Source organism: Tamandua tetradactyla, chromosome 5, assembly GCF_023851605.1.
Source record: "Tamandua tetradactyla isolate mTamTet1 chromosome 5, mTamTet1.pri, whole genome shotgun sequence".
In the NCBI taxonomy this organism is placed as follows: Eukaryota; Metazoa; Chordata; class Mammalia; order Pilosa; family Myrmecophagidae; genus Tamandua; species Tamandua tetradactyla.
The window spans coordinates 163,191,030-163,479,387 of record NC_135331.1 but is presented as its reverse complement, the minus strand read 5'-3'; the positions used below and the strand labels follow the sequence as shown (position 1 = coordinate 163,479,387).

Here is a 288,358-nt window from a genome sequence, read left to right as displayed (position 1 = left end):
TTTCAACATGAACTTGAGGATTATATTAGAAAGCAGAAATCCAGAGGATTACAAAGATTTGCTTTAGAAAGGTTACAGAAGACTCTCTGTACAGAGAAAGAGGCCACACCAGGTCCCAACCTCTAATGCTTGAGCAGAGACTCTCCTTCAGAAGGTTCCACAAGTTTCTCGGTTCCTACAAAAGGCTGAAAACAGTGGGAGGCCAGTTTCCTCCCTGGTTCAGAATTCAAACATCCAAACAAAGACAAGGATCTCTAAGTCACTGTCAGAAGAAACAAGATCATTTCTTCAAATGTCCTTGACTTCCAAGCCCAGCGGTGAAAGGAAAAAACTCTGGGGCCTACACAGCACAACCCAGAGAAGATTCCAGTTGCCTCTCCTGGGAGAACCACAGGGGCCATAAAGACAGCTGCCAAAGGAGAAGACACTGGCAGGAGGAGGGAAGATACCCAGTGGAGAAGCAGGTGGTGCCAACAAGGAAGCAGCACATGGACAGAGATGTCCACAGAAAAAACAAGAGCAGCAACAGTAAAAAGGCAAAGGTGGATTCTGTCAGTGGAGAGAAGCTTAAACACAGAAGGAACAACCAAGATGGTGACACCACAAAAGAGAAAATATGGGCCCATAGAAAGAGAGAACCTCGCAAGCAAAGCACACAGGAGAGGGACTTGTGGGATGAAGTTATCCTCGGCAGTTCTTACTGACACATGGGAATTGGGGCCCTAATATTGCATTCTCAATTAATTGGAAAGGAAGTATTAAATGACTTTGAGGCAATTAAATGACCACCCTCTTTTGGAAAAAAATAAAGACTTATCACCACCTCATACCCTCCAAACATAAAAGCTGGATGGTTCAAAGATATAAACGTAAAAACTAAAATATAAAAGTATTGGAAGAAAATATAGGAAAAGGTTTTTTTTTGTGTGTGTGTGTGTGTGGTTACATTTCCCATTTTAATCACTATCAAGTATATAACGCAGTGGTATTGATTATGTTCACTATGCTGTGCTACTATCACCACCATACATTACCCAACCTTTTCTATCAACTCAAATAGAAACTCTGTACCCAATAAACGTTAACTCCCCATTCCCTAACCCCAACCCTCCTCCAGGTAAACTGTATTCAAATTTCTGTCTCTATGAATTTGCATATTCTAATTATTTCATTTTACTGTGATCACTCAATATTATTCCTTTTCTGTCTGATTTCACTCAACATGAGTCTTCAAGACTCACCTATGTTGTAGCATATGTCAGAACATCATTCCTTTTCATGGCTGAATAATATTCCATTGTGCATATATACACATTTCACTAATCTATTCATCCATGGATGGATACTCAGGTTGCTCCCACATTTTGGCTATCATAAATAATGCCATTAAGAAAATCATTGTGCAAATATCTGTTATAGCCCCTACTTTCAATTCTCTTGAATATATGCAAATATGATTGCCATATCACATTCTATGTTTAACTTTCTGAAGAACTGCCAAACTGTTTTTCCACAGCAGCTGTACCATTTTACGTTCCCACCAAGAGCGTATCACATCCATGCCAACACTTACTTTTCATTCTTTAAATCTATCTTAAATCAAATCTTGTGGTTTTGATTTGCATTTCCCTAATGATGATTGAATGTTGTTGAAGCAACTTTTCATAGGCTTATTGGCCATTTATATATCTTTGTAAAAATGTCCTTTGCCCATTTAAAAATTGCATTCTCTTCTTGTTGGTGAATTCTAGGAGTTCTTTTTACATCTTGGCTATTAAATCTTTATCAGACCTAAAAATAAAAAATAAAAAAAAAAAAAGCCATTGCCACGACAAAATGGAAAATGTACTTATCTAAGATTTTGGAGAAAAGAGTCACATCTGTGACTCTAAGAACATGAGGCCTAGTTTACACACTTGGCTTTGATCCTTTGCCATCTTTAAAAGTGAATGTTTCTCTAACCAAGAAGCCAGAAATAAACAACATGAACAACATGCTGGAGAGGACCAATTCTGCTCTGTCCCTTGTATGCAGTATATATGTCCCTTATATGCTTTGAACTTTTCTGGTTATCATTAGGAATGTGCAAAGCCAGTTATTTTCACCCTGTGAGAGGATCACGGGACATCCTTCTTTCAGATTTTCCCCCCTGAAATAAAGCAGAATCCAAATGAAGGGAAAGAATCCCAGAGATTGCCTCAGGTGTCAGGCATCCTCGTGATGAGTTTTGTAGAGCTGGTCCCTGCCCCTGAGTGAGTCAAGGCGATTAGAACCTGTGCAGAGACAGGAGCAGGTCTAGATGCTAAGGTGAAGAGAGAAAGCTTCTGGGATCCAAAGGCTAGAAATATAAGCCAGCACAGAGCTTCTGAAGTCCCTCTTTAACCACTTTGGCAAGGTGCTGATGGGCCTTTCTAAACTGTTCTTACTCTTTCTTTCCAGCCTCAAAGTATACCCCTCTTTCCCAACACATGCTGCTGTCCCTACAATTTCCTGAAACATCTCTCTTGTTCCCCAGCACAGTGACCTAAAAGACATCTTTCCAAACTCAGCTCCTACAATATTTCCTCACAGTTGCCTTTCCACCCCTGCCATGGCCCAAAAGGTCAATTATATCCTCCGTCATTGGGTTCCTATAACATATTGCATCATTTTATTTTAGAACTTACTCCATTGCTCTTTAATTACTTATTTCTTATTTATAGACTGGACATACCAATGTGGTGTTCAAAGGGAACACTACATCTTTATTGCCCCTTTCATACGCCAAATTCTTGGGGTAAAGTATGGCACAGAATAGGTAAACAATCCAAGTTTACCTAAGTTGAGCAAAATTATCATTTTATTTCTGAATAACCTTGAAATAAGCTCTCAATCTCTATAATTTTTTTTTTTTTGTAAAATAGGGGTGATACATCTATTATAGAATCATTTGGAAAGCCATGAAATGCATTAAATGCCCAAAGTCCATTTTGAGTCCTTGATCTTCCTTATGTTTTTTGCTGACAGCTCGGATCCCTAGGGCTGTCTCCTTTAGCCACAAGGCAGTCCTTATCAAAAGGAAGCCCCAAGGTTTGCAGTCTTTTATTGCTCTTTAATTGTTTCATATCTATAAATTTTATCTCCCCAGATAGATTGTAGTTCAGTTCAATTCAAATTAATTCAAATCAGCAAATGGTTATCAAGTGACTGCTGTGTGTGAAAATCTGTGCTGCCTGACTCCTGAAACTGGTTCTTGGATTTATTGACTTATTTTCATTCATGCAACAAATATTTATTGAGCATTTGCGAATACACATGACCATTATTCTGAGAGAGAGTATATTTCATTTTAGGTCTCTATATTTTAAAAAAAAAGGCCAATATTGAACAAGGTCAAGGGCAAATTGACTAGACTACAGTGAACCATTCTAAATGGAACAGCTCTGTGGTCCCAAGTTCAATATAGATTCAACTACAACAAGTTTGCATGAGCTTCTGGAAACCCTTGGCATCAGGAGGTCCTATCCAGGGGGTGAAGCATGGCAAAAAGGGATTCTGGACAGCAGTCCATAGGCTATAGGACTCCTTCCAGACAGCAGGAGCCGGGAAAAAAGAACCCTCCTCTAGGGTAGTAGTCCCAAACCTAGAGAGCACCTAGAAGATACTGAAGAAGTTAACACAGGCAGAAACTTCAGGACCTTTAGCTGAAACTTCACAGACTCTACGAACATCTGATGGCAATGTTGACAACAAGACAGCTCATACTTAAAATTCCAGAACCCACACCTCCCAGGCTGCAGAGGAGGTGGAGGGGGTATCTAGGAGACCGGAAGTTATGACTAAGCCTGAGTTCCAGATCTGGGAAGTGGAACTCAATTCTAAGTTCACCCAGATGGTGACCCCAAGGCTGCTGATCTTCCATCTGCATCATTCAGGTGGGAGTGAGCCTCCTGGGGGGAAATTCAGAGGATATAAACGTCAGCTGAGTAAGGAAGAGAAAGAAGGACCAGATGATACCAGTAGCAGGGAGGGACAAAAAGTCTCAGGATCAGGAATTCAGCAGTCAGGTACTACAAGTAGCCTGTTACATTGCGTCGATACTTTCTTTTTAATTCTCTGACTCCCCAACTCAGGGCTAAGACAGTGGGTCTTATCGTGTTCACATTATATTTTTAGCACAAAACACAGTGCCTAGTACAAAATGGTTGCTGAAGATGTATTAACCAATAAATGAATGAGAGACATAAGGTCAAGTCAGTCAAGTAATGTCAAAGTGCTGAAGGTGGAGAGATACTGTGAAACAGGCAAGCAAGGGGTCGAGCCTAGAAGGCAAACCAAATCAGCCTTGAAGAGTGTTTACTTGTCTATGCTTTGGAGTAAGTCCTGGGTTTGCAGTCTGACTCTGCTTCTGCATGTTTCTAGCTTGTGGGCTTAGGTAAGTTGCTAAAATCCTCAGTTTCTCTCTGTGAAATATCAATTTCTAATAGCAACCTCATGTGAAGATTAAATAAGATAGTGTATAACGAGGTCAGCTCAATACTGGATCCTGCATTCATCAAGTGGTTGCTATTAAGGCAGAAGCAAATCCTGTAATTCCAATAGCTAATAAGCATCATGCCAGTTCAATCAATTGGAGTCCAGAGATTAAAAAAATATCTTGTCTCAGAGACTAACAGATGAATAACAAGAAACTCAAAAGGAGACTAAAAAGAAAGACCAGAGATTGAAGCATCAAAGAGAAAGATTCAGGCAGGGGATCTTGTATACCAGATATGGAGGCATAATAAGGAAGATTGTTGCTTGATTCTTTTCCAACAGCTTTCTAAAGCAGGGGGTCCTTTGAGCAGAGCCATTCACTGCGAGTGGACAGGTATGAGCCCATTTGAGAAGCTAATAAGTATACTTGGCAGGCGCAGGAATGAGAAGGGCTGTGAAATCAGAATGGATCTGGCATTTTTACCTCTCTGGAGGCCTTCTTGCTCCAGCCACCTCCACTTAGTAAGGTTGTGTCATGATTTTGCCCACAAGGAAAGTGGTGATTCTGAAATTCTCCAGCTTCTTCAAACCCTTGCTCAAACATGTAGCCTTTGGGGATTGGTTTGGGCTGAGCTTTTTCTTTTTTCTTTTCTCTGAGTAATGAATCTGTTTAGAGCATGAGAGCAACAGGCATCACACAGAATGCAAAGTTTTCTTGTAAAAATGTCAGTTGCAATAAAAAGAATCTGGAGCCAGCCTGGCAGGCCAGGGGCTGTTGCAGGATGATGTCAGAGCCTCCACTTGTGTCTACATGACACCAAACATCCAGTTAAAAAGTGAAAAATTCAAGCAGTTATCCAGATGTTTTTTTCTGCTTAATGCCAAACACCCCGATGTTTTCAATTACCCAGATGTTTGGCATCAGGCAGACGAACATCCAAAATCTGGAAACATCTAGGTGTTTGGTATCTTGTAGACACAGCCTTCGACCAGTGGACAGTGAGGGTCAGGAGCTCGAACATCATTTTTCCTGATCCTTAGTAGGCAATGTGAATCAGATAAGACCTTCATGAGAGTGAGGCTATTCAGTTTAGAAAGTGAAAAAAGCTTGGAGTCAAAGACCTGGGCTACTCGGGCTTTGCCTGAGGAACCCACGCTGAGAAGAGGAAAATCACAACAAGGATCACAGCAGCTCAGATGACTTTGCAGTCTCTCACTCAGCCAGTGGCTGTCTTTATATGACCATTCCTCAACCCCCTGGAAGGGGCAGTAGGGTGCTCAGCTCTGCAGTAAGCCAAAGTTTGTATCTAACCTTGTGTTGGTTTCAGGCATTATTTATTGGCCTGGCCCATGTGCATCCCAAGGGTGAACTGGAATTTCCACACTGACATCAGAACCTGTCCATCTCCACATGAGTGGCCTAATCCTGCTGAATGAAGTTTTCTAACCTTCAAGTTGACCTATTTCTGGATATGTCTCCTTAGTAGGAAGATGAACAAGGACTGATGTGACTCTAAGGGGACTAAAGGAATAAACTGGGCATTGTCAGGATATCTTACAATCTATTTTCTAGGCTGACATTCTGCTTTATTCTGCTCCTCTTGAATCTTGCTCATGAGCGATGTCTAACCCTCTCTCTTCTCCCAGCAATGCTGAGAAATGGGAAATGCAGTTTACAAAAAGAAGAAAGAAAAGAAAGGCCCCCGAGGAAAGCATGTGCAGGGGAGTTTTAAAAACAACAATATTACAACATAAAAGAACAATAAAAGCAACTTAATAAATGTAGGATGAAAAGTGGTCACGTGACACAGAAGAGGAGCTGAACATCTGCACTTTTTCTTATTTATAACCATGCCAGGAAAACAGGAAAAACAGTATGAAAAAAGCCTCGAGCAGAGTTTTCTTTGTGTCCCAATTTTGCTAGTGGATTCCACTAGGCAGAAATTCACCATTTTGATTGTCTTCTGTAAGCCTGTAATACACAATTCATCACTGTCTCCTGCATCCTATGGTTGTGAGTTCGCCGTTGTTACTCTTTGTTCTTTGGGGGAATTCTCCTCCCCTCCCCACATCTGGGCTTTTGCCATTACAGCAAGGGATAGAAGCAGAGCCTGCCTGACCTTTATCACTTCTGAATTTGATGTATCCTGTTGTTTTCTAGGATGGCTCCTTTGCTATTGCTGCTGTTTGTTCCTAGCTGATCCAGCCAATCATTTTATACGCTTTGTTGTGACAATAGTAACAGCAAAAGTTGTGCTTAACCCAAATTAGGTCATCAATAGCATCATTATTAAATCTATCATGAAATTAGCAATCTCTGATATACACAGAATTTGGTCCCCTTAAAGGAGACAGACATCTGTTTTCCTTGGCAGCAGTCTGTTTTCAGGACCTTACTTGATGCCATGTGCGTGTCTAACTCCTGTTCACAACAATAGCTTTTATCCTTGGGGTTTGGTAGTAGAGTTAGTTGATGCCTTTATCTTTTCATGAGAGTTGCCAGCTCACATTTAAAAAACAAAAATGGAAAAGAAAGAAAAAAAAAAAAAACCACACCAAACACACTACAAAGGCTTGGCTGTATATCTGGTGGAAACAGAGAACCTCAAAGCCGGACCCAGTCAGCTGCAGAGAAAAATAAAGATTGCTTTCATCCACATTGCTGAAAAGTTTGCCTGTATCCTCTAATTTTTCCTATCATCACTGAGAATTCAGGGAGCATTTGAATCTGAAAATTAAAAATCTGACTTTTGTATGGATCAAAATAGAACAGAGGAGGGGCAAGAGGTATGTTTACTGGATGAGAACGAACGATGCCAGACATGGTAAGAATCATTTTGCATCGAGCTGGAAAGTGACCGGCAGGCCAGCTGCCTTCTTCAGAAAGAGCTGAAATGTGCATTTTTATGAACTCCAGAATAAACAATGAGCTTTGTTTGTTGGTTTGTTTGTTATAGTGCTCTGCAAACTGGGATACTTGCATATTGACAAAAGAATAACTGTCATGTCTCCTGCCATGCAGGAGACGGGGTTTGATTCCTGGCGACTGCCCATGCCAAAAAAAAAAAAATTGTGATTATTTATTCGTTCCCTCAAAAAGCATTGCTGGAATACGAATGCAGCATAGTACTGGCAGGAAAAACTCCAGATTACAAATGGGATGATTCTGCTCCAGTTCAGTTGGGAAGGTAAGATAAGCATGCACAACATTTAAATGAAAATCAGGGGCAATACACAGTGAAACACCTAAATGCACATTTGGTAAGGTGAAACCCGTTTAAAGAAAAATAAAGTTTTGCATTTCTATAATGAAAGAGTAAGAAACATTGTTGGAAACTGTCATCTTATTAATTTTCATTATTACTCATCATCATCATTACCACTTTGCCTTAAAATCCAAAATCCAGGTATTTTTCTTACGTGAACATGAAAGCAAGTATCGTAATACAGTTTTTAGAAAACCGCTTCACTAGTAGTTTAAATGGTCTGTTTTCTTTCTAATCCAACTATTTACAGGTATATTTTGTAGTTATATAGAAAAATAAAAAATCTTAATATTCTATAAAAAAAGAAAAAAATCTTAATATTTTGCCCCATTTCTTTCTAATCTTTTTTTAAGGGAAAAAGGCATTCCAAATTCAGTTGAAGCCCCTTCTATACCACCCTCCTCCTAATTTCACTCCTCTCCCTTCATCTCTTCTACACTTAACCACTATCCTTAACTTTGGTATTAGATTTTTACATTATATGTTCAGATCCATAGCTATATTGTATGTGTTTTATTTTATATAAAAGTATCATACTGTCTTCCGACAATGCAATTTGAACTTTTGTTAAATGTTGCATTTTTTTAGGTTATCCATGTTGATATTTGTACGTATAGCTCATTTATTTTAATAGTTGTATATGAATATACCACAATGTTTTTTGGTGGGGGGGGGTGAGGTATACCACAACATATTTATCTATTCTCCTGTTTACTGACACTTAGATTGCTTCCAGATTTTGCTACAAGCAAAGATCCCATGAATATTCTTGAGCAAATCTGTACCCATGTGCTTGTGCTAGAGTTTCTCTAAGGCATATATCTGGGTTGTGTGATACGTGCATCTTTACTGTTCCCAGGTATTGTTTAATTGCTCTCCAAAGAGGCTGTGTTGATACCTATGCTTACTATAAGTATATGAGAATTTCTGTTTTGCCATGTCCTTGACAGCACTTGCTATTGCAGGTACACATTTGAAAAAAAGGATCTTCACTATTTCTACATTCAAAATGCTTGAAATATTATTACTAAATATAAATGTACAATAGCTTCATTATTGAAAATGACTTTTTGTACATTATCACTGAAGTCATAAAAAATATTCTGGTACTTACAAACCTTCTCACTGGGGAAAAGTTACCCAACAGCCAAAGATTTTGTCTCTTCCTGAAATTTTTCAGGATGTTAATCTAAGTCATAATCAAGTTTTACAGCAAGAAAACTATTTGGAAATCATTCCATCCAGCAGCAATATTAAAGCATAAAGAATCAAAAGAGTTATGTCAAAAGCCACACAAATGCAAGAATGTACAATCATAGTGTGAATTTTCATTTATTTAGTGCTTACTCTGTGCTATTCTAAATGCTTCACAAATACTCTTAATGCTTATGACAATTAACAGGTAGCATCATAAAATTTATTCTTCCAAAACACATTTAATGACCACTGTGAACAAGACACCCTGCTATTTATTCTGGGAAGAACAAAATCGTACCAGACTTAGTCCCTGCTTTCAAAGATATATCATCTGGAAAAGGAAGGTAAGACTCTGTATTAATTATCATGTGAGAAGGCTGGGTGACGGCTCAGACCAAAGCATTCTGCTGGGAAGGGTTGCTTTCCAAGCTATGATCTCTTGGGAAAAAAATACTGAAGAAACTGATATGGGAAGTGGGCTTTGCAGATTAAGGTAGACACCACCACACCTTTGACATGCTGTCTGGGAACTGCCCACTTAATGACAACAAGGGAGGCAGTGAGGGGAATCCAAGGGTCTGTAAACACACCCTGCCACTGAGATGGGGCACGTCTGGAGAAAACTCAACACAGCTATTTCTCAGGAAGCACAACAACAATGTCTCTCAGCTCAGGCCCTGCTGACCTCATTTCTTACCACTCTCCAAACCTTCACCCTCATCTGTTGGCCTCGCTTCTGTTTCTGGAACATGCCAGGCTGGTGACCACAGATTGTTTTTCCCTATGGTGTCCTCTGCTGGGAACACTTTTCCCTAGCTTTACACATGGCTGGTTCCTCCTTATCACAACATATCAAGATGTCTTATGTCCTCCCCTGACTCCATCTCAGCAGCCCATTTCATTTTCTTCATAGTCTTCTTTACTCTCTGAAGTTAGCTTGCTTTTTTAACCATTGCCCTAGTAAGAGAATGAGCTCCATGAGAACAGGGAATGGGTCAGTCTTGTTATGTGTTGTGTGCCTAGTCCCTACTACATAGGAGGGCTCCAACAGATATCTATTAGTTGTTGAATGAATGAATCATGATAATCCAGTTTCTAAAGACGCAGGCAAGCTGTCAGAACCAACAACATCTTTGGGGAAATTGGAGTCTTTCCTTAGGGAAAGGATTATACCAAGTTGACAATGAGCAAAAAATACAAAGCAGAGAGGCCCAAAATAAACTTGGAAAACTCAAATGTGGTACAAGTTCAGATACCAAGGCTAGTCTACTACAGGCCTTGGGACCAAAGCAGAAATCGGGAAGGTGAACCAGTTGAATAGTCACAGAGAGATGTTCTAACAAAGTCAGAGTCTTGGGCTCCAAGCTCTTTAAATCCCTTCTGCGCAAGGTCAGGGCAGGACCTAACAAGGGTAGCGGGGCTAGGAAGGCAGGTGGAGAATCCATGACCATTGGCTGAGGCAGAGAACTCAGAGTGGCTAAAAACAGAAATACTGGCTTGAGGGAGAGGGAAGAAGGGCATTCCAAGCACAAAGGACAGCAGGAGCAAGGCAGAGAGATGGGGAAAATCATTTTATGTTGGAGAGTATAATTTTAGTACAGAATAGGGCATATTTTGATAAAGAGAAAGAATAAAAGTGAAGGTGACGGTGAGCAAGGGTGGCTCAGTGGCAAAATTCTCACCTACCATTCTGGAGACCTGGGTTCAATTTCCAGTCCCTGCCCATATTTAAAAAAAAAAAAGTGAAGGTGAGGCCAAATTGTGGAAGGTTTTGATTTTCAAACCAAGATTTTTGAAATTACTTTGCTAAGAAGTAGGGAATCAGTGAACATTACTTTCCTGCTTTGGTTTATTTTAAGTAGGAAAGTAATTGAATCATTTTGGATATTTTAGTGAGCGTCCTTAGGGAATTCTTGTCTACTTATTCAGTGATGTGTCTCTAGACTAGAACAGTGCCTGGCATATAAAAAAAAGCACAAAAAATTATTGTTGAAGGAATTGACCCTCAACCTTAATTGACTGGCTATATTCAAGGTGGAGAGACAAGAGAAAAGAAAAGTTAGTTAGAAATTTTTTCCAAAAACTGGTTTAGAAATTAGGTTTATCGCATAGGAATAGGTAGGAAAAGACATGGCAAAGAAGGAATCAACAGGACTCGATGACTGATTGATTGCTTAGGGAGGGAGTTGAGGCAGGGGACAGTGCAGGAAAGAGGGAAATAAATATTTACCCTGAGCTTTAGAGTGGGTAACTGGGTGTTGAGGATTGAATCATGCTCCACACAAAGATGAGGCCAAACTGAATCAGCGTGGGCCTTAATTCGATGTGACTGGAGTCCTTAGAAGCAGAGGAAATTTGGACATAGCATGAGACAGTAGAAAACAGATGAAGAGAAAGATGATGTCCCACTCTGCCTGAGCTGCTATCACAAGTCCCACACAACGGATTGGCTTAAGCAACAGAATGTATTATCTCAGTTTCAGAGGCTAACAGGCTTACTTTCTCCCAGGGCCCGTAGTTTCCTTGTGATGACTTGCTGCAATCTTTGGGCCTCTTTAGGGGGCATCTGCTTCCTGTCGCATGATGAAGTCCTCGCCTTCCTCACTTCTGTGAGGTCCTTTTTTTACGTCCCCCAGTTGTCTGGATTAAGACCCACGCTCATTCAGTGGACCACACTTAACTAAAAATAACATCTTCAAGAGGTCCTATTTGCAAAGTACATACCCTCAGGAAAGCGGATTAAGATTAAGAACCGATTTTTTTCTGGGGCACGTCGTTCAGATGGCTATGTGACAAAGGCAGCAATTGAATTATGGGTTGCTGGCAACATCACCAAAATGATGCGTACTTCAGAGAAAGCTTGGCCCTCCCAACACCTCAATTTTGAACTTCTAGCTCCAAAACTATAAGATAAGAAATTCTTATTGTATAAGCCATTCAGTCTGTGTACTTGTTACAGTGGCCCTGGCCAGCTAAGACATAGGGAGATTCCATTACAAAGATAGAAAAGGCAGAAAGAAGAGCTACTTTGCTGTCAGGCTGGAAATTTCGGTGTAGATAATGGGAAAGCATGCAGGTTATTCCACAGTAATGTTAAGGAGGTGATCAAAATGTGCCTAGAGCTCCGAGGGGCCTGGAACAAAGACATAAACTTGGGTATAAGTGATTTCAAGTCATTTTCAGAAAGAGGCAAAGTAGGGATAAAACTAGATAGATTTGGGGACATCACCTATTTAGCAAGAATACAGCACGACCCAACCTATCTGGCCTGCCTCATTATTCAGTAGTAGAATAAAACCCAGGATCCATCTCTAAGACCAAATATGGCTAAGGATAATGCTGGGCTTCTTTGGACTACAAATCAATTCCTACCAGCCTTCAGTATCTAACATACTTCAATCTAGACAATTTACTTTCTTTAGGAGCCAGTATTGCCAAGTGGTTAAGAGCATGGCAATGGAGTTAGATTTCATGGGGTTCAAACTCTGACTGCCACTTAATAGCCACATGACTACTTAACTTCTTTGTACCTCCATTTCTTCATCTGTAAAATGGAAATAATAATAACAACCGATGAAGTTGAAGTGAAAAGCAAATAAATTCATGCACCTAAAGCATAGTACCTGGAAGAGGAAATCTCAGTAAGAGTTCCTGAAGCTTTGTCCTGAGGACTGGAATATATCCTCTTATTCTCACCTATGAATGGGATTTACCCTGGGTGTGTCTCTGTTCCTGGGAAACTGTAAAATGTTTTCGACAAAGTAGATAAAATCCTTATCCCTGTTCATTCTGACAAAGGAAGCCACCTCCCTACATTTAGATTCAGAAATACACCACTTAGGCAAGCTGCCACCATATCAAGTTCTGTGTCTCGCCACAACATAGCAATTCAGGTGCACGAAATTCTCACAATTGAAAAAGCCCGGGGGAGAATTTCAATGCTATTGTTTTGGATACTTCCTTTCACCCTGCTTTGAATTTGTTCTAGTTCCAATTTTAGACAATAAATTATAAGCCCTTAAAAAGGGATTTCCATTCAATATGGAGAAAAGGGAAAATGAATCCGTCAGCTGAAGTCGATTATTGGTCCCTGACTTGGGCAAAGTCTGAACTCTTTAGCTAGGTAAATTCAACACTGGAGTGTTTTGTGTGTGTGTGTGTGTGTGTGTGTGTGTGTGTGTGTGTGTGTGTGTGAGTGTAGCTAGTTTGTTTATCTTTAAAAAAAAAACCAAACAAACAAGGTTTGTTTAAATTGATCTCATCATTTTCTTGTTTTTCTATAGTTGTCAGGCCACCACAGCAGTGAGGCCATGGAAATTATTTGAATTGCCACTCTTCATTACCTTTCAAAATTGAACCCTAACAATAATAACTTTTACAAGGATAATCTACCAACAAGCATCAGTAGGCCAGACATACCGGCAGTCCCAGTCAATCTGTAACTGAAAACTAAACGTGTAGCAGGAAATCCTAATAATGAAACTTGCAGGATTATAGAGCTGATGAAGCAGAAAACAAAAAAGTAGGTGATAACTGCTAAGAAGTGATAGCTGCTAAGAAGTGCAACCTTGAGGGTTGTCATATCTTTGAGGATTTTCTTAACTCACGGGCAGATCATCTATTTTTGAATTCACTTTAGCCATCCAAAACAACTCTTAGCTCTGCACTATTTTCCATCCTCTTTCAAGATAACACTACAAAACTCTAATCAGCAGAACTATTCCAATAATTTTTTTTGCTCAATAGTCTTTTCCAAAGTAATAGAGAGCTCAGGTTATCATATCTCAGTGTCATGCGGTACTAAATCATACTCTAAGTAGAGATAATGAGACTACCCAAAGAGTGTGGGCGTGGTGGGGTAGACTTTGTCCCTGCAAGGTCTCCTTCTCCCCAGGGGGCTAAGTGTTTCCAGCTTAAGTAATAGCAAGAGGTATCAGAGCTTGATGGAGGCGAGTCAAGGAAATAAGGAGCACGATTCTGCCATTGACTAAAAAATGAGTAGGTCCATCTGGATCCCACAGTAGGAAACTGAGTGCTTTTATCTCATTTTGCCAGTGATTCACAAACTGGCCTTGAGCAATCACATGCTGCCTGCATGCCCTAACTTTCTCTCTGAAATAGAGGTCTTTACACCAACTTGTCGAGTGTGGAATGTGGGGATTGGTCAGTAAGCCCACATCTTCACCCTGGTCCTACTGACCCAGTTTTCCAGTTTTCTACAGTGTGTCTTAGACCTCCACCGCACCTCTCCCAGTATCACAGACCCCCAGATTTTGGCATTCCACTCCACATAGGCCCTGGCTACAGAGTTACACAAAATGCAGACTGATCCAAGACCTGTAGGACACACTTCCCAGATTTGCTATCTTACCTGGTGTTGGCCTACATGCCGCCTCACAATGACCACCACCCGTGTGCCCAGCCAAGTCAGGCACTATCCTGGTCTCTTACTGATCAAAACTATATAAAAATCATGGTTTCCAGCAATGATTCCCTCAGCCTCAATTGGGAACCTCAGAAGAAGGCATGCCTATAGCACCTTCTTCAAAATCAAAGAAAACCAGCTGATCACTTGGAGAAAACTCTTATGTTTTAGAAGAGACACTGCAGATACTTAGCATACTGTAAGTACTTTAGTTAAGGTGTGACCCACCTCATTCAGGATGGATCTTAATAAATGGAATGAATGCAGAGAGAGAGAGAGAAGCAAGAAACACAGAAGCAAGAAACTGAAAGCAAGGAAACCTGGGAGAGAAGGGAGAAACCAACAGATGCTGTCATATGCCTTGCCATGTGTCAGAGGAGTCAAAGACTGCCCACAACTACTCTGGCCTACAGGAAGAAAGCATTGCCTTGATGGTGCCTTGATCTGGACATTTTTCTCAGCCTCAGAACCGTAAGCTAATAAATTCCCATTATCAAGCCAACCCATTTTATAAAGTCTCTGATTTCAGCAGCCTAGGAAACTCAAACACAAGCATAAGTCAAAACGACTACCTGGAGGGGCTGTATCAAAATCCATTCCAGCTTCAGCACTTCCAGTCCCTGGAATACGGGGCTATTCATGGAGCCAATAAACCGGATGCTGGAGACAAGCCCAGAAGAACTGCTGAGTCTGCCTTGGGCACCCCAAGTTGGACTCCTAAGGCCTCCTTCAGGCAGGGGAGCCACTTGGCCTTGGTTACTAGAACTAGAGAAATTGGATGGTCTTGCAGAATATTTGTTGTGTTCACATATTCAGGGAAAAATCCCCTTGAGTAAGCTGCCTCTATCTGATCTTCTCATGAAACGAAGACCTGGAAATAAAAATGTTAAACAATGTATGAAATTTATTAGTAAATACTAATATTTGAAGTACTTACATACGCAATATAAAATGTTTCATATTTTACTGTATTTCAAATGCATACTTCTGATTTACATTTTTTTGTCCCTACATTTAAAAACATTTTAGGTTTTCTTTACGTTGTTCTAAATCAGAATTTTTTTCCTTCCTATCACGTAAGCGGGTTTGTTTGTATGTGTCCTCTCCCTGAGGAGATACATATCACATTGGGCCTCAATTCGTAACTCTTTTCCATCCTACACTAAACTCTGGTGAAGACATTGTATGATTAGGGGATGAGGCTTCACTTATACTTCTGAGCTGGTCATTCATAAGTGCTTATTACAAAAAAAATAATCCAAAGTGTAAAAGACAGAATCCTTCAAATCCTCAAAGTTTAAATCTCAGTTTCTTTTGTAACACCTGTGCTTTCAGTAGTATCTTGGGAAAAAATAGGCGAAAAGAGAAAAATGTTATTCCTTCAATGTCTTTGAATATGTCGGAGCTCATTTAAACTCACTTTTTGCACATTAGTCTGCTAGGTGCATTTTAACATATATTTAAATTATAGTAACAGTGTGGTTGGTTGTCCTGCTTGATTTTGCAGGAGGTCATGGAGAAGAGTCTAGTTGGGCATTCTGAAAAGGAGGCTCTCACACCTTGGACCTGAGTGAGTGCATGATGAGATAAAAGAAAATTTCAGTAGAGCTAAATATCTGCTTCATTCATAACTTAGCTGTTACAATGAGTGGTTCAGAAAAGGCTCCTTGTCATTCATCATTCATCATGACTGACCAGGGGCAACATCAACATGAGATCTTTGTAATAAACTGTGTCCCTCGGTGTGTGATAAACTGTCTCTCAGTGTGTGCACAACATGTAGGCATAGAAAACATATATGCCTGCCTTGTGCCACATTGCAAACACCATCCACTCTAAATATGATGTGATTTCAGTAGCATTTGGAAGGCATTTTGATTCCTCAAGTTCCTCCTTCTGCAACTAGAGACTCATTCTTTTTAGTTTCTAGTTCTGTTATGATCCAATTGCCCTGGGAGTGCTAATATTTAAAACCAGCCCCTGGTGCAAGTAAACTTCTCAGAGCTGGTTTGATTTCCAGGAATTCACAAAGGGCAGGTAATACTGTCAGCCCCAGGGAACCTGACAATAGTGAGAAGGGTGTGCAAGAAGGGAGAGCAGGGCGGCTCCGAGACAATTTCCGCAGCTCTCCCTAGGACCACAATGGCTGACATTACCCAAAGCAGAGTTGGTACAACTAGTGAAATCAAGAGACCTTTAGCCTCAGGAACAAGGGAGAAGGAGAAAAAAAATCGACATGTCAATGAGCAGGAGAGCTACATGTTTCCTATAGCGAACCTGCCCCTTCTCCCCTAAAGGCTTCTATGTTTCCCTGACTTATTCTTGTCTGTGGACCCCCCAAAATCTTGTTGCCTTTTAAACACTCACATTGACCACTGACCATGACTTACATTTCCCTCGTTAAGTGAGACTGGGCAGTTAAGCCCTGGACAGTCAAACACTTACAATCCAATGAATTCTGAGTAAATTTTCAAAACAAGTCTTTGGGACAATTATAGAGGGTCAAGATGGTGAAAGTGAAACCAAGCAAACCAGAGAGGATAACAGGGTGGTGAGAAGCCCCAGCCCCAGCTCCCACAAGCCTGGCTGCTAAAGGTGAAGCATTTGAGTTTGGGTCAGTTTAATGTTTTATCCGTCTGGATGACAAGTCTCATCAGCCCGGTTAATGTGAATGGAATTGATTTTCAGTTGTTCCTTTGGAAGCCTGAGGACCCTCAGCTTTTGGCAAGGTCACCCGACATATAAGTCTCTTGGTCTCAGAGAATTCACTCTAAGCATTTGTAAGAGGCAGAAGATTTGAGTGGTAGTAAAGCTCGGGCTGGCTGCAGAGTCCAAGGAAACTCCTCTTTGGGGGCTCATTGATGTCAGTGTGTCCCTTTTTCTTCCCCACCAACATCTTGCTTGCTTTGCAGTGTTTTGGGGAGACAAAAGAACCCAGCTGAGACTTCAACAAAGAAGAATGCAGGGAAAGGGAGATAATACCTTGAGCAAGAATAGCTTGGAAGGAGCCAAAAGTGGAAAAGGAAGTCTAATTCTGTCCTAGTCCCGGGGAAAAAAGTTTTTTGAGAAATGTAAACAAATCAGGAAATCCTGGCACTTACTCCAGTTCCGATCTGGGGAAACGCACAGGTCCTTTCCCTAGGAGCGAGCTGCTGTTTGTGAATGAAATCCAGATTAAATTATTCATTAAGCCCTGCCAGCCCTGCAGTTTCCAGTTTTCCTTTTGCCCAGGGCATAGCTTAAATCTTAAAATAATAATAATAATAAAAACATATGCATGTTATTAACTCTCCATATTCAAATGGAAATACAATGCTATCATAAATCTCTCTTTTCTAATGTAAATTCCTTTCTCCAGCATGAAGCTGCAGGAAAGCCATTGTATCTGAGTAATCTAAACTTGAAAGAGAATTTTTGTTAAACCAGTTATGATAGGGGAAACATGTTTTTCACTGAGTCGAAAGATTAAAGTTGGTTGTAAAAAGAGGTGGGGGACTGAGGGAGGATTATTGGTTGCTCAGCTAATGATTAGATACAGAACTTCAAGGACAAATTAAGGGGCACAAAAGAAAGAGTCATGCAGATAAGTGAAAACAGTTCCAATGATATTAAATAAAAGATGTATTGTTTATCTTAGGTTGTAACCTCCATTCCCATATTAATTTCCATCTAAGCAAACTCTCCCCATCCCATTAGCTACCCCTAAGTAGATTCCAAACTCCACCGTACTACACATCTTCAGATCCGAGTGTCCCCAGTTCCTTTTCTCACTTACCAGAAGCACCCTCTCTCTCTCTTTCTCTAGTTTTACTATGTCTTGTCACCTCTTCTAATAAGACTTTGGCCAAGAAGTGTGTGGGCATGAGATGGAAAGTAGAATAGCCTTTTTTTTTTTTCTGTTTCAGAATATATTGTGACTCCTCTGACACCTTTCAAAGAATTTTCACCTATTACCAGATACTCCTCATTTGGAGTTGATTCCATCAGGTTGTTTTGGTTCTTTTCACTCTCCTCCCACTCTACCTCTCTCCTTCTCATGCCCACAAGCCTGCCCCACATCCATCATTTAAAAATTCTTCTTTAGAGTATAAGCTTGGCCGGAGGCAGGCAGCCACGAGAATATATCCATGTATTAGAGAGCTGTGGGGGGAAACAAAGGTAAAAGGCTTCCTCAAGCTTGTATGTCAATAGAAGCTAAAGACAAAAGACGAGTTCCTCTGGAAGGAGGAATTGGTGTTGAGAAGACTGAAGGAGTACTACATGTCTCTCCTCCAGCCCTTAGCCCCTCATGCCTGGGTTTGCATGGAAATCTCCTGGGCAGGGGCAGCGCTTCAATTCCCAGGGAAAAGTCTTCCCCGTGTGAGATTTAGGAACAGATGTGCAAGGATATCCCAAGAAAATATAAACTTTATATCCATGTGGAGTATTAACTCTGTCCCAGAAGAACATTTGTGCCAAAAAGAAACATTGAAATTGGAAATAAAAGTATTAACAGAATAGAGCTTGGCTCTTATAGTCTATTAAGGATTATAATACACAGACACATGGACTACCATCAATTTATTACTAATATTTAGTACTGAAATAATATAGCATAGGATCTTTTAATAAGAATTCCAGAACCCACTTCTCTTGCAGCCAATGCATATAGCATACTCACCTCCCCCCAGGGGATCAATTTCTCCTTGATCTCTTATTTAATGTTTAGCATTCAAGATAAAAGATTTAACATTCTTTTTCCGTATTGTTCAGAGATTTACAGCACCTATAGAAATGTCCATAAAATGTGGTGTCTGTCTCATTGTTATCGGGACCATAAAAATCATCACCCTGTTGTCTGTAGCCTGTCTTGTCTTTCTAGATAATGTCATAGCACAGAGAAAAATAAAGTCATCTCTGAGTGTCTGGGTCTGGTAGGCTATATTGTCACATGTGCGTGTGCAATGTGCATGTGGGAAGGGATGGTGGCGGCAAGAGAAGGGAAGCGAAAAAGAGAGAACAGCAGATCAAACTGTTTGAGGGCTCAAAAAGGAACTTTGTGAAAAAAAACCAAATAAAAATTAAAATTAAAAAAAAAGGAACTTTGCAAAACTGTTTCTGGGGCAGCTCATTTTAGCTGGCAGAAGGACGTTGCTGGAGTAGCGTTCCTTTCAGCTTGGTGCCCCAGCTTTACCGACCCAAGAGTAGTAGTCTCCGGAGTGTAGACAGAGAAGGGAAGGAAGGGAAGCAGGTGCTTCAGCAAACCAGCATCTGGTTTAGATGACCACAATGCTGAGAACACCTGCAGCCTGCATTTCAGCCAAGTCTGGCCCCCCATTGTATTCAGTCGGACTTTCTGCCTTGAGCAAGAAAAAGGCATTGTTTATCAGATTTGCTAAAGAATCTCCGGGGGAGGCGGAGAGAGACTGGATAAACAAACCTAAAACAAAACGCAAGTGTAAGCATAGCACTGGGAGGCCTTGATTATTTCTGAGTATCCAAGGTAATCTTTCAACTCTGACACAAAGTAAGTAAGCTGAAAGACAGAGCCAAACCTGAGCATGGATGAAGACCCAGTATCCCATGATTTTTTGAGAGAATTGAAGCTTGGAGAATCAACCCCCAATCCCTAGGTTGAGGTGAAAAAACAAATTGTCCACACTCAGAAGCCTCTTAAGTCAAGCAACATTCATTAAGTATCTATTTTGTGCAGGATTTGTGCTGTGGGGTTTAAAAGATGAAGGGCTGTTCCCTGTGCTAGAAATTAGGAAGAAGATGGCTTTCCTACTGATAATACCAAATGTTCCATTTATGCACTTTATATTTTTATATTTTATGGTAAACTATGCATTGGTTGAACTGGATTCCCCAAAATCATATTGAAAGTGGAATCTTTGCTTAGACGTCTCTCATCAAGATAAGCAAAATAAACTGAACTACTCAGCTGATTCTACAACATGATATCAATACTGGAACCAACATAAAATTAACAAGCTTACTTTCAGGGACTCAGAAAATAGTTTTGGGATACTATCTATAGTCTATTTTGTAAGTAAATAATTCCATTAAGAGCCCCTTGGCTTTCTTTCCTTTGTAGAGAGCCCCAACTAGTGGAAAACTGGAAGACTGCACTTAAAAAAGAAATTTAAATGGGTGACAACCACCTGTTTTCCCACTAGTGAGAATCCATAAAATCTTACAGAGGCTGCTCTTTCTTGGGTGTGGATATGGGAACGAGGTGCTAAAACGGAGTACAGAGGAAGCAGTTTATTCTTAGCTTCTTACCGTGGTGAAGGGCAAACTGGTACTGATGAAAGCGTACAATCTCTTACGTTTGAAATGAGTCAATATGCTGTATCTACAGCTAATTTCAGAAAGGAAGATGTGTCTTGAGTTCAGAAGACATCTTCATGAAGAGAGGATGTCTTTTCAAACAAAAGGGAAGATATACTATGATGCAAAATTGCATTCATTGGAGGGAAGAGACCTGATTTCACAATTTAAATGAAAATGCAATTAGCAATATTGTCCCACAAGTGTGGAACCAAACAGACAAAAATGTGCCCATTTTGGGAGGTAGAAGAGCGGTTAGAGGTGGCAAAAAAGAAGGAAAGAACTGGAACTCCCAGCAATGAAAAATAAAATATAGACACCTGGAAAAGTGGTGTACAATCCAGATTTTCCCATGGAATTGGATCTTAGGGGTTGTTCTATTTTTCATTTTGTTTGTTTCTTTCTTTGTTCTTCTTGTCTTTTCAAAAAAACCCATCCATATTAAAGAATCACATGTATGTGGACTTCTTAGGGACTCTTGACAACCTTCAAAAAAAAAATACCAACAAAATGCAGGTGGCCTGGAAAGGTTATAAAAACGCAGAATAAATTCCTCAGTCAGACAAAGTGTAGCCTGTATATGCAGCAGGGGGTCACGGGCAGGTTTCAGAGACTTCATGGAACTCCCCACCAAGATGTGCAACTTCTCCGTGTGTGTACATTTCCTTGGGTTTTATAGCTTTTATCAGATTCTCAAAGAGGCCCTTGATCCAAAAGAAGAGGAAGGAACACAACTATACAGGACAAAAAAACAGTTGCATTTTTGTGATCTCAGATCTCATGAAATCCTGTTCTTAGAGAAGCTAGGCAGAGATATCAAAATGTTTCGGTACATCACGGAGCAGATTATAACCTCCTTGCTTCATGTGTGGAGATTCTTTGCACAGAGATTTGCAAAAACTTTCCCATTGCGCCTGGCGCTTGCCTGATGGCACAGTAATACCTTCTGTGCAGCTTCTGAGATAATTAACTGTCATCAACCAGTTAGACAAATGAGATGACTTATGCTTGAAAATCCAAAAACAATAGCAATTTTTTTCAATAGATTAAACAATGGAACACTGGGGAGTGGGGGGGGTATGCTTAACTTTAGGCTTTTGAGGCTTACTCAGCACATCCAGTTGTTATCGAAATTGAGACATGAAAGCACAGTTTTTTATGCCACTTAATGTTTGCAGTGGTTATTAAATAAACTCTACAGTCCTTCACTTTGTTTGAAAAGGGGTTTGTTTAAATACTCTTTATTTGAAGATCGTTAAATCTCTAGAGTTCAAGGGTAAGCAGGGTGATAATGCCACAGTGAGGCGATCTATCGAACTTATTTTATGGCACCAGTTTTCCCAGAGCTTTTATTTAACAAATGACTTAGTTGTAAAGAAAAGCTACTATATTAATCTGTCTGTCCTAGCCTTCACCTCTCAACCAGACGGTTAATGTTGCAAGGGGAATTTGTGGGATAAGTAGAGAACGCACATCATTTTTAGTAATCCTCTTGTCAGCTGGCATGTGGTCCGATGCCACTAAGACTTTCCTTCTGAGCTGTTCAGTCACATCCCCTGTTCTTTCCACCTCAGCTAGGCATAACTGTATTGTAAAAAATCCCTGAAAAACAAGATCTGTGGCTAATGTAAGAAACAACACAAAATTTGCATTTCTGGCTTTCTGTTGCCGCAGGGTCTATAAGGAAACTTCCTAACTGACAGAAGTCCATGGGTCCTTATTGGAGCAATTACAAAGGCTGCGGCTTCATGAAAAAAGGCTTTTAAAACTTGAGGTGAGGGTGTGTGTGTGTGTGTGTGTTAGTTAATCCCCTTACCAAGACTATTTACAAAGGTTATTTCAAATATTATAACCACAGACTGTTCAACCCAGATGAAAATGAAAGTAGGCCACTTAGAGGTTTTTGTCTAAACTAAAGCAAAACGTCCTGAGCTAATAATTCTAGCCATCAGGAGTTCACTGGCTATCAAAAGCATTTACTTTGAAATTAAGATGGAAGTCTTTTAAGTATTATATCTGAATCTCTAATTTTTCTTTTGCAGGATGTACAGAGTATAGTATTTTGGTGTTCTGATGGTTTTTTTTTTTTTGCCCTCCCTTTAGGATTAAACTGACCTTCCTGCCTGAGCAGTGAAACCCCAGACTTGGCCTTGAGCCAGCAGCCTTTCAGCGCCACATCATTAAGAACTCTTGGAGGTGCTGCTCAAATGTAAATTTTCCAGCACTCCTTCACCAGACAAATGGTCCAAGTCGGGGCATGTTTGACATATCCGATTTTAAAAGGGAAGAAAAGGGTGAAAGCTTTCAGAAATGCATAGATCGAAATGAAAGTTAGTGAAAACGAAGCCATTCATCTGACTTAGAGATGGCAGAGGGTCAGATGCAAGCGCACCTCACAAGACTTCCTAGATAAAAGCAAATCGGTGAGTCTGTTTGGAGGGAGATGAGCATGCCTTCAAATAAGGAAGCTTTTCATGCTTTCTGAAGAAGGCAAGCAGCCCAGAAATAAAAGGAGACTGCTCATACCCTGAGTTCTAATAATGTACGATTTCCTAAGGCTTTGTCAAGGCCCGGGGTGCTCGGTCAACCCAAAGGGAATTATAATGCACATAGAGACAAAAATAGAAAAAAGGAAAAAAAAATGTCTATTTCCATTAGGCTGATACATTTTAAGCCCAATATGGGTTGAGATATGCAGATGAGAATAATAAGGTGAAACTCATGAGAACCTACACTCATGGAAGTAGACACTGAGCTGTACTTCTGCTAGCTCGTCTAGACTAAATAATATCAGACCCCCCTCTACTGAAACCTGTGCTGGCAATTAAATATACAACCATAAAATTAAGCAGAAGCAAGCTGAAGATAAGGACTTTTTCCCCATTTCACATAAGGAAATTATACCGACATGTACGAAAACACAAGTGTATGAACTCATGTACACAGTCAATTCTCAATGAACTATAATATTTTCCTACATCTACTGATAACCCAGAAGTAATTTCTAATTGATTTCGAAAGGCATTTCAAATTATTGTACCTTTTAGTGTGCATTTAAGCTTAATCTCATATTGCTATATAAGCACATTCTCCTGGGATTGGAAGGCTAAATGATGGTGAATAATGATGACTTGAAGAAATGGCTTGAGATGTTTAAAGTAACCATGAAAACTTACAAAATAGATGATCAACCTGAAGATAATAAGACTATGCAGACATTTTCATTTAGCTGTCATCTTTACTTTCCATTTCCCCAATGGCTGTCTAACATTATATATATTCTTTTCAAAGAACTTTCCACTGTGATTTTTCTCACTGATTTCCACAATGATTAAATGTTCTGAGTAAAATATTGATTCTTAATGTCTTTGTGGCAAAGCTATATTTCTTGGGAGTAATACTATTTTTTAAAATAATTGTAGCTTTTTGTACTTACAAACCAGGGTTGAGTTGGTGAAAATTTTTAAAGAATCTGGTTTTTTATATATTACAGATTTTCTTAATTACTCACCTTATAAACATACTTGCCCTTTGGGACTTTTTATTTTATGTTATAAATTTACTCTGTCCATGGGATTTCCCTTCAAATAAAAATATAGTCAGATCCAATGCACAAAAGAAGAAAATGCAGAAAATACCAATACCACTTTTTAATCCATGTATTAGATGGATTAAATTAGAATTGATAGGATAATTTTGTGCTTCCTCTCTTACAATTTGAATAAAATCTTAGCGAAGGAAAAAAGGTGAAACTGAATATAAATTCCATATGTCTGAGAATTTTGAGTTCTAGCTATACTTTTTGTCGGTAGATGACTTTTAGCAAAATAATTCAAACTTGCAGAGAAAACAAAGGATTGGTTTAAACAAATTAGCAACAAAGGTACAAGTCTAGAAGGGCAAGTTGTTTCTCCATAAATGAATTCATCTTTGTCTTCGTAAGGTCTGCATCAAGCTGTATCAGATAGAAATATCAAATATTCTTTTGTTAAGGGCAAGACTCCTATTTTAGAATGTTGGTTTCCAGTCCTGTATTCCTTATACTTATATTTAAAGAAATATGCCATTATTATCTGGTCTCCAGATTACATTTTTTTTATTTAAAATTTTTGACATATTTGTGCAATATATTTGGGAAGGATGACAAAATGTCAACATTGGCATCAATAAAAAATAATATGAATGCCTTAAAGGAAAGAGTGAAAGAAAAGAAGGAAAAGAAACTATTTCATAACTGTTTTCCAGGTTACTGTCATCATTAAAGTAAGGGTCACTGTAAAAGTAGGAAGAGAGAAAAGAATGCCTCGCATGTGTATTCAATTAAATTTATCTCAAAAATGTGTCAAATTTCCATTTAGATATTCATTGTATTGATTATTTTGAACCTACCTAAAAATCAAGGTTTGTGAACTAGGCACATGTAATTTGAATAGTTATACGCATTAATTTGTCTAAATACGCAAATTCCAGTCATTAGTATAGCCACATACTAATACTGTGAAATTTCTCTTCATTTTCAGTAAATGTTTGATGGTTTTCTGAAAAAAAAAAAAAAAACAACCCATAAAACTAAGCTCTATGTCTGCTGTGAGGCAGCAGTCTTTAAAATGATTTTTTTGTTACTAAAATGTCATAAATTGAGATTCACCTAAATGTCTATTGGGCTAAAATTGGCACTATGAAACCAGTCTCGTCTTTTTTAGAGGGCACAAATTATAGATGCAAATCATTTTCCAAAAGAGTGAATAGTCATTAGAACTCTATTCTATATTCCTGGAAATAATATTGCAAAGCAATTTTCTTGTGGAGACTGAGAAGAGCAACTTTTCTGTTTCTGTTTCTCCTCTAATTTATGAAGACAAAGCACGGTACTTAGTAATATTAATCTTTCATTTGAGTGCTGATAAACTGCTCCAAAGTCAATGCACCAATAGTCGATGCATCTTAGGTCAGACAACTAAATCGCTTTCTGTTCTAGAATAGAGAGGGTCCCATCACGATACAGATGAAAATTGAATCCAGTTGTAAAGATTATGGCAGGAAGAAGAAACTAGAAGTAGAAATTAACAACTGCAAAAAAACATTAGCTTCAACTATATGAAAATATGAAAGAAATGCAATTATTTTTTACCTATAAAAATTGCACATTCATATGTTTCAAACTACTATATTAGTGAAATGTAAAGAGAAGCAAGGAATGTCAAAGAAGCTGAGGTGACAAAAGACAGGTGTGAATATAAGCCAGATATGAATTGAGGGAATACAATTTTAAATAAAACAATATCCTCCTCATCAACATTGTTATTTTAATCTTTATATTTGTTAACAAAATGCATGTATCAATGTCTGATCATAGTAGTTACCCTGTCATTTGTTCTTATTTGATTTTTAAGTCACACTATACTCTAGAATTTTTCTTAATCTAAGACATCACATCTGTTTTTGAACAGATGGAAAGGATTATTATTATCTATCCATGGGAGCAAAATAAGCCTCTCAATTAAAGATAAATGCTCAAAGTTCCAAATTTCAGAGATACTTCCAAGGAAATTACAAAACCTTCCAGGTGCATGTCTATTGCTAAAATCTAAAGTTAATCAGAATATTGAATAGCAAATAATAATTTAGAAACGATACTAAAATTATGTGCACCTTAATGTGAAAAGTTTTCCATTTTTGTTTAAATAGTATATCTTAATCCTGATAATAGGGCCCATGGATAGGTACAAATATATTTGTACTTTTTCTCAATTTGAATTTTGCAGTAGGAATATATCTTGTATCTTCATATCTAGTCAGCTGATGAAGAAATGGGAACTGTTTCAACAAACAGAATGGAGCATTTTAACCATTCTTCCACAGGACCAATGATCTATTTATATACAAATAAAGAAAAAGTTTTCAGGAACAAATAAATGATTTTCATGTCTTTATGTTGCCAGTAGGGAAGTCCCACTGTCCTGATTTCCGAAAGAGTCCGAGAAGGTGCTTAAACTTGAGGGCTTAGCACTCAGTGCAAGTAGCACACTTTCATAGACGTAAGTAAATCATTGGCTTGGAACAAAAATGAACTTTCAATATTATTATTATTATGCTATCATTATATCAGTTAATATTCCTTCTATTGCAAATGGCAAAACCCAACCAAGAAGCACTAAAGCAACAAAGGAATCTGTTGGCTTATATAGCAAAAGAGTCCAAATAAACTCGATTCGGGACTCAAGCAATGCCACCAGGAACCAGTTTTCCTTCTCCAATTCTAAGCTCCACTTCTCAGCAGCAAAATCACTGCCAGAAGATTCAGGAAACTTGTTCTTAACTGATTTTAAATCTCCCCAAAAGAACTAACATCTTTGTCCCAGCAGGCCAGCAAAAGTCCAAAATTTACTGTGACTGGTCCTTCTTAGATTGTAAATTGACCTCTGAATGTTGCAATCACCATGACCAAAGAAAAAAGTTAAAATCTCGGCTGTGTGCTCTACCCTTAGGACCCTACAAAGAAATCGGGGAAAGAGTGTATTCTATACAAAGATGATGCTGTTACCAGAAGGAGTGCAGCGTAGAGAGGCAAACAATGAATATGATTAGTTTGAAACACTAACCAAACACGTAGAAATTATAGGAATCTCAGTCACAAAGAGAAACTGCGCTCAAATCAGTTTGATTGTTTTAGCCTAAGTAATACCTTTCTTTTGTTTTTGATTGTGAAGGTGGTTAAGTCCAGTCAAAATTAAAATGGGCTATTTAGGGAATCCCAAAGGTTTATTCTCAAATTTGTCTTGGAGCAATTGCATAAAATATAGTCCCATAAAATCTCAGAATATAATCTGCCCAGTTGGACTCAAGCACCTTCAAACTATAAGAGAAGAGGTTTCTGACATAGGCAGGGCCGGAGAAGGACCCATAAATGAGGTTATAGATGCAAAGGTCTACGGATTAAGTTCAACACCTTGAATTGCATGGGAAATGAACAGAAGCGAGTGCTGGCGAGGGGAACACAGGTGGGGCATGTCCAGGGGAGCCCACATTCTTGGGTCAACAGGCAGCCATATTCCATTCAAGCTGCCTTCCTCCGGGTGGTCCCGCTAACAAAGCTTCCTGTCATAAAACTATCCCTCAGTACAAGGCGAGTGTATTGAGAATGCCAGGTTCAAAACAGTTCATTGAAAACTTCTTGGTTAAGTAATTAAAGCAGGCTGAGCTTTGGGAATTCCTCCAGGAGGGAGCTCATTTTGAGAACAGCTTTCCGATTCACATGTTTCATAAGCCAAGGGTAAGTTTAGTTCAGATGAATAACACACACACTCACACACACACACACACACACACACACAGAACCCCACAAAATGTGGAATTAAAAAAGTAAAATTGAGGTCAGAGATAGACCACAGCAGAAGTGAATAGGTTTAAAGAGAAATGGATATTTTGTCTCCAAAGCCATCTGTTGATTGGATTGTTTTGCTTGATTGCTATTACTGGTTCCTCCAGATTCAAATCTATATGAGAAAGATTGCAGGTGAAATTGCCTGTCGACCAACCGCACAGCTCAGCTTTTTTTCCCTTTGGGCAAAAAAAACCAAAAACTAAATTATATGTGTTCCAAATGAATGAAAGCCAAGCAGAATTTTATCTTTTATCAGTTTTGAAAATAAAATAAATAAAAGTGGAATCATTGTTCCTAGAGATCTTTAAAATCAACAACAACAACAACAAAACCAGGGGACAAACTATCCCGGAGACTGTTACCTCCCTCAGGGCAAGTGACCAGAAAGGATCATTTTCAAAGTCCCAATTCTATCAGTCAATGTCTTGGGCACATATGTGGTAGCATATTTTACTTTTTCTCAGTTTGCAGATATCAAATTCATGGTACTGTTTAGTCTCCTATTTGTGCTGTAACGAAGTACCACAAACGAATGGCTTAAAACAGCACAAATTGATTCTCTTAGAGTTAGGGAAGTCAGAAGTCCCAAGTCAGTTTCACGGGACTAAAAATGTTCAGTTTTAATTTCTCTGAAATGAACTAAAATGTTTAGGCTTAGTTTCTCTGAAGGCTAAGGGAAGAATCTCTGTCCATGCCCTTCTCAGCTTCTAGTGGTCACCTATGTTCCTTGGATTATAGGCCCTTTCTTCATCTTCCAAGGACGTCACTCCAATCTCTGCTTCGGTTACCACATTGCCTTCTCCTCTGACTTGGACTCTTCGTGCATTTTTCTTCTAAGGACCATTATGATGAAATATGCCCACATGGAAAAGCCAGGATAATCTCCTTGTTTTAGTTAGTAAGCTTCTGGAATGTGATATACCAGAAATGGAATGGTTTTTAAAAAGTATTAAGTTGCAACTTTACAGTTCTAAAGCTGTGAAAATGTCCAAATTAAGGCAAGGCTATACGACTGTCCAATCTAAGGCATCCAGGGAAAGATACCTTGGTTCAAAAAGCCCAATGACGTTCAGGATTCCTCTCTCAGCTGGAAAGGCACATGGTGATGTCTGCTAGCTTTCTCTTCAACGGCTACTCCTGGGGCTCTGTCTGTTTCGTTGGCGCTATTGGTTCTGGTGACTCTCCAGCTTTTTGCAAAATGGTACCATCTTAAAGGACCCCAGCAAGCAACCCTACCTTGAATGGGTGGAGACCCATCTCCATGGAAACCATCTAATCAAAAGGTATCACCTACAATTGGGTGGGTCACATCTCCACGGAAACAATCAAAAAGCTCCCACCCAGCAATATTTGAATGAGGATTAAAGAATTTGTCTTTTCTGATATACACAACAGATTCAAATCAGCAAACTCCCCATCTCAAGATCCTTAATTTAATCACCCCTGCAAGGTTGCCTTTGCCGTATAAGGTAATATTTCCATGCTCCGTGGATTGGGGCATGGATATATTTGGGTAGCCATCAGTCAGCCTACTACAGCAGATCTCCAGAAAATTGGGTTGATATCAATCAACCTTTGACATTTTTCTCTGCTTTCAATTAGAAAACAAGCCTGCATGTGCTAAAATTGCTAAGAACTGTAAGGTCTTCAAAATAATAAGGTATAGTTTCTGCCCTTGAGGAGTTTGTGATCATGTTGGGGAAACATATATATATATATATTTATAAGCAGTTAGAGTCACATTAAATAGTAAATGGGGGTGGTGATACACAAAGCTGTTACTGAATACTCATTATTTGTCAGCCACTATGTGAGATGCTGGGCATGAAAAAAAATGATCCCTGCACTGAGTTGAATAGAAGTTCATAGAATAGAGAAATAAATCTGTGTTTATAGAGAAAGACTGCAGTGTACATCCACAAACTATTTAATTGATTGGATTGATGAAATGGAAAAAGCAGTGGTTTGGCATATTCCAGAAATCTGGGCCTTACCAATGACTTGGTAAAAAGTAGCTACATATTCTTGGAAAGATTATCTCACTTCTCTGATTACTCTGAGTTTTAGCCATTTCCTGGTTTTAATGGTCTGTGTTTCTGAATACCTTTGAGAATTTTAATGGGGAACTGCTGTCAGTACTGGAATTGATGGAAAACACAGCCCTAGGAATTAAGAAGATATAGGAAAGGATTCAAGATTGTTCAGGGGACAAAAAAAACTGGAAGGCAACAGGAATTGCTGTAGATATTGAGTAGTAAAGGGCAGAGAAGATTCATGAAGATTGAGTTGCTATGGAAAACATTGCCTGGCCACCCTTAATAGAACTTACTTTTCAGGCATGCCCAGAATATGTCCAGCTGTCCCTACTTGGTTCCTGCCATCCTCCAGAGTGTGAGCTTTATCTTTATTGAACCTAGCACTCTAGACTGTGGAGGTGTACAAAGAATTTAAGGAGGTCAGTTCTCTCTTGAAGGAAAAAGTTATCCCCTGCCTGACAGCTAGGACTTTCTGGCATTGGGCACAAAGTTTTCTAGCGAAAGCCTGAATATTCCAGAACATTCCAGAAAAAAAAATTAGGAATTGCCTTCCCAGTCAAGGGGACTAGGAGAAAACATATCTTGATCTAGCTTGAAGCAAGCCTTAACTCACACTACCCAATACTTATCATACAGTTTAAAGCTTTTAACTTTTGGATAGCCCAACTTTAAGTGTCTCTGAACCCTTTTATTCTCCCTGAAATAGGGTTATGGTCAGTGAATGGGAAAACAAACCTTAAAGAAAAAAAAATCTTTTCTCACAAACAACCTGAGGTGAAAAAGCATTTGTTGTTACTCCTGAAGAGTTGTGGCCGGCTCTTTCCAGTCTTGCCTTCTGGTTTTCAAAGGTCACTGTTGTTGGTCAGTACTATTAACGTGCCGCAGGAGAAAAATAAACAGCTTTCCACTAACCTGTTGATATTTACAAAAAAGGTAAGTGGTTTTCTTTTTCAGTCTCTTCAGGGAAAGGAGAAAAAATTGGAAGGAAATGACATGACTTGTAACTGTTTTTTTTTTCAGCTATAAACTTTATTTTTTCCACAGTTGTAGAAATTAAGAAAGTGTTAAGGAAAAATGCCCTTTTCTACTTATCTCCTGGGAACAAGCTACTCAGCATCAGGTGAGATTCAAACACAAAGAAGCACAGTTCCTGGTGTAAAAGAGAGGTGAAATAAACACATGCACAGTTTGTTGTTTTCTTACAATACTTGCTGCAAACCTGGAATTGACAGTCCACAAACACAAGGCCATTTTTTGTTCTTTTACAGTTGGGGTCTTTTTAAACACAGAGACTTAGAGTACAATGAATCCCCCCACCTGCCCTAATGAATTTAGTCTTCTTAAGTTCTTTATGTAAGAAACATTACACCATTTGAACCAAATGGCGTGAAACTGTTGAAGAGAAGAAGACTTACTCACTTAAGAGGTTAATTCATGAGAGTGTGGTTCTAATTGTTGCATTGGCTAGTGGAAATACAAACATTTGAATGGTGTTACTCATTTCCTTTCTTAATAGAAGGTTCAAAGAGGCTGATATTTTTCAGACCCACTTTCAGTTCATGGGTTTTACTAAAGCAATCAACAATTTTTGATTGATGGTGACCAATTAATTCAAGTGGTCTTTTCCCACGAGTTTATGGAATTTACCATTACTACTCATAAAATTTACCTTTATAGTTTAGATTTTTTTCCCTCTTTTCTTTTATAGACTTGTCTTAAGGAATTTCCACAACCAGCAACGTTTTCTTGCTAATGCTAGATGATTAGCTAAATTGAAATTGTCCTCTTATATACACTAAAAATATATTCTATTTTAATATTCTTATGTGCATTCTACCACTAGAACCATAGAAAAGTTTTTACATGGGGTAACTTCAGTTACTTTTTCACATATAAAATCTGTCTCCTAGATTACAAAGCTGTCTACATTGACAAATATTTATTAATTTATAAGTTCAACGAGGCATTTTACATTCCTACTAATTTTTTATCATTTGTAAAGTACTTTTGTATCTATTATGTCATTATCGATCACAATAAACCCAGAAGTTGGATAGGACATATATCATTATCCCTGTTTCATCAATGGGAAAAGATAGAGATTAAATACCTTAAGGCAGTACAAAGAATTATTGGCAGAACCAGCTCTCCAATACAAGCTTTGGGCTTCCATGCAGCCATCATCCTATTCCATTAGGGGTTTTCAAATAGCATCCTGAAAAACCTCCTCAGAGGCTACCTTTAATTGGAGAAAACATGGGCACTGGGCCCCATTTTGAATTTCCTCAGTAAGATAAAAGACATGCTTTCATTTGCTTTACATATTGAGATACTGGATAAATTTTTTTATTGAACAAGGAGAGCCACAGCAAAAAAAAAAAAAAAAAAAAAAAAAAAAAAATTGGAAAGGCATTGCAATTTCCCCATATACTGCACTGCCTTGAAATGCCTAGTAAATAACGGCACAAGAAAATGTTAGTTTGGTCATCTTTTTTGCTAGTATGAATAAATGATTTAATCAGTGTAAGTAAAAGAAGCTAATTATAACAAACAAAAGCATCAACGGTATCATCCTGAAAGCAGTAAGAGCCTGGTTGTCTGGTAACACCATATTATGTAATTAAAAAAAAAAATGGGTGCCTTCCAGAAACCAATCAATTAGTAATTGCCTAATGGCGATTCGAGTGAACATTGAGATGTGACCAATAGATGTGAGTGGTGTCGGACCAAGGCAGGGAGGATGGGATGGACCTTCACCTTTGACTTCTTTCAGGATATACTGCTGGCATTTATCACCTAGCCCAGTGCTTCTTTAGGAGGCTGTGCCAGTTTGAAACTGCTGTGTACTCCAGAAAACCCATGTTATTTAATTCTGATTTAATATTGCTGGGTGGGATCTTTTCGATTAAGTTGTTTCCGTGGAGATATGACTCACCCAATTGTGGGTAGGATCTGCTAATTAGGTACTTTCCTTGGAGATGTGTCTCCACCCATTCAAGGTGGGTTGTTTACTGGAGTCCCTTATGTTAGACAGAATGCAATACTTGAAAGAGAATAAATGCTCACCTGATTGTGAAGAAGAAAATAATTTATTCACAATCTTGCAAGAATGAACACCTAGCTGAAAAATGGGGTCTGGTGTGCTGAGCAACCAAAAACAGTGATATTTATCTTCTAAGCCTAACCCTCAGGACCCACCCCTGTTTCTCTGCTGATTGGATACTCCAGAGGTTACAGCCTATCCAGATAGTGTAACTAACTTAAATTTCCTGCCAAAGTTCCACTTTTTTAGTATGTTCTACATTTTAAAGACCCTGGCCAATTCTAGGATTGTGTCAGAAGCCCTCCCCTTTCCCTACCTGCGTTACCTTATGTGAAAGCTAAACTTAGCTTAATTCTTAAACCTTAAGAGGCTACCATTTTGGAGAAAGCTTCAGAGCTAGAGTGCCCACACAGCCAGAGACCTTTGGAGATGCAGAAAGAGAATGCCTCCAAGGCATTTGAAGAAGCTCTGGAGAGAAAGCTAGCAGAATTCATCACCATGTGACTTTCCAGCTCAAAGAGAAACTCCCAAACATCATCCACCCTTTCTTGAGTCATGGTATCTTTTCCTGGGTGCCTAAGTTTGGACATTTTCATAATCCGGGAACTATAAACTTTCAACTTAATAAATTCCTTTTTTAAAAAGCCATTCCATTCCGGTATATTGCATTCCACAGCTTTAACAAACTAAAACCATATTCTAAACCACATTCTAAAAGCCATATTCTAAAACAAATGACTAGTTTACTCTTTGTTCTCCAAGGGGATTTATAATGATACACATTAAAATCAGTTGACAAATGAGATTTTAAGAGATAGCACACATATGGGGGAATAAGAATGACAATTTCATTACCATCTTTTCTACATTTGCATGAGTGAAATCAAAGGCTTGGGTTTCTTAGTTTATTGAATTTTTACATCAGATCTAGTCAAGTTCACATAATTGGAGATAAAGGGGCAGTAGAGAACTGGTAGTATTTGGGAAGTTTATAATAGCATTTTTTTTCAGTCCTGATTTTGACTAGAGTTATAGAGTTGGTTTGGGATCTTTAACCCAAGGAAGGTTCTATATAGTATTGGAATGACATTTTTTTATTACCTCCATCATTTGGACTCTGCTTTCCAAGGCAAGAAAATCTCTGAGTGAAAAAAGTACAAAATTTAGATGCTCTCTGGAAATACATTGCACAGTATTCAAGTGGTCATATTTAGTTTTGACCTGTGCTCTTCAGTTTCTCTGCCCAGTAAAATTGACAGTCTTCCTCCAATTTCACCATAAAGCAATATACACTCAATAACCAGTAAATAATTCTGAATGCTGAGTAATTTAGTGAATCTAAGTGTTTTCTAGAGAAGCCGTCGCCTGGAAGTTTATAGGTCATAGAAATACTGTTTCCTTAAAGTTTATGGAAATACTGCTTCCTACAAGATAGTGGTCTAACTCCTTAAGAACACAACAGAAAGCTTTTCCCATTAAACTTAAATTCATACGTACTCTCCTCTATGATTACAAGTGGATCACACCCTACCAAGGATGATACATGCCATGACTTTGACCCACAGAGTTACTGCTGTTCTCCTACTCAAATCTACAACTTGAACATCTTCCCATCAGTGGCCTCAACACCAATCTTTACTATCTGGGAAATGAAATAAAAGGACCCGTTTCCTTCTAAAATAAAATGTTAGTTTTAACAGGGATAGACCACATAATTAACTTTAAGTGCTCTTCCTCATTAAGACATGCAGATTTTATGCAAAGGAAAAGATTTACAGTGTTTTGAAAGAAATATCCTTAGTCCCATGGGTTGGCGCTCTGGCCTGCTGCACTTTTTGCATCTTTAATTTGAGTCTTAATTCATGTTGAGAACGTTAACCTATTTCCCTTAGCAAAGCATGGCTTTCTATAGTCTCAATAAAGGTATAATCTGTGCTTTCTGTGTGTTAGAGAATACATTCGTGTGGTGGTTTGAAGCTTAATGAACCTCAGAAAACATGTTCTTAAATCTACTCCGCACCTGTGGGTGTGAAGCCATTGTAAGTAGGACCTTTGGATGAGGTTACTTCAGTTAAGGTGGGACCCAACTGAATGAGTATGGGTCTTAATCCAATTTCTGGAGGCCTTTATAAGAGAATTAAATTCAGACAGAAAGAGAGAAAGACACAAAAGCAAAAAGCTGAAATCATCTAAACAGGAGGAGAGGAGAGAAAGCAGTAGACACCACCAGGTGCCTTGCCATGTGACAGAAGGACCAGGGATCATCAGTAGACAGTATTTGGGGAGAAAGCATCACCCTGATGGTGCCTAGATTTGGACATTTTCCTGGTCTCAAAACCATGAATTAGTAAATTCCCATTGTTTAATCTAACCCATTTTATGGTATTTGCTTTGAGTAACCTAGAAAACTTAAACTGTTAGGAACATAGTGAGCATTCTTATACAGAATATTTAATAATAGTAAAGCCACCTTAATTTCATATAGTACTTCATGTTTTACAACATTCTTTAATGGTCATAACTTCATGCAGTTATTCATAGCAACCAAGTAAGGAAAGCCAGCCAGTCATTATTATCCCTGCCATACAAATTAAGAAATCTACATTCCAAGAAATTAAACAACTTGTTCCAGGTACATCTAATGTGTAGCAGAGCCACAATTTGAACTCACATCTTACTTCTTTGTAACCAGTGGAATTTCACTGTGCCATTTGTAAAATCTGCAGCCATAATAACAGGAAGATAACTTGCCCAAGTTATTATTTTATTAAAATAATTATGACAAACACTTATTACAGTGCCTAACATGTACCAATCCCTCTGTGCATTTAAATTCATTCAGTCTTCACAACCCCCTGTGAGGTAGCTATTATTTTCTCTCCATTTTATAGATAGAAATGTTGAGCCACAGCTATTTAGGCAATCTGTTCCAGATCACACAGCAAGTGGTAGAACTGGAATTTGAACCCAGACATCTGGCTTTAGAGTCCAAGCACTTAATACAAAATTATACTGCCACTCAGTGTAGCCACTCAGTGTAGCTCACATATGCAACAAAAAGTTGAATGAAACCAATTATTTTGGGTTCATCTCAATCAATATTTAAATTTTCATTGTGGTACAGGTATTTTTAATCTGTTTTTTCCTTACCTTTTAGCACAACCTATGCCATTGTTTACTGAGTAGACATGGACCCAGCTTTGACCAGACAAAGCAGATCATTCCCCTCATACATGGTTGATCCAATGAATGAATAAATGATGCAGAGTTTTTATACTGAAAGTATAAAAATAAACTCCAACCGCTTTAGCGGAGAAAATGGAGATAAAGCAGAGATGGGCCTGGCCTGGCAGTCTCTCCTCTCCAGTGTCTATTACTGAGGTTCACAGAACAACCCCAACCCCTGTAGATTTTCTGTATTTGATAAGCACCAGAATTCATCCTTCTACTAGCCCAAGCTAGTTTGAACTGAATTTCCATCACCTGTGCTGGCAGAATTAAGTCCTAATATTGCAGCACAGTTTAGAGTGGTGGAGAAAACAACGACTTTCGAAACAAACTACTATGAATTTGAATCATGACTATTGCAGCATGCAAACTTGGGCAAGTTATCTAATTTCTAGAAGCTTCAGTTTCATCTCTTAAGTGGTAATACTAATAATACCTCTGTCATAGAGTCATTGTGATGACTAAATGAAATCATGTGCATGGAAACATCTAGCTGTTCTTTCCTAATCTTATCTTTGATGGTTAGGCACATTTCTAAACCCCCAATATCTTTGTCATCCATTCATTAACTTATTCTACATTTATTGATTAGTCAATTACCAACTATAGGCCTAGTACTGCACCTGGCATCAGATCAGGAAGGTTTAAAAAGTAAAAAAGAATGGGCCACAGTGGCTCAGCAGGCAAGAACGCTTGCCTGCCATGCTGGAGGACCCAGGTTCGATTCCCGGTGCCTGCCCATGTAAAAAATAATAATAAAATATATAGTGCTTTTTTAAAAAAAAGTAAAAAAGAATAATATAGGATTTTCAACATCAAAAAGTTTGTGGTTCAGGTGGAGAAACTTTGAAATTATGGGTGAACTGATAACACAATTTTTATCACACATATGAATCAACCAAACCTGAGGGAGTGACCAGGGCAGGGTATGGTGTGACAAGGAAGTTTCTCAGAGGAAGTAGAATTTGAGCCAAGGCCTAATAGTAAATACAATGATGCAATAGATTGCCTATGAGGCTCTTATACTGAATTCTCCTTCTTTAATTGTCAAATTTTCAGATTTATTGTGTTTCTGAATGGAAATTTTAGTGTCAAATGGTACTTCTGAATTACAGTTTGACTCAAAGTGACAGGTGGAGTCAGCCATTTGACTAGGCAAGTCAGATTCCATTCATCCCAAGCACCTTAAATAGCTTTAATTTTTCTATTCTGAATTTATTTCTAGTTCCTTACTTTCTAAAAATTACTTGAAAAGATTATTGCAAATTTTTTAAACCACTTGCTATGAGAAAGACAAAAAAAAGAGGGTTGTTTAGAAATGCCAAAGAAAAATTTTATCTCTTTGGTTTTTTTTTTTTTGCTTTATTTTACTTTAGAGTATAGGGTAAATATTTACTAAGTGCAAAATATTTTTTTTTCTGATTTCCTCTAATAGCATTTGGGCACAATATTCCTATTAAAATCTCAAGATATTTTTTGTGGGTTGATATAGGCAAGCTCATCTTAAAATTAATATGGAAAGGCAATGATCTATAATAAGTCAAAACAATTTTTGAGAATAATAATAGAGTAGGAGGCATCAGTATACTTCATTTCAGGTCCTCTATAACCAAAGTCTTCAACACTGTGTGGTACTGTGGGAAGGATAGGCATATAGAGCAATGGAATTCAGCAGAACAGAGAACTTGGAAATAAGCCCACACAAATATGCCCAGTGACTTTTGACAAAGATGCAAAAGTACTTCAATGGAGGAAAGGTAGCCATTTTAGCAAACTGCACCGGAACAACTGGGCATCCAGTGACTTAAGTCTCACATCTCATACAAAAATTAACTCAAAATGGATCACAGATTAAATGTAAACATAAAACTATAAAACTTCAGCAAAAAATAATAGGGGCAAATCTGTGGGATTTAGGGAGGGCCAGACAAAGAGTTCTTAGACTTGACACCAAAAACACAATCCATAAACAGAAAAATTGATAAATTGAACTTTATCAAAATTAAAAACTTTTGCTCTCTGAAAGATCCCATCAAGAAGATGAAAAGACAAACTTAAAACTGGGAGAAAATATTTTCAAACATATCTAACAAAGGTCTAGTGTATGTGTGTGTGTGTGTGTGTGTATGTACACACACACTAGTATATGTAGTATCTGTAATACATAAATATTGAGCCTTCAAACACAACATATAAAAATGAACCAACTGGAAAATGGGCAAAAGATATATAGATGGCAAGTAATTACATGAAGAGATATTCAAGAAGTTAACATTATTAGCCACTAGGAGAATGCAAGTTAAAACCGCAGTGTGCAATATTATTACCTACCTGTCAGAATGGCTAAAATGAAAAATAGTGACAACACTGAATGCTGGAAAGGATACAGAGAAACTGGATCACTAATATATTGCCAGTAGAAAGATGTGCAATAGCACAACTGCTCTGGAAAGCAGTTGGCATTTTCTTTAAACTTTAAATATGCAGGGCAGGCCACGGTGACTCAGCAGGCAGAGTTCTCACCTACCATGCCAGAGACCTGGGTTCAATTCCCATGCCTGCCCATGCGAAAAATTAAATATGCAACTACAGTATGAGCCAGAAATAGTACTCTTATTTGTTAACCTTTGAGAAATGAAAGCTGATCTCCCACAAAAATGTGTATATGAATGTTTGTAGCAGGTTTATTTGTAATAGCCAAAGACAGGAAGAAAATCCAGATACCCTTCGACAGGTCAATGGTTAAACAATAATTTCATTCCTTTTTATCGAATGTCCAATTCCCTCAAATTTCATCCAGCCTCTACTGATCACTCAATCCTAAAGCCATTTCCACATATTTAGCTATTTGTTACAATGACGACCAAGTAAATACCAAAAATCTGTATCAGTTTGGGCTCTCCCAGAGAAACAAAACCAGTGGGATACACACACATTCACACACACACTCCTATACACACATATAAAGAGATTCATTTCAAGGAATTGACTTACATGATTTGGGGGCCAGGCAAGTTCAAACTCTGCAGGGCAAGCCAGCAGGCTGGACACACTTAGGCAAGAGCTGATGCTGCAGTCCTCAGGCAGAACTTCTTCTTCCTCCAGGGAAACCTCACTTTGGCATTTAAGACCTTTCAAATGGTTGACTGGGGCCCACACAGAGTAGTAAGGATAATCTGCTTTGCTTAAAATCAACTGACTGTAGATGTTAACCACATGTACAAAATATCTTAACAATAATATCTAGATCAGTGCTTGATCGAGTTGTTGGGTACTGTTGCTTAGCCAAATTGGCATTTACACCAACCACCATCATAGTCAGGTATATTTGTATGCATTTTCATTTTATACTTCTGCCAACCTTGGAAGATAGGTATCTTTCACATTTTACCAAAAAGGAAAATTGGGGTGCTTTTTTAAATTTAAACATTTATAAAGAAAGATCTATTCAGAGAACAGGAACAATACATAACAATGTGTTAACTTTGGTTTGGATAAATAAAAGTCTAAGTGTTTTAATTTTTTTTTGTAATTATTTATATGTACTTTTGGAATGAACATGTTGTAGTTTTCTTAATTTTTTAAGATAGGCAAAAATGAAGTACAGAATTTTTGTTTAGGGCCAGGCACCAGTCAGCAGAGAATATGGCTCACACAACACACATACAAAATCCCAGATTAATATAAATTATATTCCAATAAGTGCATCTAATTGCAAGGGAGAATTGAACATTAATAATGTCTTAAAGATTGCTTAAAAATGACAGTAAGCCATTACAAAGGGAAAACTTGGTAACGTTTGAGAAATGAATAAAGTAAACACAATATTTTTGAAAAGGTGGATTTTATAATGACTCATTACTTTTGTTGTATTTTTACCGAGTTGAAAGATAGGAGACTGGAAATCCTGAGGCCAAGTTAGGGCTAGCCACAGGCTTCTAGGAAAGCAGTTACTAAAGCCTGGACTTGGATGAAAGTAATGGGATAGGAAGGAAGGGACAAAGATGACAGATGCTAGGAAGGAAATGATTAAGACTTGATGATTAATTAGCAATAAAGAACAATGGGCAAAGAAAAGCCAAAGCCTGATGTAATGGAAAGGAACACTGGTTATAGCCTTGATTTTGCCATGGTCCAGATGTAGATTCTTGGTACAGTCATTTCATACCCTCTCAGCTTCATGTCCCTCCTCCATACAACGAATGGGTTGCTCCTAACGTCCATTCCTGATTGAATTTTTTGAGGCTGGTTGACCAGAACGATAATGGTAACATTGAGAAGATATTCCAGGGAGAATCTTTTTCCGCCTGTCGGGATTTAAATTCTGTTGATGTCTCAGTGATGTGACCTTGAGCAAATTACTGAATCCTTCTATGTACCAGTTTCCCCCATAAAATAGGAGCACTAATAACAGTGCCCATCTCCTAGAGCTGTCCCACCTAATCTGTAGGGCAGTGCCGGGCATGTGGGAAGCCTCAGTCAACGTGAGTAGTTAAAAACAGTGCCATCCAGTCTTACCATTAATCACAGCTCCATCCCATGATCCCAGCAGAGGGATTTCTAGACACTAAAATCTTTGTCATAAAATTCAACTATATTACCTTTCCTTTTATATTTTATTGAGGGAAATGTTGGATGTAGACAGGAATATGGCACGTAGGCATCTGGGATTTGGGGTGGCTGAGTGAACAGACTTAAAGAGTTACAGCCTTCAGATACTCCTTCCTAAAGTGAATGCTGGCTGTCACGTCCACCCTTTCTAACCAACATCATCACTTCCCAATATCTGTCATAGGTTTTACCCTAATGCAACAGAACATAAAGATCTGAGTCATTTTGAAAAACATAAGTGTTGATCCAGCAGCAGTAACTGTAAGAAACAAACTACTCTGAGAATAACGGACAGCCACGCCCCAGATGGAGAGGCTATAGTTGTCCTCCCAGTTCTCTGCATGGCTGACATCACTTGCTTCAGAGCATAGGAGGCAAGAACTGAGCGAGATGGCAAAGTGCGTGCACTTTCCTTCCCTCCCTGCCTGAGCCTGTCCTGACCTGATTCTCATATGAGGGACGACAGCTTACATAATGTCTTGTAGATTCTAGCAAAGCCATCATCTGAAAAAACAGTGATTATTTGCCTAGAAATGCAAAGAGTAAAACCAAGCTCGAAAGGGGCAAGCTTTGGGAGAGAGGGTGTCAATGCAAAAGCATTATAAGTACATATGCCTTGATATTAAAATAATGGAAGATGTCTATATAGAAGATGTAGAGAAAATGTTATCATTCAATTGGCCGCATTTTGTAAAATATGGTGTATCACAGTCAACTTTCGATTTCAGCTTACGGGAGGCTGCATGCATCAGGCACTCTCTGAGCCATCGGTTAGACCAGTGCTAAAGGTACTTTCCAGTCCAAAGTCAGGGCATTATCTTCCATCCAGTTCCCTCAAATTTACTTTAATGGCCAACAAAATTGGTGGTCTGGGTATTCCTATAATGTTGGAGAGAAATGGCAGTTGAATTATTTTTTTCTTCATTTCACTCCTTGGTGGCAAAGAGTGTTTTTGCTTGGTCTTTGTTTTTAAATCATTTTCACCTTTCTTACAGTTATACACTAACCAGACAGAGTGGTGATATTGAACCTTGACGTCTCTTGTGAAATAAGTTCATAAATGAAGAAAACAACTCAGTGTCTGTGTCTTCCTGACCACCTAAAATACGTATACCACCATCACCTCAGGAGTTGAATCTCAACCACCAGCCTCATGCCCTGTTATACTGGAGCAATTGCTCTTAGTGACACATTGAAATTTCTTATTGTCTGTCTCTTTCTCTATGGACTTTAGTAGAAATTGTCTGTAGTTTTTATTTTCTTTAATTTATTTTTCTTTTGCTGAATCCTTAGGTATCCTTTGATGTCAGGGGTGGAGGCAAAGGTTAAATCAATAAACACACTTTAATTTGCTGAACTTGAACTTTATTCCAAGCAAGTGAGTTAGGTGTGGTAGATAGAAATACTACTACTACTACTAATAATAATAAGAGACACCACTAAGCCGAGCCGCCCGCCCTCCTTCTCCCCTCTCTTTCTCCGCCGGCCCGCCGCGTGGCGCCCACGCCCCGCAGCAGCCGAGCCGCCCGCCCTCCTTCTCCCCTCTCTTTCTCCGCCGGCCCGCCGCGCGGCGCCCACGCCCCGCAGCAGCCGAGCCGCCCGCCCTCCTTCTCCCCTCTCTTTCTCCGCCGGCCCGCCGCGCGGCGCCCACGTCCCGCAGCAGCCGAGCCGCCCGCCCTCCTTCTCGCCTCTCTTTCTCCGCCAGCCCGCCGCGCGGCGCCCACGCCCCGCAGCAGCTGAGCCGCCCGCCCTCCTTCTCCCCTCTCTTCCCCCTCCTGCTCCGGCTACTCTCCAACCACCACGGTGCCCTCTTCCCCCGCCTTCACCGTGCTCCTCCGCCACCAGCCTCGACAGCCTTGCCGCCCTCACCTTTCCTCCTCCAGAACAGCTACTGGGGGAGTGGAGATAATACAGAGCAGCTCCCGGAGCCACGAGGGAGATCAAAGGGACAGCGTACCCCATCCTGGAACGGCTGACTATCTGGGAGAACCAGCTCCGGTGAGATCACCAAGGGGCACGGGCTTTCCTGGGTGGGACGGCAAGCGACCGGAGTCCCTCCCTTCCACCTTCCCGGGCCAGCTGGTAGAATTGGACAGGCGGTCCACTTAGGCTGCGGCGGCTGGTGCCCCCACCACATGAGGCCCCCCGGAACAACTGAGATAATTGGGTCGGAAATCCCCAGACTGCGGAGAACAGTGACCGGGGGATCCCTTCCAAACACGTGACTCCCCCGTCGGCTGGGAACAGTGCACTCTCCCGGGCTGCGACAGCTGGCGCCCTCCCGCCACGCTTGGTGCCCCGGGCCGACTGGCTAATTTGGCCGGACGCTCTCCTGTGCTGCGACGGCCGGCGACCCTCCCCGCGTTTGGAACCCCGGGCCGGCTGTCATTCTTCCAAGACGCTTCGGCTGCCGAACCTCCCCTACGGCGAGAGTTTTCCAGAGTTGAGGGACCCGCAGCAACTTTCGCTGGTGGAACCCACAGACAGGCGTGTGCCACGAGCGCCACCTACTGGGCAGGATAGGAAGAACAGAACCCAGAGATTGCACAGAAAAATCTTTCAACCTGTGGGGTCGAACACCCGGGGAAATCTGACTAAATGCCCAGACGCCAGCAGAAGATAACGGATCACGCTCAGAAAATTGAACATATGGCCCAGTCAAACAAAGAAACCAATAGTTCAAATGAGATACAGGAGCTGAAACAACTAATGCTGAATATACGAACAGAAATGGAAAAACTCTTCAAAAACGAAATCGATAAATTGAGGGAGGACATGAAGAAGACATGGACTGAACATAAAGAAGAAATAGAAAAACTGAAAAAACAAATCACAGAACTTATGGAAGTGAAAGATAAAGTAGAAAAGATGGAAAAAATAATGGATACCTACAATGACAGATTTAAAGAAACAGAAGATAGAATTAGTGATTTGGAGGATGAAACATCTGAATTCCAAAAAGAAACAGAAACTATCCGGAAAAGAATGGAAAAATTTGAACAAGGTATCAGGGAACTCAAGGACAATGTGAACCGTACAAATATACGTGTAGTGGGTATCCCAGAAGGAGAAGAGAAGGGAAAAGGAGGAGAAAAACTAATGGAAGAAATTATCACTGAAAATTTCCCAACTCTTATGAAAGACCTAAAATTACAGATCCAAGAAGTGCAGCGCACCCCAAAGAGATTAGACACAAATAGGCGTTCCCCAAGACACTTACTAGTTAGAATGTCAGAGGTCAAAGAGAAAGAGAGGATCTTGAAGGCAGCGAGAGAAAAACAATCCGTCACATACAAGGGAAACCCAATAAGACTATGTGTAGATTTCTCAGCAGAAACCATGGAAGCTAGAAGACAGTGGGATGATATATTTAAGTTACTAAAAGAGAGAAACTGCCAGCCAAGACTCCTATATCCAGCAAAATTGTTCTTCAAAAATGAGGGAGAAATTAAAACATTCTCAGACAAAAAGTCACTAAGAGAATTTGTGACCAAGAGACCAGCTCTGCAAGAAATACTAAAGGAAGCACTAGAGTCAGATACAAAAAGACAGAAGAGAGAGACATGGAGAAAAGTGTAGAAAGAAGGAAAGTCAGATATGATATATATAATACAAAAGGCAAAATGGTAGAGGAAAATATTATCCAAACAGTAATAACTCTAAATGTCAATGGACTGAATTCCCCAATTAAAAGACATAGACTGGCAGAATGGATTAAAAAACAGGATCCTTCTATATGCTGTCTACAGGAAACACATCTTAGACCCAAAGATAAATATAGGTTGAAAGTGAAAGGTTGGGAAAAGATATTTCATGCAAACAACAACCAGAAAAGAGCAGGAGTGGCTATACTAATATCCAACAAATTAGACTTCAAATGTAAAACAGTTAAAAGAGACAAAGAAGGACACTATATACTATTAAAAGGAACAATTAAGCAAGAAGACATAACAATCATAAATATTTACGCACCGAACCAGAATGCCCCAAAATACGTGAGGAATACACTGCAAACACTGAAGAGGGAAATAGACACATATACCATAATAGTTGGAGACTTCAATTCACCACTCTCATCAATGGACAGAACATCTAGACAGAGGATCAATAAAGAAATAGAGAACCTGAATATTACTATAAATGAACTTGACTTAACAGACATTTATAGGACATTACATCCCACAACAGCAGGATACACCTTTTTTTCAAGTGCTCATGGATCATTCTCAAAGATAGACCATATGCTGGGTCACAAAGCAAGTCTTAACAAATTTAAAAATATTGAAATCATACACAACACTTTCTCGGATCATAAAGGAATGAAGTTGGAAATTAATAATAGGCGGAGTGCCAGAAAATTCATAAATACATGGAGGCTCAACAACACACTCTTAAACAACAAGTGGGTCAAAGAAGAAATTGCAAGAGAAATTAGTAAATACCTAGAGGCAAATGAAAATGAAGACACAACATATCAAAACTTATGGGACGCAGCAAAGGCAGTGCTAAGAGGGAAATTTATTGCCCTAAATGCCTTTATCAGAAAAGAAGAAAAGGCAAAAATGCAGGAATTAACTGTCCACTTGGAAGAACTGGAGAAAGAACAGCAAACTAATCCCAAAGCAAGCAAAAGGAAAGAAATAACAAAGATTAGAGCAGAAATAAATGAAATTGAAAACATGAAAACAATAGAGAAAATCAATAAGACCAGAAGTTGGTTCTATGAGAAAATCAACAAGATTGATGGGCCCTTAGCAAGATTGACAAAAAGAAGAAGAGAGAGGATGCAAATAAATAAGATTAGAAATGAAAGAGGAGACATAACTACTGACCTCACAGAAATAAAGGAGGTAATAACAGGATACTATGAACAACTTTACGCTAATAAATACAACAATTTAGAAGAAATGGACAGGTTCCTGGAAAGACATGAACAACCAACTTTGACTCAAGAAGAAATAGACGACCTCAACAAACCAATCACAAGTAAAGAGATTGAATTAGTTATTCAAAAGCTCCCTAAAAAGAAAAGTCCAGGACCAGACGGCTTCACATGTGAATTCTATCAAACATTCCAGAAAGAATTAGTACCTACTCTCCTCAAACTCTTCAACATAACCGAAGTGGAGGGAAAACTACCTAATTCATTCTATGAAGCCAACATCACCCTCATACCAAAACCAGGCAAAGATATTACAAAAAAAGAAAACTACAGACCAATCTCTCTAATGAATACAGATGCAAAAATCCTCAATAAAATTCTAGCAAATCGTATCCAACAGCACATTAAAAGAATTATACATCATGACCAAGTAGGATTCATCCCAGGTATGCAAGGATGGTTCAACATAAGAAAATCAATTAATGTAATACACCATATCAACAAATCAAAGCAGAAAAATCACATGATCATCTCAATTGATGCAGAGAAGGCATTTGACAAGATTCAACATCCTTTCCTGCTGAAAACACTTCAAAAGATAGGAATACAAGGGAACTTCCTTAAAATGATAGAGGGAATATATGAAAAACCCACAGCTAATATCATCCTCAATGGGGAAAAATTGAAAACTTTCCCCCTAAGATCAGGAACAAGACAAGGATGTCCACTATCACCACTATTATTCAACATTGTGTTGGAAGTTCTAGCCAGAGCAATTAGGCAAGAAAAAGAAATACAAGGCATCAAAATTGGAAAGGAAGAAGTAAAACTATCACTGTTTGCAGATGATATGATACTATATGTAGAAAACCCAGAAAAATCCACAACAAAACTACTAGAGCTAATAAATGAGTACAGCAAAGTAGCAGGCTACAAGATCAACATTCAAAAATCTGTAGCTTTTCTATACACTAGTAATGAACAAGCTGAGGCGGAAATCAAAAATGAATCCCATTTACAATCGCAACTAAAAGAATAAAATACCTAGGAATAAATTTAACCAAAGAGACAAAAAACCTATATAAAGAAAACTACAAAAAACTGTTAAAAGAAATCACAGAAGACCTAAATAGATGGAAGGGCGTACCGTGTTCATGGATTGGAAGACTAAATATAGTTAAGATGTCAATCCTACCTAAATTGATTTACAGATTCAATGCAATACCAATCAAAATCCCAACAACTTATTTTTCAGAAATAGAAAAACCAATAAGCAAATTTATCTGGAAGGGCAGGGTACCCCGAATTGCTAAAAACATCTTGAGGAAAAAAAACGAAGCTGGAGGTCTCGCGCTGCCTGACTTTAAGGCATATTATGAAGCCACAGTGGTCAAAACAGCATGGTATTGGCATAAAGATAGATATATCGACCAATGGAATCGAATAGAGTGCTCAGATATAGACCCTCTCATCTATGGACATTTGATCTTTGATAAGGCAGTCAAGCCAACTCACCTGGGACAGAACAGTCTCTTCAATAAATGGTGCCTAGAGAACTGGATATCCATATGCAAAAGAATGAAAGAAGACCCATCTCTCACACCCTATACAAAAGTTAACTCAAAATGGATCAAAGATCTAAACATTAGGTCTAAGACCATAAAACAGTTAGAGGAAAATTTTGGGAGATATCTTATGGATCTTACAACTGGAGGTGGTTTTATGGACCTTAAACCTAAAGCAAGAACACTGAAGAAGGAAATAAATAAATGGGAGCTCCTCAAAATTAAACACTTTTGTGCATCAAAGAACTTCATCAAGAAAGTAGAAAGACAGTCTACACAATGGGAGACAATATTTGGAAACGACATATCAGATAAAGGTCTAGTATCCAGAATTTATAAAGAGATTATTCAACTCAACAACAAAAAGACAGCCAACCCAATTACAAAATGGGAAAAAGACTTAAACAGACACCTACCATAAGAAGAAATACAGATGGCCAAGAGGCACATGAAGAGATGCTCAATGTCCCTGGCCATTAGAGAAATGCAAATCAAAACCACAATGAGATATCATCTCACACCCACCAGAATGGCCATTATCAACAAAACAGAAAATGACAAGTGCTGGAGAGGATGTGGAGAAAGAGGCACACTTATCCACTGTTGGTGGGAATGTCAAGTGGTGCCACCACTGTGGAAGGCAGTTTGGCGGTTCCTCAAAAAGCTGAATATAGAATTGCCATACAACCCAGCAATACCATTGCTAGGTATCTACTCCGAGGACTTAAGGGCAAAGACACAAACGGACATTTGCACACCAATGTTTATAGCAGCGTTATTTACAATTGCAAAGAGATGGAAACAGCCAAAATCTCCATCAACAGAAGAGTGGCTAAACAAACTGTGGTATATACATACGATGGAATATTATGCAGCTTTAAGACAAGATAAACTTATGAACCATGTAATAACATGGATGGACCTAGAGAATATTATGCTGAGTGAATCCAGCCAAAAACTAAAGGATAAATACTGTATGGTCCCACTGATGTGAACGGACATTCGAGAATAAACTTGAAATATGTCATTGGTAACAGAGTTCAGCAGGAGTTAGAAACAGGGTAAGACAACGGGTAATTGAAGCTGAAGGGATACAGACTGTGCAACAGGACTAGATACAAAAACTCAAAAATGGACAGCACAATAATACCTAATTGTAAAGTAATCATGTTAAAATACTGAATGAAGCTGCATCTGAGCTATAGGGTTTTTTTTGTTTTTGTTTGCTTGTTGGTTTGTTTGTTGTTGTTGTTTTTTACTATTACTACTACTTTTATTTCTTTTCTTTATATTAACATTTTATATCTTTTTCTGTTGTGTTGCTAGTTCCTCTAAACCGATGTAAATATACTAAGAAACAATGATCATGCATCTATGTGATGATGTTAAGAATTACTGAGTGCATATGTAGAATGGTATGATTTCTAAATGTTGTGTTAATTTCTTTTTTTTTTTTCTTTCCGTTAATAAAAAATAAAAAAAAATAAAAAATAAAAATAAAAATAAAAAAAAAAAAAAGAGACACCACTAAATTTGGTCTCGAGTAGTTGATGGTCTGGATGAGGGAAAGGTAAGTAAGGACACATAACAAGTAATGACTAATTAAAAGAAAATTTTAGCTGCAGAAACACTTCCAGGGCATTCTCATCTGGAAAACTAAGTGAACGATATCCAAGGTCTTACTCTTCTGTTAAGTTAGATGATGTATCTATGGTGTGGGTGAGAAGTTTGTGCAGACACTGGCCAGTGTATCTCGATGTATGACAATGATCAGCAAGTCTTCCGTGGCTCTTCCACCTGAAGGTAAGGAGAACAGGAGGATATGTCGACCACATGGCCTCACCTTCCCCTAAGCTCAGAAACCACTGGTCTCTTGTTTTATAAGGTCTTGTGGTGATGGCCATAAAAACATCATAATTTCCTTTGAACCCCTAAAGCAAAAGCTAAATAATGTCATTTCCCCCTCCCCCAAATTCTTCTGGTATTACTTTTTGCCTTCATAGTTTAAAACTTCCCTGGATGTTTATTTTATCAAAAGCATGGAATTGGCATCGTTTGTGGATATGGTCAATCATAACACAGCATCCACTCCCACAATCTTTTTCCAGAGAGGTTGAGGAGCCAAAACCCACATTTTCTAAACTTCCTTGTAAGAGTCCATATTTGTATGTGAATTAGGTCCTACCAAATAGAAGCCTGCATGGGCCATTGGCAGGCAGGAGCTGCATGGTAGCTGCCTTCCAACTGCTTTGGGCTTTTACTACTGACAAGTAAAGTTATGGAGGGGAGAGTGTGTGTCAAGAGGCCACCGTAGCAGTGACAGTTGGTTTTGGGCTCACTAATTTAAGCGATATCTTCCTGAGTTGCTTCTCCAGTTCTTTCAGTGTTCTTTTAAAGCACTTATTTCCTTGTATTAAACCTGTTTCTTCTTAAAATACTTGGATTTAATTCTATTTCCAGCTCTGAACCTGAACTTATAATGACTAGAATTTCTCTAAGACAGATAGCCCCTTAGAAATGAACCCATCATGGCATTACAAAGCCAATTACTTTTTCTGATATATAGAAGTACATTGGATTGGTTTTCCAACTACCTTAAATCACAGAAAAATCTAAGTTGACTTTTTCTTGGTGTTTCCATTACTTCTGCTCTCATAATTACTGAAAAAAGAAATCAATGGAATAAACATAAATGGCACAGCTAGGAGTTCTTGACCAAAGAAATGGAATTTCTCTTTATTTTGTTCTCTAACAAATAATTGAAAAGATGAAAATATTCATGGATCTCACTAAGATCATGGAAATACTTGGCTAAGAGCTATAAAGTCAAGAATAAAAAATATTTACTAATAAATAACTTGCCTAGAATTTATATAGCTCCACATGCTGTCACTTCTTTATTTGTATGCCACCTTCAAATATGAGAAAATTAAAACTCAGAAAGTTTTGATCAATACCTCAGAAATTCTAGCTCCAAACCTATGCTTTCTTCTCTACACCAAGCTGCTGCTCTGTGGCACATTCCAGATCAGACTTAAAAATTTGGGGTAGTATTTCTTAAAGATGTAAATGTATGTATGTATGTGTGTGTGTCTGTATGTATGTGTATTGTAAGTGACACAAAACTCTTATCCCAAATTGTACAGGAGTCTTAATTTTTTCGAGCCACATTTCTTACTAGGGTGAGATTCTTACAATTAAGACTTTGTAAAAATTTGATTATATATATATATGTGTATATGTACATGTGTGTGTTTATACATGCACTGAAGGAGTATATCACAATGAAAGAATATACATATATATATATACACACAAATATATGTGTACATAAATTTTATCATTGAACTCTTTGCTTTTCTTTAATACCGACCTTTTCGTCTTTGATAATTGCAAGGATGATGGGACATATTGGGACTTATGGCCCAATTCTTTCTATTTTCTCTTTTTACATTATTCACATATAAATTGAGCCATATAAAACCTGATGCTCATACTGGTAGTTCTCTTCAAATCTCTCTCCCCTTCTTAAGAAATTGGTTTCATCTCTTCCTCTGCCTGTCTACTCCATATTTATGCATTGTTCTTTTCTATCACATGGCATCTAAAGCCTTCCTGAAATAACCATAAATTTTTTCTTATTTAGTGATATTTCAAATCTCTTAAAAGGCTCAGTTGTTTGTAAACTACATGACATCCTTAATTTTGGAAGATACCTTAGTTTGTCAGGGCTGCTATGATAAACAACACATACTGGTTGGCTTAGAAGAGCATGATTTTATAGTCTCACAGTTTGGGAGGTTAGAAGTCCAACATCAAGGTATCGACAGGGCTTGTTTTCTCCCAGAGTATATAACATTCCAGCAATCCTCCATCTTACAGTGATTTCTCCATATGTCTGCTCCTCACATTCCATGGACTTCTGACTTCTTATGACTGATTGTGTCTGCATTTCCTTTGCTTATAAAGATTCTAGTCATATGGCTTCAGGTCCACCCTGATTCAATTTGGCCTCATCTAAATAGATTCACAAATGAGTTCACTCCTTAACTAATAATAACATCTTCAAAAGTCCTATTGACAAATGGTTTCCCACCCAAAGGACTGGAGATTGGGACTTGAACATGTCTTTTGTAGAAGCCATGATTCAATTCTCAACAGAGGATCTTCTGACAGAGCCCCTTGTTAATTTTATTGTACTTTTCTGCTGTGTTTGCAGGTCTAACACAGGCCTGAATGAAATCAAAGCTGCTGGAAGCAGAACCAAAGTTCAAGGGGCAGTGAGGCAGATTCTTGACATCACTTTTCCTTAAACTTGAGAAAAAGTAGATGAATGACAGCAAAATATTAACTCTTCTATTCCATTATTTCTCTTCTGCTTGAAAATAAGTTGAAACCTAAACTCTTCACCATCTAACAAAGAGGCTAAGCTTGTTTGATCTGCTTACTTCATGTGATTTTTTTTAAATTCTCACTATGAATGTTTAATTACTGCTATTGTTAAATAACACTTTAGAATGTTTTTGAGTATGTGGCATTCTGTGCAGAAGAAGTTTTTATCTAGCAATATGGGATTTTGCTTCAGATTATCTTACCGTTCCATCTTCCACCCAGATTTGGATATGTGAAGATATAAGAAAATGCTGTTGGAAAGTCAGTTAACAAACTGGGGGCCTGCAAACTTGGGAGGATTAGCAAATAGACTGGATAATGAAACCGGAGCCAGAAAGATGGTGGACTCGAACTGTAGACCAGAAACAGTGGGGCAAAATCTAAAAATAATTCAGGTAAAATGCACCTGTGCATAATAAAGCAACTGTGGAGAATGGAGAAGGCTAATATTTACTGCGTGCCTTCGTGGTACCAGTCTCTCCACTGCTCTCAGTTATCTTGTAAAATAGAATAAAATGGAACCATAATGCTATAGTGGGGTGAGTTAATGAAAGTTTAATGAAAACTTAGGCTGGAGGGGGGCCAACCATTATATATTTGGGTTCATGTTACAAGGGAATGCATTAACTTCAGGTTTTATTATAGTAAGTGTGAGAAATGCACAATTTTGGATTTTCAGTAATACTTTTACTGTTGAAATGCTACAATAATAGAACCATAGCATCTAGAAGTAACAATATGATAACCACACTGTGTCTGCTGCTGAGACAACGTGAAGCATTCTGCCTCCCACTCTGAAGACTATTCTCCAAGTGAGAGAAGGGCAAACAGGACCACCTTCAGAACTGGATAGAGCAGAACCCATTTTAGATGGGGTGCAAGTTCTAAAGCTGACACATTGAATGAATGTCATGTACAGTCAAAACTTTATTTTTGAAACCCCCTAAATTAATTTTATATCATTAAGACCTGAGGTACTTAAAAAGAAAAAGCAAAAAATCAACTCCTTTTGCTTTCCTGTATATGTTTTCTATGAATTCCCTTTTCCTGGAACTATGAGTTGAGTGGGAATGATGAGGGTACATAAAGGGAGGGGAGGTTAGAAAGGAAGATAAAGGGATTCTCTCCCCACTTTTATTGTTGCTGTTATTATTATTTGGTACAGCACAGAGTTCATTGAATTTCTGTAAGTTAAATGAGCTTTTGATGGTATAAACTATCAGGAGAGTAAAGGAGGCCTAAAGCCTCAAGGAACAGCACAAGAAAAAGCAAAGATATTGAGTCTTGAAACAACATGCTCATAAGAGACAACATAGTTATGCTAAAATGTTTGGAAGTCTGTCCAATGAATGAAGAACAGACCTGACCATTTTCAAACAACTGGTAATGGCTATCTGGAGCTTTGATTTAAAAGAATGTGAGTCAGAGTGGAAGAAAATACTTGGAAACCATATATCTAATAAGAATTTAATATCCAGAGGATATAAAGAACTCCTACAGCTCAATGATGAAAAGACAATCCAATTTGAAAGTGGACGAAGGGCTTAAATAGATATTCCTCCAAAAATGATACACAAAATAACTAATAACCTTGTGAAAAGATGCTCAAAATTATTAGTTATTAGGGAAATGCAAACCAAAACTACAATGGGATACCATTTCACATCCACTAGGATGTCTGTTACTGAAAAACAAACAAACAGAAAATAACAAGTGTTGGTGAGGATGCACAGAAATAGGAACACTCACACATTGCTTATGGAAACATAAAATGATGCAGCTCTTGGGGAAAACAATTTGGCAGTTCCTCAGAAAATTAAACATACCATTACCACAAGACCCAACAACTTCACTTCTAGGTATATGTATAGCTAAAGTAATTGAAAACAGGCACCCAAACAGATATTTGCACGCCAATATTCACAGCAGTATTAGTCACAATAGTAAAAATGAGGGACATTATTCACAACAGCTCAGTGTACATCAGTAGATGAATGGATAAAGAAATTGTGGTATACGAGGGAATTTTTATTCAGCCACAAAAAAAGGAATGAAATTCTGATACATGCAACAATATGGAGGACACGTGAAGACTTTAAGTTGAGCAAAATAAGCTAGACACAAAAGGCAAATAATACATAATTTCATTTATATGAAATACCTAGATTAAGCAAATTCGTAAAGCCAAAAAGTAGATTTCAGGTCACCAGGGTTTACAGCAGGGCAAGGATATGGGAAGGGGAATGGGGAGTTATTGCTTAATGGGAACAAAGCTTCTATTTGGGGTGGTGAAAAAGTTTTGGTATTGGATGGGCGTGATGGTAGCACAAAATTTCAAATGGAATTAATATCACTGAATCGTACACATGAAAGTGGTTAAAATGGAAAAATTTGTGTTGTCTATATGGCACAAAAGTTAAAAAAAAAAAAAAAAAGAATGTGCAGCTTTCTTATGGGAATATTGGAAAGATGCTGCTTGACCAATGACGTCTGCCCAATGCTTAAGATCAAGGAGGGGCAGCATCTGCCCACATACTGGGAACAGAAAGATGCTAATTGACACATTTTGAACATGTGAGAGGGAGGTTCAAGTGGGGTTGGTAATGCCATTTTCTGTCACTTACACTGAGAAATCAAAAAGTCAGTCTGAAAAAATGAGACAGAAAGAATAGAGCATATATTCACAAATGAGAGAACATATGATCCCAAAGAGTATTTGTCTTCCTTCCTGGTAAATTTCCACTTACATGTGCATTCCCTCACAAAGAAACCCATGTATCCTTCTAATAAACTTCCTTTTCTTTTTTTTGGCTTTAGCTTGTTATCTAGCTCTGTTTCTTGGGGGGCATATTTCAATCCCATTGAATTTAATCCAACCGATGCTTGTTGAATGCCTACTGTGCCTTTTATGACTGATCACGTAGGCACAGTTATAAGCCTGGCCTTCTACTCGATGGAAGCTCTAAAGGGCGTAGCAGGTACAGATTATGATGAGACAATAGTAAATTAAGCAAGACAGAAGATAGTATGGAATCTTTAGTTCTTACCACAGATGAGTGTTCTGAGTTCTCTTTAATATTCTATCTGGTGAGTGGTGTAAGTGAATGACGTGGGTGGCAGTGACTGAGACACAGCCCCTCTAATTGTCTTTTGTGCAAACTTGAGGGATGAGGGGAAGTTTGACACAGGAAGCAGCAGTCAGCAGCCATTTTCTCTCTGATGATGAACACAATTCAGTAAAACCCTTTAAGCAAGATCATTTATTTAGATTTGTTCAGAAAGCATTACCTTCATTTCTGAAAGTAATACACCTCATTATAAGCCCTGAATTGTGACTCACTGTCTATAATGACTGAGATACAAGTTTAGCTTTCATCCCATAAGAACCATTATCAGGACACAACCGCTTAAAAGGTTAACTAAAATCTCCAACCCAAGTCAGAACTCTTACCTCTACAAGAGCTTAAAGAGAATCATAAACACCCAAGCAGTTTTCTGGTTGTGTTCTGACTTCAAGGCCCAAAGCAAAGGAAAACCAAACCAAACCAGAAAGTGGGAAGGAAACCAACGTTGGAGGCTGCTCTGCCACCATCTTCCCAGGGGCTCTGAACCGTTTCTTTGCTTGGGCCATGGGAGGTGGCTCTGCCAGGTGAAAGCGTGGAGGAGGCAAGAGGATTAGCTGAATGGACCCAGGAAGATGCCTTTTCCAGAAACTGATGGGACCAGACACCTCAATTTTCCAGGAACTGAGGGGCCAAAAAATTGATAGGAGAATATGTCCCTCCTGGACACCTCTACAGGAACCTGGGTGGCCCCCTAATGTCAGCTTCTTCGTCTGCCCAGGGCCCCAACCCCTCAGTGGTGGCTAGTGGAGGGCTAGTGAAAGGAGAATAACCCCAAGCCAGGCCAGAAGCCAGGTCTCCTAAGCTCCTCCCCCAACCCTCAGTGAGGTCTTGCCCCTGCCTCAGTTTTACCATCTTCCCAATGTGGATAGGGCTGCTACTCCCCAGCAGGGCTGTGGTGCTCTGGGGACTAGGCCACAAGAGTCTCCCTGGCTCACAGCGTGAACTCCAGGCATCCCAACCACACTTCTCTGCCCAGGGACCTTGTTAGGGGCTCACAGGCTGGCCTTTGTCCTCTGTCATGGCTCCCTGTGGGCTCTGAGGGATAAGAGGTGTAAGAAGGAGACCCTGGCTTGGCACCTGACACAGGTGGGCTCTCCATGCACAAGAGGTGCCCTCAAACCACAGTGGGCTCACTGGTAATGTGTGAGACACTGGAGGTCACAGCAAATTTAGCAGGGCTGGGGTGCATCAGTTCAGGAGCTGGAAAACGAGGATGAGGCCCTGACATCCAAACATTCCTGTGCTGAGAAGAGTACACGCTCAGCAGCAGGAGGCTGAGTACAGGCTGCCTTGGCACAGTGGGCAGGGCTGAGCAGCAGGGTCCATGAGTGACATGGCAGGGTGGACCATGCTGCTGTGAGGTGCCTGTGAGCCAGGACTACAAGCTGATCTGGGCCACCATCTGCAGTCTATGGGCCCAGGAGTCTAAGGCCACCACCTCAGCTAAGAGACTGCTGTGCAGTGAGCACCCCAGTAGTGGCTCAAGAGAGGCAGCAAGAGGAGGGCCACACGCAGACTGGCCCAGCGTGAAGTGCGAGATCCAGAGAAACAGGGTCCAGAACCAACTCCAACCCCCAGGGGAACCAGCCATTCTGTGACCACAGTGACACTCCCGCTGAGGGCCCCACCTGGGGTCACAACCAGCCCTCCCACCTTGCCTGACATTTCGACCATTACTGCCTCCCCTGAGCTTCCACTGGAAGCTTTCCAGTGCCCTGCAGCCTGTGCCAGGGAACGGCTGTAGCAACATGGCCACCAGACCAAGCCTCCTTGTCCAAGCATTGGCCCCAAGACTGGGCCTCCTTGTTCCAAGTAGATGGGCAGTGGGACAAGGCCCACCCATGCGCAGCCCGGCAGTCTTGTGGCACTCGAGAAACACCAGGCTTCCAAAGAAGACAGAGCTGATGAGGGCAGAGAGCCTGCCCAAGGTGTCTACCTCCCAGGTGCGTAAGGCCACGCTCAAGCAGCTCAAGAAGGAAGGTGCCCCAGGTAGCCTGGGCGGGCCTTGTGCATCTGTGCAGCGTTCCACCAGCAACGGTATCAAGCAGACTCTGGGCTGGTGCCAAGCCAAGACTCGTGACTACGACATGCAGTCATCCAGATCTTCTCTTCCAGCTGGAGTACCTGGATGGCCTTCTGTGCCCTGTGCATAACTTCTTCCCGGAGACCTTCAACTGCTGGCAGCTCGGCCCGTGGAAACATTGCCATAACTTCGGGATGGCTTTCTGGTCCTCTGAGACACATGTGGACTGGCTGCAGCTCCTGGACACAGAGGCTGTGGGGTGGCTCCCACAGCCCGACTGGTGGTGGGTGTACATGGACATGCAGGAGTTCTACCACCATCTTGTCCAGAAGGAGCTGGCTAATCGTCACAAAGTCCTGACTTCTGCTCTGGGCTCACAGATGCTGGTGGACAGCTAATGCTGGTGGAGGTGGAGGACATGATGATCATGGGCAAGAAGCCCTGCCCCCAGAGCCCTTTCATCCATGTGCAATGACATTTCAAACCACTTGTGGTGACACAAGCTGCATCTGTGCTGCAAGAATGTCCAGGCCTCCCCACACCCACCCTCCGGGCACCCTCCCTCGGGGCACTGATCCCTTCCTCCACACCTGCCCACAGTCACCTTGTCTCTCTGCACACCCCCACCTCCATACATACAGCGTTTTAATAAATTACTGCTTTTCAACAATAAACATTGGGAAGGAAACTCTTTTAAGTGGCCATGAGCAACCCAACTTCCTCTTTTGGGTTATGTATGCTTAAATAAACCAATTAGATTAACCTCATCTGAGCAGGAGAACCCAAGTACGTATTTTTTGAAGTGGTTGTTTTCAGGTATCTTGAAAATTACGGTGTCAACCTTGACTAAGAAGATCTAAACCTGTATCGTACTGGTATAAAGAAAACACCAATACTAAGGGAGAACTCAACAAAAAAAGAACCTTAGCTTGTCACTATTGTACATGCTCATATTACAGAATACAAATAATGTGTGGCTCAAACTAACCATTCTGTGTTATAAATAGTATCAAAATGGCTCTGAGCAGCAAAGAGATAGCCACGTACTGGTGTCACGTATGAGCTGGCGCTATTGGCAAAGCCTTATACTGTTCCATAAAAGGAATGCATCCCAGGAGTCTAACCTGGAGAAAGCAAAGAACAGGGGGTGGGGTGGGGAGGGAAAGAATGATTTTTACTTTAAAGGGATGATCTTGGCCATTTACAGCTGACAGTGTGCTAAAGGCAACAGCTACAGTCTCTTGAAACAGGGTGGAGTGGTGGATCCAATTACTGGCTACTTTAGGGAAAGGAAGTAATAAATTAAAGGCCATGCAGTGATTTATTCTCTTGTATCTTTTCATCAGGATAGCAATGCCCCAAAGTTTCTAGTGCTTTTCTTAAGCATTGGTATCAAGAATGATTAATAGTTTAATGTGTAAATAACCCCTGAGAATAACTGTTCCTGTTCTCACAAAGGTTGGGTCCCTACATACATGGGTTTCTCTTTGCTCTTCCCCTGCATCGCTCAGGATGGGGCCATTGATTCCATCCTTACTGCCAGGCCTGCCCCTAATATTTACATGTCTCAGGGCAAGAGTATGACTGGAGGGTCACATCCTAAATGTCTACATATGTAAATGTTATGAATCAAGATTTTTTTTAAAAAGTGTCAAATACAGAAGTTAAATAAATTGACAAATTTATCTTCAAAATGACACAGGGGCCTTGTTCAATTCTGAATTTTTAGATTCCTTGGAATTTGTACCAGAATATTGATCTCTACCCTGTCACTCTTGTTCTTTCCCCTCCCGGCTCTGGACCACAGGGCAAAGGCTCATGCGTGAATACAGACATTCCAGTCCATTCTCCACCCAATTGCCCCTCTTCCCCATTGGCACTCCCCCCCCACCCCTCAGGTTTGGAGGTCAGCACACCTATGTTGCAATCCACCATTAGAAGAGTGCCTAAGGAAAGACTTTTGTGCAGTCCTTGAATGTAGGTAAGCCCCCTGAATTGGGTACATAGAATTCCAAGGTCCTGAGGACTTGGACCAAGCTCCCTACGAAGGAAAACAAGAAAGTTTATGTTATCAAGTGAATTACAATTTGGGCCACTGGATCTTAATCCCACTGGGGAACTCTGAAAGGTTGTGTAAACTTTGCTTTGGAGTTATCCTATCCAAAGGCTAAGAATGCTGGGGGATCTATACAACCAATCCTTGTAGTCAATGGTTGAGGGCTGTTCCCAGGACATGTTAATTACCTGATACTTCTGGTCTGCCCTGTGCATAGGCAGAGGGGGCTCAAGCAGAAGTGCACATGCTTGCAGTTGGAAATCTCACTGGCATCCAAGAAAGCAGTGACTACTGAGGAAATATGGATGGGTCACAGACATCTGCTACAATCCATCTCTTGCACTGTTCAGATGATATCATGTCACCACATTAAGCACACAGCCACTGATTATTCATGCTGGTGAAAGAAAAAAAACTTATTCAGGAAGGTAGTGCGTTAGCAAGACCAGCTATAGTATCCCAAGGCTGCAATTGGCCACAAGGCTATAATTGACATTCATGATTTCTTCCTCCATCACCCAAATTTACTCTCACCCTCAGCCACTGCTGCTACTGGTGTAGGTTGCTTGCCTAGAAGAACAATCTAGACCTTTAACCTGAGGAATAGGAAGCCTCTGGCTACCAACTTTAGTTGTTGCAATAGCTCATTAGTGATTATCACCAGGCATAGAGGGCCCAGGAAGTGCCCCAGAAAAATATCTGGGTTTCAGATATTCTCCTCCCTTCTTCATTTTGTTGCAGCAACTCTATCTCCAAATAATAATCAAGGTTAATTACCTCTTCCAGTATAGCAATTTCCTTCCTTGCCTACTGGTGAGAGGAGTCCAAAACAACCAGACAGAAACTATAGTTTAGATTTAGTAGAAATTTTATTGTGTCCACTGTATGAAGCACTCCTATTCTGGGAACCAGAACTTCCAGTCCAGAAAAGGCAAAAGTTGCTGGGATAGAAAACATAAGTGAGTTATTGGGAATTATGGTGAGTGAGGTAGCTTCTACTCACCACCCCCCCAAACTTAACTCCTAGATCCATGTATTCTAACTATCAAAGTCAGCACCATGCAATGCCTGATGACAGGAAGTATATAACATGCCTTCCAGAACAACATCCCAACCCCAGAGAGAGTGATCTCCAAAGCTGACACTCTAGCTGCTCCTTCAGTGAGTCATTCCAATGTTCCACTAGCAGCTACTGAGTGATGCTATAAGGTAGTACCAGTGGGTCCTGTATCATGTGTCCACTGTTGCACATCCTTCACCAAATGGGTCCTTTGTCCAAGGCTATGTTATGCAGCTTAGATACTCTGAAAGCCCTCAGATAGTTGTCTTGGCCAAAGTTGCAAGTGGTAAACGCAAAAGAGAGTAAGAATCAATTCCAATAAAGATAAATTGTGTCTCCTCCAAGATGATAGAAAAATTTTTTTTACAAGATGATAGAAATTTGATGCAAACCCTTTGGTTTCATTTAGTTGGTCTCCTTTGGAATGGTGCCATATTGAAGGTTACTGTCAGGTTTGACATCCCTTCCTCAGTAAAAGGGAATTCATGCTATTAGACCCATGTTAGCCTCTCTCCATACCACTAAAGGTTCCCTATTGAGGGGCAAAGTCTTACCTGCTTTAAGTCCAGCAGTGGAACGCTCCGGAAGAGGGAGAAGGTCTATTTCCTGGGAGGTGGGGAGGGGCATTCAAATTCCTGTAAACAGGGGAACTCCTAAGGCTATTAGCAAGCACAAGCCCAGGATAAGACATAGGCCCAGAACAAATAAGGGGGACCCTGCGTTTTGCATTTGCCTTGGCCTGGCTTTCTTAATAGGGGGGTTGAACTCTGAAGAGCACCAGCAAATGCAAAGCCAATTTGAAAAAACTGTGAAATGTGTTTTTTAATTACATTTGTTTGGTTTTGTTAGTATCTGATATGCAGGAAAATCTCTGTCATAACACTAGTTGAGAACAAACTCAAGAAAAAAGACATTTCAGGGAATAAATTTTAAAATATTAAAATGTACAGTGTTTAGAAAAAGATTACAAGACAAAGAAACAGGAAATGATGGTCCATCCAGAGGAAGAGATTACACATTCAGAAAACACCAACAAAGAAGACCAGACTGTGGACAGATCAGACAAAGACTTTAAAAAGATGATCTTCAGTGTGCTCAAATAGATGAAGGAAAATATAGAAAAAGCATTAAAGGATGTTAGGGAAGCAATGAGTGAGCAATTCAAGAATCTTAATAAAGAGATAGAAAGGAAGCAAACAACTGGACTTGAAGACCACACTAACTGAAATGGAAAATTCCTAAGAGGATTTCAACAGCAGATTGCAGCTGGCAGAAGAAATAATCAGTGAACACAAAAACAAGACAATTGAAATGAATCAGGGTGAGGAGCAGAAAGAAAAAAAGATAAAAAGTAGAAATAACCTAAGAGACCTCCAGAGCACCATCAAGCATACCGATATATGCATTATGGGAATCCCAGAAGAAGAAGTAAGAAAGAAACAGAAGGAATATTCAAAGAAATAATGACAGAAAACTTCCCAAACCTAGCAAAAGATGTGAATATGCACATCCAAGAAGACCAAATGGGATAAACTTGAAGAACAATAAGCCCTGACACATAGTGGTCAAAATGTTAAATGCAAAGGAGGAGAGAGTTCTGAACGCTATAAGAGAAAAACAACTGAAGGGAATCCCAGTCAGATTAAATGGTGATTTATCATCAGAAACCATAGAGACAAGAAGGCAATGGGTTGAAATACTTAAAGTGCCAAGAGAAAACAATTACCAATCCAGAATTTCATATTCATTGATACTTTCAAAAATGAAAAAAAGAGTAAGACATTCTCATATAAACAAAAGCTGATGGAGCTCATTACCGCCATACCTGCCCTAAAAGCAAAGTTAAAGGGAGTACTTCAGACTGAAAGGAAAAGACACTAGACAGTGGTTCAAAGTGTCATAAGGACATAAATAATTGCAGTAAGGTAGACAAATGGGTAATTATAAATGTCAGTAGTGTTGTGTTGTAGTTTTTAGTAGGGAAAGCCACTTCTTACTCCTTATAGGTCCTAAGATGCAAATGCATAAAAAAGTAATGATAAATCTATGTTTTCAGACACACAATGTACTAAGATATAATTTGTAACAAGCACAGAAAAAGTGGGGAGATTGACAGACATAGGAACAGTATAGGTATGCACTATGAAGCCAAGTTGGTATCAAATCAAATGTGGTTGTTATATATTTAAGATGTTAAATTTTATCCCCATGGTAACCACAAAGAAAATATATGAAAATATTGAAATGAGAAGGGATTCAATTAAAAAAATCAGATAAATACTAATGTAGGCATGAATAGAATTTGGCTGACAAAAGAAGTATAAGACTTAAGAAGGTTAAGTACAAAATGGCAGAAGAAAGTCTTACATAATCGGTAGTGATTTTAAATGTAAAAGGCAGAGACTTTCAGAATGGATAAAAAAGCATGACCCAATTATAGGCTATCTACAAGAGACTCACCTTAATTTCAAAGACATAATTAGGTTGAAAATAAAATGATGAAAAATATATACTATGCAAGTAGTAAACCACCCCCCCAAAAAAATTTATGTATTTTTTATACCTCACACCATATACAAAAACCAACTCAAAACGGATCAAAGACTTAAATGTAAGAACTGGAACTATGAAACTCTTTGAAGAAAACATAGGGAAGCATCTTCAGGACCTTATGTTAGAAATGGTTTTTTAGACTTCACATCCAAAGCAAGCAACAAAAGAAAAAAATAGATAAATGGGACCTCATCAAAACTTAAAACTTTTGTGTATAGAAGAACTTTATCATAAAAGTAAAATGACAACCTATACAATGGGAGAAAATATTTGGAAACCACATATCTTATAAAGGTTTAATATCCAGAATATATAAAGAAACACTGTGGTAGTTAAGTTTTATGTACCCTAACCAATAAAACTGCCAAGTTTTCCATTCACATAAAAAAAAGTCTTGCTTAGATAACAGGAAGAAGGAGGTTTCCTCGTATCGCAGGGGGAACAAATGGCACTGAATGAATGGAAAATAAAGAAGATACCAGGCTAAAGAAAGTAGAAATGAAAGGGGTCATCAACAACAGAAAATGAGGCTTCTTAGCAGTGACTATTTTGCAATTATCTCTAACTCTGTCTTACTCCCCTTTGGGGGATTGAATAACGTCCCCCTATTGTGGCAGATGAGCTCAGGTCCCAACCTCTGTTTCTATGGGTTTGAACTCATTTGTAAATAGGACCTTTGAAGATGTTATCCATAAGGTTTGCTCAAACTGAATGAGGATGGACCTTTACCCAATATAGCTGAAGTCCTTAAAAGCAAAGGAAAGTGGACACTGAGAGAAACCACAGGGAACAGCTAGAAGCTAGAAGTCAATGGAGCCCAGAAAAGATAGGAGAAAACACTGCCACATGCATTACCATTTGATGGGAAAGCTAAGGAGCACCAAAGATTGTGGACCAGTCAGCAGATGCCGACCCCACAAAGAAACAAGTCTTCTAGCTACTGAAACTGTAAGCCAATAAATTCCTGTTGTTAAGCCAACCCATTGTATGGTATTTGTTTTAGCAGCCAAAAAACTGAGACACCTCTCTTAGGTTGTACATCCATCCATCCATCCATCTGTTCATTCATTCATTCACTAGTTTAACAGTGCTTACTAAGCATCAACTATGTGCCAGATACTGTTCAAGGCTCTGAGAACACAGCTGCAAATAAAACAAAATGTATAAGTTGTACATAGAAAATGAAAGCAAGGATAGAAGATGATGACTGATAGAGGATGCCATCTGAGATTAGATGGTCAGGGAAGGCTCACCAAGGAGGGGAAATCTGAACAGAAGTCTGAATGAAATTGGAGAAGGAGTCCTGAGGCTATATATCTGGGGAAGGGAGTACAAGGTAGAGGAAACAGTAAGGACAAAGGTTCTGAGCCCAAGCTTTCTTGGCACTCATAAAAAACCGAAAGTAGACTGGTATGGCCAGAGCATAGCAAGGTAGCAGGAAAGTCATTGATGATGCAGTTAGAAAGGTGGCCTGGGGCAAGATAGCATGGGTCTTATTAGGTCATAATGAAGACCTAATGTTTTCACAGGAGACCATTTCCTGACCACTGAGAGCAGGATTGCGTATCCCTTACTCCCAGTCTCCTATAGTGCCTAGCACAAAGTTTTAACACCACATACACCCTACGTATGTTTGGTGGAATAAATGTCAAATAGGCACATTAAGTACACTCAGCCATGAAAAAACACCTATGTAATGTTTACTTAGATATTTTGGTAATTCTCTGCACAAATAAGCTTGTCATTGGCAGTCACCCAATTAAATCTCCTTCAGTTTAACTGCTGATCTTCAAACTTGGAACATTGCTGCTCAAGATAAGAGGTGATGTAAAGGTCGTAAGTTATGGAGCAGCAGTGGTGTGAGTCTATTTTGGTAATCATTTTGGCAAATTCAACAGAAACATTTGTTAAACAATCTGTTTCAGTATTTTAGAAAAAATTGGGTTATGGGTTGATTATCCTGGAAGTACAAAGGGAAGCTGCCTGCATGAAAAAGTCCACATATTGGTCAAAACATTTTTCCCTGCCAGATTCTCTAAGGAGAAATATGAAATTACTTAGTCTAGAAATTTTCTTCAATATACATTAATTTAGTCTTTATTTTTAAAATATGCCCCCCTCTTTTTTTTAAGGAAAATATTAAAATTATGGGATTTCTTTTTTTCCAGAGGCAAGAATGGCCTTTGACTCAAGGTTAGGGGAAGATACTCTCTAAAAGACATTGAGGGCTTTGTGATGGCAACAGGAAAAGCCCAAGAAAAGAGAGAACCTTGCTGAAGGATACGTCCCAGAGAGGAAAGAGTGGGCTCTGATGGGGGGAGGAAGGCAAAGAGTGAAGAAGATGAAGGAGACCTGGAAGTGACTATTATTTCAAGAGATGGCCCTGATAAGCTCATTGTAAAGCATGGATCATGGGCAATGACCTTTAACTGGACTCGGGTTACATTTGCTGTCAGTATTCAGTTGTCACGGAGACGGCCCCATCCTTTGGAAAGAATGTACAAAATATAGCTCAGCTGAAACTATGTCAGTAATAGCCTTCAGGTTTTCACTCTGTTCTTTGTAAAAGCCACGTAAGCATTTAGGGCAACTCTGCCTTCTAGATACCTACTAACTGTGGTCTTCAATTTTAGCCTAGTAGTGGTGGATGCTCAGATATGGAGACACGATGATTGTGTTGGGGGTGCATATGAAGGGAAAAGGGAAGGGCTTTATTTGGGCTAGTTTTTGTTTCATTGAGACAATTTCTAAGGGATTTTATTATCTTTACATAACTTTTTCTAGTAGCCCACAGGTATGTGTTCTTGTAGTTGTATTTTTAGTAGTTTCTTTTTCTGTTTTTCTCTTCTTCCTGAGAAGAGATGCCATCTTTCTTTTTTTATTTATTTTTTGTTAGAAAAGTTGTGGATTTGCAGAACAACCATGTTTCAATATCTGTTTTAAAAATTAATTGTATAATAGCATGATGGCCAAAGATATGTCACCTTTTTGAGGGAAGACATTTAATTGCTTCAGAACATCCACATTTTGAAAAATAAACATGTTTCTTTTTCTCCTTGCTCAATTTGACAGCATAAAGTAATTTATTTGTCGCTGTCATTTTTCTCCCCAATTTTCCTTAAGGGTGGGTTTTACAGTCTTTATATTCATGAAACTTTTCCTTATGTCTGAACCAAATCCCTTTCTGCTCTAATTTGAGACCAGCAACTCTGTGCAGTTGCTCACAATTGTCTATTGAATGGACAAATACTTGGAGTTTATTTTGAAAACTCATTTCAGCCTTCTCTTGACTGAATAAACAATCTGATCTTCATAACCCTCCTCAATGCCACGATAATACATTCATGTAAATGTACTCAGGTACCAAATTGGATACAGTTAAATAATTTCAGATCCCGTTCCAAAAATGCAATGCAAAACTTATTTGACTTAATTTCATTATCCCTTATATTTGGATGGCACTTTAAATTTACAAAGTACTTTTAAATAAAATAACATTTTATTCTCATAATAAAACTGTGAGATGAAATGTTGTTAAAATGTCTTTCTTTCTTTTCTTTTCAGATGAGACAATTGGATCTTGGACCTCACTGCCTGGAAGAGGGAAAGTGGAGATGCAAACCTTACTCTTCTGAGACAAGGATCAAGGGTATTTCTACTACTCAACAGCTGCCTATTGTGTGCAAAGTCCCATACTTTGGTACATTGCAAAGTTGCAAAGAATATAAAGATGAGTACCCGACCCCCCACAGTTCCACTTGCAGAGGTAAGGAAATAGGTCTTGGGAAGGAAATGGAAATGATTTGGGCTCTGAATGTTGAGAGTTTGGGTAGGTGGAGAAGAATGTTAGAAACATTCTGAGGCAAGTGGATCTGTTTAAGTGAAGCCATGTTGTGCAAAGTCATTTTATGCTCGGTTTATCTCTTTAAGAATAGAGAGCATCATTTGAGAGGTGATAAAGTTTCATGGTTAAGAATTTGGACTGTGGCATCCCAGAGGTCTAGATTTGTATTGTGGTTTCACCAGTCACTAGCTTTATGGTCCAGTGCAATTTGCTTCATTTCTTCATTTGCAATATGGAGGGATGAAATGAAATAATTCATTAAAACACCCACTATATAAGCTGTTATAGCACTAAACATGCTAAGGAGACCAATGTGTACCATGTAGAGAGAACAAAGGATAAACAGAGGTATTCCTAGCTCACTTCCCAGAACACCTTACCTCCCAAATGACATGATGCAAAGCATTCTTATCCTCCTCACTCAGTTCCTTGTTCTTGAAGATCACTCTAATTCTCAGTCTCATTTTACAAGAAAGGAGGTCAAAGAATGGTTTTGTGGATGGCAACTTATCCACTCTACAGAGATAACCTTTAGTTTTCACTGTTTAATATTAGAGTGTCCACTGGACCTAAACTTCTCACACAAGCAATCTAATACGATAGGAAAATGAACCAACTTCACAATTGGCTTACAGTACCCTTTCTTTTTGTATCAGAAAGCAGGTTCTGAGTATTTATTGGGCATGATTTGCCTTTTGTATCAATTGGAATAGCCATTTCTATAAAAATTCCCCTCTCATGTAGATCTCCAATCCTGATTAGAAATAAAGGCATGCATTTGGAGGCACAGCTCATTCACAGGGATTTGATCCTAACCCAGGTACTTCCAACAACATGTATCATGCAGGTGCAAGCCTTCCATTAGAAATCACCACATTTAGGGAACAGTAAGGAGAACTTTTGTTAGAGAAGTGGGAAAGATAGTATACCTTGCTGTGAGGTTGAGCAACTCCTCTATCTGGGGAGGAAGAAATAGTATCACAAATACTTGACCTCGCCATGTGTGAATGGTACAAGCCTTGAGGCTACTAAATAATCATTTAGTTCTTCCTCCTAATAGGCTAGTTAGTGTGCAGAAAAGAACATCAAATAGAATTTCAGGGTATGTGTATTAGTTTTCTATGGCCACAATATCAAATCACCACAAACCTAGTGAATTAAGACACTTCAACTTCACCTTATAGTTCTGTCGATGTGCAATGCCGGTCTTTCTGGGATAGAATCAAGGTGTCAGCAGGGCTGCATTCCTTTCGGAAGTCTTTGGAGGAGAATCCCTTTTCCACCTATTAGAAGTTGCCCTCATTCTTTGACTCATGGGCCCCTTCTTTCTCTCCCAAACCAGCAACAGCGGGCTGAGTTCTCACAGGGCACCACTCTGACTTCCTCTTCTGCCTCCCTCTTTCACTTTTAAAAGCCCTCATGATTACAGTGAACTCATCTGAATCATCCAGGTCAATTTTTTTATTTTAAGGTCAGTTGATTTGCAACCTTAATTCTCATTTTCTATGTTAACCTAGCATCCACAATTTCCAGAGATTAGGGTCATCTCTTCTTGGCTTCCCTTCCTTTCTAAGTATTGAACTTTCATTTCCAAAATGTCTCATGACAACAGAATCCCAACTCTGATCTAATTTAATGCAAAGAGATACATAAAGGAATACTTTAAAAATTCAAATCATCATTCAGTCTATCCAATTGAGTTAAGATCATCATAAAGGCGTAGCAAAAAAGATCATTAGCCATTAGGAAAATGCAAATCAAAACCACAGTGAGGTACAAAACAGACATTAGAGATGTTTCAGGAAAGTTACATTTAATTTAACAACTGTGGAAGTTGCATGGGTGGGATGCAACTCCATGAATTATGTTGGCAATATAATCTGAAATTTAGCAATTCTCCCGTCTGGAATATATTTCTGTTTCACTTATTGTTTTTGTCCTTCGTGAATATGTAAAAAGAAAAAGAAAAAATAACTATTTTTAAACTTTGTTCAGAGGTTGTTTAGATACCTGAAGATCCTTATCACAGTCCACTTTTGTTAGGTGTACCGGATGTAAGCCTGAGGAATATGGTACATATTTATAAAATTTGTGCAAACAGTAATGCCTGTAGAGTCTAACCTGGGTGCAGACTCTGTGTGTGTATGTGTGTGTGTGTATGTGTGTTTTGTTCCTCTAAAAATAGAATTACCAGAGAACCCTTTCCATATGGGACATCCGAAAACCCTGCCAAATCCAACCCTTTACAAATCACATAATCCCAGTTCCATTTAATTTTCTTCAAAAATTCAAATTTATAAACATCAGAAAGAACCATTAAAGGAAGGAAGAATGAAACTGGAATATACGTAACAAAGCACCTTGGGTGATTTAGAGTCAAGCTTCCCTAGAAAGAGGAGAATAAATGAATGAGTTTTTTATTATTTCCTTCCAGCATTAGAAATCTGTAAAACCAAACCAAATACACAAACTGATATTTGAATGTCCACTGAATCTGTAGCACCAACTTAGGCTCTGTGGTCCAGACAAGTAATGAATTTTGTGACTGGCTTGAAATATGCACATATGGCATCTATCACTGGGGGGTGGAACCATTTGACTTGCAAATGACTTAAGCTTCCCATTCACGCAGGGCTTCAAATGTGGACTTTTGGTGGTTTTCCCCAAACAAATGCTCAATAATACAATAGGAGTAAAAGATGCTCATCATTGAAATTTAAACTTCCATACCGTTACAGGCATTCCACCTATAGTGGACCTAAAATTAAATTTTCAAAATAAATCCTATAAAAATCTTATGAAAATCCCAATTCTGTTCCATTAACTTTGTATTAAAAGCATTAATTTTGAACCATAAACATTTAAACTATGCCACAATTTTTTACAACCCCGTTATAAAATTAGGAAGTGGGGTGGGACCTCACTCAACCTCTGGGAGGTTCCATACGTACAAAATCCTGTCCTGGCATCCTAGCCTTTCATTAAGAGCCCCAGGGCTCCCATGTGTAGCACTATGCCAGTGTCCAAAAAAACAGAGTCTGCCTTTATTGGCTCACTACTTTGATGGCCTTTGATCAGGCCATTGTACCAGAGCAGTCAAGATATAAGGCAAGATGTGGCCTTTCAGTAACCTTCCTTTTTTTGTGTGAGAGTAAGACAAGTTAATTGGGCTTCACAGTACAGATGACCCTTTCAAAGTCGGGTAAAATGAGACTGTTGTGCTTATCACAGGTAGATAACCATTAATATTGCTTGTACTGTCTATGGGAAGAGAAAGGAGCTTGTTTGTTTTAAATGTTTTTCAAGGAAGGCAACAAAGATTCCCGGGGGTTGCTGGGCCAGCTCCATCTAAGGAGACAATGGTGCCATTTGATGGGCTCAAGATACATTGAAAGGCAGAGAAAACACCCCTGTTGATATATTATTATTATAGATAACCTCTTCTTTGTCCTTTATTTCACATAATTGTCAAAGTTCAGACAGAGGGGCCCAGTGGATTCACTTTGGATCTCTCTTTAGAAAACCACATGTGCAGTGGGAGCACTCTTGCGTTTTGGTAGCCATGCAATGTCCTGGGCAATCTGCAGCTAATATTGTTTATACATTAAGTACCTTTTTGTTGTTGTTGCTCACAGTATATTCTGGGTTTGTTTTTCCTTTGTGTGAGCTTGATTCTCTTTATGATCTGCAACAATGGCTTTATATGTGTGCACTGAGGGAGAGTGAGATGATGGGATTCACTCTTCCCTTAGATAATGTTTCCAGGATTGGAAGACAGCACCGTCCTTCCCTCTCCCCAAGAGGAAATCTTAAATTTATTGGCTGTTCTCAGAGAGCTCTTTGGGGAAGTCTGACTTTGGTGCCCACTATTCTGTTTTCCCTAGTGCTTGTCCTGTTTCAGTTTTGGAAACTCAGAATCTACTTTAGAAAGAAAGAAAAGATAGGAGGGAGGGAAGGAGGTAGAAAGATAACCGGGCTGGTTTCGAAGAGATACTTAGGTGGCCTGCAATGCTGCCTTACAAATGCTGTCCTGGAGTTGAGGGCGTGACCTATTCACTGATGTCACGTGTCTTGTGTTTTTAACGAGAGATTTCCAAATAACTCCAACAATTCCCAGTAAAATAAGAAATTATTCTGAGTTTTGTTGCCTAGCACTAACGGAATTTCATGGCTTCAGAAAAAAAAAAGGTCAACCTATTTATTCTTCTAAGCTTTGTAAACTGCTAGCATTCCTTTTGGAGAACAAACTTGCAATGCATACCAAATGCCAGACTATAATCTTATTCCTAGGAATATATCTTAAGCAAATAATTCAAGAGGAGAAAATCACATTATTAGGAAGTATTTATTGCCAAATAAAGACATATGCTTAGAGCAGCATTATATATAATATCCAAAACTAGAAAGACTCTGAATTTGCAGCAATTAGAGAATAGTTGAAAAATGAAATATCAATACCGTGGCCTATTAGGCTACCGTGAAAAGAAGTGTGATAGATGAACATGGAAAAATTGTTATGAAACATCAAGTATAAAACCTATGTAAAACTCTGCATATGCAAAAGACTATAATCATGGAATAATTTTTATGTGTAGTGAAAGGGTCTATAAATAAGTGGAAATAAACTCTATGGGTTTGTCTTTGTCTTTAAGAATTTCCTGGTACAATACTTCAAAGCTGATTTAATCATAAATGATTTTCAATAAAAAGTTCATATTTATTGAATGAGTACTTGTTGCCTGAGGTACATTTTTGTGTATCTTTTATTATAGAAGGGGGTTCTAGGAGATGCCTTTAGTTTGGACATCAAACTTATTCCATAGAAATTCTTCCATCAGAAACAGTATAAAATGTGTTCTCAATATGTTTGATGAGGTTAAGATGCTAGATTTGGCGTCATCCCTTTGGGGAATGAACAATGGATAAAATTTTTTTCATCTTACAAACAAATATTAGCAACTGCGGTTTCAGAAAAATAGTGAAAGTGTCCTATAGAGGTCAACAGAACCAGTTCTCACTCATTTTTAAAATTACTTTAAGGCTCTTAATATTGTTCCAAATTTAATAAACAAAATAAACTCTCTTAAATATATTATGCATCAGGCATAATCTTATTAGCAAAGCAAAATTCGTTTTTCTAAGGCCTGTTGGTGACAGATGTGCTTGGATGAAGACATTTGTTTGCTTTTTGTTGTTTATGGAAGTCTGTCTCACTATCTTTATTGTAAGCTCATTTGAGGATAGATAATTTACTTTTGGATTATTTATATGCATGCTTTCTTATCTCCAGCATCTAGCAAAAAATATTTGTACAAGTGACAGATAAATAGGCCAAGACAAATTTTAAACATATATTTTCCCCATTTAATTTCTACATGCTATGTTATATTAGAATTTGTTTAATAAAATAACACTATCGTCTTTGATAAAAAGCCAAAAGGAATTCATCATATGTTGAATGAGCTAGTTCACATGGAGAGCCCCAGGAAAAATGTCTACTTTCTATTTCATATACCTCTGGATTGTTTTAAATTGTTTGCTACAAAAATATATATTACTTCTGTAATTTAAAAAATAGGAGAAAAGAAAAGCCAACAAATTTGGGGGTGGGGGGGCAGCGTGAACATTTGCAATTCGGGAATTTGTCATCCCTAAAGGGATAAGGACAAAGGAAGTTTCTAGGGTGCTGAAGCAGGGAAACAGTTTAATGTAAATTTGAAGGTTCACATAGCTAGAAGTTAGAAAAATGCTGTTGACCCAGATCTCCTTACTCTTTTGTTAAAGTGATTGAAAACTGCATGTTTTCCTATTCCTTTAAAGTAATAGATTATTTTTACAAGAGTTGGCAGGGGGAGGGATCAAGTTTTCTTTTCACTTCTTGAGAATACGTATGTCTTATAACTTCCTTCAGGAGATGGGAGGAAAAAAATATCAAAGGCAAGGGAGAAGTCATAGCCCTTCTCTCTTTTCCTCCAACAATACTGTTTCTGGTTTCATAAGAATAGATAAGATCATCTGCTGCCACACTTACCTAAAGTTTCAGAACTGTGGCTAAACATTGAGGACATTTCGCTCTACAATTCAATTTATGGTAAATTTAAAACGAGTTCAATATTGATTCTCCTTTTTGGGGCTGTTCTAGTTTGCTAGCTGTTGGAATAAAACACACCAGAGACAGATTGGCTTTTAATGAAAGGGGATTTATTTTGTTAGTTCTTCAGAGGAAAGGCAGCTAACTTTCCACTGAGGTTCTTTCTTACGTGGGAAGGCACAGGATGGTCTCTGCTGGCCTTCTCTCCAGGCCCCTGGGTTCCAACAACTTTCCCCGGGGTGACTTCTTTCTGCAGCTCCAAAGGCCTGGGCTAAGCTGCGAGTGCTGAGATGAGGTATGCCAAGCTGCTTGGGCTGTGCTACGTTGTGGTCTCTCATTTAAGCACCAGCCAATTAAGTCAAACATCATTCATTGCAGCAGGCGTGCCTGCTATCGACTGCAGATGTAATTAGCAACAGATGAGGTTCACATGCCATTGGCTCATGTCCACAGCAACAGAACTAGGTGTTTCTTCACCTGGCCAAGTTGACAACTGAATCTAACCACCACAGGGGCTATGCCTAGTGACTTCCTTCTGGAGAGTACCACGTGGAAAAGGAGAAAAGGAGTAATTTTCCAGTGGAGGAAGCAAAAAAACACAACCTCATTCAGGTGATCCAGTTTTACCCCATGATAATTCACAGTGATAGCATGTGCGATGATAGTATGTGCGGTGATAGCACGTGTGATGATAGCATGTAACTTTCATGTGAGGTGATGAACAGGGCTCTACGCCCCTGTGCTCTTTCTCCCAAAAACCCATAACCCTGTTCTAATCATAAGAAAAACATCAGATAATTCCCAACTGAGGGACATTCTACAAACTGACTGGCACTCCTCAAAACTGCCAGGGTCAATAAAAAGCAAAATCAGAGATATAGTCACAGCCTAAGGAGACACAACTAACTGTAATGTGGTGTCCTGGGTGGGGTCCTCCAACAGAGAAAGGAAATTAGTTTAAAACAAACAAACAAACAAAGAAAAAAACCTAAGGAAATATGAACAAAGTATTGACTTGATTTTTTTTGTATGTGTTATATAGCGGGGGTCACATTTCATTCTTTTTCCAGAGAATGATGAGTATCCCGTTATTGCAGCACCATTTTGTTGAATTTTTGTTTTGTTTGTGTGTTTGTTTTTTGGGGGAAGTGCATGGACCTGGGATCAAGCCCAGGTCTTCCACATGGCAGTCAAGAATTCTACCATTGAACTACCCTTGCACACCCCTTAATTTATGAACATTGGTCCATCCACTGTGACAAATGTACCACAGTAGAATGCTAACATTAAAAGAAACTGGGTTCAGGGTATATGGGAACTCTCTGTACTATCTATGCAACTTTTCTGTAAATCTAGAACTATTTAAAAATTAAGAATTTAATGAAAGGAAAAAGCAAATAAAGTAAGGGTAAGGGATGTGCAATTTAATATTTCAATGTTGGGGATTAAAGATTTCTTTAAGCATGGAAATGCAATTGTCTGAGAAATATATGCCAGTCTTTGTTGATTGGTATTCATCTAAAAAGATTCTTTTATTGCATTCTCTTACCAACAAACTTGAATAAAACAAAAGGAATTATATCTGAAGATTGGAAGAGAGCTTAGAAATAATCTAATCCAAATCTTTTATTTTATGAGTGAGCTAATAAGAGCTGATATGCAAAACTCACAGGTAAACCCAAGCCCTCTTGACACTAAACCCCCAAACTACAAAAAAAAAAAAAAAACCCTACAACAAAATGCCAGTTGAACACAAATGATCTATTTATCAGATGATTTACCAGTATGCCTGATTTTGATTGGTTACCTCTTAAAGAGCCTGAAATTTGCTATAATTGCCCAATATTTCCCAATGATTTCTTAAAATTTAAGGTGATCTAGATATTGCTTATGAATATAATACTTAAAAATCATTTATATTTCTTGATGCTTTGCTTTAAAGCTGCTCTATAGCCCTGGAGGGTTAAAGCAGGTAGATCCAGATTTTTACTAGTTCAGTCTGAGCAAGTTTTCAACCCAAATCCGGGAATATTCCAGAGAGAGAAAGTGCTTACCGTTCCTTTCAGTCATATATGCCCACCTCTGTGACCCCATAGGAATGCTTCGGGGACAGAACAGTCTTCTTTCCTCTCCTACCCTTTACAGTGAGTGAGTATCTCTGTTGATATAACTAAAATGCCTTAATCAGAGCCACCTTGTATCCCTGTGCAGATTGTACACTGTACAACTAGCATGACCATATACAAGTGTCCTGATTAGGTGTGACATTAAAGCCAGGGATGAATAAGATTGGCATTAACAGTGTAAAGTCTTCCAGATATTTATATTTCCTTTAACCCTGTGATAGCTAAAATGCTTTGCTTATTTAACTTTTCAACATGTAGTTATTAGGTAATGATTACTTTGAAAAGTTTATTCCTATAAAAATACTTATAATGCAGCAGAGAATGCTCTGAAATTCCTCCTTAATTCTATTAGTCTGGCAAAGTTTCTAAACCCTTCCTATTTTTCCAAGCATAGGAGTACAGAATCGCAGTATTTATGAGAGGTTGCTTGATTTTATCTCAACTAAAGAACTGAGATTCCCAGGTTTCTTAACTTATACTGGTAATTTGAATTGTTGGCATAATTTTTATTATTTACCCTGATATTTCAAACAAATTAAAAATAAAGTCAGCCATTGTTAGGTGTCATGAAAAAAATGTAAAGTATCAAGTACTGGATCCAAAGATGCTCATTATGAGCTGCATCTGAAATACAATACAATAATTATTTTGCCATCCAGCAAAGATCCATTCATCCTTACTGAGAGCTTTCCTTTTAATTATTTAAATGTATAATAAGGGGACAACAATGCAACTATGTGATGATATTAAGAATTACTGATTGTATATGTAGAATGGAATGATATCTTAATGTTCTGTTTGTTAATTTTTTTAATTAATAAAAAAATTTTTAAAAAATAGAAAAAAATAAAGGGACAACAGCGTTCTTAGATATCAGTTTAGAATGCCATGCCAACTGTTATGAATTGGATAGTGTCCTCAAAAAGACTAGTTCAAGTCCTAATTCCCAATTCTGTGAATGGGAATTTATTTGTAAATGGGATCTCCGAAGATATTATTAATTAAGATAGGGCCAAATAAGATCAAGGTGGGTCCTAATCCAATATAATTCGTCCTTATAAGCAGGCAAAAATCTGGGCACGGAGAAAGAGAGATGGCTACGTGACAGGGCAGAGATTCAGCTATGCCACGAGCCAAAGAACGTCATGGGCCACCAGCCACCAACAGAACCCTACAGATGTTAGAGGAAGCTTGGCCCTGTAGACTTCTTCATTTCACACTTCTAGTCTCCAGAACTGTAAAACAATGAATTCCTGTTATTTAATCCAGCTAGTCTGTGATACTTTGTTACAACAAATCTGGCAAACTAAGACACCAGCACAAGATAATGCTAGATATTTTCAATGGAAAATCTATTTCTATTTAACATGTTTCCACAACTCCAGGACCTCTTAAGGAGAAGTTACTGCTTTGAGTTGGCTGACTCACCACAACTTTTTAAAAATGGAATTAGTCACATGAATAAAATTCCTTTATAGGTAAAGGACCAGCTAAAACACAGGATCCACTAAGGTTATAAATTCTGTGCCTACACTTCTTAAATACAGGCATCTCAGACAGTCCAAGGTGAAGAGAGTGCAAGATTAACCTATTAAGCTGCTGCCTATTCTTTCTATTTGGTGACACAACTCTCCAGTAATAATGAGACAGATATCGTTTATCAGGTCCAAAAGAGAACAGTGAGGTCCTTCTAAGTAGAAAGAAAAAAAAAATCCTCTTAGGTTAGGTCATGAAAAAGTTACCTTAGAAAAGGATTTTATCAAGAGGCTTGATTTTCCTTCAAAAGTTATCATGATTTTTTTTTTAAATACTCCAATCATTCAAACAATAATTCACATCACTGACTTTACTACACAAAGAGGAATCATCAGTTGAGGAGAGCAATTTGAGGAGAGCATGTATAGTTGCCTTCAAATGTGCAGTTTATATTTGCCAGTTATAAAACTGGGCACTACATGCAGGTAGGATGGCACGTGAACACGGTGTTCCACATTACAGAATGGCACTGCCCACTAGAACTTTCTGAAGTGGGGGAAATATTCTATATCTGTGTTGGCCAATCCAGTAGCCTTTAGCCAGATGTTATTACTTGAAGTGTGGCTAGGGTGACTGAGGAGCTAAATTTTTTTTTTTAATGTTTGTCACCTTTATTTTTTTATATAGTGAAACAAAGCAATAGATTTCAAAGCACATCACAAAATCGAGTTATAAAACAGATTTCAAAGTTTGGTATAGGTTACAGTTGCACTATTTCAGGTTTTTTCTTCTGGCTGCTCCAAGACACTGGAGACTAAAAGAAATATCAATATAATGATTCAGCAGTCACACTCATTTGTTAAACCCTATCTTCTCTGTTATAACTCCACCTTCTCCTTTGATTTGTATATACACAGCAAAGAAAGGAAAAAGCAGTAGTTTTCAAAGCATTCTTCAACAAGTAGCTACAGGACAGATCCCAGAGTTTGTCATGGGCTACCATACCATCCTTTCAGATTTTTCCTTCTAGCTGCTCCAGAATATAGGAGGCTAGAAAGAATAAAGATATTTTTTAATCATCACAATTGACTTTTTCTTTTTTGTGAAAAATAACGTATATACAAAAAAGCAATAATTTTCAAAGAACACCACAACAACTAGTTGTAGAACAGATTTCAGAGTTAGGTGTGGGTTACAATTCCACGAGTTTAGGTTTTGTTCTTCTAGCTGCTCTAAGATATTGGAGACTAAAAGAAATATCAATTTAATGGGTCAGCAATCCTATTCATGCATTTAAACCCTACCTTCTCTGTATAACTTTACTGTCACCTTTGATCTTTTTATCCCATTCTGTGGGGGTACTTGGGATGGCCCATTCTACCTTGTTCATGTTGGAGGGGGTTGTCAGTTATATGGGGTAGGGAAATGGAACTAGCAGGTTTTCTGGAGAGGCTGGGCCCTCTAGGTTTCAGGACTTATCTGTTCCAGGGACCCATTTGGAGATTGTAGGTTTCTGGAAAGTTACCTTAGCGCATGGAACCTTAATAGAATCTTATATCTTGCCCTGGGTGTTCTTTAGGATTGGCTGGAATGGTTTTGGTTGGGATTTGGCAACTTATGATAGGTAGCAATGTCTAATTGAAACTTGCGTAAGAGTGACCTCCAGAGTAGCCCCTCGACTCTATTTGAACTCTTCCAGCAGCTGATATTTTATTAGTTATACTTCTTTTCCCCCTTTTGGTCAGGATGGAATTGTTGATCCCACGGTGCCAGGGCTGGACTCATCCCTGGGAGTCCTCTCCCATGTCGCCAGGGAGACTTTCACCTCTGGATGTCATGTCCCATGTAGGGGGGAGGGCAGAAAGTTGGGCTTAGAGAGAGTGAAGCCACATCTGAACAACAAAAGAGGAAGGAGCCAAATTTTAATTGCATTTAATGACAATGTAAATAGCCACATGTGGCTAGTGGGTTCCTTACTGGGCAGTACACACAAGAACAGGGTTTAGATCCGCTCCGGAAGAAGCAAGGAGAATATGGTATACGGACCTGGTCAGAGCTAGTTCAGGTACAAAAATAATAATAATAACAAAAGAAGCCGATACTCAACAAATATATGCACACTCATGTTCATAGCAGCACTATTTACAATGGCCAAAAGGTGGAAACTGCCTGAATGTCCAATGATGAATAAATGGATAAACAAATAGTGATATATACATACATATGATTCCACCATAGAAAGGAATAAAATACTGATGCTACAATGTGGATGAACTGCCTACAAAACATAATGCTAAGTGAAAGAAGCCAGACACAAAAGGTCACATATTGTATGTTTTTATTTATATGAAATATTCAGAATAGGTAAATCCATTGAGACAGAAAGCAGATTGGCAGTTGCCAGAGGCTGAGGGAGAGGGAATCGGGAATTACTGCTTAATGGGTACAGGGTGTCCTTTGGGAGTGACGAAAATATTTTGGAACTAGATAGAGGTGGTGGTTGCACAACATTGTCATTGTGCTAAATGTCACTGAGTTTTTTGCTTTAAAATGCTTACTTTGATGTTACGTGAATTTTACCTCAATTAAAAAAAAAACAGTTTACTTTTTTTTAACGAGAAGTTTGGAGAGGATGGATGGGACTTTGTGCCAGTCATTTCACCATTAAATCTGTTCAGATGTAACATCGGAATTTGTGACTCATCGGAGAAGGAGGTAGTTCTATAAAAGCTTATGAGTATTTTTCAGATTTTTAAATGAATCATGTGTTCCCAATTGACTAACAAGAATCATATCTTTTAATTTTTTTCGGAGCCCTCTTCAGTCTATTGGTTGCTCTGAAATCTTGTTGATCTGTTTGATGATGGCTGATTTAAACTAGTAGGTTGTGTTTGTTGTTGTTTTTTTTAATATAAAGAATCTTGTAAAGATTCAAACATTCTCAATAAATAATGTAATGAAATTTCCGGATAAAGGGACCTGATTTTCTCAGTCACTTAAAGTTCACATAGAGTTCTCTTTTGTCCACATTAAGCCTTTGGTTCTGCTAGATATTAAGCAGAGATGCCAAAGTGGCAGTTAGATACACGCGTTTATAATTCAAGAACTGCTCAAAGCTATAGCTTGTATACCTTCTCTTTAACTTTCATAGTAATATATTATCTGAATATTTATTTTATTAAAATTGTACATTCCTTTAGGAGAGTCTGCCTGCATTTTAGCTTCTATCTTCAAGAGTCTTTTCTATAGTATTTTGCCTATTTCAATGTATTTGTTGAATATTGCATAAAATTAAATCAAGTGGCATAAATGCACTTGGATTGACATGTAATAAATTATCCATATGTATTTTAAAAATTAGAATTCTACCTCCTCACCAAAAAATATCTGGATAGTAAAAATTTCAAAGTTCCAATAAACAATCCATTTATTTCAAACAGCAAAAAAACAGATTAGGTTTTTAAGTTTTAAGTTCCTTGGAATTCATAACAATGAGATTTGAGATGGAATAAAATTTAATGATACTGTAATGTTGCTGTATATATTGACTCTTTTCTAACACATTGAATCTAAAAGTGCCAAATTTACAGAATATTTAAAAAGAAATTCCTGAAATTCTTAATCCATCTTTCCACATCTTAGTCCATCTTTCCACATCTAAATCAAAAATAAAGATATAAAAGACCTGTTGTGAATATCACTTTACATGGCAGTTTTAGTATCCTAAGACCTTTGAACACATTCAAATTGACTGGAAGGAAGAAAAGTACTAACTTCAATTGCTTACAAAACATATTCATTTTGAAACCCTACTTTTCAATTCATTTGAAAACATTAAATATTAGCAGGACATATTTCCTTTCTATTACAAAAAAAAAAAAAAACCTTAAACAAACCTGCTTCTTAGAGCACTGGTTTCTTCGTTATGTTTCAAATGAGGGAATGGACTCATTCTCCACTTTTCCTTTTAACTCTGCAATTCTGAAGATAAATCACAGGTAGTTAGCTTTCCCTTTTCTTAACTCACTGAAGATTAGGTTTCTGCTGCCACCTGTTGACAATACTTGCACATAATAAATCTTCTCTCCAGGAAAGGAGAATTGAACACAAATCACAAACTTCTGTAGTTGACAAAATACTTAGACAACCATCCAACTGCTTCCTTCATGTTATACCTGATAAAAGAGCTAAGAAGGGTTAAATGACTTTCCCAAGGTCACCAAAAGGGAGACAGACCTGTGACTAGAGTTCAGTGCTTATTTTACTAGACCCAATTGTTTTCAAACTTGTTTAGATGGCAGAATACCTGAAATTCATGGTGCTCTTTGTACAACACCATGAAATATTAATGTGCTTAAATCCATTATACTAACTAGTAATGTCTTTTACTATACAAGGGATGAAAAACTCTATACCTCTCCAAAAATATTGTAGCATGTCCATTTGATGTGACATTCAAACAAGTATGGGCATGTCTGGAGGATGGGTAGATTGGGTCTACCAGATGTCTGTCTGCATGAGTGATTGAAGATCCTTCTGAGAAAGAACTCATTTTAATGAGAAAAGAATTGAAGCACTTGAGTTTGACCCAAGAGGACATCAGAGATCCTGAGTACAGGTTAATGCATGTCAAGGAGGAGCTAAATTCTCATGTTTGAGACTTAAAGACTCAACTTCCAAAGGGCTGAAATAAAAGTGCCAATAAAAACTAACAGAGCTCTTCATACTTCCATGGGTCACTGAGGGCAGTGGCTTCCCAAGTGAAAGGAGACAGCTCCTTTGAGGCATCGACACATTTCACAAGTACCATCATCTCCCTGGTAGGGTCATAGGTTCCTTCAACACAGGTGCCAAGGGCTTAGCTGGGGCTGTCACAACAGGGAGTCAGAACAAGAATGGGACCAGGAAAGATCATATGGCACCTGGCTGACCTGTTTTAATAGCACCTAGGATATACCACCTGCCACTCCTAGAGTTATTCTGGAGGGGAGGCTTTGAAGTGGCCTAGAGTCCCCCCAGTGCTGTTGACAGTGCAGCTTGAGAAGTCCTCTTTTATTTCTATTACTCTGAGCCCCAGACTAGTGCCAGAGTATTGGTGCTTGTTAATTCTAACATTAAAAATATGGGGGCGGGCCGCGGTGGCTCAGCGGGCAAAGTGCTTGCCTGCTATGCCGGAGGACCTCGGTTCGATTCCCAGCCCCAACCCATGTAACAAAAAACGGAAAAACAAAATACAATAAAACAAGAAAATGTTTAAAGATGTTTCCCTTTCTTCCTTCCTTCCTTCCTTCTATCCTTCCTTCCTTCTCTTAAAAAAAAAAAAAAAAAAAAATATGTTGGAAAATCGAGATAATTAAAAAAAGACTTGACACTCATGATAACCTAATTTAAAGGAAAAATGTTGGTCTTCAAAAAATTACATGATCTTATTAAGTCTTGGTTTCCTTCTATGTAAAACAAGGAAATTATTAACTTGCTCTGTCTACTTTTCTGGAATATCTGAGAAAGTGCTTTAAAAATTATTATTTACACAAATAGAAGGTAATGTTTGTTAATTTGACCTATCTTTGACTTCTTAGTTGATTTGCAGGTAGATGTAGGCATGTGACTTACTCTGGCCAATAAAATGTGAGCAGAAATAGCATAACACTTCCAGCAGAAGCTCTAAAAGCCAGTGACTAATTCACTACATTCTTTTAATCAGGATATGGTGATCATGGAACAAGGGTCAGGTCCCTCAGTGACTACACATGAACAGAATCCCTACTGTCCCATGTTCGACTGGGAGCCAGAGGAAGAAACAAACTTTTTTGACATAAACCACTGAGATTTGGGGGAGGGGAGTATTTTTAAAATATTTTTATTGTAAACAACAAACATACAAATAATCTTGACATACACACATTCCTGATATGGTTACAATCAGTGGCTCACAATATTATCACATAGTTGTGTATTCATCATCATGATCATTTCTTTAAAAAAATGCATCTCTCCAGCAAAAATAATTAAAAGAAAAAAGAAAAAATTCATACATGCCATATCCCTAACCCCTCACTCTCATTGACCCTAGTATTTCCATCTTCTCAATTTATTTTAACCTTTGTTCCCCTTATTATTTGTTTATTTCTTATCCATATTTTTTATTCATCTGTCCATACCATAGATAAAAGGAACATCAGAAACAAGGTTTTTACAATCACATAGTCACACCGCAAAAGCTGTATCATTATACAATCATCTTCAAGAAATAAGACTACTAGAGCACAGCTCTACAGTTTCAGGTATTTCCCTCTAGCCCCTCCAATACACCATAAACTAAAAAGGGGATATCTATATAATGCATAAGAATAACCTCCAGGATAACTTCTCGACTCTGTTTGGAATCTCTCAGCCACTGACACTTTATTTTGTTTCAATTCTCTTTCCCTTTTTGGTTGAGAAGTTTTTCTCAATCCCTTGATGTCGATATCCAGCTCATCCTAGGATTTCTGTCCCACATTGCCAGGGAAGTTTACATCCCTGAGAGTCATATCCCACGTAGAGGTGGGGAAAGCAGTGAGTTTGCTTGCTGTTTTGGCTGAGAGAGAGAAGCCACATCTGAGCAACAAAAGAGGTTCTCTAGGGGTGACTCTTAGGCCTAATTTTAAGTAGGCTTAGCCTATCCTTTGCAGGGATAAGTTTCGTAGAGGCAAACCCCAAGATTGAGGTCTTGGCCTATTGATTTGGTTGTCCCCATTGCTTGCGAGAATATCAGGAATTCTCCAAATGGGGAAGTTGAATTTTTCCCCCTTTCTCGAGCGGGGGTTATTGTGTCAACATTACGTGGCCTGACTGGTTCAGGGGCCTTGTCACATCTAGGGAACAAACAAATGAAAATAAAAAATAATATGAGTGGAGCGGTGCAACGGTGGCTCAGCGGCAGAATTCTCGCCTGCCATACCAGAGACTTGGGTTCGATTCCTGGAGCCTGACCATGCCAACTCATATATATATGAGTGAAGTGGAATTGAATGAAGGAGGGCTTCTTGGAAGAGGTATTTGGAGAGAGGTTTTGTTTCTATGGCTTTTTTTTTTCAGACGAATAGATAAGCAATGGGCATTAGTGCTGAATGAACATTACGTTCTATGTCTAACTTAATTTGAAATAAGACTAAGAATCAGATGGTCAATAATAACCATGAGATTTTTTTAGATTGGTATCAAAAAATTATCTCTTCAAATACTATAATGCCTAAATTAGCCCTTAAGGAAAAACATTTCTGCCTGTATTTCTGAGGCATGTTTATTAGAGAAGATAAATAAAAAGCTTAATATGCATATTTTCTTTTTCTAAGTGGCCCTATGTTGTTTATCATGCCAGTGGAAGTCTCTATGACTCATGAGCATGGACAGATGATTTTTTTTTAACGTCTGAATTTGGACAGATTCAAGGGTCACACACAGACAAGAACATATTCTTCATCAACAAATCCCATGTCCCTCCTCACCTTTGCAGGATGTCAGTTTTAAACTCTTGGCAAGAAGTTATTGCCCAGTCTTTTGTTTTCCCACTTTCATCTACGCCTTGACGGTGTCATGAAAAATGACCCAGAAGACACTGCTGAGTGAAAGGAGAGCTTACCAGGGTGACACAATTGGAAGAACAAAACAGCCAAACAATGAGGCCTTTGATAGAGAGTCCTGGGATTTCCTAATAGCAAATAGGGCTAATCTGTGATTATGAAAGAAGTCATTCCAACTCCCATTAAAATAACACACGCACCTCTTTCTCTAACTCCCGAAAGAAACCCTGGGGAGAGCAGTTCATGGCACTCTCCAAAGCAGACAGGTCAAACCCCTTTACCCTTCTTAAATGCAATATGAAGAAAGCATCAACGCAAGGGAAATATTTCTGTTGGCAGTCAGTTCAGAGCATTTTGACATCCCTGTTTTCAACAATCCTTTGGTCAGTCTGGGTGTGGTTGCTCTTTTTGAAAGTTTAGTTTTAAGGAAGTAGGTCAAATGAGCCAATGTTATTGTGTTCTCCTGAGCGTGACTAAATCCTTGCGCTCATTATGTGTGTGTTGCTTTGGAATTGTCGTCTTACTGACACAGGGTACCACCTACTGATTCGCCAATCAGCATTTTCAGTTACCTCAATTGACCAGTAGGGTTGGACACTTCCTGCAAAACGGGCTGAGCTGGGCAAGCAAATGGACTATTGTGCTGAGAGTTGGAGGAGATTGATCAGGGCATCAAATATATTTGAAGAAAGACTGGCAGCTAGGATTGAGATAATCCAAAGGACTTATTTACATTTACATGGGAAGACTAGAAATCGAAAGACAACGGCTGTGAAATAAGCAAAAGCAACTGGCAAAGGGCTTTGAGAGTAAGGTGCGAGCTATGGTGCTCCTTCACAGTTCACCAGCTCTTCCACCATCACCGTGGCAGAGACTGACAGCCATTCCCCCAATCCCATCTCCTCTAGTTTCTGAGTCCACAGATGGGCTCTGTTTTCCACATTTTCTTGCGTTTATGTGGCTGTATGGAGACTAGTGGGATATGAGAGGAAGCAATATGTGCTACTTTCAGGCCTGGCCCGTAAAAGCACCTACTCACATTTCCTTTTTTCCCCTTGTGGCTTCCTGGGGTGGTGACATTGGAAGCCGTGTGTTAAAGACAGCACAACTACACCCACCAAGGCCTCTGCAAGGAACAGAAATCACCTTTCCCCACTCTTACCCCCAGCTGTTGACCCCAAACCACTTGGTCCTATAAAGTGAGAAAGGAAGAAACTTCTTGTTCTCTAAGTCACTGAGTGTTTAGGGTCTCTTTCTTACAGCAGCAAGGCCTACCCTGATACATATAACTTTTAGCATATCAGTGACATATGATTCACACACCATTAAAGCTCTTTGGCTATAAAACCAGGGCACAACTCTTCTTCTTCCATATCGACAATGAATAGTGGAAACCTGTATGATTTGACCGGTTTTCCTCCCCGGCTTCATCTCTCCTCACTCCTCACATTGCCTCATGTCCTCCAACTGTACTGAACTTCTCTCATTTCCTCAAATGTGTCCCTCTCCCTTAGCCTCAGCATTTCCATGCTCCTTTGAACATTCTTCAACTGTCTTTCTCACTTTACCCCTTACCTCCTCATCGGTACCTGATCAACTCCTGCCCATTCTTCAGATTTCAGGGTAGATATCCCTACCTTGGGGAACATTTCTCTAACCGTCCAAGGCTGAGTTAGGTGACCCTTCTGCTCCCACAGCACACTGCCCTATAGCTATCACTGTAGTGGATTTCATTATCTGCCAATCTTCCTTCCTGAATCTATGCTTCATGAGATCATGGACTATGTTTGTCATATTCACAAGTGAATGCCCAGCTCCTAGCATGGCACTGGAATATAGTAGGGGCTCAATTATATGTATTAAATGAAAGATTTTCTCCTGAAGTGGCCATCAACATTCTTATATAATAATTTGAGATAATATTTGAGAGCTTGACAAAATCTTTTATACTTTTTGATAACCCCACTGTTTAATCCAGTCCCTTACATGTGGCTGTAACATGTACATAATTGTTAAACGACTACTTCTTTCAAAAAGGTTTATATTTACATTTTGTTATTTAGGGAAAATAAAGGGAAGTTCTGAAGCCTAATCCAATATTTGCATTTGATCCTAAAAATGCTTCTTTTATCCTTTTTCCTAGTTGTACTTCCATGTGCATAGGAAGTTAATGTTTCCTATGAGTGATAGTAGAAAAGAATCCAGAGAGACTAAAATAAATAAAATATTTAAATATATATGAGAAATAGACATCCCTGATAATTGACACAGATGCAAAAGAAATACTTTAAGTAAATAAACCTCTGGACAAGTTTAGAATTAAGCTTAAAATGCTAGTTTGAAAGGCAGAGGATTTTAGTGAGATATCAAATCCTGCAGGTCAGTAAATCAAAGTCTGATCAGGACTTCTTAGGTTTGTGAAAGCCTGTTGGTGGGGAAGCAGACTTCAATGATGAAAAGGTATAATACCGTTATAACCACACACACACACACACACACATCGTCAAGTGTTCTGAGAGAATGGATTCTGAAGAGCTAAGTCTAGAAAGGTCAAGAAGTGATAGAGAGAAAAGAAAGTCCTATTCTTGTTATCATGGCAAATCTTGAGTTGCTGGGTAAATTCTCAATAACACACCTTGTCCTTGAGCTGTATTATGTTAATACATTGCCTTATTAGCAGATTTTTAAAAAAAAAAATATTTGCATATTCTTTCTAGAGCAGACTGGAGGCAGGCAGTTCTGGGTCATGTATCTGGGATAAGGTTTTCGGTGATTTGCACACACGCTGTCATGGGTACGCTCTTAACCAGAAAGGATGGGAAGGGTATCACTGCAAACTTCTAGGGTACAGTACTTCAGGAAAAGCACTTCATTTTAAGGTACTTAAAGTATTGGCCAATATACTTGAGAACCAAGAGAGGATCAGTGGGTTAGAGAGTAAAATAAGCCTCAGAACTTGGCCTTAGAAGAAATAATCACTGGAGTGATTTAGCTATGAGCAACCACAAGAGGAAGAGGCCTCTTTTCCTGTAGCCTCATGCAATTTCTACAGAAATTGCCCGAGTGCATAATGTACTTCCAAGTTCTCTGAGATTGGAAGCTTCAAAAGATAAGGAAAGAGACCCCTAGGCAAGAGGAGTTGGTGAAGCAGTTGATGTAAGGTGAGGCTTTTACAGAAATCTAGGACTTCATAGGACACCCTTGGGGAAGATGCAGTTCTACCAGCAGAGGGCAGAGCACTGGACTTTGAAACTCCATTGTCAGGACCCAGGAGTGGTTGGTAGGTACGAGTATGAACTGTGACTCAGAGACTGTCTGTGAAGAAGAGGTGGGAGATTGTCCATGAGATTAAGACCTGCTTTGAACAGATAAAGAGACAACCGGGAAGGAGCCCACACATCTGATGAGTAGGGTTTAGAAGTTTGGCAATTAGGAATTAGTCCCCACTTCACTTCATTTGAAAGAATGATGGACTCGTAAGCAGCCAGCTCCTGTTTCTGATGTCAGAGACAGGAGAAAAGGGCATGACAAATTGCATCCAGACACTCTTCCAGGAAACTGCAGCTGCACTCCATCTCCTTTTGGTCCAGATGAGGTCCTAACCCTCAGACCCTTTCTCCCCTGCACACCCTTTCTTGATGTAAGCTTGGCAGGGGACTCTTGCGGTGGTGCTGTGGACCGTGAGAAGCCCTTACCCTACATTTGCAGTCAGCCACCTGGATGGGAAGATACCGACCCTGTCCCAAAATGTGGACAGTGTGAACACACCGACTCCTTCTTTATCCACTGCACTCCAAATCATTAGGCTTCTTTAAATAGAGTTCACATGTTATGAATGATCTGTTCGGTTTGTCTCCATAAGTGGGTTGGAGAGGGGCACAAGGGAGCTATTTTTACTTTGAAAGTTTGTCTTTGGGCCAAGTACCAGTCTAAGCTGTGGCAAGAGGTCCTGAGAGCAGCCAGAGTTGCTGTCCCTTGAGCACACTGGACAGGAAGTGTTGGGAAAAGAATGCTGGAACTCCAGGATACCAGCACAAATCTAGGCACCTCATTGGACAGATACTCGCTCCTGAACAGAAATGTGTGCAGGAAAACATCCTGAGGCTCTGGGTGACAACTCAGGGGCAGGTCCCTGGGAGCTTTCCTAATGGCAGGCTATAGAATACTCTGTTTTAAAAAAAAACAAACATAAATTTATTTTGTTACATTGCAATTGGCATACTTATCAGTGTTTCGCCCCTGAGCTTCTAAGTCCCAATGAACTACCTATACAGGCACTTGAACGACACAGAAGTAATAGCTGAGTGTGACTTTTAAGTACTGTGAGCATTAAGCAATCATTTAGGGCATTCCCTGTTCCCTTTTCTGCTTTACTGTTCATGATTCGCACAAGCTCTGATTTCCTGGCTTCAAACTCTGGTTCTCAAACCCTAACTTTGAGGTCTGTCATCAGCATCTCTCAGATTTGGCAGTTTTCAATCTTTAAGCAGGTTCTTGGATCTTGGTTCTGCAGTGGGGATTTAAACTTTGGTCATCCCTGCCACCCGAGGTTGTTGACAGCCTCTGAAGAGGGCTCCCCTCCTTCCCTCTGCCTACATGACCAAACCAGCCATCAGGCCAGCCTGGCGCCAGCTTAGTGACCTGTCCAGTGAAGAGACTACATCTGCTAGCGGACAGGCTAGTTGGCAAAACCAGTTCATACATTTGTCTTGGCCCACTGGTGTCCCTGTTACCGGGGCTATGCCAGGAAATTCAGGAGCAGTGAAACATGAATTTAAAACAATTTATTTCCACCATGACTTTCAAGTGAGCAAAGAGTAAGAAATCAATAATTACCGTCTGGAGCTCATATTTTAGTTAAGAACACACACACGGGACTACTCCATCAAGACTCTGACATCTTGACTTTTTAAAACTAGCATAAATTATTTATTGAACTGCTGCCTTTGCAAAAAGAAGGGGGAAAGTACAAGTCCGCTGATTTTTTCATAATCCTTCCTCCGTAAAAAGGCTCTTTTGAGAACTACCATATCTATAGTTTTGAACAAATGTCTATCTGAAATTTAGCAAACCCACCCGTTTTATTTCGGTTTCTTTTTGTTCTGGTAAAGTCAAGAAAATATTAATAGTTTTTATTTTAAAATAATATGTGTTGTATATAAGTCATTGTGTGCATAGACCGGAAGTTATTTATTCAATCTATGGGCAATTGTTTAGATTCTAGATTGGTGCATTATGCTATAAGCATTCTTGTATGTGCAACCTGGTGTACGTGCATATGTTTCTTTAAAGAATATCTGAGAGGAATTGCCAATTGTGGCAGGTGTGCATGCTCAACTTTCCAATGTAAAGCAAACATAGTAGTTCCAAAGTAGTTCAAAAATTTACACTCCCCCAAGTAGCACCCAAAAAGAGATCCTTTCACTCTACATCCTCAACTACACCAGTGTTTCAGAATTAATTTTTCTAATCTAGTGGATTTGTAATGGGAGCTTACTGTGGTTTCAATGGGCATTTCTCTGATTATGTTGAACTTAATTAAGCACCTTTCATTTGTTTTTTTTTAGCCATTTGGATTTCCTCTTTGTGAAGAGCCTATTTAAGTCTTTTGCCCATTTTCTATTGGGCTGAGCATATTTTCTTATCTATTTCTCAGAATATTTAAAACAAATTTTACATAGGAAATGTTGTCTGCAATATGTACTATAAATATTATCTCCCTTATTGTGATTCTTGTTTACACTTTCTTAATGGTATATTTTGGAAAACAGAGGGTTTTAATTTTAATGTAGTAAAAATGATTACTCTTTTCCTTTATGATTGGTACTTTTAAGAAACCTTTCTCTTCTTAAGGCTAAGAAGATGTTTTCCCTGTTTTTTCTTCTAAAAAGTTTATTGTTTATCCTTTGACATTAATTCTTTAATCAGCCTAGAATTTGTTTTCATATATGATTTGAGCTAAGAGTCCAATTTCATTTTTCCAGATGAATGCCCAATTATTTTAGCATCATTTACTGAACTATATGCAAGTATAAAATTGATTTTTATTTATCCGTTTTGTGACCAGCAGCTTACTAAGATCTCTTAATTAATTCTAACAATTTACGCATAGATATTTACTATCTTTCTTTCCAACTCATGAATAGTGTTAAAACTTGTTTCTACAAATTAGATTATATGTTTCTAAAAACGGTTCTACAAATATAAAGATAATCACATAAATGTCCTCATTTGTTTTCTTAATGTAACAAATTACATTAATCAAATTTTTTATGTCAAACCAATCTTGCACCCCAAGGATAAATTCAACTGTATCATGATCGATTATCCTTTTTCTACATTGCTAGTATTTTAGGATTTTAATATCTATGTGTATATTAGCAAATAACTTTCTTTTCTAGTACTGTTCTAATCAGATTTTTATATCAAGGTTATGTGAGCCTAATAAAAGGAGTTGGGGGATAATCCCCTTTTTCCTATACTCTGGTCTATTATGGGTGATTATTTGTTTTTGGATGTTTAGTAGATTGAAAGCCTCCAGGTTTGAATTTTTTTTGTGGGAAAGTTTTTTGATTACTGATTTATTTAATGGTTTTAGGTCAATTGCATTTTCTTTTTCTTTTCATGTCAGTTTCCAAAAGATACAGTTTTCTTTCTTTCTATTGGGGAGGTGTATTGCTGACCATTTCAAGGGTCAAGAACTATTCATAAATAAGTCATTAATCTGCAGCTCTTCTTCTTTTACAACATAAGTTTGAAAGGCTATGCATTTCTCTCCAAGATCAGCTTTGCGTAAATACCAGAAGTTTGAATATAGTTTTTCAATGTTGTTCAGTTCTAAATATGTTTTAACACTCATCTTTCTTTGATGCATGGGTATGTAGGAGCTATTTCCTAACTTCTAACAACATTGGGCTTTTCTACTTAAAAACTGCAACTTAATTTCATTATGGCCAAAAAACATAGTCTATATTACTTCAATTATATGAGACATTTTGAGACACGCTCTACAGTCCAGATGTTTTAAAAAATATTTCTATTGGTGCTTAAAAGAAATATGGAATTTGCAGTTGTTAGGTAGAGACAGTAAATCAAATTGGTCAATCACTTTGTTCAATTCTTCCATTGACTTCCACTGACTTTCTCTTCAATTACTTAGAGATTAAAAACTCCTGGCTTTCTGTTTCATGAAGCTACCCGGGAGACATTTTCCTTCTTCATCTCCAAAGGTCACTGGCTGGTGGACTCTGCTTCTTGTGGCTATGTCGTTCTGCTCTGCTCTCTTCCCCAATCCCGTGGGACACTTTCTTAATTAAGACATATAAAGGATGCTAAACCTGAGCCAAATGGGAGATAAAAACTCACCAATATCCCAAGAGGCTTACAAAAGCCTGCAGTTGCTTCACCATGGTTGGTCTCAGGTAGGCTCCCAAGAACTTGACAGACAAACGAGGTCTTTGGACCTTACCCTCATTGATTGTCCATCCCAAGGTATCTACTGCATGAGGCAGGCTGCCTGAGGCTTCTTCTAAATCTGTAAGAGAATCAAGGGTTAACATAATATCATCCATATAATGATATAAAGACATTGTATCCTTATATTTCCAAGTGACTAAATCCTGAGCCACCAACCCATGGCACACAGTAAGGCTGTGTATGTAACCCTGTGGCCACACCACAAATGTCTTTTGCCAATCTTCCCAGGTGAATGCAAACTGTTCCTGGCTCTCTGAGGTCAGGTCATAGTGGTATTGCCCTAAAGAAACAGTCAGTTGATCTATTATATGGTCAGTGGCACCACAGCATTCATGGGAAGAGTGACTTCACTGAGCTCACAATGATCGACAGTTATTTTCCATGTGCCATCCAGCTTTTGGATAGGCCACGCTGGAGAGTTATTAAGCACTATGAGCCATCTTCATGATCCAAGCCTTCTCCAATTGCAGAATCATCTTCCCAATCTCCTCTTGTCCTCCTGGTAAGTGATATTAGCTCACCTTAACAATCTTTTGGGGCTCAGGCAAGTGCACTGGGGAATGGTGACGATGACCTCTAAGCACAGGTTTTATTACCTGCACCCATAACTGCCTCAGGTGGTTCTTCAAGTTAGTCCTTGCAAAATGTCCATGCCTAGTATATCCTCAGGAATAGCAGAAATATAAATTGTGCAGGCTCAGGATGGTAAGTGGCCAAGGCCAAGCACAACCATGGCTTGTTTCACATGGACCATGCACCTTCCATATCTGTCAATGTGAGTTAGAGGGCCATCAAACCCAACAGGATTGGGTTTCCATACAATAAAGTGCATTCTACTCCCATATCCACCCAGGGCCAAGACACACTTTACATTGCAGGGTGACCAAAACATTGAGAGTTCTATGCGTGGCCTTTGGTCTCCCAGCTCACTCATCACCCAGGAACCATGGCCAGCACATCAATCCATTAACTCTATATCATCACTCCTGTATGGGTGTAAAATGTCACATAAGTGTAAGGGGTGGGACTCAACCTGCTTTTTCACCTTTAGCTTAGTGAATCATTGCTTCCTGGGTAGTTCTTTCCATAAAGCAAATAATACTTCATTGGGCTGTTGATCAATTTCCTCAGGATCCACCCCTGTGACCAACAAATCCACCCACATATATACCTGAGATACCTTGGTGGGGCCACCAGTTTTACTCATCCCTTTCTGCTTTGGAGGCAGCTTCCATTTGGATGGCAGCTTCACCCTCTTCTTTACCAGGAACACTCCCTTTTCCCTTTATCACACCTCTATATCCCCTAGCTGTGCCAGAGTGGTAGTGACCTCATGCATGCTATGGTCCACATAGGGGGCAAGGATCGCAGCCAAGGTGCCAAAGGTACCAGAGAGTGCTGCAGCTAAGATCACAGCCTTTATATGGGTGAACAGTCATCATCAGGAGTCTTATATTGGGTTTGAAATATCATTTGTCAAATCCCCATTTCTCAAATGATTTAGACTACGACCATACATGTAGTCCATTTATTCATGATTTCTGAGAGTTCCCCCAGTGTATTAGTTAGGGTTCTCTAGAGAAACAGAATCAACAGGGAACACTCACAAATATAAAATTTATAAATGTGTCTCACGTAACCATGGGAATGCAGCATCCAAAATCTGCAGGGCAGGTTGTGAAGCTGACGATTCCGATGGAGGGTCTGGATATGAACTCCACAGGAGAGGCTCACTGGCTGAAACAGGAAGAGAGCTGCCTCTTCTGAATCCTCCTTAAAAGGCTTCCAGTGATTAGACTAAGCATAACTCATTGCAGAAGACACTCCCCTTGGCTGATTACAAATGGAATCAGCTGTGGATGCAGCTGATGTGATCATGATTTAATTCTATGACATGCCCTCATTGCAACAGACAGGCCAGCACTTGCCCAACCAGACAAACAGGTACCACCAACTTGGCCAAGTTGACACATGAACCTGACCATGACAGTATGTTTCTTAACCATATAATTTTCCAGTACAGTAAAATGTCTATTTATGTCTTTGGTGAGTTTTCCTATTGAGTTGCTTATCCTTTTTTAAACCCAAAAGGAAATGTTATTTTTAAGGGTACCAAATAACTTCTTTCAGTTTGTATCTTGCCTTTTCACTTCCTTTAAGGTGTTCTCTGATGTCTAAAAGTTCTTTTAGAATTTTTAATGTAGTCAGAGTCATCAATATCATCTTTATATGGTGATCTTTTTGTATGCCATGTTTAAGAAACTTTTTCCTAGCTCCAGATAAGGAAGATATTCATGTGTGTTTTTACTTAAAAATCTTTTAAGTTTTGTTTCTGATATTTAAGTTTTTTAATCCTTCTGGATTATTTTTGAGTTTGGTATGAGGTAAGTATACACTTATATTTTTCTCTTTATAGGTAAAGATATTTTTGCTGACTCTTTATTAAATGCAAGCTCATTCCCCATTACTGTGCAGTACCACCTTAGTCACATATCAAAGTTTCTTTTATTTGTGATTTTTTTTTTTGGATTTTCTATTCTGTCAGTCAATCTTTATATCCTTGTTCACATACCATACCACCTTAATTACTATAGCTTTATATTAATTCTGATAGGACAAATTCTCTTTCCTTTTTCAGAAATGTCTTGACAGTTCTTAGTCTTTTACTTTTCCATATAAATCATAGAATCAGCTTGCCAAGTTCCACTTAAAAAAAAGTGTTGAAATTCAATTTCTGGACAATCGACATCTTTTCAATATTAAGTTATTGCAATGCATAAATGTGGGATATTTCTCCATTTATTTAGGTTTTATTTAATGTCTTACAGGAAAGTATTATAATTTTCTATATTTTGGCCTTACACTTCTACTTTTATATTTATTCCTAGACACTTTATCTTCTGTTGCTATTTTTGTTATTGTTGCTATTTTAAATGGGTCTTTTTAAAAATTAATTTTTCTAACAGTAGATGGTGTTGGGAAATGCAAGTGATTTTTGTATTTTGGTCACATATCCAGCCACCATGTGCACCTGTAAGTGGAAATTGAGAATTATTAAATTATGATGACTGAATCATAACACAGTATATATATTACAATAATGATTAGTAGTTTGTAGAATAACCAGAAAGAAATACCTGAAATTACTCTTCTGTAACCCAGCTCCCTTGCTCTTTGATAAGATTGTATAACTATATAACCTTTATATTGTGAATGTAAAAAACTCATGACTGGTCCTGCTTGTACCTCCTTATCTTGCTTTACAACTTTAGCGTCTAATGATCACAAAAGACAGCCCCTAATGTTTATTAATGAAGGAACTTGAGTCAGCCCCAAAGCAACCCATCCCAATTCCTAAACTATCTTACTGGACAAAGCTAGATCTAATCAAAATTGACCCGCCTGATGATCAGTTGGGTGGTGCAAGCGTAGCTCCGTGGTAGAATTCTTCCCCACAATGCAGCAGACCCGGGTTCCATTCCCGGAGCCTGCACATGCCGCCCCCCCTCCCCCCAAAAAAAACAAAATGACCTGCCTGACATGAACAATAATATAAACTTTAACCTATAAGTGACCTATTCTTCATTAGAATACTAAAAATCACACTGATCATCATATGAAGGCCACCATTTTCTGACATATGTTCGGTGACTAAGCATGTACTCAGTCTTCACACGCTTAATAATTAGATCATCTCTAACTTCATCTCAAGCCAATATTCTCATTATCCTAAAACCTGCCCATCTTTTAATACTATAAAACTTTAGGCCCATAGGACATTTCTGTTCTCCTTGCTTCAGGTTGCAATAAACTCCTTCTCCCTTTGAAGCCCCAGTGTCATAGATTGGCTGCTATGCACAGCAGGCAGAGAACCCGTGTTTGATCAGTATCACTGAAAAGTGAGTTATCTATAATAGGAAAAGAAGAGTCCTCTTACCTTATCTAGAAACACTCAAAACTAGGGAACTTCATTAGAAGTGGCAAAAATAAGTTCCATGAACTGAAGCAGAAAATACCCCAGACTCATTCTCTACCTACTTTCTCTGCTCAAATTTCTTATCTTATATTCAGCCCTATCCTCTCATTCCAGTATTTAATTCAAGCAGGCTGAATCAAGTTGAGAAGGGAAGGAAGAGGTGGAGGCCTAGATTTCACAGCTGTAATTTCAGACACTTCAGATATCCTTTTGATCATATGCCTATATTGAGAGAAGGGTATTAGAATGGAATCGCTATAGTTCTTGAAAAGATCAGTTCTATGGATTCAGGATGGAAATGAATAGAACTGGTCCAGAAATGGCTTCGAGGGTCAATCTGCCCTTGTGGGAGGTTTGAAAATGAGGAAAACTAGGAGATGGTCTTTTCAGTTGACAGTCACCTCCTACTTTCATCTCTATCTGTCCATGAAGTGGGGCTCACATTCTACCAGGGCAATTTCATTCGTTTTGTTTTGTTTTAGTCATATTTTCATTTCTTTATTAGAAAAAGGCTTCTACACTATAGCCACCTCTCTCCATTACTTTGCACATTTTTTTTCTTTTTCCTGTTTTCCCCCTTAGAATACTGTATGGCTGACACACAAAAAATCCCATGGCAAGAAATACAAACTGGCATATTGAATAATCAAAACAAGACCATAGGAAATAATAAGCAAAGTGAAATGCCTGTCAATGGTTTTAGTTGCAGTAAAAACAATATAAATTAAGCATCATTAAGTCATTGTGAAATATAAACCTGCTGAATGAGGTCATATAAAAACTAAACCAAAAAAACCCATCTCTGAATAAAGCCTGTGCTGCTCCTTCCATCATCTATACATTGCCATTTACAGAAACAGAAAAAATAAAAATAAAAAATAACGTGGGCAACGGCTCGCCCTTCCCTGTGATGTGGCATCACTGTTAACCTCCCCTTTTGGAGGTTCACCCTTGTGGCAAGAGGAGAATGCAATTCAGAAAGCAATCTCATCCTTAATTCTAGAATTCGTTTTTTTTTTTTTTTTTTTAATTAGAGAAGACACAGGTTTGCGGAACAATTGTGCATAAAATACAGAATTCCCACAACCCACCCTATTAGTAACACCTTGCATTGGAGTGGAACATCTGTTACAACTGAAAAAAACACATTTTTATAATTGCGCTGTTAACCAGAGCCCATGGTTTAACTTAGGGGCCGCTATTTTTATACTGCAGTTCCACAGATTTTTTATATTATTATTAATTTTTTTTAAAACCAAAAAACGCCAAACACAAACATTCGTAACTTTTGATCATTCCGTTCTACATATATAATCAGTAATTCACAATATCATCACATAGTTGCATATTCATCACCAGAATTAGTTTTGAGGCTGTTTACCTACATTTCCACTTTACTTCTCACTTCAGACCAAAAAATCTTACAGTTCCCAGAACCCACCTGATCCAACCCTCATTTTGTAGTTTCAAACACTGATGATGTAATGGATTCATTCAAAGTTAGGGTATGAGTTAGTAGCAGAGCCAGGAAAAGAGCCTCACTCTTACTTCAAGTGCTATTTCACACTTCTTGTTGCTTCTCAGAGACTGATATACAGAAATAAATAAGCATTTTTATTAAAAACTCATACTGGAAAAGCTAATGTAAATTTTGGGAGAAAGTAGCCTGAAATGACTATTCTCTGCACAGTAGGTTAGCTGGCTGTCTGGAAGTCAGATTGAAATTAAAGAGTGACTTACCCAGGCAGCACCAAAGGGATCAGTCTCCAAGGGGTACTAACAAGAAGACACTTTTGTGTGAATGTGAGAAATATACCTCTCCTGAGCAGTGGCAGCTCCAGCCAAAGTAGGACTTGGCAGGGGACAATGCATTTGTGAGAATATAAAGACACTCCTTCCTCCAGGTTGATGCAGCCAATGCCCCTGGGCAGTGTCACAGGTGAAGCGTGGGATGGACTTCTGTCCCCACTTGTCCCTGTGGCTGAGCATCCTCTTGCATTTACCAGAAATCTTTCTTTTCTGGTGGGGGCTGAGAGAGCCAAACAGCAGTAAACGATCACTAGCCTATTTCTTTAGGTTACTCTGGTTACCTAAAGTGACATACAATTGGAGAAAAGGTTGAAAGCTGCCCTGGAGACCCTTCTATGTCCCTCCCACTCACTGCCCCAGAGGCCTAGTGTTCTGGGAGTGGGTTGTTCTAAGTTAAGGCAGGAAAACTCACCGTGCTAATACTACAATTCCCCTGGAAACAGTCTGCTGTGTTTTACGAGAGGAAAGAGTGCTCTGGTGTTTATTGCAGAGGTTGCACTCTCATTTTGGACATGGTTCCAATACTTGTGGACAAGGTAGAGCCTGGGCTTTTAGGTCAATTGATAAGTTTGAAGAGGGGAATGGGTGCTACCTCATTTGAGCAGAGTACGGGTGCTATCTCGTCTTCCTCTCCACTACTCTTCAGCCCAGTTGTGAACAATCTTCTGCGAGTAGTCAATCACATTATCTGTGCCACATACAAATCTTTGGCTTTTAGGGCCCAGCATAGCAGGGCACCAGGACATCTGACTGTAGAGGAACCAAGGATGGTACCTGAGGTTTGTTTTTTCCTGTAGGCACAACTCCCATACTTTCAACTCAGGTCCTGCTAAAATGAAGACCTAAGGAAATTCCATCAACTAATGGGTGCCTTTGTAGAGCATGGCATTCCCCTACTTTTTTATGAGGAAGCTGACTGCTAGAGTGGTTAAGAATGAGCACTGGCACCAGAGAGATCTGGGTTGGAATTGTGGCTCTATTTTTAACTAGTTGTGCAGCTAGCTGGGATAATTTTAGTGCTTATCTTAAAGTGTGAAGAAGATAATTTCCTGGTATATAATATGCACTTAATAAGCATTAAGTATTCGTATTATTAGGGATCTTCTGGGTGAAGTGTCCCTGGGTTGCTCTTAAAGAAACCCCCACAAGTGGCAGTGATGGCCAGGGAAGACAGGAGGGTGGCTGAGACCAGGAATGCTGGGCTGCAGTGTAACATGCCCCTGTGTTTGCACCAAATGTGGCCTTAGCTTTCCTAGAACTCAGGACTCTCAGGTTGCCCAAGGAGGGTGAGCCAGGGACAGATGCACAAAATGATCATCAAACATCCTTCCATGAACAGAAACACTGGACTAAATATAGGGCATGGAACTGGGACAATAATAGAAAAAAAGAAAATACACAAGTTTACAAAAGTTTCCATGTCCACTGGAATTCAGGACATGAAGGACTTCTGACCACACCCATGCCATCTCCCAGGACTTTTAAGAGGTCAGGGATAAGAAACACACTGGGCACACACTACACCTCTGATGATGGGACTACATATAAAGCCTCTTTCAGACTGTCCAGAAAGCAAAACCAGAATACACAGTGCCAATGGCCCTCGCGTGAAGAAACATTACTATTAAATTTTCATGGGTTTGAGAACAAGCATCTTGCCTAATATCTTTGTTACCCACAGGGACAAGAGCAGGTGCTCAATAAACAAACATGCTAACAGCAGAGGCAAAAGGAACAGGCAGGATGAATAAACGACACCAAACTATAACTATTTCCAGCCCATCCGATTTATCCATTGGTAAATCGCAAATAAGGACGTATGCATTTGTCCTATCAACACTTCAAAGAACCTTCAAAATCTGGATGCTGACCCACCCGATGCCCACTGCGGGTGTTGGGCTGAAGGGAGATGAGCGGTCAGCACGACCCACTATTTCTTCCCTTCCAAGTCCAGAATAGCAGGCGGTGTAAATGAGGCCATCACGCGCCTTCTGCTCCCAAAGCTAGAGAGAGGCAAGGTCTCTCTTCGCCGCCCCGACCCAGAACCGCAGCAGCAAGGCTGGAGAGGACGGGGAAATCCATCAATAAGCAACCCCCAATGCTGTTTCTGCCGGAGGGAGGCCCCGCGAGCGCGGCAGCGGCGAGGTGGTCCCGGGAGTTCCGGGCGGGGAAAGCGGGAGGGAGGAGGCGTGGCGCCACCCGGCCGGGGGGTCGGGCGTCTGCGGGGCGCTGGGGTTACGGCCCGCGCGGCTCCAACGTGGGTGCGGCGCGTGTGCGGCGCGACCCGCGCGTGTCGGGCCGGCGCGGGCGGGACCGGCGCTCCTGCAGAGGGAGCTGTGCGCCCAGACTGGCGCGCGCACGGCACCGCCCGCTCCCTCTTGCCGCGGCCGCCTCCGCCGCCGCTGGGCCCGCCCGCCGGGGAGGGGCTCCCGGCCTCGCCGACAGCTGCTTCCTGCTTCCCGCACGTCCTCGCCGCCGCGCCGCCGGTCCCAGTCGCGCGAGCCCTGACTGAGAGCCGCCTGCTGCAGCCGCACGCTCGGCCCCTGTGCCCGCTGCCCAGCCTCATCCCCGCGGCCAGCCTGTCCCGCTCACCTCCGCACCCGGCACTCCGCGCCCGCACGTTGTCCCCTGCCCGCCCCGGCCATGCTGTCCTTCCACTACCCCGACGTGTACCGCGACGAGACCGCCGTGAGTAACCCTCCCGCACCTACCCGGCTCCCCGCCGCGGGGGCCGCGCCCGCCTCGCCAGCCGCTGCCTGCGGTTCCTCTTCCCGCGGCCCCTCGCCCCCCACCCACCCACCCGCCCGCTCCCTCCCTTCCCCCTCGGCCTTTGTTTGAGAGAAGCGGGCCGGGGGCGCGGGGCTCCTCCCCAGCCGCGGGACTCCCGGGGGCCGTCACTGTCGTGCTGCCAGCGGAACCTGTACTCTGCCGTCCCTTGGCCGCTGCCTAAAATCAATGGGGTCAAGGGCAGACGCCCGGGCAGCAGTGGGCATCTTAAGGGAGTGGGAAGACGGAAGGTGTCACTGCTTTTTTGACTGGTGGAGGCTCATGCTTAAATATGGTGGTAGGAGAAAAAGTATGCCTGCTGGTATGTGTGACTGTAGATGATGTACAATTTTAAAACGAATGCAAACTTTTACAACTTCCGATTTTAAAGCCCTTTGGAGTCAGCCTCATTCATTCGATCTGAAAGCGCTTATTGAGCGCCCCCTCTTCCTGTAGGCCGGGTGCAGGGCGTGGGGGCCCCGGGGATGCCGCGTTGAAGAGGAGCGGTCACCCTGTAGTGTGGCTAGTGCTGAGCCAAGTTCTCTTAAAGGAGAAGAGGGGCTGAGGGGAGACCTTCGAAGGGAGACAGGATGGCCCTTTTTTAGAATAAGTTTTGCCTAGAAGGAGTTAACCACCTTATTACCTAAGCTGCAGATGAACTCAGGGTAACCTTTGAGATCGGGTGGGTAGAATGCTGGGCAAACACCTTTTATGTGTAAAAAATAATTTGGCATCGTAAGAATCGGATTGAATCCAAATGTTGCCAGGGCGTGATTCTCTTCCTTGTAGCCAGATTCTTAGATGACTTAGAATCAGAGTAAAAATATTTTTGTATAATGCAGTTTAAATTTTTCTGTTTACTTTGACCTGATTTTTGCCAGAAAGTCTGTGCTTTATGAAGCATGTCTCACTTTGGGGTAAAGATGCCGAGACTTTACAGTAAAGGACGTGATGTTTTAAATTAAGACTTCCAAATGGCTCTGATGTATTCTGGCTTCTGTGACCATTGGCATCTGGTAACCATGTTTTTCTCAGTCTGTTTAGCTGCTTGCTTATTAAATTTGCTCTAACAGCACACGAAGCCCTATTCTTATGGTTCAAAACCTTGCTTATGATGCTTCCTGTATGTATGCTCAGGACAGGCTAAGAAAACCTGGAGGCTAATTGTGGTTTTGCCACTCACTAGTTGGGTGATTTGGTGACCACTTACCTGATAATAGGCCTTTTTGCTCGTATTGTCATTCATTCATTCCCCCAACAGTCTAGCTCTGCAGTGTGGCTGACTTTAGTAATGGAAATACATGTGAATATCTTGGTTGGGGCCTTTAAAGCTTAGAACTTTCAGGATAGATAAAAATACAAACAATTGCTCAAAATATAGTTTGATAAGTACATATCTCAGTTTTGTTTTGTGTTGATTTTTCGGAGGGATGCTACTTGCTTAATTTTTCCCCACTCTGGGTACCAAAATCCTGCAGTTCAGCTATCTATGTTTAACAGTTCTCGAAAGGGTTAAATGGGGATTTTTATGAAGGCATCAGAAAGATTAGGGGCAATTAACTCTAAAGGGGATACCGTGGATTTTAATATTCTCCAGTTCCTTCTTACCAAAGAACTTGCACTAACCTTCAGTCAGCATGGCCAAGGAGATGTAGCCCTGGTCCAGACTGGATCTTCCTCTGTGGATCCCACAGTGCAAATACCCCAGCAGATTGCTGACATGAGTATCCTTTTCCTGCTTCAGGGTTCTGATTACTAAGCCCTAGGCTTGGCTTCTATATTCCCTCGAACCATAGCCGTAGATTTCTGGGAGGGGCTTGTTTCCAACGTGAGCTGAAGATTGCTGTAGCTCTGTCTCTCTCTCACTGGAGCATCTTTCAGGCACTTCCTCGGCAGTCTCCTGCTGTATTGTGAGGCTGGAGCATAGAACCCCTTTGGTAAATACTGGGCAGAAATGTGGAAGCCGTGACACTTTTTTGTATAACACTGTTGACCATCTGCTAAGAGTGTTGCTGTCGGGAAATTTAGGCTGTTCCAGGGGTCTCCCATCATGACAGCAGGGTTTGCAGGTTGAGGTGAAAACACAGAGGAGGAAGGGATTCATTTCTAGTAGGAAGAGAAGAAAATTTGTAAATAGAGCCTGGATGTTGGCCAGTTGAATAAGGGAGAAAGGCCATTCCTGGCCGTGTGACTAAAATAAGGCCATGTTGGGCAGACCTGGATGGTTGTGGAATTTCATTTGTTTGTAGACTGGCAAAAGGCCATTGTGGCCAGAGCATGCATTGGCGTGAGGCTTGGATGGGGGGTCTGGAAAGATGCAGGCCCTACCCACTGTGTGTCAGAGCCTGTACTTGATCCTGCAGGCCAGGGGGCAGCCCTAGAGAGGTGCAAGTAAAATACTGAACTGTATTAAATAGTACAGTGCCTGATGAGGGCTCTATTTTTAAAGCCCCTTGAGGTTTGTAAACTTAAAATCAGATGGAAGAATTAGATACCACATAACTTGAATTCAGGGGATGTCACCATGAGAACACCCCATTTGTAGGGACTGGTTTTGTAGAAGAAAGGTGGGGAGGCGGTTTTGGGGATTATCCTGGAGAGACACAGTTTCGTGTCCTGGTTAACAATGTCTGGTCAATAACTTGGGTCTGCATTAAATGGTAAGTTCCAGTTCTGGGAAGATAGGACTGTTTCTTTGGGGGTGAACACCATTCAGGAGGTGGGATGGTGTATGATGCCCTGGGCTTTGGGATGGAGCGTATGAGGGGTGCACCTGCCGTTTTACACGTGACCCTGCCTGGCTTGACTGAGTGATCTAGTGTGAGGTTAAGTCCACAGGCTTTGGGATTAGGCAGAGGTGGGTTACAACCCTACTGCTTTTATCAACTCTCTGACCTTTGCCAATTGCTTTAGTTCACTCAGGCTTCAATTTCCTCATCTGGAAAATGAGTTAATAATCATCTCAGGGTGAGGGACAAATGAGCTAATGTGGGTGAATTCTGCAGTGCAATGTTTAGCTCCCGGGCTCTCTGAGTAAAGCAGTAGATCTGTTGGTCTTTACCCTCACTGGTCTCTCTGAGCTGCATTTCCTAATCTGTAATGAGGGAATATAAACAAGCCTCTTCAAAGCATTGGGCACAATGTGGCTATTCAATAAGTGTTCATAATTTTGCACTCATCAGTACCTTCACTTGCGCTTGTGCTTGCCGTGATTTCTGGTAATCTCTTTTGCTTCCTTTGAAAAGTTAAATTTCTGGGAACACCTCTCTGAGTTTTAGTAATATCACAACCCAGGAGCATTTTTTTTTTTTTTTTTTTGCGTTGGCTGACACCGGGAATTGAACCCAAGTCTCCAGCATGATAGGCAAGAACTCTTGCCACTGTGCCACCATTGCCCACCCCCAGGAACATTTTTAAAGTATCTGCTCTGACCCTAGAGGAACATTTGGGGAAAACAAAGGGGGAATTCTTTGAGTCCCAGCTCCAATTCGGAACAAGGTATGGCCCTGGGCGTAATGTCCAGCCTTATCCCTGCCAACATTTAGTATGTTGGATTGGCATATCTTTTGCAGTTTTACATTTTTCAGATCTCTTATTGCTCAGGAAAAGAGAGTTGTCATTTTAAGTATTTTTATAACCACTCAATGCTGTGCCAAATGTAAAAACTTGCAGATGAGAGGGAAAAAAAATTTTAAACACTGCATTCAGTGATGACATTGTGCTGAAACTTAGAGAAGCTTTAGGTAACGGTTAAAAATTAGTAATTTTATGAAGACCTGTCAGAAGAGGCTTTAGTCTCACTTTGTTGATCCTTGCTGTCATCAGCCCATTGTTTAATGAGATCAGTTCCAGAGTGTTCTGCCTTAACGCCCATGTATCCGGTTGTGCATTCCAGGTGTCCTCTCACCTGGTACCGGGTGCAGGCCGATGCAGACCCCTTGCTGAAAGTCCTTTATGGAAAGCACACGAGAAGATTGTTTTCTGACCACTTGGACAGCACCCACACTGGGTCTCTGATTAGCCCTAGAGGCCTGTGCTCAGTTTTTCCATTGCTAGGACGGTGTTTTCTTTTCTCAGAGAACAGCCCTTACCTTCTGGTGTTATAGAACAAAGCAAGAAGGAGACATTAAAAAGTCACCTGAGACAGAGGAAGACTACCCACAGGAGAAGGCTTGAACTGGATGGAGAGTTGTGCAGAGAGACTGAATTGGAAAGACATGGTCGATGTGGTTTTGGTTAATTAGATTAATTTTATTGGTATAAGAGGAAGAGTTTTGTGACATTTCAACTTTGGGATAATTTCTCTAATTCTCTGGAGAGTGGTGAAAAACTGGCCCCACCCCCGCACCTCCAAACCTCCTTCAGGCTCATTCCCCCAGACCCTGGGCCCAGCATCAAGGAATTTGTGCGTTTGTGAAGCTCGCCAGGTGATTTCTGTTGTCAGCCTCTCAGCCACCCTCACACCAAGCTGTTCTTGTTTTTTAATGCGATTTTATTGAGATCTATTCACACAGCATAGACCCCATCTGAAGTATGCAGTCGCTGGGTCACAGTGTCGTCACATGGTTGTGCATACAGCCTGTGATCAAATTTAGGTTCTCCTTACTCTAGGAAAGAAATAAAATAAAAAAGAAGACCCTAATCCTCCCCATTCTCCTTATCCACCCTTATTATTGACCCATGTTGTTGGCATGGAACATGTGTTACTTTTGATGAAAGAGGATTATAAAATGTTACATTTAACAGTAGTCCATAGTTTGCAGTAGGTTTATTTTCCCCATATGCCCCTTTATTATTAACTCCTATAATAGTGTTGTACGTCTGCTTACACTAAGCTGTTTTATTTCTTCAAATATCAGGGTAGTCTGGAAGGGCAATGCGTTTGTGCCTCCTTCTTATAAAAGGCAGAAGAAAGCATTTTATAGTAATATACAAACAGGAAGAAAAGTGAATGTTTTAGAGATGTTCTTTGCATTTAAATTGGCCTTTTCAGCTAGTATCAGTTAGAATCGTTGTACTAGACATTAGTAACTTGATTTTTGGCAGTTTAAGCTTAAAAACACAATTGATCATCTCATATATTGTAGGGGCTGTTCCTAATCGTTCATCAGCTTAGAAAGAACAGGAAAAGAAGCACGTGTGCTGTGGGCCCCTCATCAACAGGGCCTTCGCGCATTTCCAGTGCATCGTGTAATTCTGTACTTTGTCCTGACAGCACATTTTCAAGTTTCTTTAGCACAGCGGTAGGTCTTTGTTTTGTGTTGTATAGACTGAGCAGTTTCCTATTTTCTTCCATCTTTCTTCCCTCTCCAGCTAAAACATTCCTTTCACGAAGGGTGGCTTGACACCTTTGAGAACCTGCCAACTTTGGTTCATGTAGTAATTTGGTTAAGACGCGTTGCCAGTGAGCCGATTGCAGTGGTTTTGACTGGACCTTTCCTATTTTCCAGCACCATTCACAAATATTTTTAGTTGGTGATAGACACTAATGATCTCATACCTCATTTTGTGTTTTGCAGGTACAAGATTATCATGGCCATAAGATCTGTGACCCCTACGTTTGGCTTGAAGACCCAGACAGTGAGCAGACAAAGGTATGTGGTTTATAATTAAAGTGAAGTCAGCTTTAGCAGTTAGCGCCCAGCCCTAGCCATCAGTAGCTACCTACAGCTTCCCCTCCACGTGTCTACCTTCCTGTGTTTTCCACCATGTGATGGGAAGGGTAACTGTTGGCATCACACTTTTTGCCAAATGATTTATGGGAAAAAGGTGCAAATATTTGAAGTCTTGGAGACGATCAGGTATCTGTTTTGAGTAATTTTATGGTTTACAGTGACACTGATGAACCAGCTGTTGGACACAAGAATGTTAAAAGGGAAGAAGGGGGCAGAGGGAGGAAGGAAACTGATTTTTACCAAAGAAAAATGACAACCTTGACAGAATTAATGTGAAGGAAAAAAAATGCCAAGAACGTTTTTCTCCAAAGATAAGAAAACGTCATAGACTGAACAAATAAATATCAGGTCATGAAAAATGAATGTTGGTCCTAGATCATGTATTGATTTTAAAGGAACAGCGGTAAGACAGGGTAAACTATATATTTTAGAAGTAGTAGGGAGAATTTTCTTTTCTGTCTAAAAACTTAAAGCATTCCTGTTCTTTTGGAGAAACATAGTATTTTGAGGACCCACCTGAAGTCTCATCTCATTAATGGAGCTGTCCTGTGTCCGATGGATATATTTCCCTGCTTAGAGTGCTCAGGGCTTGTCATATCATTTGGGACTTGTCATGTATATATGCTTTGTGTGGTTGATTAATTTTCATTGGGAGAGGGAAGAGTATTTCTCAAATTCACCTTAAGTTCTTTGACTCTCATTTATGTAATCATTCTTGCATATTACTTAAACTGTAAGAGCGTATATAGCAATATATATAAGGTTTGTAATATGCTTGCTATTCCTGAAGATTTTTGAGCTTCTTTAGAATCCCAGAGTACATTTTCCATTAAAAAAAAAAGCTAAACAGGTTAAATGCACTCTTAGTAGTTTTCCAGGACAGCCTCCAAAAGCCTATATCTAATCTCTTTCTGTATCTTGTAGTCTCTTCCTAACATATGTGTCAATGTTTCTTTGGAGAACTGAATTCAGATTTCCAAATTATAATGCCAGGAAAGCATCTGTTCCTGATGTGGACTTGGCATGTGGAATTTGGACTCTTCCCTTACCTGGTCCCCATTCTTGGCCAGTTGGGTTGCAGATTTCATCACCTTCATCTCCTTGGGGAAGAGCTTGACAGGAGAGGACTGGGGAGAAGAGCCTATCCAGGCATGATGCTACACGCAGGAGGTGGGTGTGGAGGCAGGAAGAGGTTGCTCCTGCTCAGGTGACTCCTATGCTCCTACTGGCTGGCTTGCCACCATCCTCACCTTCTCTTTGTGACCAGGGTTTCTCTCCTCCACTGTCCACTGCAGTAGGTCTTACAGCTTCTCCCCCATCCTTCACCCCTGATGCAAGCACAGTTCCACTCTGAGATTTTTCTAGTGGTTTTTACTTCTATCACAATCCTGCTTTCTCTCCCTTTCCTAATTCCCTTTGAGCAAGACAAAGGTTTCATGGGTGAGAATGATTGGTATTTGAGTTTTTCAGTTTTTCTTTTAAGTATTGGGTTCGAGAGGTAAATGGGTACTGTTTTGGTTTGCTGAAGCTGCCAGGATGCAATATACCAGAAAAAGATTGGCTTTTACAAAGGGGATGTATTAGGTTATGAACTTACAGGTCTAAGGCCATGGAAATGTCCAAATTAAGGCATGAACAAGGGGATACCGTTACTGAAGAAAGGCCAATTGTGTCCAGGTTCCTCTGTCACACAGGGAGGTACATGGTGATGTCTCCAGGCTCTTCTCTTCTGGGGTGGTTTCAGAAAATGGCTTTCTCAGCTTCTGTGGGTCCTTCTGGCTTCTGCTGGGTGTTTTTTTTCTAAGCATCTGTGGGTCCTCTTTTAGCTTCTCTGGGGCAAATTCTGAATTTCTTCTCTTAGCTTAGCATCTTCTATAGCATTTTCTGTCTCCAAGCATCTGTGCTTTCTCTAAAGTGTCTCCCTCTTAAAGGACTCCAGTAAGTGGATAAAAGCTCACCTAGAATGGATGGAGTCACATCTCCATGGAAGCAACCTAATCAAAAGCCCCCAGCCAACGATAGGTCTGCCTCCACAAGATTGGATTAAAAGAACATAGCTTTTCTGGGCTACATAACAGTTTCAAACCATCACAGATTCCAAAGTGAGAACAGATGGGTAGCCTCTGGAGCAGGCAAAGGCTGTAGCTGTGCAGATAAGGTTAGGAGGAGCAGCGAGTAGGTGTGGCGCTGCCTTCCCTCTGTGACTCTGCTTCAGACAGCCTTAGATCATCCAACATTGGGCTGAGCTGAGACAGAGGGATTGAGCCTGGGAGTGGAGAGTCACAGGCAACTACATAGCCTCTGATGGATGAAAGCGCCAGAGAAAGGAGTGAAATTCCTGTGCATGTGTTGGAAAAACTATCCCCAGGGGCTGTCTCTGATGATTACTCTGTCTGAGGTACTGGATACAACCTGGATTTCTTTGATCTTTGATGGTGACTATCTGAGTAATGCAGCAATGCCAGAATGACCCAGTTTTTTTAATGTATTAATGAATGGACAGTATGTTGTTCCTTGATTGATAATGGCAGGTCCCATGGATGACAAGCCATTTATTACTGGATGCCAAGCTTCCAGTTAGTGGATGCCTCATTCCTAAATTAGTGATCTTACATTTAGCACTTGACAGAAGCTAGTGACATTGGCATGTACCCTATTATTTCCATGGTATACGCTTCTTAGATGTTTACTATATGCAAGAGAGCTTACTTTACTGAGAGCTTTGTCTACCCTATCTCATTTAAGTCTCAAGCTCTGAAATAGATATTTTTATTTACCCCCATTTTACAGATGAAGAAATTGAGGTACTGAGTGATTGAGAACTTTGTCCCAGGTGACTCAGCTAGTAAGTGTGGAGCCAGGAGTGGAACCCCAGTAAGCTCAGGTAGTTATCAAGCTCACAGTTAAATATAAATAAAAGAAAAAAGACTCTGGTGTAATAGCTTTGGGGATGCAAGCCATAGGAAGTTATTCATGCCTTTGCTTACAGCGTGACTCCTTAAGCTCTCTGGATGGATGGTGGGCTGGCCCCGCACTCCTACCCCAGCCCATTCGTACAGCTATCAGAGGAGATGTACAGCTTATACCTTCTCTCCGCATTCTGGACACATTCCTTTCTTACCTCTTTCTAAACAGGCTTATAATTGACAAGGGTCAGTTCATCATCTAGGAGCGAAAATTAAATTTTGGCCTCAGACTAAAAAGGCAGGGTGTGTTTTTGTAATGAGTTGAAAAGCTGCACGAATATTTCCTACGCATGGGTATAAGCATATACACAAGAGCGTATTAGTCATATGTTGGTATTAGAGGAGAAACTCTGTGTAGCCTCCAAGGACAAAGAAAATCCTGTCAGTAAAAACCAATCAAAAAGTAAGGAATATTTGTAGCTCTTTGATACTAAGATCTAAAATGCTGTCTTTGATTTAATCTAATATTTAATATAGGTGATCCAGTTCTGACAGTGCCTGGCATTTAAGGTTTTATCCTTTATAAAAGAATATCAGAACAGACTTGTAGTTTAGAAAAGACTCAAACATGCAGATGGAAGACGAATTGAATGTGGGTGAGTCCTTTCAAGCTGTCAAAGCCCATAGAATCCTGCTTCATAGCAAATCTTCCAGATTGTAAAAGATCACACATAATTCAGTTGATTCTCTGAAGCAAATCCAACCCTGATATGAAAACAAAGATGCCATTGGGCCATCTGCCCAATAAATACGTAATGCGAGCCACATACATAATTTGAAATTTTCTAGTAGCCCCATTAAAAAGTAAAAGGAAACTGTGAAATTAATTGTAATGTATTTAAGAATCCAAAATATCCAAAATATTGCCATGTCAAGGTATAACCAACATAAAATATTGTTATGAGATTTTTACATTCTTTTCCTTAAACTAAGTTTTTGAAATGTAATGTGTATTTTACACTTTTAACACATCTCAATTCAGACTGTCCACATTTTGGTTACTCAGAAGTCATATGTGGCTAGTGGATACCAGATTAGACAATGATAATATAGATAATATTTCTTGTAAATATAGATGTAAAAATTAGAAATCAGTATTAGTTGGGAAAAAAGCAGAATTTATCACAGAATTTAAGAACAGTTCAATATTAATATATTAAATACAGCTATATATTGTCTTAGTTGATAGTCAGAAGATATTGGAGAAAAATCCAAAACTAAAAGTAGGAATAATGTTTTAACAAGATGGCACATAGTCAAAAGAGCTTAAAGAGTAGGCTAGAATGTTCTCTGTCACTACTATGTTTATATCTTTTGCAAAGCTTTGAGCAGTACAGTAAACCATAAGTCAAAATTTGGTAGAGGAGAAAGTGGAGGTATCATTAACTGTACATTATTTGATTATGTATCTGGAAAACCTAAGGGAAAGAACTGAATATGCATTAAAATTAATGAGTTCAGTAAAGTGACAAAGTTCAAAATAAATATAAAATCAGCAGCATCCATATTTCTCATCGGTACTGAAATAGGAACCCATTTGGTAGCAACAACAAAGAGCAAATGCCTGAGAATGAAGAAGAGATTTCAAGCCTGCTGGGAGAGGAATAATGTCACTGTCAGTGTTATGAAGGTGGAGAAAAGAGCCAGCATGGGGCATTATTTATAAAAGTGGAAATTGGAAATAATCTCCATTTTCAACAAAAGTGAAGCAATTAAACAGAATGTGGTGAGCCTGCTTGATGAAGTATTATGTATCTATTAAAATGATGTGTTATAAAGATTGCTCACAAGCATGAAAAAGTGTTTATGGTAGAATAGTAAGTGTGAGAAGGATCACAGTGCTTTGAATTATTACAACTTAAAAAAAATGCCTTTGAAGAAACTTCTGGGAGAGTCTATATGAAAATACAAACTAAAAAAAAATGAAAATTGAAAAAAAAGGTAAAGGAAAAACTCTGGGTTAAAAGGAACTCTAGTTATCTGTTATGTATGAGAAGGACCACAGGGAATTCTCACTAGTGTAAATGGGGCATCAGAGTAACCTGTAAGTTTTTCAGTGTGAAGTGCCCAAGAGAGCAGTTTGCAGTCATTAAAAATGACTGCTGGTCTGATTTTTTTTAACCCATTCCTGTGGGTGTGAAGCCATTGTAAGTAGGATGTTTTGGTGAGTCAAATCTTAAGTTGAGATGTGAACCACCTCATTCAGGTTGGGTTTAATCCTCTTACTGGAATCCTTTGTAAGAGGATAAAAAGACAGAGAGAAACACAGAAAAAAGCTCCAGAGAAGCTGAGAGAGGACACACAGAAAACAGAGAGGCAACGAAACCTGGGAGAGAATGGAGAGGCCAGCAGACATCGCCATGTGCCTGTTCGTGTGATGGACGGCCTGAGGAAGCGTTGTGTGTTGATGCCTTAATTTGGACATTTTCATGGACTTGGAACTAAACTTGTAAGGTGATAAATCCCCATTGTAAAAGCCAACCCATTTCTGGTATATTGCATTTCATCAGCTTTAGCAAACGAAAACACTAGGCAATAAAACAGGTGGGTCCTAACTGCCCTTTAGCACACACTTTCCATTCACAAGCATTTCCAGCTTGTCCTTTGCAAATTTTAGAAGGAAGTTGGCAAGGTCTGGCATGTTGACATTATGGCAACTCCAACCTTCAATCTGCTAATAAAGAGGCTCTGCCCAGTCCACCTCTCCCCCATCGCACCCCCAACCTATGACCTAACCTGTGCAACGAGACTTCCTAATCTCTAGCTTCCTTAATTTCCCTCTAGCATGTGTGTCTGTTTCCCATAGCAAACACACGTACACCCAAAATCCTCATATTGTGCCTTACCTTTTCACAACCTTTTTCCCTCTCAGCCAGTCTCCTGACCTTCAGAGATGCCCTGCTCAGGTTTTATTTCATCATGGCCCATGCCCCTCTCTCCCTTTACCTGACTGTGAGCCACTCTTCTTGGCCCTTGACATAACTGAAACCTCCTCTCTCTTTTGTCACCATTCCCCAAACAGCTCCCATCACTGCAAACTATTCTCTTTGACAGCAGTGCCAAATTGCCAAATCCAGAGACTTTCAAAAATCAGAATCTGATCTTCGTAAATGGAGCCCATGTCCAGAGGGAGACTTTAGGGTGGAGTGGTGGCCTGGGGCTGTTCTTCCCCCTCAGCCCTGCACTGACTGACCGCCAGGACCTGGGAGTTTGCCAGCAGTGTTGAGGCCGCAATACTCTAACTCAGAGTTCTATGAAAATAGCAAGTCAGCATTATTCTTTCCTGGTCTCTTCACCCATTGTGCTATACCAGTGGGTTCACATTGTAGCAGCGGCCCCTCCCTGATTGTTTTAGTTTCCCGACTGCTAAAACAAATGCCATGCAGTGGGTTGGCGTCAACAACAGGAATTTATTGGCTCATAGTTTTGAGGCTAGAAGTCCAAAATCAAGGCATCAGAAAGGCCACACTTTCCTCCCTGAAGACTGTGGCATTCTGAGGCCAGCTGATGACGATTCTTGGTCCTGGCTCTTCCATTATGTGGCAGTACACAAGGAGGCATCTTTTCCTTTCTCTCCTGGGTTCCTTTGATTTCCAGCTTCTGGCTGCTCCCTGTGGCTTCTCGCTCTGTGCCCTGTTTCCTTTACTTAGAAGGCTTTCAGCCATATTGGATTAAGGCCCACCCTCATTCAGTCTGGGCACATCTTAACTGATAGCATCTTCCAATCCCTATGTACAAACAGGTTAACACCGGTAGGATGAGGGAACCTGAACGTGCCTTTTGTGGGGGGCATGATTCAGTCCCCCACAGTGATAAATTCTTCTCTTTACCTCTCTGGGCTTGGTTTTCCAACCCCAAGATCCAGATACAAGCAACATCCTTGGAACTGCTTGAAGACTCTCCCCATCTTATCCTGTCTTACTGTGGCATCAGCTTATTAGCTGAATATTCTGGAAGTTGTTACTGAATTGCTGAAGAGGAGATACAGAGAGAAAGGAAAAATTTCACAGTTTTCATAGGATGGTTGTCTTAATTGTCACGATTGTCAAGTCTGGCTTTCACAGAAGCTCTGTCCTAGGGCCTTGGTGTATGAGTTAACTGAGTGTATATAGTTAATGAATTTTTTTTTTTTCTGGGAGCTTCCCTGGACAAAATGAGAGTAACAGCAGCTTCATTTCCTTTGTGAATCTTGAGAGAAAAACTAACAGGACCCAGCAAAAAAAAAAAAGAAAAAAAGGAATATGTTTCTGTAGATGTTCATTTCCTTCTAAAGTAAACATAGAATCACCATTTCAGAGAGGATCAAACGAATACACAACAAAGATATTATTTTCTAGGACATTTGCTCTTCTTCCCGTTTTCCCATCGGCTGCCCCCTTGGAGGTAGCACATTCCACCTGCTGATTAAAGGACTCTGCAGAGTAGAGAGGAGAACAGATGCCCTTCATTCTCACTGAGAAACCTGGAAAAAACCTGGAAATGTCACATTCCTCTTCTGTCCCAGTACTTGATTTCCTTCCTTTGCTGAAAAATTTAAATCTTGGTCAATTTCTGACCATCTCTAGGATACTTAAATATCCTAGGATTTCTCTAGAGATATTTTAATGTCACAGAGGTCAATGGAGAATAAAGTTTGAGGAGGTGAACACCTGCTTTCCCTGGTACCCTTTCTTGTCTCTCTGGAAATCAGATGATTCGTTTTTGTTTTCTAAGGTTAGCCCTAGAAGTGTGTAGCATGGGGAGTTTCTGCTCTGTTCTGGTGTTTCTCTGGCCTAAATCTACACAGTGTGCTTTCCCTCCTGTGGACCCAGAGCCAACCTCTGGAAGAACTTGTGGGGAGCGAGGTGAGCAGGGGTTCACCTGTCTGCTGTCATGTCCCCATCAGGCCACTGTGGTTTTAGGCTGAAGGAGATACAACAGAGGGAAAGCTTGCTCTCAGGACTTTTGGTATCTTTAGGTAAATGCCTCTGAGTGAAAAGACAGCAGCTACAGCTTCCTTTTGGAGCCGGCAAACATCAGGAATGAACTCATAGTATAAAAGGCTATTTCTGGTTTCTGGTGGTCTCTGAAGGCTTGGGGGTAAACAGGGAACATCTCTGTGGGTATTACTTTCATTGTACCTTCTGATGAATCTTCCATCGGGAGACAGCAAGGAGGAATGGGATGTTTGCCAGATGAGACTAGAAGTCAGAAGATACAGATTGTCAAACTTGGTCTTCCATTTTCTTGGATGACCATAGCAAGCTACCTAGCCCAGGCCTCAACTTCATCTATGAATGAGTAAAATCATATTCAGCTCTTCTAGCTCCAAGGTTGTAATTACATCCAAGTGAGGAAATGCATGTGAAAATTCATGGTACACACATGGCATGGCTCTGTGCAAAGATGGTACAGTTTGGGTACTGGTGCTTAAATCTATAGGGACACGGGCATCTAATTCTAGTCCTTTCAGAGAACGCTTCACTTTAAAGTCACGCCTTCCTTTATTTCTATCCACATACTAGAACTTCTCCTTTGAATTCTGACTTTTGTTTTGTTTTTGTTTTTTCCAGAAAAAGATATATTCTGAACATAGCATTTCAGTGAAACTGTAGCATCTAAGTGGTTTCATTGTTCTAAAGTGCAATGATTTAACTAGGCCAGTGATCACTTTAAAGCCATCTGGTAGCGTCCCTTTTAAATGGTTGCCTTGTGAACCTCACTGGGAAAACTGGCTGTGAAATGGCTTTCCATCATTAATTCATTTTTCATGCAAGGACCTGGATTGAGAATTACTACTGGAGGCTGTGCCTTCTCTAGGGGAAGTGGGAAAGGCTTTAACTAAATATATTACCATGGAATGGCGTAGCCTCTAGAACTTCTAAGGTCTTAAATGTCTCACACCTCTGATGAAAATGTTCAGCCTAATTATAGTTTGTGGTCATACTTCTCATAAATCCATAATTGACGGTTGGTCTCAAGGGAATGACTTCCTTTTAATAATCTGGTTGGGATAAATGTCAAAAAGTATGAGGAAGTTGTGGGGACCAGACCGCCCCTCTTTTCTTTTTATCTTACACGAAAGTTAAAGTTTTAAAATACAGACTGTATTATTTTTTACTTTGTGTATTGATTTATCTAAGTTTCAACGAGATCAGTTTCATCATGTTTTTAATTGGATTTTGATCATTTTCAGTTGTTTTAATTTTTTTTAATCCTTGCTGTATGGACTGTTGCTGACTTTCAGAGCCGGAGAACGAAATCTAAGTCTCAGGTGTCACACTGATACGGAAGGTTCTAGCAAACTACTAGGTTACATAAAGAACAAGGCATTTCAGAATTTAAAGATAATAGTTAAAGCTTACATTCTGAGCTTTAATTTTTATAAGCATTTTTAAATGAAGCTACTTTCAGGAAGAAAAACATTTGACAGTTGTTTTATTTTAAGAAACCATAGCAAGGTCTTGTTCTGTTTCATTTTTACACATTTACCAGAGTTATGTTAATTAACAGATAAAATATAATATATGTTCATTTGTTCTGCTTTTCTTTTAAAGTTTTTCTTTGGTACAGATGGAGCTCTGGCCTATAGCTGACCACATATACTTTTAGAGAAGTATTAGAACGAAGCAGCACAGCTGATAATTTGGCTGTCTCTATTATCTGTAGCTTTTTAAGAATAACTAAAACTGTAACTAATAACATCCTACCATTTCTTAACATCATACAGATTAGTATCAGGATAGTGAGAACATTGTCAGGTTTTTAGGAATTTTATGCTATCTAATATTATTTTACCTCTATAAATTTAATGAGTAACAAGATAGCAAATCTCTTTTAACCACTAATACTTTCCAAATACCTCCTATGCAATAGGTTAAACTATTTCAGCATCTTACTTACACAAGGTAAAATTAAATTATTTGTAATAGTTTTCCCCTGAACAGTGAGAAGATTTGTCTTCTGAAATAAAGGAGGAGAAGGCTAGGAAGATTATTCTGATGTAAGATCTTTGTTTTGTAAATAGAATGCTCGGATGATTAAGAAAAATATTTCCTTAAAAACTTTACATTAAGAGCAGACTAACAATCCACGTTATTTTAACAGAGAGAAAACTTAAGTTTAGTTTTGTATGAATACCGAGTTTAACGCAAAGGCTTTCTCTTTTTGAAATATATGATAAACATACAAAATCCACAAAGCTTTTGAACCTGCGTACTTCCTTCCAATAACAAGATTCATGAAGGGGAGAAAAGACAGTGATACTACAAAATAATGGAAGAAGAAAGAAATTTATGCTTGGGTTTGGAACACAGCTAGGCATTTATATACTTTATACTCAGAATACACAAATGATTATTTACAATATGCCTAAAATCTCTCAGTCTAATTCAGCACTACTTTCAAAGGTCAGAAAAGCCCCAAATTTGAAATATAATCAGCTTTTTTTTTTTATGTTTAAGGGGTTTACATCCAGAAAAAACTCAGATTTTTTTCTCAACATTGTTTCCAAATGCTAAATAATACCAGGAATTTCAGTTTACAAAATAACACCAATTTACAAAACTAAGCTAAGATTTCTAAAAACTTGTTCAGAGTTTAAGTGTCATCTCTTCTGTGAGGACTTCTTAGCTCATTCTTTATCTTTCTGCTTTTTAAATTCATCCAGCATTTTTATTCCTTCATTAAGACTGTATTGCACTATGCCCTGGTACAAGTATATTTTAACTAGAATATAAACTCTTTGAAGCTAAGACTTACGTCTTTTCTATTCATGACAGCATTTATTCACAGCAGAATACTGACTGACGTTAACAAAGCCACTACAAATTCAAATTCTTCCACATACAGAGGTAACAAATGGCCAAGTAACCAAAAGCCAGATTCTTTGAAATCCAGGTAATCATGATTCTAAAAAGCCCATTTATATTTCTTACTAAACTTAACTGATTTCTTAAATGGAATATGTTTGAAGCATTAGCATATTCTTATTTTATTGTACTTTATATAAGTGTTATTATTACCAGGTACATTGTTCAGTTCATGGGAACTTAACTTATTTAGTTAGACTAATTTATTTTATCAGTACATTTGTATAAATTTCGGGAGAACATACCCAAGCAAAATGAAATCACATTTGTCCAATTCAAAATTTATCATAAAATTCCTTTTAGCAGATGTTGAAAAAAAATCTGTTTTCATAATACCTTAAAATACAAACAATTTTAAAAGTACAATGACTGGGACACGGTGGCTCAGCAGGTAAGAATGCTTACCTGCCATGCCCGAGGACCCGGGTTCGATTCCTGGTGCCTGCCCATGTAATAGAAAAAAAAAAAAAACAAAACAGAAAAAAGTACAATGACTGTCAGGTTCTGGAAGATACACTGCAATTGTTTAATTTGTCCCAAGCCTAAATCCAGGAAAACTTTTCCATATCTCTCAAAGACCTTTCATCTTACTAAAGTTTGGTGGTTAGATTTTATTCAGTTACTCCTATCCCAAGGCTATTTATATTTTAATAATGATCTGATTACTACTTTTATGCTTACCATTTCTAATCTCCAGGCCCAGTTAAAAAAAGAATTCTAAACCATACCTCGCCGTATCTTTCTGTGCCTCACCCTTCCCATAACTAATTTAGGTGGTTGGGCCTTAGACGGACAGAAAGATATCAGGCTTGTTGAGTTTGGATTTGAAAGTTTTAGGTGAGGACTGTGGAATTTTGAGAGTTCCTGTGCCCTTCTTTTAACTATTTCCACTTACTAGGTTTATTTTACCAAAAACTATGACCAAGACAATTGGAAAAGGTCTTTGCCTTTTCCAGACACAGCCCTTTGGCACTTTTTTTGCTACCCTAGGGAATTTCTAGGAGCAGTTTCTTTCTAATGTCCAGGTTTATTTACAGTAATTACAAAACTAAGGGTTTTTGAATGTTGCTGCTCAGAGAGTTTTTCCTGTTTTCTCTTTTACTTCAGAAGTACCAATTTATATATTTGTATCAGGCACGTAATTATTTCTAAACAGTTCAAATAGAGCTCTTAAAGAATTTTCTTATTATTTTGCTATTACCATTCAGAGGTATGAGAATATACATTGAAAATACAGAGAGATACAAATAGAAAATTAGTTATACAAAAAAACAGAAACACAGAAATTTTTTTTGGAGGGACAAATAAAGGATTAATATATTATCTCATTTCAGTTTCACCTTTTTGCAGAACAATTCTAACTGTAATATCTTTAACTATAATGGTAGTATTTTCATTTTAAATCATATTGAGGCCAGATTATGTTGAAGAAATGAAGCCTTTTTTTATAGACTCGTAACCAAAATCTTTTCAATTTTCAATACAGCCCATATGTTCCCTTTTTAAAAGAGTTTCTGTGATCAGTAACCAATTAGGAACGTTTGATCAATACGAATGCAGGAACATACCGGTCAACAAATTTAAAAAGATATTTAACACATATTTATGTAACACACCAACTAATAACTAGACTGAACATACCAACTAACAAACAGGCATTAAGTGTTTAACATACCAATTAACAATTTTAGCAAGCATCAACTCTTACTGTATGCAGGTAACGTACCAGCTAACATTAAATAGGCCTACTTAATTTTATTAAACACCAGTTGATTGTTGGATTAGGTCAGGGCTTCAAACCCTGTGCAGTATGGTACCCCAAATCAGAAGGTATAGAGGTCAGAGCAAAGGGTATTTTTCTGGAAGCGTGACCCTGGCTTAAGTCAAGGGGACTTGAACTGCCTATTTACTCCCCGATCCACTTTTGCTCTAATGAGCCACTCACTCAATCAGATGTCCAGACATGAGAAACTGGAGTTGGTTTCTCTCTTTGAAGCTTTTCAAGGTGCCAGAAGTCTCTGGAGTACCAGCAGAACAGAGAAACCCCAGTTGCCAAACCTCTAGGCAAAATTCAGTCCAGAGGCCACAAAAGGCTCGATTACCTGGCTTACCTGCTCTGCTGGAGGTCCAGAGATTTGGGCATCCATCCTGGAGGGTCGCCAAATTGTTACCGGACAAAGACCATGGATTCTTTTGCCCAGTGCTCTCATAACCAATCCCTGAGACACCAGCGTTTCAAGAGAGAAAGTTTATTATTAGGTACATAGTAGGAAGCAGATCGCCTAGTGGCCCAAAATCTGTCTCCCAGACCACCCCTCTTTTCTAAGCACCACTTTTCCCTTTTTTTTTCTACTTCTCTCTTGCTTTCTGTATCCAGTAGATCCAAGTAACAGAAATTGATTCCTTCTAAGTTAAACAAATAGGGAATTAATTACAGTGGTGTGAGGGCAGCTCTTGGGATGGACTAAAGGGCCAGGCTGAGAGCAGACAGGAGCCAGGTAATTCTAGGCCTTTGGCAGGAGTTTCCACTTTTCACCTTGCACTGCTAGTGGCACTTCTAATTTCTGATTGTACAACCCTCTGTCACGTGTTTAGGAGATTGAGTGCCAGCAAAGGGAGTCTTGACTGGCCAAGCTGTTGGCGTGTGTTTCCCTCTTGGCAGTGACAGAGGTTTGGTTGATGCCCCAGAGACTGTCTCTGGCTACTGTTATGGCAGCACAGCTACCTGGAGTTACTATCTCCCTAAGAAGGGGAGAGAGAATGGGTACTGACTATCCAAAACGCCCACTGTGGTTTTATTCTCTTTATTTCCCCATATGTGCTTCTTTCTCCTTTTTCCCTTCCCTAAGTTTGCCTGTGTACCCACTGCGTCAAGTAATAGGTTAAGTGAGGGGATATGTTCTCATAAACAAGACAGATGTGGTTTCTGCCCGTGGAATTTACATTTTCTTGGGGAGGGAGAATCTGGGCAAGCCATTTAACCTTTACGTTGCTGGAGGTCAGGGCCCAAGAGCAGGCTGAGACATCTTGGGTAGAGGCTGGGACTTAGCTCCATCTGTTTACTACCAGGGAAGGCCCCATTTTAGAAAAGAAGATAAACCATTGATGATATGTTGAAGTACTTGTCTACATTTAACATTGAGGATTTCTTTGTCAACAGTTACTCAGCTTTGGTTTCAATCATCTACAGTTTTCCTCTGAGAAATCCTGACATCAGATACGGTATCTTTGGGAAAACAGGTGTTAAAGAACTAACAGCTAGAGAACTAAAATAACTCAGAGTTCTCCAAAGCTTCCCTACCGTCCTGGCTCTCTTCATACTTCGGTATGAAGTTGCCGCCCCATTCTGCCATATCCAGAGAGAAAGCTCATGGTCATAAAAAACACCTGGAGCCCTTGTTAATAAAAGTTCTCAGGCTCCACTTGCAGAACATCTGAGTGTCTGTTTCCCAAGCACCACAGGTAATTCTTAGCAACTGGGAGTTTTGGGAAAACTTCTCTAGTGAATGAATATAACAGCTTTAATTTGTATGGGGCCCAGTTTCAGTGAGCTAAAGTTCTGATAGATGCCTCAGCGTTTATAAATTGGTACAGTAGTTGTGGTTCTGCTTTTTTTCTTTGGGGGAAATTGAGGCATGCGTCATCATAAAGATTTCTGGGACTCTTCTGTATAATCCTGTGTGGTGCTCTGACCATTTAATCCAGTTTTTTATGTAATCCATATGCATGATTCTCTGGAACTCTAGTTCTGCCTCTGTGAAATCTCTCAGACCTTCCTCCTCATTTCCATTCCTGCTGACACTTCCTTGGCTCAGGAATGCATTGGTCACTGAGCTAGACTTTCAGGCACTTTTAACTTGTCTCCCTTCTTTCGGCCTCTCTATCCAGTCGCCTCCATAACTAATGGGACCCCTTTGGAGATCTTGGAACCTGTTTATTCATGGTAAGGCAATACTGTATAGTCAGTTATATAAGCAGTTTTCAAGTTAGAAGTCAGATTTGAATCTTAGCTTACCAGTTTTTCTAGATGTTTGGCATTGATCGTGTTTTTTGACCTCTCTAAACTTCGATTTTCTGATTTGTAATGTGATGAAAACCATCTTACATGGTTGTAAAATTAAGTAGCATTGCTTTTGAATCCTTCTTAAGCACAATGAGTGCTTAAGAAATGCTAGCCATTGAACTTATTATTGAACAGTTTAGCATGAAAATTACCTGCTTCTTGAGATTTTGAAAGGCTTCATCTTTAGAGCTATCTAGGACAATTTCTTTTTTGCAACTAATTCTTCAATTCTTTTGCCCCGATTTCTTTCATGGTTATTGTTCTATTTAGACATTCTTTCTTTATAGATCTTAAAATTTATTAGCATGGGGTTATGTATAGTATGCTTTTATAGTGACTTTAATCTTCCTGTCAGTGATTTTGTTTTTTTATCATTTCTAATTTTGATTATCTGTAATTTTTCTTCTTTCCTTGATTTGTTTAGCCAGAATTTTAGTTGAATGTGTGCTTTTTTTTTCTTTTATAGAAGCATTTCTAGAATTTGCATCATACTGTAGAATTTTTCTGGTTCATTCCTTTTTTATCAAATTTTAAAACTTCTTGATTTGAAGGTGTAGTTTGATTTCACTCCTTGTCATTCAACAATAAAACACCTGCAGGAAAGATACCTCTTTGAGGTTTCCCCAGCTAGCCTTTGGGCAGTCTTCTGGTCAGCTCCTCCTCTTTCCAGCCTGCTCATGTTCAGCCTACTTCACCTCTTTGCTCAGCAAACTGAAGAAGAGCTGTATTAGTCAGAACTCGTGATTGGTGGTGCCTACAACTCAACTCAAACTAACTCATGTAAAAGAAGGACTTGGTTGCCTCACATAGGTAAAGTCCAGGCTGTATATGTGCCTTCACAGTCAAATCCAGGTGCACGCTTGATATTCTTGGGAAGCTGTCTTTTTTCATCTCTTAGGTCATCTGCTTTTCTCCTTTGAATTTAGTTTTCCAGCAGCTTCTCCCATACGATCGGGAAAGGTGGGTCTGACCTTTTTGGTACTTTATAGCCTGGAATCTCCAGTGTCATCTCGAGCTTTGAAAAAGTATCTGCTTGCCTTTCTTGGATTCGCAGCTACTTTGTTGACTATTGCCTATGGCTAAAAATCAATGGAAAGATACCACTTATGGAAATCATCAGGTTTACTTTTATTAAGAAGGTTGGAAGGGAGTTTGCATAGTTAGAGTACGGACGGAGGTATCAGTAATATTATCTATGACTGAGGGAGGTATAAGCTATACTTATTCCCAGAGTCCTCACTGGGAAGCAATAAAATCTGAGAGAGGGTAACCCCAAACTTTCTGAACTATAACTGTCACTTTCCAGACCGAGTCTTTTTATTTAGATACAACTCCCCCCTCACCTGGGCCAGATATGCCTCATCAGTCGCAGTGTCATTGCTGTTTGTCTTTCAGGCTATACCACTCCCAGGCACCCACTCTCAGCCTCCTAAGCTGACGTAGCCTGTTCCAGGTGCAGTCCTGCAGAGCTGCACAGCTCAGTTACCCTGATGCCTGAGAGTCATGCTAACAGGTCCTTAGACGAGCCAGAGGCTCCATCCCACCCTGGATCTGGGGGGAGAAGGGAAGATGGAAGGGAAATTCTGATTCCAGCCAGTGTCACCTACCTACCCCTACCCCTTTCTGTCAGTGACACCTCCCAAAAGGACCAAAAAGAAACAGATGTCAACTCCCAACAGGTTTGTCACATCCTATAAATAACTTCCAATAGTTTTTGATGCATCCTATGAATTTTCAGGGGGTGATTTGTCTTGCTTTTCTTATTTCCTAAATATTCTTGTCTTCATTTGGATTTACACATTGATACAAGAGTTACTCAGGGAAAGGTATGTGTATGTGTTTGATTTCTCCATGGTTGGGTTTTTGGTTGGGTTTGGATTTGAGATGCAAATCATATCTGTCCTCTCCAGGCTTCTGGTCAGTAGGGCAGGCACCAGAGAACTGAGGCAAAGGGGGTTAAGGTTTTATAGATTTGAGAACCAGGCTTGGATCTAAGGTAAAAGGTGGATTCTCTTTTATGAGTAACAATAACTAGCTCAATCTGGTTTACCCAGACAAGACTGGCAGGCGTCTGACTGGGCTTCTAGAAGCTTCCACCCGATCAGGTGCACATGCAGGCATATGAGTACAATTCTTTAGTTTCCGCCAAGCAGCCACTCTTTGCTGGGAAATGTATTTGAATTAAAATCTAAACTCTTGATCCTCTTTGGAGGCTCAGTTTCATGTATCATTAATAGACTCTCATGTTTCAGTCATTTTAATAACACCTGCCTGAAGTGTCACTCTGGATGCTGAAACCTCTTTAAAAAGAAAGAGAATTTGAATTCTCCCCACCCTGCTTCTTATCATCATTGTAATTCCTCCAGTGGTTTTTATTTTTCTTTACCTTTACCTCTCTTTTCCCTTTGTCCAAAATCTGTTCTAATTTTTAGGCCAAGAAGCCAGAGCTGGTAAATCCATAAATGACCAAAAAAGTATGTTCTGTGGTAAAATATTAGAAATATTATTGGCATTCTGTAGCAACCGGATTCAACAAAGCCTCCCTACAGAAAATTTACCACCCACTTTCGTGAAAAGAATTTTCTCAAGTTATTAAGATATGTGTTATGAAAGAACTTGAGACTTTTAGGAATTTGAACACTGTTGGTTTTGCATCTAGATATTTGACTTAGAAGGGTGCAGTCTTTCAGTATTGCTCTCTTTAAAGTAATTGACTAACATTTATGAGGTGGGAGGTGACAGCATGGGATGTCTGTTAATCCTAGAATTATTTAGTAGCATTATTAGGCCTGGTATTATGTTTTTATGAACGTTTTAAATGAGGTGCACCAGTGTATGTGTTTTAGTGTGAGATAGATTCCGCTGTGTTAGTTGTGATTGTGCCATGAGAAATCTAGTAGAAGCAAAGCAAAATAGAAAAACAATTAGAGGATGCAATTCTGCCTTGTTATATAAAGATAGTGAACTGGGCAATGTTTTGAGTAAACTGTAACCCTTGGGCCCACCACGGCCCTCCTAGAGCCAGGATGAGACCTCGGTGACGTCTTCATGCGAATATAATACGCATCAGGATTGTGGAAGCGAAGTTTTCAAAGGAAACTCCTAAGGAGGCTAACCCAACTGAAAGGGAGAGACAAGCCCAAACCCCCAGCATGCTGGAGTCCCAGCCTGGGAACCCCAAGCAGCTAGGGGACATAGTGAAGCTCTGCTGGGAAATGGCCATCAAATCTGCAGACTTTTGCACACACCGTGCCTGTTTTCTCTGACTCCATTCCCATTACCGCAGACATGTCGGGCCCCGGTGAGAACCCAGCCTCGCCCCAGGTGTGCGGATTCCAGCCCCTGCCGCCTGGTGAAGCCCCGGCCGCTGCAGTGCCGGCAGTTACCAGCTTTGCTTTGTTCTTCACAAGTTCCCTTCCACAGCCCACTGCTTCCTTTACCATGTTCTCCCTGCAGCCACCACTCTGCTTCTCTCTTCCTTCTTCTTTAAAGAAAGAGTAGCACATGTTCGCGGTCTCCATTTCCTCACCTCACCTCGGCCCCACTCCTGTCTGATGTTTGGCCCAGCACAGCGCCATATCCTTCTTCACAAAGGCACCCCTAATTCATGTGTTTCTAAAGCCATGCTCTTTCTTTATTCTCATCTCCCCTGCTTCTTAGTGCCGTCTTATGCACAAGCATTTGACACCGTTTTCTTTCTCTTTCTAGAAACGTTTCTTACCTGGCTCCTCTGATACCACCCATTTCTGGTGTCTGTCTTGCATCCCTGGCCTCCTTGTCAGGCTTCTTTCCACTTTTCTGTTCAACCCAGTACTAGTTTTCCAGTGCTGTTTAACAGATTACCACACACTTAGTGGCTTAAAACGACACACATGTCCTGTCTCACAGTTTCTGTGGGTACAGCTTAGCAAGGTCTACAGAAAATTTAAATTTTGGACAAAATAAACATCTCTTCCTTCAGTTTCACACAGAAGGTGAAATTTTAGAATATAGACACTATCATCCTTTACCCTGTATTCTGATTTACCTTAATCCCAACCAGATCGGCTTCGTTCTTATCTCTAATTGAAGCCTGATCTATTTAGCAGTTGCTGTATGGAGTAATGCTGATTTTCAAGCTGTAAAACTCTAGTTGTCAACAGATACCCAAAGTTCCAGGGAAATACCAGGTTATACACATTGAGCACAGCATCTGAGAATTTAGAGATGACACTTAAAACTCAGGGATAAATGTGACTGCTGTAACAGCTTACGATGTGGGACCTAGTTTTCTTATAAGTATTTTCTAAATGTGACATCATCCCTTGCCTGGATCACTAACCTCCCTGCCTCTACTTTTGCTCCCCTAATCTCCATTCTCTGCCTTTTAAAAAGATAAGTCACATTACATAATTGTCTCCTTATCCAGCCATCACTTACTTGTACTGAGAATAAAGATTCAAGCTTCCTATCTGTCCACCTGGGGTTCCAGCCAGATTTTCCAACCTCAGCTGATGCAGCTTTCTCACTCTTCTCCAGCCATGCTGACCTCTTCGTTCTTCTTTATACTTGCGGAGCTCCTGCCCCTGCCCGGCCCCTGTGCTGGCAGTCTTCTTTGCCTGGAATCTTCTCCCTTGATGTTTGCATGGCTGCTCCCTCTCAGCTCTCCGGCTTCAGGTGAAAACCTCAGAAGGACCCTTCCTTGACCAGCCTTCTTAAAGTGTGTGTGTCCTCTATCCTGATGCCTTCCAAGATCTATGGCGAATGACCAGTTTTTAAAATTTCTACACCAGCATGGATTGATATTTTTGTGAAATGTGACAAAAACATCATGGCAATGTGAAATTGCCGTAAAGGTTTGAAACCCTGGGCTCTCGGTTTTTGTATTTGTCTCATCAGGGGCTGGTAGCAAACAGTTTGGGGACCAGCACCTGTTGGCAGATGCTACCTTGAGTGGCAGCACTGCTCCAGCCAATCATCCTGTGCCAGTACGAATCTCTCTCTGCAATACTGTTTTTGTTTTTGGCTTCCCCCTGGAAGCTGCACAGGGGGCAGGGAACATCCTCACCCCGCTAACCACAGTGCCATAGTCAGTGACTAATACATATTAGGTTCTTAGTAAATCTGCTTTGATGCTCTAGTCACCTGGCTTGCCTGTCCTGCTCAGTCCAAGCTGGAGGAAGTCAGAACTCTCCTTCCTTCCCCAGGCTGCCCCACTCTTCTTCCCCAGGTGAATCCACTTTCTCACTCCATCCAATACCAGGCATGGAGTCATCCCTCAGTCAATGTGGCAATGATTAGGATAAAGTAATTTCCACTTCAGTGCTACTGCCACCCCACTGCATAACCTTGAACAGGTATGACGTTCCCACCGTTTCCATATCTGGGAAGTGGGTGAGGTGTTACCTTCAACCCCAAAAGGGGGTCTGGCTCATTTTCCCAATCTTTGGTCTCCAAAATGCAGCCTCTGGATAGCTTCTAGATGTGTGTCAATTTTGCAACTAAAAATCAAAAGCCAATTTCCCCATTGACACTCTTTTTAACTTTTAGGTAGAGTGCAGTCAGCAAACTTTTTTCCTGTAAATGGCCTGTATAATGAAACATTTCAGGTTTCGCAAGCTTCATAGGTCTATGTTGGGGTTTCTCCCCTCCACACACACCCACCCACCATGGTTTAAAAATGTGAAAACTATTTTTAGTTTGAGGAGCTTAGGAAAACAGGTCAGGGTGAAGTTGACCAAGCCTTAGGGAAAGACAGTTGGAACTGTATTTCTGTGGGACTCAATACATTTTATTTTCCCTTCTAATGAAATAAGAAATGTGACTCATGCCAGTTTTATTTTCACAAATTGGTACTCTTGCAAAGAAATACTGTTCATCATTGTCTTTATATTTTATACTCTTGCTTGCTTCTTCTCAAGTGGGTTATAAATATTAATGAGCTGTAGAACAGCTTTCTCGTCAGCACAAAATCAGAGTTTGCCAGAGCAGGGTGGGAGGCTGGTGAGTAGGGGAGGCCAAAGCATACGACAGCTTACCCATTTGAAAACCAGTCTTTAAACTGTTGAGCTGTGTTCCAGACGCCGAGAGTCTCAAATATGATTGTATAAAGATATCACATTTACAGTGTGACTGTGTGATTGGGAGAACCTTGTGTCTGATGCTCCTTATATCCAGGGTATGGATAGATGAGTTAAAAATATGGATAAGAATAAATAAATAAATAATAGGGGGAAGAGGGTAAAATAAATTGGGTAGGTGGAGATGCTAGTGGTCAGTGAGAGGGAGGGGTGAGGGGTATGATGTATGAACTTTTTCTCTTTTCTTTTTATATCTTTTTCTGGAGTGATGCAAATGTTCTAAAAAAGAATGGTCATGGGGATGACTAGACAGCTGTGTGATGATACTGTGAGCCATCGGTTGTGCACCATTACAGAAAGTATGCGTATAAGATTTTTCTCAATAAAAAAATTTTTTTTATAGTTCTTTACTTCATACTCTTAGCTCTTGATGATATAGCCAGAAGCAGACTGTGACAGCAATGCATCTTTATCTGCCTTTCAAATTTATTATGTTCTTCATTTCCTGACATTTTCTCTGGGAATTCACCATTATATACATAATCTGATTAAATCTTTGATTGAATTTAGAGCTGATACACTTACTCTTTTACTTCCTGCTAGTAGCCAGATGTGAATTACTATGAGGCCAAGTTTGTCTTACTGCTTTGTTATAAATAGCTTATGTTTGGGTACAACAACTGATCTTTCATTAAAAACTGCCCCTTTCCCTGCCTTTGCTGCTAAGACCTCCTGACTCCTTGCAAGCTCTTATCCTTCCTGAGCAACTGCTCTTGATATTCTTATTCATTGCCACCCCTGTTCCAATACTACTTTTTATATTCATTAGTTCACAGATTTAGCAGAATTTTCTGAATTGATGTTGACAAAGTGATTGATCTTAGAAAAATAAAAAACACATAGATAAAATAGTACCTAGGTATTTCTAACTTTATTTTCTTTGAGCCTGACATCTTTTGGGCTCACCGGCTGCTGGTTAAGAAGCCTGGAACCTCAGCACTGTTTGTATGTAAGTTACTGCACTGTGAGATCAGAAGGATTTACATGTGTTTATCAAAAGTATAGATTTGGGAGCTCTTCCATTTCCTGATCTCTGCCACAAACTAACTGTGTGATGGGCAGATTTTAGCCACTCTGTGCCTCAGTTTCCCCATCTTTAAAGTTGGGCTAATAAAATAAGCTTCTCCTAAGGTTATTCTCAGTTTTAAATGAATCGATACTTGCCTAGTGCATAGTTAGTGCCACGTGAACATTAGCTGTTATTTATTGAGGGAAAGTATGCTTTTCCTGATACATATTGATGGATAACATTCATACGTGAAAACATGGAAAATGTTATATTTGACTTGCTCTGTCCATTTTAATGTTCTCCACAGGCTTTCGTGGAGGCCCAGAACAAGATCACTGTGCCGTTTCTTGAGCAGTGTCCTGTCCGAGGTTTATACAAGGAGAGAATGACTGAACTGTACGACTATCCCAAGTATAGTTGTCACTTCAAGAAAGGAAAACGGTATGTGAGTGTACTTTCACGTACTTGTCTTTTTACTGTTTTAATGGGAAGCTTTCTTATATTATACAAATTCTAGCTAATTTAGTTATAAAATTGATTCATTACAAGGGGCGCAAGGGTAGTTCAGTGGTAGAGTTCTTGTCTGCGATGCAGGAGACCGAAGTACCATTCCCGGCCCACATACTTCCCAAAAAACAAACAAGCAAACAAACAAATGAAAAACCAACCAAAGAAAAATTCAGCAAATGGTGCTGCAATAAGGGGATACTCACATGAAAAAAGAATGAACGTGACCCCAGTCATGTAGCATACCAAAAAAAAAAAAAGAAATTGATTCATTCCATTTTTTTTTTGCTTAAATATGAGAGTATTTTTTAGTTTATTGGCTAGTATCCAAATTCTTAAAATAAATGTTCAGAAATATAATGGAGTGATAGAGCCTATGAAGAAATCTAGCTCTGAAGGATATCAAGATAGGATGATTCATAGATAGCTGTAGAGATTTGTTTGTTTCTCATATTGGTTATCTTTGGTTTACACTACTTGAAAATGTTTCAGTATGTGCAGTATCTGCCATCCAAGAATGGGAATGGACAGGAAGTGACTTGTACGGATTCACCTCTTAGCTTAATGCCCACTTAACATTTTTTTCTTTCTTTTAGACAATTTCTTTGAAGCTACTGTGACTAATTTCCTTTAGACTTTCATAGATTTCCTAATACAAGGATAGGCAAACTACAGGCTGTAGGCCAAACTCTCCTCACTGCCTGGTTTTTGTGCAGTTTTTTGTTTGTTTGTTTGTTACTTTTGAAAATAATTTTTAATGAGAGATTTGAGATTGTTGTCATGAACTTTACTTTTTAACATCAGATTTTCTATTTGAAAAGACTGCATATAATTCTTTATTTTTCTTTCGTTGCCTGACTTTATAGGAACACAGCTATGACCATTCATTTACCTGTTGTCCATGGCTACTTTCCTGCTACAAAGGCAGAATTGAGTAATTGGGACAGAAACCATATGGCCTGCAAAGCCTAACATATTTGCAGCCTGGCTCTTTGCTGAGAAAGTTTGTTGACCTCTTGCTCTAGCAACCTGGAAAGGGATGGGAATCATCAGCAGTTCACATCAGAAAATTTGCTCTCTTGGTTTTTAGAAGAAAAAGTTACTGCTTTATTTGATTATCAGTTTTAATTTTAGAAAATAAAGCTATCTTTATTTGTCTTTATTTAAAGCTAATGTGCATAATTACAATAAATTATTCAAAGACAGGAGACAGATCCAGTAGCAAACTCTGAGTGCCTTGCTGCGGGCAGGTAGTGGGACCTGACCTTCCACCAAGTCGCTGTCCGGGCCTGGTTGCATCATTGTGTGGCTTTTTTCCCGCTTTCTTTTAGTTTATATATGTTTGGTTTTACTCCACAAATAAAAAAAAAACCACAGCTAACTTAAGACCATCTCTGTCCCCCAGGTATTTTTATTTTTACAATACAGGTTTGCAGAACCAACGAGTGTTATATGTACAGGATTCCTTAGAGGGTGAGGCCAAAGTGTTCCTTGACCCCAACATACTATCTGATGATGGCACGGTGGCGCTCCGAGGTGAGTGTTTCACACCTGTGGTCTGTCCCCAGGCCCTCACTCGCAGCTCCGCACTTGCTGACCACCACGTCCGAAACCTCTGAAATGCCAGGCACGATGTGGGCTGTGTCGTAAAACAGATGCGCACGCAAAGTCAGGAAAGTTAAGTTCTGCGCGGTGTGTTTAGAACACATGAATAGTCACATCCCTCTTCCAGTCAGATGGCGTGAAGCAGAACTGGAGAATAATTCACATTAGATCCGGATTTGCTTCTAAGGCTTCTGAGATCTTGAAGTATCATCATCATTTCCTATAATATCCCTGAGACCTATCTGTGGCTGGAAAAAAAAAATCCTCTTCTAAAAGATAGTTAAGCTGTACAAAGAATGTTCCAATTGTAGATGTAAAACAGGGAAGAATGCTTATGAGAACTGTTTTTCCTAGAAAAAAGAAAAAAGTGATCAGAGGTTTAAAATCTAGTTAATTTGTCCGTATGTTACGATTAAAAGCACAAAGCAGAAACAGTCCTGTAGAAATTGGGTAACTGGCTACCTTGTCCAGTGAGGATGCAGATTTAAAAGTTGAATAAGTTTTGCCTGCAGTTGCCATACGTGTCCTAAATAACTGTCCCTAAGTAACCTCCTCTGCAGGCCATGGAGAAGATCACTCGAGGTTGTGCCATAAGCATCAATCTAGGGCAAGACAATAGGTGATTCTCTAGTTTTGTGGTTCTTGATAATACCCTGAATGTAATTAGGGAATCTGGGTCAGCATTTTCCCTCTAGCATTTTCTGTTTGTGAGTAAGCATAGACATAGGTTAGGTGCTACAAAATTGATAAATTGGAACGCTGAAGTCCTCTCTAATGGATTAGCTAGGCATTAAAGAGCCCTGTTCAGTCATGTCTGTGCACAGACGTCTCCTGCCCCCCATAAGCTGTGTACAGGATATGTACAGGATGCTCCTTTGTTTACCAGTCAGTAAGAGCCCTGTTAGCTTAATAAGAGCGTTCTTCCTCAAATTTGAGCCGAGAATTTTAAACGAATTTAATACACACTTCTGTGCAGTAAAATGTCCTGTGTTAGAAATGCACTTAGTTTTAATAGCAGTTTATCTTGCAACCCATTCAGAAGGACTTCATTGTAACATGGTCTCACCTCTCATTCTGATAATTCATTCCAGTGACTTCTTTATGGAATGCTTACCTTGCACAAGGCCCTAGTGGGTGAAAAGTTTAATTAGGTATGGGTTAACAGTCCTTGAGTTTTCTGAGAGTGGTATAGGGGAAATTATATGGGTAAACCTTTGGCTGCATTTGGTAGTGTATGACTTTTTACAATAAATATTTCAACTCAAAATATTTTATTTAATGTTTTCCAAAATAATTCTGATTTTATATTAACAATCCACACACTATGACACTATGTAGAATAAAAAGCAAATATCTTTCTTCTGGTCACCTTCCAGATTCTTTTTCTGCATTTATATATGTTTCAGCCTGGATGCATTATAGGAATTAGAAGTAATTAATAAGTAATTCTTGTGCAAATTTAAATTATTTTCCCATTAATAGGAATTCTATGCGAAATAGTAGAAAGTCTGAAAATTATGAAGTTTCTTAGGATAATTTTCAGACTCTGGTAAACTTTAGCAAACCTTTTAAGAGAAGGTCTGTGTTGTCACAGTTCTAATAAGAGATATGATGCCAACTGTTCTGCATACTTCATAATTAATAAAGTCAAAATACAGCATGTAAATTTTTGTCAAGAAACATTCCATAGTGATGACAACATTTTATCTGTCATGGCTGTAAATAATTGGATGTCATGTAACAATCTATAGGCAAAGTTGCTTTTCTTTCTTTTTCATGGTTGCTTTTGGGATGCATGCTCTGTGAGCATTCATTTTAAACCCCCAGGCTTTACCTCGGGCCTGCGGTGGTCAATGAATATTAATCCCTGAGTGCCAGAAAATGAGATTGCAAGGAGGGATTTCAAAGAGTTTCGAATCCATTCAGGAAATACCTAATGACTATAATTTCTCCCTGTTGCTCAGTATGTGTCATAATTCAGTCATTACCCTAAAAGCTATCCCCTTATTCCTTCTTCCCTTATTTGTTTTAGGATATAAATAAATAGGTCAAAAGTCCCAGAAGAATTCTGTCTTTAACCAAACTGCTTGTTAAATTGTAGAAATCTCGAAAAGGAAGCATCTTGGTGGTCATATAATCCAATACTATATTATATTACAGACAAAGCAGTTGAGGCCTAGAGAGAAGAGGAAATTTGTCCAAGGTCTTAGGACTACTCTGTAAGACACGGGCTGGGCTTCCAGGGTTCCTCATTCCAATTCCTTCTGTTGCTACACTGCTTCCACATATGACAGAGCTTCGTCATTCAGTGCAGATCGCAGTGGGCAAGGCTAGGGTTTGTTCATTTTTGACAATTTCTCCTGTGCCTTGTAGGCTATGCGTTCAGTGAAGATGGGGAATACTTTGCTTATGGTCTGAGTGCCAGTGGTTCAGACTGGGTGACGATCAAGTTCATGAAAGTTGAAGGTGCCAAAGAACTTCCAGATGTGCTTGAAAGAGTCAAGTTCAGCTGTATGGCTTGGACCCATGATGGGAAGGGAATGTTCTATAACTCATATCCGCAACAAGATGGGAAAAGTGATGGTAAGTTAAGACTTTGGAAGAAGCACTTCTTTCATAAAAGGAGGGACGACTTTACGTGACTAGGGAGAGAAGCTAAACCCTACATACAGATTGTCTGAACTGGTACTAGGTTTTCTCAGAGGGTTGTGTATCAGTTATGGCTTTGCTGTGTAACAAGTTGCCCCCAAATTTAGTGACTTAATAATCGTTTACTTTTCCTCATGATTCTGTGGGTTGGCCAGGCAGTTCTTTTGGACTTCACTGGACTGTGTTACATGTTTCTGATCAGCTGCGGATCAGTTGGCTGATCATCGCTTGACCATCTCATGTGTCTGGGGGCCTCACTTGGGACATCCAGGCTGTCTCAGCCCTGATCCATGTGGTCTCTCATCTTCAAGCTCGAGCTTGTTCACATGGCAGCTCAGCAGAGTTCCAAACTAGCCGAAGGGGCAAGCCTCTTTGAAGCCTGCGCTTATTACTGGCACAGCATCTCCTCGCTGCATCCTGTTAGTCAAAGCAGGTCACAAGGCTAGCTGTAATTCAAGAGCTGAGAGAATAGATTCCATGAAAAATGGGGCCATTATCACAATCAGTACTCCATGTGTTATACCTACCAAGGTAATCATGGGGAGGATGGATATTTTATAAAACCAGCCTGTTAGTAATGGTGTCAAGTTGATCCCACTTTCCTACTGCAGTAATCACATTTCTTCCCCCATCAGAAGTTACAGGTGACCTATTAATAGCGGTTAACTTGTCACTTTTCTCCTTATTCCTTCCTGCACACACCTTTGTTCTTTTCCTCTGCAATTGCGTGAAGCTCCTGTTGTCTTCAAGTGTTTGTTTTTTTCCCCCTTCACTCTACATCCTCCCAGCCAGGAAGGGCTGTGGCTTTGTCCCTTTACTGTGTTACAGGCATCTTCAGCATCATCCTTATGCCTCCCCATTTTCCCACAAGGTGTATATATGGCATTTATGTTATCATGTTTGGTATTTACAGGCAGGTTTTTATTCTCTCTGTATAGAGATATTAGGAACCAATGTTCAGAGGAGTGTCTTGGTAACCTCCCAGAGAGCCTGGGGCTGGCAAGAAGCAAAGCTCCTACAGTGCTTTTACTGCACCTGCTGTATCTTTATCATCTCATCTCTAGATGTTCTTTCTTTTCTGCACCCCTCTCTCCACCCATTTGAGTTGGGAATAAGGCTATAATGCTTTTTTTTAATTAATTAATTTTATTAACTTATTTTAAAGCTTTAACACATAAAAGTAATTAACCCACTGGTCAAACTGATGAGGGGGAAGCAGTGACAGAGACAGAGACAGAGAGAGAAAGAGATAAAGAGAGAGAGACAGAGAGAGAGACAGGCAGACAGAAAGAGAGAGAGAAAGAGAGAGAGACAGAGAAAGGCAAACAGAAAGAGAGAGAGCCCTGTAATGCTTTTGATTGCTTTTGTCTATATTTAACTTTTGCTGCCTTTTGATTATTGCATTTTTCTTAAGTCACCAGCAAACTACAAGAGGAGCCAATGGTAGGATTTTCATTCAGAGTTGTTGGCTAAAAAAAATGCATCCATGCTCTGTACATTTTAAATAGCTGCCTGTGTTAAGGGTGCACCAGAGTTAGAAAATGTTGGCTCCCAAGTTCTGGGACACAGACTGAATGGTGGGTCAATTCCTGTTAGAGAACAATGTTACTGATTATTGTTAACTTGTGAAAAACATAGAAGTTATTATTTACCGCCAGCTTTCAGTGGGAACAGTAATCATGATTAGTCATTGTGATTGATTTAAGAAAGCCAATATCTCCCAGCCCTAACTCTGCTGCCCTCTTCTTAGAGGGACCTCAGTGGCCACTTGGGCTGTATGACAGAGGTGAGGACCTTATGAACTGAAGCTAAGCAGTTCCGACAGTATGACCTTTACCCACATTTCTGGAAACCCCAGGGAAGATCACCAAGTGTTGCAAAACTTTTTAAATTATAGTATTATTTCTTTGTTCCGTCATTGTCCTGAATACTTGGTATTTTTTCATAATTAAAAGAATGAGTCAGAACGTTAAGTCTCATAACTCCTTCCCAAATCAGCAGATATATGTGAATTATTTCTAGGGTGGTAACCTGTTATCTACCTTTTTAAATGTTTCTACCATTGTACAATATGGGTGGAATCGATTTTTTTTTTAATTGCCAGCTGCATTTCAGTATACATTTTTAACTTCTTCAGGCACGGAGACATCCACCAATCTCCACCAAAAGCTCTGCTACCATGTCCTGGGGACTGATCAATCAGAGGATGTTTTGTGTGCCGAGTTTCCTGATGAGCCTAAGTGGATGGGTGGAGCTGAGGTATTGTACAACTGAAATTTTACGCAACAGATCGTGTCCCATGAATAGAGTATACAAATATTCTAATGTGGTATGATGATCTTTGTGAGTTCTTTAAGGAGTTCTTTGATTTAATATTCTTTCGTGAAAAACATGGGTATTCCAATTGATGTGTAATAATGAAGGTGATAAAGCCTCAACATAAAATTCTTTAATACTAAAAACAACACTTATGGTTAAAAAAAAAAAAGTAGAAATACAGGTTCATGTAAAGTGAAACATGAACATTGCAAAACTCTGGAGTCCTTCTCAGAGCTAAGATCTGAGTCTCGTTCCAAAAATTTTCTTTGTGTATATAAATGAGAGTGTGAAGAAAGAGGGGAGTGTGTGTGTTTGTTTTTCCTTTCCTTTTTTACACAAATGTGTTTTCATGTACATTGTTCACTTATTTTTTGCATTAAAATAAGTTATCTTTTAGACATTTTTTCCCCGTCTTAGGTATCCATTCCTTGAGGGTTTTGTAAATGACCCACCTCTACTGAAGTGAGGCTTCTTTGAATTCACTGACCCCAGTTATCGTCTGTGTCCTGATAATCAACTGAAAAACTTTCTTTATTCATTCTTGAAATAAGAATTTGACTCTTGCCATTTATTTCTGGCTACTATGAAATATCTTTTTAGAGAGAGAAACATTTGGAATGTTTTACTGCAGGTGGGATATCATCCTATTTTTAGTGGGAATGGTGGGAATCCAATTAGGAACTTTGTATTCATTGAGCCACTTAACCTTTTCTCGGAGAGACTTTTGTAGGAAAGGAACATTTTTTAATTTCAAGTTTGTTCACAGGTCTGGTTTGTTAAGGGACAGAATGGAATCCATGGTATTTTAGCCCATGTGCATAGACATACCGTGTTCTGGTTGTCTTTTTATTTATTTATTCATTTTGTTTCTTAGAGCGGGGTCAGTGACCCATAGCCCTCAGAACAAATCCAGCCTGCTGCCTGTTTTCATAAATAAAGCTTTACTGGAACTCAGTCATATTCATCTGTTTACACACAGTCTGTGCCTGATTTCCTTCAGCGACAGCAGATCGTATGACCCACAAAGCTGAAAATATCTACTTTCTGGCCCTTTATAGAAAAAAGCTTGCCAACTCTGTCTAGTCCTTAATGGAGTATGTCTAAAATGAATGTATAGGCTTTATATGTTTATTTGTATGCTGTAAGGCAGGGGGTCCCATTTCATTCTTTTTCCATGCGGGTATCCCGTTATTGCAGCACCATTTGTTGAATTTTTGTTTGTTTGGGGCAAGTGCATGGACTGGGAATCGAACCCGGGTCTCCTACTTAGCAGGCAAGAATTCTACCACTGAACTATCCTTGCACCCCCCCAGACCTTATGCTTTAGTACCTGACAATGGGACTCTTTTTTCTCCCCAATTCCTCACCCTACTTACTATTATCATTTTCCTTGCATAACCCATTTGTGCTAGTTTTTCTGGCTCTGTAGTTCGCATTTTATATATTGTTTATATATAGTACGTTTTCTTCCTAGGTCAGCGTCTCTTCACACCTAGTCCTTCGTGCGTACTCTGATTAATAGGTGTTTATATCTAAAGTAATATACATTTTTACCTTTACCTGAGCATATGCTACCTGTTAAACCCAAAACAGTCATTTTTCTACACCTTTTTATTGGGGATTGGGTGGCAATTATTGATAGGGAAAGCCTAAAACTACATTTTAATAATCAAATTTTATTCCCTCCGGATTCTTCATAAAGTCAAAAATATGTCCTCATAGAAAAACGTTTATGCTTCACAAGCTAATAATTTCATTGGAGCAGACCTAGTTTAATTAAGGAAAATCATTTAGTTGGTAGAATGGCATGTATACTGAAAATGTATACCAGTATAGAAAACATATGCAACTCCTGTTGCTTGGATCTATTTATGAGCATTTGATTGAAGCAGCTAATTTTTAAAAATGTCATGGAGCCATAATATGCATTTAACTTACACATATTTAATTCTACTAGCTAGGCAATGGAAAATTAGATTTAAATAGTTTGAGTGGTCTGGTTCTATGATCCCTTCAGTAGATATAACATATTTAATATAGTTCTTACTATCACCTTAAGAAAGAAGTAGTCATCCCATTGCATTGATAAAATTAAATATCAGAGAGAAAGCAAGTCAGTTGCTGGAACTACCTGGTGGGTATGTTAGACCCCTCTGCCTGTGAGCTCTTAACCAACATGCTACTTTATCTCCCTGCCAGGTGATGGCTGTTTAAAGAAATGAGACCTGGCATCTGTGCCGCACACACAAGTGCAAATTGAAATTGTTAAAAAAAAAAAAAAAACTCAAAGGGCACATATAGGCAGTCTTCAGGAACTTTACGTGGGATCAGAGCCCTCCTTAGTGAGTTATGCAGAGGAACGTATAAGGAAATGAGTGGGCCTAGGGAACAGCATGGGTGTAGGCTTCCCTTCAGCAGGATTCCAGCTGCTTGGGTGCTTTTATTACTACAGGTGTTGCCCCATCAGTTGTTAGAGTTGCTGGGGTGGGTCTGGCTGGTTCACTCTGCCCCACCTGGTCTTTCTGAGCATCCACACTCTTTGTCGTTTGAACACGAATTCTATGGTTCTGCAGGTGAGAAACCTTCAGGAGCCTCAGACTCATCCTGAATGGATGGTTTGGTTCCAGCTTTCCCCCTCCAGAAGGCCAGATTATCCAGATAAACCTTGAAGAGGAAGTTTCTTGTGCCCTTCAAGGAAGTGTGCTAAAGCCTGGGGAGTTCAGGAAGCTAGTACAGTCTAGCACTGGCTGACCCTGAGTCACCATGACTGATGTGCAGATTAGCACTCAGGATGCCCACTGGAAATTAAGCAAACGCTTTCCTAACAGTGTTTATTTAGTGACCTTCCCCTTAGAGAAATGCAGCAGTCCTCTTCATAACTATGCACCAAGTCCATGTGCTACATTCATGGCTTTCATTTTTTAAGTCCTTGCTTTGGGGATTGTCATTTCAAACCTAGCATATTTACTCATGACCATGTCCGTGAAAGGAGAGCCCGTGTGTTAGTGGTGGAGCTGCCCATGGATAGAGATTGGGAGATTTTTATTCTAGTCCCACCTGTGTCACCTTGGGCACGTCCCTTCAGCCTCCCAAGTCTGTATTTCCTTAGTTTCCTCCAGGGCTTTTTCCGTTCTCAAAGTATCTAGATGGAAGGTTTATCACAGCATCTTTCAGACTCTTGAAGGCAGTCTCCTGGGTGACAAGGAAGAGGCTGGGTCAGGGAAGTGGAATGTGCACTTTAGATCTGAGAGAGGATGTGGGTGGAGGGGCACAGCGGGGGCAGGTCCCTGGTTGTGTGTCCCTGTCTGTCTCTCTAGCTCACTGCTGTCCTCTACTTCAGTTGCCACAAATCCAAGTTTACTGAGGTCTTCCTTTTATATCCTAGATGCTATCTTCTTGTGACTCATCTCTTTCCTTCATGGATCCCTCCTCTGTCTTCCTGCACAGACAGGTCTTTCTTGCCTTGGTTTGTGGAACAGTCAGGAAGCAACTATAGTTTTCCTGCCATTGCATTGAGCCATGCCTGCCTATGACAGCACCTCTCCCCGGGATGACCGGTTCCTCCCTGGCAGAACCTATCACTGTCTGAACTTGTTGCAGTCTTAGAAATGTTATTAAATGTCCTTTGCAGGCCAAAGCAAAATACCAGGTCTCTCTGATTTATATCTTTCTTCTCTCCAGCTTAAGCTTGGTGAGCACTTGGAGAACCAACAGTGAGGGTCAGGGCTCTGTTCAGCCCCTCTTCTTGGTCACTCAGGCCATTTTGGTTTCTCCAGTGGCCTTGGAGGGGGAAGAGAAGTTAGAGAAGGGGTATGGAGTTTTTCCTCAGACAAAAGAGCTGTGTGTCCTCTCCTGGCTGCCTGCTGTCACGGTGTATTGCCAGATGCCAGTTCCTTTGTGACTTCTTTTGGTAGTGAGACCCTCCTCCATCCTGAACCTCTGTACTGCGTTGCTTCCCAGTGCAGGGCATGAATTCTCTGGCTGGCCTTTTTCACTCTCCCCCTACCTGAGAGCTTCTCTTGAGGACGTACTGCTCTCCCCTCCCCCTCTCCTTTTTCCACCTTTAGCGATGACTCAAGGGAAACTACCTTCCTAGTGCCTCTTGGCCTCTTGGAAAGCCACATCTTTGGGTTGCTACAGCCTGGATGTTTGAGCCGTGCTCACCACTGCCCTTCTCACTTGCCACCCGAGCACGCGAGGCCGGCCTCCTGCCCTCAGCATCTCCCATGCACCTCCAAGCTGCTGGGCTCTCGGAAACAAAGAGCTCTCACGTCCCTGGGTATGGCATGAGACAGATATCTGGCTTTGGCTTGTATGGACAGAGCTATCAATTATCATTTCGTGTAAACAGTGAGACTTTAATTAAAGAACAGGATTGTGGAAGAGCAGAAATTGCCATGCTCTAGAATGTTCTTACCAAACTGATGGACCAAAAAAACCACAACACTCATTATTTTAAAGTGAACTGTAGAACATTTGAAAAAAACCACAAAGCAGTATTTTGAGGCACTTTTCCCAGCAGAGGGTGCTCTAGAATGAAGATTGAAAATGTATCAAGTCCGCTTATAAAGGATTAAGGGGAAAATGCTCAGCCACTCCTAGCTGGAATCCAGTATTGAGAATGTAATTCTACTTTACCTAATTCTTTAAAAAAGGATTTTTTACAAAGGTAGTCCCCAATCTTAAAATTTATCACGTATCTCCATGAGCCCTTTTTATGTTTTTACTTGAGATGCCTAGTAATTATATATTTACATACTTGCGTATGTATCTGTACAATGTAAACTGCATCACCTGATGCTTGACGCACAGTCAAGCACTATCTGTGAATTTCCTTCCCCTTACTACTCCCCTCACTGAGGGTCACATACAGGAATTACCAGCAAGGCCTCAGGTGCATTCATCCTCGCCTTAGAGAGTATGCACAGTTGCTAGAGTTCATGTCATACCCGAGGCAACATCTGCCCCAGACTTGTTGGATATTTTTGAAGTAGAGCAGTTATCACTCAGCAGCCCTGTTCCTAGTAAGCACAGTCCATGCTTGCATCCCCCAGTAGTTCGTAAGCCCTTGTGTTGGCCGCTGTGCTAGGGTACAGGCTCTGACACTTCCGGAGGATGTTTCTGTCCCGCAGACTATTTCATATGAGTATTTCTGAATGATGCATGGAGGCGTGGGACTCATGACAGCATCTCCCCCTCATTGGCTTTGCGTGTCATTTATAAGACACTGTGGCCGTCTTTACCTTTCCTTTAGCAATTAGCCCGAGGCTGCCGGCATTTGTTTGGATTAGTGACCTTCAGTTTCTTGTGCCGTCCAAGTGACTCCTGCATTTTCCCCTGGCTCCTGGAGACTGGTACCCTCTGTTCATCACAGAAGTGGCCTAGTGCTTCTCTCTAGTAATTCTGGGGGTAGATTCCTAACTGGACTGTTAGGCATTGCCTGAAGCTCATCACACCCTCCCTCTCTTTCCTCAGCTCTGCGTGAAGTGACAATGTTCATTGTGCTGATTAGTATGCATGAAAATCTCCGGGTGAGAAACTGCCTTGTTTGGAAAGGCAGGGAACCTACTTAGAGACCTGGGTGGGACTACAGCGGGAAAGCTGTGCTGCCCTTTGCACAGAACCCAGCTCCTGGCATGGGAGAGTTGTTTTTGTAGATGTAACGATGGATTTACTGATCGGCCACATAGCTCACCTGACCCTTCTCGTTGTTCAGTAGGGGAGGAAGGAAAACAGACAGATATTTGAATAACCAAGTGTATCTGCCATAGAAGGAGCCAGGTACAGGAGGATCAATAGTTGTCACATCATGTGAAGAGAGCTACATTATTTATTTTACTTCGAATGGCTTTTCTTTACCTAAAATTTTCTATTTTATCTGGTTTTGGCATACCAGACAACACATCATATAATATTTGGGTTGATTTCTTTTTATCTCCTGTGGCTGAATTACTTTGCTGTATTAGAAAAGGTGGGTAGTTTGATTTAATGACTGCCTGTTAGAAATGTTTTTGTTTGTGCATACGATGACATGCGTTTGTGGCTACCCTGTACTTGTGTAACTGAAACCGTCTTTTATTTTTATTACAAACCCATAAATGAGTCCTATAAATGAAAAGTCATCATTGTAGGTGATTAGTTTGGCATTTAAAAGTTTTCCCAAATTAACTTTTGCAGTTGAACCTAATATTAAGGGATGTTGTTAGGATTCACAGCTGTTATAAAAGAAATCCAAATGAGCATGTGAAATACAGTTGGTAAAGTTTTCTGCTCTGAGTGACAGGATTAATTCTCAAAGCAATTACAATTCATTTTTTTCCTTTTGTTAGATTTCCAGGACAATTTCAAGTGCCACTGGTCTTTTTGTAGACATTTTTATACCCAAGAAATTCTTTTATCCTAATGTGTAAAAGGAAGGACTTTCTTCAGTTTGGAGAAGTGTATGTAGATGCAAATTATGAAGGAATTTCCGCTCCTTGGAAATATATGTTTATTTCCACATCTAAAATGGTTTAGATGTGGAAATAAACATATATATATTAAAGAACAGCCATACCTGGGAAGATTTGTTTATTAACAGAAGACCCCCTGGCTCTGGATTTCAGTAATTCTGGCATAAAATTGTTTACGGGATTTTCACTGAAATTTTATGCTTGATAAAAGTCTGTTATGCTGTGTGCTTATATTGATTCTGTGTCCCATCGTTTTGAAAGATGTGTTTTTGTAGATACATGATTGGGAGCTTTAAAATGTAATGACTGTTCATTTTGTCAACATCGTATTCATGAATAGAGTCTGCTTATGTAGGTCATTTGGAATGCGTAGCTATCCTTATCAGTATTGAGCTGAAAATAGCCAAAGTGACTTGCTTTAAAATTTGTATTATGCTGGTAATACTAAGTATAATATGATGTTAGTAATAATAATAACAACAATGTTTATTGCTAAAAGTAAAATCAAATGCAAAAATTCCATTCTCCAGAGAAACAGCTGTTGTTAACATGTCAGCATCTATTTCACACTCACTTCTTTCTGTAGATTCTTAATATTCTTTAAACATCAAATGAGCTGATTGTAGAGCTGACAGTCTTTTGGCAAATGGAGTAGTTGCCTAATACTCTGTTCTGAATGGCTCAGCATCACACACACCTGTGGTGTTAACTGGACACAGTTTATTCAAAATGTGTTCTTTGGGACTACATCCCTGGATGTGTTCTCTGGTTGCTGCTTGTGGTAGTTAGGTTCAGGTGTCAACTTGACCAGGTGAAGGTGCCTTGTTCTGTTGCTGCGAACGTGAGCCAATGGTACGTGAACCTCATCTGCTGCTGATTACATCTGCAGTCGGCTAGGAGGCATGCCTGCTGCAATGAATGATGTTTGACTTAATTGGCTGGTGCTTAAATGAGAAACTCAGTGTAGCACAGGCCAAGCTGCTCAGCATACCTCATCTCGGCACTCACAGCTCAGCCCAGCCCTTTGGAGATGGAGATGCAGAAAGGAATCGCCCCGGGGAAAGTTGTTGGAACCCAGAGGCCTGGAGGAAAGTGTGCTGTTCTATATACTACATAACTTACAGGGCATCTCTGGTACCCTGAGTGCTGTCACAGGTCAGGTTCCCTGGTAAGCTGACTGTGCCTTCAGAATATCCACCTGTGCTAGGGCGTGAAGGAAGTACAGGCAGAAATTAACTGTGATGCTGTCACTACAAAGGCCTCAGCCAAACCTACAGGGAGCTCTTGAGCTAGGTCACCCCTTCTGAGCCATTCTGACTGGGAGTGTGATGACCTCAAAAGTATGGGTGGCCTTGGACACGTGGCTCTCTCCAGCTTAAGGATACAGTCCCGACAGGGGCTCAGCTGAGAACAGTCTATTGCCAACACCCACAGCTGGGGGAGTGAGTGCTTCTGTGCAACAGGGCATCTCCTGCAGAAGCTGATGTCTGTCAGTGAGTGGCATCCATGAGAATGAATATATTAGTCTGAGTATATATTAGGCATAGCTCTCTACACCAGAGCCCCATAATAACAGCAGTTTTAAGACCGGAAATATTCAGGCAACCATTTTTTGAGATCGTCTACTTCTTTAAGAATCAGTTTGGGGCCATCTCTTCCTAAAAGCCTTGTGAGAGCTCACCCTCTCGCAGTTCCCCTCCAGTCAGGTGACCCTCTGACCCTCCTGTCATACTTTGTACTTCTCGCTATCGATGTCCTACGATATATGGTGTCCCCCATATGTGTGCTTGTGTCTTTCTGTCTCTCTCCCACTTGAGGATGAGTTCCTGAGGGCCCTGTCCTCGAAGATCTTTGTGTTCCAGAACTTAGTTCAGCAGCAGGTAGCCCCTCAGTAAATGCTGACTAAATAAACAGCCTCAGCTCTGACTCCCCCATTTGGTGAACACATGTCTCTGGTGACACATGGTGAATTGAGTCTTTCTTTGAGGATGTAGAAAGTTGGCTGGCATCTAGATTCTCCTGTTACAACCAGCTACTTTGGTGGCAGTGGCCATCTTCAACCTTTGTCCACCCCCAGACAAGGAATGTGGCTTGCTATTGAAAGGCTTTTGCCTCAGAGCTTATGGTAGTTACTTCTTCGGTGGACTAGCCTGGACCAGCCCATTTTGCCATGACTGGTGGCAGACACAGATAGCCTGAATTAAAGTGAGTTGAGCAGCCTTTTCAATTTCACTCGAGACCCTCACCCGAATGCCACTCCAGTGGAGATGGAAATTAAGTTTGTAAAAGAGCTTGCTGGAGGGAAAAGGGAAGAGTGATTATTCCTTAAAGCCTGGAGATATTCTGTCCCTTCTAACCCAAGGAAACATGCCTTTTTGCTAGCTACAGTGACAGCATATGGGAGTGGGGGGTGACATCTGCTTTTGCTTTTTTTTAAATCTATAATCCAGTGTTTGGTTGTAGATAATGAAATAAGTACCAGTGAATTACCAGGTATTATCTAGGTCATCTGTAGAATACCACATTATTTGTACACCTACATTTCTCCTGCTTCCAAGTATTGTCATCAATACAGATGTTATTTCTGCTGCTTCAATTAAAATTTTCCAGTTAATGTCTAATCAGTACCCTAAGTGTAATTCACCATAAGGCTTCAGAGAAGGAAATTGTATCTGAAGGGAAATCCTTTTTGTTTTTTTTAACACACAATAATAATAATAATAATGATAAAAAGTTTTAGTTTTCATCCCTGTTGGTATTATTAGGAATGCAAGTAATGAATTTGATATCAGCAAATATAGATGTTTCATTTATAGTAATTCTTAGCATTTTTTTGTTAGTAGTTAATGTTCATTTACATAAATGGTAGATTTTCATGAGGTCAACTCCTTTTGACTTAAGGAAAATTTGTTTGAAATAATAGAGGCATAAATTAGAAGGAAGCTTTGAAAAGCAGATTTAGGAATTACATTTTTCATTCATGGTCAGATTGATGTTATTGAAGTGCTGGCATAAAAAGTCAGTGCTTTGTGACTGAGATTATTTATTTCCAGAGAGCACAGTTACTCCAGCTGATGTCATGTTGCTTTAAGGGAAAACAACAGCATTTTGCAAACTGGAATTTATACTGTTTCATGGAAGCCTGGTGGGCCCCTGTCTCACCTACTTACCTGTTTGCTTTTTATCTTTCTGTCAGGAGAGTTGCTTTATTCTGTTGAAATTCAGGTGTCCTCATCATCAACATGGTATTTATCTTCACCTCCCAGAATTTGAAATTGATTTCCAGAATCTATCTTTAAAAATGCCTCCTAGTAGTCTGAGTACAGTGCTGTGGTTAAGTATGTGTTGTTATTGATTACATTTTAGTGGAAGAAGGTCTGTTTTAATCTACTTTGGGGGGGGGATGATGACTTAAAAGTGATTTTGAGATCTCAGAGCTTGAGCACTTAAAAATTCCGAGTTATTTTCAGTTTAGCAATTTTTATTTCATGGCTATAGAACATTCCCAACAGTAATGAACCTTGGGAATTCCTGCTTTAAGTTAAATATAAACTGCTACAACTCTTCAGTCCAGCCAGAAGTGCTGAGAAAAACTCATTAGATTTGCTTAAGACAGCTGTCATCGAAAGTTTGGTATGACTCCTGCAGTGAATTTTACTGCTTTATCTTTCTGTTGACTGAATCACTACAACTAAATTAACCATCATTTATGATTGATGTAGCATGACTTTAAACACTGAATTTTAATGATTCTGTCTTTATTTAAAGAAGAGAGCAGAAGTGTGAAGGATTATTAAAGAGATTACTTTCTATTATATTTAAGGAAATTATAATTGTGAGATTGTTAATGATGCTCTTAATTTAAGAAGATTTTAAAATAGGGTGGAATTAGAATTCTATGTGTTAGTTTATTAGTTATGTATATTAAAAGTTTAGGGAAAATATAAAAGAATACTGGAAATAAAATATATATCTGCCAAACCTATCAAAGAAGATAAAAAGACTATATGGTGAGCCACAGTGGCTCAGCAGGCAGAGTTCTCACCTGATATCCTGGAGACCCGGGTTTGATTCCTGGTGCCTGCCCATGTAAAAAAAAAAAAAAGAAGAAAATAAAAAGACTATAAAGAAAATTAAATTAATATACTATAAAGAGCAAAGTGGAAGGGAAAAGCAAGGTGAGTAGAAATTGTGAATTAAGAAGGTAGAAGCCAGTCTATCAGTAACAATGAAAATGAAACAGAGATACTTGGATTGGATTTTGAAAATGAAATCAAGTTATGTTTGTTTGCAGGAGACCCACTTAAGCCTTAAAACATAATGACAGGTTTTTGCCTCTGGCCATGATGACACATCTGTTACTGGATTCGTTTGCCTGCCATAAACATCTAGAAAACTACAAAATAGATGAAGCAACTGTTTTCAGACATTGGTCAACAGGCCGTGCAGGACTGATATCCTGAGAGAGAGATTAGTCCTACGATTGTCCCAGCTTTCTCCTGGAGGTACTTACTGGACCCTGGCACAGTATATATCCAAAAAAGCTAAGGATCCAAAGATCAGACTTCAGGGGGGCCTAAACAGCTGAAATTTACTGGGAAGAGTACCAAAAGAAAGAATTCCAGAAATCTACATTAGGATTCCCTTGAGTCTTTGGCTGACTATTTAGCAGTGCATGCATTGGCTGAGATTCCATGATTTGTGCAAAGACCTACCAGGAAGCTGTAAACTGACTACTACCAGAGATTTAATAAGGCTGGATGATTTTCATTTTCTGTGATCAGAGTTCAAGGACCATGTTGGGTAATCAGGATAGACTTCAGAAAAGCCATGCCTTAGCAGTAGGGCTGTAGATATGACCTAACAAAGATGAAAGCAAATTTTGAATGGGACAAGATGATCCACCAACAAATTAACTGCATGCCAGAATAAAATTCAAAACATTTTAAAGGAACATACATATATACACGCAAAAACTCACCGGACAATATTTAAAATGTCCAGAATCCAATTTTGAAAATTAAGTAGATATGTAAAGAAGCAGGAAAAGGTAACTTAAAAGTATGAGAAAAAGTAGACAAAAGAAACAGATTCAAAAATGATACATAGTAATATTAACAGACAAGGATATTTAAAAAGCTTTAGTGATGTTTATAAGGTTAGAAAACATTAATGTATTGAGCAGAGAAACTCCCAATATTCTTTGTGTGTAATGTGACATTTTTCTAGAACTAAAAAAATATACTATCTGAAATGAAAAACTGTATGTGTTTTACAGCAATTTGCACTCTATAAGAAACGATTGGCAAACTTGAAAACAAGGCAATAGAAACTATCCAAACTCATAGAAATTATCCATACAGCTGAAGCACAAAGAAATAAAATAAAAGCTGAAACAATAATGAAGAAAGTCTCATTAACCTGTGGGATGGTGCCACATGAGCTACCATTCTTGTATCTGGAGTTTTGGAATGGGGATGAAGGAGCAAAATCATAGATAGGAGGAAAAACAATGACCAAAAATGTTTCAAATTTGCTAAATCTTTTAAGAAGTTGAAGTGGGCTAAATACAAAGAAGACTACACCAAAGCCCATTATAATCAATTTGTAGAAAACCAAACCATAGGTAACAAGAAAATCTTAAAAGCAACCAGAGAAGAAAGCACACATTAGCTATAGGGAGACAAAGGTAAGAAATTGCGCCGACTTCTCACCCGAAACAATTCATGACAGAAGACATTGGAACCACACCTTCTTAATAAGTCTACCTTGAGTGCTCCATTTAAATTTACAGTCCCTTCCTAAGCATCCTTTTTCTCGTACCCAGACCTGTTCATTTTCTCCATGGCATTTTCACCTTCTGATATACTATATATTTCTATACTTAAGCGTTTGAATCCCCCACTAGAATGTAACTTTTTTTTCTCCTGATTTGTTCACTGATGTATCTTCAACACTCTGAAAAATATCTTGTGTATTATGGGTGTTGAGCAAATATTTGTTGAGTGAAACAAAAGAAATAATAACAATGAGGATGCAGAAAAGCAGGAACTCTCATATACTGCTGTTGTGTAAGAGTGTAAATTGGTGCATCCACTTTGGAAAACAATTTGACAACATCTAATAAAGTAGATTATGAGCATGTGCTGCCACCCAGCAATTTTACTTCTAGTTATATATTTTGAATATGTCTTACATAATGTTAAAAGTAAATATGTTCAGGAATATTTACTAAATGGTTGTTTGTAATAGGAAAAAAATTGGTAACAATCTAAAATTTTTGGTAAGAAAATGAATGACTTAATTGTGGTGTGTTCCTAGACTGGAATACAGTACCTAGACTGAAATACTGTATAGCAGTTAAAATGAATGAACTAGATTTACATATATCAACATGGATTAATTAAAAAATGAGTAAAAAAAAGTTGCAAAGGAATACATATAGTTAAATACCATTTATATGCATTTTGACAACTCAACACAATTTATTAGTCCCCAGAGACTTACTCTAGTAATGCCTTGTTGTAATTCAAGTGGGACCATTTTAACTTACACACACACATATACACACAAATCTCCATCAATCACCTTCCTCCCAGCTCAATGCCCAAGACATGGGGGCCCTCACTGTTCTTGGCCAGAGTGGCCCCTTCTCTCGGAAGAGTGACCACTGGGAGGAGTAGAAGGTGGCTCTTGGATATCCAAGTTGGGACTTTAGGGAGTGGTGGGGAGGGGGCAGGCAGGATTGGCTCCCCAGGTGCCTGAGAGTTCAGGTAAGGGCCTGCAATACTGAGAGGATCATCTGCTAAGCATCGTGGAAACTAAGCTTCAGGCAGGCAAAGAGAAGGAGTGCTCCATGGAGCATGAGCTGCACATCAGCCTGGAAGAGAGAGAGCTATGGCTGTGCTTCAGAGTTACTTACCAATGAGCTTGGACCCCAACGCCATGTGTTCTTCCTTCTGGACTTCATGGCACCTGACGCCCAGGGCTGGAAGTACGTAGATGGGGAGTGGGTGCTGGAGGGGAAGCCTGAGCCACTGGCGCCCAGCTGCACCTACACCCACCCTGCCTTGCCCAACTTCAAAGCACACTGGCTGAAGGCTTCCATCTCCTTCAGCAAAGTCGGACTCACCGGCACGCTCAATGGTGGGGTCCAGACCATGTCAAATGCCTTACATAAATATGAACCTGCAGCCATATAGTGAGGGCTGAGGGTCCATAGCAGATGATCACCAATCATTTTTTTCCCACGACCCAGTTCATAACAGTGACAGCTCACCAGAATGAGATGACAGCTCTTAAAGTTTAACATAGTTCTTTTGCAAAAGCTTCCCTTGGTGCAACAGAAAAAAGCGATCACAGCATGTGCCAGAAGAACCCCGGAGAGAACTAGCAAGCTGAGATACTCTCATTCAGAGGGTGGCTCATTCCTGGAATGAGTCTGCTCTGTCCACCCCTCAGCCCATCAGTTTGGAGATCCTCTCACACACTCCTCACATGGCTGTGAAAGATACCTCGCCCTGAGAATCCACCATTCAGCTCCCTACCCCAGTCCATATACTTATCAGAACAACTCACCATCCTATTCTGACAGTTCATCTGCATGTTTGTCCATGATCCAATCTCATGACAACTGGTCGCACCTCGGACTGCAGCTCCTGCCCCCATGCCAGTACCCCAACCTCTGGCCTGTGCATGATGGCATCATCACTCCTGGCTTCCAGATGCCAGGGAGGTCCGGTGGGCTGGGAGCCCAGTTCTTTGGCGGCTCCACTGCACGCTGTGCACCCCTCACCACATGGTCTTAGCTTCCTCCTCCTTGATACCCCAGCTGTATGAAGGGGATACCACAAACATTCCTGACAGCCAGTATGATGCCTCAGCACAAGCCCCCCCCATAACCTCACAGGTGCCCATGTCGCCACTTTTCATATGAATCCTGGTCCTTTTCTTAAAAGGTGCACTGCCTTTTTTTTGTGGTAGCAGTCGAGTATTGATTTGATTGCGCTACTAGTAAGGTACAAAGTGGCTGTCTCATGGGCAGGGGAAGGCAGTGAGGCTTTTAAACTTCAGCTTCAATAAGAGGAAAATACTATTCTGTTTACCAAATGCAACGGAACAGAAACAACCCACCACTACCTATGTCCCCATCATCTGCAACAGCTGTTTAGTCTGCATACTGTGAAAATAATATATTTGGCCTAATTCACTGTAATTCATAATGAAATAGTTTGCTAGCATCCAGAAACTTAATTTTAGTTTCACTTAATTTTAGTTTCATACAGCGTATAGATGACTTTGGCACACGAGAATTTTAAACTCCGCTGGTCCTACTTTAGCGAGATAGAAAGCACATTTCATTCTCTTCCTTGTTGCTTTGGAGTCATTTTCAGATTCCCTTTTGTGGCAGTTACCATGGTTAGAGGTGAGTTGTTACAGACAGAACAAATCTGAGAACAACAGGTATTAGTCGAAATGAAGATTTTGCTCTGTCTACTAGAAAGTGTGCTGCTTTAAATAGATGTAATTATTTTCTTGTATTGTTAAATGTAGAACCATTCATATTTTCTCTAACAAAGTAGCCAAAGATAATCAGCAGAAAGCATTTTTTGAAAAATAAAGACAATATGAAAAATGTAAAAACAACAAAAAATAGTTTAATGTTTGCTGCATTTGTTTTTTTAACGTGCTTTAAGATTCCTTTTGCTACCCAAGTTTATGAAAAGGAAATCCACAAGAGAGCAGAGCTCTCATCTCCAACACGTTTTGGTAGAGATGACTAAAGATATAAATGAAGGGGGTTTTCAATAAATACTTGTTAATGTAACTCCTGGGAACCACAAGCAACTTCTTTGTATCCATATCCATTTTACTTCAAGACCCATGAAGAAATTCTAAAGTCAAGGATATTAATATTCAAAATGACAGATTGTATGTATTTTCAGTTGAAGAATAGACTAGAAACTTAAAAATCATATTGAAGTCATGATGGCATTCATTGATGTCTACTGTTATTTTCTAGTTAATTATTTCACTGTGTTCTATTCAACTCTGCATTTGAGAGTGAATAGGCAAAGCAGTTAAAATGGATATTCATCTTTTCTTCTATTAACTTTCTGATCAGATCTTTTAAGTTTGGTGTAAAGACACTGCCCTTGTGGTTAACCTTTATCTTTCACTTCACATTTAATAATGATCTCCCAGAGAATATGTTCTAATTGGCCCATGGCCCTGGTTTTGTTTTCTCCATAGTTATCTGACGATGGGCGCTATGTCTTGTTGTCAATAAGGGAAGGGTGTGATCCAGTGAATCGACTGTGGTACTGCGACTTACAGCAAGAATCAGATGGCATCACTGGTAAGTCATCTTCCAAACACAGACAATTATTCCAGGAAGCTCCATTAAAAAGCAATTGTTTTGATCTTCTAATTGATTTCCCGAGAAACCTCTTTCCATCTACCGCATCATTGCACGTCATATGATTTCTTTTTCAGTACTCGTCCATAAAATGAAGGAAAGTTGAATGAACTAACTGTTGGCTTTAGCATTTTCTTTGTAGATTGAGGTTAACCCTATTTTTTGCATACCGGTGTGAAAATATCCTTTGAGTATTGCGGATAAAGAGTGTTAAGGAGGGCGGGCCGCGGTGGCTCAGCGGGCAAAGTGCTTGCCTGCTATGCCGGAGGACCTCGGTTCGATTCCCGGCCCCAGCCCATGTAACAAAAACGGAGAAACAGAATACAATAAAAAACAAGAAAATGTTTAAAAAAAAAAAAAAAAAAAAAAAAAAAAAAAAAAAAGAGTGTTAAGGAAAAGTTGTCTTTTGGTCTGGAAAGCATTTTAACAATTTAGATGTGCACTGTAATTGCCTTCTGAGGTCAGTGAGAATTTGCCAGGTTAATGGGTACATGTATCACAGTACCTCTTTACTGAACCACGTGGCTCAGCGTTAACTGATTTTGCTTTCTGAAGCCTTAAATCGTGAAAATAAGCAAGGAATCAGCCAGTTTATGAATTCTGAAGATGGCTCATTTTAAATGTTCTTCTCTTCCAATGCTTGTGTTATACTGGTTCAAAAGTAATTCTTTGTTTAAAGTTTATCTTATCACCATCATCACGCATTAGAGCTATTCATCTGTACAATTCACAATGTTAAAAATCCCTAGGCCCACGGAGAAGATGGCGGCTTAGTAAGACGCGCGGGTCTTAGTTCCTCCTCCAGAAAAGCAACTAAAGAAACAGAAATAATACGAAACAGCCCCCGGAGTCACGACAGAGACAAAAAAGACAGCGTACCCCATTCTGGAACAGCTGAACGGGCAGGGAGAATCTGCTGCGGTGAGCTACCCGAGGGGCGCGCGTTTTCCCGGCCGGGTCGGCTGGCGACTGGGGTCCCCTCCACGCACGTGGCTCCCCGGTCTGACTGGGAACGTTGGATAGTGGGGCCCTCCCGTCACGCTTGGCGTTTCGGGCCAGCTGGGCAATTAGGACCGGCACTCTCCCAAGCCGCGGCGGCCAGCGACCCCCACCACCACGCGCGGTTTCCCGGGCCGACTGCCGTGCAGACAGACGAGCGCCACGAGCGCCACCTACTGGGCAGGAAAAGAAAAACAGAGCCCAGAGATTTCACAGAAAAAGCTTTCAACCAGCTGGGTCCCACACCCAGGGAAATCTGATCAAATGCCCAGACACCAGCAGAAAATAATGGATGACGCTCGGAAAATTGAAGATATGGCCCAGTCAAAGGAACAAACCAATAGTTCAAATGAGATACAGGAGCTGAAACAACTAATGCTGAATATACGAACAGAAATGGAAAAATTCTTCAAAAACCAAATCAATAAATTGAGGGAGGACATGAAGAAGACATGGGCTGAACAAAAAGAAGAAATAGAAAATCTGAAAAAACAAATCACAGAACTTATGGGAGTGAAGGACAAGGAAGAAAAAATGGAAAAAACAATGGATACCTACAATGGTAGATCTAAAGAGACAGAAGCTACAATTAGTGAACTGGAGGATGGAACATCTGAATTCCAAAAAGAAACAGAAACTATAGGGAAAAGAATGGAAAAACTTGAGCAGGGGATCAGGGAACTGAATGACAATATGAAGCGCACAAATATACGTGTTGTGGGTGTCCCAGAAGGAGAAGAGAAGGGAAAAGGAGGAGAAAAACTAATGGAAGAAATTATCACTGAAAATTTCCCAACTCTTATGAAAGACCTAAATTTACAGATCCAAGAAGTGCAGCGCACCCCAAAGAGGATAGACCCAAATAGGCGTTCTCCAAGACACTTACTAGTTAGAATGTCAGAGGTCAAAGAGAAAGAGAGGATCTTGAAAGCAGCAAGAGAAAAACAATCTGTCACATACAAGGGAAACCCAATAAGACTATGTGTAGATTTCTCAGCAGAAACCATGGAAGCTAGAAGACAGTGGGATGATATATTTAAATTACTAAAAGAGAAAAACTGCCAACCAAGACTCCTATATCCAGCAAAATTGTCCTTCAAAAATGAAGGAGAAATTAAAACATTTATAGACAAAAAGTCACTGAGAGAATTTGTGACCAAGAGACCAGCTCTGCAAGAAATACTGAAGGGAGCACTAGAGTCAGATACGAAAAGACAGAAGAGAGAGGTATGGAGTAAAGTGTAGAAAGAAGGAAAATCAGATATGATATATATAATACAAAAGCCAAAATGGTAGAGGAAAATATTATCCAAACAGTAATAATACTAAAAGTTAATGGACTGAATTTCCCAATCAAAAGACATAGAATGGCAGAATGGATTACGACCCAGCAATACCACTGCTAGGTATCTACTCAAGGGACTTAAGGGCAAAGACAGACGGACATTTGCACACCAGTGTTTATAGCAGCATTATCTACAATTGCAAAGAGATGGAAACAGCCAAAATGTTCATCAACAGACGAGTGGCTAAACAAACTGTGGCATATACCTACGATGGAATATTATGCAGCTTTAAGACAGACTAAACTTATGAAGCATGTAATAACACGGATGGACCTAGAGAACATTATGCTGAGTGAGTCTAGCCCAAAACTAAAGGACAAATACTGTAAGGTCCCACTGATGTGAACCGACATATGAGAATCAGCTTGGAATATATCATTGGTAACAGAGACCAGCAGGAGTTAGAAACAGGGTAAGATAATGGGTAATTGGAGCTGAAGGGATACAGACTGTGCAACAGGACTAGATACAAAAACTCAAAAATGGACAGCACAATAATACCTAAGTGTAATGTAACTATGTTGGAACACTGAATGAAGCTGCACCTGAAATATGGTTTTTTGTTTGTTTGTGTGTTTGTATCTTTTGTTTTTGTTTTTTTTTCTTTTTCCTTTATATATATATATATATAATTAGTATTATTATTTTAATTCTCTTCTCTATATTAACATTCTATATTTTTTCTGCTGTTTTGCTAGTTCTTTTCCTAAATCGATGCAAATGTACTAAGAAATGATGATCATACATCTATGTGATGATACTAAGAATTACTGAGTGCATTTGTAGAATGGAATGATTTCTAAATGTTGTGTTAATTTCTTTTCTTTTTTTTGATTAATAAAAAAATTAAAAAAAAAAAATAAATAAAAAAATAAATTAAAAAAAAAAAAAAAAAAATCCCTAGGCCCAAAAACCATCAGAGATTTGCTGGAACTCAAGAAAGTACACCGAAGTAATTATACCATACTCTGGTTGATGTAGAATAAATATATTTTAGAGATTGTTGACACTGAATTTCAAAATATGCAATATTGAGTGCAATTTTATAACAATTTACCTCGTTAATGGTGTCTGTGTTCCATACAGATTATGTATTTTATAAGATTATGTATTGGAAAATATATGTGTGTGTATTTTCATACTGCATATGAAAATATGTCTGATTGGGAGTTGCCACTCAGTTTTATGCTTCTCTGAGCAAGGTCTGCATCCTAGCATTCTTGGGTGCTGTTGAGCACTGTGCATATACGTAGCAGGCTGAAGTCAGCAATTTTTATTCTAGTGTAAATATATCTCCACTTAATAAAGATTTGTGGGTTTTTTTTTTCCTGTTTATAAAAAAAGAAAAGATGCACCAGTTTTGGTCTCAGGAAAACTGCATCAACCACATCAATGTTGGCATTCTCTGACTGCCACCAGTTCCCTTGAGTTGCCAGTCTAGATCTGCATAGAACTGAGCAGACCTCTTAAATTTGCATCTGAAGTCAACGATGACAGCAGTTGTCATGGTGCTACGAGCATAAACACATGGCCCTTTGTGTTTCTAAGATGATAGGAAGGACTTTACCATTCTCCAGTTTTTTTTAAATTCCAGTTAGAGTGGCTGTCCTACAGAAACTGCTATTTTCTTTTTTCTGTTCGTGTCATTGTGTATTTCGTTATTAGGTAAGTTTCTGTTATTATTGAAAGATGCAAATTTAACTCTGTTTTTGTTTTGTTCTGTTTTGGGTTTTTTTTGCTTAATATACCCAAGATGGAAAAGAAAATTTCAGTCACATTTTATATACTGAACTGCTACTGCTGTGTCCACTTTAATAATAGATACTCATGCTTTGAATAAGATGCACAAGTACAGCAGTGCACAGGGAAACTTTTCTTTCTCCTTAACCTCTTGGTCCTCATTTTTCCTTTTTCCCCTCAATTTATCATTTCAGTGTTAGTGAGCAAGGAGAAGAGGTTATGATTCTCAGAGGTGGGGACCCCAAAAGGAAGACAAGTGCATAGAGCCTCAAAAAACCAAATTCTAAACAGTGCATCCATGAATGAATATAAGAAAGAAAAGAAGTTTTCTAAAAACCCTAATTTGCTTGATAAGTTCAGAATGTAAGACTGTATTTTAAAATAAGCCAGGTCCTGGCCTGCCTTCCAATTTGATCTTTCCTTCAATTACTTGATTCTTGTCTTCACATCCCTCCTTTGTCAAACCCTAGTACTTCCGAGGGGCGTGGCTGAACAGCTCAAGCGAAGAGCTCAGCATTGAGTAAGCACTCAGTAAATGTTAATCATCATTTTCCAAAGTTTTCTCTTCTTTTCAATATTGATTTTCCAGATGAAAAAAATTTTCCAGATTTTTTCATAATCTGTAAAAACATCCACGTGTACGTTTGACCAGGACTGCATGGGAACCTATGCATTTATTTGGGTCTCTATCTCTCGGAGTCATACAGGTCCCAAAGGTTTCTTATTAAAGTTACTCCTGGGTATTTTGCATTAGACAGAAGTATTAAGCTGATGGTTTGTGAGTGTATCTGTCAAGATTTTAACCAGAGAACCAGTAGGAGGTATATATTAAGAGATTTATTGCAAGGGATTGACTTCGTGATTGTGAGTACTGGCTGGGCAAGTCCCTAACCATCGGGCAGGCCCCTTGGAAGTGCAGGCTGAACTCTTGGGTATGAGCAGAAGCTGCTGTTCACAGGGGGAATTTCTTCTTCAGCCAAGCCTCAACTCTCCCCTAATGTCTTTTTGCTTGTTGGCTGGTTGGTTTAAAATTTATTAAAAGGAGAGTACCCGTTGGAGAGGTTAATGTGGGAGTGCTCATAGGAGGGACACACCGCCCTAAGGCCTTTTCACGGACTGACGCAGGCCCACCCACCTCAGGGAGCATAATCATCTTTATTTGAAGTCATCCGATTAAGGCCTAATTGTATTTACAAAATGCCTCCACTGCAAAACCTAGATGAGTATATGATTGAATAATAATAAACTGGAGCCTATTGATATATTCAAAAGAGCATCACAATAAGCCCGCAGAAATAGAGCAAACAAGTCTTAACTCCACTAGCCTAATGTCATTTTTTTCATACATTTACCAGACTGGTCAGTGTTTGGAATTCGTTCAAGCATTAGGAAATGTATGTCATGTCACAGTGTCAAGAGAGGACAGTGGCAGGATAGAAAGATGTGAGGCTGCATACCCAGGGTCCTGTGGGATTAGGATCCACCTGAGAGAGCAGCCTCCTGCCCTCCTGGCTGGGGTGCTGGGCCTGTCTCCCTTTTCAAATCATTGCTTCTCTGTCACCATTAACTCTGTGGATAACAAAAACCTCAAGAGTAGCTCTTCTTTTGAGCGGCAATCCCAGGATTCTGTAAGCTCTTGACTGTTGGGGTGACCAACTGATACTAAAAAGATAGATGGATATTAGTTTCCAATATCCATTAGGACCTTACGCTCAAAAGTCAGGTACACGGGACAAGGTTAGGAAGAGCTTGTTTTTCTTTAGTTGATCCGAGGTTTGTGAGCCAATAATATGATACGGCTGCTTGATGAAAGGAGTAGTGTGTGTGAGTTTAACTGTAGAAGACATTAAGTGTATTTAGCCTCCCAGAGAGAGAAATAGCAAATTGAGATAGTGATCTTTAAAATTTTTAGAATAGTTCCTATTAATTACAGTTGGTTATAGTGAGAAAATAACTGCAAGACTTTCGAACAGATTTGAATTATAGTCTCAGCTCCACCACTGTAACTTGTAACTGTGGGGAAACTATTTTCTCTAATTTCTGTTAATATTTCCATATCTGCGAAATGGGACAGTAATACCTGCTTCACCGCTAATTGTGAGGCATAATGAAAATATGTGGGAAGGAACTTAGCAGAGTGCCTAATATAGAGTGGGTTTTGAAAAGTATTTATTGCTTTTTTCTTTTTTCCTTTGTTTCTGGACTGAAAGGGGAATATTTTGAATCACCACACTTTGGTAGCATAGAAAAGCAAATTGAGGGCATCCTAAATATTTATCTTCAGAGTCAAAACAGCTGTAAACATATATTTTGGTATTGGTTTGTTTTCTGAAAAATCAGATTCATAATCAGAAAAAGAGTCCTTGTGGAAATATAAACATGTGCCTCAAGTGGTAGACAGAGAAAATGTTAATTCCGCAGGTTGATAATGGAAATTCAGGGCTTATATGTCCAATGGTGACATTGACTCCCTCTCAGGATGTTTTCCTTGCCCCTCTGTCTTATGTTTATTCTTTTTAAACTAATGGGAAGAATAATTAAATGTTAAATGAACTAGTTAATGTAAATGTTATATGAGTTAGACCTGAATAGCTGGCCACTGGAAAATTAAATCCAGTATTGTGAAACCTCATTTTTATTATTGAAATATAAACCCCTTTTGATGACCTAATGTCTTTCTGCTACAATTTTAATCTCTTTTTCCTCTGGAAGTAAAGAGAATTATTAGCATTTTTCATATAAATGAAGTCTTTATTTATGTAAGTACCAGTATATTACCTTTCTTGAGAAATAAATAATTTCTCCCAGGAGGCTTCTTTTCTAGCATTTCTGTCATCTTTGTCTCTCAAGAAAACATGCCCATGTGTGTTTTGAAATGAGAAGCACAAAACCAGTACTTAAACACTGGCATGTTCTCTTTTTCTGTGATCTTAAACACAATGGCAGTATAAGATCATAGAAAAAGAAAGTGCATAGGAAAAACAAAACTAAAGAAATACATGATGGAAAAAATCTTGGAGTCTTGAGAGTTAAAAGGGTGGGCAGTGGTGGCCCAGTGGCGAAGTTCTCACCTGCCATGCCGGAGACCCCCGTTGGATTCCCAGTGCCTGCCCATGTTAAAAAAAAAGAGAGAGACTTCCGGAGAAGATGGCGGCTTAGTAAGACACGCGGGTCTTAGTTCCTCCTCCAGAACAGCTACTAGGGAAGTGGAAATGGTACAAAACAGCTCCCGGAGCCATGACAGAGACCAAGAAGACAGCGTACCCAATTCTGAAATGGCTGACTGGCTGGGAGACCCGCTGCGGTGAGATCACCGAGGGGCGCGAGCTTCCCCGGGCCGGGGCGGCAGGCGGCTGGAGTCCCTCCCTCCCTCCTTCCCGGGCCGGCTGGGAGAATTGGACAGGCGATTCCCTCAAGCCGCAGTGGCTGGCACCCCCCCCCCATGCACGGCCCCCCGGACCAGCTGGAAGAATTGGATCGGAGATCCCCCAAGCCGCGGAGACCAGCGACCGGGATCCGTTCCAAACACGTGGCTTCCAGTCTAGCTGGGAACTTGGTGCCCCGGGTCGGCTAGGAAATTAGGACAGGCGCTCCCCCAAGCCGCAGAGGCCAGCGACCCTCCCCATGCGTGGATTCCCGGGCCGGCTGGGAGATTCGGATTGGCACTCCCCCAAGCCACTTCGGCTGGCGACCCCCCCCCCACAGCAAGAGTTTTCCACAGTTAAAGGAGCCATAGTATCTTTTACTGGTGGGACCTGCAGACAGACGAGCGCCACCTACTGGGCAGGATAAGAAAAACAGAGCCCAGAGATTTCACAGAAAAATCTTTCAACCTGCTGGGTCCCACACCCAGGGAAATCTGATTAAATGCCCAGACGCCAGCAGAAGATAACGGATCACGCTCAGAAAATTGAAGATATGGCCCAGTCAAAGGAACAAACCAATAGTTCAAATGAGATACAGGAGCTGAGACAACTAATGCTGAATATACGAACAGAAATGGAAAACCTCTTCAAAAACCAAACCAATAAATTGAGGGAGGACATGAAGAAGACATGGGCTGAACAAAAAGAAGAAATAGAAAAACTGAAAAAAACAAATCATGGAACTTATGGGAGTGAAGGACAAAGTAGAAAAGATGGAAAAAAGAATGGACACCTACAATGGTAGATTTAAAGAGACAGAAGCTAGAATTAGTGAATTGGAGGATGGAACATCTGAATTCCAAAAAGAAACAGAAACTATAGGGAAAAGAACGGAAAAATTTGAACAGGGGATCAGGGAACTGAAGGACAATATGAAGCGCACAAATATACGTGTTGTGGGTGTCCCAGAAGAAGAGAAGGGAAAAGGAGGAGAAAAACTAATGGAAGAAATTATCACTGAAAATTTCCCAACTCTTATGAAAGACCTAAAATTACAGATCCAAGAAGCGCAGCGCACCCCAAAGAGAATAGACCCAAATAGGCGTTCTCCAAGACACTTACTAGTTAGAATGTCAGAGGTCAAAGAGAAAGAGAGGATCTTGAAAGCAGCAAGAGAAAAACAATCCATCACATACAAGGGAAACCCAATAAGACTATGTGTAGATTTCTCAGCAGAAACCATGGAAGCTAGGAGACAGTGGGATGATATATTTAAATTACTAAAAGAGAAAAACTGCCAACCAAGACTTCTATATCCAGCAAAATTGTCCTTCAAAAATGAGGGAGAAATTAAAACATTTTCAGACAAAAAGTCACTGAGAGAATTTGTGACCAAGAGACCAGCTCTGCAAGAAATACTAGAGCACTAGAGTCAGATACGAAAAGACAGAAGAGAGAGGTATGGAGAAGAGTGTAGAAAGAAGGAAAATCAGATATGATATATATAATACAAAAGACAAAATGGTAGAGGAAAATATTATCCAAACAGTAATAACACTAAATGTTAATGGACTGAATTCCCCAATCAAAAGGCATAGACTGGCAGAATGGATTAAAAAACAGGATCCTTCTATATGCTGTATACAGGAAACACATCTTAGACCCAAAGATAAACATAGGTTGAAAGTGAAAGGCTGGGAAAAGATATTTCATGCAAATAACAACCAGAAAAGAGCAGGAGTAGCTATACTAATATCCAACAAATTAGACTTCAAATGTAAAACAGTTAAAAGAGACAAAGAAGGACACTATATACTAATAAAAGGAACAATTAAACAAGAAGACATAACAATCATAAATATTTATGCACTGAACCAGAATGCCCCAAAATACGTGAGGAATACACTGCAAACACTGAAAAGGGAAACAGACACATATACCATAATAGTTGGAGACTTCAATTCACCACTCTCATCAATGGACAGAACATCTAGACAGAGGATCAATAAAGAAATAGAGAATTTGAATATTACTGTAAATGAGCTAGACTTAACAGACATTTATAGGACATTACACCCCACAACAGCAGGATACACCTTTTTTTCAAGTGCTCATGGATCATTCTCAAAGATAGACCATATGCTGGGTCACAAAGCAAGTCTTAACAAATTTAAAAAGATTGAAATCATAGACAACACTTTCTCGGATCATAAAGGAATGAAGTTGGAAATCAATAATAGGCGGAGTGCCAGAAAATTCACAAATACGTGGAGGCTCAACAACACACTCTTAAACAACGAGTGGGTCAAGGAAGAAATTGCAAGAGAAATTAGTAAATATCTCGAGGCGAATGAAAACGAAAACACAACATATCAAAACCTATGGGACGCAGCAAAGGCAGTGCTAAGAGGGAAATTTATTGCCCTAAATGCCTATATCAGAAAAGAAGAAAAGGCAAAAATTCAGGAATTAACTGTCCACTTGGAAGAACTGGAGAAAGAACAGCAAACTAATCCCAAAGCAAGCAAAAGGAAAGAAATAACAAAGATTAGAGCAGAAATAAATGAAATTGAAAACATGAAAACAGTAGAGAAAATCAATAAGACCAGAAGTTGGTTCTATGAGAAAATCAAAAAGATTGATGGGCCCTTAGCAAGACTGACAAAAAGAAGAAGAGGGAGGATGCAAATAAATAAGATCAGAAATGGAAGAGGAGACATAACCACTGACCTCACAGAAATAAAGGAGGTAATAACAGGATACTATGAACAACTTGACGCTAATAAATACAACAAGTTAGATGAAATGGACGGGTTCCTGGAAATACATGAACAACCAACTTTGATTCAAGAAGAAATAGATGACCTCAACAAACCAATCACAAGTAAAGAAATTGAATCAGTCATTCAAAAGCTTCCTAAAAAGAAAAGTCCAGGACCAGACGGCTTCACATGTGAATTCTACCAAACATTCCAGAAAGAATTAGTATCAACCCTGCTCAAACTCTTCAAAAAAATTGAAGTGGAGGGAAAGCTACCTAATTCATTCTATGAAGCCAACATCACCCTCATACCAAAACCAGGCAAAGATATTACAAAAAAAGAAAACTACAGACCAGTCTCTCTAATGAGTATAGATGCAAAAATCCTCAACAAAATTCTAGCAAATCGAATCCAACAACACGTTAAAAGAATTATACATCATGACCAAGTAGGATTCATCCCAGGTATGCAAGGATGGTTCAACATAAGAAAATCAATTAATGTAATACACCATATCAACAAATCAAAGCAGAAAAATCACATGATCATCTCAATTGATGCAGAGAAGGCATTTGACAAGATTCAACATCCTTTCCTGTTGAAAACACTTCAAAGGATAGGAATACAAGGGAACTTCCTTAAAATGATAGAGGGAATATATGAAAAACCCACAGCTAATATCATCCTCAATGGGGAAAAATTGAAAACTTTCCCCCTAAGATCAGGAACAAGACAAGGATGTCCACTATCACCACTATTATTCAACATCGTGTTGGAGGTTCTAGCCAGAGCAATTAGATAAGAAAAAGAAATACAAGGCATCAAAATAGGAAAGGAAGAAGTGAAACTATCACTGTTTGCAGACGATATGATATTATACGTCGAAAACCCGGAAAAATTCACAACAAAACTACTAGAGCTAATAAATGAGTACAGCAAAGTAGCAGGTTACAAGATCAACATTCAAAAATCTGTAGCATTTCTATACACTAGCAATGAACAGGCTGAGAGAGAAATCAAGAAACGAATCCCATTTACAATTGCAACTAAAAGAATGAAATACCTAGGAATGAATTTAACTAAAGAGACAAAAAACCTATACAAAGAAAACTACAAAAAACTGTTAAAAGAAATCACAGAAGACCTAAATAGATGGAAGGGCATACCGTGTTCATGGATTAGAAGACTAAATATACTTAAGATGTCAATCCTACCTAAATTGATTTACAGATTCAATGCAATACCAATCAAAATCCCAACAACTTATTTTTCAGAAATAGAAAAACCAATAAGCAAATTTATCTGGAAGGGCAGGGTGCCCCGAATTGCTAAAAACATCTTGAGGAAAAAAAACGAAGCTGGAGGTCTTGCGCTGCCAGACTTTAAGGCATATTATGAAGCCACAGTGGTCAAAACAGCATGGTATTGGCATAAAGATAGATATATCGACCAATGGAATCGAATAGAGTGCTCAGATATAGACCCTCTCATCTATGGACATTTGATCTTTGATAAGGCAGTCAAGCCAACTCACCTGGGACAGAACAGTCTCTTCAATAAACGGTGCCTAGAGAACTGGGTATCCATATGCAAAAGAATGAAAGAGGACCCATATCTCACACCCTATACAAAAGTTAACTCAAAATGGATCAAAGATCTAAACATTGGGTCTAAGACCATAAAGCAGTTAGAGGAAAATGTAGGAAGATATCTTATGAAACTTACAATTGGAGGCAGTTTTATGGACCTTAAACCTAAAGCAAGAGCACTGAAGAAAGAAAGAAAGAAATGGGAGCTCCTCAAAATTAAACACTTTTGTGCATCAAAGAACTTCATCAAGAAAGTAGAAAGACAGCCTACACAATGGGAGACAGTATTTGGAAACGACATATCAGATAAAGGTCTAGTATCCAGAATTTATAAAGAGATTGTTCAACTCAACAACAAAAAGACAGCCAACCCAATTACAAAATGGGAAAAATACTTGAACAGAGACCTCTCAGAAGAGGAAATACAAATGGCCAAAAGGCACATGAAGAGATGCTCAATGTCCCTGGCCATTAGAGAAATGCAAATCAAAACCACAATGAGATATCATCTCACACCCACCAGAATGACCATTATCAACAAAACAGAAAATGACAAGTGCTGGAGAGGATGCGGAGAAAGAGGCACACTTATCCACTGTTGGTGGGAATGTCAAATGGTGCAACCGCTGTGGAAGGCAGTTTGGCGGTTCCTCAAAAAACTGAATATAGAATTGCCATACGACCCAGCAATACCATTGCTAGGTATCTACTCAAAAGACTTAAGGGCAAAGAGACAAACGGACATTTGCACACCAGTGTTTATAGCAGCATTATTTACAATTGCAAAGAGATGGAAACAGCCAAAATGTCCATCAACAGACGAGTGGCTAAAAAAACTGTAGTATATACATATGATGGAATACTATGCAGCTTTAAGACAGAATAAACTTATGAAGCATGTAATAACATGGATGGACCTAGAGAACATTATGCTGAGTGAGTCTAGCCAAAAACTAAAGGACAAATACTGTATGGTCCCACTGATGTGAACCGACATTCGAGAATAAACTTGGAATATGTCATTGGTAACAGAGACCAGCAGGAGTTAGAATCAGGGTAAGATAATGGGTAATTGGAGCGGAAGGGATACAGACTGTGCAACAGGACTAGATGCAAAAACTCAAAAATGGACAGCACAATAATACCTAATTGTAATGTAATTATGTTAAAACACTGAATGAAGCTGCATCTGAAAAATAAAAAAGATTAAAAAAAGAGAGAGAGAGAGAGTTAAAACAGGAAACTGGATTCTTCTGTCATTTGCATATGAATGTCTGTTCTCTGATTTGCTGACCATCCTCCTACTTGCTGCTTCCTGAGTGTGATTTCTCTCCTTTTATCCTTTGTCTCTCCTTGGAAAACTTTATTTCCTCCATTTACATCTGCACTATTTTTACTCAAAAATAATATGAACCTTATTACGAACTGCGGACTATATCCTCCCTTCACCCAACTGCAGGGAAAGGTGGTGTTCCGTCCTTTTCCTCGCCCTCCTTTACCTTTTAAAATCACCTCAATTCACTACCATGGAGAAAAGGCATATCATCTGTACCTTAGAAATTTGTATAATTTTCCAGCCATTCAAAATAGCTAAGCAGGCCCTCCCTAAAGAACATCACACCTTCTTCTCCACGGGCTATTAGAGAAACCCGCTTTGGAGTCACTCTCTTCTTCCTGGGAGAAGAGGAATTTCTGCCCCGGAGGTGACGTTCCCTGGTACTTTAAGCTGATACTTTTCTCTACAGTTGCCCCTTCTGTGCCTCTCCTCTATTCCAATTCCTTTTTCTCTATATACAAAAGGCAAAAACACTTCGTGTGAGGATTTATATGCTGCTTGAGGGCAGGGACCTTTCCTGTCTTGTTTTCTACAGGGTTTCCGGTACCAGCTGTGTCTGGAGCAGCTTCATTTCCCCACATAGCCGCTTGTACCCAGTTAACCCTGCTTGTTAAGCCATACTTGGGGCTTTGCACAACTTGTCCCTCCTGGCCTCTGTAACTTTTCTAAATTAAATTTTCGTCCTTTATAAAACACAGATTAATGAATAGTTACAGACCGTGTTTCTTCTGTCCTCTAGTGTATGAATAGAAGATGTCTGCTTCTCTTTTTCTCATCCTTTAAAAGTGAAAATGAAAAGTGGGGTTATCATTAAGGACACCAGGCCAGCATGACATTTTATTAGTTCTCCTATCGAAAAGGCAGCTGCGTCCAGACTCCTGTCATTCTTAAATGTGATTCATGCCTGCACATTAGTTGAAATTAACATCCTGACCCTTGCAAGAAAGGGGTTTGCACCTTAATTTTTAAAGTTACATTTTCTAAACTTTTCTAAATCAAAACTGCTATTTCTTTTGAATTGTGTATATACTTTGTTTCATGATTTTGCTGTAAATAATTCTGTTTTGAAGATATATAAATTTGCTTTGTATAGTGAGACTACATTTGGATTAAATATTCATGTATTTCCTGCAATGTAGTTAAATATGAGGCTTCAGAGCCAGCTCTTTTCTCTCAAACATAAGGACTTTTAAAAATTTATCTGAAAAATTGAATTTATCCCCCCAGAAATGCAAATGAAGATCTTCAACATACTTTTATGCATGTTTAGTAATATGTTTCTAAATATTTCTGTTGAGAAAGCAGAGGAGATGTCCCATTTTTGTATGGTCTAAGTAAACTTTAAATTTTGTTTTTTTGGTTATCTTTATGTTAAAAATGAGTATAAATAAGGTTCAGTTTAAAATGTAAGATTGTGTCAATTTTATGTTCAGTTATGAAGCAGACACATGCCCCATGCTGTGCCAGGCACTGGTTAGGTGACAGAGTTGATGACAGCTGTTGTCCCCCCTTGCTGTGCTCCCAGCCTGTTGGGCAGCAGGCATGGACATTACCGACATGTGGCCCAGGAGAGTGAGCCAGCTGCTAGGACAGGGCACACAAGCCCCGGCTCAGAATTATGACATCTGTGGAGTTGGGAAATTTTCAGCTCTAAACTCCTTCCCTTTCTTCTCTTCTTTCTTTTTTTTCCACTGGTTTATTCCTTTTTCTCTTTATTTCTTTCATTTTTGTGGAAGGTAGACACATGATTCCCTCTTTTACGGGATAGTCAGTAGCAAAAGAGAAACTAATCGCTTGGCTCATTTTGAATAAATTTAATTATGTCAGGGTTTTAAAAATAGAACCCTTAAAGCCACTTTTAATCGGGTGAAAAGAACGATGAACAAATCTAGAGTCCCAGTTGTTAGTAACTTAACATCTTTCTTCAGTGGAAGCAGCCTTAAAATGGGCCAGAAGGGGACTCAGTTCCTGTCACAGCCTTGGGGGAAATATTAGGTGTATTATGCTGACGTATTGATTTTTGTAAAGGAATCTCAGCTCACCCGGTACCTCTTCCGGACTAACATGTCTTTCTACTTTTTCCTTCTTTTGCTCACAGTTAAATCATTTTAGGTTGAAGATGTTTTCAGTGTTCAATATGTCTTCATTTTAATGCTTTTATGTCATTAAGAAACATTGGCTTTCTCCTGCATGAGAAATTAATCTGTACTGCATGATAGCACATAACTATAAAAGGAAACTCGGTATTTGTTGAACACTTAAATTGCTAATTCAGCCATCTCTGGCTAATGTGAATGGCACAATTTCTTGTTTTTAGGTTGCTGAGACTGTATACACTCCATTTTTCATGACTAGTAAGACTGAGCATCTTTGGAGAGTGGAGTAGAAAAAGGGAGAGAAGCATTTGAGAAACTTTCAACAATTGAGTTGCCCCAAACTTAGCAAAGTCATCAGAGTATCAGAAGTCAGGCCAAGAGGAGAAAGAGTCATTAGAAAATAGTGTGTGAATACAAAGGGAAAAAACCCGAAAGAATTGTAATATTAAAAGACAATGTAGAAACTAAGAAGCAAAAAGTGAATTTTGAGAAGGGGTTGCAAGGGTAGTTCACCCCTGCCATGTGGGAGACCCGGGTTCAATTCCCAGCCAGTGCACTTCACCACCCCAAATGAATTTTGAATTAAAATGAAAAGTGGCAGTGATAAAATTAGTATTTATACTAATTTTAAAATTAGTGATCATAAAGGCTTATTCTGGAAAATGATCATGTACCATGAGGGATGAAAATGAGCTATTTTTAAAGTTCACTGAATCTTACTCGGTAGAGTTTATTTTTCATGTTATGAAGAACCCTGGGATTCTTTGAAATAATAAGGATGGTCTGTTTAGCATTTGCTGGGTACCAGGTTCTGAGTAGGAATGTAGATCATTTCATTGTCTTCTCCACAACCTCTGAGGAGCACTGTTACTATCCCTAGGGAACTGAGGCGGGTGAGGTCGGTTAGCTCTCTGCATGCCATTTAAAGACTTGGACCCAGATGGGTTTACCTCCCAATCCCAGCAGAACGGGAAGGAAGAAAGTCATTCAGGCCGAAGGAAGCAACCCCGTCTGACCCTTCAGTGTTGGAGCTTGATGTGCACCTTGCAGTCTTTACCATCGTAAAGCTCTTAGTGTTTTGCAAAATGTAAAAGCACTTTAACTCCTATTATTAGAGAGCTTACAAAACATTTTCTATGAGACATAGTTAATATTAATGATTCTCAAAGAAAGCCATGGCTTGGTTCTAGGAAGAGCATAAAATGACTTAATCTAATCTTCAATCTACAAACAAATCATTCTCCACCAAGAAGCAAGTTTTTCTAAAAAGTAATTTAAATGTCAGTGTGGAATTGAATTCTGTTGGCTTTAGAGTGAATAATGCCCCTTACAGACAAAAGGATCTCAGAAAAGGTGGGCAAAATCCAAAATGGGTAAAGCATTCAGCGGTATTTCTTTTTTTAAAAGTAATTTCTCCGCTTTGCATTTGAATCAACATCGTTCTGACCTGTGAAGAGCAAAAATGAAGGTGCTCTGTCGTATAAGTGAAATGCCTTTCCTATTGACCTATTAAAAGAGCGTAAGTTTTAGAAAAGCAAAAAAGGTTTGCTGCCTATTTAGCTCCCTATTTTAAACAGGCTGCCTTGTGAGGGCCTGTGCTTTGAACTGGTTTTCAAATTTTGCAGCTGGATTTGTGCAAATCCTTAGTCACATTCCTTATCCTGAATGAACTTATGACTTAGAGTATGTATTTATGGCTAAGATTAATGCTTTAGTACTGCATGAAATTTCTACTGTGTTTGGCCTTAGGTGGATACTACAGTGACTTTCTTTCTTTTTTGGATCATGGTAAATACCATCAGATACAGGACCTTTTCAGACAGAAACCATAAGATGATTACACTGAGAAAGGGTTCACATCATGAAATCCTTTATTGCCAGGAGGACATTCAAATAGTCTGACATTTTGCCAAACCACGATTTTCTGTCTACAGATGTCATAGTCCAGAAATTATGTTTCATCCTTCTTATTATAAACAAATAATTACCTTATTTCTGCTTATCTGCAAATTTGGCATTGCCAGCTAATTTTTAACTTTTATTGCTCTAAGAAATGGGCTTTCTGTTGTTGTTGCTGTTTTTCTAACAAAGTATTGTTTGATATAAACTAAGATGCAGTTACCTTTTAGTGGATCACCTGTTAACTAGGCTTTTGGGGTTAGCAGTTTGTCACTGGCGGGGAAATTTAATTATACTTAGATGAAGAGTCTAACCTTTTATGAAATGTAATTGTAAGGACTTCTGTTTCAAGGAGTCCCTCCCGCTTGAAGCAACTGAAATTCTGTAAAGCTTTTATAAAGCATATTTGTAAATACATTGCAAATTGGCACAGAATAAGGGAAACAGAGGCCAAAGACAAAATGAAGGCAGGAATCCTAGAATGTAAGCTGGATTGTCCCTGAACATTTTTGTTGAACCTTCGAGTCTGAGCTTCCTTTTGATGGTTCCCTGGGGCGTGAATATATGCCTTAGGTTCTACAAGTGAGAAATACCCTCAGTATAAGGGTGATTGAGAAATAAAACTACCAAAAGTGAGGGCAAACCGAAGGGGTTAGCAAGGAAATCTACCTATATTTATCTTGGCCTTGGTGAGGGTTGGGGAGAGACAGAGTTTGAATTCTCCTTCTGGAACATGAGAAAATCTGAATATATGAGTGCCATTTAAATATTGATTATACTTGTGAAGTTCTCAAATCCTCATGCCAAGGCTTTAATTTAAAGTGCTCTCAGGTTGGTTGTATCCTAGGAGGCAAACAAAAACAAATACAGGTCCTCTGAAAGAGTCCATCCTTAACTCAGGCCTCAAAGAATCCCACAAAGTTTCAAAGAAAGTCAGAAATCATAAGGCAGGTAAAGAAATTCACCAGCATGAGGAACAGAGCCAGCAGTAACATAAGAGATTAGAATTATCAGACTCCTAATGTAGAATAAGTATGTTTAATACTTTTTTTTAAAGGTTTCCTTGATCCTGCTTTTAAAAAACTAAAAGCTTGAAAACATAAGTAAGAAATAAGATACTGTGAAGGATGACCAAATGAATTTGGAGAAGGACTAAGTTGAACTAATAAAAATAAAAATATATAATTGTTAACATTAAAAAATTCACTTGTTAGGTTAAAGAAGATTAGACACAGCTGAAAAGAGAATTGGTAAAATACAATGTAGATGCAGGAAATTACCTAGAATTGCACCCTCCAAGAGATGGAAAATATTTGAGAAGTTAAGAGACAGAGAGAAGAATAAATTCTTTCCAGAAACAATAAACTACTTAATTAGGACCAACTCCTTAGCAGAAGATAACCAAAAATATCTGCTTGAAGACATCACAGAGCTAATGAGGAAATGAACAGTAACTGTTCTAAGATATTACCATGAAAATATGATATAACTATCTTGATATCAAAGTTGACTTTAAAACAAAATGCATTATTAGAGATAAAACTTCATAATCATAGGAGGTCTGATCACCATTTTTTTTTTTAACATGGGCAGGCACTGGGAAATGAACCTGGCTTTCCGGCATGACAGGCGAGAACTCTGCCTGCTGAGCCACCATGGCCCACCCTTAACTCACTTTCATTTAGACATCATAATTCTAAATTTGAGTATACCTAATAGTAAGTTTTCAAATATAGGAAATAAGAAGTAACAGAAATGCAAAGAAAAATAGACAAACCCCAAGTCATAGAAGAAAAGTTTAACATACTTTTCTGTTAATGATAGAACAAGTAACCCAAAGAAAAAAAATCACTAAAAATATAGAAGATTTGAACAAAATGACTAACTAAAGACCTCATAGACATATTTTAGTATAGCACAGCAAAAGCTGCAGAATACACATTCCTTTCAGTCACATGCAGAACATTGAAAGAGAAATTTTTAAAAATTAGACCATAAAGCCTCTCTCAAAAAATGTAAAAGGACTAAAATCATGGAGAGCATGGTCTTTGAGCACAACAGAGTTTAGCTAGAAGTCAGTGACAATAAAGATGGGATAAAAAATCTCACAAATGTCATATCAAGTGAAACCAGATGCAAAAGACTATGTTTTGTATGATTTCATTTAGATGAAGTTTAAAAATCAGGCAAAAGAAAACTGTAAGTTTATGGATGCTTATCAAGGCAGAGAAAGTACAAAGAAACCCAAGAAAGTAATTACCATAAAAGTCTAGCTACTGATTTACCTTCAGGAGGTAGGGAGCCTTGTTGAGAACATAATGGGGCAAGAAGTTCTTTCTTATTCTTTTTATCAATCATATCTTGGCTTTCCTTATGTGATTGTTCTTTCTGGATGAACTTTAGAATGATGTTGTCAAATTCCAAAAAGGTCTCATTTAGATTTTGATTGTAATTGTGCTAAATTTATAGATTATTTGCATTTTTGAAATAGTGTGGTTTCTCAAAATAGTATGTATTTCCAGTTATTTAGGTTTTGTTTTGTTTTTTTTAGGTTCCTTAAAAAAGTTTTAGAGCTTTCTTCATATAGACTCCACAATTTCATGTTAAATGCATTCTGAAGTATTTTATTATTTTCTTCTATTATGAGGGAAGGTTTTATTGATTGTTACTGACATATAGGAAAACCATTGATTTTTTTTTAACTGCTTATCTTATCCATTTTGATTCCAGTCATTTCTTTTAAAAGAGCATTTTTTCAAGTTTTTTTGTTGGCAAGGTACTAACTAGTAGGTACTTTGTAGTAACTTTCACATTTGTTTATTCCTAGGTTACAAATGAGAAAATGAGGATTAGAGAATGTATTAGAAAGAGCTTGCCCAAAGTCACGTAACTAAATAGTGAAGGAGCTGGGGTTTTAGTCCAAATAGGTCTGACCACAAAACTTTCTTTTCTACCATGGGATCATTATTTCCCTAACAAATTTAATTCAACAACAAATTAAATAAGGATATGCCATGAAGATGAATGAGATATAATGAGTGTAAAATTGCTTTAAAAAAGTCAAGGAATATAAATGAACTACCCAAATTCGTGAAGCAATTTCCCTATGAAATTGAAGTAGATGTTTAGAGAGTAGCTAAGACCTAGCATTGCCTTTAAGTAATATAGAGATTATAGATCTTGTTTATAAAACTTTGAGCTGTTCTCATAACATTGCTGCTGGATACATTGCAAAAAAATTGCCTTCCCAGTTTTATTCTGTTTTATTTATAATGTTTAAAATTGGCATTTGTGAGCCATTAAATGATAATAGGGAGCATATTTAAGAATTTTTAAGTGATGGCCATGTTCAAGCTAATTCTTAGGACTAAATGACTGGAAAGTGTTCCTTTTTTCATTCAACACAAATTTTATTTTATACCTTTGCAGTAATTGTCACTTGATTTAGATACTATGTATGAAATAGTACAATAGGCAAATGATAAAGAAACAAATAAATATACACTTGTGTTTTGAGAGGAGTGATATGAAGAAATGAACTGGGTGCTGAGTAAAAGTTGGCTAGCCATTTGAGAGTGGGCTAGGAAGAGGAAACAGCCTGTGTCGAGACCCTGCAACAAGTTTTAAGGAAGCTAATAAGGCCAGTGCTGCACAAAAATAGGTAGTGAGGCAAGAGGAACAACCTGAAGTTGGCTAAGTGGGCAGAGACTGGAACATGCCATGCTATGGAGGCCATGGAAAGAAATTTGGATTTTATTCAAAGTGTAACAGGAAAGCCACTGAAGGTCTCTAAGAAGGGCACTTACATGGCCCAGTGTGGGATATTAAATCATCGTGGTGGCCACTCGTCTTGGTCTGCCAGGTTGCCATGACAGATGGCACACACTGGGTTGACTTAACAATCAGAATTTCTTAGCTCACAGTTTGGAAAGCTAGGAGTCCCAAATCTAGGCACCTCCAAGGCCATGCTTTCTCCCCACACAGTCTGTAACATCCTGGTGGTGTCCTACCGCACTCCTTGGCTTGCATTTCTGTCTTCTGTCTCATGGAGATTTCTCTCTCCTTGGGTTGGCTCTTTCAGTTTCCAGCTTTTTCCTTTGTGGCCTACTCCAACAACTGGCTTTCAGTTTCTTCTTTTTGTAAGTCCTCCAATAACCTGAGTTAAAACCCAACCTCGTTCATTTGAGCCATACCTTAACTAAAAGTAATATCTTCAAGAGGTCTTTTTTATGATGGGTTCACACAGAAACGCAGATTAAGCGTAAAAATATGTCTATGTTGTGGCCCTTTAACCTAATCTACCACAACACTGTACTGTGAAAATTAAGGGTGGGGCAGCACAGATCGGAAGCTGGTACTGTAGACCAGGGTTTCTCATGCTCGTCATTTGGGACCAGATAATTCTTTATTGTGGCATGTTTAGCAGCACCTCTGGCCTCTACCCACTGGATGTTAGCATTACCCTCATTTGTGATAACCAAAAATGTCACCAGACATCACTAAATGTCCCTTGGAGGGGGTAGAATCACCTCCGGTTGAGAACTCGAAAGTCTGAAGTCAAACCTTTCTCAACTGGAGGTGATTCTACCCCCTCCAAGGGACATTTCTTTCCATGGCCTCCATGGAAACCACCGAACTGGAATGGCGTCATGGAGGTAGTGGTGGAGAGATATGCTCAAGTGTGAGTCACGGTCAGGGGTGAGAGGCTTTATCAGACTCCATGGGGCTCTGGGCCAGGAGAAAGAGATCCTTTACTCATTGCCAGGGTTTTCTGGGGCTCTGTAGTGTTCTTTAAAATCTTTAAATACGCCCACAGCTACCCTTACTCTTGTGTTCTTTCTCATGCCTCTGATCTTAATGCAGTGTCTGCTCTGTGGTCTATAGATAGAAGATCCTCCCTTCCTCTCCCTACCCGTAGACCAGTGCCAATTAAACTTTGGGGAGGTGACGAGCACTCTTGGTCTCTTACTAGGAATCCTGAAGTGGGTAAAGCTGATTGACAACTTTGAAGGAGAATATGACTACGTGACTAACGAGGGGACAGTGTTCACATTCAAGACAAATCGCCATTCCCCCAACTATCGCCTGATCAACATCGACTTCACGGATCCCGATGAGTCCAAATGGAAAGTGCTTGTTCCGGAGCATGAGAAAGATGTCCTAGGTAAGGTTACGTGTTACTTGAAAATCGTGCTTTTGTTTCTGGTGAGAGCATCAAAAAGTTGGTACATCTCCGGTCTGTGAGGACCAGTTTAAACACCTGTAGAAGGTAAAGAACATTCAACCTCTGTTTATCAGGAGCGAAGTGTCCAAATAGTGCAACTGAGTATTTACCACATGATTGTTGTAGCTTAGTACGATAGCATGTAGAAATGCAGAGTATTCTCAAAAATTGGGAAGGTTTGACTTCAGACTTTCAAGATAACACTTTTTTTTATATTTATCAGTTGTCTTTGTGCTGTTGTTGTCTGATAATAATCACTAACATTTATTTTGTACAACTGTTTAGATTTGGAACCCTTAGCTTTAAGTTTTTGAATACCTTTGGCTGTTTGCCATATACCTTTTGTAGATCTCAGGACAGATTTACAGTTTTCTTATTAGAAAAGAGAGCACACTATTGTCCAATTTAATTAAAACCCACTGTAATTGCTGCTGTGTGCGCTGGCTACATTAACCTCTTGAGAACCTAACTTTCATATCAGTTGTGTTTCAGAGTGCCTTTAAGTTTCCTTTTATTCATTTCTCTGTGATTCTTCCAAAAATGATCTGCTGCTTTATAAATTATTTATTGCCTAAACACTGAATTAGAATAGGACTCATTAATTTTGCTACAAAGTTTAACACAGCAGCAAAGGTTAAACCTTTTGGCCAATGAAGAGTTTACTTGTTGGAGGTTAGCTTCTGCTGATGCGTTGCATCGGACACCAGTGCTATGTCCCTCCCAGGCTGGGGTTGGAAGCTACCAGTCCTGTCATCCTCTCCCGAGCATGCCAGAAGCTCTTTCCAAGGGAATCCCTTTGCCTGTCTGCTCACAACTTTCCCTTCACTCTCTGACCTTTATTTATATCTGGAGGAAGGGTCCACAAGTTGTGGAGCAGGTTTTTGGCCATTTCCTTACTTCCTATCACTCAGGTGACTGTGCTTGATGGCTTCTGTCCAAACAGAGACAAAAATGTCCCTCCTAGGGGCAGTAATACCCAGCATTTATTGGTGCTTCCTAGGTTGGTTAGACTAGTGAGACTTGGGTAGCAGAAGTCTTCATGTAGGTTAACCTGGGTGTTTCTCAAGCAAAAGTCAGGACAGAACCGTGATTCTCCTATAGAACCATCAGGCATATTGTAAAATATTTCCCAAGGCAGAGTGGATTTTCTGCCTTTTAAAGTCAAGAAGGTGGTGTTAATGATGCCTTAAGGTTACACATCTTATCTCACTCATAGATCTAATGAAACTCAAAGAGATGCTTGAAGATTTGGGGGGAGTGATGTATTTTTTTTAACCTTCTGTCCGAAAGGTCCTTCAGAACAAAAAGGGGAACCATTCAATATTCACTAGTACTCATCAATTTAAAGAGAAGCACACTTGGCTTTGCCACATATCATTAGCACAGAATCCCATATTGAGAATAAAATCCAAGGATGACTCATAAAATACAACTATAAAGTCAGAGCTTTTATTAATGACAGTCTACGTAATCACCTTGTCCTTCTCCTATTCATTTTGTCTGTTTTATAGTTCTTCGGCGTACTCATAGTTAACACAGATGGATTATTCTTTGACAGGAATAATTTACTTCATTTTTTTCCCATTCCGTGTCTCTCTCTACGCGGTGAAGCCAGCCCCCATGACATGCAGCACTGGGCACACAGCTCCCGTGAGGAGCCCAAGGTTAGGGCACCGGCCCTGGGGAGGTGGGCCTTGGAAGGGCGTGTGTGTAGCTCCCCTCCCTGAAACAAACAAACAAAGAAAACCCAAAAACCTTTAAACCAGGTGAAATATATTGCTTGATTAAGGGGCTTTTATAACAGCAAATGAGGAAAAGGTTGCTGCAATATTCTGAACAACCCAAGGAGACAAAGGCTCCGGGTGACCCTCGGAGTTCCTTGTGGCTGATTGGGTCTCCCCACCTTAGCTCCCATTCACTGCAGATGCCTGCATCCTTCATTCACGTCCTCTTCGCGCACATCACCCGTCAGTTCGGACTCTCCTCGGTTACTGCCAAGTCAGAACAAGTCTCCTGCCTGGCCGCACCACATTCCCCCAAGACCACCACCCCCCCCCCCCAACTCCCCAACGGAACAACTGTTTTTTCTTGAAAGTGAATTTCTCGCTGGCTCTCTTCCCCATTCTCCCAGCCTCCCTTCCCTTCTCTGCTGGTTTGTTCATTCATGCATGCTCCCTTTCTTTCTCCTCCCCTCCCTTCTCGGCCTTCACTCCCTGAGTTGCTGCCCTCCCACCACCTCACCACCCCCACCCCCAGCTGTCCTGTCCCAATGGAGCCCCCACCTCTGCCATCCCCCACTCCTTCTTTCAAGACACAATTCTGCACCACCACCACCCCAACCAACCAGTTACTGTCCTTTGTTTGCATTTTACTATTTGTGTGTTTAGGTGATTGTGTCTCGAGGGCAGGTGTAAGGCCATCTTCCTCCTTGTCTCACCAGCACCTGTAGAGTCTCTGGCACATACCCATCCACACTTAATGCATTTTTGTCAAATGACAGCCTTGACAGACATGCGTCATATTTGGTTTTGGTTGTTTTCCTTCTTACATCTCCTGCAGTGTGGGGCATGAGATAGGGAAGCGGAGAACTTATACTACACATGCCATCTAGGCCACCTTGGCCACTGGCCCAAGGTGGAGAACGTCGTGTTTCTTCTGGACATGACGATCCTTTATTAAGGGAACATGCTGAAAGCTAGATGAGATGATGAAGACCGATTATGAAACCACTTCGCGAGCTTCATTTCTGCACAGCGCAATGCATGGCTGATGCTCCAACACTGTTGTACAGCGACATAAGTAATGTGTTTTACACCAGCTTTCAAAATGGCATTCGATTTTCTCTCCTCTGCTTATCTTTTCAGAATGGGTAGCTTGCGTCAGGTCCAACTTTTTGGTCTTATGCTACCTCCATGACGTGAAGAACGTTCTGCAGCTTCATGATCTGGCCACGGGGGCCCTCCTAAAGACCTTCCCGCTCGAGGTCGGCAGCATCGTGGGGTACAGTGGTCAGAAGAAGGACACCGAGATCTTTTATCAGTTTACTTCCTTTTTATCACCAGGTGAGAGTCTTTGCACTGCTGTAGTGTAAACACCACATAATGTCTAGGGTTCTTTTGGAAACTAGAAATAGATGCTGTGTTATTGAGAACCATGTATGCTCGATTACAGCCAAGATAACTTAATGGGAATAAAACAGATGCTCAGAGTAAAGAGAAACGTAACAGACTGAGAACCATACTCTCATTAATCTTATATTCTGAGTTTCTGTTCTTCTGGAGACAGGAACAGCTGTTGTACTAGGTTGCTTAAAGAAAATTAGTATGGACAAGTATAATGTTAGATTCAGCCTTTGATCTCTATATAAGGATGCCCACAGTGCAGATAATTAGAAGCATAAAATAAAATCTGTAGCCATTACCTGACATTAAAAAATGTTTCCTAGAACAAATTGAGAATAAATCTGCTGTTAGATCTTCTGCTGTTGTTAAGAATTAAACATAAGAATTAAAATATAGTCTTATGCCAGTTAAAAAAAAAAAAAGAAAAGTGTTGTTGTAGAAAAGGGAAAAATGCTTATAAGTTGTCATTTTAAGTCTCATGGTTTTGAGTTTGCTAAAGCTGCCGAAGTGCAATATACCAGAAATGGATTGGCTTTTACAAAGGGGGAATTTATTAAGTTACAAGCTACAATTCTGAGGTTGTGAAAAGGGCCAAATCAAAGCACCAACAAGAGGATCCCTTCTTGGAGGAAAGGCCACTGGCACCTCAGGTTCCTCTGTCACATGGGAAGGCACATGGTGATGTCTGCTCATTCTTCTCTCCCAGCTTCTGGTTTCAGAAATGGCTCTCTCATCTCTTAGGTCCTTCTTGCTTCTCTCTAGGTGGTTTTCTTTCTTTGCTTCTCTAAACACTCTTGGCTCTGAGCTCTCTCCAAAATGTCTCTCCCTTAAAGGACTCCAGCAAGCGGATTAAGACCCACCTTAATGGACAGGGTGACATCCTCATGGAAACACCCTAATCAGAAGGTCCCACACGATAGGTCTGCTCACATGAGACTGGATTAAAACAGTATAGCTTTCCTGGGGTACATAACAGATGCAACCAGAACAGTATTTTCCCCAAAGTAAACAAATAGCTCTCTTTTTAACTTTTTATAAGTTGGTCACACTCATTTTGCCTATTTCCTCTACTTTTCCATCCAGCTGACTATTTGTGATAAGTATTAGACATACTCATCCTGTGATTTGTCCCAAGAGAATGGCCCAGTTGGCAGTTTGAGATTGACCAGGCAGACTCTGTCCTAAAGCAATCTGTCTGAAAAATGTTCTGCTCTTTTCTTGTTCCTTTGTCGAGCTCCTCTTTCTCGCTTCCTTTTCCACCCAGTTTCATTGCATTAGTTTAGTCATTGGACAACAATGCAGTCTTAGGAGAGAGTCAGGCAGGGGCTGAAGTGGGTCTGTCCTCCCCCAGGGATTTGGCCAGATGACAGGGATGCTTCATCCACTTTTCATTTGAGGCTCTGAGTCACAGAGCAGGCAATCCATTAGACCCTTTCGCTGTGACAGGTTGCTGTCGGGGTTATTAAAACCAAAAGAATGATGCTCTAGGTAGATCTCAGGTTGTATCTGGAAAACCCCTCAGGTTTGACTTTCCCAAGCGCCTTACAGAGGCTCTGGAGAGCTAAGAAAAACCCCAAGGAAGTGGAAGCCAGGGCCAGGAGTCAGGAACTGAGGGTCCAAGAAACCCAATCCAGGGTGCCCTGCACCTCGCTTTTCTCCTGGGGCCTGAATACAGCAGCAGCCAGTGGAGAGGAACAGACCAGAATCCATTTTCTCCATGTAGTCATTCTTTACACGCTGCCGCAGGATCCATAGTTTATTTCCTCAAGCTTGCACTGGTTCCAGGAATGTTACTTTGGAAAATCTCATAGCTTAAGCAGTTAAAATGGGGACAAAAGTCTCCTCTCTTGTTTCAGAAAATTCCATTTTCAAAGCCTAAGATGATTTGTAAGTGAATTTGGTGATAATGAACACACGTATCTGCTGTTTAGTTTGAGGAAACTTAGAAAAAAATCTGTTTAGTAATACGTGAAACGGAAAATGAGTCTGTTGGAGAATAGGTTAAAAAAGGGTGTATTTAAATTCTTTACACACCATTCACCAGATAATTCTGTATTTGATGGATAAAGAACAATGAGAGAATAAGAATGGGGTGACTCACCTGCCCTCATTAAAAGCTGGCGTTCCTAAAGGCCTGTGCACCTCGTTCAGTGACCCCACGTGGCCATTTATTTCCAAAACAAGCTTTTCATTGGCTTTGGAAGAAAGGGCTCGTTGTCCTATTGTAAATGATGGCGTCTGTGCCAAGTAGTGAAATATTATTCAGGACTGTGGCTATGAAGTTTGAAAAGAGACGTGTGCACTGAATCTCCAGGGCAGCTTCCAAACAGTTTTAATTTGTTACTGTAACATTTTGCAAATCTTTCATTTTCTTTTTTTGTTGTTATTGTTGCCTCTGATTTCCTCCTCTCCCATCCTTAATGCAATTTGATATCTAAAATCAGAGAACTGAGCTTTTCAGGCTCAGGCCTTTAGGTCCAATATAAAAATAGCCAGTAGCTACTTAAATATTTTAAAAGCAAGAATTGTTATTAATATGCATGTGTGTGTATGTACATATATATACATATACATCAGCTTAAAAACTGTTGTGTACTGGTCTCTGAGGATTAGTTATCCACTATTACAGAAAACCACAGAGGCACTAAATTATGAGTAAGGCCGCAGAGCCAAAAATAACTGCAGCCCCAGCTTTTTCTTATCATCGTGTAGGTACGTCTGGCAGGTGCACACCAGATGATTTTGTTTCCCATGGAAGTGGATGCTGAAGGCACATCTAAATCCCAAGCTGTTTAGGACTTTTGCACGCCAAGTCACTTGTAAGAAAACAGGCAACGAGAGCAATTTAAGTGCAATGCACTTTTATTCCCTGTGACTCAAACCACTTTAGCAGTTGAGCCAATTAGTTCTGTACTAGTGGAACCTTGGAGGGTTGTGGAAGATTAGCTCTTTGTCTTTCACTAGGGAAATTTGCACTCTAATACTTTGGTAACTTGTCTAAAGTCACTGAGCTGGTAAATGGCAGAGCTGAGAATTCTGTCTCCCAAGTCCTGTGTCCTTCACCCCACTGCAGGTAGCAGTGACTCCAGGTGGGTTATGTGCTCAGATAGTACTTGCTTAGTTTGCACTTTGGCTTTTTTTTTTTTTTTTTTTTGAGGATTCAGATTTGCTTTTTGTGGTTTTAATATTTTGGTGGGGTTATTGATCAAGAAACTCTTCAAAAATTAAATATATCTGAAGATAAATAACCCTCGCCCTCAAGATTGCTTTCATAAAGGCAAGTGCAGTATTCAGTGCACCTGGCAAATTAGTATGTATATTCCCTGAGTTTATTTTGGGAGAGAATAACAAATATTCCAGCAAGTGTCCAAGTGTAACTTAAGCTTGGAAAACCAATACTTTAGTCTCATCACATGCTTCGCCACTGTTCTAGGGCAATAATAGTATTGTAGTAATCTTAAAATAATTTGTAAGCATGAGAATTGAGATAACATTCATAGAGACTAACTGTCAAGCTCTTAAAGAGTAAATATTTTGTTCTTTGGTGCTTGGTGGTGGATGACTGTTCTCAGCTGTTAGTGAATTACATACACAGAAGAGTTGAGAAGAAAGAATGATTGCCATTTTAATGCATGATCAGTCCATTTAAATGTGCTCTGTGTACTGTTCGGTTGCTGGTTTTCCAGCAAGTATTGGGAACACTATATACTTGACAGCATATGTTTAATATGTTACGGGGGGAGGCGCTGCATCCACAGCCAGCCCTCTGGATGACTAATTCTGTTCTATAAACTACAGCATTGTCATTGTTTCCAAACAGTAATGACTTACTTTACTTACTGTTTCTTTCGCTGAGTTCCTAAATGTTAGAAGACGCTAGCATTAAATTCAGGAAATGGAATTTTAATTAGTGGTTAAATGAGCTCCAGTTCTTGGTGTTTATTCATCATTTTGTGTTTGTGTTTACAATTACTGGAATAACCAAAATTTTAAAAAGCAATTCTAAAATGACGACCTGATGTCCTTTGGTCGCTGACCACTGTCCACCTTTGTCCAAGATGAGTAGGTGGCAGGAGCCCAGAGGAGCCATGGAGAAACCTCCAGCTAGTCATTGGTCTTGGGCAAGTCCTTTGAGTTTTACGTCTTAATCACCTCTCATGTCAAAGGGCCTTAGTGAAGTTTACCATTTACCTTGACCTGCTGTGTGACCTAGCCTTGTGAAGACCTATTAAGGCTCTGCAGTTGGGTTTTCTCCGTCTCCTCCAGACTCACAGAATGCACAAGAGTCTTCTAAAATTTATGCAGAGATTGTGATTGCAAAAAGGAAGGCCACACCTGATGGTGGGGATGAAGAGCAGATGCTTCCATAGCTCTCCACGCCCTGGACACTGCTCTCAGTGCTGTGCATGTGTGACGTTTGCATGTCGGTGATGATTAATTACTGATTAATTATGTTCCTGAGTAATGCGCCTCGCTTGCCATTCACAGTATCCGGTGGTGCCTTGTGATCCTTGCCTCTCTTTGTGTCTCCGGAGCCTTGCACTTTAAACTTAAGAATTCCACTCTTTTTTTAGGTATCATTTATCACTGTGATCTGACCAAAGAGGAGCTGGAGCCAAGGATTTTCCGAGAGGTGACTGTGAAAGGAATCGATGCCTCCGACTACCAGACGATCCAGGTATCAAGAAGTTGATCTTGTTAATATGAGAGTTAGAAAGTGCTAGAAAGTCCGACTTTCAGGCTGGCCCCTTCACATTCCACGGTGTCCAGAGCTGCAGAGGATACCCATGGTAAAGTAGACAGCAGAGACTTACGGAGCCCCCGCTGTGTTCTGGGCATCGTGCCAGGAACTCAGGGCACAGCAGTGAGCCCGACCTGTTCCCTGCCGTCCCCGAGCCTGCAGGCTGCGCCATGGCTGCAAGTGTTGACACGAAGCCAGCGTTCTTTGTCTCGGGGCCCTCACTGCGTTATCGTTGTGTCAGTCGGGCTTCTTGGAAGTGGGTCGTGTTCTAGCTCAGGTCTTTGATGTCATAAATAACCGCAAAGATTTGTTCTCCATAGACTATGTACTGAAGTGCTGTGAGGTTGGAAGTTCATTTGTATTTCTGCCTGGCACAGCATAGGCACTTGAGCAAATATTTTAATAATGAATGAATAACTAATTCCCATGTCACCACAGGCTCAGATCATGATCTTGTCAGGTTAAGAATCTGTTTCCAGTTTTTCTCCTTTCCAAGGGTACTGAGTTTTTCAAAAGCTGAATTGCTGATTGGTCGATGGGTGACATGGAATGCCTCTGATGCTTTGCATGGAAAGCTCACCTGCTGGGCCCCTGGGTTTATCAGGGCTTGCCCACCTGGACGGCTGACGACTCAGGCCGCAGCTTAGGAATCAGAATGTTGTTTTTGAAGAAAGGTTAGCAAAGAGCACTGGATGTTCTCGAGAATGTTTCTGTGTAGCTCGAGTATTATCACAACTGGGTGAATTACCCTTCACCTGCCTAGAAATCATCTAGACCATAGGCTAGAGCTAGATCATACATAAATTAAATTTTGTTTACAAAAGCAGGTGGTGGGCTGGCTTTATTGGCCAAGGGCCATAGTTTGCTGCCCTCTGGTCTGTGTCAGGAGTAAGCTAACTGGCCTCCTGTTTGTTTGGAGCACCGCCCTGGCAGTTTCATGCTGTGATGACAGAGCTGAGTAATTGCAACAGAGGGTCCAGGGCCCACAGAGCCCAATTTACTATCTGGCCCTTTTAAGGAAAGGTTTGCCAGCGACCAGTCTATATAAGCAGTATTTAAAGTCAGAATGTTCTCAGGAGATGCACAGGGCTTCTGGGAAGAAGTGTGATAGTCTAACAGCAGACAAGCCTGGAACTTGCCTTATACTCACTGTATGACATTGGGCAACTCATTTAGCTTTGCTACCACCATTTTTTTTCCAGCTGTGAAATAGAGATAATACATTGCAGTATTCTTATAGGATTATGTGAGATGATATATTGAAATGTCTGGCACATGAATATAATCAAGTATTGGAAATAAATGTAACAGAATTTCGGTTTTCCTTATCTCTTTTAGCCTGTTTCTTCTTAGTTTCATTGTCAAGGTGAGCCAGTCCCTGGAAATACATTCTGCGGGGCCCTGCAGCCTCTCTCTGCTGCATCTATGGTTCATTAATTCACCCAGATCTTATATTAGATTTGTTTAATCTGCTCAGTGTTTGGTCATTGTTCTTTGATGCTTTCCTTTTTTCTCCGTGTGTAGAAAATTTCTTTCTATTAGCTGTTACATTTGGCATTCTTGGTAGGCGTCCCCAGTTGGGAAGAGGGTGTTGCCATCTCCTGTCCCATCAGTTACGCCAAAGATAACCTTGAGTGTCCCCCTCCTTCTAAGTGCAGCCTGGCTACCCCAGAATCGACAGAATTGGCTACAAAAAAACCACCCTTTCTTCCCCTCCTCCTCTGTGTTATTCAGCTCTATCCAACTCCATATCCAAAGACATTCCTCTCTTTTCTTCCTTCCTGCCAAAGGTGGTGCCCAGGTGCGCACTCACCTCCGAGGTGGGGGTGGGAGTTGTGATAATAAAAGCTGCCAGGGAGGCAGCTTCTTCTGGGGAAATAATTCTGACTTCTCCATGTTTCACCTATTCTGTAGCTTTTTTTTGGTCTATTCTGACAATAATAATATTCTCTACAGATGAGAGAAAAAGAAACTAGTTACTGCCTAGTATGTATTGTTTTCATTTATAAATGAAAAAATAACATGTACAGCCGAGCAGGTGCTTTTATCGAATGGAAATCTATCAGCTGTGTACATAGCAGCTCGAAATTTCTAGCAATTTAGATCTTTTGCCAGAAATGAGCTTGAGCACTGCCAGTTGCCCGTTTCGTAGGAAAACTCAATTATTCTTTGCCTGGCTCTCCATTTCCCAAAGAAAACTTGGCCTGATTTTGAGCCACTTAAATACTTAAACATTTTATTTGTACTGCTGCAATAGGGAATAAAAAGATTCATGGTAAATATTTAAGATATTCGGAGAGGTACTACATTGGATAGAACACATTGGCTTGCAGATCTTATTACACTGCTCCGTAGTTTTCATGTTTTGGAAAATGGAGTTGTGCCTGTAGGCAGGGTATAACCTCTGTGTGTAGTGCTAATAGATCTTATGTCTACTGTTTATGCATATCATACATGGTGTACTGAGCTATTAAAATCGAATTCCTTCATTTTTATTTGAAGGATACCTTTGAAATGTACTGTAATGTCAACAGTGCCATAGACTTTTACCACTAAAAATCTGTTTTGCAGTGGTTTAGATTCAAGTTCCTGCCGCAGGGCTTTGACATGAAATGTGTGTGTGACAGATGTTCTCACGTTTTGATTAGGCTGTCAGCAGTCTTGCCAGCAATGACCTCCCATTGTTTGAAGTGGGTCCTAAAGAGGACTCTGTGTATGAATGGAAAACAACTTCATGGTGTGATTGGAAACCGCAACATTTGGGGGGGGGGGGGGGCGGCGGGATATTCCATTTTTATTTCAGTTATTTTAGGGTAGCATCATTCTCGATTCCACTTGATCCTCGTGTTTATATTTATTCTGTATACGGTTTAAAAAGAATATCCCCTGTGCCATGTGTCATTTCCTTCTTGTGTTATCATTTTTTTAAAGCACAAGCTGCAGCACAGATTCTCCTGCATTGTTTGTTGGTCACCCCTAATTAATGGTGGCCATGATCTTGCACACCTTTTAATTGTACTGTTTTCTACTTGGTTTGTAGCTGGTAAAATAGACCCAGCCAGAGAGAGAGGGAGAGAGAAAAAAAGACTGAAGAATCAGGCAGAAGGCTAAACAAGCCACAGGGGCCTGTTCTTTGTGTGATCTGCCGCTCACTAAAGGCCTCGAGCATCTTGAATAGAAAGATGAAAGATATGGTATTGTATTTTGCTGTGACAGATACAGAACAAAGCTGCTGTCTATACCATATTTGTCCATTTCTGATGACAGCTGTGGGTAAGAAATTGGTCTGTAATTCACGGAAAAGTAATTTTCAAAATTGGGTCTCGAAAAACTGTTCATTTTTCTTCCAGTCTAGAGTACATACAAGAATTTAGTTGTAGATAGGTTTATCCAATCTCTAAGTGATTAATCTTTTCACATAACGTTGATTGGAACTTCAGTGTCCATGAATTAGTTAAGAAGTTGAAATGCTAAGTTTTAAATGACCTTTGAAAAAGAGATTTGGTGTTGAGCAATTTACCTAAAAAACTTAATTCATCTATAATCAGTAATATGTTCCATTTTAAACAAAGTGAAGTATTAGGGAAATAGTAGTGAAATTTAGACCATCAGCAACTATTTATGGTATGACCACTACCTGCGGTGCCAAATACTGTTTTGACGCAGAGAAATTCCAATCACAAGTACTTACAGTCAGACGGGAAAGTTGAGACATTCAGATCTGGAAAGATCACAAACTACCCGAGGAAATCCCAAGGGAAATATGCAGACTTCAGTCAGTTTTACAGAGTACAGAGTCCAGCCTGGCTGGGATCCAGCTGCAGGGCTTCGCAGGAGAGGGTGAAAGCTGGCAGGGCTCTGGGGGGTGGGTGTGTTCGTGCTTCTCAGTTCCCCTCCTAGATTCCCAAGCACATTTCACACCACCCTTTGTCCAGAGAGTGTCTCTGCATTTCTGTTACAGTGAGGATTTCCTAATCTCACAAGAAATTCCAAGAAGATAGGAAACCTAAGTGTCCTGTACAGTATTGGCAGCTGTCTTGTGGATAGAACTGTACTTGCACTGTGTTTGAATGTGCTATAACAAAGGAAAGTAGCTAAGCGAAAACATGCTCTTCCGTTTCTCAGCATCTCGTTTTTGTTCACCTAGTTAAGAGCTTGACTTTTCCTCTCTCAAAATGAAAGGCAAATTTATAGACCTGAAAAAGAATAGTGAACTGAGTACACTATATATAAATTCCTATAACAGTTTCCTCATTATTATAAAAGACAAAATAAACTGGAGGGAGAATCCAAGAGCCCATATCTTACTGGAGAAAAGCGAACAAATTAAAAAATAGTAAGGAGTGTAAGTATTTAACATAAACTTTTATATTTTATTCCTGTTCCTCCTAATACAGATTTTGCTTTTTTAAGGATTACCTCCAGTAATGCATATGAAACATCAAGAACATCCCTAAGGAGGTGATTTGTTTTGTAGCAGAAAAGAAATGTTAAAATTAGTTGATTCTTTAGGTTCATCAGATATCTTGGTGGGGTAGGGTGGGGATTTTTTTTCCCTTTAATTTTAAATAGTCTAATTTTTTTTTTAACCTTGGTGATAACTGATTTGTGGTTACTAGTATATTGGCTTTACCATTCCAAGAACATGTTCTCAGAACGTTAATTAGTGTGTTAATAGTCATTAACTTCAGTGCCAAGCACATGGCAGATGGAGGTTTTGAGACTTGATTCATCCATCCACAGCCTTGGTGAGTGGACTGTTGAACTAGCAGTGGTGTTTTCCTATAGCCCTGTGTTTTGCAGTTAGGTACAAGTCAGAAATCTGAAGGAAATATTAGTGAAGAGTGGATGGGGGAATGTTTACAAAAAGAACTCTATGGGGGAGGCTTTGTGCATCCACATACTTTGGAAACTGCTTAGAATTAAATCAGTTTTTATTGATGATTTACTGCCTGAGCATTTGTGTTATTTTTTATATTATACTTCATGGTGATATATTCCTGCATAAACAGATTCCTGCCCCTGTGTTAGAACTCTAATGTTCTAGATTAAGGCGTGCTAGATTAAGGCTGTGTTCATAGTCAGAGAGTGCATGCTTGTGTCCCTTTCCTCTTCAGATATGTGCAACATTAAAGTAATCTGACCATTAAAAAAAAAGCGTCTTTGTTTTTTTGCTCTCTTTTATAGAGAAGTAAGTTACGTGGCCCACTGTGTAGGTGTTCCAGTCTCCAGACCAGTATAAATTCCCATCCGTTTGCAGGAACCTGAGAATATATAATCTGCTCTCATTAAACATCAGAAAACAGCCTCAAGAATCAAGCAAACCCTTCTCAAGTGGTCGGGTCAAAGTCCCACAGTGATGGGCCTCTGGGGAGCTTTCTTGGGCCTTCTAGAGGCTTCCATGTAGCACGCAGGATGAAAGTCCAGTCCTGGGCTGAGCTTCCTCTAAGTTTCTCTGTACCTTTCTCTGAGAAAATGGATTCTGTTTCAGTTACAAGAGTGATCTGCATTGAGGTGGGAGCCAGGAAAGCTGCTGAGCCTCTGTGTTCTAGTTTGCTAACTGCCAGAATGCAACATACCAAAAACGGAATAGATTTTTAAAAAGGAAATTTAGTGAGTTGCTAGTTTACAGTTCTAAGGCTGAGAAAATGTCCCAATTAAAACAAGTCTGTAGAAATGTCCAATCAAAGGCATCCAGGGAAAGATACCTTGGTTCAAGAAGGCCGATGAAGTTCAGGGTTTCTCTCTCAAGTGAGAAGGCATGTGGTGAACACAGTCAGTTTCTCTCTCATCTGGAAAGGCACGTGGTGAACACAGCGTCATCTGCTAGCTTTCTCTCCTGGCTTCCGGTTTCATGAAGCTCCCCGGGAGGCGTTTTCCTTCTTCATTTCCAGAGGTCGCTGGCTGATGGACTCTCTGCTTCTCGTGGCTATGTTGTTCTGCTTTCTCCAAGTCTCTTTCATTCTCCAAAATGTTTGCTCTTTTATAGGACTCCAGAAGCTAATCAAGACCCACCCAAATGGGTGGAGACATGCCTCCACCTAATCCAGTTCAACAACCACTCTTGATTAAATCACATCTCCAGGGAGATGATCTAATTACAGTTTCCAACATTCAGTGCTGAATAGGGATTAGAAGAAGCGGCTGCCTTTACGAAATGGGATTAGGATTAAACAATGGCTTTTCTAGGGTGCATACATCATTTCAAACCAGCACACTCTGCCTGGGGTGGACGGCCAGGGAAGGAGGCCCCACTGTCTGGCTCTCCTGGGCAAAGTGGCACACAATGCCCGCCATCACGGGAATTTACTCAGCTTGCTTTGCCAAGATGTTCCTGAGTTAGACAGATGTTGATTTAATTGGAATGGCTCAGGTTCACTTTTTCAAGACTGCTTAGGGTTGTTTTTCTTTAAAAATGTATTGGTGGCCATAACTGGCAGAGATCAGTCTGTACATAAATTGAGTACCATAGGTGACAACGTATCCTTGTTGGAGATTTGTTCACCTACCATATATACAAAAATTAATGTTCCAGATGTTTACAGATATTACTAAGTCGACTGTTAAATATAATAAAGCCACTTAAATAGGTTTATGTTTTGTTTTCATTATTCTGAAAGTCATGGCTTTTGAGAGTCATAAAAGTCACAGGTTAGCGACTTCTGCTGATATTGAGGTCTGTAGATTTTAGGTTACCCACAGTGAACAGCAGGCTGCCAGCTGCTTGCTAGAAAGCTGTCTTGGAAAAAGAATAGTAAATTTTATTACCCTGTGAAACAAAGTGAAAAATCACACCCTTATTAGAGCGGAATCAATAGAGGTGTGTTTACCATAGCATCATCTATAAATAGTGTGTTTAATGGTACTTGTCTTTTGCCATTTTAGTAATTGATTCTGTTTTTAAAAATGAATCTGAATCTCAAGGTATGTTATTCAGATTAGGTTGAGCTGTGAACCTAATAGAAAAAAAAATCAATAACCATGGCTTAAGGAAGATAGAAGTTTATTCTCGCACACTTTAAAGAAGTGTAGAGAGTGTCCAAGGAGCTAGGAAAATCCAAGTTCCTTTTCTCTTGTTGCTGCATCACCCACGGCTTCCATTCCCAGCATCACTGCATGGTCCCAGATGGCTGATGGGCTTTTAGCCACATCATGCCCACTTTGCAGCCAGCAGAAAGGCAGCAGTGGGGGAGAAAAGGAAAGCAGTGCATGCAGACTGTCTTACAAGATTTGCTAAAAGCTGCCAGGCTTCATGCCTGCTTACATCTTCTTGGCCAAGACTTACTCACATGGTCACACCCAGTTGCATGCAGGTTGAGAGATGTAGTCTTTATTCCCAGAAAAAAAAAATGTGCCCAGAAGAAAATTGGGGCCTCATTAGTAAGAACAACTACCAGTTTGTCACATAGGCAAACCTTCATCAGAAGCTTTAGGGTGTGGACCTTGAGAAAGTGGAAACTTTACGCCACCTGGTGGCTAGGTACCTCTGTCTCAGGATCAGGTTTTGAGAAATGAAGACTCCTAAAAAGCTGGGTTTTCAATATATATGACTGTTAATAGCAGAACTCACACACTGCCAAGACAAAAGTGCCTTCTCAAGTGGTTTTTCTCCCATGAGGAAAGAAAAGAAGTATTGCTTTTATGACATGAGTATATGTTGTTCTTAAACTTGCCTTGACCCTGGCAAAGCTGATGCAAGACTATGTGGGAGTATTTGAGTATTGATGAGCCCTGGGGTTGTCTCTGGCACGGTGTGGAAACAATGCAAGCCAGATGGTTCTCCTGGTGTTTGATCCTGTGCTCTAGTCTACTTCTTGCCTAGAATAGCCAACTCCCAGCGCCCCTCCTGCCTGCCCCGTGTGAAGGAGGTGGCACCGTCCTGCCGTCAGAGGCCTGCTGTTTGCAATAAAAGCCGGGCACGAAGTGGCCTACAGAGCTGTTCCAGTGGCTCATTTCATAGTTGCTGCCACTCCTTTTTCCCGGGTGATGTGTTTCTCTGCTAATGTAGTTTTGGACTCAAAGTCTTAACCTTCCAAATACCAGTACATTAGAGTTCATCTAGTTGAGCCCTCTCTTTTTACAGATGAGGAAACTAAAATTCAATAGATATATGTGCTGTAGCCAAGATCTCCATTAATACTTGACAGAGCCAGGTCTAGACTCAGAACTCCAGAACTATACTAGAACTATCCTGCACATTTTGTCATCAAGATTAGTTACTTGCTCTCTCTGTAGTTGTTTTTCCATCTCTAGATTAAGCAAATTAGACAAACTCACCTCTACATCCATAGCTCCCTTACTATAAAAAACATACTTCTACAATGTGTAAATACCCAGCAAGTATTCTGTAGATGTTTATGAAGCCCATTAAACAATGAAATTACTCTCTGTGTAAGAGGAGAGACAATAAGGGCCCATAAATTCATCCACAGATAAATATTTTTATGATGTATTTTAATGTTCACTTCCAATCTCCTTATGTTCTGTTAATGGGGATTCTTTTTGCTTATGCATTTGTTTCTTTATATATATGTATTTTTTAATCTGAGAAGCTTCATTTAGTCTTAAATGTTGGCTGCCATGTGGCATCTTAGAACTCCATTTCAAATATATTCAGAAGTGAAATAAAACTGAAGTATTTGTGTTTTTGTTTTGATCTTCTTATCTCTGCTGAACTTCCAAAGGAAACCAAGAAAGCTTCCTACAAGATCTGATTTAGGGTTCGTTATGCCAATATTGGCACCCAACAGCTTCTAACTTAAATTCAAAAGGATATTTTAGAAACTCTACCCAAGGCTGCTGCTTCCTGTCCAGTGAAGCTGGGTAGTAACTTCTGTACCCAAAGCAGATTGACTTTCTCTACTGCTTTTTCTTGGAGAGGTATATCCATTCCAGTGTCTGTCTGTTTATTTCCACCTTCTTAATAGATGAAGTTAGAGAGAGAATTGATAGGATAAGGAAAGCAACTGGAAATGAAGGTCTGGTAATTGTTGGGATTTTTTTTTTTTTACATTGAGGAGGCTCAGTTGGGAAATATTTTTGTCCTACCTCTCTGTGATCCTCCCATTCCTGAGCCCTATGGGAACATTTTAGATAGGTTGCCAACTACGCAGCTGTTCTTGGGCTCCCTGCTCCAGTCTGTCTTTAAGGGCAAAGGAGAAGAGACAATAGGTGCTTAGTCTGAGCTCTCCTCCTGCGATGCAGTGTTCTCCCCTCCCCTCCCTTCTGCTTTGCCTGGAGTTACATTGATGGTCGGTGGGTGATGGGATGAGTAAAAATAGACTTGGTGCTGCAGAGACTCCATTATCTCCCTGGAGGAAAAACCATTACTGGCGTAACTGTCATTCGTCTGTGAAGATGGAAGGAAAAGTTTTTCATTTTCACGAGCAGAATCTTTTCATTTGGAGCCAGTGTACCCTGACCTGGGTTTAGAGAAGTAGATGTGTTTTCTCTCTCTTTTTGTTCCCCATGCTGAGTGTAAGATGTGGATTAGAAGCACTGTGACCTTTATAAACACGATGCTGAAATATCATGTAAGAGGAAGGCATTGCCAGGGGCCACACAGAGGCTCCTGTTCATCGTCCGGGGTCAAGTCTGAGTGTCTGGACCCCGCTCTTTTTTATTTATTTCTTGAGACCACAGAGGCTGATGACTTTTGACATCCTTCTATGCACCCGGCAAGTGTTGGGCACCTTACCTCTTTCTGTCGCACATCTTCCCACAATAGCTCCGTGGACCGTCTCCCCAGCTCAGTGCGTCCTCCATCCAGCCCTCCATAGGTCCTGCTCACTGCCGCGTGTGGACGCCCCAGCCCAGATACTCCACTATCCAAGCACACTTCTGCCTTTACTCTCCTTCCCCTCCTCTCTGTCCTGGGGGTACTCATTTTTCTCTACTCCATTTTGCAGAATTTCTTCACATTTTACCAGTATTTACCTGAGTCCCTGCTCCTTGGGGAAGCATCTCTTCTTGCTCCTTGGGAACTCATTCCAGATTAGAAAATAGTGAAACGAGGTATCTTAGTTTGCCAGTCTGCTTGACAAATGCCACACTATGGATTGGTTTAAGTAAGAAGAACTTACTGGCTCACTGTTTTAGAGACCAGAAACCCCAAAATCAAGGTGTCCACAGGCCATGCTTTCTCTCAGAGGCTATAGTGTTCGGTGATGGTTTGCCAATCCTTGAGGTTCTTTAACTTGCATCTCTGCCAATATCCTTGGTCTCCTCCGTGGCTTTCTCTGACTTCTCTTTATAAGGTCATCCTAATTCTGTCTGGCCACACCTAAATAGAATCTTTAGAAGATCCCATTCACAAGTGAATCCACACCCTAACTAACAACACATCTTCGAAGGGTCCTATTCACATCTGCAGGAATACCCATTAAGTTTAAGAACATCTCTTATTGGGCTGCAAGATTCAGTCTACTGCAGGGAATATCTACCCTTTACTTAAAAATAAATAGCAGGGGCGGGCCATGATGGCTCAGCAGGCAAGAATGCTTGCCTGCCATGCCCGAGGACCCGGGTTTGATTCCCGGTGCCTGCCCATGCGAAAAAAAAAATATATATATATATATACACGTATATATATATATATATGTGTGTGTGTGTGTGTGTATACAGTGGTGCAAGGGTAGTTCAGTGGTAGAATTCTTGCCTTCCATTTGGGAGACCCACTTCTCAATAATAAACAAGCAAGCAAAAACAAACAAAAATGAAGCAAACAAATAAAAAAATTCAATAGATGGTGCTGTAGTAGCGGAATACTCACTTGGATAAATTATGAAATGTGACCCTACCATACAGCATACAAAAAATATATATATATATTTTTTATATTGTATATAGCATGGATGTGGGCGAACAATATGCCAGGCTCTGTGCCAGTGTTCTGTGCACATTACCTCATTTCATCGGAGGAAATCTGCCGCCCTTTGAGTAAAATACTCTTGTGATATTCATTTTCTAATTGAGGAACCCGAGGTGTAGGGAAGTTAGGCGAGTTGCCCAAGGTCACTTGGCAGGTGAGGAGCCTGATGTTTCTGCCCACGTCTCTGACTCTTGCTGCTCCCAAGCATGGTGTTGTGTTGCCCTGGGAAGTTGTACCAGCTGCTGTGACCAGGCTTTCACTGGACAACAGCTGAGTGCCCCAAGGTAGGTAGTTTGAGGTCTTCATGTAGAAATAGCTATAAAACATTGTGGTTTCGTTGAGACCCTATAGAAAGCTTTGCCATTTGTCTTGGCTAAAGTCTCCAGTGAAAGAAATGTAAATCATTTACTCAGGCCAAATTGATAAATGCAACCCATATGAATTCTTAGCCATTTAAGATCATCTACTAGTCATTTTTGCTGAGTAATAAAGGACCCCTTGTATCCTCCCTGCCTCCAGCTGTGCACTTTTGTGCATCTATATGAGTAAATGGAAATCTTGATATGCACACAGAAGTGTTTAAACAGTGATCCCAATATAAGTAGTGGGTGACACTGAAATTAGATTTCAAACAGAAGACCATTTAGGGTGCAAGTGAAAAATTATGAGGTAGATGCTGTCCACATCTGGACCCTGTGGTTTTCTGTAAGATATACCTAGTTCATCTCCAGAGTTTCATGTAGAAGAGATTAAAGTTTAAATAGTCTGAACTATGGCTGGTACATTGTTTTAGAATCTCCAGATTTGATTATCTTGAAGCTTTGATGTCATTGCTCAGAATCCTCCAAAATAAGAGGAATCAAGTGGTGGTATGGGGCATTGCTGAAGCTGCTCTGCCACAGGGCAGTGGCCCACTCTTCCTCCTCCTCCTCTTTTTTCCTTCTCTCTCTGTGCTTCCACCCGAAATTCTCTTTCATCATTAACGGGTGACGGCAGGATGGCCAAGAACCTCTTTGCTCATTGAATCAGTGAGTGTTTGTTAAGAAATTACTTGGTGCTAAGCATATTGCACTCAACGCTGGAAATATAGTAGTGACTAGAAAGGTGTCTTCACCCTTGTGAGGCAACAACGACTGAACAGGAAATAAGCATAGAAACTGCAACTTGGGAGAAAGGCTGTGAGTGACACACACGAGGGACTACAGTGGAAGAATGACAGTGACAGGGACTTGGGATTTTATTCCCCAGTGAGATGGAAGTCACTGCAGGGTTTTCACTGGGAAGTGACATGTTCTGATTGAAGAAAATCATTTCCTAGAGTATGGAGACTAGCTTTGAAGAGGCAGATGTAGAAGCAGGGAGAGCAGGCAGGTGTTGGTAACTCTAGACCAAGTGACAGTTAAGATGGCCTGGACCATAGTGTAGATGGGGAAAGTTGGTTTGGAGGTGGTAGAATCAGCAGGGCACACCAGTGGCTGGCAGAAGGAGGGGTGAGGGAAAGGGCCACAGCACGGGTGACTGGTATTTCTAAGCTGAGCAACTGCTACCATTTATGGAGGACTCGGCAGTAGGGTGGGGGACGGTGGGTTAGGGAGGGAAAATGGTTTGGACATGCTAAGTTTGTGGTGCATGTTAAATTCTCATCCAAGAAGAGATGTCAAGTTTGGACTTGGATATTGGGGTTTTATGCTCAAAGGAGAGATCCAAGCTGGAGCTGTAAATAGTGTAGGACTCCTCAGCACAGATAGGTTTTTTAAATCCAGGGGTGAGAACAGAATCGCATGGAGGGGAATGTAAAGAGTGGAGAAGGCTCAGGACTAAGGTTGAAGGAGGAAGAACCTGTAAAGGAAGCCTCAGAGGAAGCACCAGAGAGGAGGGTGGGAAACCAGCAAACCACCGACCTTGGATTCTTGGTGGCTTTGACAGGAGCAGTGGAGGAAGATATGGGGAGGGTGGGAGAGGAAGGACATGCTGGTTTCTTAGGCATGGGGCCTGATTTTAGGGATGAGTAGGATTAGCTTTGCTTTCCTAATTGTGTTGCATTATTTTCCTATTAACCTTCATCATGTATTAAGGCTGTAATGTGAAAAACTGAAATTAAAACTGTAAACAAAAATTTTAAAGAAAAATAATCCCCAATAGGTTAACTGAGCATCTCCGACTTCTAACAGCTGTTAGAAGTTCCCCCACTTTCTCCGTTCTTCTCCAAAGTACTTTCCAGGATTTTTGTCATTTCCTCCCGGTAGAATGACTTGTACAGCCATACTTCAACACCAGTCAGTTAAAAAAAATGTAAGAATTTTAATTTCACAAAACGTATTTTTACAAAGGTGTCTCCCACATGCTTTCATGGCCTTCAGTTCAGGAGTGGGGAGGAGATGTGTGTGGACAGTCTTTGGGGAAGTTTATTTGTCTGGGGCGGGGTGTGGTGTGTGAGGTTAATGGTGTGTCTTATGAGCGTGGCAGAACCAGATGATTTTGTGTGTTGATGGGGGGGGGGGCGGGGGGGTCCACAGCACCAGTGGAGGGACCGGCCTGCATAGCAGGAGGGCATTTCCCCCTTCCGTCCGGGAGCTCCCAACCTGTGAATCCCTGTACCAGCTTCCTTAGTCTCCTCCTCAGACTTCTTGAGCCTGAAATTCTCTATCTGTTTCACCTATTTTTTTTTTCCAAACAGTTTTTGAGTGTCAACTAAAATCGAAAAGCACTTTTGAAATTCTGAAATATTTGCCATTTTTGTCATGTGTTTAATTTGCAAGTGGGAGGACTCACAAATATCAAGCATGAGAATTTTCTCCGTCTCACGGTGGGAGGCTGGCGCGTTGTCCTTTCCTGTGTCAGGAAGAGTAGGTGAGGGCATTGCCGTTTACAAGCAGCTCCAAAATCTCAGGGGCTTCTAACCGGAAAGCTTTCCATCCCGTTCTGGTGTCTGGGCGTTACATCGGCCCAGGCTCCGCTCCACTTCTCACCCTCCAGCCTGCCCAGGGAGCTGCAGCCACCTGTCCCGAGCGTCACCTGTCCCTGTGGTGCAGAGAGAGTCCCTCGGTGGCCTAGAAGTAGCCGTCCCCACCCCTGGCCACGTGACAGACAAACTGCCTTCGCAGCAGACAGGGGGTGCAGCGCCCGTCGCCCTGCAGATGCCACAGAGCTGGTGGCATAGGCAGCCGCGGCTGGGGGGGTCTGGGGCCCCTCCTGCACCTTCCCCCATCCTTTTACCACAGCACCTAAAATTCTGTCGACAGAAAACCTAGTGACTAGTCATATTTTTCCCCCAAAGACCTCATTTTCTCTGGCAAACTCAACATTGAGAGACAGTTTTTATCTTGAAGATACTGCTTCTTTTTTTTTTTTTTTACATGGGCAGGCACCGGGTAAGGAAGAAGATACTGCCTTTGATTAAGCAGTGTTTACTTTCCCACTTTATTTAATAAAGAACGTATGGAACTGCCAATCAGAGTTTCTGCCCCACCCAGCCGAGATGGTGATAACCTTAGGTAAAAGCAGAGCTGGTGTGAGACCTTGCGTCTTCCACACATTTCTGCTCCCCGGTGGGCTGTTTGGAGTTCTGGCGTAGCTGTCAGGCCACTGCCATGCTCTGTGGACCCATCTGGATCCAGGAACCTGGAATTGGGCCCCATTCGTTCCCCAAATGCCTAGGGTCTGTGAGAGTAGGGGGGGCCGGGGCAGGAGACGGTGTGGGTACTGGGTGGGGGGGCGGTGGCCGCTGATGGTGACACTTGGCTCCCCACAGTGTAGCCAGGCACTGGCCTGTTTCTGTTCTCCGATTTCCCATCCAGTTGCTCACACCCCTCCCTCATGCCACGCCCCCAGCCCCCCCCACCAGAACTCCTTCTGCAGAGCCGTGGTCCACCCCAAGTTTGCTCTCTCCTCTGCAGCCCTCCAGGTGTGCCCTGAACTAGAACAGTGCTCTCCACAGAGTCCGTTTAGACAGTAGCAATGAAAGTGGTTTCTCTCTGCTTCACTGATTTCAATCGGTGCAGTCTGCCCAGAACCTCCCCTTGGGGTGGCATCAGTGAATTACTCCCGTAAACACATGACCCCGCAGTATGGAGAGTTGGTGGTGGTGTCAGTTTGGGGTGAGTGATTTATGTTATTCTTGCTACCTCAGCAGGCAGACTTCCTGGCTGGGGTCAGTGTCAGCAAGCAGGGCAGCCAGTTCTGAGATCAGCCATAAAAAGAGATTGGCCATTTGCAATTGTTTCATAGGATAATGCGGCTTCTTAATAAATAGCATATCCCTTATGATTTTGTGTGTGTACGCACTTGAGTAATGCCCACATGGCCCCACAGTCTGGACCCTGCTCCCTTCCCAGCCTCATCTCCTGCCACTTTCCCCCTGTAATGCTCTCCCCAACCCTGGCCCCATCTGCATGAACTTATTGATCCAAGACCCTTTCCTGACCATGCTGGGGAAAGCAGCAGTCCCCCCACCCTCTTTCCTGTGTCCAACTTCATTGTTCTCTCAGCTGCGCTTACCAGCACCTGATTTTATATTTCCGTTGTTTTGTGTGTTTGTCTCCCTTTAGAATGCCCTGCTGTATCCCCAGAGCCCGGAAACCAGAGCAGATATGTACAAATACTTGATGAGTGAATGAAAGAGGGCCTGATAGATACTGAACTCTCCTAATCTAGTTGTCATTACCGGAAACCTATAAACATGGAAATTTTGGAATTTTGGAAATACCCCTTTCTGTACTATTTCTGTATGTTACAGTTTTCCCCTCCTCTCCTACAGTAATTGGTCCCACCCAGTTAAACTAAAATGGTCAGAAAATGTATGTTTGCTACTACTTTTACTTCTATGCAATTTTTCGTGTTTGTCTAGTCTGTAAGAGAACTTTGGTCGTCATCTAATGACCAAAGCAGAAAATAATTCTTCTTCCTCCTTTTAGAGAAAGCACATTTTCCTAACACATATGTATTGTATTGTTGCCCTTGAGTTCTGGGTTGTTGCCTGCTTATAGATGGTGGGAATCTTCTGGATAAGTTGAGCAATAAAAATAGCAGTTCTACTAACATGTAAATCTAATTGACCAAGTCCATTTTACAGGAATTTGTGATCATTACTTTGGATGTTTTTTAAATTACTTTTTTCAGACTTAAGAAACTTAAATTTTTTTCCTTTCTAGGTGGCTTTGGCTTTTCTAATCCTGTCTTCTAAAATCACCTCTGATTTCATGTACTCAATTTCCTTTTCTTTTAACTTCACAATATTTGTATTGATTTGTATAGTTTTGTGTTTCTCATAATGTGCTTCTACACTGTAAAACTCTGAGGCTGAGTGCCCATCAGAGAAACCACAGTGTCAGCGGATGCATAAACAGTGATGGTTATACAGACAAATAATGGAATCAATAAAATTAAATTTTTAAAGTTAAATTTTCAAGTGAGAAATCACAGTGAGTATGTAGATATGACTGGGTAAAAAGATTGCTTAAGGAAACGAAAGCAGTTGTTTGGCCAAGATTTATGAAGCTGCTAATACCTTAGATCAGACATGTGGACAGGGCTGGGAATACAAGGAAGGGTAGAATTTGCCAGTGGAAATAGGAATGTGGCTAAACTTTCAGCAATTTGCTGGGGGTGGCGGGGAGACCATTATTAAAGTTGACCACAAGTCTTAGGGTTGCCCAGAAGAGGGGGGAACATCTGAGACTAAAAAAAGAAGGCTTCCTGGAGAGGAGCTCAGTTTTAAAAGATGACCAAGAGTTCTTGGGCATGGTGGGGAGAATAGCTGTACCCAGGCAGCATGGCTGGAGCCAAAGCGGCAAGCAAGGTTTTACCCTAAGGGCCACCCGAATTGAAGTGGACTTTATCTCCAATATGCCGTCAAAAGGGCCTGGCAGGATGCACATAGGGCTGTCTACCAGGTGCTCAGAAATGACGGTCAGTGATGAAAGCTGGTGATGGTGGTGGTCAAGGAACCCATGGGCACAGCTGACGTGTACCTAGAGGGCGAAGAGGACCAGAGTCTCAAGGGAATGCTAACATTTAACGGATGGGCAGAGGAGGAGGAGCCAGGAAATCATAGAAGCCAGAGAAGAATTTCCAAGAGGATGGTATAGTTGAAGGCCAGATATGGCAGAGAAGACACAGAGGTTGCAGCTGTTGGATTAGCCCTGAGCATTTGACCATGAAGGAGCTGGTGAAAGTCAAGTAGCAACGGAAGGAAGAGGTAGTGTGAGTGGGTGCAGTGAGGGGAGCTGCTTCTAATGAAGCGGGGTTCTCCTGACAACCCAGGGCTTTCTGTGTTCAATACTAGATAGAAGAGAGGCTCCATAAAATCCATGAAATGAATATTTTGTACTCAATGTGCCGGCTTTGGAGATAGTTCTGTGCACACCCCTGACGCTTCACAGATGTCAAGCATTCCACTTCAGCCATCCTCAGCACCATCAATCATCAGCACAGCAGTGGTCTTTTCTAGATCTTCCATGAACATGATTCAGTTATTCATGTTAAGTTTTTGTTTTCCTTAGGCTTTGGGTTTTCACTACCTGAATGCCCCTTTGATAACTGGTGATAATAAAAAGGTTTACGTAGGACCAAAAGTCTACTATTTTCGTGTTTAAAAATATGTCTAGGGTGCCCTGGTGGTTCAGTGGTAGAATGCTCGCCTTCCATGCAGGAGACCCAGGATTGATTTCCAGACCAGGCACCACCTCCCGCCCCCACAAATATATATATGTTTAGCTAACAGCCAAAATCTATCATGATCGTGCTTGAGGTAAGACAAGGTAGTAGGAGACTGTTAAAAGTCCTCTGAAAAGAAAAAATTTATATATGGTTTCCCCGATTAGATTTTTCCTATGAGTCTTCTACTGCGCGAAGATAAAACAACATCTCACATGGCCAAGTTTAGAATATAAAACAAAAAGAGTTTGTTCTTGTACTTTCAGGGCAGGATTTCTGAATTTGGTGATTTGACTTCCTTTTCTGCCCCCTGGTGAGTTGCTTCCCTGTAGGTATTTGTGACGCTACCTCTAAGCCCTCAGCACAGTCTCTTCTAATTGACCACCTCTTAGCAACCAGCGTTGGCCAGCATGAGCCCACTTCTGGCCCCACGTTTCCCAGCGGGGGTGGTAAAGTACACGGTGGTTCTCAAGGGCTTCTCAATGATCCTTAAGCAAGCTGGTATTATCTAGGATGGGTTTCTTTATTACCTCTTACTCACTTGACAAATTTGATTTGGGGCAATTTGCTTGAGAACTTTTAAATGGAAACAAATCAGAATGCAGTAGCAGCATTGGATTTGCCTGATAGAAACTTGCATAAATTTCTTTGCACTGGACAATTTTACTTCTAAATTCACCTTGCCAGTATTCCGGTCGTTCATTTTTCTGCAATAAAAATTGTTTGCTGTGAATTTTCTCCTTGAGATGTTTTTCTGCATCTCAGTTTCCCCTTGGAGGTACAGATGAAAAACAGTAATTGGCCAGTTGTTGCCACTTTCTAGCTCTTGAGCTTTCGTCAATACTGTCCTGACTCCAGGGCAGTCGGGAGCCGGCTGGGCTTTATGCAGCTCTGTTTAATGCCCCCCACACTGCCATGAGCTGCTTTATTGTACAACACTGCTCTCCTCTCTCCTCGCTAACATCTGTCTCTTTTTAATAGTTCACCCTTTTAAGAACTGAATAACTACCAGCCACAAATTTTTAAAGCTGCGCAGTTCTCTTCTGCTAACATTCTGGCCAGTTTGCCCTTTCAGCATATCGGTTATTAATTTTATTTTTCTAACACAATAAAAGAAATAAATGGTCTGCCATCGTTTTGAGTTAATGAGGACTTGAAATTGTAGTTCAAGTATCCTGGTCAGGTTTTATGGTGCACGTGCAATCTCAGGCAATAAATTGCCATAACTAAAATCTTTGAGAGCTGTAAAGCTTGTCTGCCATGGCATTGCCAAATTAATAGATTAATTTGCCACACATAAGTAAAATATCAGCTGTTGGATATTTTTCATGAGTAATACACTAGACATTTGTGACCTTAAAAGCTTATGCAATCTCTTAGTGCTTCTACCAGAGTTAATTTTTACTTGATTATTCTGCAGCTAACTAGTATTTTGAAGCCAGAATCTATACGCTGCTCTATTGGTGTGTGATTTTTTTTTAATAAAATGCCTTTTAAGTAATTCTTCTTACATTGTTTGATTAAAGCAAAGGGTCCAGTTCACTTATGCATATATCAGCATCCATCTTCTAAGTCCCTCTGATCTTCCAGGTGCTGGGCTAGGTACCGAGCTAAATAGACACACAGGACAAGAAGGGAAAACTGTGACAGCACAAGAGCATACTGCAGGGGATTCCGGAGGGGCCCCTGGATGAGGGGACATTTGAGCTGAAGTTCGAAGGATGAGTTCGATTTGGCCAAGGGATTTGCTTGATCCCTTGTTGACAGCAGGGAAGAGCATGGCTTCTGGAGCCAGACAGCCTGGGTTCAACTCCTGACATGATCATTTGGAGAAAGCTAACTTGGACTACTTACTTCACCTTCTCTAGGTTGAAGTCACCCCAGCTAAAACATGGGGACAATCATAATATAGAATTCATATGCCGAACCAAAATGAGAGGATATTTCTGAAGCCTTTAGAACAGTGCTTGGTACCTGCCAGGAGCTGAATAAGTGCTTTAAATAAATCAGATGAAATAAATAACATGTATTTTGACCAAAGTAAGGACTAAGAAAAACTATGTTATGAAAAATATAGAAACTAATTAGGACACCTTCTGATATTTGTTTTTAGATGTATGGACACTAGTTGATAATGAGCTTCTATAGGAATTTACTATCCATAGGTGCTATCCCTACAGCCTTGGCTAAATTTTTTCATTTCCCCATGATTTCAGTTCATTTTAATGTTTTTAAGTAAAGAAGAATTTCCTAACAATTAAAGAAGCTCCAACATAAAATGAGTTGGCCATTTGTGCTGTTTTAAGTTTCTTTCTCATTAGTAAAAACATTCAAGCAAAGGATGAATGAACCTGCCTGAGATGTAGCTTTTGGGTGCCTGCAGTAGGGGCCAAGTGGGGGTCAGCCAGGTCAGTCCATAAGAGCCTGTGCATGTGTGTTGGGTTGTATGTATTTTATTTCAAGCATGCTGTAGTTTGTGAAGGCATAGGATATTGGGAGCAGGACTCTGGAGGTGGTGAGATGGCAGTTTCACCAGAGAGGACAGTTTTGGTAGGAAATAATTCACAGAGGTGGGAGCCAGAGAGTGGGGAGTTTTCATTGCTGGTCTAAGCCATAGACTTCATTTTGTAGAGAAAGGGGAGCCATTGCATGTTTCCAGTAGGTGAGTGACCTAGATTAAAAGAGTAATGCCGGGGAGGTTAATCTGGTAAGATTGGAAGCAGCAGTCCCGCAGGCTGCCGAGGCCACTGTGCCTCCCAGCAGGGGTTCAGCATGGGTGTGGACTTCTGGATGGCCATGCAAGATCCAGGGAGAGTCAGCCAAGATGCCTTTGATCTTCAGGAACTGCGACACGCCAGTAATAAGTATTTGGGAGCCAGAAAGCGATGTCTTTCAGCAAATATTTGTTGAATGCAAGCAGTGCACAGCTCACGACCGCCTGTTAAGGGACACATCATGCTGTTCTTGTGCAGAAGCCGCACACGTGCAAGTGCATTCCATGTGCCGCCCAAATCCCACCGCAGTGTGCCTTAATGCAGGGCAGTTGCTACCTCCTGCTTGAGGGCCTGTCAGAAGCAATGCCAGTTACAGAAACAGAAGCTTTAATGAAGGTGTTTGATTATGTCTCTTCACTGACCACACAGAGGTCAAAGCCGTGGAACTGAAGACAGCTTTAATGCTCTACAATCAAGTAATTCTTTATCTTAGCCCTTTCTTTCCACCACAGAATATTGACTGAATCCCTCTAAAATCCAAATAAACCCCTGTGCTGGTTTGAAAAGGTTTATGTACCCTAGAAAAGCCATGTTTTAATCCTAGTCAACCTGGTGGGAGTAACGGTTTCTTCTAATCCCTATTCAGTACTGTATGTTGGAAACATTAATTAGCTTATCTCCACGGAGATGTGACTCAGTCAACTGTGGGTATTTAACTTGATTAGATGGAGACATGTCTCTACCCATTCTAAGTGGGTCTTGGTTAGCTTACTGGAATCCTATAAGAGAAGAAGCATTTTGAAGAAAACTTCAGAACGACATAGCCATGAGAAACAGAGTCCACCAGCCAGTGACCTTTGGAGATGAAGAAGGAAGATGCCTCCTGGGGAGCTTCATGAAACAAGAAGCCAGGAGAGAAAGCTAGCAGATGATGCCATGCTCACCATGTGCCCTTCCAGATGAGAGAGGAAACCTGACCATGTTCACCATGTGCCTTTCCAGATGAGAGAGAAACCCTAACTGTGCTCACCATGTGCCTTCTCACTTGAGAGAGACCCTGAACTTCATCAGCCCTCTTGAATCAAGGTATCTTTCCCTGGATGCCTTAGATTGGACATTTCTATAGACTTGTTTTAATTTGGACAATTTCACAGCCTTTGAACTGTAACTTGTAACTTATTAAATTCCCCTTTTTAAAAGCCGTATATTTCTGGCATATTGCATTCTGGCAGCTAGCAAACTAGGACAACCCCTCAAAGTACCAAAGCACAAGATCTAGTAGTGCTTGTACCACTGCCCTTCTTTCCTTGTGTTCAGAGCCTTCCATTTTCTGCATCACATCTTGCTTCCCATTTTGAGACTTAGAAAGAGTCTTCCTATTCCCACACAGAGATGGTCAAGCCTTAGAGGCCTAGCCTTAGAGTCTAACAGCCTAGCACTTAGCACAGCTTTGGTGCTCAAGAAATGCACCAAACAAAAATAGATTTTTAAACAGAGTGACTTTGCTCTTGTTGAGGTGCCCCCCCAAAGGAGCTTTTAAATCTCAAAGGTTCTGAAAATGCCCAGCCATCCTTTGAAAAGCAAACTAAAGCATCTAGAATAGAAATTTCCCTTTATATTTTCTGCCCAAAGCTCCTCCCCTCTCCCCCCACCTTAAAATGCCTGGATAGAAGACAGGATGCAACCTTCTAATGCCAAGCGAGTATTTTTAACTTAAGCACAGCCAGGAATGTGCAGTACCTCCCTCAAAGTCCTGGGAAGTTCTTCATGTACTCATTTTACAAGGTAATTGGAGCACAAAGGTTACCTTCTGCCCAGGTCTTTGAAAAATTGAATGTCTTGTTCCTTCCTTGCATTGACCGTGGAATTTCAGAGTGGCTCTGCTCCTTGTCAGGTTTATTTGCCACACTTGGCACAGACCACACAAGTGGCCTCTCTCAGCTCTGATAAAAAGGGAAGCACAACACCCTTTTATGAACGTTCTCCTTTAAACCTGCCAGGCTCTAAAATTAGGCAGGCATTGCTATCGCCAGACATTCTTCTCCGCAGGTCTTGCCCTTTGCAGTTTACCTCAGCCTTTGGTGCATGGGTACGTCGCATTACTCATGATAATGAAAGCCCTGGCATTTGCCTCAGATAGCACCAGCCTGAACTAGATCAAGTGTGTTGTTGAAGATTGTTTCAGGGATTGCTGCACATACTGAAGTGTCTTAGAATTGATTTTATTACTAAGTGTACTCGTCTCAAGAAAAGTAATCATTTCAGTGGAGATAGCTGATCTTTTTGTAGCTTATGTCATTGATTTGAAGAACAGTAATGTTCCTTTGATTTGTTATGTTTACTTGCTCCTCTCTTTTCCTTGAAAGGAAAATGTTTTTATTTCGTTTATTTGAAACGAGTGTCCTGTATTCACACAACTAGACGTGTGTGCGGTGACTGCCATCTTGGACCAAAACACGCTCCCCAGTGTTTGATATTTGGCGATGTCTCTCCAGAGTCAACAGTCCACAGTAGGGGGTGGGTCCTTTCTGAAATTTTAGACTACGTTGGTTTATGTAAATGTAAATCTTCTTGCCTCTCTTTCTTCAGCAGTTTTATAATTTACTGGATTCGGCTCAAAGATCCATGAGCTCTGAGCTGTTAAACCATCATTCACTCGAATTTAGTTTTAAATGTAGGAAGTTAGAAGCTGCTTTAAAATTTAACTGACTACTTAGAAAGTTGTGACTGCTTTCTTTGTAACTCTCCAGCAACTTTGTTTCATTTTGTGAAGCAAATTGCATCCATTAAGCTTTTTAAGAAGATTTTTGAAATTGAATTTTTTAGTACAGTGGTATGGTAGGATATATTAGGATTTTTGTTGTTCTTTTAGTATCCAGTCCTCAAGTATCACTGCTGACTGCATGAATTATCTTTCTAGGCAGGCTCATCTTGCTTAATAAAAAATAAAATTAACTCCTTATTGCAATACGGCTTTTGACTTGCCAAAAAGAGTCTCCTTTTCAAGAGAGTAATGAACACAGAGGAGCAAATTAGCCTCGACATCTCTACCAAAATGATATTCATCTCCTGGATTTCCAAGAGACAGTCTATTATTGTCTCGGGAAAAAAAGACGAAAGTATTAAATCCATGCCAAAGTTCTAACATTTACAAAATTTTGCGTAATAACATCCAATAAAGGTATTTTGGAGGAAGTAATGCCTTAAAGTGAATTTACTCATGATGTAGAAAAAACTCTGAACTAGGGACTCGGGAGGCCGTGGTGGTAATTTGTCATAGGCTGGCTGTGTGATCTTGGCAGGTAGCTGATCTTCCCACATACTAGGTTTGTCCTAAGAGAGGGTGACAGAGGCTACATGAGGCCCAGGGGGTCCCGATCCCTTGTCGTATCTGAAACATTTTAAATCCCCAGAATTTGGAATTATCCTCTTAATTCCGCAATGCTGAGAAAGCGCTTGCACAGCACTGTTTTGCCCAGTAGCACAGTCCTGGTGCTGCTCAGAAAATACCCCTCACTGGCCTCTACTTTGCAGCCACCAGGGCTTCACAGGTGGAGCCTCATAGCTGGGTGCGTCACATTCTTGGTTTCAGGTGTGGAATGACGTTGTTAAGCTGCTGTAAGAGTTTCCCAGATGACAGATGTACGTACGTGTCAAAGCAGGTGGGGGAGGGGGGCGCAATGAAGTAAAGAAGACCTCTTAATTCATTGGTTAACTCTGCTCACCTTTGAATCACTGCTGTGATGAATAAGCCTTTTTTGTTTGGTTGGTTTTTTGTTGCGGTGTCCCTCAGGAAGGTTTACTATCTCTATACTCTAAAATAATCTTTCTTGGAAGATCTCCTGGGTGCTTCCAGAGTGTAGTAGGTTGGCTTATGTACCCCAACAAACAGTTCTTCATCTTAGTCAGCATTGCAGGGGGCGCCTTGCGAGGAGGACCTTTGGAAGATGTTTTTAGTTAAGGTGTGATGATCTCAACCAGGGGACCTTTAATGCACGTTACTCAAGGTCTTACAAAGAAACCGAGATGTTACTGAAGTGACAAAGAAGAGGACCTTGCCATGGGATGAGAGGCAGTGACAAGCCAAGGAAGCCCAAAGTTTGCCGGCAGCCAGCACCGCCATGCTACATGCTTTGGGGGGAAAGCACCACCTTGCTCATGCCTGGATTTGAGGCTCCTTCTAGCCTCAAGACTGTGACATGATACATCCCTGTTGTTGACACCCAAGCCCGGTTTGTGGTATTTGAGATAGCAGCACTAGCAAACCGAGACACAGGGGAAGTTGCCATAGGTTTTCTGGTGCCTGTAGTCTGTTAGGATGAAGTACTGTACCAGGTCCATTTATACTCGTCTGTGTCACAGGCTACTTGTGGAAATGGGTCCAGCTCATCAGACAACCCATTTGCGCAACTGCTGACAGGAAGAGGGAAGACAGGGCCCCCTCAGCCTCACATGACGAGCCATTAGCCCTGGATGACAGACATCACCCAGTAATTTCTCTTGTACTCAAGTGGGTGCATATTAGATCCCATGTGAGCACTTTGTTTTCTTGTCCACTGAGGATCCCCTAAAAGCTCCAGCTATTCCCTCACAGGGCTGAGCCCATGGTGGACGTTCAGAAAGAACAGATGTCTATTGGTACTGTCAGCTCACCCTCCTTTGGTTCCAAGTATGAGAAAACATACTGTCTATTTGCTTTTTAACTTAAACCTGAGTATTTTAGCAGCAAGAAATTGTTGGATGATGAAAAAATAACTTGTGAATTTAAGTATTGGCAGTTACCCATCCTCAAGCACTGATGGATTTTATATCATCCACGTATATAAATTACATTACAGCTTCTGTATGTCACGAAGAATAGTTTACATTTCTAATAAACCAACCATATTTCCACTCAGTGAATGAGAAGCGTCAGGGAGACCCAGTTAGGAGGCTAGTAGGATAGAGAAGTGTGAGCAGGTGTTTAGTACAATTGGGAGAGGAGGTCTGTTTGTGAGAACTGAATGTGGTGTTCTTTGTCACAAGATGTGGTTCTGAGGGGTGGCGATAGGGTGGCCAAAAGAAGAGAGCAAATATGTGGGCGTATCTGGGGAATGTTGATATGGAAATGCAGACGGGCCATCTGTGTGAGCTCAAGAACTCTCCTCTGTATGAGATCATGGACTCGTGGACTTGAGGCCACCTGAGGGACTTTGTAACCCAGCCATTACAGGCAACCTTCAAGTAAAAGGGTCTGGTGAATGGGCCTAAAATGTGGTTGTGGGGTCCTTGGCACAGAATAGTTTGGTGGGTGCTCTAAAATGATGAAGGATGAATGTGCAGAGAGAGAAAGGGAGACTGTACTAGTTTGCAAGCTGCCGGAATGCAATATACCAGAATTGAACAGCTTTTATAAAGGGAATTTAACAAGCTACAAGTTTACAGCTCTAAGCCTATAAATGTGTCCAAACTAAGACATTCAGGGAAAGATTCCTTAATTCAAGGAAGGCTTATGGGTCAGGAACATCTCTGTCGGTTGGATAGTCATGTGGCTGGCATCAACTTATCCCTTGCTCCTGGGCCCCATTGCTTTCAGCCTCTGTTCTTGTGGAAGTCCCTCACTTTGCTTCTGAAGAGCTGGGTTTCATCTCTTGGCTGCCCTTGGCTCTCTCCAGGTTCTGGCTTGCTTAACATCTCATGGCGATGTCTGCTGGGCTCCAGGCATCTCCAAACATTTATGTCTCTGTTCTCAAGTGGCAGCATTTGCATCGACTCTACTCTGTCATTTCTGTCTGCTCTGAGCTCTCTCCAAAATGTTTCCTCTGTTAAAGGACTCTAGTAAACTAATCAAGACCCACCTGGAATGGGTGGAGTCATATTTCCATCTAATCAACAGGTCTCACCCACAAATTGGTGTGTCACACCTCCATTGAGATAATCTAATCTAAAGTTTCTGCCCTACAATATTGAGTTAGGATTAAAACATGGCTTTGCTGGGATACATAATAGATTCAAACTAGCACAAAGACCAAGTATAGAAAATTGCAAAAATACAGCATTTGGCAAGAGAAAGAGGGGGAGCCAGTAATGAACAGATGAGGAAGGTTGAAAAAGAATCAGTGGAATAAAAAAGAGCCAGAGAAATTCTGTACTCAGGGTGCCAAAGAAGCAGTTGCCATAGAAGGGTTGAAAAGGATGAGCCTAGGAAGAAACCAGTTTTAAAATGGCATTTCTCAACAGTGGAGGAAAGAACAGTTTCTTTGGTAAATGGTGTTGGAATAGTTAGCCATTTCAGGGGGAAAATAGTGCCCAGAGCATATGCAAAATCTCTATTTGGATTAAAAATATAAATGTAAAAACTCAGACTGAAAATGTAAATGAATATTTTTATGACTTTGGGATGGGAAGTCCTTTCTAAATAATACAGGAAATCAAAAGGAAAAAAATAGATAGTACAAGATAACTTCCATAAAGTTAAAAGACAAGTGAAAGAACGGGAAAAAAAGTTAGCAAAACATAGCATAGTAAAAAGCTTAATATCTGTCTTGGTTTGTCAGGGCTGCTATGACAGATAGCACAGACGCATTAGTATACACAACAAGAGTTTATTGTCTCATTGTTTTGGAGGCTGGAAATCCAACATCAGTGCATCCTATTACTAGACAAAAGTGGTAGGCTCTCTGCCCGATGCTCTCAGGTGACCAATTCCTGAGAAAGTGGGGTTTCAAACAGAGAAAGAGTGTATTGCTACACCCGAAGCAGGAGATCAGTGGCCTGTCGGCCCAAAAATCTGTCTCCCCGAACTACAGTAATTCTGATAGTTTTATTTTATCAGAAGATGGGCAGGGTTTAGGATAATGAGTACAGTGGCTCCAGATGATGTAATTAGAGGTGATTTGGTTATTGAGCATGCGCAGATTGATTACATGCTTAGTCACAGAACTTATGTAAGAAAATGGCAGCCTTAATATGACGATGGGCATGGGTTTTGATATTATAATGAGGTATAGGTGACTTCCAGGTTGAAGTCTAAGCTACTGTGCATGTCAGGTGGGCCCATTTCAGTTAGATCCAGTTTTGGATATCAAGATAACTTTGGACTTTGGGTGGGTTAGTTCTGGGCTGACCCAAGACCCTTTATTAATAAACATTACAGGCCGTCTTTGGTGATTGCAAGACTCTTAAAGTGGATAAAATGGGTACAAGTGAGGGTCAGTCACAAGGTTTTTTACAATCACAGGGCACAAGATAAAGTCTGTACAATCACTAACAGAAATCAAGGCCGCTGGATTCAGAGATTTCCGGTATTTCCCTCTGTCTACTCTAATATACCAGAAAGCAAAAAGAAATATCTATATAATGATTCCATAATCATAATCATCCCTGAAATCCTAACTTCTTGGTTACGTGGCCAGGCCACGCTTTCTCTGGAGTCTGCGGCGTGATGGTGCTGGCTCCATCTCTGCCTCTTCACCCGGCAGTGACTGTGCCCTTTGACTTCTGCCCCCGCTCAGTCATCTGTCTCTTTCTAGATTTGCTCTCCTTATAAGGACTCCAGTCACGAATTAAGGGCTGCGCTGATTCATTTTGGCCTGATTTGTTCTCAGATGAGTCCACAACCACAGGACCCAGGCCTGGGACTTGAAATATCTTTATGGGGGACACGATTCAGTCTACTACAGCTTCCTTCATGTAGACAGTTTCTTAGCAGAAACTAATCAGAAAAGCACCACAATGAAAGTGTAGGCACACTTTGTTTTCTGAGGAAGAAATATAAAATGACTAATAAATAGATGAAAAATGGGTGCTAATTAAAAAGCAGGAACCAAGATGAGATGCCAGTTTTTGCCCAAATTAAAATCCCAGTAAGTTTTAATACTCACTGCTGCTGAGAAATGGACACTTTGGTAAACGTTGTTACTGGGAGCTTAAGTTCTTACACTGTTTTTTAGAGAATTAGTCAAAATCCATTGAATTTTTCAGCGTACATGTACCTTGATCTAGCAGTCTTGTGTCTGAGAAATTATAGCATAAGTAGTAAAGATTTACATAAAGGGATATATTCCATCATTTTGATAACAGAAAAATAAAGAATAGTCTAAATACCCATCAATCAGGAAATGGCTAAATAAATTTGTGATATGAATATCACAAATATTTCAGAAAGAAAGAAGTTTCTCTCCTTCTTTCATTGTATATTCATACAATGAAAAACTAGGTAGCGTTTTTTTTTTTTTTTTTTTTTAATGAGGTAGACCTGGATATTTAACCTGGAAGAAAATCTATCATATTTCGCTAAGTGAACGAAGGAGGAAAAGTTATTGTGAGCCTATTTCTTGCTAAATAATAACTTACGTGTGTGTGGATGGATGCATGTATACATACATACATAAATATAAATAGGTATGTTTGCATAAGCTTAAGAAAAAGTTGGGAAGGATATACAACTCTGGGTGTAGAGGTAGGGATGGCCTGGAGGTACAAGGAGAAATATAAAAAACTGATGATGTTTGAAAGAGCTGTGGTAGGGGTGGGGGAATGAAGGGGGAAATAACGTGGCGTGAGCTTTGGTTTTAGGTTACTCTGGGTACGTTTGATCCTAAAGGAAGAAGAAATTGGAAATTTAGCTTAAGGGGCAGACTGGATGATACAAAAGACTTGTTTGTTTTGTTGAGTAGTTTAGGGGAAATCTGGGTCTGTTTGTTTGCCAGTGAAAGGGAGAAACTAAAACTACATGGAGAAAAGTAGTGGTAACTGGAGGAGTGGCGGGGTGGAGGTAGCGAGGGTGATTCAGATGGAGAGAGCCTTCTTTCTCAGCCGTTGTAGAGGGTGAGTGAAATCGGCGGACATGGTCTGTATGAAGATAGGGAAGGCCATATACAAAGATGGTGCCAAGGGTGGAATTGGGATAAAGAAAAATGGGAAGCATTAGAAACAGGTGCTCTAGAATTGACTTAAAAAAGAAAAATATGCAGAAATGTAGGTTGTTCAGAACCCAGCAGAGTTCAAGTGTTATCGGTTTGTAATGAAGTGAATTGACATTTCTTGAGTGCCCAGCCGTCTAGGGGAGGAGAAGACTTCAGTGGGTTAGGATTAGAATGGGACGCAAGGCTTAAGCTAGAGGATTTCAGGCATTAGTGACATTGAAGGGGCTGAACAGAAAAGCCCAAAGCCAGAGAGGATATAAGGGACTCAATGTTCTAATAAGAATTTTTTTTAATTATAATAAAAAGGAGACAGCTTAGGACAGGGATGTGAAAGAGGTGCTGAAAGAACAAATTGAGGTCACAGGGAGAAATTGCAGGGTTTCTTTTAGAAGAGTTTTGTGCCAAGGAGATGGGCATCAGTGGCACTTGCTCCTTTGTCGCTCACAGTAGACTCATCCGTCCCCTGAGGACAGGAACGATCCAGGACTTGTTCATCTTTGTATCTCCAGTAATTGGCACATGATAGACACATGGCAAATATTTGAATGAGCAGGTGGAGGGAGTAGGTGGACTCTAAGGTCCTCATATTGAGGCCTTCAGGCATCTGTCAGGTTGGGATGCTGGACGGGTCAACAACTTGATGGTTAAAGTTGCCGAGGACAGTGCCAGATAACTGAGTAAAGAGAAGTTTAGTGTACCATATTGGAGTCCTTGAGGATTATGAGAAAATATCCGGTTTAGTTTATACAAATGGATGAGGATGTTGGGGGGTGGTAAATGGTATAACTGTAATTTTTTGAGCCCAGATCCAACTGTAACAGAGTGTCCAGAACACCTGCTAAATCTGCAGGTTTGACCATTCCACCCCAGACCTTGGAATCAGAATCTCTGGGAATGAGGCCTGGGAAACTGTATTTTACTTAGAACCTCTGGTATAGACTCAGGTGGAGCTTTGGGGCCAGGTTGGGAAACAAACGGAAGCAGGTGCTTTACTCACTTCTCCTCCTAGCCTGGTAAATCTAGGTCAATGAGGAAAGAAAACCCCAAAGCATCTGGAAGAGAAGTTTTAAAGAAAGTGGCTTCAGGAGGAAACTAGTCTCAGTCAAGTCAAAGACGTAGGAAGTGTATAATGGAAAACATCTGGGCTGTTTTGACAGACTATTTCCAAAGTGCCCACATAGATTTCTGAGTTGGTTATCGACCAAGATTCAATTTGCTCTTACTGAAGAATCGGTTGCCCTTTTGTAAATGGAAGTGACATAGACTACTGCCCCATGCTTGTGTGTGTGTGCATGCTCATGTGTATGTGTGTGAAGAGAGAGAGAGAGAGAGAGATTGATGAAATGCATATACATATGCATACCATGTAGCATGGGTGTGTGTGTGTTTCACGGCAGAAACAGCCTTCTTGTAAGGTGTTTCCTTGGCCACAAGAAACTCACCTTCTCAGTGCCTCTTCATTCTTGGACAGTGCTAAAAGTACTATTTTTTTTTTAACATCAATACCATGCCAACTTAAAGCTTGGCTATATTTTTGCAGCTAGGGACATGAAAAGATCTTTGTGCTTTTTTTTTTTTTTTTTTGGCATGGGCAGGCTCCAGGAATCAAACCCAGGTCTCCGGCATAGCACGTGAGAACTCTACCGCTGAGCCACCGTTGCCCGCCCGATCTTTGTACTTTTGATGGCATTCTAAATGGGAGAGTTAGATGCCACAGAGCCAGATGGGAGAGTTATAGGTAGACTCTCAGGCCTAGATAATCTTATGACGAGCAGCCAGAAAAGCGCTGTCAGAAAAGGAAGTCAAATTGTCATGGAGCAACAAGAGAAGGAGCCCTTAAGGCACGAGTGGAGGGTCTAAAAAAGACCAACCTTACTGGGGACTGGGGTGGGGCGGGGGGCGTGTACAGTAGCACTGCCGACCAGGTGATGAGCTGGTGCCACGGGGAAGGTGTCAGCCTGGGAGGGTGAGCTGGGTGGAGGGGTTAGGTGCTGGGGCAGGGATTTGGGAACGGGTGAAATGTTGGGAGTTGGTTAGAGGGAACACTATTATTTGAACAGATGATTCAGTGAAGGTAGGGTCACGTGCAGCAGTTTTGCTCATTTGCTCCTTTGAGGCCATTGCCTCTGTGGTTATAGTGTTCCAAATTCTTTGCATATCTGAGTTGAAGGCCCTGTATTTTAGCTTATTAATCCCAGCCAATCACTTGAAACTTTTCCTCTCACTGTACATTCACTTGTACCCACCCACACAATTAAGCTCTATTAGTTGCTGCTAAGTGACATTATATAATTTTAAATAAAACTCTGTCCCCTCTGATAATTTTGAATTCTGCCAAATTTACATCTCTCTCAGTATCTCTCTCTAAAGTCGGAAACAATTCCTTTTTATTCTACTATTTCTTGGCAAATTTCAGAAATTCGCCAGACTCTTAACAGGCATTCATCACAGTCCTGAAATGCCCTACTGTAAGTCTGCATTGCCTCCACCTCCCCTCCTTGTTACCCACTGTTTATTTCCATGGACTTTGTGGCAACTTTCTATAAAAGAACTGCTACCTTACAAAGTTTTGGACAGAAAAGCATGCCCCTTCTGCCCAGTGCACATTGGGGCCCTGCATTTTGGCACTCAGTTTTACTTTTCTGCCCTCTTTTTGGGGGGAAGCCTTTTTATGCCCCTCCAGAGTTTCAGAGTCCAACTCTCCCATGGTCTCTGGGCCACCCACTCCCCTTAGCCCCCTTGCAGGTTTCTCCCGCACACCAGTCATCTGGTCCCTGGTTTTCCATCATCTTCTCTCCAGACAGACGCAGCTGATGATTTGTGGCTGGAGAAAGTGAGAGCCCCGGAGAGGAGGGTTTGCCCCACACAAATGCAGATGTGAACACATTTGGGAGACAGATCTAGGGACATGTTTTGGGATCTACTTTTGCCTTTCAAAAATTAGGGAGGGGAGTATGAGGCCTTTAGAGACCATCTAATGTGCCACCTTTTTACAGTTCAAGAAACTGAAGTCCACAGATGTTAATGGACTTGGCCAAGGTTCCGTGGTGGTTGGAGGGCTCCTCCATCACATCCTGCTGCTACTGGGGAGCAGGAACAAAGAACTTGGGGAAAGAAAGGGGAGATTACAGACCTGCTACCTTGGGGGGGTTAATACTATGAAGTACATTAAAGAGGTGAAAAGAGTTATGCTAGAGGGAGAACTGTGGTTTTGCCGAAGTGGCTGGCTAAATCAGAGTGGCTGCTGTTATATTAGAGCACTTAGATTTTTGTGTTCTGTTAAAATTATAAGGGATTTGAGATTGATGGAGTTTTTATACCCACGTAAACTCTAATGCTGTTTAATAAAATTCAGTTTAGGAGGGAAAAAAAGCTTTGGATATAATAAGACTCCTAATTACATTGAATGTAAAGGCTTATTATACCCTTGCAAAATTTTCTAGGCATCACTTGGTGTACAGACACCATGTTTGGCCAAATAGAAAGCTATTTACAGCTTTTCTGTCTGAAAGAAGCCATTATCAGCTTTTTGTGGCTTATCACTTGAATGGCCCTTAATGGCCTCTGCCTTATCCTTTTTCTCTTATTCCTTTTGTCTAAAAAGTGATGAAAATGGAAAAGGTGACTGTGAACTGGTCTACGGTTATCCAGATCCAGGAAGGTTTGGTGAGCCCTAAGTTAATTATCAATATTGGAGAAAATATGTTTGTTTAACCAGTAATAGTATGATTTAACCAGTAATAATATAATTGTTCCCAATCTACATTCCAAGCTGATACATGTTTGGTTGTTAACATTTGAACGTGTATTGACGTGTTTTAAGATGTGTTGAGTGCTTTAAGATTTAGAGAAGAAATTGAATGGGAAATTTATTTTCAAGGGGAGAAAAAGTCTTCCTAGATTGACTCGCTTAGTAGGATGGCTAATCTGACTTTTTCTGGTGCTGGGATGACCGGGAGCAGAGAACTGAATGCCCATTCTCTTCTCTTTGTCTCGTGTCCATCATTCCATCCTTGTAATGGCACTGAGAGGTTGGCATGATAGCTGCATTTGGGAGATGTGAACAACGAAGGCCAAGGAGGATGAATGACTTGCCCAAGGTCAGTTAGTTAGGTAACGTGAAAGTCAATTCTCCTTGATTTTCAAACCCATACTCTTTTCACTGTTGCATACTATCTCCACAAAAAACTGAAAGATACTTCACCATCTAGTAACTGTTTTGTGGTACTTGGCTTTTATTGTGCTACTCAGCCTCTTGAAGGAGAATTTGCTACTTTTCTATTTTTTTCTGTTTAAAAGCATGCAGATGTTTACTATATACTGCAAATTTATGTATTCTGTTCTCTTTTGTTCTAGATTTTCTACCCTAGCAAGGACGGAACAAAGATTCCAATGTTCATTGTGCATAAAAAAGGCATAAAATTGGATGGCTCTCATCCTGCTTTCTTATATGGCTACGGTGGCTTCAACATATCTATTACCCCCAACTATAGGTGAGTGTAGAACGCTCTAGCAATCTCAGCATGTATTTGCTTTTCCTACACGGTGTAGAAACCAGACTGAGCTAGCAAATCAGGTTTTTCTAATATGCTTAACTATATATCTTGCTTATTGTTTTCATGGAGGGGCAAGATAATGTATTAACTACCTGGTCAGTAATAGTGGGATCACTACAAGCTAATCTGGTTTTTAAAAAAGTCCTAAGTGGAGTGGTGTTAGCTAAGGTTCTCTAGAGAAACAGCATCAGCAGGAGATATCTATAAATATAAAATTTATGAAAGTGTCTCACGTAACCATGGGGATGTAGGGTGCAAGGTCCGTAGGGCAGGTCATGAGGTGGCAGCTCCAGCGAAGGTCGTCAATGAATTCTCAGGAGAGGCTGGCTGGCTGAAACAAGAAGAATGATTGTCTCTTCTGAGTCCTCCTTGAAAGCCTTCCCAGGATTAGATTAAGCATCACTCATTGCAGATGACACTCCCCTTAGATTGCAAATGCAGTCAGCTGTATATACAGCCAGCGTGGTCATGATTTAAGCCCATGGAACGTCCTTATAGCAACAGACAGGCCAGAGCTTGCCTGGCCAGACATCTGGGCACCATCACTGGCCAAGTTGACACATGAACCTGACCATGACAAATGAGCAGTGGGAGAAGTTGATGCTGAGGTTAGGGTGGCCTGGACACAGAAGATGAATGCCCATTGAGATTGAAGATGGGAAGCTCTCGTCTTCCGTTTCTGTCATTTACTGCTACCCCAAAGCCCTTGGCACTGTCTGCAGAGGGAATGATTTTTAGCTAATTATATTCTTCACCAGCTCGGAGTCTTAAAACAAACTGTCTCAGCACTTAGCAGCCATCAACATATTTTCTATTTACTACATTACTTCTGCTTTGAGCTGTTTGATTGTTTCAGGTGAGTTTTTCCCAGGTAACCTCTGATCTGAAAGAACAGTGTGTGTTTATACATTTGCTATTGTTTGTGTAAGTAGCTCCTATCTGTTATTTGAAGACCTGATTTTATTAATCCCATTTGCTTTGGGTATGTTTAATGAAAGCAAAGAGTTAACTACCAACTTTGAGCCAACTTCTAAATAGAGCCTCAAATGAAATCTGATACACAGAGTCATCCAGGATCTTTCCTATAGGCGACCCGGTGACCCCCAGGACATGAAATGCAGAGGAGATTCAGCCAGCTGTCCCAAACTTCAGTACACAAAAACTGTCACTGTGTGTTGGGCACTTGATATCTGTATATCACTTTGCTAATAATTTGGAGCTTCATGAAGTGTGCAATATGGCCCCTGCCCTCAAGGGGTTTATAGCCTTAAACATCTAGCTGAAGAGTTTGGTTTTATCCTTTTGTTAGCAAGGAACTGATGCAGGTTTTGGTGAAAAAGCATCATGTAGGACAATATTTGCACAAAAGATTTGTGTGGCCTCATCACACGAGTCGGTCAGAGGGGAACTCGTTAGAGGATATTGTCACGGCCACCGTTCATTCCTTGCACAGTGCCGTTCTGCATTCTGTTCTGGGTGGGGCCTGAACAGTGGTTAAGAAAAAGCAGCCCACAAGCTGGCTTCCCATTTCCCTCCAGAGAGTTTCCCAGGCAATGAGATTTGCTGTCTGATTAGTACATCCATGTCTGTGTGTTAAAACCATATGCCATATTTCTTCTCTGAGATTCTTCGTCTAAGAAAGCAAGATGTTGAAACAATACATGGTTTCATTAGCTTGCCCTAATCCTTACGACCAAAAATAAGTGCCACTGTTTGCCCCTCCTGTTTTTGCCCAGAGTGATGAAATTATCAAGCTTCAGTTTCAAGTCTCAGCGATGCCTCAGTGTGGGGCCACTGGGCTCACGCTCCTTCCACTGAACAAATCAGGGACTACCACCCCAAGCCCCATTCCTGTGGTCCACAGCAGCCCCAGGATCAAATCAACACTGATTCCTGAGCAGATCGACTGTGCACAAACTTGTCTTTGTTCATTCATGCCACAAATTATTTACTGAGCCTGGTCTGTTGAGAATCAAGTGATGAAGGAGAAATGGTGGCCCCTGCCCTATTTCCATCCAGAAAATGCTTGTGCTGATTAGTTCAAGTAGAAAAGAAGGCCAAGTGGTTGAAAATCACTTTAAGACCGAATAGTTGAAATCCTGGCTGTCGTGTGGTCTGATAGACCTAACCCAATTCTTCTTTCCTTCCCTTTTCATCCTCAACATCGAGGAAATTAGTACTTACACCAGCTAAAGCCTCAGCAGCCCACCATTTCCCCATTTACTAAAAGGAAGAACGACAACATTCTCAGAAAGAATTCTCAAAGCAAAGTTGATTTTAACTAACAGCAAATAGAAAAATAAATGTCGCTCAGCAATTTTAGGGTCAGAGTAGAAAGAGAAGGGGGAAAATATAAAATAAAAATATTCCAAAAGACTCAACTCTTTTGCCTAGGAGGTTTGTGCTGTCGTTTCTACTGTTTATTTCTAGAAAATATTCTCCAGCCCCGAGAACTCCATTCTTTTTTTTTTCTAAGTCTGTATTCTTGACCTCATATCTCTCTCATACCCTGTGTTGTCTACCAGTTGAACATCTAATTGTCTGGAAACCCTGGTGGAAAGCCTGGGGCAGCAGGAGCCAGGGCTCCTGTGAGACCAGCACCGTTCAAGCCAGGGCTGTGTTACATGGCTGGCATTTTATCTGCGAAGATAGTTGCTGAACAAATGGATTCAGTGTGAACAGAGCATCTGTTTTGATTTCCTGTTTGCATCAGGAATTGCTTATTTCCACTTTGCATAATGTAATATGTATCAGTACAAAAAAAAAGGAGACTACCAAATACGCATGAAAATGTATGAGCTTTACAGTTAAACAATAATGAGAAGTTACGCAGTATTACACTCGTATTTAGATGATATTACACGAAATGGTATAATGTGAGGTTTTTGCTTTTTTTTTTTGTTTGAGATGAGGGAAGAGAACACAGTCATTACTAGGTATAAATGCGCGGCTAATTGTTTTAATGTCTTCTCAGTGTGTCCAGGCTTATTTTTGTGAGACACATGGGTGGCATCCTTGCAGTGGCCAACATCAGAGGAGGTGGCGAATACGGAGAGACGTGGCATAAAGGTGAGACATTTTCTCTAAGAAGCACAAATCCAGTATAATCGGAGCTAAGATTATAAGGCAATTATAATAATTGTCTTAGTGTGCCACAGCTGCAATGACAAATCCTACACAGTGGGTTGGCTTAAATGATGATAATTTATTATCTCATGGTTTTGGAGGCTAGAGGTGCAAAATGAAGATCTTGACAAGCCACACTTTCTCCTGGAGGCTGTAGCATTACTTCTGGTGCAGGCTTGCCTTATTTCTTAGGGCTCCTTGGCTTGCATCTCTGCCACTCTAATAGGCTGATCTCTCCCTTTGGCCTCCTCTTATGACTTTCTCTAACATCTGGCTTCTGCTTCCTTGTCCACATTTTCTCTTTCTTATAAGGGCTCCAGTAATACAGATTAGATCCACCCTGATTCGATTTGGCCTTACCTAATTGATCCTATTCACAAATAAGTCCAGACCTTGACTCACCTTAACACATTCAAAGATACAGTTTGCAGAGGGGTTACACCCACTGGAATTAATGGGTTTAATTAATAGATTAAGATCCAAACATATCTTTCGCAGGGTACGTGATTCAGTCCCCACCAGTAATCTCACCTCTTTGAGTGAGCTGAGAGGATTAGAGCAGAAAAGTATTTGGCTAAAAAAATAAAGATATTTTCCAACACGTTATAGGCATAACTCCTTTATTTTTCTTTGTAGTCTGTTGATTGTAATGAAGTATTTTTCAGAAGCATTCCCCAGAAACCATAGTCAAAATTATTTGTTTCTTAACAGTGCGTGCACGGGGTACATTTTTATTTGTCACTGTCAGAAGCATGACTTGGAGAGCTTTTTGGTTTGGGTTTTATGTCTTGTAAGCATTGCTTTTACAGTTTAGCATGATTTGACTGTCTTGAAACAGACCGCAAGACAAGTCATTTTCTCTTAAGGGAAAAGAGCATTCCAAATAGGCGTACCCATTCCCAGTGTGGGCACCTTTTGCTTATATTCTTTGATCTTCCCAGCACTGCTGAGAAATAGCATCCTCCTGATGTCGCTGCTGTGACTTTTAAACCAAGAACTCAATGAGTCGTTTTTCTTTTCTAAAAGGTTTTCATTACTCCATCTCTGTTCTCTGTCCTCCTGAAACATGTACTCTAGTTGAATGAGGGGAGTGATTCAGTATTCACCTTCACACCCCAGACTATCACAATTTTATTTAAAATGGTAAACTTTATTTTTAAAGCCCTTACCCTGTTCCATTTCATTATATATGGAGCACACCCACCCCACGCCACCCCTCAGGCTTTTGTGTATCTGGAATTCTCCACGGGTGAACCAGTGGTCTGGAGAGGAGGTTCTTCGTTTGGCTTGGTCCTGTGTCCTTGGGGAGGAGGATATGGGGATGTACCTTCATTTCTACCAGCTACGTGCTTCTCCCCTCTCTGGTCCTCCACTGTCACTTATGAAAAAGCCCTACAGGGGTGAAGGAGCCACCAGTGGGTTGGTCAGCAGCACCAGGCAGAGGATTCTTCTCCTGCACTAGGAAATGACCACTCTTCACCACCTCACGTGTGTACATCTACTTGTTCTATACCCACATGTGAGCCCAAAGGCTCTGGCTTTCTGCATCAAATCAAATCAGCCTTGATGAGGGTAGGTCTCTGTAGAGATTTTCATAAAGACTCTTTCTGTTAGGTGGTAGATGTCACGATGCAGGAAAGGCCCAGGCCTGACCCCTGGCCGTCCAACCTGCACATCAGACAGTAATCTACGTTAGCAGGCGGGAGTTCTGCTGATGAACTAACAGGACAGGTAGGGCTCCTGGCTGGCCTGCCTCCACTGAGTTAACTCTTGCCCATTTTCATGCCCAAAAGCTTTTTTCAGTTGTCATTATAATTGAAACCATATAGTTAATTGCAAATTTTGACCCAATTACACTAACATCATATTGCCAAGCTGTAATATTAGCCAAGCTGTAATAGTAACAGTTGGCTGAAGAAAGGAGAATAAGTAAGGATAAAGTCTCCGCATTTATGTTTATGTCCCAAATTTGTTTGCTAGGTCTCACCCCTTGACTCGCCGTGATTTCTGATTTAAAACGGATGTGGCACATGTACTCACAGGTGTGCCCCGATGGGCAGATTCTGACCCCATGCCCTCCCTGACAGTTCCAGGATTCTCCTCCATAAAGACCCTCTGGTCGTCATTGGTAAAGATGCCTAAGGCCCTGGTTGACTCTCTTTTTCTAACCTCGGTGTTAATTAGAACCAGTGGATTATACAGAATTCCTGGGAAGGAGAAGAGATTGGAGCTTGAAATGGGCTAAAAGTAGACTCTGTGTTTAGACTCATTCAGAAACTTTCTCAGCATTTAGGCAGAAAAAGGACTGGAAGTGGACTGAACATTTGCTAAATCTAAATTCCACTCTGTTAATTGAGTTTAATGTAGCTTTATAACCAAAGTGTTATTATTGCTTGAAACCAAGTAATCCTAGCTGTTCCAATTCATTGATCATTTCTTATGAAAATCTTAACATTTGTTTTGATGTGAAAAAAATTTCTTCGGTAGCAGTGCTCTGCCTTTAATTGAATTTCTGCAGAAGTGGTTACTCTCAGATATCTAATTAGATCTGTGTCTGCCTTTTGTTGATCTCATAGGGAGTTGTGTCACGCCCTTTGTAGGTGTGCCTTTATCCGCTACAGAGTTTTAGGTGTTCCAAGACCCTGTAAATCTTTCTGTCTTTGTGTTACTCCTTGTCTGATTTTATGCATTGGAGTGACTTAGGGATGGGAAGGCCCGGATTCTCTGGAAAGACATTTGAGCTCTTCTTTCATTCAAGAATTCAGAAAACATCATGTGAAGCTCTGCTATAGCACTTCCTCACTGCCTCCTTCCTATTTATTCTTTGAATAGCCTGAGTTTCCCCTGTCCTCCTCTGTGCCTGGGGAGCAGGGTAGGAGGTACCTGCCTGCTGCCTTCTCTCCCTGGAGGTGCGTCCACCTCACTTACAGGCTGGGGTGGGGGCTGGGTGTCCTCTGAAACAGGTTCTGAGGAGTTTCTCCAGACCAAAGGCAAGACCATCAAACCTTGTGAAGGATCCGAAAGTTTGTAAAGGAGCCAGAGAGCATGAGTTGTAGGTGAAGCTCCAGGATTCCAAACTTTAGTTTTGGGTTCAGAAAACATTCACTGGGAAAGGAAAGGAAAAGTTTGTATGTTTCAACACAGAGCAAGGAGGTAGGACTGTCCTTTGTCACACAGCTTTCAGAGTCATATTTTTATGGTAGAAAATTCTCCCTCAAAGTGAATGAGTGCAGTTGGTGGCAGGAGGTCAGATAGAGGACAGAAGAGAGAGGAATTAGAGATAATATGCACAGCTTTTTTCTTTTTCCAGTATCAAAAAGGCTACCTGTTAACCAACATTATGGGAAGAAAGGCAGAAAACAAGCATACTAAACCTCCCCTTCCAGCCCTTCTTAGCTACACTCCTACCTTCTCATAATACCTGAATTTGCAGTGCAGTACATTCACTTTGCCCTGTTTAAAAAAAGCCCAAGTCTTAAAAAGTCTGGGTACAGAAGACATTAATGGCAGTCCACAGATCAGACTCCAGCTTGGAACGCGTGGCCACTTGGCTCAGAGATTCTGCAGGGCCCTTGGCAATGAATGGGCTCTTTGTTCTGTGGACTCTCCTGCAAACATTTGTAAAAATGGACTTGAACAATGGCTGCTTGCAGAACCTTTCCCCCCTCCACAAATGAACAACTTTCTTTGTTTAATACTACATTATTGGAAATACATGTTCTTGCCTCATCAGAGAACAATCTCCTTTGATACCCAACGTAAGGGGTAAAATACTTAATTTGAAAGAAAAGCAATCCCAAAAAGTAGTAATAATAATTTGACATATAGAGGTCTAAGCCAAAAAAGATGTTACACACAGAAGCCAGCTTGGAGAAGGGGTCTCTGATCATGTCTCGTCTCCTATCTTGAGGGAAGCAGCTTGGAACTCTGAACTGTTAGCCAAAAAATGTGATCTAGTTGGTTAAATAAAAACTCGGAGAAACAAAAAAATCATGAACTTAGAAATAAACAGATAATACACATACAAATCTCCCCACTGACATGTGAGGAACATGCTAATTGGAGCATTTGGATTCAGAGGATTATGTCTCTCTTCATCCTTCTTTTTTTTTTCCTTCCTCAGAGTAGTTGGGGAAATGACATCAAGGAGTAACACTCTTGAGTCTTAGATCCATCAGGGGACAAAGTCATCACATTTCTGGTACCCGTAACATTTCACCAGAGAGAAAAAAATTGCAGTCAGATAGAGACTACCCAGCATGCACTAGGAAAGCTTGCTGGGCTGAGTAAAAGCAAATGGCCCTTGACTCACCGGGCAGGAGGACGTGCTGTGGGATCTCAAGCCTATCCAGCTAAGGGGTTTGTCTGCTGCATGGCTAAGGGAGGTCCGGGTGTATGTGGGGGAGATTGCTGTAGTAAGACAAGGCAAAAGCACCTGACAGAGTTCCAGGGCACCCCTGGTGTGGCTGCTGACCAAAGCCAAGAGGGACGGAACACTTCCCTGGGCTGGGTGGCCGTGTCCTTAGGAGCATGAGCTGGTTGAAATCCCCCCTCCCTTCAAGGTGCTTTTGGCTCCAGCCGTCTGGGCTTTGGTCGGGTAGGCCACTGATGCAGAAGGGGCAGCTGGACCCTCTGGGCCTCGGGCTTTCTGCCCTGGGGTCCTTAGGAAGCCTGGTCTTACTTTGACAGATTAGAGCTTTGACTAGAATTTAGGGGCAAAATTTCTGGTCAGCAGGTATGTGAATAGTCCTTCTCATTGTTTAAAAAAAAAGATTGTAGTTTTCAGATTCAGTCCTGGGGGTGGGATGGGATGGGTTGAGATGGGGTGGGGGAAGGAGCAGGGGATTCCGAGGGAGGAGTGTTTATTCTTTTAACACTCTGGCCTTTATCCCCCTACCCTTTGAAGAAAACTAGGCGAAAGGAGAATAAATCAATGGTAGGCACCAGGATTCAGAGTATAGCATTTTGCTCAGTCTTTCAAAGGAACAGTAGGAAGTCAAATTTATAAGAAAAGGCAAAGACACTGAGAAAGGCGTGTCTTAGTAGTAATTCCCTGACCTGGACCTTAGTAGGTCCAGGTCAGGGAATTAGATTGCTATGAGTCCTAAGGGAGCTGGTAGGCAGGACCCAAGGATTGGTTTATTGCCTGGAGGAAAAGTTGGCAGCGGCAGAGACAATTAGAGGTGGTGGTGGTAATGGCAGGGATGGGGTAGAGAGTGGATGGTTGGAGAAGATGGAAGCAGGGTATAAGAACAAAAATCCTTCGGTTCTGAGGACTTGTTTGGTGGGTGGATCCCTGACTTAGGTTTGGTCACTGTGCCCTGTTCTCTTAACTTCCATGCTTTCCAAGGAAAAGAGATGTCTAAATCCTAACGTCCTGTCCTCTTCCAAATGTCTTGCCCAATTCACTCGGTGAACCTTCTAAACAACTCTTTGCCTCTCTATTCACCTGAAAATTCTGTGGCTAGGAAAAGGCAGTTTTCCCTTTGACAGACAAATGTATGAGGGCTGCTGAGAAGATGTGGAAAAAGTAGGACTGGTCAGCCTCTTCCTTTTCCACCACCCACCTCACGCCCTCCCTCAAAATACAAAAGAACTAAGCCGAGGTTCTTTTTGATGGCACACTTTCATACTTTGATTTTCACGCTTCTTTGACATAACAGTTCATCCATTCTCTTTGGACCATTTGCCCAAAGGTTTTTGGAAAATTACCAATCCAGCATATGAATTAGAAATTGTGGCAGTAATGGTGGATTTCCACAGCGTATAACAAAAGAGAGACATTTTAAAAATAGGTTATTAGCTTATTCTCTTTAAATTGTTTAGGTTAATCAACAGTTGAAATGGTTGCCCTGTCATCTTTTAAACCCCTTTTAGGTTAAGCTGTTATGTTTTGAATAGTTTTCTGCCTAACTGTCTTTCTCTTTGGCACGTTGTAGGTGGTATCTTGGCCAACAAACAGAACTGCTTTGATGATTTTCAGTGTGCTGCTGAGTATCTCATAAAGGAAGGTTACACGGCTCCCAAGAGGCTGACGATTAATGGAGGCTCGAATGGAGGTCTCCTAGTGGGTGAGAACTGGGTTTTGTTCATTGTATTTACTGGTGAACCTTCTTGGAGCTTTCAGAGAATGCTCCCAGCAGCTCTTGATTTACTTTGGCTCACACATGGGAGCAGTGGTCAAAGAAGGCAAAATTCATATGTATTTAAGTAGCTGATAAATGACATTTAAAGAAACAGCTGCACCCACCTCATACTAACTTAACTCATGACAGCTAGAACAGCTGTCCCCACCTCTTGGTCCTATTTCCCTGCTCTGAGCTCTTCTCCTCTCCACTCTGAAGGCTGGACTGAGTCCACAGGTGTCCAAGGTTCGTACAGCACAGGATGAGCCCATAACACTCTCGATTGTGTTATTTTGGGACCTAGTAAGATGTGATCATCCTGAGACATTGTTTGAGTACCTATGCCTTGTGGTGCCACATGCTGTGGAGAGAAAGGAATAGGTTATGAAGGAGAATGAGCAAAGATAGATCATTCACAGTTAAATAGAAGTGCAGGAATTCACAGTTAAGTTCACACTCACTGAGCCCCTGGTATGGCCAGCCCGGGACTAAGCCCTGGCACACACACACTCTTACTGGATGTGCATGCAGCTTTGTGAGGCGAGATCCTTATGCCTGTTACAGAGGAGAAGAGTGGAGCACAGCAGAGATCAGGCAGCATGCCCACTGTTGCACAACTGGAAAATGGTGAGGCTGGGATTTGAGCTTATCGGCATGGTTTCAGATACTTCTCTTTTAGCCTCTATGTGGCAGTATCTCTAGGTAGCTTTTCCTGATTTTGATAGGTAAGAAACTTTTCCTTTACTTTCTTCCTTTCAATAGCACTTAACATTGTAATGAACATTTTATGGTGAGCCTGAATGCTACTTGCTGGGTCCTACCACCAGTGTCATTAGGATATGAAGAACCATCGTACATAGGCAGAATAGCACATGTAGACTCAACTTTAAAAACATGACAGTTTTCAGAGTTGATAACCCACTGTTTCTGGCGATGAATCGCACTTTCATTCAGTTATCCTGTCTTTGAAACATGCTGAGTCATGGCAAAAGCTGACTTCCTGTTCTTACTCTTATTACCCCCAATGAAGATAGTCTTGAAAAAAACCTTTTCCCATGTAGATAAAATGCAGATGGACACAGTAATTTGTTTAAATTTGTAAAGGATATTGATGAAAATCTTAAAGACTAAATAATAAAAAATTTGATCCATTCATTCAACAAATATTTATGAAGCCCCAAGATGCAAGCATTATTGTAGATGCTAGACATATGTCGGCACACAGACCACATCTCTGCCTTCGTGGAGATTTCATCCTAGTCAAAGGAAGCAGATGGTAAACCAGAGGCCTTGGGGCCAGTATGGGCTCAGCATCTTCAGTAACAGTGGGGAGGCAGCGTGGCTGGGACACAGTGAGCCAGGGAGAGTGTCAGGAGAGCTGACGGGTAGCTGGAAACAAAAGCAGCTGGACCTTGTGGTCATTCAAAAGAACTTGCTTTCCTCTGTGTGAAATGAGATGCCTTTGGAGGGTGTTGAGCAGAGAAGTGCCCTAGTTTGACTTACCTTTCAAGAGGATCACACTGCCTATGTTATTATGTAGATGGAAAGGGAGACGGGACAGAAAAGCAGGTGACCAGTTAGAAAGCTTCTTCAGTGGTCCCAGTGAGAGACACGTAGCTTGGACCTGGGTCATGGCAGTGAACATAGTGGTTGGATTCTGGATAAATTTTGAATTTGAGCCAATTTATGTTGCATATCGATTATATATGAAGTAGAAGAGAAAAAGAAGAACTAAAGAGGAACCAGATTTAATAGGAATGGACATTGAAAATACCATCTGATTTCAATAATGGGGGAATTGTGTTGCAATTTACTAGTTCATCAAATAACACCATCATATTTTTGAAGTTTTATAATCAGCAATTGGTTTCTGCCAGTTGATATGCCAGACCCCATAAGAAACCCACAGAGATGGACTCTCTGTGCTCCCCAAAAAGACCCCACGCTCAGCCCCAGCTCCTCTGCCTAGCCGGCCTCGGGCCCTCCGGCTCTTTCCAACACTGCCCAGCCTCTTTATGCCCACCTTGGTCAGATGAGAATATAGCTGGAAAGAGAGGAAGCAGGGAGAGTGAAGGAGCCTAAAGAAGAAAAGTAAGGCAAAATATATAATGAGAACAGTGTTTCTCGAAGTGACATCTGACTCATCTGTTCAAGAGGTACCTGGTACTTAATTTTTAAAGTACAGATTCCCAAGCAAGGGAATCAGGCTCTGCAGGGGTAGGGATCAGGAGTCAGTATTTAATAACCTCTGAAGTCAGAATGGGGTGCGGAAGGACTGTTGTTTTTTTTTCCAGAAGCAAAAAACTGTCCAGAGCCTTTGGCTGACACCTGGTTGTGCCAACTTTGAAGTTCCTTCTTCCCAGAGTCCTCCTGACTGCCCTGCCCAGGGTTGGGGATCCCTGCTCCCCTCTTCTGCAGCATCTGAACTGTCTCAGCAGTAGCAATGGCCACCTTAAGTTACAATTGCTTTTTTGTCTCCCCCATTTAATTTAGTCTTATTCACAGATATATCCCTAAATCTAATGTCATGCATATCACAGATGGTCAATAAATATTTGTTGAATGATCAAAAAAAAAAGTTTAATTATACAAAGAAGAGAATTGAAAAAAAAAAAAAAAGGACAAGAAGGTGTCCTAATGTATTTGGAGCCCCGAGCACTCTGTTCTGCCTTGGGTTTGTCCTGAAACCTGAACAAATCCCTTAATCCTCCTCTTTGCTTGTGAAAGCAGGTGGGGAGGGGAGTTGGGGAACACAGGTTTTTCTGGACCTTTTCAAATAACACTCCCTCATTGAAATTCACTCTGAGGAGTAAATCTCTATGACAGATGAGACTATCCCATTCCTTGAATATATTGGAAGTGAAAAACTTGTGGACCACTGTGATTTGTGATGATTCCTGGCTGTGCGCTAAGGAAAAAGGCAACTAGGATTCTGGAAATGTTTTCATGTTTTTTAATTTTGTTTCTGCTTCTTCAGATATTTAATGAATGGACTGCCTCCCTATTCTTTCTCTTGGTTTCTAGCTGCTTGTGCAAATCAGCGTCCTGACCTCTTTGGTTGTGTCATTGCCCAAGTTGGAGTAATGGACATGCTGAAGTTTCATAAATACACCATCGGTCACGCCTGGACCACTGATTATGGGTGCTCGGACAGCAGGCAACACTTTGAATGGCTTATCAAGTAAGGTTCTCATTCATTTTGACAAAGATATGTTATCAGTGGTTTGATTTCCTAATATCGAACAGGGTAAGTGATTCTTTTCTCCAGGGGAAAGTAGTTCACTTTGAAAGCTATTACATTTACATGCCCAAATAGCCTCCTTCACACATACTGCTAATAGTTGAATTTTTGAAGAAGCTAGAGTTCACATTAACGTAGGGATATGTTCTAGTTTGCTAGCTGCCAGAATGCAATATACCAGAAATGGAATGGCTTATAAAAGGGAAATTTAAGGAGTTACTAGCTTACAGTTCTAAGGCCAAGAAAATGTCCCAATTAAGTCTATAGAAATGTCCAATCTAAGGCATCCAGAGAACGATACCTTGGTTCAAGAAGGCTGATGAAGTTCAGGGTTTCTCTCTCAAGTGAGAAGGCACATGGTGAAGACAGTCAGGGCTTCTCTCTGAGCTGGAAGGGCACATGGCGAACATGGCGTCATCTCCTAGCTTTCTCTCCTGGCTTCTGATTTCATGAAGCTCCCTGGGAGTTGTTTTCCTTCTTCGTCTCCAAAGGTCCCTGGCTGGTGGACTCTCCTTCTCATGGTGCTGCAGCATTCTCTGCTCTCTCCAAATCTCTTTCATTCTCCAAAATGTTTCCTCTTTTATAGGTTTCCGGAAACTTATCAAGATCCACCCAAATGGGTGGAGACATGTCGTCACCTAATCCAGCTTACCAGCCACTCATGATTAAATCACATCTCCGGGGAGATGATCTGATTACAGTTGGAAACATATAATATTGAATAGGGATTATTCTGCCTTTATGAAATGGGATTTTGATTAAAACATGGCTTTTCTAGGGTCCATACATCCTTTCAAACCAGCACAGGATATATACACTTAAGAGGATAAGTGCTATTTATAATTCATTTTGAAATATTGGGTTAACTGTGTATCCCAGAACTGTGATGGTCAGCCTGGTAGAACAGCAGCAGGTTAGGAGGCTGCTGTGAAATGAGCAGACAGCTCAGTCCTGCCCTTGTTAGAGCTAGAAAGGACCTTACAGGGAGCTACGCAAGCCGAGCACCCCTGCAGTATGTTCCAGGAAGCCCCATCCTGAATATTAAAAAGTGTCACCCACCTCCACCCTTCCCCTCTCCCCATAAAAGAAAAGAGACCTGGATTTCCAAGTTTGGAAATAGCGGGTTCAATGAAACCTAACAAATTTCTTTCTACTGAATCTTTACAATATAAATGTGGCACATGAATTTCCAAGTGAGAGCGTTATTAGTAGGTGGGGCTTTCCAAACTTGTTTCCCCACAGAACTAACCCTTATTTTGCAAAGCATCTCGAGGACTAAGGTTAATCAGGAGACACTTTGAAATGAGATTAGATCAGATGCATTGCAACTCCCCATTTTATATGTTGAGAAACCAGGTCTCAGAATGTCACAGCCTTGACTTAATGAACTGAGCAAAATTTTTACTGTTTTTCTTCTATTTAACCTTCAAAATAAAACTATTAAAATATTTGATCATGTTCATTAATACTGACTACATCAAAAAACTCAACACCTGTTTTAATTTGCTAATGGTGACCGAATGCAATGGATTAGTTTTTATAAAGGGGATTTATTAAGTTACAAGTTACAACTCTAAGGCCATGAAAATGTCCAAATTAAGGCACCCAACAAGAGGATGCCTTCTCGGAAGAAAAGCCAATTTTCTCTCTCTGGGGTTTCTCTGTGACCTGGGAAGGCACATGGTGACATCTCCTGTCCTTCCCTTCCAACTTCTGGCATCTTCTGTGCCTCCCGACGTCTGTGTCTGCGCTTTCTCCAAAATGTTTCCCTGTATCAGCTCCTTTAAGGACTCCAATAAACTAATAAAGACATAACTTTAAATGGGCAGTCCCAGGCCTCCATGGAGATAGTCTAGTCCATAGTTCCTGCCCACAACTGGGTATGTCACATCTCCATGGAAACAACCCTCCCATACCCTCATGAGGTTTCCACACACACACCCCCTCCCTACCCACCCCCCATACAATAGGTCTGCTCCCACAAACTTGGATTAGGATTAGAAGAACATGGCGTTTCTGGGGTACATAACTATTTCAAACCAGCATACCACCCACACTGATAAATGTAAAGATAAAATTTCTGGGAATTTCTCTTACTTACTTAACCATCAATCACAGTTCAGTTTGACTCTACTTTTATTCTTGAAACCCTTCTTACTAACCTACCCTGGAAACTTACCTTGTACTTTTTAGCTGAGAAGGGGCCTCCTCAGCTAACTTTCTCTCCATTGGCCAAAGGCAATTCCTTTCTCTGCTGGACTGTGAGAGCCACAGAAGCTCTGCAGCCCAGCCCAGGTGCCCTGATTTACAGACAAGCACTGAGACCCAGGGAGGACACCTGCTCTTAGTCAGATTCCAAAGTTGAACCTGGAATAAAGACTTCAAAAGGGCAAATCCTGTTGTACAGTGATTTTAAAATTCTTCATCAAATGAAAGGCTTACACAGGGTGGCTTAAAAAGACAATCAACGTGGAATTGTAACCCATATCAAACTCTGAAATCTGTTCTACAACTAATCGTTGCACTGCGCTTTGAAATGTATTGCTGTTTTGTATATATGTTATTTTTCACAAAAAAAGAAAAAAAAAGTCGATTGTGATGATAAAAAAAGTATGTGTTCCTTCTAGACTCTTATGTTCTGGAGCAGCTAGAAGGAAAAATCTGAGAGGATGGTGTGGTAGCCCACAGCCCATGACGAACTCGGGGATCTGTCCTGTTACTACTTCTTAAAGAGTACTTTGAAAACTATTGCTTTTTTCTTTCTTTGCTTTGTATATATGTTTTATTATACGATTTAAAAACTTAAAATAAAAAAAAAGACAGTCAAGTCTACTTGGTGCCAGGTGAAAAAGTACATGTAGATATTATGAAAATATTCATCTCAACATAGTAAGTGTGCATGTACTTTTGATTATTTTAAGAGCCTTGTGAGTTTCTTTCTTACCCAGTTTTCTGAAGTTGGAGCTGAGTGAGTTGCCCAGCTCTCCAGTTTCCAGTAGCCCTTGCTGGATATGTCCAAACCACAGTATGGGCACAGTCTGTAGTGGTTGCTCGAGTGCTGGTTAGCTTCCGTCTTGTTCCCAGGGCACTTACGCTGGGAAACCACATAGGTCACTGAGCCACACCAGTGTTCCCGAGTAACTTAGTTAATGCCTCTGCTTCTGATAATCCAGCCTTACGGAAGCACCTTTGCCTTTCAGATATTCTCCCCTGCATAACGTCAAGTTACCGGAAGCCGATGACATCCAGTATCCGTCCATGCTGCTCCTCACGGCCGACCATGATGACCGCGTGGTCCCGCTGCACTCCCTGAAGTTCATTGCCACCCTTCAGTACGTCGTGGGCCGGAGCCGGAAGCAGCTCAACCCACTCCTCATCCACGTGGACACCAAGGCAGGCCACGGGGCGGGGAAGCCCACGGCCAAGGTGATAGAGGAAGTCTCAGATATGTTTGCCTTCATAGCACGGTGTCTGAGCATCGACTGGATCCAGTAAGCAGGACCCCTCGTTCCCTCCTGACAGCCGCAGAAAACCGCAAGGGCTTTCTCTCCGTTACAACCTAGAAACCACTGGGCATGATACTTTTACCCACATGAACGCTGCACTCACAGGCTGCGGTGGAACCAAACTGCCGTGGGGATTTTATCTTTTTTAGACTTCTCCTTTTTAGCAAGCCCTTGGAGTTACTTTTTCCATCCTGTCCAGGCACATGGTTTAAAAAAAAAGGCATGTTCGGATAAATACCTAAATGGCAGCCAACATGTTGTGAATGCTAGATCGCTGAATTTAAAGAGTCATAGTCGGGCATACTTCATATATAAAACACCTCAATGAAATTTGCTTCAATAACCATAACCTATATATCTTTAAATGTGAGACTGTTCTCATTAAAGAAAAAGACTTCTTTGCAACAATAATAAATGTTATTTAAGAACGGGAGACTTTATTTCTGGTTCCTTTGCATGGAGGGGCAACTCGAGAAGTGTGGTCACCCTGCACCATGGCACTTTTCTGTGCAAACGCAGCCTTCCTCCCTTCTGCAGCAAGTTAGCTTGCAAATAATTAAGTCATGGAATGTTAGCCCTGAAAAGCAGTTGAGTTCATCCATTCCAGCTCCCATGTTTCTAAGTGATGAAGCTGTTGGAAGGGATTCACTGCCCTGTACGTTCACAGCTTACTTAGGTGATAACCTGATGTGGGGCCCTTTGGTTTGGATGCCTCCTTTTCAAATGCAGTGGACTGAACCATTCATACTTTACGTATTTGTCTACCAATTTTGTTACAAAGTATTCCTGGAAAATTGGAGTGCTTTGTATATGAAACTAAGAGACCATCTATTTGGATAAGTGAACTATCCAAACAGATAAATGGATCCCAACTTTTTTTTTTCATTTGTTGTTTTTTTGGGTGTATGGTCTGGGGAGCCAAACCTGGGTCTCCAGCATGGCAGGCGAGAACTCTGCCTGATGAGCCACCGTGGCCCGCCCCCAAACTTTTATAACCAGCATTTCCCAAGCAGTTCTCCCCCGTAGACCACTTCTGGAACTAGAAATAGGCATGCTTTAAAAAGGAATTCTGGGTATCAGCAAGTTTTAGAAACCTGTGGGTTGAGGGAAAAAAATCTGTTTTGTTTGTTTGTTTTCATTTTCAGCCACTGGACTTTTCCATTATTCCTTTGAAATGCCAATATGTTCATGGATCTTTCCTCAAACTTCTGTCCCTAAAATGCTTTTTTTGTCAAGGCATATAAAACAGTGTTCCTTTGGGCATCAGATTGGGAAGTGCTGATCTAAGTTATGGGAAGAAAACAATTTCCTCTGCTTTTTGCTTCATCAGCTGTGATGAATAATAATTACATCTATTTTATATGAAGTATCTTAACCTCATATAAATAACTTAGAAGTTAACTTCATCCAGGAACTCGTATGTTTCCAGGTAAGTCCTATTTTCCTTAGCAGACATTAGATGTAGGTGTGCAGAGCCTGAGCTCCAGGTGGAGGTCAGTCACGCCTTGGGTACAAATCCCAACTCTGTCATTTATTAGCTGATGATTATGAGGAATAAAAGGTAATATGTTTATATGTGCCTAGCATATAATTGGCCTCAAATTGTGAGTTCCTTCCCCTAGACTAATCTTCATATCTAGATTTTCACAGGACAGCTGATCCCTCAAACTAAAGGTGGCTTTACCCATTGAGAGTAAGACTGGAGATTGGGCTTCTTTCCAGAGGTCCTCTCTGCTAGGTGCCGCTCTCTTCTGTTTTCTGGGCCCTTCCTCTTCTGCCCTGAGAGATGTTCTCTAATGTTAGACTGGGGTGTTTGAAAAAGAAGAAGAGTTGTACGCATTGCACAGGTGCCCTAACCACCTTGTCACAGGGCCTTTCTGAACACAATGCAGAGCATTTGTTAGCTTATTAAGATGAAGTTAGTCACATATATGACATTTGATATGCACACACCTAGGATACTACAAGTCTTTGCAGTTAGTCATGTTTTATAATTACTTGCATTAAAGCTTAGGCTATTGCCCATAACTGGTGCTGCGAGTTTGAAAAGGCTAAATTTCAATTAAGGAAGGCCATCGCCGATTTCTCCATGCCTGTCTGCTAGTTTTACCAGCCGCAAGGAGTTCCCCAGGACAGACCAGATAGCTAATCCCCTGGAGCAGTGGCAAAGGCTCAAAGCTGTGTTGAGGACAGACTGCAAAGTTGAAAGGGGGCTGTAGAGAGGCAAACAAAGGTTGAATTGTAAAGAGGTGTTCAGGTGAATGCCATGAGGACTGTGAGGCTGATGGATGAGAAACATTTAGCCATGTGATGATGCATCCGTTCCTGTTCCAGCGGCTGGGGATGCAGAGGGAAAGGAGGGTCCTGTTATCCTGAAGTTCCCACTGCAGGGGAAGGAACAGATGACAAGTCATCTTGTCCAGTGTTAACATGTGCCACGCTGTTCTCAGCGCTCCATGTTCATGACTGTGTTTGTCGTCACACATCTTTAGGAAGCACAAGCTACCATTTCCCCATTTCGAAGCAACCCAAGTGACCCAGCCCGGAAGGGAACAGTGTTGGGTGGTAACCTTGGCAGTTGGTGCCCCCGGAGACCCCACTCCTACCTACTAATCCATAATAAAGACAATAAACAAAATATATAGTGTCAGGAATTCGTGAATGCTGTAAAGAAACAAATATCGGGGCAGGTCAGTGGTTCATGACAGGATGCTATTTTAGCTAAGGAGGTCAGAGAGGGCCTCTGAAAATGCATTTGAGCAAAGACCTAACATAGTGAGAACAAACATTGGGCACAGATGGGCAGGGGAGGGCTCTGGGCAGGTGGAAGCCAACCGGGGCATCGTAGGGAGAGCAGAAAGGCCAGGCTGGCTGGAGCAAGGGAGCAAGGCAGAGCTCAGTGGGACGGGACTGAGAGAGTAGCGTGGCCAGCCTAGGTGAAGCCGCCTGAGATACGGAGCCAAGAAAGCACGGAGGGACCCAATAGCTGTGTGGAAAACAGACTAAAGGAGCATGAGAAGAGGGAGTGTAACTTCTGAGCCCCAATCCAGGTTCAATAGTCTTGAAATTAAAAGAATTTAGAGACAAGAGGGCCAGTAGAAATAAGTAGCAGACATTAAAAAGTGAGAGTACACATTAGATAAGTTAATGCAGGCATGCCCAAGGGAGACACGCAATGAGTGGAGTGGGCTAGCTTGTTTTGTAAGAAACTTGGTTTGGTAGCAGGTTTCCATAGATACTAGGTATCTTCTTTGTTCTGGGAAGAGATAGCTAGCAGAGTTCCTGGTTTGTTGTCACATACCTAAAATTTGTCTTTGGGCAAATGGTTAGCAATCTTTACGACCCTATGCTTCCTATTATTAACTAAGTTTGCTTTGGACCTAGAATTTTACAAGCTTTTATGGTTTGGGAAGATTTCAGCAGTTTGGGGAAATTTGGGGGCTCTAGGGAAATTTTTGTTCAGGAAGTTTGCAGCTAAAATTTGCAGTTCTGCATTAGTTCCTTTGAAGCTAGATAAGAAAAAGGGACTTGGAATTGTCAGTTAACTCTTTCAGAGCTGAAAAGGAAACCAGGGACTTAGTTGTCCTATTTTAGCCTGCTTCAGTAGGACCATGTAAAGAGCAGGTCGTTTAAACACCTCTAAAGAATTTGGGGGCTGGGACAGCGGGAACCCACTGTGACGAGGATAATTGACCTGCTACAACATGGGAAAACCTCAAAAACGTTCTGCTAAGTGAAATAAGCTGGACCCAGATGATCACATCCTGTAAGATTCCGTTAGTATGAAATGTCCAGAAATGGCAAACCTAATAAGACGGAAAATAGATGAGTGCTTGTCTGGAGTTTGAGATGGAAGCGAATTAACTGTAATGGGGCATGAGGGAGTTTCAGGGGTGCTGAAAACGGTCTACAACTGGAGGATGGTAATGTTTTGCACAATTGAGTAAATTTTAAAAACATTGAATGAATTGCACACTTAAAATGAGTGGTATTTATGGTAAGGAAATTATACGTCGATAAAGTAATCACAATAAATTTCTGTAGCAAAACGAAGAGAAAAAAAGGAGCAAGTTCATTTGTTCTGGATGAATCCAGAATAGACACCTGGCAAATTGCAATATCAAGTAGGAAAGGCGGGTGACAGAAATGGAGATAAAAGCATGTGTATCTGGTTTGGGCAAGAAGGACAAGGCTATTTTGAGCAGCAGTCCTTGTGTGCACATCACAGGGCAGGGCTGTCCTTCTCGCTCTCTACTGAGTCTGCTCCTATAAATCAGACGTCAGACCTGCCCAGACCATGGCCTGAGAAGAATGCCTTGAATCCATTCCCACTGGCTTCTCTCAGTGCAGAAACTCAGGGGTTCTGCAGGCCCGTGACTGCCACACCTGTAAGGTAGAGAGAAGCATGTTGCAATGCCGGGTAAATGACGAAGAAAGCTATTGTTTTCTCTGCTGATCAAGAGAAAATAATCGCATGTATAACTTGTCTCAGTGGCCATTTATGGGAATGATTAATGCCAAATAATCCCAGGAATTTAAACAAAATATCTTAATGGTAATAAATGATTTCAAAAATTATTTACATTTAACTGGCAATTTAAGCGTCCGGTTCCAAAGTCTTGAAAGCTTTAGGAAGTATGGGAAGAAAGGAGCTTCTAGCCATTTTGAAAAGGAAGGTAAACCAAAGTTTACAAGAAAAGCAAAGCAAAGCCAAAAAGAAGGGAGGGGTTCCCGGAGGGAAAGTAAAGGTCACCATGAAAGACGGCCTGGCAGACTACGGTGGTTATGATGGAGGATAGGTGAGAGGCTAGGAAGAATTTATGTGACATTGTGTCTTCCCCTGGCGTCTTCTTTCTGTTACCCACAATCCCTTTGACATGTAGCACAATTTCCTTTCCTTTCGGTTCTACTGAATGCTACAATCAAAAGTGCAGTATCTTTCTGTTGGTTATTTAACTCCTTGACACTTGGTTGCTAATATGCATAGGAGGAAATTTGGGTCTTCTGCCAAAGGGTTAAAAGCCAGAGCCTTAGTTGCTACTAATTCATAGTAAAAAAAAATCTAATAATGTTGGCATTACTGATTCCATAGCAGCACTCACGAAATTGGAAACAAAGCTCACAACATGACACACACACAAAACTGGGTAGTATTTAAAGCACCATTCAGTAATACAGTCTTACCCAGACCTCACTGAACTACTTCATAACTTGTCAACATAAGCGGTTTGCAGCAAGACTCTGTGTTGCGCACTTAGTTTTAAAATTGTTTTGTCTTAAAGTTGAGTGTGAGCGTGTTAAAAATGCATCGTGAAGAAGATGGCTTATCTCAGAGTGAAAATACTGCGACTAAAAAGCCACTACCAGTTTGATACTTAAAAATTAAATGAACCCTCCAACACCGATGCGGAGGCAGGCAAGCCTCTCTATTATTTCGTTACGAGGTGTGGCATCTCTTGAGTGTGCAGACGGTCTAGTTTATATTTATCAGAATCTTTCTGCCGATGGAGGCAACAGATGGGGGAGGGAAACTCCTTACCTGTTTTAATTGTCTGATTAAAGTTTCTGAGAAACCAATCTCCTTTGTTCTCCTAGGCTGCGTTGGAGCAACTTTAACAGGATTTTGGCAGGTTTCCTTTATGAAGCACTCTCAGCAAACTGCACCAGTTAATTACAGTTTGGTAAATTGTTATGTTAACAATTAGGACATCTGCAGTGTTTTATAAAGCAAGTAATTTAATAAAATCACTATTGTGAGAAAAGGAAAAAAAAAACCATAAGGACTCCTAAATTCTGGAGGAGCTAGTGGCAATTAACATAGAAAACTCTCTGTTACTTGCTCCCCAGCATTCAAACTTTGGACTGAGGTGGGGGTGGGGGGCTGGCTTCCTACAGCATCAGTTTATAACCGAGAAATTAGGATTTAAGGATTGATTTTGATTACTGAATCGCTATATAAATATTCCTTTTTGCTTTCGGGTATATTGGAGTAGACAGAGAAATTTCTGAAATTAAATTATAATCCAGCTGCCTTGACCTCTGACAATGATTGGACAGCCTTTATCTTGTGCCCTTGTGGTTGTAAAAACCTTGTGACTAACCTTCATTTATAGCTATTTATCCAGTTTTCCAACTTTAGAGTGTTGTGATCACTAAAGACAGGAAATAGCAAAATAACTCAAAAGATCAGGTGACAGCAAATGATGAAGCCCCTTTCTCAGTTACCTTCCCTTTCAGAAACTGTCTTCTTGGACTAGGGAGAGGGAATCTTACCCTCTCAGTCAAGACGGAACAGTGATAGAGCTAATGTTAATTAATGTTAATTAATGAAGGGTCTTGGGTCAGCCCAGAACTAACCCACCCCAAGTCCAAAGTTATCTTGATAACCGAGACTGGATCTAACCAAAGTGGGCCCACCTGACATGCGCAGTAGCTTAGACTTTAACCTACAAGTTACCAATACCTCATTATAATACTAAGATTCATACCTACTGTCATATTAAGGCCACCATTTTCATATGTACGTTCTATAACTAAGCATGTAATCAGACTGTGCAAGCCCAATAGTTAGATCGCCTCTAATTACATCATCTGGGTCCACTGTGCTCATTGTCCTAAACCCTGTCCATCTTTTAATTCTATAAAACTGTCAGAATTTCTGCAGTTTGGGGAGACAAATTTTGGGCTGCTAGGCCATCTGCTCCCTACTACACACCTAGTAATAAACTTTTTCTCTCTTCGAAAACCTGGTGTCTCAGGAATTGGTCATTTGGTCACAACGGGGCCAAAGAATCCACTGCTTTTGTCCTGTAACAAATTCCCAGGAGTTGCACAGCCTGAAGATGCAAGAAGTGCCAGCCACTCCCCAGCTCTATCACTGTTTGGTTCTGACTCAGAAGGTAAAATTCCCTCTCACTAGTCCGAGATGGTTGTTAAATGCAAAAAAGTTTTTGGGAGGGAAGATAACTGAGAAAGGGACTTCATCATTTGCTATCACCTGAACTTTTATTTTGCTATTTCCTATGAGGGAAGACACATGGGTGAAGTGGGTTTAAGGCTTACTTGGGGAGGAGAGAAAGCTCAGCATATGGAGCTAAGTATACCAGAAAGTTAGGATTCCAGAAGGGAAATTAGGGAGCAGATATTGAAGACATAGGGTGCCTAACTCTCCCTCTTGCTCTCAGCATCTAAGCCTAGGAAGGCTGCTGCAGCCTCGCCTGTCAGTCATGGCTCTACCCCAAAGCCAAGAACCCTGTCTCTGAGCTCTGATCCAGATGAAAGAGAAACACGTTTAGGTTTTGCAGGCTGAATTAATCCAAACCTGTGGTGAAGGAAAATTATTAGATACTCAGGAAACAGAACACATTCACATATATACTGGCTTCCTTACATATATGTTATTTCAAGTATCATGCATTTTATCCCAAAGTTGTGTATCTTTTTAAAATATTTATTTTGCTGTTACTTTATTTTTTTGTGGGGGTTGGGGGGTGCATGGTCCGGGAATTGAACCCGGGTCTTCCTCATGGAAGGCAAGCATTCTACCACTGAGCCACACATGCAGCCTTATTCTGCTTAATTTTCAATTGTTACACAATGAATGGTGCTTATTTTTAACTGTGAGGTTTGAAAAAATGTAATATGTACAGAATATGTGCTCAAATTGTTTAAAGAGTACCCCGTGCCCTTCATCCAGATTTCCCTAATGCTGATGTCTCCCATGATAGTGGTACAATTATCAAAATCTGGAAACCATCATGACTATAGTACTAATAATTCACACCCCATACTTAAATTTTATCAGTTTTCTCACACATGTCCTTAGTTTCCACCAGGATTCCACGTTGCATTTAGTTGACACGTTGCTTTTTTAAATTGTGAAAAACAACATATATACAAACAATCAGTAAATTTCAAGGCACCCTGCAACAATAAGTTATAGAGCAGATTTCAGAGTTTGGTATGGGTTACAGTCCAAAATTTAAAGTTTTTCCTTCTAGCTGCTCCAAAACACTGGAGACTAAGGGAGATATCATTATAATGCTCAGTAGTCATACTCATTTGTTAAGTCCTATGTTCTCTGTTATAACTCCACTCTCTCCATTGATCTTTCTCCCACTCTTTAGAGGTATTTGGATTATGCCTATTCTAACTTTTTCATGTTGGAAGGGGCTGCCAATAACGTGGGATAGGGGATGGAACTAGTTGATGTCCTGGAGAGGCTGGTCCCTCTGAGTCTCAGGACTTATCTGGCCTAGGAACCCATCTGGATGTTGTAGGTTTCCGGAAAGTAATCACATTACCGGGCAAAGGCCATGGATTCTTTTGCCCTATACACACAATAACCAATTCCTGAGACACTGGGCTTTCAAAGAGAAAAAGAGTTTATTACTAGGCATGTAGTAAGAAAGCAGATGACCTATCAGCACGAAATCTGTCTCCCCGAACTGCAGGAATTCTGATAGTTTAATTAGAGAAAAAGATGAGCAGGGTTTAGGATAATGAGCACAGTGGCCCCAGATGATGTAATTAGAGGTAATCTAATTATTGGGCATGCGCAGATGATGACATGCCTAGTCACAGAATGTATGTAAGAAATTGGCACCCTTAATATGACGATGGGCATGATTTTTAGTATTAAATGAGGTATAAATGATTTGAAGTTTTAAGTCTAAGCTATAGTGTATGTCAGGTGGGCCCATTTTGGTTAGATCCAGTCTTGGTTATCAAGATTGCTTTGGACTTGGGGTGGGTTAGTTCTGGGCTGACCTAAGACCCTTCATTAATAAACATTATGGGTTGTCTTTAGTGATTACAAGGCTCTAAAGTTGAAAAACTGAATAATTGGGTACAAATGAAGATTAATCAGAAGGTTTTTACAATCACAGGGGCAGAAGATAAAGGTTATACAATCATATCAGAGATCAAGGCAGCTGGATTACAATTTAGAAATTTCAGATGTTTCCCTTTGTCTACTCTAATATCCCCAAAAGCAGAAAAGAATATCTATATAATAATTTAACAATCAGAATCATCCCTTAAATCCTGATTTCTCGATTATAATGGGATAAGAATATTCCATTGTAATAAACTTAATTTTAAACAAAACTTTTGCAGAATCTCAGATAATGCCCTAGGTGTTCTTTACAGTTAGCAGGAATGGTTCTGGTTGGGGTTTGGCAAACCAGATACATCACTTTAGTCACTCCCAATCTATGACAGCACATCAGTCTTTCCTTGCCTTGCTTGACCTTGACACCTTGGAAAAGGACTGGTCAGATATTTCATAGAATGTCCCTTAATGTGAGTTTGTGTAATGTGTTCTCACGATTGGCTTGAGGTTATACCTTTGGGGGAAGAAAAGCACAGAAGTGACGTTGTGCCCCTCTCATTGCATCCCATCAGGGGTACATGGCAATGACGTGTCTTTTGACCACTTCCAGGTGGGGTCTACCTGCTTTCCCCACTCTTAAGTTACTACTTTTCCCTCTTGAAAATTGCCTCCTTATTTAATGATAGATTTTCCCCTAAATTAAAATGCATATTTAAACTCTACCTTTTGGGAAAATATTTGAGAGAAACTACAATTACAGGTGTATACAAATAAGGCTCCTGTCCCCCATCTATCCTATTCCCCAAGCCCGAGAGTTGGTTTGTTTTTTCCTTCTTAAATCCATTCAGCACCAGTTCTACCAATTCTACCTTCTAAATATGCCTCAAACATATCCACTTTTTTCTTGCATCACCGCAACTTCATAATTTGTCTTCCTGACTCCAAGTCTTGTTCCCCTCAAATGCTATCTCCGCACGAACTCTAAAGTGAGCTTTAAAAAGCAAATATGATCAGGTCACCTCCTGCTTAGAGCCATTTAGTGGCTTCCCACTGCTCTTAGGCCAAGAGGATCCATGCAGCAAAGCCTGTTATAGGTCTTCTGAGATGAGCTGGTAGAAAAATGTCCCCTTGGTAGCTGAACAAGTTAATCTCCCAGCAGCAAATCAGAATCACCTGGGGAGCTTGTTAAAAAATACAAATCCATGAGTAATAGCCACAGAGATTCTGATTTCATAGAAAGGACCTGGGATCTGCATTTTAACAAGCTCCCTAGGTGATTCTGAGGTGGAAGTTGGTTAGAGAATCACTGATTTAGCACACCAAAATGATGCTGGTTCTTAAGGGGAACTGCAGGAAAATTTTCCTCTGTGTTCCAAATTTCTGAAATGCTTGTTGCAGTCCTGCTATAATTTTTAAATATATTTAGATTTATTTGAAATTGCATTATACTACAGGCTTTATAAAAATCAGCTAAGTACAAAGTCCTGGCATATTCCCCCTTCTGATGAACTTGCACATACTACAAGGATGTTATCATTTTCTCACTTAAAAAGTTGATCACATTTTTTCCTAAGAGACTTGTTAAATGCAACTCCATAGTGGTGTGGATTTAGTCCTTTGAGATTATGATATTATAATGATATGAAGTCCTCCATTCTATTGTAAAGAGTCCAACACTGTCAATGTCCAGCAAAGGCATTCACCAAGTACAGTCCCCAGATTTCAAGATGGGGGCTGGGTTCAAAAACCAGCTTATGTGGTGCTAACTATGAATTTTTAGTCATTCCCAATCTTTTCCAATGTATATAAAAATGGAGCAGTTTTGGCAATCCAGCAACAATTATTTCTATCAAGTTCATCTACTTTTGTAGGTGTCAAGACATTCCCAACACAGTAATCTTCAGACTTTTTAAAAAATAAATAGCAAAATACATGTTATACCAAGGAAATTTAAAGTTCAAATTGAATATATGATGTGAACAAATATTTTATCTCCCAACAAAATAAGAGAATGGCGCTGAGACTTTTTCTTTTTTACAGTGTATGTGCACATTTCTCTACTTCCGGTCTTTCAGGTTTTGTAGATGACCGTACTGGGGAAATGCTGGCTGACAGAAAGAGGCGATGGGAGAACCAAGGATTCAGTATTATTGGCTCCTAGTAGCCTGTGGCTAAAGGTTACCTCAGCAACTCTGCTACAAGTCGATCCATCTCAAAATGTAACTTCTCAAGTTGAGGGTAACTCCATTGCCACCCTTTCCTTTGTGATTTATTCTTATGACAAATGTATGCATTTGTTAACTCTTCCAGAAGCTAAGGGACATAAATTATAACAAAATCATGATTAAGAAATAAAATTTCTCATAGGTAATATTTTTGGTTCATGAGAAAAATAAAGGTGGTGGGATATAGTCTTTATCACAGACTCTGGCCATATGCAAATAAAAGAGTTGAAAATGATCTAAGAAAGATGGATATGAAAACTCAATACTCTGCTGTGTTTAACTATTACCTTTTGGGTTTGGAATCTAAAATGCAAATTCAATAAGTTTCAAACGAATGAGTCATAAAATCAACTGGGAGAACTAATCACGGGTTTTCCCAATGGCCAAATTTATTTTGTGTGGAATTTTTCATTTGGGATTACTACAGCATTTTTATCAAAAGGTAATTAACTGATTGAGTCACTGCCACAGCACCATACCACACTATACTTTATCTGTTCGAAGTATATGTCTTAAAAGAATTCTGGGCAGCTTATGAAATTAAATAAGACATTTAAAAATAGAAAGAAGAAATAGTAAAAAGCTTCATGTTTGCAAGCATCTAGGATGAACTGCTGAAGTCGAACATTGAGTACTTCACTTGACCTTGAATTTACCAGACCCTGGGTGAACTTGAATAAACTACCTAAACTTCAGGATCCTCAATTTCTTCAGCTACAAAATAAAAATAATACTATTCACCTCAAAGTGCTATTATGTAAACATGGAATAAATGAATAGATGATTTCCCCCAAAGTCTTAGTTTGCCAGGGCTGCTGCAGCAAATAGCACAGACTGATTGGAAAAAGAATTTATTATCTCATAGTTTTCAAAGATAAAATCCAAAATCAAGGTGTTGGAAAGACCATGCTTTCTCTGAAATCTGTGGCTTTCTAACGGTGGCTGGTCAGCAATCCACGACTCAATCTCTACCTCCGTCACATGGCTGTCTGTCTCGTCCTGTATCCAAATCTCCTTAACCTATAAGGACTCCGTCCTTGTTGGATTAAAGCCCACCCAGGTTTCTTGTGTTATCACCTTACCTGATAATATCTTCAAAGATCCTATTTACAAAATGTCCACAGGACCAGGGATTAGGACTTGAAATGTCTTTGTGGGAGACAAGGTCCAATTCCTAACACCGGAACTGAAGAAACTTTTCTTATTTTGTGGATCTCTTTTTCCACCCACCTTCTAGTGCCCAGTTGGTCTGGTTTATGCCTTCAGCCGCAACTGCTGAGGTTCAGCGGGCCCGTCTGTCTGCTCATTGGGGCAGCATTCTGTCATCCATCTCCAACCTCCGTGGCGCTGGCCACCTCCCCTTACTCTGCAGTTTCTCCACCCCAAACTCCCAACCCTGACAGTCCTCTGTCTGTCCAGCATCTCTGAATTCCTCAGTAGGGCACTTAAGGACATCTGGTTCCCTGCACACCTCCTGTAGCTTAGGGGGTTGGGGGAGTGCAGGGGCAGGAGCTGTCTCAGGCCCATCTGACCAGCCAACTTCTCCTTCAGGGCTGCACCATGACAGGAGTGCCAGGAGGATGCTGTGATCCTCCTCAAAATCCAAAGGCCAGGGCAGGAGCAGGGCACAAGGCCCTTTTTCTTTTGTCTTTGTCTCCACCTGTTTATCATTCCTTTCCCTGGACATCAGCCTAAAGAGGGGAGGTTAGGGTGCATGTGTCTTGCTGCCTGCATCCCTTCCCTCTGTTTTTCCCTTCTCTTTCATACACTCCACCTACCCTATGTGATACACAAACTTCTATCCCTGGGTTTATTATGATCTAATTTAACAAGACAGGCTCTTAATAGCTACTAAAGAAATTGCTCTCCACAAAGTTTGACCTTCAAAACTAATGCTATTATGCAGACTCAGAAGTCCTACTTCAGATGTCAGAGACTGAATCTTTAGCCTCTTTCTTGGTATACCTGCTATGGCAATCCTAATCTTCTCTCAAGGCAAACTGATATTTCTGGACAGAAAATCACATCTGTGCTTTATATATTTCAAAGAACATACACATTTTCCAGAATGCCACACTCTTCTTGTGACTGCATTAATTTGTAAACTGCTGGAATGCAATATACAAGAAATTGAATGACTTTTATAAAGGAAAATTTATTAAGTTATGAGTTTACAGTTTTAAGGCCATGAAAATGTCCATGAAAACAAGAGGTTACCTTCCCTTAAGAAAGGCTGATGCTGTCTAGAACACATTTGTCAACTGGATCGTCAAGTGGTGGCATCTCTTGGGGCCTTTGTGTTCTGAACACCTCTTGGCTGGAAGGCCCATGGTGATGTCTGCTAGCTTTCTTTCCTCATTTCATAAGGCCTCCCTGGGGACACTTTCCTTCCACATCTCCAAAGGTCTCTGGCTATGCGGCTCTCTTGGTTCTAAAGCTTTTTCCAAAATGGTTCCCTCTCAAAGGGCTCCAGTAAGCAACTTCACCTTGAATGGGTGGAGACAAATCTCCATGGAAATCATCTCATCAAAAGTTAAAACCCACAATTAGGTAGTTCACATATCCATGGGAACAATAAAAAAGATCCCACCCAGCAATATTGAACGAGGATTAAAGAAACAGCTACCCCCATAAGATTGGATCAGAATTAAAACACGGCTCTTCTGTGGTACATGGTAGCTTCAAACCAGCACAGACAGTTTTCTCTCCATCTCAAATTTCCTCTCTCCTATTTAAACAAGTGGAAAAGTGTGGAGAGCCGCCTCCCGGGTCTGGCCTAGTGGACACGCTGCGGCCTGCTCTAGAGTTCCCCCCGCCCATCGAGTGAGTCAAGATGGCGCCCGCATCCTGTTTCCGCGTATGACGCATGCGCCCACCAACCCTATCTTCCAATCACCTCTGTATACGTGGCACTAACCTATTGGGTTTGGGCACAGTATATAAGAGGTTACCCGGACAGGGTGGGTGGAGACGACCCACAGGGAGCCGTACCTGACGGCCGCATAGAGGTTGTTCCCCCGCGGGGTATCTTGTCCCGCGTGGAACCTGTAACAGAGAATGCAAGCTTAACTCCAGTAAAGGTCTGTGCTCACAACCGCCGTGTGTCTCGAACCCGTTTTTACCGCCCGAGTCGTTTTGTTTGTGCCCGTCTCTCTCCCCCTGTCTCCCTCGCCGGCCGGGGACCTGACACCGAGCGAGACGGCTACCGACAAGTGGTGGCCCGTACGGGGAACCTCCTTCTGCTGCCTCTCCCCGAGCTGGTGAGGACGTGCTTCTCGGGTTCACGGCGGACCCTCCGCGCCTGATCAACGTGAGAGGGAACCAGGACGCCAGCCGGTGTGGATTCCGGAGAGACTGGTGAGAACCGTGACACCGCCCGGGGGCGCCGAGAAACTGCTGCCCGACAAGTCAGCAAGCTTTCGACCTGAACCATCAGGCCCGGTCTCCAGCCCTACTGATGATGGCGACGACCGAAAAGATGACAACAACAGTGCAAGTGACCCTCCGACCGAGTAGAAGAGAAACTAGCTTTAACCCCACTTTTCCCACTACGAGCTACTGTGGGACCAAGTCACCTCATGGTTCTCTTGGCCCAGGTTGACCACTTGGATTCTTTTAGCAGTGGGACTCTTAGTAACTCTGCTCATTGTTAAATGTTTGTTAGAACGCTTGTTCCAGACGCAGCAACAGCTACGCGTCACCACTATGTTGGCTATGTCACTTGCCCCTGATGCCCCTGGCGACACCCGCACCGTAGCCCTGTCCTCCCCCCCACTGCGTGGCCCGTCCCGGCCACTCAGGGCGGGACGCTCGAAAGCAAGACCCGCTGCAAGGCCCATGGCTGTGTCCCGGGTATAAAAGGCGGCACCAGCAGTCATAATTTTGGCCGTAGGCTGATCTCTTAGGCGAAGTCGCAGTCCTGGCCAGACTAGACTCCAGCCATTGCACAGAGACACCTAGCGACACTCTCGATTCTGGTTGCCGCTCTCCTGCCCCCCCTCATAACCCAGTTGCGAGGCGAAGCACTGCAGGGAGAGTCACGTGGTTTCCAGCTCACGGGCTCTCCGGTCTCTATATGAGGTGGCATTCTGGTTGGTGCCTAGCAAGCCTAGTCCAGACTCCCCAAAGCACCAAAACATGTAGTGGGCCACTCAGGCCCACGGGAGCACACTCATCAATGGAGACACTGGGTCAAAATAAATAAAAAAAGGGGAGATGTGGAGAGCCGCCTCCCGGGTCTGGCCTAGTGGACACGCTGCGGCCTGCTCTAGAGTTCCCCCCGCCCATCGAGTGAGTCAAGATGGCGCCCGCATCCTGTTTCCGCGTATGACGCATGCGCCCACCAACCCTATCTTCCAATCACCTCTGTATACGTGGCACTAACCTATTGGGTTTGGGCACAGTATATAAGAGGTTACCCGGACAGGGTGGGTGGAGACGACCCACAGGGAGCCGTACCTGACGGCCGCATAGAGGTTGTTCCCCCGCGGGGTATCTTGTCCCGCGTGGAACCTGTAACAGAGAATGCAAGCTTAACTCCAGTAAAGGTCTGTGCTCACAACCGTTGCGTGCCTCGAACCCGTGTTTATCACTCGAGTCGGTTTGCCTGCGCCTGTCTCTTTCTCCCCTCCTGTTCCCTTCGCCGGCCGGGGATCAGAAGCCGAACGAGACGGCTGCGGACAGAAAAGTCCCCCTAAAAGAATAGCTCAAACTAGAAACTTGGGAAAAACAAGAGAGAAAGGGGAACTTTGAGGATGAAGGCTTATCATTTAGTCTTTGTTTTTCTAAAGAAAAACAAAGTCTTTTTGCTTTTCCAGGTCAATATCTACTTTTAGAGCACGTGTATATTTGAAGATAACTAAATCAAAACATGGAGTCTCTTTCCCTTCGACTATTTCCAAAAATAATACATCCCTTGTTTGTAAGAACCATTTTGGCATCTATAAAGTGAATGATTTAGATTAGACAATCTCTGAAGTTGGGGTTAGTTTGAAAATTGGTTGACCAAATGATATTTAAGAATCAGCAGAAAGCAGAATTAGGCCAAAGCAGAATTATCCTGTGAAATGCTGTACATGACAAACGAAACTTAAAACCAGAAGAGGGGTCCTTGCCTAAAAGTTAAAACTAGAAGAGGGGTCCCTGCTTCAAAGTAGAGTTTGAGCAAATATCAGAGCATCACATACTCTCTAAATATGCAATGGACTTTGGAGTTCATTCTATAGGATCACAAGGAGGAGGCCATGATGAAAAGAAAGGTTTATGGAGTCTTCCTAAGTAAATGGAAGAGCAAGGGAGTGAAGAGAAAACAGAATCATCTGAGATTTTATGTTTAAAATGAATTCATATTTGATATCTTTAGCATTTTCCTTGTAAAGATTTAGCAGTGGAAGAAGAAATGCGAAATTGTCTCAAATTTTTAAAAAAGTTTTGAACACAATTTTAAAGCACTTTACAAATACGTAAAAGTTACTGTTTTCTTTATTACTTTTGAATCTAGAGGCAGCATCAGCTCTTCGCATTTCTAGTGCACTCGACACTTAGGAAAGTTTGAATCTATGCTACAAAAGCAGCAGTTGGCAACCTGTCACAGTTGGGCTCTTAACACAATTAATATGAAAAAATAATAATGGTAAAAATTTAGGAAGGCCAAACAGTTCCAAATACAAGGGAACTAGTTGAAGATAGAAGAAGTGTCTTTTAAGTCATTAGTGTGAGCATTAGTACAAGTTTATGAGAGGTTTTAGCTAAGCTCTTAGAAATCTCTTATGGTTTCAGTGAGACCACAGAGCAAGAAAAAATGCGTTTCAAAACAGGAATCCATGCGAATGATGCTGTCGTCAAGCACCCTACATATTTGAAAGCTCTATCACTTGTTTCTTAAGAAGAACATGCCAGTTTTCTGGGAATTAGAGTACTTAGTTATCTTCCTGATGCTTCCATACCCCCTCCTGTCACCTCTGCTAAAGATCAGTAATAAGAATATGGTGGAAAATTTTCTGCACTAAAAACGGTGTCTCTGCCGCTGCCCTCTCTTTGCTGTCATGATGACAGGCAGTTGTACCGTGCCAAGAAATAGCCTAAATGTTTAATGAAGCAGGAAAGTCATTCTTCCCCTGTAAATGCAGACCCACTAGACGGTCTGAAAGATCACCTCTGTTTATTTGAAACTGGGGAATGGATTGTTGAATATTTAATGAGTGCCACAGTATTCAGCTCTGTGAGGGGCCGGTCCAGGGTCAGGTTATAGCCCGGCCTGCTGCTCCCTACAATTTCAGAGTCCCTCGGGTTCACTGAAGGTGGGAGATGGGAAGCCTGGACCAAGACAGTTTTTCAGCAGCGCCCTTTGTGACACTGTGTAAGTTGAAAGAGAAGCAGATGTCACATGTCTCGTCCTGGTTGGACAATGTTAACAATGAGGAGCAAACTTTCAGCAGGAATAAGGAGCAGACCTACCATTTGTGGCTGCCACTCACAAAGATGGAGAATAATGACATTAGGAACAAGAGGTAATTAAAAATCCTTGTTGTGTATATATAAGCTGGGAAATAAATCTTACAGCCAGTTGATTTCATGATTTAGTTGCGCCAAGTGCCTTTTACTAACTACATAATCCTGGTTCAAGTAAGGGGTATTTTTGTGAGTTCCTCCAAACTAGATTCAGTCTTTAATGGATACAGAATCTGCTATAATAACGCAGGTGACAGTTGACTAGTGGCTTGGGCAAGGATGGTAGCCGTAGAAGCATTTGCTGATTTATTGGACCTAGAATATTAATGAAAGAAATAGATCAAGGATGACCAAGATTTCTGGCCAGAGCTTTTGGAATAATGGAAGTACCATTAACTGAGAAGAAGAGGAATGAGAGCTGCAGTTCTTAGCGGAAAATCAAAAGAACAATTTTAGACAGTGTTAAATTTGAGATGCCCATTAGACGTCCAAAGCTAGAAGGCCATCAGACAGTTGGATATGCTGAGCTGTTGGTCTGGGTGGAGATATTTGGGACTCATCATCATAGTGATAGAATTTAATGAAATAAATTGCCAAGGAAATGTAGATAGAGAAAATAGAAGAGTCCTGAAGACCGAGCTCTTGGGTACTGCAACATTTAGTGTCAGGAAGTTGAGAAAGGACCAAGGGAAACTGAGGAGGAGAACCAGTAGGTAGGAAGAGAAACAAGAGCGAAGGATATTGTGAAAGTCATGTGAATAATGTTTCAAGGAGGCAATGATCAACTGCAGAAATGCTTCTGATGGACTAAATAAAATGTGGACTGAAAATTAGCTGTTGGATTTTGTCTTTGGTGACTGATAATTATATCTGAAGAGTGGCAGAGACAAAAATCTGAATGCAGTGGGCTCAAAATAGATTGGGGAGAAGGCAAATGGAGAATGTGAGGTATAAAGAAATATTTCAACGTATTTTGGTGTAATGGCAAGCGAAGGGAATAGGGTAATTGATGGACTGAGAGATACAATCAAAAAGATTTTCATTATTTTGTTTTGATCTGTTTAGTTTTAAATGGGAGACATTATCCCATATATGTATGCTGATGGAAATAATCAGATGAGATGAAACAGTTGACAATGAGAAGAAAAGGTGTGATACCCTTGAGTAAGCAGAAGAGGATAGAATCCACACAAATGGAGGGGCAGTCCTTGTGCAGGAGCATGGACAGTTCATCCACTCTAACAGGAGGGAAGTAGACTGGGACACAGAGGAGCAAGTTGATAGATTTAATGAAGGTATGGATTGGCCTTTGGGTTAGTTATGAACAGTGCTGGCTACAAAAGTGAGGATTCTGATTTACTTTTAGACAAAATTAAGAAGTATGAATTTTTAAATTTAGGGATCAATACTAAAAAAATTAAAATTAAAATTAAAATTGAAAATAATAACTTCCTTATTTGTAGATGTCAACAGGGGAAATTAAAAAAAGAAATCAAGAACAAGCAGTTAAGGCAGAGAGGGGACTAGAACTTACAGATCTGGATATTGAGTCTAGCACTCCTTTCACAAAAACAGCTGGTCTTTTTATCTTGTGGAGTCATACCCCATAGTTTTCTTAATACTGTAAATAAGAGTCTTTCTGTTTTGTACATACACACAGAGCAATCTCTTAACTGGTTGTCATAAGGGATTCTTCTGTTTTCCAGGGACATTGATAGAGTTGCTTGGTTCTATCAGTCTTCCTTGGACCCAAACAGTGCATTTGCATAGTACCCAACTAGAAGTCACAGAGAAGGCAGTGGCCAACTAGAGCCAAGTTAATGGGTCCATATGAACTTGACCTTACTATCAACTTCACTGATCACCAGACTTTCACATCTCTGGGGTTCCCACCATCCGTCCTGTTCCCCATGCTTATCCATTCACAATCACTGTCAGCTCCCACCTGTTCTTCACATTTGCCCAGACTGGAGGATTTGTCTTCCTTTTCTTTATTAACACCCAGGCCCTATTTATGCCTGGCCCATTTCCCTGCACCAGCCTCCTTACTGAACTTCCCTACCAGTTACCCCCATGGGTCTTCAACTGTTCTCATCCCCCCACTCTCAGGTATGACTTCTCTTTCTCAAGGGTGATTTTAATCACTTTATCTTCCAACTCAAAAGGTAACTCCCAGTTTCTTCTCAACTCACGTTTTCTAAGAACAAGCAGTAACAAACTCCCTTTCCCCTTTCTCCTAACTTGGTAGGATTTGTTTTCAGTGTATTCTGTCTTATGCAAACTAAATGGTAAATCAACATTCACATAAGCATTATACACTTTCATAGAATAGATCTTTCCACTTAGTTACAATCCCTCTGTGTCTCTTTTTCCAAATATCTTTCTGAATACTCTTAAAACATTTCCTTGAATGTTCATAAATGATTTTCCTTCAAAGTCCATGAAAAGCTGCAGTTGTTGCTAATTATACCAACAATACTCTTGGTCTCTTTGAAATGTGACTGCTTATTTGTGGAAATCTGATCAATGGAGAGAGATTGGGCAAACTGTGAATGGCCAAAAAGTTTTTATTCAAGTAAGAACTTGGATTCACTGCCAGTTAAACCCACCATTGGTGTCCATACATTCTGAAGGGGATTGAGAGAAGCTTAAACCCAAGCAGAATCCCAAACCATGTCCAGGTGAAAAATGACCACTATCTTAGTATTCTTAGAAACACTTTTCCATATCTACATATTTCCCAATATCATACAAGAATTTAATTTTTGCTCTCTTTTCACTATTTCAACTTTGAGATGAAATTTTCTTTATGGAATATAGGACCCTTCAGTAAATAAGTCCACACTCAGACATAGTTATTTGGCACTTACTATGTGTAAAGTACTGAGTTAGATGCCTTTAGAGCTTGTAAGGTACAATCTGGGTCTTCAGTTAGGTAGGTAGTTTGAAACCCAACAATTCTGTCAATTCCCTTTCTCTTTCTAAATAACTCCTATATTTTATATGATAGCCATTCTTCCAGTTCAGATGCTATAATTTACCCTGGTCTTACTTTTCTGAATCAAAGCAATTCTGGTCTATATCCATTATCCAACAGGTCTAATGTAAGCTCTTCATCATTTTAGGGTTCATTCTTCACCCTGGAAATGTAGAAGAGACCATAAACCTTCCTCAAGAAGCTCTCAGTTTGTGGTTGCTGCTATTTCACTATTGCCCAAGCACTCGCCTCCGTTTTCCATCCCATTGTCCATAGCTGACATATGGGCATTTCACTTCAGACTATCTCATATCAGTGCCTAAGTCAAAACTCCAGAATATTGTAATTTCTAGGCATTCCACCCCAGCCCTTTCCTTTCTTACCCTCCCTACCTACTACTGACAATCAGCTTAAATCCTTACTCCTCAGGGTTTAGTCTGTGATCGCTTATAACTGTTCATTCTTTCCAGGGTCTGGGGATCCCAATGTGAAATGACTTGTGGAGAATATGTGTTGGAGAAAGGTTGAGTAATAGTGATTGTCCTTTGGCAACAGAGAGATGATATTGAAGAAAAACTGTTGCCTGGTATTGTGAAGTAGATGATTTCTGGTCAGAATGTCCCCAGAGACATTCTGAATATCAAGAATAAAGACCTGATGCCCTATGTGTTAGGGTGAGGAGAGAGGACCTGTATGGGTGTGTGTGTGTGTGTGTGTGTGTGTGTGTGTGTGTGTGTGTGTGTGTGTGTGTGTGTGTGTGTGTGTGTGTGTGCGTGCGTGTCTGTGTGTGTGTGTGTGAAGGAAGCAGAGGGAGGCTGTGCTGGTTTGAAAGAAAGTATGCCCCCTAGAAAAGCCATGTTTTAATTAAAATCCCATTTCATTAAGGTAGAATAATCCTTATTCAGTACTGTATGTTTGAAACTGTAATCAGATCATCTCCCTGGATGGTGTGATTTAGTCAAGAGTGGTTGTTAAACTGGATTAGGTGATGACATGTCTCCATCATTTAGGTGGGTCTTGATTGGTTTACTGGAGTCCTATAAAAGAGGAAGCATTTTGGAGAAAGAAAGAGATTCAGAGAGAGCAGCACCACAAAGCTCCCAGGGAGCTTCATGAATCCGGAAGCCAGGAGAGAAAGCTAGTAGATGACGCCGTGTTTGCCATGTGCCCTTCCAGCTGAGAGAGAAACTCTGACTGTGTTCGCCATGTGCCCTTCCACTTGAGAAAGAAACCGTGAACTTCACTGGCCTTGTTGAACCAAGGTATCTTTCCCTGGATACCTTTGATTGGACATTTCTATAGACTTGTTTTAGTTGGGACATTTTCTCGGCCTTAGACCTGTAAACTAGCAACTCATTAAATCCCCCCTTTTAAAGGCCATTCCATTTCTGGTATATTGCATTCTGGTAGCCAGCAAACTAGAACAGAGGCATAAGAGAGTCTGAGTGGGGATTAACCCTTTATTCTTTGAATCTTCTATAACAATATGTAAAACTTAAATAGTATCTCAATAATCATCCTTTTACAGAGGTAGTAGACCTAACTTTTTCTCTGGGGACATTCTGACCATAAATCATCTACTTCACAATACCAGGCAACAGCTTTTCTTCAATATCATCTCTCTGTTACCAAAAGACAATCACTATTACTCAAACTTTCTCCAACACATATTCTCCACAAGTCATTTCACATCTATTCTTTGTTTATAACTGTGCTGGTTTGAAAGTATATGCCCCAGAAAAGCCCGTTTTTCTAATCCTGATTCAATACTGTGATGTGGTACTCTTTGATTAGACTATTTTCACGGAGACATAACACACTCAATTGTGGGTGTGACCTTTAGATAGAGCTATGGCTCTGCTCATTAAGGTGTGTCTTGATTAGTTTACTGGAGTCCTTTAAAAGAGGAAACATTTTAAAGAGATTTCAGAGCCGACAGAGCCAACATGTGAATCAGATGTTTGGAGATGCAGAAAGAAAATGCCTCTGGGGAAGCTGTTTGAAACCAGAAGCCAAAGACCCCAGCAGATGCCAGCCACGTGCCTTCCCAGCAGTGTTCTGAACCCATCAGCCTTTCTTGAGTCAAGGTATCTTTCCCTGGATGCCTTAGTTTGGACATGTTTACGGCTTTAGAACTGTAAACCTCCAACTTAATAAATTCCTTTTATAAAAGCCATTCTATTTCTGGTATATTGAATTGTGGCAGCTTTAGCAAGCCAGAACAATAACATCCACAGACAACAACTTCCAACAACAGTTTATCACAGCACAGAGGCCCGAGGAAAGAGATTTCTTACCTAAACAACTGTTGGCAAGAGAGGTATTAAGATTAATTCTGGAAGGCTAACAACCATAAAAGCATATTTGACTTAGCTATACTTAACTGAGGCATATCAACTCCTGCAAAGATATTTGTATTCCTCAAAAGGGCAAAAGCATTTATATTCTCCTGTATCCTGGTCATCTCACACACACTAGCAAATCCTCTGGATCCATTCTTTGAAGCCCCTGAAGGGCCATTTAATATTACTGTTACTTAGTTCTCACAGTCTCTGCACAAGTTGGATCCACTTTGTACTAAAGTTTCCTCTGCAGAGAGCACTGGTAAAGCTTTGAAAGTAGTAGTAGCTGAAAGTATGCATGCTCCAATAGAAGTAATCAGGCCTTCTTGAATAAATGGCTGGTTGTGAGGCATTTACTCAATGGCTAGAGCAGGGAAAATACAAGGCAGCCTGGAGCATCTTGTAGTGGCAGAGCGTAAAGAAATTCTTTAAAAAAAAAAAAAAAAGGTGATGGGGGAATGGCAAAGTGACACAGGAGCTAACCCTAAAGAGTTTCCAGTGGACAAAGCTGGAATAATCTAAACAAAGAAATAAATAACATAGCATTGGATTATAAGCCAAAGTAGAAAATAAATACCCAAGAGTTTATGCTAACATAAATGACTGACTGAATAAGTAAATGTGGGAGAAGAGATAAATCTTCCAAATATCTCCACCATCTAGAAGAGGGAGCTTAATTCCCTGTTCCCCACTGACTTAATGACTTGCTTCCAAAGGATAGACCATGGAGAGGAGGTTATTTTAATTTTTTAAAGCTGCTGGAATGCAATATACCAGAAATGGAATGGCTTTTTTAAATGGAATTTATTAAGTTGCAAGTTTATAGCCATAAGACTATAAAAATGTCCAAACTAAGGCATCCAGGTAAAGATACCTTGATTCAAGAAAGGCCGATGGGTCCAGTACATCTCTGTCAGCTAGGAAGGCACGTGGCAACTTCTGCTAGTTTTCTCTACCAGCTTCTTCAACAGCTTCCCCAGGGGTCATTTTCTTTCATCCCCAAAGTTCTCTGGCAGTGTGGGCTCAGTCAGCACTGCAACTTTTTCCAAAATGCTTCCCTCTTAAAGGACTCCAGTGAACAACCCCACCTTAAATGGCAACCACCTAATCAAAAGATACCACCCACAACTGAATGGGTCACATCACCATGGAAACAATAAAAAAGATCCCACCCAGCAATTTGAATGAGGTTTAAAGAATATGGCTTTTCTGGGGTACACACAGTTTCAAACCAGCACAGAGGGGAAAGTCACGTTACAGTAGAAAAACCCCAGAAAGACTACCTTGGTCAGATAATCAAGGAGAACTTCGCTAGTGATAAGTTATATTGATAGCAGTTTCCCTTGATATAATGTGATGAGAAGGGCACTTTATCTCTCTAGCATTCTTCCCTCACCCAACTAGCCCCAGTCCAGTCATAAGAAAACATCAGACAAACCCAAAATTGAGGGACAACCTACAAAACACCTAGCCAGTAATCTTCAAGACTGTCAAAGTCATGAAAAATAAAGAATAACTGAGAAACTATCAAAGACCGCAGGAAAATAAGGGGGCTTAATATTCCAGAATGAGATCCTGGAACAGAGAAAAGATATTAGTGGGAAAACTAGTGAAATCTTAATGAAGTCTGTTGTTGAATATGATGGGTAAGCTCATGGTCAATTTGTTAAGGTTATAGTGTCGAGTTGTTTGGTCAAGCAGGCACTGGCCTAATTGTTACTGTGAGGGTATTTCATAAAAGTAGTTGTATGTATACTCAGTCAATTATATCTATCGCATCTACAATCAACAAAAAGAAGGTTGCCCTCAGCAATGACAGGATCCTCTTCATCTAATGAGTTGGAAGTCTTAAAGCCAGACTGAGGATTTCAGAAGTCAGAAAGAAGAATTTCTATCTCTGCTTCAGCCAGCCTACTTCTCCTGGGGAATTTAGCAACAGCTTCATTGGAGTGTCCAACTCATGTCTTCTGGGGAATTCAGTGTCACCTTCACCAGAGTTTCCAACTTGTGGTCTGCCCTACAGAATTTGGACTTACCCAACTCCAGAGCTGCACAAACCAATGCCTATAGTAATTCTTATACATATATATATCAGATTAAGTTAAGAGTATCCCAATGTTAATTTCTTAGTTTTGACAAATACATCATAGTTGTGTAAGATATTAACGTTAGGGGAAACTGGAAAAGGGACATGTCTCTGTACTATATTGGCTATAAATCTAGAATTATTCCAAAATAGAAAGTTCATATATATATATATATATATATATATATATATAATGCATTGGACACTGACCCAAGCAAGTGAAAGTGCCCTTTGTATCCTAGTATTTCTATTTAATTTATTCTGAATTTGCTTTGCCTGGAAGTTGAAAACTGATCCATTAAAATCAACCAGGATAAGTAGATCTTGGAGAGAGTCTTTTCCTGATGACTTAAAATGTGTATCATAGAAACTCTTTCAATCTCCTGGGCAGTGCATGTTTGGCTCTGGGACAACATTTGCCAGTGATCAGCAAAGAAGAATTATAGGTCAGCACTGAGAAGGCGTCATCTTAGCCTTTTATAATTAACAGTTCACTTCAGTGTCATAATTCAGCATAAGAGAAACCATGAAGGACCCAGCAGCCTCCAGGTAAGAATTTTTATTGAATGTGTTATTGCAGCTATTAACACTTCTCAATTGTGATCCCTGACAATTATTTCTGTATTCCAATACCACCTTCATTTTTCAGTCCAGTTCTCTCTAAATATCTCTTATAATACACGGAGATTTTAGATTAATTTTACCTGCAAAATCAAATTTTGAAAAATATTTTAAAAGCATTTGGGTCATCTCATCAACAAATATCTATTTGGACAAAATAAAATTCCACCTTTCACAGGTAAAGTAAAGATTTAAATATGTTAATAATAATGATATCTAATATTATGCCCTACATTTGCAACATAGTTTTATACACCTACATCCATCCTTGCAATAACCCTTTAAGGTAGACATGATGCCTTCTGGGCCTGACCTGGGCCAGAGGCATCTCATCCAGAGGTGGGCGATGGCAGAGAGAGCACCATGGTGCCTGGAGAGCCCCAGCTGATATCTGGGACCCCCAGAGAGGGGGTTCTGGCCCTCGCCTATGGCAAGGCTCTTATCCTGATTAGATTATGAACCCAAATCAAGTCAGAACAACTTTCTGGACATACTTCCTTCTCTTTCCCAGATTCCCTCAGGAACGGCACAGAATTCAGTCTTCATCTGGATGCCTCAGGAACACCAGCATAGGAAGGCTGGAGAGATGGGTTGTGGCAACCATTCCTATGCTTCCAGGGAAGAAAGAGACTAAATGATTTAACCAAAGTCAACTGGGCAGCCGCATGCCTGGAATCAAATTCAGATTCCACTAAGCAAAAGCGTCCCCACTCCCCGCACCGCCCTGCCTCTTCGCTGACTGCATCCAGCCGACAGAAGTGAAGGAGGAAGGGGCACACCTTGTTCTGGAAAACTTTGATCTGGAAATGGCACATATCTCCCCCATCCCGTTGGCTGGTGCTCAGTCCAACGGCCCCTCCAAGGGAGGCTGGGACATGTCAGCTGGTATATGTCCAGAAAGAAGAAACAGATCTGGGGTGAGCAGTGCCCCCTACACCAGCTATATGATCTTGGGAAAATTAGTCTCCTTATGCCTCATTTTTTTTCTCCACTATAAAATGGAGATAATGATATCACTGACCTCGCAGTGTTCTTATGAGGATGAAGTAAGGCAACACAGGGAGAGTATTTGAACAGTGCCATGTTCTAAATAAGCACTCTGTGAACGCTGGCCATTGTCATTGTCATTTGCCTCATTATCAAGATTATTAGCAAATTAAGCGGCTGGGATTTGAATCTACATCCTTTGACTCCCAGTCTAGGGAGGATTTTTCCTGCTCTTCTGGTTGCTGCTACAGTCTATAGCATCTACGGTAAATGATTCAGTTCTCAGCTCTCTGACTGAAATACAATACTGTTTCTTTCAAAATCACCAATGGGAAAATCTGGTCACAGTAATTGGAAGTAACTGACACCAAGAGAAGGATATGATATGCTAATTTAATTTCAAAAGTTATATTTCAAGTTTCTTTCTTACATTGCTCCCTAGGCCTGAATTTTGAGGGGGGGGAAATACATATCTAGTTTTTCTTTGGAGAACAGCGTAATATCTCCCTGTTCACATTCTTTTATTAAGGGGATTGTTGAACAGCCATGGGATGCTTACTAGGTTATGCCTTGCCCTTCTAACCTTTCAGCTAAAGCTGATTTTATCATTCCATATTTAGCTAATTTTATGTCATTTGCTTGAGTATTGAGAAGAGTATCAGCAAATGAAAATTTTCTTCAGTGAATAATCTGGACACTATCCTTTTCAAGCAGATAAATAAAAATAGAAAGGCAAATATCATTAGCTCGTGGACAATAAATTTTTTCATTCCCATTTCTTGAGCTATTTGATGCCTTGTGTTACTGCTTGTTGCCTATAAACTGGGGCTTTTTGTAAATGTCCTGCGATAATGATGATTCAACACCTGGGGCTGCCAGTCCGCCTTGCCAGCTGCTGCATTCATGCATTACCCTATCTCACTCATCGGATGAGAAAACCTGGAGCACAGTTGATCTGGCCCAGCATCGCTGTCCTTGCTGGAATAATGTACTATTGCATTTGAAGCATCAGTATATTAGCACCAAAACAGAAAGCACTAAACAAATAGATCTTGAAGAGGCATAATCGGGTCATCATGTACACTTCCAAAGTATACAGAGGTAAAAAATGAAATTCTACTCCTGAATTCTCTCCCAAATAGGCCACCTATATGCTGAAGAAACTGCAGGAGTGGAATTTTTCAAGTGGATGCTGAGGGGAAGCAGGCTGTGTAGTCCGGGTCTGGAAAGCTTTCTTGACCATTCTGTGAGTACACCTCATCTTATTGGGTGACTCACCCAGGGGTCTCTGGGAGATGGGTGAGGGGACTTTAGATACAGTAATGTGGCAGGGGCTGTGAGCTCTCTGCCAACATCTGCTCCCCAACAAAAGAAACGTAGCTGTGTATAAGTTTAGTTGGATTACACTCCTCAGACAATCCTCCAGGTAGGTATGGCCATGTAGCTAGGTTTGCACTAAAGAGCATGAGCAGAAGAGATATGTACTACCTCCTAGTCTGGAATTTAAGACATGGACAAGCACCTTAATGCTACCTGCTTTCCTTCCCCTTTCCTTCAGCTTAGAACCTGAATGTGGCAGTGTTTCAACCTTGACAATGCAAACAGTGATAATGCTCTAGGGTCTCACCACTCAGAGCAAATGCAAGGTGGTGTGCTATTGATAACACAGTAAAACAACAATAACACACTAACTTACACCAGCTCAAAGATCTCCCAAGTAAGACTTCACCACCCAGAGATAGCTCCACCTACTAGCTAGGGATCCTTACCCTAGAAGGTTTAGTCACTCAGAAACAATCAGCAAAGTCAGGAACTGGGAAAGAAGAAGAGTATTGCTAAGGAATTGTCACTAATAGGAGTTAAAAGGGTAATTGCAGTAGATGAAATTAGAGCTACGGTTAAGAAAGCTCTGGAACCTTCATTGCTATCTACAGCAGCTACCTTCCAAATGCATTGTCCCACTCCCTCAGCCTGAACTCTCTGCCCTCCCCAGTGTCCACTGGCCAGTTCAGAACACTGTGGTCTTTGCTAAGCTCAAAAGTTGTTTCAAGGTCAATATCATATACATGACAAAGGAAATGACAAGTTTGTATTCTCAAATGATGCCACATGAGCTCAATAATTTTTAATTATATAAATAATCCAAATGACTTAGCTTAAAACATAACCCTATTCTCCCATTTGACTGCTACATGCATCTGCAAACTCAATTTCTTCTGCTGCTCTCAGCATTCCATACCCAATCCATATACCCTTTCTCTGTTTGCGACACATTAAACTTTTTGCCATTTCTTCAGAACATTCTCTTTCTCATCTAGGCTTTGTAAGTGCTTCTCCCTCAAGTCTGAATGTTCTTTCTTTCATAACTACAACCTTTCTGGAATCATTCTTCAAGACAAAGTTTAATGTTTCTTTCTCCTGGAAGCCATTCTCCAACTTCACCTCAGCTGTATGTCTCTCCCTTTTCTGTCCATGGAAGATACTAGCCTATAAGACACAGTCTTTCAATGATTTATTTTTGTGTCCTTCTACCAATTTACCTGGCAGTACTCAGAGAGATAAACCTGTTTAAATTCACCTTTGAATTATCTGCTGCAGAGCCTGGCACCTAGAAGATATAACTGTTTGCTGAATAAATTAATTCTCTCCCCATCCCACTCTTTCTTGGTTCATTTCCCAAACCATTATACTTAAAAGATTCTTTTGTATATATGTACATGCGTCCCTGGCTGGCTGAAAGCTTCCATTCTCAGTAGGCATGTGCATTAAAAAAAAATCTCGGAGCACTCAGGGTGCCTAACACCATAATTTGCAATCAAGAAGTACTCAAAAATGGTTGGTTCATCAACTGACTGAAAAGTGTCCTCTAAGGAGACTTTAAATAGGACTCTGCCAAGTCAGTCAAGTAAAATCTGGAATTTTCCCTCCAGATTTGAAAAATATATACATCTATTTTTATGCATTTGTCAAAAATTGTTTTTCTGTTGAGAATACAATTTTTCTATATTTTGGAAACTTTTAAACAAACCTTTCCTGATTACCACTTGAATTCACCTTCTGTGTCCTGCTACTTCCACCCTTAGCACACAAATTGTCACTTTGAATACTACCTCCTATAAAAATGAAACAGGGCTCCCTAGAGAAATAACTGATTCGAGATCTGAGCCAGGAAATGTACTCGATATCTTATACCAGAAAGCGAGGAGACTTTCAGAAACTTCTGGAGTCATGTCAGTAGAAGTTAAGAAACAACTTGAAGTGGCTTCCACTGGCCAAAGAAAGGATTATTTGAACATGTAAAATAGTATGAATTTATGTGAACTATAAATCTCAGTGGATTGAAATAAATCAAGTTAAAAATCCATGGATTTATGGCCTACCCAAAGACCCAAACTGTTTTATTTCACTAGGTTGCTGAAGACAATATGCCATGAAATGTGTTGACTTTTAACAATGGAAATGTATTAGCTTACAAGCTTACAGTTTTGAAGATATGGAAGTGTCCAAATCAAGCCAACGTCAAGACAATGCTTTCTTCCTGAAAACTGGCTGCCTGTGATCCTGGACTCCTTTGCCACAGGACAAGACACAGGGCGGCATCTGTTGGTCTCTCACTTCTCTTCTGGGTTTTGTTGCTTTCAGTGTCTTGCTTCCATGGCTTTCTCTTTTGTCTGAATTACATTCTTTCATAAATGCCTCCAGTAATAGGATTAAAACCCATCCTGACTGAGGTGGGACACACCTTAACTGAAGTAATTGCATCAAGAAGTACTACATAAATGGGTTCACACCCACAGGAATGGATTAGCTTTAAGAACATAATTTTCTGGGGTACATACAGTTTCAAATCACCACAGAAATAAACAAAAAACACCTCATCAATTGCCTTTGAAAGATCTAGGGAACCAACTCATTATTCTGAAAAATGCTTTAGAATGGTATGATCTCCTTTAGAAAATGCTTATAAGAAAACAGGGGGCAGGCCACGGTGGCTCAGCAGCAAGAATGCTTGCCTGCCATGCCAGAGGACCCGGGTTCGATTCCTGGTGCCTGCCCATGTAAAAAAATAAATAAATAAAAAAAAATGATTCTCTTGTGACATTTGCCCCCCCCCCTTTTAAAAAAAAAAAGAAAAGAAAACAGGGGCCTAGATTGTAAGCTTTTATAACAGACACATTAAGTCCAGAGTGGTAATTATTATTTCTGGATTTTGAGAGGCTGTTTATATATATATATATATATATATATATATATATAACCTCATATTTATAGATAGAATGAAACTGATAAGGTTGGGGTGAAAATAATTCAGAACACAGGGGTAAGGAAGACATTGTCTATATTTTAGTACCACACATATTCTTTGAGAACATAGGAAGAAAGATTTATTTGGTCTGGAACTAAAATTTTCTGTAGCTCATAATCTAACTCAATCTATATAGCTCACTTGAACAAATGAAACACAGGGAGCCCAGAGTAAGAAAGAGGTCCTTTAATCCTGAATAGATTAATGTAATGCCTGGATACACCCTAGAGTATATTAAACAGATAATAAAAAAGTATTGGCAAAGTCCATTGAAAGATGGGAGAAAAAATATGGAACTATTAAACCTTACCATCAGGGAATCTGCTGATATTGTGTCAAACTTTAGGGGCACCCAATCCTGAGACTTACTATTGCGAAGCTTATGTTGGTAGCAGAGAAGCTTAGACTACCTATTGGTATGCCTCAGAGTTACTTCTGGAGAACCTTTTTGTTGTTCAGATGTGGTCTCACTCTTTTTAAGCCCAACTATGCAAGTGAAATCATTGCCCTCCCTGCTATGTGGGACATGACATCGGGGGGTGAAAGTCTCCCTGATGACATGAGAGATGACTTCCAGGGATGAATCTGGCCTTGGGACCATGCAATCAACAATTCCATCCTGACTAAAAGGTAAAAAAGAAGTGTAACTAATAAAGTATCAGTGGCAGAGAGAGTTCAAATAGAGTTGAGAGGATATTCTGGAGGTTACTCTTATGAAAGCTTCAGTTGAACATGGCTGCCTATCATAACCCACCAACTCCCAACCAGGACCATTCCAATCAATCCTAAAGATCATCCCAGGGCAATACATAAGATTCCACAAGGGTTCCATGCACTAGAGTAACTCTCCAGAAACCTACAACCTCCATTCCTGGACCAGATAGTCCTGAAACCTAGAGGGCCCAGTCCTCCAGAACATCAGATAGTTCCCTACCCCATATTAGTGACAGACCCTTCCAACATGAAAAAGTTAGAATGGCCATAGCCCAAACACCCTTAAAGAGAGGGATAGAAAGATCAAAGGTGATGGTGGAGTTATACAGAGAAGATAAGATTAACAAATGAATATGAATACTGAGTCATTAAATTGATATCTCTTTTAGTCTCCAGTATCTTAGAGCAACTAGAAGTAAAAACCTAAAATTGTGGAATTGTAACCCATGTCAAACTCTGAAATATGTTCTACAACTAATTGTGGTTTGCGCTTTGAAATGTATTGCTTTTTTGTATGTACATTATTTTTTTCACAAAAAAATAAAAGAAAGAAAAAAATATTGTGATGATGAAAAAATTTAAGCTTTCTAGGCTCCTATATTCTGGAGCAGCTAGGAAGAAAAATCTGAGAGGATCATATGGTAGCCCATGACAAACTCTGGTATCTGACCTGTAACTACTTGTTGAAGAGTGCTTTGAAAACTATTGCTTTTTTATTTCTTTGCTTTGTATATATGTTATACTATACAATAAAAAAGTTAAAAAAAAAAGATAAAAAGTAAAAAGGAAAGTGTTGAGCATTTATCCTGCCTTTCTTGTATGCAGTATACTTCAGAGCATATAAAATTGAGTTTATCACCTCTCTGCATTTGCACAGTCCATCTGTCCCTGAGTCTTGGCCACTTGTTCAGTGACCATCCCCATCACCACCTTTGCTGCCTCCACCCCTAAGACTGCCCACCCTCTACCCTCCTCTGAGGTAATGGCTGGGCTTTGAACATGGCAGCCATCATATCTGTAGCTATGGGAGCTGTATCCCCTCTGGTGCCCACGTCCAATCTTGTTCCTCCCACCACTTTTGGACTCAGATAAAGTGCTAAATTGTAGTATATGGGATCTGGGTTTCCTGGGCGGCTCTGATAGCTCAGTCTGGAAGGTTGGGGGAGTTCACGCCTCTCAAGGTGAACTTTGACCAATAAGCAGTAGGGTATGGAAAAGTCTCAGCAGATAATCTTCCTTCTTCCCACGGACTGTTCCAAGATGTAGTGCTTCACATCGGCTGTCTGGGAAGACGTCCTATGTAAGCAACCAACCAGTTATGTTTTTGATGGAGCTCTGCCAGCTCAGTAACACACTACCTTGCACTTGTTCTTCCTCCTTCTCTGCCTCACTGCCCTTTTTCTCCCTCACTTGTCACCCTTGGATGAATCTCCTGATAAAATCTTAGCATGCAAATGTTCCTTAAGTTTTGGCTTGTAGAGAATTTAGTTAAGTCATAGTGTAAACAAATGTTTGCAAAAGTGAAATTTAGCTTACTTTTCATTATTACAGAAATTATAGAATTAAAAGATCACCATTTTGCAATCTCTTATAAAATTGAGATATTACTCTCCACAGTTGATAACAACACAGGAAGTGAGACAAATGGTTTATGCCTCCTGATGGAAACAGACAGAATGTCCAGATGTTTTTATTTCTGTGATGTGATAGATCTTTCTTCTCATGAAGACTCATATGATAAGGAGGTTCCTATCATCTGTGCCCTTGACATCTGAGAGGCAAATTCTCCTTTAGCCTGACACCATAAACCATATCTGTCCTTTGACATTCTCTGAAAACATACATAAACTGCCATATTGAGATGTATAAGGAAGGGCTGAGGAGAGAGAAGCCTTGCATGGAGCAACAATATGTGCAGATGATTCATTCCAGTCTATGCCAGAGAAGCCAAAATTGAAAACAAACTTTCTTCCATCAAGTTTTCTTTGATTGTTTTCCAACCAGAGTGGCGTATTTTTCCTCCTATGAGCTCCAAAAGCACTTATTTTGAACATTTTGCATATCAATTATCACTCCCTTCCATGCTTTTTAAACTGAAGAATTTATAAACACATTGGCAATGGACAAGGATTTAGGCAGAGCAATTGAATAAATATGGGATCCCTTCCTAGGATGTCAATTTTATTTAATATTTGAGAGAGTAAGCAAATTTTAAGAGACTCTTAATATTAATTGTGGATATAGTATATAGTAGAATGCATATTTTGTTATTTTCTTTCAGATATAGCATGCAACTTTAACTTTTGACCCCAAACTTGCCTGAATTCCATGCCTTGTTTGGGGAAGGTGGGAGGGATGTAGATGTGCAGGTTAACATGTCTCTGGTGTATTCAAGTGCATGGCAAGTGTGAAACCACCTTCGTGTATCATGCTTCTCCACTGCAATTGTTACATGGAACATGAAGTAGTTGGAAAAAAGGTGAACCTTCTGGGAAGAAAAGTGATTGAGATCTCAGTCCTAATTTTCCAGTATTCAAAATCACAGAAGCATGTATAGATGGCTTGTGATGCTCCTGGAGAAGACTAAGTGTAAAGGAAGGGCTACTAGTTTCATGAGGTAAGACGGTCTTGCGAAAACAGGTGGTATACCATGGTGGCTCTGCACCAAGAACCAGAGGGTGTTCCTTGGGGCATCAACATGGCCCTCAGATCCAAATTGATAAGTGGCCTTGGTAAACACAAATGAGTCCATAAAAGACACTATAAATTCATCTGCCGGCATCACCTCCAGTCTGTGGTGTTCCCTAAAATGGATAGATTGGTGGGAACTATTGAAGATCAAAGTGAATCCTTTGGTGATCTCCTATGGTAAAATCTTTCTCTACTCTTGTAGGAAGAGTCGCTAATGCCTATTCAAAGTCTAAATGATGGTTTAGACTAAGGCTTTTACTGGAAGAAAAAGTAGAGGTCTATGGCAGTAGCAGAAGAGATTATTTTGTAAATTATGTCAATAATACACTTTCTAATCCACCTCTCCTTTGCCCTAAATATAGCCACTGTTCCCTAGGTAATCTCCATGTTTAGCTGCAGCAGATTAGATCGATGGATAGATAGATAAACATTATAGATATATATGTATATGTATCACACACATGCATATACACACATTGTTTTCTTACACATTTCTCACCTAATCCTAATTCTTTGGGAGCAAAAAAATCTCCTCCAGTGTTTCCTTTCCTAGTCCTTCAGAGAAAATAGGCTTCTATATTCAGTGGGTGGCACACAATGAAATTTATGAACTGACTGATATAGGGAATGCCATCATTGGCTTTGCTTTTTCAGGAAATATGGATTTGGTTTTTATGTGTACCAATAAAAAAGCTTCCTCTCTGGGTCTCACAACATTTTCTTCACTAACACATTCACATTCCCAGAACATAATTCTTCAGAACAAAATTCAATGAATTTTCTTCATTGAAAATTCACTGTCTTTCAATGGTGAAAGATTTAAGAGATTATATCGTATTGAATAAAACAATTCTCTCATATGAAGGAATTCAATTTTGTTATGAGAACTGGAAAGGATCTCAATCTGTGTCAGCCTGGATCTGTATAAGAATTAATGGCTTTTGTGTTGACACAGGCATTGTCAGAATTCAAGGCATGTCTTCACTTCCTTGGAGTACAAAGAATGCAGGAATAGAAATAGGCAGACAGATGTGACCTGTTGGAGAATAAATGTTAAACACCTAAATGTGTATATTTTACAATGGATATTTTGTAGGAAAATCCTTGATTTAGGTAGTATGGTTTCATTGCAGAGTCACCTCTCTTCAGTCCAATGTTCCTAGAATCACATGCTTGTGCCAAAACAATTTGTTTCTTGAAGCACTGTAGACTTTTGCCATAATGAGAATCTGTAAATCTTAACAAGGTCAATAAAGATTGTCAATACACAGCCAGAGTTTACAAATCAATCCCAGCCACCTGAGTAGTAGGATGGCTATTATAAGAGCACTAGCACCAGCAGAATTACAACTAAGAAAGAAAAATAAAATGATTTTCTCAATTCTAGCACAACAAAAGTAGCCAGCTTGTTAACAGCATTAGAGAACCTGCTAGCACAGTGTGATATCTAGGGCATCTTCAAAATGTCAAGTTTGTGTTATTATTTATTTTTTACTATGAGGTTCATGATAGAAATAATTGCATTAGGACTTTTTCTATCTATTTTTCCCTCATTAGCCCTATTTTGTCAATGCAACTCCTATTTCTAGCTGTAATAAGAAAAAAATTTATGTTCAACAAAAAATATTGGCGATAACTAAAAGAAACTAAAATGGAACTCAGCATTCGCTGAATGTGCCCTACTACTTCAATGTACATTGAAATATCTATTTATGTTAAAATTAAAAAACCCACTACATCCCTCTATTATCTTGTGGCAGATAAGAATCAGACCAACATAAGTAAATATCCTTAGTCTTAGGAAATGTACGTGGCAGTATTAAGTGTCCATGGAGCATAATGTATGCTATCTACTCTCAGGTGTTTAGAAAACAGATAAATGGAAAGACAAAAAGATAAAACAATATGGCAAATGTGGAAAAACATTAAAAGTTGATAGATCTGGTTGGGTATACTGGAGTTCTCTGAGCGGGTCTGTATTACTTTTGCAGCTGTCCTGTAAGAAAACAAAAAGTTTTAAAAAAAGAGAGAAGACTTGTTCCAGGAGCACATGTTTAGGTGTCAGTGCTTACCTCAGGCAGGTTCTAAAGATATTTACTAAGTGATACAGATAGCAGTTTTAAAATTTTGGTTAATATTATTACTATTGATTATTAATACACATATTAAATAAGAACATATTTCTAACAAATACTGTAATAACAATCATTATAGTGAAAGAGAATTAGAGTTGTTTTGACAAGAAAAATAGAGTAAAAGTTCTGCGGAAAATGGGCATTTCTTTTTAAAATTAACTTCATAAAGGTATAATTTACAAACAATAAAACACACCCATTTTATGGGTACAATTTGATGAATTTTGACACGTACCCCTGGCAACTATCACCACAATTAAGATATAAAGCATTTCTATCAATCCTGAGAAGATTCATGATCATCTATACTCAATCTGTCTCCACCTGACCCCAGGCAACCACTGATCTGATTTCTGCCACTGTAGATTAGTTTTGCCTTTTCTAGAATTTCATATAAATGGAATCACACAGTTTGTAGTCACATGTGTACAGTATGTTACTGCCTTCTTTTGTTTAGCTTAATGTTTTTTAAAAATTTATTGTGAAATATAGCATATATACAAAAAAGCAATACATTTCAAAGTACATTTTAACAAGTAGTCATAGAACATATTTCAAAGTTCAGTATGGGCTACAGTTCCACAGTGTCAGGTTTTTCTTTCTAGTTGCTCCCTGACACTGGAGACTAAAAAGATATATCTATATAATGATTCTGTAGTCATATCATTTGTCAAATCCTAATTTCTCTGTTATAACTCCTCCTTCTCCTTTGATTGTTCTCCCAATATTTAGGGATATTTGGATTATGCCCATTCTAACTCTTTTCATATTGAACAGGGATGCCAACAATATGGGATAGGGGGATGGAAGTGGTTGCTGTTCTTGGAGAGACTGGCCCCTCTGGGTGTCAGGACTTACCTGGCCTAGGAACCATCTGGAGGCTTTAGGTTTCTGAGAAGTATACACAGTGTGTGAAACTTTTGGAGAATCTCAGATACAGTCCTAGTGTTCTTTAGGGTTAATAGAAATGATGCTGGTTGGGGTTTGGTAAACCATGGCAATTAGCAATATCTGAAGCTTGCATAAGAGTGGCCTCTAGAATATCCTCTCCACTCTATTTGAGCTCTCTTAGCCTGTGATACCTTCTTTTGCTACATTTCTTTTCCTCATTTTGGTAAGGAAGGCATTGTTGATCCCACGGTGTCAGGGCCAGGCTCATCTCTTGGAGTCATGTCCCACATTACCAGGGAGACTCACATTCCTGGACATTATGTAGGAGGGAGGGTAATGATTTTACTTGCAGAGTTGGGGGGGGGGGGGAGAGAGAGAGAGAGAGAGAGAGAGAGAGAGAGAGAGAGAGAGAGAGAGAGAGAGAGAGAGAAATGCCACATCTGAGCAACAAAAGAGGTTTTCTGGAAATAACTCTTACCATAATTATAGGTAGGCTTTACTTTACTCATTTCTGCTACAGAAATAAGTTTCATAAGAGAAAGTCTCAAGATCAGGGACCTGGTCTATTAACTTGGGAGTCCCCAGTGTTTGAGAGAATATCAGGGGTTTCCCAGGAGGGAAAGTTTAATAGTTTCATGTGTTTTTCTCCAGCCCCTCAAAGAACTTTGGCAATATTTTAAATTATCTGCCCAACATATTCTGGAATGACTCTGGGCATTACATTAAGCTATACGGATGACAAGTCTTTATTCCCATTCTGGGCTCCATGTGTTTGGGTTGTTTAAATGATCTATCCAGAGCTTAATGCTTCTGAAATGCACCCAAGTCATTGCATGAAAATGTAGTTCATTCCTTTTCTTGCTAAGAAATATCCACTGGACATGATGTCTTTTTGATCTGTGTCTTTGACAAGTTGTCAAATATTATAGTGTAGTGAACTAATACTAACAAGTCACTAATACAATGTAGTGAACTTAGACTTCATTTTCTATTTTATTAGCAATTAACCACTAAACTTTGACCAGATGCAGGCCAGGGTCAAAATGTGAGAAGGCCCAGAAGGCTAGACAGGCGGTGATCTTGGTCAAACTGATGCAGGGAAATAACCTGAAAGAGCCAAAATGAAAAGAATGATCATGAAACGATTGTCAAGACAAGTATTACATCACCACGATTACGGCGGGTACATTACTTAAAGATTTTTCCTTTGTGAGAAAGTCATTTTTTATGTCCTCTTATCAGAGAGGCTCTTTTATACTCAGCCTTTACTGAAATACGTGAAATAAGAAACTATCTTGGACTGACGGCAGCGGTGGCACCTGAGGCACCCCTGGAGTCCGACCCCGCCGGGTGACCCAGGCCCGAGCCCAGCGGTGCCACGTCTCCGACCCGGGCCAGGCTGCAGGAGTCGCCCAGGCCACCTCCTCTCACAAGCCAGGTGCGGCCGTGGCTGACGCGCTGTTCGGCGCCCGTGGTGCCCCGGCTGTCCCCAGGGGAAGGAGAACCGGACCCCACAGGGCCCGGGTTAGGCGCTGCAGACACGGTCCCGCGAAGCTCAGCCTGGGCAGCCGCGCGGGCGGCGCACGGAACTGCACTGTAACGCCCACTGTCCGCAGCTGTTTAAGAGCAAAGCTAACTACGACGATGGGGGGCGTAGTGTAGGGGAGAGGGAGGGAGGGTTTCGGCGGCAGCAGAGGAGCTCGGGGGCTACAAGGGGGTGGACGATCTGAGGTCTTCTGACTTTCCACTCCCTCCCCAGAGGCCTGGAGTGAAGCCGTGGGAAGGGTGGGGAAGAGACTGGACCTGGGCTCGGGTTGGGAGGCGGAGTTGGAGCAGGGGTGGGGGATTTGGAAGGAGATGAGGCTAACGTGCTCGGGCGGGTTTCCTCATCGCCGCGGGTGGTGGAGGTGGTGGGTGGGTGGGTGAGAGCCAAGATGGGAGTTAGGGCACCACCCCGCTTCCTGTTTCTTTCAGCCCGGCACAGCCCTCCCCACCGCACCTCCTGGGCCCCTGGGAGGCGCCCTAAGCCTCCAGCAAGGAGTCAGTAGGCCCCCCTCCGGGGCCCAAGCTCCTCGCTGTGTGGCCCCCGCGTCTCCGCGTCCGCCCTGGCGTGGTCCAGAGCCCCAGAGACTGGGAGGAGGGGGAGCGAGAGCGCCACCTGCTGGGTCCTGGGGGTGGGGGGGACGGGAAGGGGCCGCAGGGAAGTGGGGAAGCCCCGCCCCTGGCAAGGGGGCTCGCGACCCGCGGGCACCTCCGCGCTTCCCCGCGTGCGAAGCAGAAGCTGAAGCAGCTGCGGGGCTGGAGTGCAAGCCGCAGAGACAGGCAGCCGGGCTCCGCGCCCCCGCGCCCCACTCCCCTCCCTCGTCTCTGCCAGTTCTGACTGTTGTGATCCACCTGGCTTTAAACATGGTTAAACAGATCCTGACTCTGTACTGCGTGGCCTGTGGGGGGGCCTCTGTGGCAGGAAGGATGTGCGCTCACCAAGGGCAGGCCAAGGAGGAGGAGGGTTGGCCCAGGTCAGGGGTGGGGGAGGTAGGGGAAGAGGCATAGATTCTGGCGATGAGTGTCAGGAAAATCTTAGCCAGTTTGAGAAAAAGAAGGGCTCTTCCCAGCCGGGTCTCCGTATGTTGTCGGCCCGAGTGGTTTGTTTTTCTAATTGATATATATTATATATTCATATATCATGTATCAACCTCGTGTGCAGTCAACGGTTCACAGTATCACCATGTGGCTGTGCATTTATCATCACAATTGACTTTAGTGTGTGTGTGTGTGTGTGTGTGAAAAATAACCAAAAAAGCAATAAATTTCAAAGCACATCACAACATTAGCTGTAGGATAGACGCCAGAGTTTGGTATGGGCTACAATTCCACAATTTTAGGTTTTTACTTCTAGCTACTCTGAAATACTGGAGTCTAAAAGAAATACCAATATAATGCTTCAGCTCTCATACCGGGAGTGGTTTTATAACCCAGACTCCCCTTTACCCCTCAGCTTTGGGTTGGTTAAGCAATCTCCGATCTGTCAGCTTACACAGACACCCACTCTGGAGAGGGAGGCGAAGCCTGGAGCGCGAGGGTCAGGCTGTCAGCGGGTGGGAGCGCCTGGCCCCCTCCTGCACGTTAGTATGTTGGGGTGTGTTTTAGTTTTCTAGATGCCAGAATATGATATACCAGAAACAAAACAGCTTTTAAAAGGGGGGAATTTATATTAGGTTGCTAGTTTACAGTTCTAAGGCTGAGAAAATGTCCCAATTAAAGCAAGTCTGTAAAAATGAGCAAGTTAAGGCACCAGCAAAAGGTTACCTTTACTCAAGAAAGACCAATGAAGTTCAGGGTTTCTCTCTCAACTGGAAAGTTCTCCAGAGCGTCCTCTCGAGGCCTCTTTCTTCATGAAGCTCCCCAGGGGCATTCTCCTTCTTCATCTCCAAAGGTTGCTGGCTGGTGGACTCTAGTTCCCGTGGCTCTGCCGCTCTCCTCATCCTCCTCATTCTCGTGACTATGCTCTGTTGCTCTGTTAAATGCTCCCTCTTTTAAAGGAGTCCAGCAAAGTAATTAAGACCCACCTGGAATGGGCGGAGTCCTATCTCCCTCTATTCAAAATTAATGCCCACAATTGGGTGAGTTGCATCTCAATGGAGATAACCTAATCAAGTTTCCAACCTATAGTACTGAGCAGGGGTTAGAAGAAACGGTTGTTCCCACAAAACTGATTAGGATTAAAACGTGGCTTTTCTAGGGTACATAAATCCTTTCAAACCAGCACAGTGTGCAAGGCAGAACTCTTCTGAGGGTTTCTCTTTCTTCTAGCCCTTTGCCCCAGAAATCAGCAAGGAGTGGTGGAAACCAGCAAATCCAGAAAGCGCTGTTGACGGTTTCGGCGTCTGCCTTCCTTTTGTCCCTCCTAGTCCCCAAGTCCTTTCCCCTGAGGCAAAAAGAAAAGAAAATATTGCCTTCTGTCTCTTTATTCCTTAGCCTTTGCAAATTGGTATGGTCCTTTGATGTTCCTATGGAAAAAGATTTTTGATCTAATTATTTTAATGTTAAAATATTGATTTTTTTATCATTTGAGGTGTCTAAATATTTAAATGCCTAAAATGTAGAACAAAATAAGAATGAGACATAAATAATGAGAAAATAAAAACACCCCAAACCTCAAGCTTTGAGAAACCCAAATGGATGTAAGTTATCTATATTTGTCAATTAGTTTAGCAGACCTCTGTTATCAACTTAAAAAACAAAGTTGATGATTATGCATAAGAATTGCATTCCAGCAGGCAAAAATAAAACAGCTAGCTAGTTAGGATAGTGCAATTGTGGGATTTTTTTAAATTTAATTTTTTATATCGACAAGTTTATGCGATAAGTATAGTGTTTAAAATATGCTTGGATACAAAAATAATTCTCAACCAAAAAATTGGTACAAAAGCATGAGCTAGAAGAAAGTTTTAATGAATTTCTTCTCATGGAAAGAAAATTGAAAGGAAGTTTGTGCTAATAAATCACTAGCAGTTATATTTTGTGGAAAACAGGGCAAAACGGCTTAATGATACACATTCATTTGTATGAGTTTAGTGACATACAGAAAGGCGTATTTAGAACCCTCTTCGGGAAGATGAGGGTATCTGTTTGGAATAAATTCTTGGACAAGCCCTTTTAGGTGAGACCTCAAGTGTGGGCACACCTGTTCTGCAGGCTTTGTGCTGGAGTGAGATGCAAGTGGGGTGGTAGACACAGGAGTTTTGGAAAGTGTGTAGTCAGGGTTCTCTAGAGAAACAGAACCAACAGGGGAGATCTGTAAATATGAGATTTATAAAGGTATCTCATGCAATCGTGGGAATGGAAGAGTCCAAAATCCGTAGGGCAGACTATGAAGCTGGCAGCTCCAGTAAAGGGTCTGGACGGACTCCACAGGAGAGGCTTACTGGCTGAAGAAGCAGTGAAAGAGTCTCTCTTCTTCCTTAAAAGCCTTCAGTGGATTGGATTATCTCATTGCGGAAGACATGCCTTAGTTGATTTCAGGTGAAATCAGCCACAGATGCAATCAAGTGACTGATGATTTAACCAACCAGCCATGAAATATCCCTGCAGTGAAGGTCAGGCTTAGGGTTTGCTTGATCAGACAATAGTGTATAATCATTTGGCCAAGTTGACACCAAAACCTAACCATCACAGAAAGGGTTAGGGAAAAAAGTGGGTGTGGATTTGACTGCCTCTTTGTGTCCCTCCAAATCCTTAATTGTATAACCAAACTCATTAAACACATAAAATAAGTGCATTTTTTTTTCAGGTCTGGATCCATGTGCAAGGAACTAAAGCAGCAATCAGGGACGGAGGAATGCCAGAGAGAAAGAACAAGTGAGCCCAGGTGAGCAAAGAGGGGCAGGGAGAGAAGGAGAGGGGAAGGCTGGGAGGTAGGATAGTGTGTGGAAGCAATTGTGCAGAAATTATGGAGTAAAGGGGGGAGACCTCTAGACTGTAGCTAAGAAATTGTGTTTGAGGCAATTTTATCTGGGAGGTAAGACATTTCCTAGCAATCTTACAAGCCTAATTTTAAAATCTGCATTAAATGATCATTATGGTGCTCTGAAAATTCTTGCTTTTTTCTTTTTCTTTTTTTTTGCTTTGTATATATGTTATATTATGCAATGTAAAAAGTTAAAACTATGTATATAAATAAATAAATAACATTATGATTTTTTGGTGGTGTGCCGATTCGAAACCATCTTGTACCCCAGAACTATGTTCTTTAATCCTCATTCAGTATTGCTGGGTGGGATCTTTTTTATTGTTTCCGTGGAGATGTGTCTCCACCCGTTCAAGGTAGGGTTGCTTACTGGAGCCCTTTAAGAGAGAACCATTTTGGAAAAAGCTTCAGAGCCCACAGAGCCCACATTGCCAGAGACCTTTGGAGATGCAGAAGGAAAAGGCCTCCGGGCAAACTTCATGAAACAGGAAGCTGGGAGAGAAAGTCAGCAGACATCGCCATGTTCCTTCCCAGCTGAGAGAGAAACCCCAGACGTCATCGGCCCTTTCTTTGGAGTTAACGTATCTTTCTCTGGATGCCTTAGTTTGGACATTTCTATGGCCTTAGAACTGTAAACTTGCAACTTAATAAATTCCCTTTTAAAAAACCATTCTATTTCTGGTATTGCATTCTGGTAAGTTTAACAAACTGAGATACCCTGCATCCAGCTTCTGTGAAGAACTAATGCCAATTTTTTTTTCTGTTATATCAAAAGATAAAACAAATGGTAAAAATTGACCAAATAATTTGTATTGGCGCTATATGCATGCTCTAAAGGATCAAATGCTAATTAAACAACACTAGTTTTCCTCGGCTGTCAATCATGTAAAGTCAATTTCCTCAATACTGAAATGTTCATACTTATACAGTCTTTCCTATCATGACTTTAAGTTCTACTTTTCCTTAACCCTTATCCGACACCTGTTCTTAGAGTTTCTTATGGAAAAAATAATGCATTTTAATTCATGTACATGCATACACACATCTGGGTTACATATAAATTCTTAGATCAACATTAAGTAGAAACTTAAAGCAAAACAAGTTCGGGGGGGTTGTTTTGTTTTGTTTTTAATTTTGAATGAAAATAAAGGTAGCTGGTCTGGCAAAAGCGCCCACAGACCACTTTGATGTATGGCAAATTGTCAACGTCTGAATTACAGGCATTCCTAGACAACAGGGGCTGAGTGTGCCTGTGGCAGGGTGTTACATCCGAGACACCCACACATCACACGGACAGCGGTCCACGGCATGCGTGACGGTTAGGGAGAAATATTTGCAGTGTTACTATAGACTGATCAATTTGACACCTACAAACTATAAACATTTTGCTAACAGCCAGAATTGTGTTGAGAACGAATGGATCCATTTCCAAATGTGATTTTTATTTAGGAAAACAGATTGTGTAAATTCATTTTATTCATTCACTTACTAAATGTTTCCTGGGTCCTACTAAGTAGCTATTCCTGAAGGTAGGAAAGAGCCAGACCAGCAGAAGCCACGGATGGCACAAAGAGATCCACAGGGACTCAGTGAGAAGGTGGAGAGCAAAGCAGATTCCCCTTCCTTGATGAGCTCAGGTTCTGGTTGTGAGGTGGGAGAGGGAGGTCCAGTGGACAATTAAAAAAATAGTAATAAATATACATTTCATAATGTTAGAATGGTGTAAGTGACATGAGGTAGGGTCAGAAGATAGAGACTAACAGGGGATGCCACCTCTGAGACCGTGGGCAGCAAAGGGCTCCATGAGATGAGATGTGAGGAGATGAGGTGTGAGCTCTGTGAAGATCTGGGGGAGAAAATACCAGAGGGAGAACAAGGGCAGAGGGAATTTATTTCTTTATGATTCACGGCAATTATGATCCAGGAAGTTCTCAATTATGGATTCTCCAAATAATTGAAAAAAAAACATATAATCAGGCTATAGTCATACACACACATACATTTCTGTCAACAAGCCAACCAGGAACACGAATTAGCTAAATGGTTTTCAAACTGTAACGTGCATGAGAATCACCTGGGGATTCAGGCGATTAGGAATAGTGCAGGAAAACTGGCAATCTGACATATATTTAATTAACTCTTTCTTTTTATAATAGGGATCATGCTTCAAGTTCCTCTAAGCTCACTTTAAACTTTTTCAGCAAAGGATGCTTTGCTGGTGTAGGTCCAGCAAGCAGAGGGATGTCAGAAAGGAGCAATGAGTTACCTCCAGCCAAGGCAGGTGAGGTCATTTGAGCCAACTCTACCACTGAAGAAAACTATAAAATCTGAATGTAATTCTTCAAAAATCTTAAAAGCATATAGAGATAAATGATAGTAAGGATTTACCAGGCTAAAATTTTGGAGAGATGGGTGGAGCCACTTCTATCTGGGGGATGCTTGCCAGACTAAAGATGAATTTGTAAGAGTGGGGAGGTGGGGGAAGGTACATTAAAAATTAGAGTCTAGCACCTATCAAAAGTTAGAACCTACTGAAAACCCCTTCACCCAGGTCCTAGATTAGGACCATTAAAGGCTAACCATGGAAGTAAGAATATAGGCTACAGGTCAGCAAATTATCTGGGTGACCTAATAAACCTCAAATGATATGAACGAAAGCTATATCATTATACAATCATCTTTATACAATCATCTTCAAGAAACATGGCTCCTGGAACGTAGCTCTACAGTTTCAGGCATTTCCCTTTAGCCTCTCTAATACACCTTAGATTAAAAAGTTGATATCTATATAATGTATAAGATAACCTCTTGACTTGTTTTGAAATCTCTCAGCCACTGACACTTCATTTTGTCTCATTTCTCTCCTGCCCCTTTCAGTCAAGAAGGAAGAAACACCCTTTTAATGTGTTTTATACTAACCCATTGTTTCAGTTTTGCAAGCTGCTAAAATGCAATATACCAGAAACGGAATAGCTTTTAAAAAGAGGAATTTATTAAGTTGCAAGTTTGCAGTTCTTAGGCCATGAAAATGGGAAAGATATCTTGATTCAAGAAAGGTCAATGTGTTCAGAACCCCTCTGTCAGTTGGAAAGGCACATAGAGATGTCTGCTAGCTTTCTCTCCTTGCTTCTCATTTCATAAGGATTCCCCATGGTTTTTTTCCTTCTGCATCTCCAAAGATCTCTAGCTGTATGGCTCTCTTGGCTCTACAGTTTTTTTTCCAAAAATGGTTCCCTCTTACAGGGCTCCATTAAGCAACCCCACCTTAAACGGATGGAGACACATTTCCATTGAAACCAACTAATCAAAAGTTACCATCTACATGCAAAATTTACATTTTGGGTAGCACATTACCCAGTTTAACTTGAGTGGCCAGTTTACTTGAACACCATAATTACATGGAATCTTGAATAGGGCATGAGATCTTGTTGGTTTGGCCAGGTTAATGTGATGCCCCGATATATCCCAGAGTAATTTGGGCAGAGAAAAAAAAGGAAATGCAAAATCCCCTTGGGGGACTGGGAGAAAAGAACAAGTATTCAACTTCCCATCTGGGGAATTCTTGATATTCTTGCAAGCAGTAGAGACAACCAGTTCAATAGGCTGAGCTCACAATCTTGGGGCTTACATCTATGAAGCTTTTTCCTACGAAGGAGAGGCTAAGCTACTGATAATTATGCCTAAGAGTCACCCCCAGAGAGCTTCTTTTGTTGCTCAGATGTGGCCTCTCTCACTAAACCAACCTGTCAGGAGAACTCACTGTCCTCCTAAGTACGAGGGGCATGACCCCCAGGGGTGTAAATCTCCCTGACAACGTGGGACTCCAGGGAATGAGCCAGGACCCAGCATCATGGGAATGAGCAAGTCTTTTTGACCAAAAGGGGAAAGGGAGAAATGAGACAAAATAAAATGACAATGGCTGAGAGATTTCAAATAGAGTTGGGAGGTTATTCCTATGCATTATATAGATATCCCTTTTTAGTTCATGGTGTGTTGGAGTGACTGGAGTGAAGTACCTGAAACTGTTCAGCTGTGTTCCAGTAGCCTTGATCCTTGAAGAAAACTATAACTATATAGCTTTTACAGTGTGACTGTGTGATTGTGAAAACCTTGTGTCCGATGATCCTTTTATCCAGAGTATGGACAGATGAGTAAAAAAAAAGGGGATAATATATAAAAATGTATTTAATATATTTTATTAATATATTCAAATAATAATTAATATATTATTAGGATAATAATATATTAATGAGGATATATAAATAAATAATAAGGGGAGATAAAGGGTAAAAATCGGGTAGATTGAAATACTGAGGGTCAATGAGAGGGAGGGGTAAAGGGTATGGGATGTATGAGTTCTTTTTTTTGCTTTTTATTTCTTTTTCTGGAGTGATGCAATTGTTCTAAAAATGATCATGGTGAAGAATACACAGCTATGTGATGACATTGTAAGCCACTGATTGTATAATATGGTTGGACTGTACGTGTATGGATATTTCTCAATAAAAAAATATTTTTAAAAGGTTACCACCCACAAGTGGGTGGGTCACACATCTCCATGGAAACAATCAGAGAGATGCCAGCAATATTGAATGAGGATTAAAAGACATGGCTTTTCTGGGGTACATAATAGCTTCAAACTGGCACACTTATATTTCTTTTTCTTTAAACATGTTCTTTGTATTGCTTGAACTTACCTTGCCAGTACTTGAACAAAGCCCAGATATTTGTTTCTTTTTTACACCCCCAAGAAGGAATCACCTTGCAGATTTGTTTTGTGTATTCCATACTGACTGAATGTTGGCCTCATTTGTAGATCTCAAAATTGATGTATCTAAATTTAACTTTCTTCTTTTTTTTTTGGTTGGCGTGGGACAAGTGCATGGTCTGGAAATCGAACCCGGGTCTAACACATGGAAGGCGAGCATTCTACCACTGAACCACCCATGCACCCTCTAAATCTAATTTTTATGGAGAGGCACAATGCCAAGTGCTTGCTTTTATGCTAGAGTATGACTAGGGCAAGTCACTAGTTTTGCTCTGGCTTCCAGCTGGCGAGGGAATCAGCCTTTCCATGACTTGCAGAACTTCCTGTCATGTATTCTAAAAATTAATAATCTCAACCCAATGGGATGTTTAATGTTGTGTCCCCGAGGATAAGTATTATAACCCCTATAGAGAATAAATGTTTTATAAGACAAGCATTGTGACTTCTCAAAGTTGGTTATCACTCCCCCTTTTCCAATGGCCTTTTTGAAATTTGCTAATTTAGTACAGTGATGTTTACCTTCCCCTCCCCTACTGAAGAAAGGGAGATTGCCCCTCCCTCTTCTGTGTATCAAGAAGTTGCTCCTCTGTGCTGATCCAAGTCAATTTTCGGAGGGGATCTTAGGTTGTCCTCAGGAGAAAAGCACCAAACAAATCTCAGTTGAGGAACTTCTGCAAAACAGCTGGCCAGTACTTCTCAAAAGTGTCAAGGTCATCAAAAACAAGGAAAGTCTGAGAAACTGCCGTAGCTAATAGGAGCCTAAGGTGATGTGACAACTACATGTAATGTGGTATATTGGATAAGACCCTGGGACATTACGTGAAAACTAAGGACACCTGAATAAAGTATGGAATTAGTTAATAGTAATGTATCAAGATTGTTGCATTAATTGTGACTAATGTAGCATATTAATCTAAGATGTTAAACAGGGCATGGGGTGTATGAGAATCTCTGTACTACCTTTGCAAATTTTCTGTAAACCTAAAACTATTCCAAAATTTAAAAATTTAGTTTAAAAAAGAAGAAATCCAGCAATTTTGATGATTTAAGGAACTAGACTTCGTGTTTTGTTGTCTCTGGAATCTGACTTCCTTCCCAAAATGCTCTTTGTAAATGACAAAGTATTAGTTTTTGTTTGCTTATTTGTTGTTTTTTTTTAATTCTTGATATTTAATTTAGAGTCTGTGGTGGTTTTCTACAATTCTGTTTTTCCCTCTATTAAGATGGAGTGATGGCAGTGTGGAAGACACCTTAAGCAATAATGAAAAAGCAGCCCTGCGTTTGCTATGTTAACTTGTAAGATTTGGTTCTCATCCAGAACTTCCCAACAGTGATAAGCAAATTGGCTACCCCTGGACTTCATGGGAAAGTCAAAACTAACCCAGCTCTGGGGCCTTGCTTCAGGATGCCTCGCTAATTTCACTGTTTAAAGTAATTGCCCTACCGTACTGGGCAACTTCTGTGTCTTTCAGAAAATTTTGGTATCTTATGAGACAAGATACCAGAAACTCTCACGCGGCCCTGTCAGGATAGCATCTGCTCATCTATAAAGCATGGAACTTTTAGTCTTGGATGTTGTCAGAAAACGTGAATGGAAAGATCCATCAAGTGACAACAAGAAAAAAAAAGGTAGAAAAATGTCACTCTAGAACTAAGAACCCTTTTTAAAGGGTCTATTGTTTTTCCATCTTAATATAGCTTTGCTTGTGGATTTATCTCATAAAAGAGGAACAAAGCACACAATTAATCAAAGACACAAATGAAAAGGCATGCTGTCTAACTTTATTTTATAAGGAAACTATTCCCAGCAATGTTTATTTTGGCATTGCTAACACATATTGAAGTGAATTAGAAGAATAAAGGTAAACTCTTTAAGGGGATGTGTACCTATTTTTATACTGAGGAAGTAAACAGAGTAGCCAGGCTATTTATAGTGGTTCCAAGGTGTGAGTGTGTAGATGTGTGTGAGTGTGTGTATAATAAATAAGTTATAACACACTGCAAAAATATGGAGAGTTTTACACATCCAAGCTTTTGCTGTTGGAGATGTTTACAATAAAATTGCCTGAAATATCTGCAACTGTGAGGAAGTCATTATTTTCATTTTTTTAAGGCTGTGGAAATGCAATATACCAGAAAAAGAATGGTTTTTAAAAAGGGAATATATTAAGTTTCAAGTTTACATTTCTAAGGCCATAAAAATATCCAAACTAAGGCATCCGGAACGTCATGCCTTCACTCATGCCTTCACTCAATAAAAGGCCATTGCCATTCAGGGCTTCTCTGGCAGCCTGGAAGGCACATGGCGATGTCTGCTGGCTTTCTCTCCCAGCTTCTTCTTTCAAACAGCTTCCCCGGGAGCATTTTCCTTCTGCATCTCCAAAGTTCTCTTGTCTGTGTCAACTCTGAAGCTTTTTCAAAAATGGTTCCCTCTTAAAGGACTCCAGTAAGTAACCCCATGAGGTGGTCTCCTCGATGTTCCCCAAGGTTGATTTGGAAAGAGGCGGGCCACTACATAGGCCCTCGGAAAGGGTGGGACTGCCACTTTCTAAGCTGAAGGATGAATGACTTTCAGGCTTTGAAATTCCATGGCGCTTGCCCTGCAGGTTTTACATCTGTGTTTCTTCCAATTTCTCCCTATGGAAATGAAAATCTGTATCTTGTGAGTATCCTCCTTTGCATCCTGGCATTAGACAACTTATTTTGAGATTCACAGGTCCACAGCAAGAAGAGAATTTTTGCACCTGTCTAAGGTGATGCTTGAAGTTGCCAAGTTGACAAGGAGTGGACATGTGTTAGTTAGATTCAGTTGTCAACTTGGCCAGGTGAGCATACCTAGTCTTGTTGCTGCGGACATAAGCCAGTGGTACGTGAACCTCATTTGTTGCTAATTACATCTGCAGTCGGCTAGGAGGCGTGTCTGCTGCAATGAGTGATGTTTGACTTAATTGGCTGGTGCTTAAATGAGAGAACGCAACGTAGCACAGCCTAAGCAGCTTGGCATTCCTCATCTCAGCACTCGCAGCTCAGCCCAGGCCTTTGGAGATGCAGAAAGAAGTTACCCCAGGGAAAGTTGTTGGAACCCAGGGGCCTGGAGAGAAGACCAGCAGAGACCATCTTGTGCCTTCCACGTAAGAAAGTACCTCAGTGGAAAGTTAGCTGCCTTTCCTCTGAAGAACCAACAAAATAAATCCCCTTTTATTAAAAGCCAATCCGTCTCTGGTGTGTTGCAGCTAGCAAACTAGAACACCCCACTTGAATGGATGGAGGCATGTCTCCATGGAAACCACCTAATCAAGAGAGCCCACCCACAATTGGGTGGGCCACATCTCCGTGAAAACAGCTGAATTAGAAAGATCCCACCCAACAATACTGAATGAGGATTGAAGAACATGGCTTTTCTGGAGTACACAACAGTTTCAAACCAGCACAGACATTTTTCGTCTAAAAGTTGTCCCTATTTTGTTCTTGGGCATCCCTCTCCTGTGTTTGGGGAATCCCCAACCTTATGAGTCTGGTCAGAGGAAAGTCCACCTTTCATTATCCCAACTGAAGATGCCAGATACTGACCCTCACAGTGTCATTTACAATTAGTGACCTGGGCCTCGTTGGTTAATACTCACACTCCAGACTTTTAAATAGGCAAAGCAAGGGAGCAGGAATAGCAGTTCATTTTCTCTGGCAACAATAGTCTCGGCAGCCCCTTTTGCTGGGGGATGCAGTAACATGTTGCCAGTGATAGAGTGTCCTGTCCAATGTGCAAACTGTGAAGTACGATGTCAGTGTGCTGTGTAGTGTCCTCACTACAATTTGTGGTGTAATTTTGCATGTATAGGACCTAGATGAATTGGGCTACCTGATTGGAGATACCAGAATCCAGCCCTCCTGGTACTTCTATGAATTATGTAATATTCTCTCAATACATTTTTCTATGTTTAGATCAACCCAGGTTGGTTTATTTTCTTTGCAATAGCATCCTAACTGAGAGGGCTATGGCCGCAGACAATATATCCCTAGGGAAATAGAGAAGCTGAGATGAACTATCTTGCCAAGTCAAGGTTAAAGGCAATGAAAATCCAACTAGTACTGAGGAGATGAGGAGCCCTGACTTTCCCAAGATGTAAAGAGGTGCACAGTTCATGTAATTATTTCCCCATGGTCATCTGGAAAGAAGGGCCCATTGAGTGATTATTGCCATAGAACACTGTTTCTCAACCTTGGCAATATTGATATGGTGTGCTGAGCTGTTCTTTGCTTTTTGGGGTTGTCTTGTGCATTGCAGAATATTTAGGAATATTCCTGATCTCTTTCCACCAGATTCAGTAGTAACCCTCCCCATACACACACCTCCAGTTGTGACAACCAAAATGTCTCCAGAGATTGCCAAAATTCCCCTGAGAGCAAAATTATCCCTGGCTAAGAGCCATTGCCATAAAAAAGCATGAAAAAACTGAAGAATTAGGGTCTTTGAGGTGGGTGGATTAATAAAGGAGTATGACAATCCCTGATTCTTAAATTCTTGGTTGAAGGGATGGAGAGAAAACCAATGACTCCTTTTAACTTTGACTAAAAGACTCCCTTATCTCTTACAGCTACAAGGTTACGAGTTGAACCTTGTCCTTCCACTTGGCTCTGGAAGGGAAACAAGAGGTGTTCAAAAAGTGGATTCCCATTTGGAACTAGCTGCAAGCCTCTTGAAGGGCCTATTGCCACAGCTGGGGGCATTGCCAGAGACAGCCCCCAGCTGTCAGCCCTCTTTGGATTTGACTCATCTGGGAGAGTTGGCTTGCCCAAGGTCACACCCCTTCCGTGGGAAGCCTACACCCATCGTCTAGTGACTCAGGGGCATAGATGCCCAGCCACCTCACCTCAAACTCAGGACAACTCTGAAGGGCCACCCCAGCCTCTAAACTCCTTGTGGGTTTGACTGAAGAGTAGGGGAAAGTCCTGATTTATAGCATTTTGCTGATTTCCAGGCAAACTGGCTCCACTTGTCACAGCCTGACTTTACCTCATCCCCTTTCTCCTTTATGTCATTCTCTTCTACAGTGGTGATCCAAGAACATGTCCTGATAAAACTCCTGTCCTCCAATCTCCACCTCAGAGTCTGCTTGCAGGGAAATCCAACTGGCAACAAATGATGACCTGAGCAACTGGTGAAGCTCTTAGAGGGGAGGATAAGCTCTCATCATCGGGAGAAAAGAGTGCACTGTTCAGGTCATGAAGAGACGTATCATGCAAGGTACATGGCAATTTATCTTGTAGGCAGTATGAAGGATTCTAAATAGAGCACTAAGAAGCTCAGACATCTTTTAGGAAGGCTATTCTAGAAGCAGAACACAGAATAAACTGGTGTTGAAAGAGGTCATGAGAGCCTGAATTGGGACAATGACAGTGGGGAGGGAGCGGAAAGCCTGTAATAAATTAGGAGGATTGGATGACTAATTAGATGGGAAGGTGGGAGAAAGGAGAAAGAAGAGTAGAAGATTAAGTTAAGATTGCTGCTAACTTCAGAAACTGGTTCCTGACAAATAATTTAGGAGGAAGATAAATGTCCATATGTTGAATTTAAGGTACATTTAGGATATATTTATATATATCTTAATATATATATCTCTCATGTATATATGCATATCCCTTTGTATCCACATACATGTACATATAAACACTCATTTATGTTATATTATATTACATTGTATTATATATTATATCATATCATATCATATTGTATTAATACCCTGACTAGTTCCAGAGCAAGAGATACTGAGGCTTACCTAAACACATACATTACAACAGGATAAAAATAAACAGATGATAAGTTGAGGTGGAGGGAAATTAAGACAAGGGTAAGGTTAGTTCACAAAGGACAGACCCTAAGCAAGAGCTGCAGATGGGCCCGCAATTCTGCCTGTGCTTCCTAGTGGCAAAGCAGAAGGAAACACTATCTAGCACATGGTTTATTGGGACCTAAGTTAAAATCAAGTCAATGGCTTCAGAGAATCACCTGCTCCCAGTCACTGGGATCCTAGGGCCAACCGATGGTAGGGTTTAGAGAACAGTAGGCCGAAAAGAGAGATCTGGAATAGAGATGGAGTGTGGGCGTCAAGGGGTGTGGGTAGCGGTGATGACAGTGGGCATGAAGGCAATGATCCAAGGAGAGTGCGTCCTTGAGTAAAAAAAGGACCAAAGACAGAACTCTGGGGAACACTGGCCTTTAAGAGGAAAGCTTAAGAACCAGGGAAGGAGATGGAGAAGAATATTAAGCTGCCAAGGTACCACATCCAGCTGAATTGCAGATTTATTCTTTGGGAGTATTTGATAATGTCAGTGACCACTTCAAGGACAGAAGAGACCATAGTGGTGAAATACACCAATGACAGCCTTCAAATGCCTGCCTGGGGAGAGAACTCCACGATCATTTGTCTATCTCTTCAGAAACACAGCTGAAGGCCACTGTCAAAACCCAAAAGGCAAAACAAAAACCCAAAAGGCAAAGGAAATTGCATTTAGCAATGATGCTAGGATTGTTTTGATATGATTAAAGTATCTGACAGTGGCAGAATGTCTGGTATCAGACTTTACTAATAAACTGTAACTTAACTCTAATTTCAAAGAAAAATTGCAATTTATGTTCACTTCAGGAATAACTGAGTCCTCAAAAAAAATACATACATTTCTACAGAATTAAGTTTCTCCCAGCTTCCTGTTTTAAGAGTATAAAAGCTTTGTTCAATGGTTTTTATTTGCCTTCCAAATTAAATATCCCTTTCCATATCTAGCCATGAACAAAGAATCGCTAGGTTTTACCTCTGGATTAACCGGTAAATGAAATCACATAATCTTTGCCCTGAAGATATACGAGACCTGCTAATTCTCTGAGAAGGCTGGAGAAAATCCATTCAAGAGATATTTGTAGGCACTGCTTTTCTTGGGGGGTGGGGAGGGCGAAATATCATGAAACACAAAGAAATAATATAAATAGAATTGATAGATTCCTCCTAATCCAAATAGTTTCTGATAGATCTTCAATCAACAGAAGTGTCAGGGAGAAAACTATGCTAATATACATCAGTTTTTAAAAAAGAAATTGAAAATTCTTTTTAAGGTTGTGCATATTGTATGAGAAAGGAAGTGAACAGATGTAAAATGGGCAACCATATGAAAAGCCCATTGAAGAGAACTGGATGATTAATATACTACAAACAGGTTGGGACATCATGATTTATCTCCATCCCAGAATGGAAGCCCGTGATGCAGAAAATGAGGTTAAAATGAAAAATGTAGGAATCCTGACAAACAACAGAATAGTGGTTAATCTATGTTTAAAGAAAGGGCATAAATTAAAATGAAGAGCCAAAATTCTTGCAAAGAATCCAAGAATTTACCAATAAGTCCTGGTGAACAATAGAGTTGAAATACTTCCTTCAAGAATGTGGGGTTTTTCTCTAGTATAATGCAAACCATAGATCTAGATGAAATGAACTTCTGCATTTCTCAGCAAGCTGATGATGGTTTATGGATCGTAAAGACAATTTTACAGATTGGGCAAGAATGGGGAATGGAAGTCGCATAGATTTTTCTTGCTGGTAGACACAGAGGAATAATTTAGCGTTCCCAGGGATTATCGGTGGACTCCAGAAATTAAATAACACGCTAGAACTCAAACTTGCTATTTGACAATATTCTATTAATAATATTAACAAAATAAAAGGTCACTCACCCAGTGCCAGTTAGGGTGGTAGGTGTATATTCCCTTTTTACCGCTGAAGAAACAAGTTTAGAATGTCAGATAACTGTCAGAGAATTAGATAAACCCTGAGGGCTTCCAAACCCTAATAAAGGAGCACAGCATGTTTGATACTTCTACAGTTCTTAGTCAGAGCTAAAGTTGTGTTTTCCTACACTTAGAAGAATAAGTGTCTCCCTTTTTTCTTTTCCCACTTCTCAAGACCATTTTTAACATCTTTCTGGAAGAAGTCATTAAACAGTTTGGTTTTATGTTAACACTTTTTGTTAGCCCAATTTTTTTTTCTAACCAAGAGCAGAGTTAGGTAAGTATTTTATTTCTTTACTTAAGTTTTATGGCTTTTTAAAATGTCTAGGTCCTACCCTCAGAGATCCAGCTTTGACTATTCTGGTCTGCAGTCTGAGTACCTGTGGCAGATAATTTTCCCAAAAAACAGCTGGAACAAGTATCTCCCATCCCATGCACTCACCTAAATGTGACCTTGCTACTCCCCCATTAAGAGGTGGAGTTGTTTTTCTACCGTCTTGAATCCCAGTGGGCAGGCCCGATGACTTGACCCATAGAACATGGCAGACGTGACTCTGGACCTGTTGGGGATTGTCTTCAACTTACCTGGCAGCTTCTGCTCCTACCTTCCAGAACATTTACTCCAGGAATGTGCCCTCTGGGAGCACAGCCTCCATGCTGTGAGAAGCCCAAGCCACATGGAGAGGTCCCGTGTGGGAGCTTCTGCTGGTGATGAATGCTAACTGTCAACCATGAGATTGAGCTTTCTTGCATATCCAGCACACTTCAGCTCCGGTCAACATCTGATCGCTGTCACATGAGACGTCCCAAGCAAGAACTGCCCAGCTAAACTCAGTCAAATCTCAGAACCATGAGTTAGAATAAATTTGGGCTAGATTATTACTCTGCAATAGATAATCAGAACAATATATTTGTTATAAAGTTTCCAGGTAGGAAAAGAAAATGTTTTTTGAGCAATGAGAATGTCCGAGGTAGAAATTTGAAAATGGACTAGATACTTAAAGATATTAAGGCATTATTTTCAATTTTAGATTTATTTGGTCTTATATTAAATAAAAGAGTCTTTATCTTTTTAGAGATACATTTTTAAGTATTTATGGAAGAAATGATATGAAATTTGGGATTTGTTTTAAAATATGGAACTAGGTGAGGGCTCACAAGACTCAACTTTGGGCATGTGTTAAGAATTGAGGGAGCTGGTTAGAGGGATTTATTTAACATTCCTCAAGGATGAAAAACAAGACATATATATTATATAAGCATTTTTTTGATCTATTCAATATTTAATTAAAAAATTTAAAAAGTAAATTCGGCATTGACAATACAAACTTGATACAACTTTTTGGACAATCTTGATACTTCCTGTGTCTACAGTTTAGAAAAACTATATGGTAGTTTTGTCTTTGAAGATACTTCAAGTGCATTTTAGACCAAAGTAGATATGAAGAAAATATGATGTATACTTTTTGCTAAAGCATCATATAGCAAATTATTGTAATGGTATGTAAAGCCCCAGAATCCCCATCTTCTTGTCATACATACCTGAATCCCTAAGTCCATTTGCCAAAATCCAGCCCCTTTGTAAAATAGGTGCCAACACTAATAGCAATTTCCTGTCTTGATCTCCCTACTACAAACTCACAAGATTGCACACCATTCCCTTCAGAACAGGGACCTCATTGTATTTATCTATGCATTTATGGTCCCAGCAGAGTACTGACACGGCGTTCCTGCTCAATAAATAGCAGGGTTATGTATTGCAATATGCTGCTCCCACTTCCCTTCCTGCCTTATGGTGAGGCTTAAAGGAGGTGACCCTAAAAGCCCTATAAATGGAAGTTCCCATTATGCCTGATACTCTGCCTCAGGTAGAAAGCAGGCAGTTTTCATCTTTTGACGGAGTCCTCTTTGAATGGAAAAGGAAACTCCTTCCTTCATCCAGTCCACAAGCACAAGCAAATGGGAAGGCACTCTGTTTCTCTGTTTCTTCACTCTAGATGGGTTGGACCAACCCAGAATGGGTTAGAGAGTCTGGAAACCAAGGTGGACCAAGTCCTGGCTTGCTGCAAGTCAGAACATGGTGCTGTCAGTGGGGACTCACTACTTAGAAGATATTCTGGCATAAATTTGGTCACTTTGATTAATATAAGAGGAGCATGGCATGCTCTCCTGGGAAGGAGGTACAGTGTGACTGAAGGGCATAAGAGGGGCCCTGATTAGTCTCTGTGGCTTTACCCACTCGAAGGTCTCTTCAGTAGGTCAAACAGTAAATGGAAATACACAAATCTCAACCGTCCTTGTCCCGCTGCTCTTGATAAAGTAAGAGAATTTGAGACATTACTTTTCATTTCCATTTCTTTTGCTCTTCCATAGTCAAGACAAGACAAAATAATGGATTATTATGCTTCACAGAGGAACGCAATAATTTTAGTTAAATTTGAGACTGGTATTTAACACACTGGCTTGTCCTTTTAAATTGATTCTCTGTGCAGGTCAAGTAATGAAAGAGCAATTCACTGGAATAAATCTCAATGGAGCACAATAACCAGCCAAGATGGACATTTTTTAAAAGCCACAATTGAGAGATAGTCTGCATTTCCAGATTTTGACCCATTCAGAAGAATTTTAATGCCTTCTCCTTTGTCTGGTAAATATTTGTTTTTCTACATGGTATAAGATGGTTTAATTCAAGAGTTTCATGCCCAGAGCCAGCTGAAGGAAGATTTTATATTTGAATGTATTTAAATCCCTAGGCCTCTTTTTCTACCCTTCCCACAACTCTGACAGGTTCATGTATCAT

General features: G+C 40.5%; 1 protein-coding gene, 1 non-coding gene and 1 pseudogene across 6 annotated transcripts; 2 read left to right on the top strand and 1 right to left on the bottom strand.

The window, feature by feature from the left end:
• Nucleotides 1–64,167: 64,167 nt before the first annotated feature.
• Nucleotides 64,168–230,721, top strand: PREP (prolyl endopeptidase). Of its 5 annotated transcripts, none has more exons than XM_077162524.1 (16): nucleotides 64,168–64,435; nucleotides 66,178–66,379; nucleotides 105,262–105,336; nucleotides 127,732–127,865; nucleotides 129,337–129,467; nucleotides 131,910–132,119; nucleotides 134,323–134,444; nucleotides 150,209–150,314; nucleotides 172,479–172,670; nucleotides 175,595–175,792; nucleotides 180,427–180,530; nucleotides 214,094–214,230; nucleotides 217,268–217,362; nucleotides 223,359–223,490; nucleotides 226,569–226,725; nucleotides 229,986–230,721. In XM_077162524.1, the coding sequence occupies exons 2-16, from the start codon at nucleotides 66,344–66,346 to the stop codon at nucleotides 230,278–230,280; spliced, it is 2,124 nt and encodes a 707-aa protein (XP_077018639.1). In that variant the 5' UTR covers nucleotides 64,168–64,435; nucleotides 66,178–66,343; the 3' UTR covers nucleotides 230,281–230,721. The 5 variants fall into 5 exon arrangements, with proteins under 5 accessions (XP_077018639.1, XP_077018638.1, XP_077018637.1 ...); XM_077162523.1 differs by having other exon boundaries at nucleotides 64,168–64,472; XM_077162522.1 differs by lacking the exons at nucleotides 64,168–64,435; nucleotides 66,178–66,379 and adding an exon at nucleotides 99,437–99,664.
• TRNAS-GCU (transfer RNA serine (anticodon GCU)) lies at nucleotides 135,737–135,807 on the bottom strand. The gene has a single exon. It is a non-coding gene; the product is annotated as a tRNA-Ser (tRNA).
• Nucleotides 142,708–150,197, top strand: LOC143682428 (T-box transcription factor T pseudogene; annotated as a pseudogene).
• Nucleotides 230,722–288,358: the final 57,637 nt, after the last annotated feature.

Excerpts from the sequence above, each read along its gene's own strand:
- PREP (XM_077162522.1), top strand. The coding sequence starts at position 99,620 with ATGCTGTCCTTCCACTACCCCGACGTGTACCGCGACGAGACCGCC. Across the intron at positions 105,337-127,731 it reads CAGACAGTGAGCAGACAAAG|GCTTTCGTGGAGGCCCAGAA; the intron begins GTATGTGGTTTA and ends TGTTCTCCACAG. Across the intron at positions 214,231-217,267 it reads TCTATTACCCCCAACTATAG|TGTGTCCAGGCTTATTTTTG; the intron begins GTGAGTGTAGAA and ends ATGTCTTCTCAG.